This window comes from Hemitrygon akajei, chromosome 11, assembly GCF_048418815.1.
Source record: "Hemitrygon akajei chromosome 11, sHemAka1.3, whole genome shotgun sequence".
Classification (NCBI taxonomy): domain Eukaryota; kingdom Metazoa; phylum Chordata; class Chondrichthyes; order Myliobatiformes; family Dasyatidae; genus Hemitrygon; species Hemitrygon akajei.
In genome coordinates this window covers 14,399,995-14,688,352 of record NC_133134.1, presented here as the reverse complement: position 1 = coordinate 14,688,352, position 288,358 = coordinate 14,399,995, and positions in this window count along the sequence as shown.

Sequence of the window (288,358 nt, the reverse complement as noted above, 5' to 3'; positions counted from 1 at the left end):
AGCAGTATCCATCATCAGGGACCCCCACAACCCAGGACTCTTCTCACTGCTGGCATCAGGAAGAAGGTACAGGAGCCCCAGGACTCACACGACCAGGTTCAGGAACAGTTATTACCCCTCAACCATCAGGCCCTTGAACCAAAGGGGATAACTTCACTCAACTTCACTTTCCCCTTCATTGAAATGTTCTCAGAACCTATGGACGCGCTTTCAAGGACTTTTCACCGCATGTTCTTAATGCTTATTTTAAAATTATTATTACTTATTTCTGTTTGTATTTGCGCAATTTGTGGTCTTTTGCTCACTGCTTGAACACCCAAATTGGTGTGGTCTTTCATTGATTCTGTTGTGGTTATTATTCTATGGATTTATTGAGTATGCCCACAAGAAAGTGAATCTCAGGGTTGTACATGGTGACATATATGTACTTAGAACTTTAGATAGAACCTGTCTATGTACCTGGTGGTATGTGTTTATAAGCTTTTATATCTTCTGCCTGATAGAAGAGGGGGAAAGAGAGTGGAGAGGGAGTCTTTGATTATACTGACTGCTTTACTGTGGCAGCAGGAAGAATAGACAGAGACCATATTCAGAAAGGGGAGTAGATTACAAATAGAAGCATGATAACTTTCTGACTCTTCATGTGTCTTAAACACATGTCCTTCTCCTTGCTTCTAATACATCTGATGACCAGAGGCTCTGTATATGTATGTGCTGTCCTACAAACAGATGCAATTAAAAAAAAGTGTCAACAAATTATTTCAAACTAATAGGTTCTCTTCAAATAAATTAAAAGATGTAAATCAACAAAGTGTTAATGGTATCTTTTTCCCAGAGTTGAAATGTCTAGGCCACAGCAACACGCACAAAATTCTGGAGGAACTCAGCAGGCCAGGAGGGAAATGAACAGGTGATGTTTCAGCACATCTGGATAAGTCTTGGCCTGAAATGCCGACTGTTCATTTCCCTGCATAGATGCTGCCTGACCTGCTGAATTCCTCCAGCATTTTGTGCGTGTTGCTCCAGATTTCTGGCGTCTGCAGTATCTCTTATGTCTTGAAATGTCAAACGTTAGAGAGCATGCACTTAAGTCGAGTTCAGATGAAGTGAGCGGGGCTAATATGTTACACAGGGTGGTGGGTGCTTGGAATGCTCTGCCAGGTGTGGGGACGGAGGCAGATATGGCAGGGGCATCAGGAGTCAGTATAGCAAAAATAAACAAAAAAAGAGGAAAGAAGGGAAAAAAAGGAAAGAAAAAGATCGGAAAAACTGAGGAAGAAAAATAAAGTCAAAAGATTTAGACAAGAAAAATGAAGAGAAAATAAAAACATAAGAAAACAGAAAAAAGAAAAACAAGAAAAAGATACAAAAAGAAAAAAAGATTAAAAAAGGAAAGAAAAAGAGAAAGAGTGTGGGCTGAAGTTGCTGGACTGCTGTTCTAAATAATTTAAATAAAGATTAAAAAAATTCCACACTCCATTTTAATGAAGGTCAGTTAACTTCACTGAGGTAAACATGATTGTGTGGAATGCAGCAGCTACGACTGGTGGAAAGCTGAAGGGCTGGGTACAAAATGAATCCTGGGACACAATACTGAGTCTGGGGAGAGAGCACAAGGTCAGAGATGAACGAGTGCAGCTGACCTGCCTGTACATTTCATACATCCGTGATGTGCTGTCTAGGCATAGAACTCCTGATCATACTGATGCATGCATTGTGGCTAGCTGGCTCTTTCTCTTGACCCATTAGCTCACTGTCAGTGCGATCTGGCCCAGTGTAATTTATCCACCAAGTGTAATACGATGGGAACTTATAGGTGACTTTGAGACAGAGCAAAATGAGAGATGACGAAAAGCGTTGATTTATTTTTAAGGAGGAAGTTGCACTTTAGCCTCGAAACTTTCATAAATCAAAATCTGATTTCATATTCCCTCTCATGCCTGGATATTGAATGCAGACAAATCTTGACCTTAAATTGTATTCTCAGCTTTTCATCTAAGTCTCTTTAATGCATGTTTTATTTTATGGTTTCTAATTACATGGGGTTTTGCTCAGTGCGTGGGAGTTCTCTAAATACACGGGAGAACTAAAGCTATTTTACATTCCAAAAATCTGGATATGAAGTACAGACAACATGCAGTTAGTTCAACTATCTATTTTTTCTCAAGTCTTTAAAAAATATTAATTGAATTAATGAATCCTTTCTAAAGAACCTAGCATAGTCATTTCACTGTGTTTATATTTATTTTTGCATCTTTAACAGCACATAACTGTTAGTTGTTGATGGAATGTCTGACTGTACCATATTCTGGAGTCAGGGAAGAAATAGAAGATACTGAACAGTTACAAGATGCATATTTAGGGATGGTTCATCGAGAGTTACCTAATTAGCTGGAATATTCAGAGAAGATTATGCGTCTCTTCTATAAGACTCACAACTAGGATATAAATTAGAGGGAATAGATTGCGATTACAGCCACAGAATTTGTTCCGAACACAATCAAAAGAGAATCGCAACATTACGTGCGTAACAAACTGTGATGAGACCCCACTTGGAATATTGTGTTCGGTTCTGGTTGCCTCATTATAGGAAGAATGTGGAAGCTTTAGAGAGGGTGCAGAGGAGATTTACCAGGATGCTGCCTGGATTAGAGAGCATGTTTTATGAGGATAGGTTGAGCAAGCTAAGACTTTTTTCTTTGGAGCAAAGGCGGATGAGAGGTGACTTGATAAGAGGTGTACAAATGATAAGTGGCATCTTGTACGCCTCTATCAAGTCACCTCTCATTGTACGAGTTGATAGCCAGAGACTTTTTCCCAGGGTAGAAATGGCTAGTACAAGGGGGCATAATTTTAACAATAATGCTGTTTCATTTGGCTGTATTCATTATGGCTGAATGACAATTAAACTTGAATTTGAACTTTTACGATGATAGGAGAAAAGTATAGGGGGATGTTAGAGATAAGTTTTTTTTTTACACAGAAAGTGGTGAGTGTGTGAAACAATTTGCGGGTGTTGGGAGTGGTAAAGGCAGACATATTAGGAACAATTATGAAACTCTTAGATTGGCACATGGACGATAGAAAAATAGAAGGCTATGCAAGAGGAAAATATTAGATTGATCTTAGAGTAAATCAAAAGGTAGGCACAACATTGTGGGCAGAAAGGACTTGTACTGAGCTGTAATGTTCTATCTTCAAATGAGCATTCTACTTGTATTAAGCTTCTCCTGTGATACTTCTCAAAAATTATGTTTCTGAAATGCAATGACTGAAATTTTGAAATTTATTGCTTAAGAACTAGTTTGTACACAAATTCAGCGGGACACTGATTTCTAAAGGAAATCAGCCACCAAGGTGGAAAGAGAGCAGAGGAGATTTGCAGTTTGCAAGATGGTGCTGGTGATACACGGTGACTCACATGCAGGCAGCTCACAAAACTACTAGATATACTTCTCCTGAACGATGATATTGCAATCTGCAGCCTGTAATGTCCCTTTAAGAAGCGTACTTTTGAACCAACTACGATCTCCTGATAGCCGGCTGGTGGTGTAGTGGCGTCCACACTGGATTTCGGGGCAAGTGGTCCCGGGTTCGAATCCGGACGGCTCCTTGCGTGCATTCGATCTGTGCTGGGTTGAGCCTCGTTAAAAAAAAAACAGACAAAAGTGCTAGAAATGGTAAAGTTGCCGCCGGATGCGCCACAGGACGCGGAGAGGAGAAACGACAGCAACGACGATCTCCTGACCCGGCAAACAGGAGTGCGGGTATGGCACTGAGGCCCCAAGGGCGGAAATCAAGCTGGTGTTCAGTCCGCCACTCTGTGCCAGCTGAGATCCCCACCTAGCCTGTCCCCTCTCCCTGTTTGACTTGTCTCCCTCTCTTCTCTCAGGGTTCCTTCAGGAGCTGTCGCTACCTGGCAGCATTTGGGTTCCTGGACCAGCATGGCCGACCTCTCCTGCCTCAGCGCTGAACGGACTCGGCATTCTGTGGACTCACTTCCGGAGACTCTGCTGCTCGTGTTCTCAGTATGATCGCTTTTTAAAAATTATCGGCACGATTTGTTCTCTTTTAGACATCGGATGTTTGTCGGTCTTTGTTATGTCTGGAATCTATTGCTTTTCTTTCTTTTCCTGTGGGTATCTGCAAGAAGATGAATCTCAAGGCTGCGAACGGTATACATACTTTGATAATAAATTTACTTTGAACTTTTGAACTTGTGCTTTGGAGAGAAGTTGAGCTGGCTGGGACTTTTACACACTGGAATGCAGGGGAATAAGGGTTTATCTTTTCGGAGTGGATAAAATTATGAGGGGTATAGACAAAGTCTTAGTCCTGGGATTGCGGAATCAAGGGCTAGAAGGCATGGATTTATGGGGAGAGGTCTAGATAGGGTGGATGTGGAGAGAATGTTTCCTATGGTAGAGGTATCCGGAACTAGATGGCACAGCTTCAGAACCTTTTAGGACACGGGTAAGGAGGAATTTTTTCAGTAGTGAATCTGTGGAATGCTCTGCCACAGACTGCGGTGAAGGCCAAGTCCGTGGGTACAGTTAAGGCAGAAGCTGATCGTCTCCAGATCGGTCAGGGCATCAAGGGATATGGCGAGAAGGCAGGTGTATGAGGTTGAGTGGGATCCGGGATCAGCCGTGATGAAATGGCGGAGCAGACTCGATGGGCCGAATGGCCTAATTCTGCTCCTACGTCTTATGGTCCTATGGACCACTTTGCACTTCAGTGCACTTTGTTTTGTTTTAATTTTGTTCTTCTATAACTTTATGCTTAATTTGGTTTTTCATGTGAGTGTTGTGTGTCTGATGCTATGTGCCTATGATGCTGCTGTAAGTGAGCTTTGCATTGCACCTGTTCATACACCTACTTGTTCATATGACTATAAACTTGACTTTGACTTGCGATAGCAGATGGCACTGCATTTCTTTGTTGTTAGATATATTCAGGCACTGCAAAAGCAGACAGATATTGACTATCCCAAAAAGCTGAGCCACCGTCTAGCCCAGCATCACCCCCCAAGAAATAGGGTATTCCTCGCTTTGATAACCACCAACAGAGTTGGTGAGCAATTTCAAGTTCCTGTGTAACAACATCTCTGAAGATCTATCCTGGGCCCAATATATCGATGCGGTTACAAACAAGGCACAACAGCAGCTCTATGTCTTCAGGAGCTTGAGGAGTTTTGGTATGTCACCAAAAAGATGTACCGTGGAGAGATGTACCGTGGCTGCGCCACTGTCCGGTGAGGAGCGGGCCGCTGCACAGGATCGAGATAAGCTGCAAAAAGATATAAACTCAGTCAGCTCCATCATGGGCGCTAGCCTTCCCAGCATCCAGGACATCTTCAAGGAGTGATGCCTCAGAAAGCCAGTGTCCGTCATTAAAGACCCCCACCACCCAGGACATGCCCCCTTCTCACTGCTACCATCAGGTAGGAGGTACAGAAGCCTGAAGACACACACTCAGTGATTCAGGAACAGCTTCTTCCCCTCTGCCATCCAGTTTCTGAATGGATATTGAACCCATGAACACGACCTCACTACTTTCCTACTTTTTTATTTCTACTTTTGAACTAGTTTAATTTAACACACACACACACACTTACTGTAATTTACAAGTTTATTATTATGTGTTGTAATGTACTGCCCCACATAACAACACATTTCACGACATACGTACAGTATGCCTGTGATATTAAACCTGACTCTGACTGTAATGTTTCCCAAAGCCTTGAACGTCATTAGTAGGTGTGAATTCCGGCTTTCAAACTAAGACTCCAGTTGACTTGCACCACTCCAGGTAAGGTACCCCATCTTGCACTCTGGAATTTAAAATAATCTAATGTGCATATATTGAATGGTGAATCTCAGGCAGTAATTACTCATGTGGAACGTGTTTTTCCCCCCCCCCCTAAGAAATGCAGTTTAATTTGGATTCAGCTGATCCCCACATCCCCTTCCATCCCCTTCCTCCCCAAGGCTTTAAAAAGACGATGCCGGTAAGAAAGCAACAACACAAAATGCTGGAGGAACTCAGCAGCTCGGTCAGCATCTGTGGAGAGGGATAAACAGTCAACGTGTCAGGCCAAGAGCTTTCACCAACAGGAGTGATCAGCATCTCTATGGTCGAATATGTCCAATTTCAAGGTGATTGCAGAAAAGTTTAAGGGGGGGGGGCATCAGAGCAGAGTATTTTTACGCAGAGACTGGTAGGTGCATGGAATGGGCTGCCTGCGGTAGTGGTAGAGGCAGATACTGTACTGTGCAAAAGTCTTCGATGCAGACTGTATACACAGCTAGAGACTTTTACACAGAACTGTACTTGTCAATGTGGAGCGGAGAGCAAGCTTGTAAATCTGGTGGAAGCAAAGGATACTAGGAACAGTGAAGGTTGAGTGCCGTGGGAGGCGTTTGGGACAGGTGGCAGAGGAGTGCCAGGTGGTAGAGGAGTGCCAGGGACTGAGGGTTGGCGCAGGAACAGGCACACCCAGTCCTGAGACACCAGGCAAAGTCATTTGATTCCAAACAATTGGTTTATTGATCATTACAGATTGTCTCTCTAGTGTTTCCCACTCCCTCCCCTCTCCCTTACCCTTTTCTCAACCATGATTCCCCTCTCCCTGCCCCCTTCCCACCCTCAGCCCACAATAGAGACCCATATCGGAATCAGGTTTATCATCACTCACGTATTACATAATTTTTTTCCATGGCAGCAGTACAGTGTAATACATAAAGTTACTACAGTACTGTGCAAATGTCTTAGGCACCCTTTGTATTTGTGCCTAAGACTTTTGTACAGAACTGTACGTTAGGGACATTTCAGAAATTCTCAGACGGGCACATGGATGAAAGCAAAGTGGAGGGCTGTGCCGCAGGGAAGGGTTAGGTTGATCTTAGAGTTGGTTAAACGTTTGGCACAACTTCGGAGGCCGAAGACTCTGTACTATCCTATTTTACGTTCTTTTTTCTCTATCCTCTGTTCTGGCCAACGCTTATCTCTCAAGCAACATTGATTATGCTGAACATTGTGATCCGATGTAGCATAGCAGTTAGTGTGACACTATTATGGCCGGGGCCTCAGAGACTGGAGTTCCGATCTTGCGTCATCGGTAAGGAGTTTGCCTGTTCTCCCGTGGCCACACGGGTTTCCTCCGGCTGCGCCGGTCCCCTCCCACAGCTCAAAGACAAACCTGTTAGTAGCTTAACTGGTCATCGTGGGTTGTCCTGTGATTAGACTAGCGCTAAATAGGTGATTTGCTAGGTGGCACGGCTTGTTTGTCTCTAAGTAAACAGAAAGTAAATCACACACATGTTAAAGTGCAAAACACACGTGTAAAATTACAAAACCTTAACATTGTAAGGTGTTGCCACAGATCTTTCAACAATGACCATACTTTGACAGCACTTCCATGAAAGATGTCATAGCGATGTTCAACTGACTTTGTTTTCTCTAAAGCTCCCCCAGGTTGGTGGACCGCCTTAGATAACGTAACTGCGCCCTCTGTTATTACATGATGAGAAAAGCTACAATGCAGGAACAATGAGATATTATGATTCACCAGCAGAATGGAGCTGTCTCTGGCCCACAAACCACACCCTGATGTGTTGGTATGGTGACCGATACATCACAGCAGGCAGCCATTTCCCTCGTGGGGGAAGAGCGGAGTGAAACAGGTGTTAATTCGAGTTGATCGCTCTCTAGACATTGTGCGGAGATGCGTTGAATTCCGCTTTCATGTTTTGGAAGCAATTTGCAAAAGGAGGGATAAAAGAGCCCAGATTGTATTCCAGACAATCTGTTGTCACACACCCCTGGAGCTACAGCAGTGTCAAAGGAAGGAGACTTCAGGGAACTGTTCACACTTGGTTTTTAATAATTGCATTCTTTCACTCACGAAAAGCGTTCCTTGCAGATTAATATACAAAAAAAAGATTTAATCAATTCCTTCTTTACACTTTGCAAAATCGAATCTCAAGTGCACCCATTTAATCTAAACTTTCACCGTCAATCTGCAGTAACAGATAGTGTGCAAGAAGCATGCTATTGCTAATTAAATAATACCCTATACTCAGAACGCAAACCGAGTTACATTTGACGGAAAGTTCCTTCAGCGAGATTTAAGGTCGATCTCGCAGGGAGTTCTGTAAATTATCCAATGAACGACTAAGCTTCAGATCAGTCCTTCTGCAGAAAGAACAGTTCAAATAAATATACTTGCAGTGTAGTGAAGGAGGTATTAATTTAAGAAAAACATTGATGTCAAATTGGAAATGGCCGTGGAAGATAAGAAAGAGGAAGGGCTGAGATATTTTCATACTGCAGTCATTATACAGTGGCCACTTTATTAGGTACAGGAGGGGAACCTGGTGAGGTCATCGCTGCTGTAGCCCGTCCACCTCAAGGTTTGACACGTTGTGCGTTCAGAGATGCTCTTTATCTCATTTGGAGCTATATTTCATTAGGAGTTTGAGGAAATTTAGTATGACACCTAAAACACTCAAATCCTTATTCTTTTAAATCAATAAAAAAAGATTGAAAATGAAATGAAATGAAAAACTTCTGCAGATGTACCATGGAGAGTATTCTGACTGCTTGCATCACTGTCTGGTAATGGGGCGGGGGTGCTACTGCACAGGGTCGAAGTAAGCTGGAGAAGGTTGTAAAATTAGTCAGCTCCATCATGGGTACTAGCCTCTGTAGTATCCAAGACATTTTCAACGAGTGGTGCCTCTGAAAGGTGGCATCCATCATTAATGACCCCCCACTACCCAGGTCATGCCCTCTTCTCACTGTTAACATCAGGTAGGAGGTACAGAAACATAGAAAATAGGTGCAGGAGTAGGCCATTCGGCTGATCATCCAACTCAAAACCCTGTACCTGCTTTCTCTCCATACCCCCCCCCCCATCCCTTTAGCCACAAGGGCCATATCTAACTTCCTCTTAAATATAGCCAATGAACCGGCCTCAACTGTTTCATGTGGCAGAGAATTCCACAGATTCACCACTCTCTGCGTGAAGAAGTTTTTCCTCATCTCGGTGCTAAAAGGCTTTCCCTTTATCCTTAAACTGTGACCCCTCGTTCTGGACTTCCCCAACATCGGAAACAATCTTCCTGCATCTAGCCTGTCCAATCCCTTTAGAATTTTATACGTTTCAATAAGATCCCCCCTCAATCTTCTAAATTCCAGTGAGTATAAGCCTAGATGATCCAGTCTTTCTTCATATGAAAGTCCTGCCATCCCAGGAATCAATCTGGTGAACTTTCTCGATACTCCCTCTATGGCAAGAATGTATTTCTGAAGGCACACACTCAGCGATTCAGGAACAGCTTCTTCCCATCAGCCATCTGATTTTTAAATGGACATTGAACCCATGAACATTACCTCACTGCTTTTTTTATTTCTGTTTTTGCATTGCTTTTGTCATTTAACAATTAATAGACATATACATTTACTGTAATTCAGTGTTTTTCCCCTATATTTATCGTGTATTGCATTGCACAGCTACCGCAAAGTTAGCAGATTTCACGACATATGCCGGGGATATTAAACCTGACTCTCATTCTTCTGCACACCACTGTTGTAACGCATTGTTACCTGAGGTACTGTTGCCTTCCTGTCAGCTTGAAACAGTCTGACTGTTCTCTTCTGATCTCTCTCATTAAAAAGGCATTTTCACCAACAGAACTACTATTCATGTTTTTTGCTTCTCACACCATTCTCTGTAAAGTCTAGAGACTGCTGTGTGTGAAAACCCCAAGAGATCAGCAGTTTCTGAGATACTCAAACCACCCCATCTGGCACCAACAATCATTCCACGGTTAAAGTCATTTAGATCACATTTCTTCCCTATTTCTTCTGATGGGGAACAACAACGGAATCTCTTGACCATGTTTGCATGCTCTTATGCATTGAGTTGTCGCTACATGATTGGCTGATTAGATATTGCATTAATGAGCAGGCGTTCGGGTGTACTTATTAAAGTGGCCACTCCGTGTATGTCTGCAATGTAACCAAAGGATAAAATCCACGAGGGATGTGTCCCATTTTACATTTAAAAATAGTTTTCACAGCATCACTCCGGTGGAGCGCTTTCTGCCATTTGCTTGTTAAATTTCAGGCTTGTCTTTGGTCAGGCAATCTTCATTAAAGCAAATACTTAATGAGGAAGAGAGAGATAGGGAGAGAGAAGGCTGGGAAGGGATGTGCAGGACAAATGGAAGCTCTGCAATATATGAGCTGAAATTGATTAATGGTGAGAGTTATTAGCATATTAATTGTCACTGTCTTAACCGGGGACAGGCTCGCCCTGATCAACATCAATGGGACTGCAGCTGAGAGGGTGAATAATTTCAAGTTCCACAGTATACACATCACTGAAGATTTCACCTCGTACATACCACCTGTGTGGCAAAAAAAAGCACAACAGCGTCTTTTCCAGCTCAGGTGACTGAAGAAGTTTGGCATGAGCCCCCACAGATCCTCAGGACCTTCTATAGGGGCACCAATGAGAGCATCTTGACTGGCTGTATCACTGCCTGGTACGGGACCTGCACCAACCTTGATCGCTGGGCACTGTGGGGAGTGGTACGGACAGCCCAGTACATCTGTGGTTGTGAACTTCCCTCCATTGAGAACATTTACAGCAGCAGGTGTGTAAAGAAGGCCTGGAAAGTCATCGGGGACACCAGTCACCCCAACCATAAACAGTTTCGGCTGCTTTTGTCTGGCAGACTGTACGACAGCGATAAAGCCAGGACCAACAGGTCACGGGACAGCTTCTTTCTACAAGCCATTAGACTTATAAATTCACATGTCTGTACATCGCAGCACAGACATAACACAAAGATCTTTACTCCCTCACGTTGCGGGATGGATGTAAGATTTAAATAAATCCAAAATTCAAATTTTGTGTAATGTGTTAATGTTAATGCCAGGGAATAGTTGGCAGTGAGATGGCAGGAAAGATTGGTCCCAGGACTTTTCTGCAATGGTGAACTTTGGCCTGATCCTGTCCTCCCACCACACTTAGTTTGAACAGCTAGTTAGATTTCCAAAGGACTTGGAGCTGGTTTCTTCCTCCAAGCTCTGTCTGAATGGAGCGTCCAAGATGGTTCCCAGGGTGAGATGTTTTTTAATCAGATCTGGTGTCATCACCCACTTCTCTTCCATATTTCTGAAAGCTGCATCAATGCATTTATTTGGCGTATGCTCATCTCCTGCTAATGCTTAACTATCCCTGAGAATTGGGTGGGGAGTTTCCAGCTTCAGTTGCTGCAACCCTTTTGGGGAAGATGCTCCTTCACTAAAGTCCTGATGAAAGGGTCTCGGCCTGAACCATCAGCTATTTATTCTCTTCCATAGGCACTGCCTGACCTGCTGATTTCCTCCAGTATATTGTGTGTGTCACTCTGTATTTCCAGCACCTGCAGAATCTTTTCTGTTTATAGTTAAATTCTTATCGCTCTATTAGAAAAAGGACGGGGGGGAGCACCACCTGACATCAATGAACAGGAAAATCTGTGGCATCGGAGATGTCTCCCGATCACATGAATAAATGCATAAATGGTAGATTGTTTAGACCCCACAGTGCTCAGTTCTGGTCACCTCACTACAGGGAGGATGTGGATATTATAGAGAGAGTGCAGAGGAGATTTACGAGGATGTTGCCTGGACTGGAGAGCATGCCTTATGAGAATAGGTTGAGTGAACTTGGCCTTTTCTCCTTGGATCAACGGAGGATGAGAGGTGACCTGATAGAGATGTATTAGATGGTTGATCGTGTGGATAGCCAGAGGATTTTTCCCAGGGCTGAAATGGCAAACATGAGGGGGGATAGTTTTAAGGTATTTGGAAGTAGGTACAAGGGAGGGTGTCAGAGGTAAGTTTCTAACACAGAGAGTGGTGGGGGTGTGGAATGCACTGCTGGTGACAGTGGTAGAGGTGGATCCAATACAGACTTTTAAGAGACTCTTAGATAGGTACATGGAGCTTAGAAAAATAGAGGGCTATGCGTTAGGGAAATTCTAGGCATCTCTAGAGTAGGTTACATGGTCGGCACAAGATTGTGGGCCAAAGGGCCTGTAACGTGTTGTAAATTTTCTATGTTTCTAAAAACAAGATCACATGACATATTTGGAAAAAGAATCACGTGACGTGTAATAATTAAATGTGTGTGTTGCACGTGGTGTGTCAGCAAGCCAAAGTGAATCAATCTTATTTCCTGGAAGCTTATGAAATTCATGACGGAGAGTAGAAACCCCTTTTGCCGTGACAGCCACAGAGGGGAGAATTCAAAAGGAGCTAACATGCTCTCAGTCCATAACCATTGTTGTGGTTACCTGAAAACAAACCAAAACTGCTGAGAGACTGAATACGGGAATTGACACTGCGTGACACGCTTCAAATAACTGAGTTCCAAGTCGGAAAAAGAACGTTTAATCCTTTGTTATAAAACCAGCAAAGATGAATGATCTTGTATAGCAATAAAAACTAATTAAACTAGATTAACAATATAACAAAACAAGCAGAATAAGAGTAATTTGTGATATAGCAAAATGAGAGTAATTAAACATTCAAACTATTTATTTATTGTGATGCAGTGTAAAATAGGACTTTCTGTCCCTTTGAGCCATGCCACCCAGCAATCCCCTAATTTAATCCTAGCCTAATCACAGACAATTTACAATGGCCAATTAACATACCAACTGGTACGTCTTTGGGCTGTGGGAGGAAACCAGACCACTTGAAGGAAACCCATGCAGTCACGGGGAGGACGTATAAATTCCTTACAGGCAGCGGCAGGAATTGAACTCGTGTCGCCTGGATTGTAAAGCATTGTCCTAACCGTTATGCCACCGTGCCGGCCCAATTAGCGGTCAACCAAGGAAAAATCATCCCCAGCTCACTCCCTATCAACTAGATTAGCTAACTAGGACAAAGCATGAACTCATTTGCTTTTACCACGCACCAACCCACGTGACAGATTACCGTAACCATGACAAATGTGCAACACAAAATATAATACAGACAGACAGAAGATAGATACATGGCTCCTACAGTAATCAACGTTACAACCTCCTCAGCTGCTTATTGATGAAAGGTCTTGGGGGTAACGTTGACTGTTATTTCCTCTCCATAGATGCTGCCTGACCTGCTGAGTTCCTCCAGCATCTTGTGTGTGTTGCTCCCACAATGTTGTTGGTCTTGGGGGTACCGGTGTTTAGACATAGCGATGATGAAGCAAAGGCAAAATCCTTCAGTCAGGATGGTGCGTGACTTGGAAGGGAACCGACTCCTGCTTCCCTTGTTCCTTCCGGTGATAGAGGCCACAGGTCTGGGATGAGATGTTGTAGGAGTTACACTGTGTGCTGGTGTGGAAGGAATGAGTGTTCCAGGGGTGGTTTATTTATTTATCTATTGAGCGATACTGTGCGGAACAGGCTCTTCTGCTTAACCAATTGCACCGCCTGGCAACCCACCTACTTAACACTGGCCTAATCACAGGATGATTTCCAATGGTGGACAATTAAGCCACTGACCAGTACGTCTTTGGAATGTGGGAGGAAATCGAAGCTCCTGGAGGAAACCCACGTAGTTCACGGGGAGAAACAAACATACTCCTCACAGACAGTGCCAGGATTGAACTCTGAACTCTGGAATGTGCTGAGCTGTAATAGTGTCACACTAACCACTATTGGGTGGTGGTGTGGGGATGGTTGTGTCTGGTTTCTAACTAAATTGGATTATATGCTCCTGATGGTGCCCAGCTCATTGAGTGCTTTTGGAGATGCAATGGTGAGGACAAGCTGTGGACATCCCACCATACTTCTGACTTGTGCCTCGTAGATGGTGGGGAGACTCTGGGGAGACCATGTAGCCACGGTTATATATGTGGACTCAAGAGGCTGAGATACAGGAACTGGGAGCAACAAACAACAACTGGAGCTCTCAATATTCTTGGCATTGGCTTGTCAACTACCCAGAGTGAATATGAGGTGCATTGAGCCTCACCTTCAAAGTAAATTTAATATCAAAGCACGTACCTATTACCCTGAGATTCACAGTAGAACAAAGGAATGCGATAGAAACAATTAAAAACTACACATGATCAAACCAAGAGAGGTTGGCAACGGAAGAGACCAAAGACAGCCATGTTGGTGTGGGAATGGGGAGGAGAGACAAAATGGATGGCATATGGCACCTCTAAAAACCACAAACGTTGATTCTAAGTGTCTTTGGCCCCTTTGATGCCTAGTGACTGCAGTCTGCCAGGCTGCTTGGTGTCAGCACGCAAACCATCTCAACGGCAGTGAGCCACACTGAACTTTAAATCGTTGTGTAACTTCTGGATCGAGGTTTTTGAGTCATTGAGTTGTACAGAATAGAAACAGGCCTTTCATCAGGCCTGTTCATGTGGACCTTTGTGCACACTCGCACTAACCCCTTCTGTCAAGTGCCTAAATGTCTTTTAAACATAGTTATGTCTCTGATTCCGCCACCACCACTCCCCCCCCCCCCCCGAACTGGGTGAACTAGATTGTTGGAGAATAAGAGCCACTTGATAGCACTGAAATTACTTTCCTGATGATGAAGTGTAGACAGATTTCGTGGTAATCAGCCCGATTGAATTTGTGCTGATTTTTAGGGACAGCATGTGCAAGTCAAGTCAAAACGAGTTTATTGTCATGTTTCACAAGTTTGGTCAGGTACAGGTACAATGAAAAACTTGCTTGCAGGGGCATCACAGGTAGACAGGTCAGACAACACATAGATTATAAATTATACATAAATTATGCATAAAATGAAACCATTCATTTGTTATGTGCTGTGTCGTATGACATGGGCAATTATGGTCTTTCCATGATCATGATTTTCTTCGTAAATTTTTCTGCAGAAGTGGTTTGCCATCGCCACCTTCTGAGCTCTGTCTTTCCAAGGTGGGTGACCCCAGCCATTATCAACGCTCTTCAGAGATTGACTGCCTGGTGTCAGTGGTCGCATAACCAGGACTTGTGATATGCACTAGATGCTCAAACAACCATTCTCTACCTGCTCCCATGGCTTCACATGACCCTGATTGGGGTGCCTAGCAGGTGCTACACCTTGCCCAAGAGTGACCTGCAGGCTAGCGGAGCGAAGGAGTGTCTTACATCTCCTTAGGTAGAGATGTACCTCCACCTAGGCGGTGAAGAATAAGACTATGCCAAAACAAGACCTTCATGCAGAAAAATACAAAGACATAATCAAAGCCAATTCCATGGTAGTTTAAGAGGTGCATAAAGATATGTTACTGAGGTAGGGTTAGGTCAGTTCAGGAGCCTGATGGTTACAGGGAAGTAGGCGTTCCTGAATCTGGTGGTGTGGGACTTCACCACCAGAAGCTTCTGTACTTCCTGCCTGATGGAAGTAGGAAGAAGACTCTGGATGGAGGGCAGGAGTTCCCAACCTGGGGTCCACAGATCCTTTGGTTAATGGTAAGGCTCCAGGGCGTAAAAAAAGTTTGGGAACTCCTGACGGTGGGGATCCTTGATGAGAGACGCTGCCTTCTTGAGGCATAAATGCTGTCAATGGTGCAGAAAGTTTGGCTTGAGATCGACCAGGCTGTGTATATCTAAATACGTCGTATCCACTGTCCCACTGCCTCCCCTTAATTCTGATCACATCCTCAAAGAACTCCACCAGGTTAGCCAGGGAAGCTTTTCCTTTCATAACTCCACATTGGCTTTCCTTAATCCTATTAATTATTTCATGATTATCACATCTTTCCTGATAAATTCCAGCATCTCTGTTACCACTGACACAAGTTCCCTGCACAGCCTTCTAATCCACAGAGACAATTTCAGAATCTACACAACTTCAGAAGTGAATACCATAACCAGAACACCCATTAACTCTAAAGCTACCAAAGCAAACACACTCCAGCCCTGAGACACCTGGCAAGGTAATTTAATACACACACACACACACACACACACACACACACACACACACACACACACACACACACACACACACACACACACACACACACACACACACACACACACACACACACACACACACACACACACACACACACACACACACACCGCTATATGTTTAGTTCCTTTGTCATTTCCTTGTTCCCCATAATAAGTTTTCTGCCTGTAAGGAATCCACATTTGCCACACTAATCTTTTCCTTTTTACATACCGATATACCTAAAAAAGCCCTAAGCCTGTGTTTTTGGAAAACTTGTCTGACTGCTCAGATATTCTGTGTGACCTTTCTTTCTTAAAATTTTTGATCCTCATTTATGGAGTTTTAAACTGCATCCAAACCTTAAGCCCACTACTATTTTTGACAATTTTATAAGCCCTTTCTTTGGATTTAACTCTATTCTTAATTCTTCTTGTTAGCTGTGGACTTATTTTGGGTTTATGTGCTTAAAGAATTTTTTTTCATCTTACTTTCGATTTCTGTTTTACCATTTCCTATCCATCATCACTCCCTTTAACGTACTCTCCCTGTTGACCAATGCCAACTCTCCCCTTACTTAGAGTTGTACAGCTCTACAGCACAGAAACAGGGCCTTTGGCCCATCTAGTCCATTCCAATCCTGTCTTTTGCTTGGTCCCAACTTCCTGCACCAGGACCAATCTCTCCAAACCCCTCTTATCTATGTACCTGTCCAAACTTCTCTTAAGTGTTACAACTGAACTGACATTTACAACTTCCACTGGCAACTTGTTCCACACTCACACCACCCTCGCAGTGAAGAAGTTTCCCCTCAGATTTTCCTTCAACATTTCACCTTTCACCCTAACCGTATGACTTCTAGTTCTAGTTTCACCCAACCTATGGGAAAAGCCTGAATGCATTCACTTCATCTGTACCTGTCATAATTTTGTGACAGATCTCCAGTGGCGCTATAAGATCTCCCTTTATTCTTCTGCACTGCAGGGAATAAAGTCCTAAGCTATTCTAGCTACCTCTGTAACTTAGGTTTTAGCAAAATCTGTGTAAATTTTCTCTGTATTCTTTCAATGTTGTTGATACCTTTCCTGTACATTAATGACCAGAATTACACACAATACTCTAAATTTGGTCTCTCCAATGTCTTATACAATTTCAACTTAACATACCAACTCCATACTCAGTGTCTGATTTATGAAGGCCAATGTGCAAATAGCTCTCTTTATGACCCTATTTACGGGTGATGCCAATTTCAAGGAATTATGGATCTGTTTTCCTAATTCACTTTGTTCTAGTTTTACCTTGATCCACATCACCTCCAAGCTCAATATCAGTTATGATCACTCTTCCCCAATTAACCCTTTCTCTCATGAACAAGGGACCAAAAATACTTGATTTCAGGATGACATCAAATAAATACAGCAGGATAAGGTGGACTGCACCTTGTGAGTTGGACGGTAGAGCCAACAGAGATGTGGCCTCACAGTTGCCATGAAATGAGTTTGATCCTGATCTCCAGTGTTGTCTGTGACGAGATTGCGCATTCTTCCTATGGCCAGTGGCGTAGTGGCGCACACACACACACACACACACACACACACACACACACACACACACACACACACACACACACACACACACACACACACACACACACACACACACACACACACACAATGACACGCACTTCCCATAAGTGCTCCAGTTTCTTAAATACAGTGTATCTGGTAAGTTAGTTTGCCACTGTAAATTGCCCTTAGTGTGTAGAAACTGGGGAGCAATTGGTGGGAATTTTATTTACTTATTTGTTTTATTTAATTTTGAGATACAGTGTGGAACAGGCCCTTCTGGCCCTTCGAGTGGCCCAGCAACCCCGCTTCCCATTTAACACCAGTCTAATCACAGGACAATTTATAATGAACAATTAACTAGTTGCCTTTGGACTGTGGGAGGGAACTGGAGTACCCTGAAGAACGTGGTCACTGGGACAACTCTTTATGGATGGCGTTGGAATTGAACTCCAAACTCCGGAATGCCCAGAACTGTGATAGCGTTGTGCTAACCACTACATTACCATGACACCCCATGTGGGGAGAATAAAATGGGTTAGTGCAGGACAATGGGTGATCAATGGTTGGCAAGGATTAGATGGTCTGAAGGGCCTGTTTTCTTGCTGTGCTTTAAGATAACTTTTCCAAAATGAAGAAAATAATTTCTATCATTTACAACTGATAAATTAATTTGTGTTCATGCAGTTACTGATTTGTGAGTTTCGCCACTACGATTTGAAAACAACTATTCTTGGCTGCATGAAATTTTAGTCAAATTTATGGAAACCCATTATTACAGCGCAGATATTGAGTGTCTATATCAGTGTTCAGGTTGGAGTGTCAAACTCATCTCAGGTAAAGGCCACACTGAAAGGATCAGTCACAAAGAAAAATTAAATGCAAAGTGGAATTCACTGCTTTGCAAACTGATTCATTTCCCAATCATAAGTGAACGAGCCTCTTCTTTAATATTTCATTCCTAACAAGCATTGCCACCTACTGAATTTCTCCTTGATTTCAGTTCTGGGCACAATTGAGTCAGAATGATTTGATACACAGCAAATTAACCTTTACAATGAAAGATAAATATTCATGTTAATAGATTGACCCAAACAGAATCCTGCCTACATTAACCAACTGCACTTTGAAAGCTAATTTATCGCGATGATACCTCTGGGAAAATTTGAATAGGATGTGGGAGCATTGCTTCCCTTATAATTTGAAGTTTTCTTTGGCTGATGACACAGGAGACTGCAGGTGCTGGAAATCTGGAGCAACTTGCAGAGGAGTTGGAGGAACTCAGGGGGACAGGTAGCATCTATGCAGGGAGATGAACCGTCGATATTTTGGGTCAAGGCTTTTATTCAGGCCTGGATATTCAGTGCTATACCAAGTAAATGCAGACCAGTCAACCTGACAACAGTGGTGGATACAGAGATGAAATAAAAAGATTCAAAAGGACGAGTTAAATCAGAACTGGGAGCAACTTGCAAGTGTTGCCATGCTTATGGTACCAGCTTAGCATGCCCACACCATGCCAACTCTAACCTGCCCAGAGAGTGGAGAATCCATGGAATTCATTGCCACAGGCAGCTGTGGAGGCAAGTCATTGGGTATATTTAAAGTGGAAGTTGATAGGTTCTTGATTAGTAAGGGTGTCAAATGTTATAGGAAAAAGGCAGGAGAATGGGATTGAAAGCAAATATATCAACCGTGATTGAAATGTGGAGCTGACTCAATGAATCATCGGAGATTTCAATATGCAGGTAGATTGGGAAAATCAGGTTGGTGTTGGATTCCAGGAGGGGGAATTTCTACAGTGCCTACGAGATAGCTTTTTAGAGCAGCTTGTGGTTGAGCCTACTAGGGGATCAACTATTCTGGGTTGCGTGTTGTGATTAAGGTAAAAGAACCTTAGGGGCAAATGATCATGCTATGATTGAATTCACTCTGAAATTTGAGAAGTCAGATGTATCCGTATTACAACGGAGTAAAGGGAATTACGGAGGCATGAGAGAGGATTTGGCCAGAATTGATTGGAAAAGAACACTGGCAGGGATGATGACAGAGCAGCAACGGCTGGAATTACCAGAAGCAATTCGGAAGGCACAGGAAGTAATATCCCCCAGAGGAATAAGTATAGGAAAGGCAAGATGACACAACCGTAGCTATCAAGTGAAGTCAAAGCCAACATAAAACCAAAGAGAAGGCGTATAATAGAGCAAAAATTAGTGGGAAATTAGAGGATTGGGAAGCTTTTAAATACAAACAGAAGGCAACAAAAAAAGTAATTAAGAAGGTAAAGATGGAACATGAAAGTAAGCTAGCCAATAATATTAAGGAGAATACCAACGGTCTCTTCAGATTCATAAAGTGTAAAAGAGAGGTGAGAATGGATATTGGACTACTGGAAAATGTCACCGGAGAGGTAATATGAAGGTGAGGCCCTCCAGCATTTTGTGTGCGTTGACTGGAGAGATAGTAATGGGGAACAAGGAAATGGCAGATAAACGGAATCAGTATTTTGCAATAGTCTTCACTAGTCACTAACGGGATGGTGGAAGTTCCAGATGTCAGGGGTCATGAAGTGTGTGAAGTTACCATTACTAGAGAGAAGGTTCTTGGGAAAATGAAACCTGGACCAGATGATGTACATCTCAGGGTTCTGAAAGAAGTGCTGAAGAGATTGTGGAGGCATTAGTACTGAATCACTAGATTCTGGAATGGTTCTGGAAGACTGGAAAATTGCTAATGTCACTTCAGTCTTCAAGATGGGAGAGAGGCAGAAGAAAGGAAACTATAGGCCAGTTAGTCTGACCTCAGTGGTTGGGAAGATGTTGGAGTCAATTATTAAGGATGAGATGTCAGGGTACTTGGAGGCACGTGATGAAATAAGCCATAGTCAGCATGGTTTCCTCAAGGGAAAATCTTGCCTGACAAATCTGTTGGAATTCTTTGAAGAAATAACAAGCAGAACAGACAATGTAAAATTGGTGGATGTTGTGTACTTGGATTTTCAGAAGACTATCGACAAGGTGCCACGCAAGGCTGCTTAACAAGCTACAGGCTTATGGTATTACAGGAAAGATTCTAGCATGGATAAAGCAGTGGCTTATTGGCAGGAGGCAAATAGTGGGAGTAAAGTAAGCCTTGTCTGGTTCACTGCTAGTGACTTGTGATGGTCCACAGGGGTCTGTGTTGGGACCAATTCTTTTTATGTTATATGTCAATGATTTGGATGATGGAATTGATGGCTTTGTTGCAAAGCTTGCAAGTGATATGAAGAAAGGTGGAGGGGCAGGTAGTTTTGAGAAAGTAGAGAGACTACAGAAGGACTTAGACAGATTAGGAGAATGGGGAAAGAAATGACAGACGGAATACAGTGTTGGGAAGTTTATGGTCATGGACTTTGGTAGAAGAAAGGAAAGAGTTGACTATTTTCTAAATGAAGAGAAAATACAAAAATACTGAGTTGCAAAGGGACTTGGAAGTCCTTGTGCAGGATTCCTTAAAGGTTAATTGGAAACTGAGATTGTGGTGACGAAGGCAAATTCGATGTTAGTATTCATTTCAACAGTATTAGAATATAAAAGGAAGGATGTAATGTTGAGACTTTATAAAGCACTGGTGAAGCCTCAGTTGGAGTATTGTGAGCAGTTTTGGGCCCCTTATCTAGGAAAGGATGTGCTGAAACTGGAGAGGGTTCAAAGGAGGTTCACAAAAATGATTCCAGGATTGAATGGCTTGTCATATGAAGAACGTTTGATGGCTCTGGGCCTGTGTTCATAGAATTCAGCAGAATGAGGGGTGATCTCATTGAAGTATGTTGAATGGTGAAATCCTTGATAGAATGAATGGGAAGAGGATATTTCCTACGATGGGAGAATCTAAGACCAGAGGGAATAGCCTCAGAATAGAGGGGCATCCTGTTAGACTGGAGATGAGGAGGAATTTTTTTAGTCAGAGAGTGGTGAATCCGTGGAATTCTTTGCAACTGTGGAGTCCAAGTCGTTATGTATATTTAAGACAGAAGTTGGTAGATTCTTGGTTGGTCAGGGCATGAAGGGATACGGGGAGAAGGCAAGCAATTGGGGCTGAGAGGAAAATTGGGTCAGCCATGATGAAATGGTGGAGCAGACTCAATGGACCAAATGGCCTAATTCTGCACTTATGGTCGTATGGCTGAATGGCCTTATTATGAGTTCAGACAAGGATTTCAAAGTACATTTAATATCAGAGAATGTATACAGCATACAACCTGAAATCTGTCCTCTTCACAGATATTATTATAGAAGATGTTACAGGCTCTTGCCAAGATGGAGAATTGTTGCCATGAGGAGAGACTGTATAGGCTGCAGTTAATTTCTTTGAAGTTTAAAACATTACAACACAACATACGCAATGATGCAGAATCTCAGATTTCAGTAACACAAGAGATTCTGCAGAAGCTGGGAATCCAGAGCAACACACACAAAATGCTGGAGGAACCCAACAGGTCAGGGTGCAACTATGGAGAAGAATAAAGAGTTGACTTTTTGGTCAAGACCCTTCATCAGTTCCGGAAAGGAAGGGGGAGGGGAGAAGCTAGAGTAAGAAGGTGGAAAGTTGAGAAGCAGTACAAGTTAGAAGGTGATAGGTGAAGCCAGGTGAGGGGGAAGGTAGATGGGTGGGTAGGTAATTGAGAAACTGGGAGGTAAATGGGTGGACATGGTATAGGGTCGATGAAGAAGGAATGCGATAGGAAGAGATGGTGGACCATAGGAGAAATGGAAGGAGGAGGGACACCAGAGGAAGGGGATTGGAGGGAAATCAGAAACTTAAGCATCCTCGATGGAGTTTAAAGTATGATCCAAAGATGTCAAGTACATTATATTTCTGAAGGGGACAAACAGTCAATGTTTTGGGCCAAGATTCTTCATCAAGACTGGAAAGGAAGGGTGGAGAAGCCAGAATAAGGTGGGTGGGGGGGGGGGAGGTGGAGGGAACAGAATACAAGCTGACAAATAATAGGTGAAACCAGGTGATGGAGAAGATGGGTGGAAACTGCCCCCTCCACTTATATTATCCTGCTAAAGAAACTAAGAATCTTTCACCCCCCCATTTACATCATTCTGCCTAAGAAACATAGCATCAAAAGTGTGGCAATTCTTGTGGGGTGCCCACAGCACAATCTTCGGACTGTGTAGGTCATTAATGCAAAGTGACACATTTCATTCCATAGACACAAGTGATTCTGCAGATGCTGGAAATCCAGAGCAACACACACAGGATGCTGGAGCAACTCAGCAGGTCAGGCAGCATCTATGGGAGTGAATAAGCAGTCAACTTCTTGGGCCAACACCATTCCTCAGGTCTGAGAAGGAAGGGGGAAGCAGCCAGAATAAAAAAAGGTGGGTGGGAAGGGAAGGAGGATTAGCTAAAGGTGATAGGTGAAGCCAGGTGGGTGTGAAAGGTAAATGGGTAGAGAAGGAGGAATTTGATAGAAGAGAGAGAGGACCATAGGAGAAAGGGAAGAAGGAAAGGTACCCAGGGAGGTGATAGGCAGGTGAGGAGAAGAGGTAAGAGGCCAGAGTGGGTAATAGAGGATGAGGGAAGATGGAGGGAAAAATAAAATTGAATGTATGTATATTTTGATGTACATGTTGGCGCATAGCCTAGTGGGCAAGGCATCAGAATAGTAACCTGAAGGTCACTGGTTCGAGCCTCAGCTGAGGCAGCGTGTTTGTGTCCTTGAGCAAGGCACTCAACAACACATTGCTCTGCGACGACACCGGTGCCAAGCTGCATGGGTCCTAGTGCCCTTCCCTTGGACAACATCGGTGGCGTGGAGAGGGGAAGGCCTGCAGCTTGGGCAGCTGCCGGTCTCCCATACAACCCTGCCCAGGCCTGCGCCCTGGAAACTCCAGGCGCAGATCTATGGTCTCTCGAGACCGACGGATGCCACCACCACATGTGACATATAAAGCTAACTCTCTTTCAGTAGTGACTCTGTAGTTTCAGGCCAGGAGTTCTGTTTGTTGCAACTGACAGAATTTAAAGTCATTGAACTTATTATTTTATTCTGAGGATGAAAGGTGGCATTGACTTCTAACAATTAAATTCTATTGCATTGAATATGGGTGGGGTGGATTCCCTTAATGGGGAACGCCTGTGGGTGACTTTGTTTAACATGGGAAGGCTGATGCACGGGCAGCCACCACACGGTCCTTGACACAGGTCGGGGTCAGAGTCCGGTAGCGTGGAATGCAAGACTCTTTAGGACCCTTCCTCTGCCTTCACTACCATTGTGATGTTTTATCATCTTCTGCCACTTCCACCATTAAGATGTTGGTAGGGTCACTCTTTGTCTGGAACCTCCTCCTTGAATTTGCTGCCTTAGGCAACCCTACCAGGAGCTAAACACCATGATGGTTAAACTCCAGACAGCATCGCACTCAGGGTCTCTGGAATTCACAAGTCCTTCCACCACGACCAGGTGATGATCTCAGAGAAGGCACTGAATATACATTCAATGTACCTAATACAGTGGCAACTGTGTGGATGTCTTCTGTTGCTGCAGCCCATCCACCTCAAGGTTCGACATGCTGTGCATTCAGAGATGCTCTTCTGCACACCGCTGTTGTGTGGTTATTGTCCGCTTGCCGTCAGCTCGAAACAGTCCAGCCATTCTCCTTTCACCTCTCTCATTAACAACGTGTTTTTCATTTTGCCCCCACGGAATCATTGGCACTTTTATACATGTTGTATGGGAATGTCCAGGGGTTTTTGGTTTGTGGGGGAAGGTTATTAGTCCCCTTACAGAACTAACGGGGTACGATTACCAATGGACCTGCTGTACATCTTCTAAATGATGACTCCCACCTTTCCCTTATGGAAAAAACACGCTAAGTCTGGCTGGCGGGCCTGAGTGCAGCTGAGAAGATTGTAGTCCAGCGTTGGAAACCTCCTCATGATATTTCATATACTCACTGGCTTCGGAGCTTTCTGGACATTTCTTACCTGGAATTATCATCAGCAAGAGTAAATGATGCATGACCAAACACAATCGTAATGTGGACAAATTTGATATCTAACTTAAAAGATCTTCTGTTAAAATAGGAATGCTCTGTCTGTGTATGCACTGCTATTCAGTTCGTTGGTGGAGGGGAGAGGGGTGGGGATGAGAAAGAGGGTGAAGAGGGGAGTGGGGATGAGAGAGAGGGGTGGAGAGGGGGTGGGGATGAGGGTTTGGGGATGGCTGGGTTAAACAGTCAAAATGTAGCCAGCAGCTGGTTGTATTGAATGCAATTTGTTGGTGTTGCAATAAATATCAGCGATAAAAAAAGGGTTTTCAGCCCTAGAAATGCCTCTCACTGGATTTTTTTTTTTTGTTTTTCGCACCATTCTCTGTAAACTCTAGAGACTGTTGTGCATGAAATCCCAGGAGATCAGCAGTTTCTAAGATACACAAACCACCCCGTTTTCCCCTGTCAAAATCACATTCCGATGTTTGAACTGAACCTTTTTAACCACTAACTGCATGTTTTTATACATTGAGTTGCTGCCACATGATTGGCTGATTAGATGTTGGCATTAACAAGCAAGCGTACAGGCGTATCTAATAAAGTGGCCACTGAGTGTATATTTAGAAAAGCTAACCTGTTTGCAATTGAAATGATTCTGATGAAGAACTGCTGCTGCTAATAATGATCTTCGTCCAGGCATTCTGGGATGCCTATTAGCGATGTTTTTGAAGCATTTTGCAAGTAAGTTGGTAATAAGGAGGATGACTAAATCTGTTTGGAGAGAAACAGAAGGGTGTAGAAGGCTTTATAACAGATAGTAAATAAGCAAAATGAAAGTATTTAATGGTGCTCTGTTGTCTTCAAAGAAAATACAGATCTGTTGAGCTCTGGCTGAATTTATCACCTGCTAAGAGGGGCCGTTGTAGCATTTTAAGAGCTGACTTCTTTTGAAGTGTTAATTAACCTTGAGGGAACTCCTTTTCTTAAAATGAATGCATAAACAAAGTTTCAGAAGTTGTTGGATGGTGAAGTGAACTGAAACCATGAACTGTATGACCGGATAGCGCTGTGCTGATCAATGGGTTGTACACAGTGGCTTAACAAGGAGACTGCAGGCTCTGATTTGTAGTTATGCTGGGATTTTCCAAGATGTTGCCATGTTTCTTATCATTTGTTCCATTCCTGTATACTTTAGGAGGGGTCACAGAATGCATGGCTCCCCTTTGCTTGCTGTAATGGTATTTATTTTTTCCCTGTTTTAAACACACAAAGGAAAATTGTAAATTCAAGAGATTCTGCAGGTGCTGGAAATTCAGACTTCACACCTCCCCTATTCCTGGTTTCACCTATTACCTTGTCTTTCTTGATCCCCTCCCATCACCTTCTTACTCTGAATTCTCATTTTTTTCCTCCAGTCCTGCCGATGGGTTTCGGCCTGAAACGTCGACTGGGCTCTTTCCCATAGATACTGATTGACCTGCAGAATTCCTCCAGCATTTTGTGTGTGTTGCTTGGATTTCCAGCATCTGCAGATTTTCTCTTGATTGTGATTGAAGTCTATAGAATAATAACTTTAATAGACTCAATGAAAACCACCCAACTAGGGTGTTCAACCGGAGTATAGAAGCCAACAGGCTGTGTGAATACAAAAAGAACAAACAATAATAATAAGTAAGCAATAAATATCGAGAATATGAGATGAGGAGTCCTTTAAAGTGAATCCATAGGTTGTGGGAACATTTTAATGATGGGGCAAGTGAAGTTATCCCCTTTGGTTAAGAGCCTGATGGTTGAGGGGTAATAACTATTCTTGAACCTGATGGTGCGTATCCTGAGGCTCTTGATGGCAGCATTTAGTTTGACCTTGTTGATAACACATAAAATGCTGGAGGAATTCAGCAGTTCAGGCAGCATCATTGGTGAGGAATAGAGAGTTGAAGTTTTGGGTCAAAGTCCTTCATCAGGGCTGGAGTGGAAGGGGGGAAGAAGCCAGAATAAGGAGTACAAGCTGGCAGGTGATAGGTGAGGCTGGATGAGGAGGGATGTGGATGGCAGGGGGAGGAGAATGAACCTGGCGTCTCTCTTCCTCCTTCTCACGTCCAATTGCACACATGCAACCGACTAACCTACTGATCTGAAATCTCTGGAATGTGGGAGGAAATCGGAGCACTCGGTCATGGGGAGAATGTACAAACCCCTTCCAGACAGTGGTGGGAATTGAACCCCAGTCTGCTTCCTGTAATGCACTGTAAAATAATTGTGCTGACTACTACTCCACCAAATGCTAAACAAACGGTTAAAGCTCGCAATTTACTTTTTGAGGTTTCGGATATTTATTGGTTTGAGCGCCTCCTCACTTTGAGCACGTGGGACCAGCAATGTATACAGCCCCAGTTGGAGTGCTAATCAGACTGTTCATTGAGGCAGGAGATCTGAAACCACTGCTAATAAAGTGGACTGCAGCTCAGTAATAATTGCTGCTGCCTGACCTTGGCTTATATCAAGAGCCTGAATTCTCCAGGTCAGTTACTGAGTTGATTGACTTGGTTTCTTCAGAACACTTCAGGCATCAGAATAATTCCATCAGTTACCCAAGCAGCGTTATTGGTTTCCAAGAATAACTCGCAATTATTTTCCTCTTCAAACCATGAGAAAGGGCACCCGCTCATTCTGCTCATTTGCTTTATCAATAGAAACCTCTTACCGGAGGCATTTATATTTCACGTCAGTGCTTAGTTCACAATCCAATATTCTTCATTCAATCTGCCTATCACGTCTGCTCATTAATGAACATTACAATATACACTCAGTGGCCACTTTATTAGATACACCTATACACTTGCTCATTATGTAAATATCTAAGTATGCGGCAGCAACTCAATGTGTAAAAGCATGCAGACATGGTCAAGAGGTTCAGTTGTTGTTCAGACCAAACATCAGAATGGGGAAGAAATGTCATCTAAGTGGCTTTGACCGTGGAATGATTGTTGGTGCCAGATGGGGTGGTTTGAGTATCTCAGAAACTGCTGACGTCTTGAGATTTTCATGCACTGCGTACCCAGGGCCTTCAGTATTATTAAGGATCCCACTCATCCATCCAGCATCCTCTTTGGCTTTCTGCCATCAGGCAGGAGACTCTGATGCATAAAGATAAGAATGGTCAGGATGAGAAACAGTTTCTTCCCTCAGGCCATTAGACTTCTGAACTCCCTGCTGCATCGTATTCGAAGTGTCCCTGGTTAATCTGTCCCGTACTGTACAATATTTAATATTCATGCACTTTAGTTTGTTATTTAAGGTAAGATAAAACTTTATTTATTCCAAAGGAAATTATTGTTGCAAAGTTGCCCAGTCAGCAATATTTACTTTAAAATGCAAAATGTAAGCATTAAGGTACAAAAAAAAACACAAAATGTGCTTCAAAAAGCAACAGTACAAAATACAGATGTGCAGTGAACCCATATACTTGTATACTTAAGGAGGAGGAGTTGTGGAGTCTCATAGCCACAGGGAGAAAGGATCTCCTGTGGCTTTCAGTGGTTTACCTCAGTGGAATCAGTCTGTTACTAAGGGTGCTCCTCTGTTTGTCCAGTATGTCAGGGAGGGGGTGAGAGGAATTGTCCTTAATACTCCGTAGCTTCTGCAGCACCCTCCTGTCAGACACAACCACCAGCAGACTACAGCGTAGAACAGAATGCTGGCCACCACTGAGTCATAGAACATCTGCAGCACAGTACTGTAGATGTTGAATGACCGGAACCTCCTCAGGAGGTACTTACCGACTTAAGCGTGATTTATCTGTAGATTTTATCCTTACCTTCATAAGTTATCATGTGTTTTGTGTGTTACGTGTACTACTGTGCTTTACACCCTGGTTTGGAGAAACATTGTCTCATTTCTATATGCAATATATGGTTATATACATTATATGCAGGTATATAGCTAAATTCCAATAAACTAGACTTGGCTTGACACTCACTGCTACACCACTGTGTTGCCTCATTTATTGTCATGGGCATGTACACACAGGACATAAACACCATGAAAGGTGCTTTGTAGCAGCAGCAACCCAGTACATTCCAAACATAAACTACACATGCAACACACACAAAATGCTGGAGGAACTCAAGACCAGGGAGCATCCAGGAAAAGAGTGCAATCGAAGTTACAGGCTGAAACCCTTCGGCAGGACTGGAGATCAAAGGCCGAGGAGTAGAGTTAAAAGGTTTAAAGAGGGGAGAGAGATACACAAGGTGAAAGGTTAAACCTGAAGGGGCAGGGGATGAAGTAAAGAGCTGGGAAGAAATTGGTAAAAGAGACAAGGCTACGGAAGAAAGAAAAGGGAGGAGCGGGCAAGGAGATAATGTGACAGCGGGAAAAGGGGATGAGAAACGGTGAAGCAGAGGGGAGGGGGATGGGGGGCATTACTGGAAATTTGAGAAATCGATGTTCATGCTATCAAGGTGGAGGATACCCAAAGGAATATAAGGTATTCTTCCTCCAACCTGAGTGTGGCCTCATCATGACAGTGGAGGAGGCCATGGATGGGCATATCAGAATGGGAATGGGAAGTGGGATTAAAATGGGTGGCCACTGGGAGATCCCGCTTTTTCTGGCGGATGGAGCATAGATGCCCGATGAAGCGGTCTCCCAATCTACGTCGGGTCTCACCGATATACAGGAGGCCACACTGGGAGCATTGGACACAGTATATGACCCCCAACAGACTCACAGATGAAGTGTCACCTCACCTGGAAGGACTGTTTAGGGCCCTGAATGGTAGTGAGGGAGAGGGTGTAGGGGCAAGTGTAGCACTTGTTCTGCTTGCAAGGATAAGTGCCAGGAAGGAGATCAGAGAGGAGGGATAAATGGACATAACATAACTTATATGACAAAATAAACACAAAGATACCGGTGCAAGTCAAGAGAGAAATAAAAGAAATCGAGTCTGATGCAGTGTGAGGGTGTTTCAAGTCAGTCCCAGTATCTGATGACAGTGAGGAAGAAGCTGTTGTTCAACCTTGAAGTGTAGCTTTTCAGGTTCCTGTACTTCCTCCATCAAGATGAGGGTGTGGCCTCGTTAATCCCTTCCGCACTGGATGCAGCGATTCAGATCGACGGGTTTACTATACACCGTCAGGATAGATCTATAGAGTCTCTCAAAAGCAGAGATAGAGGAGTATGCCTCATGATCAACTCTTCTTGGTACACAAATATATCAGTGCTGTCCCGATCCTGCTCACCACGTCTGGAATATCTCGCAGTGAAGGGCGGTCCTTTTTACCTACCACGGGAGTTCTCTGGGGTCATTTCAGTAGCAGTATGCATTCCATCTCAGGCCAATGTCAGGCCCATTTGAGCAACGGGATCAACATGCATGAAACAGTGTACCCTAACGCCTTCACATCATTTTGGGAGATTTTAACCAGGCAGGTCTGAAAAAACACTAAGCATCTACCATCAACAGATCACTTGCAATACCAGAGGAAACAACACACTGAACCATTGCTACACCACCATCAAGAATGCCTCCCGTGCTATTCCACGCCCTCACTTTGGGAAGTCTGATCACCTGGCTGTACTTCTACTCCCTGAGTACAGGCAGAGACTGAAGACTGCAGCACCAGCGGTGAGGACCAAGAAGGTATGGACAAGGGAAGCACAGGAGCGCCTACAGGGCTGCTTTGAATTGGTGGACTGGACTGTATTCAGGGATTCATCTCTGAACCTGAATGAGTATGCTGCAGCTGTTACTGACTTCATTAAAACCTGTGTGGATGTGTGTATGCCCACAAAGACTTACTGTACATTCCCAAACCAAAAGCTGCGAATGAACAAGGAGTTTCATCGTCTACTGAAGGCTGGATCTGTGGTATTCAAGTCTGGAAACACAGGCCTGTGCCAGAAAACGAGGTATGATTTGCGGAGGGCTGTTTCAAGGGTGAAGAGACAATTTTGAACGAGGTTAGAGGTGACATCGGCAGTGTTTGACAGCTCTGGCAGTGTTTGCAAGACATTACTTCCTACAAAGCAAAACCCAATAGCATGAATGGCAGCGATGCTTCTCTACCAGATGAGCTCAACGCCTTCTATGCATACTTTGAAAGGGAGAACACAACTACAGCTGTGAAGATCCCTGCTGCACCTGGTGACCCTGTGATTTCTGTCTCAGAGGCTGATGTTAGACTGTCTTTAAATAGAGTGAACCCTCGCAAGGCAGAAGGTCCCGATGGAGTACCTGGTAAAGCTCTGAAAGCCTGTGCCAACCAACTAGCGGGAGTATTCAAGGACATTTTCAACCTCTCACTGCTACGGGCGGAAGTTCCCACTTGCTTCAAAAAGGCAACAATTATACCAGTGTCCAAGAAGAATAATGTGGGCTGCCTTAATGACTATCACCCAGTAGCACTCACATCGACAGTGATGAAATGCTTTGAGAGGTTGGTCATGACTAGACGGAACTCCTGCCTCAGCAAGGACCTGGACCCATTGCAATTTGCCTTTCGCCACAATAGGTCAACAGAGGACACAATCCCAATGGCTCTTCACATGGCCTTAGACCACCTAGACAACACAAACACCTACGTCAGGATGCTATTGATTGACTATAGCTCAGCATTTAATACCATAATTCCCACAATCCTGATTGAGAAGTTGCAGAACCTGGACCTCTGTACCTCCTTCTGCATTTGTATCCTTGACTTCCTAACCGGAAGACCACAGTCTGTGCGGATTGATGATAACATATCCTCCTCACTGATGATCAACACTGGTGCACCTCAGGGGTGTGTGCTTAGCCCACTGCTCTACTCTCTGTATACACATGACTGTGTGGCTAGGCATAGCTCAAATACCATCTATAGATTTGCTGACGATACAACCATTGTAGGTAGAATGTCAGGTGGTGACGAGAGGGCATACAGGAGTGAGATATGCCAACTAATGGAGTGGTGCCACAACAACAACTTGGCACTCAACATCAGTAAGACGAAAGAACTGACTGTGGACTTCAGGAACGCTAAGACGAAGGAACACATACCAATCCTCATAGAGGGATCAGAAGTGGAGAGAGTGAGCAGTTTCAAGGTCCTGGGTGTCAATATCTCTGAGGATCTAACCTGGTCCCAGCATATCGATGTAGTCATAAAGAAGGCAAGACAGCATTTATACTTCATTAGGAGTTTGAAGAGATTTGGCACGTTAACAAATACACTCAAAAACTTTTATAGGTGTACCATGGGGAGCATTCTGACAGGCTGCATCACCGTCTGGTATGGAGGGACAACTGCATAGGACTGAAAAAAACTGCAGAAGGTTGCAAATTTAGTCAGCTCCATCTTGGGTACTAGCCTACAAAGTAGCCAGGACATCTTCAGGGAGCGATGTCTCAGAAAGGCAGCGTCCATTATTAAAGACCTCCAGCACCCAGGGCATGCCCTTTTCTCACTGTTACCATCAGGTAGGAGGTACAGAAGTCTGAAGGCACGCACTCAGTGATTCAGGAACAGCTTCTTCCCCTCTGCCATCCAATTCCTAAATGGACATTACCTCACTTTTTTTAATATGCAGTATTTCTGTTCTTTGCAATTTTTAAAATCTATTCAATATACGTATACTGTAATTGATTTACTTATTTATTTTTTATTATTATTTTAATTTTATTTATTTCTCTTCTATATTATGTACTGCATTGAACAGCTGCTGCTAAGTTAACAAATGTTATGTCACATGCCAGTGATAATAAACCTGATTCTGATTCTGATTGTGGGGGTTTCCTGGTGATGGATATCACCTTGCTGATGCGTTATTTCTTGTAGATGTTCTTGGCGGTAGGGGGAGTTGTAACCCATGAAGGTACTAGCTGAGTCCACCACTCCTTTGCACTAAAGTCTCCATTTCAAAAGTACAAAACTCACTGGGATCTCCTCAGGTTGCACAAAGACAACATAAACTCTGCCTTTTTTTCCTGATTTAAACCCAAGAGATTCTGCAGATGGTGGAAATCCAGAGCGACACACACAAAGTGCTGGAGAAACTCAGCAGGTCAGGCAGCAACTATGGAAATGAATAACCATCGACGTTTTGGACCGAGACCCTTCATCAAGATGGGAAAGGAAGGGGGAAGATGCCAGAATAAAAATGTAGGGGAAGAGAAGGAGCATTAATTAGAAGGTGATAGGTGAAGCCAGATGGGTGGGAAGGGTAAAGGGCCGGAGAGAAGGAATCTGATTAGGGAGAAGGGTGGAAGAAGGAGGGGCATCTGGGGGGGGGGGGGGTGGAGGTGATAGGCTGGTGAGGAGAAGAGGAAAGAGGCCAAGTGGGGAATGAAAGAAAAGTGAAGGCGGAAGAGAAAAGAAAAAAAATGAGTAAAAAATACACTAAGGAGAAATCGATGTTCATACCATCAGGGTGGAACTTACTGGGACGGAATATGAGGTGTTGCCTCTCCACCCTGAGAGTGATTTTATCATGGCAGAAGAGGGGATCATGGATTGACATGTTGGATTGGATATGAAGATAGGAATTAAAATGCTTTTTCCCCCTGATTTGATTTTTACATGATTTAAAGCTAACTTATGTTCAAGTAGCCAAAGAACTGAAGAAAAATACCTGGATATATCCAATTTTATGCAGGGAGGATTGGAGAATTGGTTTATTATTATCAGATATATCAATGTACTGTAAAAAAAATCCTGTCATGATTACTGTTCATACAGATCAAATCATTACACAGTGCACTGAGGTGGTTTAAGTTAAAACATTAACAGACTGCAGAATAAAGTGCATTAGAGAAAGTGCAGTGCAGGAAGACAATAGGGTGCAAGATCATAATGAAGAAGATTGTGAGGTCAAGAGTCTATCATCGTACTAGGGAACCATTCAGTAGACTTACAGTACCATGCAAAAGTCTTAGTAAGACTTGATTTTTCTATGGTCTCAGAAGTTCTGGCCTCCACAGAGCCCTGATCTCAGCATCGTTCAGGCTGCCTGGGATTACCTGGAAAGACAGAAACAAGTGAGACAGCCAAAATCTGCAGAAGAACCCGTGGCAGGTTCTCCAGGATGATTAGAACAACCTACCAGCCAATGTTCCTATAGATCTGCATGACGGTGTATCTAAGGGAATTGAAGTACAGTAGTTTTAAAGGCAAAGGGTGGTCACACCAAATATTGATTTGATTTAGCTTTATACTACTTTCTGCTCTTTAAAGTAGATTTTCTGATATTTAGCAAGTTTTCATTTCATTATTTTTGAAAACCTCTTCGCTTTACAGAACTTTCTTGTGTTACGAAAACCTCGTAACCAGGTAACTTACCAGCAAAGATAGATGGATCAGCTGAGTCGGATGCTACTATTTTCAAACGTTTTATTCAACAAGGGCACAAACGTATGGTTAATACAAAACATTCAGATCGTCAAAACTCAATCTAAAACACCGGTGTAACCATAATCAATCAGAGATAAGCTCTACAGTTGTCTAGGGGTTAATACGGAGTCCAACGGAAATATAAAGAGTCACTCAGAAGTTTGCCGGCTTTTCCTCGTTGTAGAGAGAGAGACGATTTAGAAAAGATACACACTTGCCCGTTGTCTTGGCAGAGCAAATCCTTGGAACCAGGGGAGCAGACTTCCCCGTGGTTGTTTAAAAGCAGTCTTTCGTTGGTTTTAGCCACAGATTCAAATTCGGAATCTACCGCACGTGGCTTCCTTCAAAATGGCGTCCCGCTCCCACGGGAATCGATCTCGTGTCTACTGGGTGCGTCTGGGTGCTTCAGCTGGGTGCGTCTGAGGGTCCTCCCTTCAGACCCGCCTTTATACTTCTTCACGGGATCGCAGGTGTCAATCAAGTTGCAGGTAATGCGATCCCTCTCTCAACCAGCCCACTTTGCCCGAGGGCTTTTCACGTGGTCTCCATGAGACAATAGTCAAAGTCACCTTTATTCTGCTTCTTGGGAGAACGTGGTTTTCCGCACGTCTCTCTCTCTTGGGTCAGTTGACCCCCCTTAACTAGAGTTCTTGCGATTTTCACAAAGGAGGGGGCCAACGGCATAACACTTGCATGTGCCTAAGACTTTTGCACAGTACTGTGTGTCAGCAGAGGAAAAGCTGTCCCTGAGCCGAGTGGTATGGGCTCTCTGGCTTTTGTACCGTCTGCCCTATGGCCAGGTGGCACACACAAAGTGCTGGAGGAACTCAGCAGGCCAGGCAGCATCTGAGTACTGACGAGGTTTCGGGCTGAGACCCTTCAGCAGGGCCTGCCTCCCTGGCCTGCTGAGCTCCTCCAGCATTTTTGTGCGTGCTGCTTGGATTTCAAGCATCTGCAGATTTTCTCTTGTTTGTGGATGTCCAGGTGGGTGGGGATTTTGATTCTGTTGGCTGCTTTACGGAGGCAGTGAGAATAGACAGAGTCCATAGAGGGGAGAGTGGTTTCTGTCATGTGCTGAGCTGTGACCACAATTCTCCTCAGTTCCTTGTGGTCACGGGCAGAGTAGTTGCCATACCAACCCGAGATGCATCCAGGAAGCACGGACGAGAAAATCTGCAGATGCTGGAAATGCACACAAAACGCTGGGGGAAGTCAACAGGCCAGGGAGCATCTATGGTAAAGAGAACAGTAGACGTTTCAGGCTGAAACCCTTCAGCAGAACTGGAGAAAAAATGCTGAGGAGTGATTTAAAAGGTGGGGGGAGAGGAGAGATAAACACAACGTGATAGGTGAAACTTGGAGGGAGGGGGATGAAATAAAGAGCTGGGAAGTTGATTGTTGAGATGAGGTGAGAGAGGGAAAAGGGGAAGGAAGGGGGGTGCGGGATTTGGGGGCATTACTAGAAGATTGAGAAATTTATGTTCACGCCGTCAGGTTTGAGGCTACCCAGATGGAATATAAGCTTTTGTTCCTCCAACCTAAATGTGGCCTCATCACAACAGTGGAGGAGGCCATGGATAGACATATGGGAATCGGAAGAGTGAAATTAAAATGGGCGCCACTTACCCCATCCTTCCACCACCCTACCAGGGATAGGGTTCCTCATCTTCACCTACCACCACACCAGCCTCTGCGTCCAGCATATAATTCTCCAAAACTTCTGCCACTTCCAATGGGATCCCACCAACAAGCACTTCTTTCCCTCCCCCCAACTTTCTGCTTTCTGCAGGGATCACTCCCTATGCGACTCCTTTATCCATTTGCCTTCCTCACTGATCTCCCTCCTGGCTCTTATCCTTGCAAGCAGAACAAGTGCTACGCCTGCCCCTTCACCTCCTCCCTTGCTACCATTCAAGGCCCTAAACACTCCTTCCAGGTGAGGTGACAATTCACCTGTGAGGCTGTTGGGGGGGTCATTAACTGAGTTCAGTGCTCCTGGTGTGGCGTCCTGTACATCGGTGAGACCCGACGTAGATTGAGAAACCGCTTTGCCGAGCATCTACACTCCGTTCGCCAGAAGAAGTGGGATCTCCCAGTGGCCACCCATTTCAATTCCACTTCCCGATCCTATTCTGACGTGTCAGTCCATGGTCTCTGCCTTCCCCCCACCTTTAAAATCTGCTCCTTAGCTCTTTTGCTCTGGCCCTGCCGAAGGGTTTCGGCCCAAAACGCCAACTGTACTTTTTTCCACAGATGCTGCCTGGCCTGCTGAGTTCCTCCAGCATTTTGTTTGTGTTGCAGCCAGAAAGGACTTCTTCACTGGTGCATTGACAAAAATTGCTAAGAGTCAACAAGGACATGCCTAATTTCTTCAGCCTCCCGAGGAAGATGAAGCTTTGGTGATCTGTGTTATGAGTATTTACGGAACGTGGACATTGTTGGACTGAATGGGAAACCTCCACAGCTATATAGGCAACACCCACGAAATGCTGGTGGAACGCAGCAGGCCAGGCAGCGTCTATAGGGAGAAGCACTGTCGACGTTTCGGGCCGAGACCCTTTGTCAGGACTGGAGCAAAAGAGCTGAGGAGTAGATTTTAAAGGTGGGGGGAAGGGAGAGTCCTGAGGAAGGGTCTTGGCCTGAAACGTCGACAGTGCTTCTCCCTATAGATGCTGCCTGGCCTGCTGCGTTCCACCAGCATTTTGTGTGTGTTGCTTGAATTTCCAGCATCTGTAGATTTCCTCGTGACAGCTAGATTTCCTCGTTTTGAATCTTAAGTAGTAGATGGAACATAGATCATAAAGCTGGTTCAGGCTCTTTAGCCCTTGATATTGTGCTGGACGAATTAAATAGGTAACTAAATGCAAACTGAGCTAACCCCCCTCTGCCTATGCAATGTACATTTCCTTCCAAAACTTATCTAGAGCCTCTTGAAAGCCTCTTTTGCTTAGAGTCTACTTAACCTCAAACCTGATGACATGAATATTGATTTCTCCTGGTATAAAAAAGTTTCCCTCCCCTTCCCCTCTTCTTCCATTCTCTACTCTGGCCCCTTACTTCTTCTCAGCTGCTTATCAGCTCCCCCTGGATCCTCTCCTCCTCTCTTTTCTCCTCTGGCCCACTCTCCTCTCATATCAGATTCCTTCCTCTCCAGCCCTTGACCTTTCCCACCCACCTGGCATCACTTATCACCTTCTAGCTGTCCTCTTTCCCCTCCCAGTACCTTTTTATTCTGGCATCTTCCCCCTTCCTTTCAGTCCTGAAGAAGGGTCTCAACCTGAAACGTTGGCTTTTTGTTCATTTCTGTGGAAGCTGCCTGACCTGCCAAGTTCCTCCAGCATTTTGTCTGCGCTCTTTTGTTCTGAGATTCACAGATATTTTTATGTTGGTTAAGTTATGCTTGGCACATTTTCAATTTGTTAAACATTTGCAATTATTTGAGAGACAAAATGAAGATTTTCAAAGTTCAATGCCCGGCTTTGCAGTATATAGAGGAAAGCAATTGCCATCTGATAATTTGGAAATGGAGTGTGATTGTTATTCGATAAATATCATCCATGTCAAACACTTCTATTTTTGCAGAGATATTTGTGTTCAGTTTATGTTGTTGCCCTCATTCAAATACTTTTATTTTTAATTTATTTTACAGATACAACGTGGAGCATTCGGGCTCTCACGACCAGACTATGTAACAGTTTCTTCCCCCAAGCCATCAGACTCCTTAATACCCAGAGCCTGGACTGACACCAACTTACTGCCCTCTACTGTGCCTATTGTCTTGTTTATTATTTATTGTAATGCCTGAACTGTTTTGTGCACTTTATGCAGTCCTGGGTAGGTCTGTAGTCTAGTGTAGTTTTTTTCTTCTGTGTTGTTTTTACTTAGTTCAGTGTAGTTTTTGTACTGTTTCAGGTAGCACCATGGTCCTGAAAAACATTGTCTCGTTTTTACTGTGTACTATACCAGCAGTTAAGGTCGAAATTACAATAAAAAGTAACTTGACGACTTGGAACAGACTCTTCCAGCTCAGCAACCCACTGATTAAACCCTAGGTTGATCACAGAACAATTTACAATGACCAATTAACCTACCAATGGTACGCCTTTGGACTGTGGGAGGAAACCGGAGCACCTGGAGGAAACCCACACATTCACGGGAGGACGTATAAACTCCTTACAGAGGATGCCAGATTATACTCACCAAGAGCTGTAATAGAGTCACACTAACTGCTGTGCTACTATGGCAAAATGTTAGAACTTTTTGGGTAAAAGAATATTGTTTTTGATTTTTCTATTTTTGGAATAGGAGATAGGAGCAGAATTAGGCCACTTGGCCCATAGTGTTTCTCTCTGCCACTCAATCAAGGTTAATTTTACGTACAACCCCATTCTCCCTTCTCTCCATAAGAATGTGAGGACACTCAGTACGTCACTGAAGGCTCTCGCAAGTTTCTACAGATGTACCATGGAAAGCACTCTATCTGGTTTCACCGCTGTCTGATATGGAGATGCCACTGCACAGGATCGAGATAAACTGCAGAAAGTTGCTCACTCAGCCATTTCCATCACGGGCACCGGCCTCTCCAGCACAGAAGGCATTTTCAAAAGGTGATGCCTCAAAAATCTATCATTAAGGACCCCCCTCACCCAGGACATTCCCCCTTCTAATTGCTACCATCAAGGAAGAGGTACAGGAGCCTGAAGACACACGCTTAATGTTAACAGACACACACACACACACACACACACACACACACACACACACACACACACACACACACACACACACACACACACACACACACACACACACACACACACACACACACACACACACACACACACACCCTCTCTTCGGGATCTTTAAAATGGCACCTGGGAACAACATGACGAACGGTGATGTCCTGCAGAGAGGTCACAAAACAACTTATTTTACTTCTTCTTTCAAATATGACACTACTCCTAAGCTGAGTGTGATTGGAACCTGTGATTTACATTTTGAAGGTGTGTTTTTGGACCAATTGATCTGGTGCTTTACTGTCTCTGAGGGAGATTGGTGAGGTTTGGAGCAGCTTGTGTGGCCTGGAGGCCCAGAAGCCTGGATTTGGGGCATGAGCCCATGATCGTGAGGGTTTAAAGTAATTTAGCATGGGGATGGGAACTGGAGTGATAGTGCTAAGGATGGGATGTTTGGTTTACAAAGAGAGGCGGTATGTCGTGAGACTGCTAGCAAGGAGAGGCTGATGATAGGGCAAAGTTGCAGTCAACAGGATGAGTTGCAGTGTAAAAGGCGGACAAAATTGAAAAAGGTGAATAAACGACTGATGGTGTAAATTTGAATGCATGCAGAATACAGAATAAGGGTGCTGAACTTGTAGCAGAGTTACAGATTGGCATGTATGATGTTGTGGGCATCACTGAATCACGGCTGGAAGAAGATTATAGCTGGGAGCTTAATGTCCAAGAATACACATTGTATCGAAAGGATGGGCAAGTAGGCAGAAGGGTTGGCATGGCTCTATTGGTAAAATGTGAAATCAAATCATTAGAAAGAGGTGACACAGGGTTGGAGGGCATTGAATTGTTGTGGGTTGGGTAGAGCTAGGCAACTGCAAGGGTAAAAAAGTCCCTGATGGGAGTTATATACAAGCCCACAAACAGTAGTAAAGATGTGGTCTACAAATTACAATGGGATTTAGAAAATGCAGGACAATGTTGAGAAAGTCATGGAGGATTTGAATATGCAGGCAGATTGGGAAAATTGGGTTGGTGCCAGATCCCAAGAGGGGGAATTTGTAGAACACCTACAAGATGGCTTTATAGAGCTGCTAGTGGTTGAGCCCATTAGGGGATCTGCTATTCTGGAATGGATGTTATGCAATGAACTGGAATTGATTAGAGAGGTTAAGGTAAAGGAACCCTTAGGAGATAGTGATTAGAATATGATATAATTCCATAAGACCATAAGACATAGGAGCAGAATTAGGCCATCTGGCCCATCGAGTCTGCTCCACCATTCAATCATGGCTGATCCTTTCTTCTTCTCAACCCCAGTTCCTGGCCTTCTCTTTGTAACCTTTGATGCCATATCCAATCAAGAACCTATCAATCTCTGCCTTAAATACACCCATATGGCAACAAATTCCACAAATTCACCACCCTTTGGCTAAAGAAATTCCTCCTCACCTCTGTTTTGAAAGAGCACCCCTTTATCCTGAGGCCATGCCCGCTTGTCCTTGACTCTCCCACCATAGAAAACATCCTTTCCACATCTACTCTGTCTAGGCCTTTCAACACTCAAAAGGTTTCAATGAAAACCCCCTCCCCATCCTCATGATTTCCAGCGAGTACAGACTCAGAGCTATCAAAGGTTCCTCGTATGATAACCCATTCATTCCTGGAATCATCCTTGTGAACCTCCTCTGGACCCTCTCTAATGACAGCCCATCATTTTATAAGCTGAGGGGCCCAAAACTATTCACAATACTCAAGGTGAGGCTTCACCAGTGCCTTATAAAGCCTCAGCATCACATCCTTGCTCTTGTATTCTAGACCTCTTGAAATGAATGCTAACATGGCATTTGCCTTCCTCACCACAGACTCAACCTGCAAGTTAATCTAACAAGGACTCCCAAGTCTCTTTGCGTCTCAGATTTTTGGATTTTCTACCTGTTTAGAAAATAGTCCACACATTTATTTCTACTACCAAAGTGCATGACCATGCATTTACCAACATTATATTTCATTTGCCAGTTTCTTGCCCATTCTCCTAATCTAAGTCCTGCTGCATCCTACCTATTTCCTCAACACTACCTGCCCCTCCACCAATCTTCGTATCATCCGCAAGCTTGGCAACAAAGCCATCTATTCCATCATCCAAATCATTGACATACAGTATAAAAAGAAATGGTCCCAACACCGACCTCTGCGGAACACCACTAGTCACTGGCAGCCAACCAGAAAAGGATTATTTAATTCCCACTCGCTGCCTCCTACCAATCAGCCAATGCTCTAGCCATGTTAGTAACTTTCCTGTAATACCATGGGCTCTTAATTTGGTAAGCAGCCTCATGTGTAGAGCCTCTCAAAGGAACTTCTGAAAATTCAAATATACAACATCCACTGCATCCCCTTTATCTATCCTACTTGTAATCTCCTCAAAGAATTCCAACAGGTTCATCAGGCAGGATTTTCCCTCAAGGAAACCATGCTGACTTTGTACTATCTTGTCGTGTGTCACCAAGTACTCCATCACCTCATCCTTAACCATTGACTCTAATATAATCTTCCCAACCACTGAAGTCAGGCTAACTGGTCTAAAACTTCCTTTCTGCTGCCTTTCTCCTTTCTTAAAGAGTGGAGTGACATTTGTAATTTTCCAGTCCTCTGACACCATGCCAGAGTCCAATGATTTTTGAAAGATCATTTCTAATGGCACTACAATCTCTAACGCTACCTCTTTCAGAACCCCAGGGTGTAGTTCATCTGGTCCGGGTGACTTATGTACCTTTAGGTCTTTCAGCTTTTTGAGCACCTTCTCCCTTGTAACAGTAAGTGCACCCATTTCTCTTCCTTCACATACTATGACATCAGGCATACTGCTAGTGTCTTCCACAGTGAAGACTGATGCAAAATACTCATTTAGTTCATCAGCCATCTCCTTGTCCCCCGTTATTATTTCCCCCTGCCTCATTTTCTTGTGGCCCTATATCCACTCTCATTTCTCTTTTAAGTTTAACATACTTGAAAAAACTTTTATTATCCACTTTGATATTATTTGCTAGCTTGCTTTCTTATTTCATTTTTTCCCTTCTAATGATTCTTTAGTTCCTCTCTGTAGGTTTTTAAAAAACTTCCCAATCCTCTATCTTCCCACTAATTTTTGCTTTGTTGTATGCCCTTTCTTTTGCTTTTACAATAGCTTTGACTTCCCCTGTTAGCTATGGTTGTACTATTTTACCATTTGAGTATTTCTTGATTTGTGAATACATATGTCCTGCACCTTTCTCATTTTCCCCAGAAACGCACACCATTGCTGTTTTGCTGACATCCCTGCCAGCAGTTCCTTCCAATTTACTTTGGCCAACTCCTCTCTCATACCACTGTAATTTCCTTTACTCCACTGAAATACTGCTATGTCAGACTTTACTTACTCCATATCAAATTTCAAGTTGAACTCAATCATACTGCGATCGCTGGCTCCTAAGGGTTCTTTTACCTTAAGCTCCCTAATTGCCTCCGGTTCATTACATAACACCCAATCCATTATAGCTGATCCCCTAATAGGCTCAATGACAAACTGCTCTAAAAAGCCTTCTCTCAGGCATTCAACAACCTCACTCTCTTGAGATCCATTACCAACCTAATTTTCCCAATCAACCTGTATGTTTAAAATCTCCCATGACTACAATTACATTGCCCTTTTGACACGCCTTTTCTACTTCCTGCTGTAATCTGTGGTCCACCTCCCAGCCATTGTAGAGGGCCTGTATATAACTGCCATCAATGTCCTTTTACCCTTGTAGTTTCTTAAATCAACCCACAAGGATTCAAAGTCTTCCGATCCTATGTCACATCTTTCTACTGATTTGATGCCATTCTTTACCAGTAGAGCCACACCACCCCCTCTGCCTACCTTCCTATCCCTCCGATATAACGTGTAACCTTGGACATTCAGCTCCCAACTACAACCATCCTTCAGCCACGGTTCAGTGATAGCTACAATATTGTACCTGGCAATCTGTAATATTGCAACAAGATCATCCACCTTATTTCTTATACTACGCGCATTTAGACACAACACCTTGAGTACCGTATTTGCTATCCTTTCTGATTCTGCATCCCTAATGTTTTGATACTCAGCCTATTGGCTGCAACTAAGTCCCATCATCTGCCTGCCCTTCCTGACAGTCTGACTGCACACTATCTTTACTTTTTTACCATCCGTCCTATCCTGAGTCCCTTCACTCCGACTCCCACCCCCCTGCCAAATTAGCTTAAACACTCCCCAACAGCTCTAACAAACCTGCCCATGAGAATATTAGCCCCCTCGGGTTCAGGTGCAACCCGTCACTTTTGAACAGATCATACCTCCCCCAGAAGAGATCCCAGTGATCCAAGAATCTGAAGCCCTGCTCCCTGCACCAGCTTCTCAGCCATGCATTTATCTGCCACATCATCCATTTCTACTGGTGCGTGGCACAGGCAGCAATCCAGAAATTATTACCTGGGAGGTCCTACTTCTCAGCTTTCTATCTAGCTCTCTAGATTCTCTTTTCAGGACCTCTTTGCTTTTCCTTCCTATGTCACTGGTACAAATATGTACCAAGACATCTGGTTGCTCTCCCTCCCTCTCCAAAATGTTGTGGACATGATCTGAGCCATCCCTGACCCTGGCTCCAAGGAGGCAACACACCATCCAGGTGTCCTGTTCACGTCCACAGGATCTCCTGTCTGTTCCCCTCACTATTGAGTCCCCTGTCACTACCACTCCATTCTTCTCTCATTTCCCTTCTGCACCATGGACCCATGCTCAGTGACTGTAACTCGGTTGCTGTGGCATTCTCCCGGGAGGTCATCCCCCACAAAAGTATCCAAAGTGGTATAGTTATTTTTGAGTGGAATGGCCACAGGGGTGCTCTGCTCTAACTGCCTATTTCCATTTCTCCTGACAGTCACCCAGCTACTCACCTCCTGTAACTTTGGGGTGGCTATTTACTTCCCTGTAGCTTTGATCAAAATTCACCTTGCAATTTGAGAAGAGGAAGCTGAAGTCAGATGTCCCAGTATTGCAGCGGAATAATGGGAATTACAGAGGTATGAGAGAGGAGCTGGCCAAAATTGATCGGAAAAGGACATTGGCAGGGAAGGTGGAAGAGCAGCAATGGCTGGAATTGCTGGGAGCAATTCGGAAGGTGCAGGTTATATACATCACAAAGAACTAGATGTCTTCTGAAGGCAGGATGACACAACTGAGGCTGACAAGAGAAGTCAAGGCCAACATAAAAGCCAAAGAGAGGGCATCTAATAGAGCAAAAATTAGTGGGAAGTTAGAGGATTGGGAAACTTTTAAAAAGCAACAGAAGGAAACTAAATAGTCATAAAGAATGACAAGATGGGATACAAAGGTAAGCTAGCCAATAATATTAAAGAGGATACCAAATGTTTCTTCAGATATATAAAGTGTAAAAGAGAGGTGAGAGTAGATGTTAGACTGCTGGAAAATGATGCTGGAGAGGTAGTAATGGGGGAACAAGGAAATGGTGGATGAACTGGATAAGTGCTCTGCAACAGGCTTCACTGTGGAAGATACTAGCAGTATGCCCGAAGTTTGAGAGTGTTGGGAAACAGTAGTGTGTGAAGTTGCCATTACTAGGGAGAAGGTTCTTGGGAAACTGAAAGGTCTGAAGGTAGATAAGTCACATGGACCTCCGAAAGAGGTGGCTGAAGAGATTGTGGAGATATGAGTAGTACTCTTTCAAGAATCAATTGATTCTGGCATGGATCTGGAGGACTGGAAAATTTCAAATGTTACTCCACTCCTCCAGAATAGAGAGAGGCAGAAGAAAGGAAATTATAGGCCAGTTACTCTGAACTCAGTGGTTGGGAAGATGTTGGAATCAATTACTAAGGTTGCAGTCTCAGGGTACTTGGAGGCATGTGATAAAATAGGCCGTGGTCAGCATGGTTTCCTCAAGGGAAAATCTTGCCTGACAGATCTGTTGGAATTCTTTAAAGAAAGATCAAGCAGGATGGATAAAGGAGAAGCAGTGGATGTTGTGTTCTTGGATTTTCAGAAGGCTATTGATAAGGTGACACACATGAGACTGCTTAACAAGTTAAGAGGCCATGGTATTACATGAAAGATAAAACATTGGCTGATTGGCAGGAGGCAAAGAGTGAAAATAAAGGGAGCCTTTTCTGATTGGCTGCTGGTGACTAGTGGTGTTCCACAGGGGCCTGTGTTGGGACTGATTATTTTTATCTTACATGTCAATGTCTTGGATGACAGAATTGATTGTCTTGCAGCCAAGTTTGCAGATAATACGAAGATAGGGGGAGGGGGCAGATAGTTTTGAGGACACAAAGAGGCTACAGAAGGACTTAGATAGATTAGCAGAATGGGAAAAGAGACGCAGATGGAATACAATGTTGGGAAGTGTTTGATCATGCACTTTGGTAGAAGAAATAAAAGCATAGACTATTTTTTAAATGCAGAGAAAATTCAAAATTCCGAGGTGCAAAGGAACTTGGGAGTCCTTCTTCAGGATTCCCTGAAGATTAATTTGGAAGTTGAGTTGATGGTGAGGAAGGCAAATACAATGTCAACATTAATTTTGAGGTGACTAGAATATAAAAGCAAGGATGTAAAGTTGAGGCTTTATAAAGCACTGGTGAGGCCTCACTTTTGAGCAGGTTTGGGCCTCTTATCTAAAAAAGGTTGTGCTGACATTGGAGAGGGATCAAAGGAGGCTCGCAAACAAATTCCAGGTTGAAAGGCTTATGATACGAGAAGTGTTTGATTGCTCTGGGCCTGTACTCACTGGAAGTTAGAAGAATGTGGAAGTTAGACCTCATTGAAACCTATCGAATGTTGGAAGGCTTTGACAGAATGGATATGGAGAGGATATTTCCTTTATTGGGGGGGAGCCTAAGACTAGAGGAGACAGACTCAGAATAGAGGACATCCTTTTAGAATTGAGATGAGGAGGAATTTCTTTAGCCAGAGAGTGGTGAATCTGTGGAATTCTATGCCACAGCAGTGTAGAGGCCAAGTCGTTCAGTATATTTAAGGCAGGGATAGACAGATTCTTCTTTAGTCAGGGGATGAAGGGACAAGGGGAGAAGGCAGGAGAGTGGGGCTGAGAGGGAAAATTGGATCAGCCATGGTGAAATGGCAGAGCAGACACGATAGGCCAAATGGCCTCATTCTGCTCCAATATTTGATGGTCTTATAGACTCCATGGCTTCTCTCCAATTGAGGTGTCAGTAAGGTTGAAGTCGATGAGGACGGGTGGGTGTTCAGCACCATCTGCCCGTGTTTGATGGGTGCTCTCTTGCTACTTGCTGTCAGAGGAAACCGCAGGAGGCTTGGAATCCGTGTTGCAACGATTGATTGGATAGGCTGTGGGCTCATTTTGTGTGACTTTGTGGCTCATGTTCCTGGATTCTTGTAACTTGGTTTCTGCTGTTTTTGAGCGATTTGATCAGGGCGATTGATGTGGTCTGGGGAGCTTTACCGAAGAATGGCCTTCAGAGGACTAGCGGCGTGATGTTGAAGTGAATACTGCACTCCTGGTTTGATTTTTTTTTACCGTGTCGCACCAGCCAGTCAGCCATCCTTGACTGGCGCGTGGTGTCAGGATTGGTCTCCTTTCGGATTAACTGGTGAACGTTCCTGACTCGACCCTTTCTTGAACGGGTTCCATGATGTTTCTTTCATGGCTGAATGTGAGAAGATGAATGTCAGGGTGGTATTCTCTCTCCTTACTTTGATAATAAATGTACTTTGAATCTTTGAATCTCTGAAGAAATTCCTCCTCATCTTAGTTCTAAGGGGATGTCACTTCAATGGATTTGAACTAGATGGAGGTCAACAATAATCTGGTAATTTCAATTTCACCGTTATTGACACAAATTCTTTTTTAAAAGCTGGTTATTTAATTGACAGTTTAAGCCCTTCCGATGGGATTTGAACGGATGTCTCTGTATCATTAAATCAGAAGACCATAAGACACAGGAGCAGTATTAGGCCATTCAGCCCATCAAGTCTGCTCCACCATTCCATCATGGCTGACTTCTTATCCATTCAGCTCCATTCTCCTGCCTCTCCCCATAAACTTTCATGCCCTTACTAATCAAGAACCTGTCAATCTCCACTTTAAGTATACAGCTGTCTGAGGCAATCTATTCCACAGATTTATCACCCTCTGGTCAAAGAAACTCCTCCTTATCTCTATTCTAACAGGACGTCCTTCTATTCTGAGGCTGTGCCCTCTGGTCCAAGACCCCCCCCCCCACTGTTGGAAACATCCTTTGCACGCCCACTCAATGTAGGCATTTCAATATATGGTAAGTTTCAATGAGACCCCTCTCTCATTCTTCTAAACTCCAGTGACTATAGCTGCAGAGCCACTAAACTTTCCTTACATATTAACCAATTCATTTCTGGGATAATTTTCATAAGCCTCCTCTGCACTCTCCAAATCTAGCACTTCCTTTCCTAGATAAGGGCCCACAACCATTCACATACTCCAAATTCAATCTGTTCAACACCTTATAAAGCATCAGCATTACATCCTTGCTTTTATATTCCAGTCCTCTGGAAATAAATGCTAACCCTAAGGGAATCCTGCACGAGGACTCCAGATTCCCTTTGCACCCCTGATTTCTGAATACGTTCCCTGTTTGGTAAATAGTTTTCACCTTTATTTCCTTCTACCAAAGTGCATGGCAATACACTTCCCTGCGCTGTATTCCATCTGCACATTCTGCTAATCGGTCTAAGTCCTCACTGCCTGCCCCTCCACCTGTCTTCGTTCATCCGCAGACTTGGCCACACGTTCATCAATTCCATCATACAGATCATTCACATATGACGTGAGAAGTAATGGGCCCAACATTGACCGCTTGTGACCGGTTCCTTCAGAACGGGGATCTTTGCCCCCACTCTTTGCCTTTTGCCAATCGGCCAACCTTCTGTCCAAAAATAGTCCAAAGTGTGGATGGAGCTTCAATTTGAACAGTTAAGGGAAGATTAAAGGGATGGGAAGGCTATGGTCCAGTTACGGTCAATGGGATTCGGCAAAATCATAGTTTGGTATGGACTAGATGGGCAAAGGGTCTGTTTCTGTGCTTGACACTAAAAGCTGCGCTTGTCCTGAAGGGAATGAAGCCAGGATTTACTAGACTGGTTTCACTGATGGGTTGAGGAGAGACTGAGAAGGTGTTAAACTGAGACTACATGAGTGAATCTGCCGATACAGGAAATAAATAAAAACACAAAATGCTGGCAGAACTCAGCAGGTCAGACAGCATCTATGGGAGGAGGTAGTATCCTCCCATAGACTGGCCTGCTGAGTTCTGCCAGCATTTTGTGTTTTTATAAACTGAGACTGTCTTCTCTAGAGTTTTGATGAACAGGAGATCTCACTGAATTTAACAGAGTTCTGAAAGGACCTGACAGGCTAGACACAGGGAGGATGTTTCCCTTGACTGAGGCGTCTAGGCCAAGGAGCATATTTTAAGAGAAGGGGGTTCATGACCCGGGGTACAGAAATCTGACTGGTAGATGTGTTCTGTTGCAAGGGAGTAAGTAGGTGGGTGGGACTGATAGTTGTAGTCTGAGAGCTAGCAGAGACTAAGTAGCTTCTTTGCACAGGTAACTGTGTATGCATTCCATAATAAACGCGACTAGTGCCGAGAGCCTTCACATATGAACCCTACCCAGTATTGAGGAAGGACAATGTAAACACAAACAGCCGCTAGCAGAGAGGCGTTGGAGGTGGCGCGCTCCACCGGGGGCAGTGTGGTGCAGCATCCAGGCTGGAGTCAGTACTGCTCCCTGGTGTTCGCTAGGCCAAAGGCAAGCTGGAGTGCGATTTCAGATTTCTGCAGTGTTCATTGCTCAGGCCTGGACTTTTTTTTTGCCTGGCTGTATCTTACTGATATCTATGTGTGTTTGCTATCTTGCTTTGTGCTGTGTGTGACTGTCGATACTGCGTTTTGCACCTTGGCCCAGGAGTAATGCTAAAACAAGAGAGAATCTGGAGATGCTGGAAATCCAAGCAACACACACAAAATGCTGGAGGAATTCAGCAGGCCAGGCAGCATCTATGGAAAAGAGTGCAGTCAGAGAGAATGTCCAGGTTGGGTCAGGTCTTTGATTATGCAGGCCGCTTCACTGAGGCTGCGAGAAGTATAAACAGAGTCCATGGAGGGCTTGCAGTGAGTGATTTTCATGGATTTTCTGACTTATGGACAAAATTGACGAATGGATGTCTGTAAAAGTGGGACCCATTACTGGTATACAGGTTATACAGGATATACAGGTATATCCCCATACCTGGGGATAGTCTGTTCTTGCACAAACTATGTCCTGTTCTCTTTCCATGTCCAAATGTGCTTTCTCCCCTTTTCAACCATTCACATCAATCTTTTCTGGTAACAATGACATCCACATTCATAAGCCTTTCATGTAATCCATGCCATTCAGTCTGAGGGAGTCTAGATGAAAGGAGAAAGCAACATGTTGAACATTTGAGTTCAAGATCTATGCAGCTCTATAAAACGCTGGTCAGACCACACTTGGAATATTGTGTTCAGTTCTGGTCGCCTCATTACAGGAAGGATGTGGCAGCTTGAGAGAGGGTACAGAGGAGATTTACCAGAATGCCTGCAGGATTAGAGTGCATGTCTTATGAAGACATATCGAGTAAACTGGGGTTCTTCTCTTCGGAGCAAGGTGGGGGGGGGATGAGAGGTGACTTGATTGAGGTGCTCAAGATGACAGGAGGCATGGATCGAGTGGACAGTCAGAGACTTTTTCCCAGGGCGAAAACGATTAGTACGAAGGGGCATCATTTTAAGGTGATTGGAGAGAAGTATGTTATTGGCAGGTTTTTTTGACATGAAGTGTGAAAGTGTGGAACACCCTGCCAGGGTGGTGGTAGGGTCAGAAACAATAGAGGCATTTAAGAAACACTTAGAAAGGCACATGGATGACAGAAAAATGGAGGGCTATGTAGGAGGGAAGAGATAGATTGACCTTAGAGAAGGCACAGCATCATGGTCTGAAGAGCTGTGGTGTTCTACGTTCTATGAACAAGTGGGGTTATGAGCATGTTTTGTTATGATGTTGCTAACAAGCTGCGTTATGCATTTAGATAATATTAACAGATAATGGTCTTCATCATTTTCAATGCACCACTTAATATGACAGTTAGAATTCACTCACAGAATTGTGCTAATGGATTAATATCCAGCAGTAATTGTTGGTGTTAATTTATTTTTTATGGGTTCTGTGAAACCAACCTGGAGTCTCAAATGAGTGTCTGCAGCAGGAGTTCTACTTTGAAAATAATGGACACTTGTGCAATAACGTTTTAACTTGGTTTTGTATTCCAGCCAGACTAGCAATACATTGTATTAAATATGCATGATCTATCTTAATTTTATGATGTACCTTGGGCTATGCAATAAACAAGGGATTTATTAACATTAAAACAATATACTGAAGCTACAGTTAATAGCAGATTTGTATGGGGGATGAGAATGCACTACACCAACCAGCTGTTAATGAAACACATCTTCTCAAGCTGGAGGAAACAAAATGTCAGAATTTAATTCTCATTCCCCCAGGTTGTTCTGTTATTTGGTCTGTCATTTGGTTAAACCTTCCTCCCACTGCCCCTCTCCCTCAGTTGCTGAAAGGGTGCTTACGATAAACTACTCTCTTTAATATGTTCCTTCCCCTAGGGTGAGATACATTCTCTTTCAGTAAATCTCTGCCCCATCAACACAGTTACATCACTTTAATGGCTCAGAGTTTCGGGAAAGGCTCAGAACAGAGTAGCTGCTGGTGTCTGATAAATTACGTGTACTTTAACACTCTGCAGCTGCTCTATTAGAAACCTCCTGTACCTAATAAAGGGGCCATTGAGTGTATGTTTATGGTCTTCTGCTTCTGTAGCCCATCCACTTCAAGGTTCAACCTGCCGTGCATTCAGAGATGCTCTTCTGCACACCGCTGTTGTAACACGTGGTTATTTGAGTTACTGTCGCCTTCCTGTCAGCTTGAACCAGTCTGACTGTTCTCCTCTGACCTTTCTCATTAACAAAACCTTTTTGCCCCATAGAACTGCCACTCACTAGATACTTTTGTTTCTTGCACCTTTCTCTGTAAACTCTGGGGGCTGATGTGCATGAAAATCCCAGGAGATCAGCAGTTTCTGAGATACTCAAACCACCCCATCTGGCATCAACGATCATTCCATGGTCAAAGTCACTTAGATCACATTTCTTCTCCACTCTGATGTTTGGTTTGAACAACAACTGAACCTCTTCTTCTTCTTCTTCTTCTTCTTCTTCTTCTTCTTCTTCTTCTTCTTCTTCTTCTTCTTCTTCTTCTTCTTCTTCTTCTTCTTCTTCTTCTTCTTCTTCTTCTTCTTCTTCTTCTTCTTCTTCTTCTTCTTCTTCTTCTTCTTCTTCTTCTTCTTCTTCTTCTTCTTCTTCTTCTTCTTCTTCTTCTTCTTCTTCTTCTTCTTCTTCTTCTTCTTCTTCTTCTTCCAGTTTAGATTCACCTAGACGTATTACTGCCTTCTGCATGATGTACAATTAATTACAGGATTTCAAGAAACTCAAATTCTCAAATATAAATTAGTCACACGTAGAAACAGAATAATAAACTTTTCAATCAGATGGTGGTTCTCTTGGCCAAACAAAGATTTAATAGAAAAACAAAATACATTTAAGTCAGATAGCCTCCTGAACAATATTCTTCTTTCAATTTTATATTGATTACAACACTGCAAAACATGCTGAGCTGTCTCTGGACCACCACAGTCACATAATCCAGTTGAATGTTTTCCTATTATCTTTAAGTAATAGTTCAGTCCACAATGCCCCAACCTAAGTCTTGTTAATTTCACCGTATCTCTATGATTTAAAGAGTAACAATCTGAGAACTGAACCTCTTGACCATGTCTGCTTGCTTTAATGCATTGTGATGCTGCCACATGATTGGCTGATTAGATGTTTGCATTAACGAGCCCATGTACAGGGGTACCTGATGAAGTGGCTACTGAGTGTATCTTGCAGAACATTTGCAGTGAGTCTGCTTTGCAACTCCAGCTAAGCTCATTGGAGATCACTCTTCGGGTTTTTTGAAGTGTTTGGACAGACGACCTTACTCCCTTTCACCCAATCTCTATTCTCCCTGTAAGATCTCCTTTGCAAGACAGTATGCGTCCATTCTGATAAGGTGGTCTAATTTCAATTCAATTCGACTTTAACTGTCATTCAACCATACAGGAATACTCATAATACAGCCAAATGAGACAGTATTACTCTGGGCAACATACATGAAACGCTGGAGGAGCTCAGCAGGCCAGGCAGCATCTGTAAAAGTACAGTAAATCATTACAGGAATGCTTGCTCCAGCATTTGCCTGGTGAAACACCTATTCTGTGGGTGCCTCAGTTAATACCTCTAGTAGCACCCTTTTGCAACAGGCAATGAAATGGCCAGAGCTAGTCACACAGTTTGGGTCAGAAATTCTGGGACAGGAGCCAAAGACATGTCTACAAGGACATAGGAAAGTACGGTTCAGAGGCGCCACAGCACTCCTGAATCCATTGGCGGAACAACATGTTGATGGACTCAGCCAGGCTGCCATACAACACAGAAACCGGCTTCACAGCCCAACTCGTCAGTGCTGACCGAGATACCTAAGCTGGTGTCATTTGCAGAGAAGAGTGCACAAGAGTAGGTTTCCCAGGATGCTGCCTCGATCAGAGAACATGTCTTATGAGGAAAGGTTGAGCAAGCTAGGGCGTTTCTCTTTGGAGCAAAGGTGACTTGATAGAGGTGTACACGCTGATATGAGGCACAGACAGCGGGTACAGCCAGTGCCATGTTCCCAAGCCAGAAATGGCTAATATGAGCGGGCATAACTATAAGGTAATTGGAGGAAAATATAGGGGAAATGTCAGAGGTAGATGTTTTTACACAGAGCGTGGTGGGTACGTGGAGCTCTCTGCCAGTTGTGATGGAGGAGGCAACTGATCTTGGTATAGGTTAAATGTTCAGCACAACGTTATGGGCTGAAGGGCCTGTACAGTGCTGTACTGTTCTGTGTTCTATATTCTAACGGTCCAGATATCTAAGGCTATTTTCACAGAGATCTGTATCGTTCTGTGGGAAGATCTTCAGCTACCCTCTGATGCCTGGGGTAGGGGGCCTTCCTCAGTATTAATTGAGGCCATAAGAACCCTTAACTTCTTTTTGGCAGGATGAGCTCAAGCAACTGCTGTGGATCTCAGCTGCATCTCCCAACGTGCTGTTCACTGAAGTGTCAGAGAGGTTACCCAGGCCAGCCACTTTCCATCCACTCTGACCTCAGTGGGGAGTAGATGGCACTTGTGGTACCTTGGAGAGCTCTCTAACTGGTTGTATCACTATCTAGCATGGAGGGGCCACTTCACAGGAGTGGAAAGATCTGCAGAGGGTTACCAACTCTGCCAGCTCCATCATGGGCACTAGGCCTCCCTAACAATGAGGACATCTTCAAATGGCCTCAAAAAGGCAGCATTTATCATAAAGGACCCCCATCACCCAGGACATGCCCTCTTCTCATTACTACCAATGGAGAGGAGGTCTAGGAGCCTGATGATACACACTCAACATTTTAGAAATAGCTTCTTCCTCTCCACCATCAGATTTCTGAACAAACAATGAGCCGACCCATGTTCTCTTTTTCCACTACTTAATTAATTGCATGAAGAAATATACATACAACATTGCTCAAAAGTCTTAGGCACATATATGTAGTTAAGGTGCCTAAGACTTTTATGTAGTCCTGTAGTGATTTTATGTATTGCACTGTACTGCTGCCTTTAAATACAAATTTCATGACATGTGTGAGTGATGATAAACCTGATTCTGATATGAGTCTCTGTTGTGGACTGAGAGTGGGAAGGGGACAGGGAGAGGGGAATCATGGATGGGAGCAGGAAGTACCAGAGAGACACTCTGTAATAATTAATAAACCATTTTTTTGGTATCAAGTGATCTTTCCTGGTGTGTCTGCATCCATGCTACCTCCCCCCCATGCCCTTGGCACTCCTTCTCTGCCACTTGTCCTACACCCTTCCTGCGATGCTCCGCCCTCGCCATTCCCAAAATTCTTTGCTCCTGCCAGATATACAAACTCGCTTTTTCCTCCACGTAGGCAGGTACAATACAGTGCAAAAGTCTCAGGCACCCTAGCTATATACATGGCTTAGACTTATCCACAGTACTGTATTGTGAAGATGTCTTCAATGGTGTGGCGCTGGCTGAGTTTGCACCCCTCTGCAGCTTTTTCCGATCCTGTGCAGTGGCCCCTCGGTACCAGATGGTGATGCAGCCGGATGGGAAGATTACTTCCATGCCATTATGTACGTGAAGGCTTTGATGAACACTAAGTGCTCCGAAGATCTGACCTTATTGTTCCTTGGTGTTCATTATTTCCAAGGATCTCATCTGGTTTCACATATCACCTTTTTCTCCCTCTCTGGCCTCATTTGTTGCTGTCTGCTCAGCTTCTTCCAAGCAGCTTTGGGGAAGCAAATTACAGTCAACACTATTTGAATGGGTTTGCACACTGCTGCCAAGTGTGTTAATTGCTCATTGCATAATGAGATATGGTCATGGTGAATTCAAACCAGAAAAATCTCTATTTAAGGTCTTTACAAGCAGCTGAAATGACCTGGTATCATGTTATAGTGTACATGTTTTCATCATTAAAATTTCTAAAGCTATTCCTTCATAATAGGCCAGCAGAGACTAGGGTTATACGTCCCTTGCTGCTGGGCGAGGACTGGGAGTTTCCAACCGCCCTCTCGATCCTGACGTGACCCAGGCCTCTCCCTCTTTCTCTGAGCTGGGACTCATTATTTGTTCCTGGTTCATTCCCTGTGGATTGTGAGCCATTGCAAACAGCAAACAACATGACCGTTAAATGAGAAGATGGTGGGAAGGAATAGGAGCCTCAGAAATCACCCCAGTCAAGATTCAGGATTGTTTAATGTCATTTCCAGTACACAAGTGTAAAGGAGAATGAAATAATTGTTACTCCAGATCTGACGCAGAACAGAAACAATACATATGATAAAGAACATGGTAACACAAACAAACACAATGAGTACAAATACATAAGATAGCTTATGTACCTGTACATGAATTGATTGTATGTACGTAAGGTGAAGCAAGTGCGTGAGTTTCTGGGTATACCTCGGACAGAGCCAAGGCTTTAAAATGGATATTCTGGTGTTTTGAGGAATCAGAATCCAGGCCAGAATCAGGTTTATTAACATTGGCATGTGTATGTCATGAAATTTGATTTTTTTGCAGCAACAGTATATTGCAATACACAATAATAAATGAAAATCTATAAATTACAATAAGAAATACTGAACACACACACACACACACACACACACACACACACACACACACACACACACACACACACACACACACACACACACACACACACACACACACACACACACACACACACACACACACACACAAATTTTCACCCACCCGCCTGTGGTAAGCAAGGCAAATATGATGTTAGCGTTCATTTCAAGAAGACTGGAATATAAAAGCAAGGATGTAATGTTGAGACTTTATAAAGCACTAGTGAAGCCTCACTTGAAGTATTGTGAGCAGATCCGGGTTCAAAGGAGGCTCACGAAAATGATTCTAGGATTGAACGGCTTGTCCTATAGAGAGCATTTGAATGGCTCTGGGCTGGTATTCACTAGAATTCAGAAAAATGAGGGGGTGACCTATCAAATGGTGAAAGGTCTTGATAGAGTGGATGTAGAGAGGATGTTTCCTATGGTGAGGGAGTCTAAGACCAGAGGACACAACCTCAGAATAGAGGGGCGTCCTTTTAGAATGGAGATGAGGAGGAATTTCTTTAGCCAGGGAGTGGTGAATCTGTGGAATTCTTTCCCACAAGCAGCTGTGGAGGTCAAGTCTTTATGTACATTTAAGGCAGAGGTTGATAGATTCTTGATTGGTCAGGGCTTGAAGGGAAACGGGGAGAAGGCAGGAGACTGGGGCTGAGAGGAAAATTGGATCAGTCATGGTGAAATGGCAGTGCAGACTCGATGGGCCAAATGGCCTAATTCTGCTCCTATATCTTGTGGTCTTAATTCAAATGAAGATACTAAAGTCCAGGAATATAGGTCTAGTTTGAGTTTCCTTTAAGTGAGCTGTGCACGTATCATGTGGTAGCATCTGCAATGAATGTATTCTTACATATAAACTGTAATTAATTATTTAAATGAACAAGAATGATTAATCAACCAACATATGTACAAAATTACTCAAGTATTATTGAAGTGTTAAATACACAGCACATGCGCTTGGGGTTAGTGAGTTGTGGGGATGCTGTGTTGGTGCTGGAAATACAGGGACACTTGTGGGCTGCCTGGCGCATCCTCAGGGATTAGACTTGATGCAAGGGTCTTATTGTACTCTCTCTGTCAGTGTACGTGTGACAAATAAAGTTAATCCTTTATATCTTTTCTCCTTTATCAGATGGACATCAAAACATACAGTAAGAAGCATTGTTTGTGTTTACAAACAATACAATGGTCTCAACCTAAAATGTTCCTCTCCATAGATGCCGCCTGACCTGCTGAGTTCCTCCAGCATTGTGTGTGTATTACCCAACCCAAGGGTGTGCTGGGGCAGCCTGCAAGTCTCACCACCTACTCTGGCTCCCACAATTCCGTAATAATAAGTTCCAAATTTTCTTTACTTTTATGTTTAGCATATTTACCATTGGATGAATTCTCCTTTTTACCGATGTTTCTTACCAAATATTGTTCCATATTTCAAATTTCAACATAAATTTATTATCAAGGTACATATATGTCACCATTTACAACACTGAGACTTATTTTCTTGGGGGCATCCTCAATAAATCCATAGAGTAATCTCCATAATAATCAGTGAAAGACCACACCAGCTTGGGCACTCAACCAGTCTGCAAATGACATAAAACTGTGCAAATACAAAAAGAAAGTAATAATAATAAATAAGCAATAAATACTGAGAATGTGACATGAAGAGTCCTTGAAAGTGAGTCCATAGGTTGTGGGAGCATTTCAATGATGGGGCAAGTGAAGCTGAGTGAAGTTATCCCCTTTGGTCCAAGAGCCTGATGGTTGAGGGGTAACAACTGTTCCTGAACCTGGTGGTGTGAGTCCTGATGCTTTTGTACCTCCTTCCTGACAGCAGCAGTGAGAAGACAGCATGTCCTGGGTGGTGGGGGTCCCTGACGATGGATGCTGTTTTCCTGTGACAATGTTTCATGTAGATGTACTCAGTGGTGGGGCACAGAGTCGACTGTACTTCCTAAGAAGGTTGGCGTCATTCAATGTCTGTAGTGAGATGCTGAAGATGTTCTATAGGTCAGTTGTGGAGAGCGCCCTCTTCTTTGTGGTGGCGTGTTGGGGAGGAAGCATTAAGAAGAGGGACGCCTCACGTCTTAATAAGCTGGTAAGGAAGGCGGGCTCTGTCGTGGGCAAAGTACTGGAGAGTTTAACATCGGTAGCTGAGCGAAGGGCGCTGAGTAGGCTACGGTCAATTATGGATAACTCTGAACATCCTCTACATAGCACCATCCAGAGACAGAGAAGCAGTTTCAGCGACAGGTTACTATCGATGCAATGCTCCTCAGACAGGATGAAGAGGTCAATACTCCCCAATGCCATTAGGCTTTACAATTCTACCGCCAGGACTTAAGAACTTTTTAAAAGCTATTATTAATGCTTTTTGAGATGGTGATTTAGATGCATATCATATTTTTTTTTACTGAGTTAAGTATTGTATGTAATTAGTTCTGCTACAACAAGTGTATGGGACATTGGAAAAAAAAGTTGAATTTCCCCATGGGGATGAATAAAGTATCTATCTATCTATCTATCTATCTATCTATCTATCTATCATTTTACCCGTGATGGACTGGGCTGTAATCCACTACTTTTGTGCAGGATTTTCCATTCAAGGGCATTGGCATTTCCATACCAGGCTGTGATGCAGCCAGTCAACGTATTCACCACCACAAATCTTTTGAACCTTATTGTGACCATTATTTATTGAATTTGACCATCTCTTCGGGCTTCCTCATAAAAACATCATGATTCAAAAAACCCTAAATGAATGTAATAGATATCAGTAATACCTGGAGAAATGTTACACAGAATTTGATTAACTCAGGAATATAACAGAGCCATGCAGGATAAAGTTCGTTTCCTGGGTGTCTGCTATTGCTGTAATTGTCTAAATAGCCCCAGGGAACCAGCAGACGTGACGGGGAGAGAATAACAGCCACGCACCTCTCCACAGACTGGATTCATTGTGAAAAGTATTTGGAATCTTATTCCCTTTATCAAGCCCTCATCACGGACTCTCCCCTAATCCCCGCGCTCTGTGCTGCTTGCCCCTCTTATTGTTGGGGTGTCACCCCCGGTATATTCGTTCTCACCCTCGTCCGCGTCACAACGGTCAGAGAAGTGGCTGCCTGTGGATTGTACGGTTACTGCAGGGAAGCAAGATGATCAGAGTGATGCCTTGTGAAGTGCACGTGAAGGTCGTGACTGCAGCCCTTTCCCTGTGGCTTCTTCAAGCAAGCCTCCCACAGGGCTGGAGCTGATGCAGACAGGCTTCAGTAATGAACATTGGCGACGTTAATCAACAGTGTGACACATTGTGTAACTGGCCACAGAGATTTAAAGATCAAAATATGATAATAATACTCATCAGAAAGCCAGAGCTGTGCACTAACTTACTCCATAGATTATATAAAACATGAGACATAGGAGGAGAATTAGGCTATTCAGCCCATTGATTCTGGTCTTCTATTTGATCATAGCATATGGGGATAATATTCCTGTCGCTGTCCGCCTGTAAGGAGTTTGTACATTCTCCCTATGACTGTGCAGGTTTCCTCCATGTGCCTCAGTTTCCTCCCACATGCCAAAGGCGTACAGAGTAGTAGGTTAAGTGGTCACATGGGTGGAGTGCGCTTATTGGGCCAGAAGGGCCTGCTACTGTGCTGCATCTCTAAATCTAAATCTATATTGTGCCCAAGAACAGATTTTACAATTGTTGCAGATTTTTCAGCAATTCTGGGTGAGTTACTTTATTGGACACCTCAAATACATGATGTTCATCCCCTATTTAACAGTAATGGAGACAGCTTATTATTCCCCCTCTTCTCTCGGCCTGTGTTCAATTAAGTAGCTGGTTGGGAATGGGTATACTTCTGGCTCAACTCCTTTGATCCATGCTTGACTGGGATCAAGGACCCCCATCATCCAGGCCATGCTCCCTTCTCACTACTACCATCAGGCAAGAGGTTCAGAAACTTAAGACCCTCACCACCAGGTTCAGGAACATTTATTACCATACAATCATCAGGCTTCTGAACCACTATGGTTAACTTCACTCAACTCAGCTCAGAACTAATTCCACAACCTATAGACTCAAAGACTCTACAACTCATGTTCTCAGTATTATTTATTTACTTTTTAAATTATTTGCACTATTTGTCTTGTTTTGCACATTGGTTGTTGGTCAGTCTTTGCTTATGCATAGCTTTTCATAAACTCTATTGCATTTCTTTATTTTCCTGTAAATGCCTGCAAGAAAATGAATCTCAGGATAATCTAGTGTGTCCAATACATATCAACTTTGAACTTTGAATGCCAATGACTGGCCAAGACAAGTGGCAACTTGCCAGACATAAGACTTGGCATTCAGGAGGGCTCAAAGATGATAACAAAATGGGGAAAGGGACATGGTCCAATTAAAGCAGATTGTGATGCCCGGCTTAACGTTGATGTCTGGGAACAGAATCAAAATAGGGAAACCAATAGAGGCTTTTGGACCCAGTGTTGGAGGAAGTCTTTTGGGAACAGGAGGCTCGAGAATAAAATATGGAGGGCTAAAGCCCAGATCTGGGTCAATGGGATGAGTCAGAAGAACATTCAGCATGGACTAGATGGGCCAAAGTGCCTGTTTCTGTGCTGTACTACTCCATAGGGCAGACTGGACAAGATATGTCATTAGAAGTATTATCATCATCAAGACCATGTCTTTTCTCAATTCCCAATTTATTTAATTACTGTAGTCATCATCATCGTCATCATTATGTAACATGTCGTATAACGTGGGTGATCATGGTCTTGACCATAAGTATTCTTAGCAAATTTTTTTTTAAAGAAGTGGTTTGTCATTGTCTTCTTCTGGACAGTGTCTTTACAAGACGGGTGACCCCAGCCATTATCAATACTCTTCAGAGACTGTCTGCCTGGTATCAGTGGTCGGATAACCAGGACTTGTGATCTGCACCAGCTGCTCATACGACCGTCCACCGCCTGCTCCCATGGCTTCACAAGACCCTGATTTGGGGTGGGGTGGGGGCTAAGAAGGTGCTGCACCTTGCCTAGGGGTGACCTGAAGGCTGGCGGAGGGAAGGAGTGCCTTACGTCTCCTTTGGTAGAGGCACACCTCCACCCTGCTACCCAAAACCCCACATTCAACCTTACATTGCTGGGTCTGTGGTTTGGTCTTTGGAGAGTGAGCCATTATGCCATTACCTCATTATACACTGTGGCTACTAATACATTCTGATCATGTTTTCAGCTTTGCTTCAGGAAGAAGGCTTTCCCTGCTTCTAGTGTGCTAGTTGCTGCTGCCATCCGAGTTGTACATCGAATGTGTGGGGAATTCCATGGAAGTTTCAGATATATCCAGCAGAGAAATTCCCAGTCGACCTTTGTTTGTGAAGATGCAAAGGTTGGGTGAACAGTCTGGGTTCTGATCCAGTTAGAACTGCCTCCAGCAGTTTCACTGCAGCCTCCAATTACGCAGTAGACAAGACATTTTATCTTGCTTGTTCTGTTGTTGCTTGACAAATCCCTCGTTCCCGATCAATACAGGGATTGTTGATTGGGAGTCCTTTGCATTTTCCCAAACAAAATCTATTGAAAATGTACTTAAGAGCTTTCTGATCGCACGGAGTTCCGAAAACACTTTTAACTTTGATGTCCAAATCACAATATTGCCGGAATACTAAAAGAATCCATCTCAGCATCCATCACTTAAGCAAGATGTATTTGTGATCAGAGCCACGCTATATCAGTACAGACCCAAGATTCCGCAGATGCTGGATATCTTGAGCTGTACACAAAAAAATGATGGAGGAACTCAGCTGATCAGGCAGTGTCTTAGGCGAGGAATGAACAATGTTTTGGGCTGAGACCCTTCATCAGGACTGGAAAGGAAGAGGGTAGAACCAAAATAAAAAGGTGGAGGTGGGGGGAGATGGAGTACAAGCTAGCAGGTGATAGGTGAGACAAAGTGGAGGGGAAGGTAGGTGGGTGGGGGACGGGGTTATTGAAGAAGCTAGCAAGAGATACCTGCTCATCACCTCCCGCTGGTTCCCCTCCTCATTCCCTTTATTCCATAGTCCACTACCCTCTCCTATCAGATTTGTCCTTCTCCAACCCTTCAAATCTTCCACTTAGCACTTCTTAGCTCTTTCCAATCTTGTTCATTGGCTCCTCCATACTGGTAATGCAACCAGTCAGAATGCTCTCTATGGTACATCAGTAGAAATTTGCTAGGGTCTTTGGTGACATACCAAATCTCCTCAAACTGCTAGAGATGTATAGCCACTGGTATGGCTTCATCATGATTGCATCAATATGGTGGACCCACGACTGATTCTCTGAGATGTTGATGCACAGGAACTTGAAACTGTTCACCTTTCCCACCACTGAGCCCCCAATGAGAACTCCTGTGTGTTCTTCCAACTTCCTCTTCTTGAAGTTAATAATCAATTCCTTGATCTTCCCGACGCTGAGCCGAAGTTTGTTGTTGCAGCACTCGTCAACCAGCCGATCTATCTCACCCCTAGCTGCCATTTGAGGTTTTGCCAACAAAGGTGGTGTCCAGTGACAAATTTATAGATACTATTTGAGCTGCGCGACCTTAATTGTATACATTGCGTTTGCTTGTTTGTCATCGTTTGTTCCACCTTAATGCACTTGTGCACGGAAGTGATCTGTCTGAATGGAATGCAACTGAAAGCTTTTTGCTGTTCAATAATAAACCAACGACCAGTTACTATTAAACCCCATAAACTTGTATTAATCTGAAAAACTGGCCAGGAATTTAAGGTTTCATGATTAGCCTTACTTGTCACATGTACATCGACACATATGGTGAAATGAGTCAATGACCAACACAGTGTGACAATGCGCTGGGGGCAGCCTGCAAGTGTTGCCATGTTTCTGGCATCATCGTACCATGCCCGCAACTTAATAACATTAACGGTACATCTTTGGAATGTGGGAGGAAACCAGAGCACCCGGAGGAAACTTGTGTGGTCTCTGCAAGAACATACAAGCTCCTTATGGACAATGGCGGGAATTGAACTGCGATTGCCGATTGCCCGTGCTGTAGTAGTGTTACGCTAACGGCTATGCCACCGAACTCAGATCCCCCTGACGCAGAAAAGGAGAGTGTCTCCCAATGAGTCGTAGCTGGCAAGATTTCTCATGGAGCTAGTGATTGATTGGACCATAGAAGTGCCAGATGGTAACCCTAATCCCATCAATGACTATCGCTGGCATCCCTACCACTACACAGGCCCAACAGATGGCAAACTGGCGTGGAAGGCTTAGTCTGATGGTTTTAATCTGGCTCATGACCTCTCAAAATCATTCCAAGCAGCACATCAGTGAGGAATGGTAAAACATTTGATTTAGTGTCAGTCAATGCCGAAGAAATTCACAACAGTGAACATTTGATGGCGTACTCTATTACAAGAGAGTTGTAATATAAAAATGATTGTTGAACAAAAAATATTCCTGAGCAATTACGCTCTGTATTAAGTGGGAAGAGAGGGTGGGGCAATTTTTGAGCAACTGTAGATTGTGCTCTGTGTAATGACATTACGGATTAGGCCCTCCTCACTTTTGAGCACATTTATAATGTGCACTGTCACAGGAAAGGAGCACCCATCATCAAGGACACCCACCATCCAGGCCACGCTGCTGCCATCAGGAAGGAGATAAAGGGTCAGGTTCCACACCTCCAGGTTCAGGAACATATATGTAAGGGCCCGAGATTCCCCAGATGTTGGATATCTTGAACTGTACACAAAAACAAAATGATGGAGGAACTCAGCAGGTCAGTCAGCATCTAAGGAGAGGAATGAACGGTCAATGTTTCGGGCTGAGATTTTTCATCAGGACTGGAAACCAAAATAAGAAGGTGGTGTTGGGGAGAAGGAGGACAAAGTGGCAGGTGATAGGTGAGACAAAGTGAAGGGGGAAGGTAGATTTCCCTTCATTCTACAGTAAACTACCCTCTCCTATCAGATTCCTTCTTCTTCAACCCTTCAAGTCTTCCACATATCACTTCCTAGCTCTTCCTGATCCTGTGCATTGGCTCCTCCAGACTAGATGGTAATGCAGCCAGTCAGGAACAGTGATTTCTGCTCAACCATCAGGCTCTTGAACCAGAGGGGATAACTTCACTCACCCCAACACTGATCTGGTTTCACAACCTACAGACTCACTTTCACAAACTCTACAGTTCGTGTTCTCAGTATTTATTGCTTATTTATTATTATTATTATTATTTTGTTTCTTCTTTTTGTATTTGCACAGTTTGTTGTCTTTTGCACATTGGTTGTTTGTGCAGTTTTTCATTAGTTCTATTGTGTTTCTTTGTATTTACTGTGAATGCCAGCAAGAAATAAATCTCAGGGTGACATTGGAGGGGTGATTGATACGTTCATGGCCTAAGGTAGAAGGAAACAATTTTAGAAAACCTAGTACATTTATTTTTCAGCATAGTCCCCTCCTACATTTACACACTTAGTCCAGCAGTCGTGGAGCGTACGGATCTTGGACCTCCAGAAAGTGTCCACAGCAGGGGTGATTGGTAAGTTCATGGCCTAAGGTAGAAGGAGAAGAGTTATTAACTTCAAACTTTCTGCATAATCACTCAAAGAGTTGCACTGCACGTGCATGTAACGAGAGCTGTATAACTCATCTCCTTCTACCTTAGGCCATGAATTTATCAATCACCCCTGCTGTGGACCACTTCTGGAGGTCCAAGATACCGACTTCTACAAAGAAGGGATCCGTATGCTCCACAACCGCTGGACTAAGTGTGTAAATGTAGGAGGGGACTATGATGAAAAATAAATGTGCTAAGTTTTCTAAAATTGACTCCTTCTGCCTTAGGCCACAAACTTATCAATCACCCCTTGTAGATGTACTTTGATAATAAATTTACTTGCTTGTTTACTTCACCTCTGTCAGGCAGCTTATTCGCCATTCTGTGTCTCCCTGGACGTGCTGGTCTTTGTGCATTCATTTAGCTGAAGTTGCGTTGCCAAGCCATTTTCCATTCTGACTTACAAATTGCTGTGGGAGTGTGATTTGTTAAAAGCTATTAGTCCCCACATGGACATTTCCACATTTGCTGTTACCACTGGTGCACCTCTACCCTTATCAGGGAACGTATTGTAAGTTGCCAACTCTCCTGAGAAAACATATCCAAATCAGAAACAGGTTTATTATCACTGAGATATGTCCTGAAATTTGTTGTTTTACACCAACGGTACAGTACAATACATACACAAAAGCTATAGATTACAATAAGGAATATACATATAAATTTAAAATTAGATAAGTTGTACAACAAGAGATCAAAAGTTGTGAGGTGGTGTGGTAGTGTTCATTGTCCATTCAGAAATCTGATGGAGGGGAAGAAATTGTTTCTAAAACATTGCATATGTGTCTTCAAAGTTCAAATTTATTATCAAATTATGTATGCCATATATAAATCTTGCAGGCACTTACAAAACAAAGACACAATAGAATTCTCTAGAAACACACACATAAGACCTCCATGTATCCAATTTGCAAATTGCTAAAATAGTAAAAAAATAGTAAACAAACGCACATGGAACAGGAAGTGCAGAGTCTCCGAAGGTGAGCCCATAGCTGTGGAGCCTGGTCAGCACCGTTCAGTTTCCTGTATTCCTCCCTGATGGTAGCAATGAGAAGATGGCACGTCCTGGATGATGTGCATCCTTAATGATGGATGCTACCTTTTTATTGCCTTTTGATGATGTCGGCTGTGCTGGAAAGGCTAGTGACCATGATGAAGCTGGCTGAGCATGCAACCACCTACAGCCTTTTGCAATCCTGTGCAGTGGTCACTCCACACCGGGCGGTGATGCAACTAGTTGGAATGTTCTTCACGGTACATCTGTGGAAATTTGTTAGAGTCTTTGGTGACATGCGATCACCTCAAACTCCTCATGAAGTATAGCGTCCCACGATCTCCATTCTTGAACTGTCCGGCCCTCACCATGCCCATCCTTATGGTCCCCACCAATCAGTATGCTTGCTTGGATTTTATTGTCCAATTGGATGGTTTCTGATCCTCATTCAAACAGTAGAAATACCCCAAACCCTGGACTTCCGTTATCCACCAATGAAAGTGCAAAAACAATTGGTCTATGAAGGTCCTCGGTCATCCGGATCATTGAATATCAAGCAGTAGTAAATCAATGTAACTGGACTTCTTGTGTTGCCTAGAAGATGTTTCACCACTCATCCAAGAGACAGAGCAATACTGTATATGCTCTCCAATGCAATGAGAACCACACAGATCTGTATATCGGTGAGACAAAACAACCATGTTTCAAATGGATGGCCCAACACCTCAGGTCAAGACTCAGCTGTGTATATACACCTAAAGGATGACGGACACTCTTTTGATGATAACATTTTGGACAGGGAGGACAGGTGGTGTGAAAGAGGGGTTAAAGAAGCCATTTTTGTCAAACTGGGAAACCCATCCCTGAACAGAGGGGGTGGGGTACAACACCACCTATCAGCTACTTAGAATGTGGTCCTAACATCTCTACCCCTGCGACTTAATAACATTTTAAACCTCCATTCATGTAAAGACTAATGACCCTCTCATTACCTCTATGACTCTTATCGGCCCTCACGTGATTGCTGTACCTCTAAACAACTCACAGATTTTATAAACCGGAAAACTACCCACCATGGATCAGACTGAAGAAGTTTCTTGGATGAGCGGTGAAATGTCTTCTAGACAACACAGCAAATCCAGTTGCTTTGATTTACTACTGTTTGATATGCAAAAGAAATTGCTTCTAAAACAATTTTTTGCTAATGCCTCTTTGAATTTATTTTTCTTGGGTCACTTGCAAAGATATGCTGGTAATTAATCTTTAATTCCTGAAGGCCTTTGGGAAATGCTAGAGGCTTGGAAGCACATCAAATCTTGACATTGCCATCCAGCTAGCTCGGCCTGTCGAGAGGCTGCGGATGGATTCGCCGTGCATTAGGGATCAACGTCCTACCAGGATTAGCCTTCAGCAAAGAATGGAGTTGCAAATTTGATATTGATAACAGAGAGCAAAGTAGAACATCAAACTGTCCGCGTGACATCGTGTAATTTGAATGTTCTGTAAGTGAGAAAGTAGTTGAGACAGCAATTTTCTGGCGAGTGTGATGAAAAGTAGCTTTTAAGCTTAAGAAAACCCTGTGATGCTAAACGTCCATGCCTCCCTGTGCAGTTTCTCAGTAGTTGCTTCAGTTGTCTGCTGGCCTTCAGAGGAGAAAGCACCAATTATCGTCAGTTTCATAGAAGCATTCCTGGAATAACCGAGATTCCACTTCTGCTTGTTAAATAATTCAGCAGCTGGAAAATCTTCCTGTCTTTCTTCTTTCTCTGAGTTTGAACGCCATGCAATTATATAGCAGGTTTCATGTCCGCAGAGTATTGCACAACACTGGACAGCCAGAGCAATCCTTTGGAAGAGCTGTTGTTACTTTAAAACGAAGCAGCCAATCTGTGCACTGCAAGATCCCAAATACTGCCATTTCCCAGGCTGTTTGTTTTAATTTCTAGGTGTTGATTTTGGAACACTTGTTCATGGGATTACGATGTTTAATGCATCTTCGTACGTATAGGGCATGCACTCATGGCCATTTTATTAGGTAGAGGAGGTACCTAATAAGGTGGCCACTGTTTATATGCTTGTGGTCTTCTGCTCTAGACCACCCATTTGAACATTTGAGTTAACCTTTGAATTAATTTAAATCTTATATCCATCCCACAACGTGAAGGAGTAAAAAACCTTGCGTTACTACTCCGTTGCAATGTACAGACACGTGAGTTTATAAGTCTAATGGCTTGTAGAAAGAAGCTGTCCCATGTCCAAAGCCTGTTGGTCCTGGCTTTAATGCTGCGGTACCGTTCTGCCAGACGGAAGCAGCTGAAACAGTTTATGGCTGGGTGACTGTTGTCCCTGATGATCTTCCAGGCTGCCTTTACGCACCTGTTGTAAATGTTCTCAATGGAGGGAAGTTCACATCCACAGAGGCGCTGGGCTGTCTGTACCACTCTCCGCAGTGCCCAGCGATCAAGGTTGGTGCAGCTCCCGTACCAGGCGGTGATACAGCCAGTCAGGGTGCTCTCAATGGTGCCCCTATAGAAGGTCTTGAGGATTTGGGGGCTCCTACCACTTTAGGTTTCAAAATAATGCATATTCTGAGATCCTTTTCTGCACATCATTGTTATAACACGCGGTTATTTGAGTTACTGTCACTTTCCTGTCAGCTTGGACCAGTCTGGCCATTCTCCTCTGACCTCTGCCATAAACAAGTCATTTTTGCCCACAGAAATGCAGTTTTTTTGTTTCTCGCATCATTTTCTGGGAACTCGAGAAACAGTCGTACGTGAAAATCCCAGGAGTTCAGCAGTTTCTGAGATACTCAAACCACCCCATCTGGCACCAAGCCATTTCACATCACATTCAGATCACATCATATTTAGATTACATCACATTCTTTAGATTAGTTCACACTTCTTCTCCTCTCTGTTGTTTAGTCTGAACAACAACTGAACCTCTTGACCATGGTTTTATGTATTGAGCTGATGCCACGTGATTGGGTGATTAGATATTTGCATTAACGAGCAGGTGTCCAGATGTACCTAATAAAGTGCCTGCTGAGGATAGAACAGCACTAGCATGATCACTCAAGCCGTGTATGATGTTCTCCCCGGGGAACAGTATTCCTTTAATGGAGAACGCCTGTGCGTGACTTTCTTTAACATGGGGAGGCTGGTGAAAGGGCAGTCACCACATGATCGTCAACAGATCGGGGTCAGGGTACAGTGGCTTGGAGTGCAAGATGACTCAGCACCCTTCGCTGCTGCTATCTTCCTCCCACTTCACCCAATTGTGATCTGCCATCGTCTCCCGCCAGCTCCACCATTGAGGTCTTGGTTGGATCGCTCTTTGTCTGGAACCATAGATGTTAGAGATAAATATACTGTATATATTTATCTGAAATATATACATTGCTTATAATTTATAATGTACTGCACTGTACTGCCTCAGCAAAAAACAAAAACAAATTTCATGGCATATGCTATTGTTGAATCTGATTTTGAATAGAGTGGACAGATTTCCTGTGCACTCGTGGTGTGGGTGGCTAATGAAAAAGGTTGATCAGATTAACTGCCCGGGGAAAGAAACTTTTCAGATGGCATGAAGTTTTTTTGTTTTTGTGAGACTGTGAAACGAGAAGCTGTCTCGCTCTGCTGATGAATTTGTCCCGTGGCTTTGCTCTTGACCTCAAGTAGGTGACGGATAGCAGTGGCGGATATTCAGCACCCCCCCCCCCGCTGCAGAAACACCCACCGCCACCCCCCCCACCCCCCCAGAATCTGCAGACTTGCGCAAGTGCTCCCGCGCACTCCTTTGGCACGCGGGCTTTGCATGTTCGCAGCTAATAAACTCAGCAGCTGCCACAAGGCCTGAGCTGACACTTGCTTCGTGCTGGCACAACTGATGCTGGAATCCCCTTAGTGCAAGATGATTAATTGCTTCTCTCTGCTGGCTCGAGGCCAGCTCCCCTCTCTCTGCGCAGCATGTTGAAACTCAGCTCTCCGCAGTCTCAGGGAGCAATGTTTACAGAGTCACCAGACGCAGCGACAGAGAGAAATAAACCCCTCAAAAGTGGGGGGGAGATTCCATGGGCCCAGTGATGTGGGGTTCTTAATAAAAGAATTTGTACCACCATCCTCGTTTTTAGATACCCCGCTTAGGGTAATTGCAGTGAATTGCGTTTCAATTTTCTGCCCAGGATACATGTGCCTCGCCCACTGTTCCCTCTAAGCTGTGTGGTCGCGCAATTACTGAAATGCTCCTACGCACATCGCCTTTGTTGCCATGCAGCTGGAGTTTTCTTTTATATAATGTCTTATTAAAGGGCCACACAGTTTTCAGGCTGTGTGAGAGTTTCCTGCTCAGGGCAATGGTCGGTCTACTCAGCTGTAAAAAGAAACAGAGGAAAAAATGACCTCACCTGAACCAATCAGAAATATGATTTCAAAAATATTATATTTGCGCAGGAAAGTAAAAAGGTCTTTTCTTTTCAAATCTTTTTATTAATTTTTTAAGAAAAACATAAGAAAAATATTAGTACAAAACATTTGAGAGTACATAATAGATTAATTAACAATCAAATATGTATTAATCAATACATAGAGTCTCTCAAACTCATAGTATAATGTAAAGGAATTAAGAAAAAAAAAGAAACCCCCCCCCCCAAAAAAAAGACAACAACTAAAAAAAAAACTAAAAAAAAAACTAACCAACATGGGCAATCGCATAATGTTAAATACATACAGCAGTGCCAATGACTCCCAACCTCCATCCACACAATTCAGGATAGTAACAATAAGGTTCAGGATCAGACCATTTAATTCATATGAAAATGTTGAATAAATGGTCTCCAAGTTTCCTCAAATTTAACTGAAGAATCAAAAACCACACTTCTAGGAAAGTAAAAAGGTCTTGTGGCAACACTTGCGGGCTGCTATATTGCAGAGTATTGTAGTAATCTTACGTATTGCACTGTGCTGCTGCTACAAATTTCACGACATATGTGAGTGCTGATAAACCTGATTCTGATATGGGTCTCTGTCATGGACTGAGAGTGGGAAGGGAGCAGGGAGAGGGGAATCATGGTTGGGAAAAGGGGAAGGGAGTGGGAAGCACCAGAGAGACATTCTGTAATGACCAATAAACCAGTTGTTTGGAATCAAATGATCTTGCCTGGTGTCTCTGGGGTGGGCGTGTCTGCACCCCTGCCCCAACACTCCTTCTCCACCCCCTGTCCCACACCCCTCCCGCGGCGCTCCACCTTCACCGTTCCCAACATCCTTTGCTCCTGTCAGATTTACAAACTCGCTCTCCACTCCACGTTGACAAATACAGGTTCTGTGCAAAAGTCTTAGGCACCCTAGTGATGTATACGTGCCTGAGACTTTTGCACAGTACTGTACCTTGTTATGATTGAGCACGTCATCGTTTATGTGCACTGCACTGTCTCTGTAGCTGTTACACTACATTCTGCATTCTGTTATTGTTTTACCTTGTTCTGCCTCAGTGAACTGTGATTGATTTGATCTGTATGAACAGCAAGTTATTCACTGTTTTTATTTCATTTGGAGATACAGCACAGTAACGGGCCTTTCCAGCCCAACAAAAGCATTTTTTGCTCAATTATACTCACGTGACCGATTAATCTATCAACCCATTCATCTGTGGAATGTGGGAGGAAACTGGAGCACTCAGGGGACATCGACGTGGTCACCGGGGAATGTAAAAACTCCTTATAGACAGCAACAGAATTCAACTGCTGTTGCTGGCGCTGTAGTAGTGTTACTCTTACCGTTACGCTACCGTGCTGCTGCCAATATAACTCGGTGTACGTGATGATAATAATGAACTCATTCTGATTTGAACCAATTGAGAGTGATGTGTGCTCCAACATTGCCACTTGAAATCTGTTCAGGACCACAGAGGACTCTGGGGTATGTTAGAACTGGAAAGTGAGGTACCCACAACTCAGGTCCAGCCTATTCAAATAAGCAGCAACATTTAAAAGGATTTCTGAGGTAAAATAATATTTCTTATGTCAGCAATGTGTAGAGCACATCACAGAATCAGACACATATACCGAGTAAATGTTAGTGAGACGAGAGAGGAACCATCGCTCATTTAATTTCCCTGAAGTTAATGGGAAGCTGCGTGATTTAATTATAACCGTACCTGTATGGTGTGTGTGCGTGGGTGGCAAAGAAACAGGAAATGCATTTGCTGTCACTATCAGTAAGCATGGAGTGACAAACCTGTGACTGAGAGCACATGAACTCATCAGCAGAGATGGGCAGAAATCAAAGCACAAATTTGGACCCACTCTCATCCAAAAGTGAAGAACGGACAAGCAATTGCTGGAAGTTTGAAGTAAAACCAGAATTTATATTTATTACTTAATTATTTATTATTATTATATTGTCTTTTTGTATTTGCATAATTAGTTGTCTTTTGCACATTGGCTGTTTGTCCGTCTTTGTCATGTGCAGTTTCTCATTGATTCTACTGTATTTCTTTCTATTTACTGTGAATGCAACTCATGTTAGTGTATTAGCACAGGATGGAAGGTGTTATATCTCAACGCACGCAGATAGATGATCTTTGTAGCACATTCAGAGATTGGCAGGTATGATGCATTCTTAAGCTCCTTCCTGCAAGCCTTACAATCTTCTAGATCTCTGTTTTTACCTAGTTTTTTGAACCTTTCATAAGCTCTTTTTTTCTTCTTGACTAGATTTACAACAGCCTTTGTACACCACGGTTCCTGACCCTACCATCCTTTCCCTGTCTCATTGGAACGTACCTACGCAGAACTCCACACAAATATCCCCTGAACATTTGCCACATTTCTGCTGTACATTTCCCTGAGAACATCTGTTCCCAATTTATGCTTCCAAGTTGCTGCCTGGTAGCCTCATATTTCCCCTTACTCCAATTAAACACTTTCCTAATGAAGTCAAATCCTTAGAAAGAGTGACGTAGCATCAGAAGTTGTCAAATCCTTGTTGGTAGAGTTAAGCAAGGGTAAAGAAACCCTGACAGGAGGTTACATACAGGTCCCTGAACAGTGGCCAGGATGTGGGCAACAGATTACAATGGGAGATAGAAATGGCATTTCAAAAGGGTAATGTTATGGCAGTTATGGAGAATTTCAATATCCAGGTAGACTGGGAAAATCAGGTTGGTGCTGGATCCTAAGAGAGGGAATTTGTAGATTGCTTATGAGATGACTTTTCAGAGCAGCATGCGGTTGAGCCCACAAGGGTTCAACATATTTACACAGAAACATAGAAAACCTACAGTACAATACAGGCCCTTCGGCCCACAATGCTGTGCTGAACATGTACTTACTTTAGAGATTACCTCAGGTTACTCATAGCCCTCTATTTTTCTAAGCTCCATGTACCTATCCAGGAGCCTCTTAAAAGACCCTATCGTATCCGCCTCCACCACTGTCACCGACAGCCCATTCCACACACTCACCACTCTCTGCAAAAAAAACTTAGTCCCGACATCTCCTCTGTACCTACTTCTAAACACCTTAAAACTGTGCCCTCCCATGTTAGCCATTTCAGCCCTGGGAAAAAGCCTCTGATTATCCACATGATCAATGCCTGTTATCATCTTATACACCTCTATCAGGTCACCTCTCATCCTCTTGTCACTCCAAGGAGAAAAGGCCAAGTTCACTCAACCTATTCTCATAAGGCATGCTCGCCAATCCAGGCAACGTCCTTGTAAATCACCTCTACACCCTTTCTATAGTTTCCAGATCCTTCCTGTAGTGAGGTGACCAGATCTGAGCACAGTACTCCACGTGGGGTCTGACCAGGGTCCTACATAGCTGCAACATTACCTCTCGGCTCCTAAATTCAATCCCACGGTTGATGAAGGCCAATACAATGTACGCCTTCTTAACCACACAGTCAACCTGCGTAGCTGCTTTGAGTGTCCTATGGACTCAGACCCCAAGATCCCTCTGATCCTCCACACTGCCAAGAGTCTTACCATTAATAATATATTCTGCAATCATATTTGACCTACCAAAATGAATCACCTCACACTTAGCTGGATTGAACTCTATCTGCCACTTCTCAGCCCAGTTTTGTATCTTATCAATGTCCCGCTGTAAACTCTGACAGCCCTCCACACTATCCACAACACCTCCAACCTTTGTGTCATCAGCAAATTTACTAACCCATCCCTCCACTTCCTCATCCAGGTCATTTATAAAAATCATGAAGTGAAGGGGTCCCAGAACAGATCCCTGAGGCACACCACTGGTCACTAACCTCCATGAAGAATATGACCTGTCTACAACCACTCTTTGCCTTCTGTGTGCAAGCCAGTTCTGGATCCACAGATTAATGACCCCTTGGATCCCATGCCTCCATACTTTTTCAATCAACTTACCAACCACTTAAGTAAGACTCATTGGTCTATAATTTTCTGGGCTATTTCTACCCCCTTTCTTGAACAAGGGAACAACATCTGCAACCCTTCAAACCTCTGGAACCTCTCCTGTCCCCATTGATGATGCAAAGATCATTACCAGAGGTTCAGCAATCTCCTCCCTCACCTCTCACAGTAGCCTGGGGTACATCTCGTCCAGTCCCAGTGACTTATCCAATGCTCCAGCACATCTTCTTTCTTAATGTCTATATGCTCAAGCTTTTCAGTTCACTGCAAGACATCACTACAATTGCCAAGGTCCTTTTCCATAGTGAATACTGAAGCAAAGTATTCATTAAGTTCCCCGCTTTTCCACTGTCACACTTGATTGGTCCTATTCTCTCATGTCTTATCCTCTTGCTCTTCACTTACTTGAAGAATGCATTGGGGTTTTCCTTAATCCTGCCCGCCAAGGCCTTCTCATGGCCCCTTCTGGCTCTCCTAATTTCATTCTTAAGCTCCTTCCTACAAGCCTTATAAACTTCTAGATCTCTATTTTTACCTAGTTTTTTGAACCTTTCATAAGCTCTTCTTTTCTTCTTGACTAGATTTACAACAGCCTTTGTACACCACGGTTCCTGACCCTACCATCCTTTCCCTGTCTCATTGGAACATACCTATGCAGAATGCCACGCAAATATCCCCTGAACATTTGCCACATTTCTGCCGTACATTTCCCTGAGAACATCTGTTCCCAATTTATGCTTCCAAGTTACTGTCTGATAGCTTCATATTTCCCCTTACTCCAATTAAACACTTTCCTAACTTGTCTGTTCTTATCCCTTTCCAATGCTATGGTAAAGGAGATAGAATTGTGATCACTATCTCCAAAATGCTCTCCCACTGAGAGACCTGACACCTGACCAGGTTCATTTCTCAATACCAGATCAAGTACAGCCTCTCCTCTTGTAGGCTTATCTGCATACCATGTCAGGAAAACTTCCTGAACACTCCCTACAAACTCCACCCCATCTAAACCCCTCGCTCTAGGGAGATGCCAATCAATATTTGGGAAATCTAAATCCCCATCCCGACAACCCTGTAATTACTGCACCTTTCCAGAATCTGTCTCCCTATCTGCTCCTTGATGTCCCTGTTGCTATTGGGTGGTTTATAAAGAACACCCAGTAGAGTTATTGACCCCTTCTTTTTTCTAATTTCCACCCACAGAGACTCAGTAGACAATCCCTCCATGACTTCCACCTTTTCAGCAACCGTGACACTATCTCTGATCAGCAGTGCCACGTCCTCACCTCTTTAAAGCGGGTGAATATTTAGCCCTGGGAATGAAAGGGTTAATGTACAAGAAGTGCTTAACTCTGGGCCTGTACTCACTGGAGTTGATAAAAATGAGGTGGATTTCATTGAAACCTATCGAATGCTGAACGGCCTGGATAGAGTGGACATGGAGAGGATGTTTTCTATAGTGCTGGGGTCTAGGATCAAAATGCACACCCTCAGAATAATTTAGAATGAAAATTTTGTTAGCCAGAGGGTGGTGCAGGCCAGGTCATTGGGTATATTTAAGGTGGAGGCTGATAAATTCTGGATTAATCAGGACGTCAAAAGTTACAGGGAGAAGGCAGGAGAATGGTGTCGAGAGGGATAATAAATCAGCCTTTATGGGATGACGGAGCAGACATGATGGGCTGAATAGCCTAATTCTGCTCCTAATACTTACGGTCTTATATGGTGACATATACAGTGTGTACTTTGATAATATAAATCTACCTTGAACTTTGAAATTTGATACCCACTACAGGCCGGACAGACTCTCAGAGAGGGAATCGGTCAGCAATTCAGCTGATGGCTGAACGTTAGAACTGAAAATTATTTTCTACCCCTTGTATAGAAACGTGACTCCTATTTGATTGGTGCCTGCAGGGTTCTTGTTTCCGAGTCAGGTAGTTGTGAGGTAAAATCTGTCCTGAGGACCTAACCTTAGACTACAGGGTGGTGCTAAAGCTGTGTTGCCCTTTACATGAGCCACTGATGTGAGATCTCACCTACATAGGTTTCTGGTGGGGTGCTGAGATTTAAAAGGGATCTGAGGGTCAATTCACAGAGGGAGGAGGGTATGTGGAACAAGCTGTCAGAGGAAGTAGCAGATTTAAAAGACACTTGGACCGATTCATGGGTGACACCGGTGTTGAGACATATGGATCAAATGCAAGCAGATATGACCATTTCTTTTATGCCCCTTGGTCAGCAGGGTTGAGTAGGGCCAAAGGGTCTGTTCCATGCTGTGTAACTCTATGACTATTATGAATTGGGAGAGACCTGGACAACATCATACCATCTGGTATAGAGGTATCAATGTACAGTCTTGTAAAAAGCTGTGGAGTGTTACAGACTCAGCCAGCTCCACCATGGGCAATTGCCTCCCCAGCATTGAGGACCTCTTCAGGTGAAGGTAGCATCCATCATGAAGGAACCTCCCTATTGAGCACATGCCCTCTTCTCATTGCTACAATTAGTGAGGGGGTACAGGACCCTGAAGATCTATAGTCAACGTTTGGGAACAGCTTCATCCCCGCCACCATCAGATTTATAAATGGCACATGAACCCAAGAACATGACCTCAATATTTAGCTCCCTTTTTGTACAAATGATTTATTTTTAAAAATATACTTTAGCTATAGTAATTTTTATGTCTTGCACCATACTGCTGCCACAAAACAAAAAAATTCACAACTTACTGGATGTCACTGGTAATAAATCTCATTCTGAGACGGATTATGGGGGCTTTATTACATGGTGGGATCCTGCTGCTGCACTTCCTGCATCAAAACAAAAGTTCCCCAGATGCACTGAGCTATTGAAAGAGATGCAAAATTCACCATTTTGTTGTTTCTTTTCATTTATTGGAACATTGCTGGAGCTTTGTGGTGCCACCCCTCGAGTTAGATAGATAGATAGATAGATAGATAGATAGATACTTTATTCATCCCCATGGGGAAATTCAACTTTTTTTTCCAATGTCCCATACACTTGTTGTAGTAAAACTAATTACATACAATACTTAACTCAGTAAAGAATATGATATGCATCTAAATCACTATCTCAAAAAGCATTAATAATAGCTTTTAAAAAGTTCTTAAGTCCTGGCGGTTGAATTGTAAAGCCTAATGGCATTGGGGAGTATTGACCTCTTCATCCTGTCTGAGGAGCATTGCATCGATAATAACCTGTCGCTGAAACTGCTTCTCTGTCTCTGGATGGTGCTATGTAGAGGATGTTCAGAGTTATCCATAATTGACCGTAGCCTACTCAGCGCCCTTCGCTCAGCTACCGATGTTAAACTCTCCAGTACTTTGCCCATGACAGAGCCCGCCTTCCTTACCAGCTTATTAAGACGTGAGGCGTCCCTCTTCTTAATGCTTCCTCCCCAACACGCCACCACAAAGAAGAGGGCGCTCTCCACAACTGACCTATAGAACATGTTCAGCATCTCACTACAGACATTGAATGACGCCAACCTTCTTAGGAAGTACAGTCGACTCTGTGCCTTCCTGCACAAGGCATCTGTGTTGGCAGTCCAGTCTAGCTTCTCGTCTAACTGTACTCCCAGATACTTGTAGGTCTTAACCTGCTCCACACATTCTCCATTAATGATCACTGGCTCCATATGAGGCCTAGATCTCCTAAAGTCCACCACCATCTCCTTGAATGTGATGTTCTCCTAAGGGGGTTATACCCGTAATGGAGAAAGCCTGTGTGTGACTGTTTAACACGGGGGTCTGATGCCCGGCCAACCACCACACGGTCCTTGACAGATCGGGGCCAGGGTCAGTGACTGTGGTGAACTACATATACCAGAGTGGTTTGCTCCCAACAGACCCCTGCTGACTGCTCCTGTGGCTCCTCCCACAAACCCCTGTATAAAGGCGAATGAGGCCTGAGGCCGGCCCTCATTCTCCAGGATGTTGGGTTGTTCATTCTTCCAGTCAATAAAAGCCGATAACTCTCTTCTTACGTCTCAGAGTGAGTTATTGATGGTGCATCAGTGACATAGAATGGAAGACGACTGAGGACCCTTGTGACCCGTCATCAGCTTCTGCCAACTCCATTGCTGGGATCTTGATTGGATTGGTCTTTGCCTGAAACCTCCCACTTGACCTCAGTGCCATGGATGGCCCTCCCAGGAGCTAAACACCAGGTAGCTAAAGTCCAGGTGTCATTACTCTTGGGATCTCAGGAGATCACAAGCCGTCCCACCTTGACAAGGTGACGACGCCCTTGGCCTTGTACCGAGTTTGAAAGCCGGTACAATCCTTTGATACCTCTGCTTGTGACCAAATACTGTAGCCACTCCGTTACACCACTCCCCATTGGCTGAATTTGGAAGCACCCAAGAACAACGTGTACCTTGACTGGTAGCACTGGAGTGCTCGGAAACTGACAAAAAGCCTTCAGAGGCAGCCAAAAATTAGCGTGCTAGAGACTAATTGGCCGCAAAATATTTTGTCTGTAGTGACGGTCTCGTGATGGATTTCTTCCGTTCTGAAAAGGCTGTATGCTTATTAACTTTTTGGTGGGGAGGTTGGCTAAGCCTGGCTTAATTAACTTGAGGAAATCATGCTGATAAATTAAAGAAAACACAGCTCATGTGGCATTGCTAATAACATACCTCCAAATGAACGACCGCCGCTGTTTCTCTACCCGGCAACAGGACGTATTGGCAAAGCCACGCCATTTGTTGAAACGAGGTGCGGGGGGAAAAAAGAGAGGAGGGGACTTCGGAGTGAATTAAGAATTTCCCCGAGAATTGCCGACTTAATTTTTGCATCTTTCTGGCGCTGAAACGAGGAACAGCCGCTCTCCCCGGTTAATTACAGGCACACTAGTGTGGTGCTGTCAGGTAGACTTTGCCAGTGCCCACCTCCATACTGACAGAAGCCACCTGCTGTGCCCTGCCACTGTGTGCAATATTACAGCCCAGAAGGAGGGTCTGAAGTAACAGCCGCATCGTTGTGCAGCTCCACGCCACAGGCAGAAAATGTACCAAGTGCTGAATCATCGCTGCTTTGTTGAAAACGTGCGTTTGCTGATCGAGGCGGGGAATATTGAGCTCTCCATGTTCCTGGCACCGCTGAATGCTCGTCATCCAGTCAGTCATGCTCCCCTCGCCCCTACCGTGTCCCCTTTGTTCAAATGTTTTCATAACGCCCTTCTGAAAGTTACTGTTGAGACTAATTCTGCCATCACTGCTTAAAAACAAGCTTCTCGCCCGCGCCCTTAATCTCTTGCCAAGTATGCTTTCTGACTGGCTTTCGCGAAACTAACCAGACTCCCAAGAAAGAGATGGTTTTCAACCTTCGGAGAATTTCAATCTTTGTTGAGTCACGGAGTACTACAGGAACAAAAACAGGCCCTTCAGCCCATCTAGTCCATGCTGGTTTGTTATTCTGCCTAGTCCCATCTACCCACACCTGGATCATAACCCACTGTACCCCTCTCATCCAAGTACTTATCCAAACTTCTCTGAAGTGCTCAAACCCCCATCCACCACTTCCACCCTCTTACCACCCTCTGAGTGGAAAAAGAACCCCCTCAGGTTCCTCTTCAAGATTTCACCTTTAACCTGCAGTTGCTAATGTGCCTCTGTGCACTAATACACTTCACAGATTTAAGGTTCACCTGGCATCTCAAAGACACATGGATTCATAGTTTGTTGGTAATATAGGGAGAATAAGATAGGATAAGTGTAAGATTAATTGTAAATAGATGTTTGGTGGTTGGCACAGACCCAGTGGACCAAAGAGTGAATCCATGTTAGATTCAAAATTGTTTAATGTCATTTCCAGTACACTAGTGTAAAGGAGGACAAAATAATTGTTATTCTGGATCTGATGCAGCATAAAAACCCCCCACAAGATAAAGAATACAATAATAATTAAAAAAACACAATAAACATAAATCCACACACACACAAAATGCTGGATGAACTCAGCAGGTCAGGCAGTATTTATAGGAAGGATTAAAGAGTTGATGTTTTGGGCTGAGACCCTGCATTAGGACTGGAATAGAAGCCAGAATAGGAAAGTGACTTTCTTCCATGATCCTCTTCCCTCTCTTGTTAGATTCATCCTCCTTCAGCCCTTTACCTCTTCCACCTATCGCTTCCCAATTTATAACCATATAACAATTACAGCACGGAAACAGGCCATCTCGGCCCTTCTAGTCTGTGCTGAACGCTTACTCTCACCTAGTCCCACAGACCTGCACTCAGCCCATATCCCTCCATTCCTTTCCTGTCCATATACCTATCCAATTTTACTTTAAATGACAATACCGAACCTGCCTCTACCACTTCTACTGGAAGCTCATTCCACACAGCTACCACTCTCTGAGTAAAGAAATTCCCCCTCATGTTACCCTTAAACTTTTGCCCCCTAACTCTCAAATCATGTCCTCTTGTTTGAATCTCCCCTACTCTCAATGGAAAAAGCCTATCCGCGTCAACTCGATCTATCCCCCTCATTATTTTAAATATCTCTATCAAGTCCCCCCTCAACCTTCTACGCTCCAAAGAATAAAGACCTAACTTGTTCAACTAATTTCTTACCTCATTCCCCTCCCCCACTCACCCATATTCCCCCTGGTCTCCTCTCACGTATTATCTGCCAGTTTGTACTCCTTCCCCTCCTCCCCACCCTCTTATTCTGGCTTCTGCCCCCTTCCTTTTTAGTCCTGATGAAGAGCCTTGGCTCGAAACTTTGACTATTTATTCCCCTCCACAGGGCCACCTCAATGATTTCTGAACGAACTAAACTCCAGAAAGCTATGAGAGTATAGAGAGTTCCATTTTTTTTAAAAACTCAGTTTCTTCCTTCACAGATGATGCCTGACCTGCTGAGTGTTTCAAACATTCTCTTCTTAATCTCAGACCTGCAGCAGCTGCAGTTCTTTGCTTTTCAATTGCAGTCACTTATATGCACGAGGATCTGACCTAATGCAGGCTGCGAAAATGATTGACTATTGGAGAGGAGAGGATAGTAAAATGGGGGGGGGGGGGTTGCCAGGGAGATCCAGAACACGAAGGCATTATTTTCAGGGAGCACTTATTCCACGTCAAGGATTGTACAACCCTGGCTTTCCAGAGGCTATTTAATGCGGCTCATTCACTGTGTGAAGGTATCAGGGATGAAGGCAAATAGAGCAAAGGTACAAATCAAGTTTGACCTGCCTGTATGGTGCGACAACTTCAAAGGGTTGAACGACATCCCAGCCTTCCATTGTCCCCGTGGTCTCACTGGATCGTCAGAATCAGGTTTAATGGCACCGGAGTAGGTCAGGACACTTGCTATTTTGCAGCAGCTGCACACTCATCGTACCGTTTCACACCTTGTGGTGCATTGGGCGGCAGCCTTTGCTATTTCCTTAGCATGTTGTCTGTTTTCCTTTTACAAGGCCGAGTTGCTGGCTGGATACTCGACCCAGCAAGGAGCCGGCCGGATTCGAACCCGGGACCACTTGCCTCGACGTTCGGTGTGAATGCCACTACACCACCGGCTGGCTTATTAGTACAGTGCAATACCATAAAAATATAAATTACAATAATAAATAAATACATAGAATTAAATAAGTAGAGCAAAAATGGAACAGAAAATAGTGTTCGTGGGTTCATTGTCTATTTGGATATCTGGGGGTGGGGGAATCAAGTAGCTGTTCGGGAAGCATTGATTGTGTGTCTTCAGGCTCCTGTACCTCCTCCTTGATGGTAGCAATGACAAGAGGGTGTATCCTGATGTTGGGAGTCCTTAGTGATGTTGCCAGCTGTTTAGAGTAATCTCCTTTTGAAGATGTCCTTGATGCCGGGGAGGCTAGTGCCCATGATGGAGCCGGCTGGATTTTCAACTTTTTCCCATCCTGTGCAGTGGCCCCTCCACACCAGGCAGTGATGCAAACCAGCTAGAATGCTCTCCACAGTACATCTGTAGAAATTTGTGAGTGTCTTTTGGTGACAGATCGAGTCTCCTCAAACTCCTAATGGTGAAGCAATACCCACATCCCCACCAACCTAGCAATCCACGTGTCACTGAGATGTGAGAGGAAACCAGAGCATGTGGCCACCAGCGAAGTGTAAATTCCTGGCTCTTAATCAAAGCTAATTTGGATTTTAATTGCTCCCTCTGTGTACTTTGGTTCCGGCTGCAGGTGTAACTGTCATTTTTATTTTTATTTCCATCTATTTTATTTACTTAATTAAACAGCAGTGCTGAGAAGAAGGTGATGATGAAGTGCAGTGACCTAATGGTTTTAATTAGTTGTTTGACTGGTGCACGCCAAGGATTCAGTCCATCCCTTCTCACCAAAACAAGTGAGGCAAGGGGAAGTTTCACAACCAAGCCTCGGTCATTACTAAAAAGTAACATAATGATCACCAGCCCTGAAGAAGGGTCTCGGCCCAAAACACCAACTGTTTAGTCTTTTCCATAGATGCTGCCTGGCCTGCTGAGCATTTGTGTGTGCTGCTCTGGATTTCCAGCATCTGCAGAATCTCTTGCGTTACTCAGAAATGTAACTCGCCTCAAAATCTTTCATCATTTTAACAGTAGAACCGTTTGTTTATTTATTGAGCTACAGTGCGGAATAGGCCCTTCTGCCCCTTTGAGCCTCTCGCTTACCAGCAATTCTCCGTCTTAATCCGAGCCTAATCACGGCACAATTTACAATGACCAATTAACCTACCAACCTGTACACCCTTGGTCTGTGAGGGGACACTGGAGCACCCGGAGGAAACCCACACAGCCACGAAGAGAACATTCAAACTCCTGACAGGCAGCGCCGGGAATTGAGCCCTGGTTGCTGGTACTGTTAAGCACTGTGCTACCATGCCACCCCTTTGCTAAGGCACCTTCAGACCATAAGACATTGGAGCCAAATTCGGACATTTGACCTATTGAGTCTGCTCCACCATTCCATCATGGCTGGTTCATGATCCCTCTAAACCCCATTCTCCTGCCTTCTCCCTGTAACATTTAACACCCTGAATCATCAAGAACCTATCAACCTATGCTTTAAATATACACAATGACTTGGGCTCCACAACTGTCCCTGGCAATGAATTCCACAGATCATAACAGTTGTTGGACCTCATTCATGGAAATCCATTTGATATATCCAGTGGAATTTTAGTGATCCACCATTCATAATCTGAGCAAATAAGATACTGGAGTACCTCAGCTGGTTAGGAAACATCATGGAGAGAAATGGATAAATCTAATGAACTGTTACCCCCCACCCCCCGTTCCTATTCTCTCTCCTCTTGATCTACCTAGTCTCACTTACACCCAGACCTGACCCCATGACCCAATTTCTTGCCCCTTCTCCATCTACCACATGTGACATCACTCACATACTCTTTCCTCTGGGCCCCCTCCCTCCACTGTTCCCATCTGTCCACCGTACCTCTGTCATTTCATTCCATGTACCACCTTCCCCTCCTAATAGATTCCATCATCAGCAGCCCTCTGTCACCTTCACTTATCACCTCCCACCCCTGTCAGTATTTCCACCCTTCCAAATCCTATCACCCTTCCTCACCTAAACCCATCTATCGTCTGCCAGCTTTGCTCCTCCCATTTCTCATAGTCTTTTTTTTTTCCTGCCGATCTCTCCTCTATCTTTCAGTCCAGAGGAAGGGTCTTGACCCTAGGTATTGACCGGCCATTCTCCTGCATAGATGCTGCCTGACCCACTGAGTGCCTCCAGTAACTTGTCTGTTGCTCCACATTTCAACATCTCCATTCTAGCCCTTACTGTACACTGCACATCCTTTCTCTTGCAGCCCAGCGGCACTGCAGTTAGCAACATTGCTTTACAGCAGCCAGCTGTAAGATCAAGGTTCGACTCCCACTGCTGTCTGTAAGGAGTTTCCACGTTCTCCCTGTGACTGCATGGGTTTCCTCCGGGTGCTCCGATTTCCTCCCACATTCCAAAGACGGGTTAGTAATTTGTGCGCCTCCCATGTTGGCGCCAAAAGCGTGGAGACACTTGCGGGCTTCCCCCAGCACAGTCCTCGCTGATTAGATTTGACACGTATAACACATTTCACTGTATGCTTCGATGTACATGCGACAAACAAAATTAATCTCTTTCTTTCTATCCAGTTTATTAAGTCTTCATTTTCAGGTTCCTCTGGAATCTTAAACAAACACAACTTTGGATCACCTCCACATCTTCTTTTCTCTTGCACCCTGAAGGCTTCTCATCTCCTGTGTGTTGTACAATCCCCTCAGCTTCTCAAATTCAAATTCAAGTTCATGTTTAATTGTCATTCAACCATACACATGTATACGGCTAAATTAAATGGTGTTCATTCGGGGCCAAGGTGCAAAACACAGTGCATACAGTCACAAATGGCGCATATAGTTATGATAGCTCATACCATCACAAAATAATATTAGCCCAAGTCCCTGAGTAGCATGGCCTGAAGATTGGTGAGGTATTGGATGTTGTCCTGGAGCCATGTTTCTGCAAAACCAAGAACACGGCAGTTTCTCTTCTCGCACTCAGTCAGCCGCAGATGAAGGCAATCTAGCTTGTGTTTCAGGAAGCAAGCACTGGAGAACAGCAGCAACAGGTGAGCCAGCCTGCCAGGACCAGCCCCCAAACCAGAATAGATTCCAGCACGCTCACCGTGCCTCTGTTCTTTCCCCCACCATCTGTGGTTCCTCCACCCCTGTGAAGGCCAAGTCTGTGCAACAGCCAAGACTATGTTGCCCCCACTCCCTTTGTCAATCCCACCGATAAGCAGTATTTTACATTACCAAAGTCCAACAGGGTCCATATCACCATATAACAATTACAGCACGGAAACAGGCCATCTCGGCCCTTCTAGTCCGTGCTGAATGCTTACTCTTGCAAACAGAGGTCTTGCAAACAGAAGTAAAATGTTTAAGACAAATATATGCACCAGTTGTTGGTCCCGGAGAGTCTGCTATGACTAAATGCACAGCCATCTTACTGGTCATTGGTAGTCACCCTGCTATAGGAAAAATACCATTATATTAGAAAGAGTGCTCAGTAAATTTACAAGGACATTGCTGGGACTCAAGTGACTGAGTTGTGGGTGATGAAACCAGTATGTATTGCTCATTGAACTCTTACTTTGCTGGGGCTTTTCAGTGAAGAGTAAATCTCACTGGTGCACCTGGGACATATCACGGCACCCCTGGTCACAGTTACTGAGATCAGCTTCTAATTGCAGTTTTAAAGGAAATTGGATGTTGCCTTGCTGCTTGCTATGGATATTGATGTTTCTTCTGTTACAGTCTGCTGTTGTAAGTCGGAAAACAAGTAAAACTGCAGAATTCCAAAATACAAATAGAACCATAAACATGAGAAAGTCTGCAGATGCTGGAAATCCAAAGCAACACACACAAACTACTGGAGGAACTCAGCAAGCCAGGCAGCATCTACGGAAATGAACAAACAGTCAACGTTTCGGGCCAAGACCCTTCTTCAGGACAGAGAAGGAAGGGGGAAGGAGGCTGACGGGAAGGTGATAGGTGAAGTCAGGTGGGCGTGAAAGTTCCTGGAGAAGAGGGAATCTGATAGGAGAAGGGAATGGACGGCTGTAAGAACTCATCCAGTCAAGCGGCAGCTGTGGAAAAGAAGCCAGTTAACGTCATGTCAAGTCAAATCAGGTGGAGTTTATTGTACAAAATTCATGAGAAAGTTAACAAATTTAATGACACATGCTGTAGATAATAAGCCTGATTCTGAAGATTACAGTGAAATACAGTACAATAAAGAAGTTGCTTGTAGAGCATCACACACAGAATATAAATTGCACATATATTATCCATCACAGTGAAAAAAGACTGTAAAAGCAAGACCTCAGTGCAAAAAAAAGATAAAGTCAAAATCAAGTCAGTGGCAGTAGAGGAGCTCTGTGGTGTTATGTTGATGAGGTAGAGTTAGGGTTGTGCAGGTTGATTCAAGGGCCTGATGGCTGTAGGAAAGAACTGTTCCCAAATCTGGTGGTATGGGACTTCAGCCTTCTGTACTTGCTGCCTAATGACAACAATGTTTTGAGTAATGGATTTGCCTCAGAACTAGGGAAGAGAGAAGTTTCATTTTTCAAAATGGAGCAGGGTGTGGAGTGAGGTGTTGGGCAAAAGAGCACATGGATGTAGATTATGACAGATCAGGTGATGAGGAGAATGAGGAGAAGTGCTCCTTGCAAAGCACTTTAAAGAAGCGAAGTGAAAAGGAGACTTAAGCACAAGGTTTAAGTTGTAGTTTCATAGCGCGTTCTTTAAAATCCTTTACAATCATGTGAAAGTTCTGCTTATCCTGTGGATCGTTATTGGTGGGACTATACTTTGTTTGGTGAGAGAGAATTTCGATGCCTGAAAATCAAATGGAGAGCAATTGTTTATTTCAGCACCACGTAATTGAAAACGTACTTGTCATTGTGGGAACTGTGACTATTTTTTGTTAACATTTATTTTATTTGACATATGTACATCAAAACATCAAGACATACTGTGAAATGCATTATTTACATAAACTAAAATCAGTGAGGATTGAACCTGGGGGCAGCTTGCAGATGTCCTCATGTTTCTGATGACAACATACCATGCCCACAACTTATTAACCGTAACCCATACATCTTTGGAAAGTGGGAGGAAACCAGAGCACCTGGTGGAAAACCTTGAGGTTATGGGGAGAACATACAAACTCCTTACAAACAGTGGCGAGCATGGAACCCCCTTGGGTGAAAGCTGGCACTGCAAAGCGATACACAACCCTGGACCCTAATCTCCTTCAATCATGGATCTGTCCCCAGGCTTCCAAATAGTCCAGCAGCCCTCCTAGTCTCCTACAATGAATGTATAGGCCTAATTGTTTAATGCTATTGTGCAGTGACTTTGGGATGATATTAGTTGTAGATAATTACTATTGGGACAATGTAAACCCTGTTCATGTTCCATAGTATTTCAATTTCCTCTTTTAATTCAGCCTCTTTCTGGTGTTCTTCACATATTGATTTCTGTATGCTATGTGTATTTGGAATTATTATTGTTGTAGTTTATTTGTTCTTAGCTCAAGCAGCTAAAACCTGAGGTGCGGGCATAGCCAAACACACTCATGTGTTAATTGGACTATTCTAGTGATGTGTCTTTCTGAAGATTTACATAGATATTGCTGTGTCTCCTGAATTTTTTAATGCTATTGTGGAGTGCTTATGGGATGACGCCAGTTGTACATATTACTATTGGGACGATGTATACCCTGTTCATGTTCCGAAGTCTTTCAAGTTCCTCTTTCAATTCAGCATGTATCTGGTGTTTTTCATTTATTGATTTCTGTAAGTAATGCATACTGGCAACAACTGTATCTGTTAAGTAAATTGTTCTTACTTGTTTATCCCGCATTATTATATCCGGACAGTTATTATGGATTGTCCTATCTGTAATAACTAATTGGTCATAATATGATTTGTGGAATTCTGACTCTAAAACTGGATCAGGCTTGTATTTATGCTAAATTGTGATTTCACATATGAGTTTGTATTTTAAAGCAAGATTTTGATGAATGATGTTTGCTACTTGATTGTGCCTGTGTCAGTCATCAGATTGAGTTAAACTGCTACGGGATCCTGTTATGTGTTGGATAGGTTCTGTTTTTGTTTTCTCAGCATTTTCTACATTTATCATCTTGAGTTTGTTGGTCTTTTATTGTGTGTTTTTGATAATTATTTTGTGTTAACCTGTATTGCACCTGCTGATCCTGTATTGCACTTTTTTTGTTTGTACTTGCTCAGTTTATCTTCTTTTGCACATCGGTAATTTGTCAACCTTTGCATTTAGATTTCATAGATGCTATTGTATTTCTTTGCTCCACTGTGAATGCCTGCAAGAAAGTGAACCTTCAGGTGGTATATGGTGACATATACGAACTTTGATAATAAATCTACTTTGAACTTTGATGTCAGAACTGCTCATTGATTAACTGCAGTCGTGGTGAGTAACTGAGGCCGTATTTTTGTAGTTAGTACACAGAGCAGCCATACCAGTAATGGAAGGAGTGAATGTTTCTGCTGATTTATGGGGTGCCAATCATGGATGTATCCAGCTGGGAATGGAAGATAAACACCCAAGACAGTGTTACACTCCTTCAGCTCGGATGTATTGCTGATTTAGATTGCACTCTTCAATATTAATTTCCATTTTAAGTCCACAACTGACAAAAGCCTTCACTTTTGCAAGCTGTTGAAATACTGGGGCGGTAATATACTTTCTTTGGGTAGTGATGTGAGTCAGGACTGAGTTGGCATCACAGCTTTTTTTCATGCTACTATTTGTTTGAAGCAGACATAAAGGCTACCTTCGCGATGACCCTGAAAGAAAATTGCTATGCATGGGAGAATCCACTGAATTTAATCATTTCAGTCTCTCTAATTAAAAATTTGCTGAGAGGGGCAATCTTTTCTCCTGCCCCAGAAAGAAAAAAAAATCCATGATTTATACTCTGTCAGATACATTCATTATATAAATAAGGTTGAGAGGCTGTGTTTGAGTTAAAGGCTACTAAGATGGCTGCACAGCTTGTTGCAAAATCACTGACCAGTGCCAAAAGTTATTTGCAAATTAGTCAGAATTGATAAATTTAAAAAAACGTCATGGCACTGTTTGAATGAATGGGAGATGTTTGGTCCAAGTGTAAATGGCGGATCTGTTTTCTGATGCAATACTTCATCCAGTCTAATTGATAGCTCAAATCTAATAGCATATTGTTAGATGGCCCAGTATGGAAACCAATTCCTTTGAAAGGAAAATCCTACACAAAGCAGTGGATACAGCTCAGTCTGTTACAGATAAAACCCTCCCCACCATTGTGCACATCTACATGGAGTGCTATCGCAAAGAAGCAGAATTCATCATCAACGACCGCCACCATCCAGGCCATGCTCTCTCTCACTTTTGCCGTCAGGAAGGAGGTACAAAAGCCTCAGAACCCACAGCACAAATTTTAGAAACAGTTATTACCCCACAACCATCAGGCTCCAGAACCAGTGGGGATAACTTCACTCAACTTCACCCACCCCAACACAACCTGTGGACTCACTTTCAAAGACTTTCATCATGTTCTCAATATTTATTGCTTATTTATTTATTATTACTAGTTTTTTTTTTGAATTTGCAATTTGTTGCCTTTTGCACACTGGCTGCTTGACCATCTTGTTATGAATAGTCTTTCATTGATTCTGTTGTGTATCTTTATATATACAGTGAATGCCGATAAGAAAATGCATCTAAGAATTTTATATGGTGACATTAATATATATGTGTGTGTGTGTGTGTGTGTGTGTGTGTGTGTGTGTGTGTGTGTGTGTGTGTGTGTGTGTGTGTGTGTGTGTGTGTGTGTGTGTGTGTGTGTGTATATGTGTGTGTATATATATATATGTGTGTGTGTGTGTCTGTATATATATATATATGTATATATTCTTTGATGATAAATTTACTTTGAACTTTAGAACTTTTAAAATACCCTACCTCCGCTTTCAACAGGGATTGCTCCTTCCGTGATTCCCTTGTCAATTTGTCCCTCCCCACTAATCTCCCTCCAGGAACTTATCTCTGCAAGCAGCTTAAATGCTACACCTAGCCGTACATCTTCTCCCTCACCTCCATTCAGGGCACCTAACAATCCTTCCAAGAGAGGCAACACTTCACCTGCGAATCTGCTGGGGTCATATATTGTGTCTGGTACTCCCCATGCGGCCTCCTCCACATTGGTGAGACCCGTCGTAAATTGGGAGACCGCTTCGTTGAGCACCTCCGTACATCCGCCAGAAGAGTGACTTCCCAATGGCCAAACATCTTAATTCCCGTTCCCTTTCTGGTACGTCGATCCAAAGCCTCCTCTTGTGCCAAGATGAGGCCGCCCTCAGGGTGGAGGAGAAACACCTTATATTCATATCCTAATGATATGAATATGGCTTTCTCCTTCTGGTAAAAAAAAAGTCCCCAACTCTCCCTTCCTCTATTCTCTTCTCTGACCTTTCATTTCTTCTTACTTGCCTATTACTTCTCCCTGGGTTCCCCCTCCTTCCCTTTCTCCTATTGTCCACTCCTCTCCTATCAGATTCTTTCTTCTCCAGCCCTTGACCTTTCCCACCCACCTGACTTCACCTATCACCTTCCAGCCAGCCTCCTTCCCCTCCCCCTGCCTTTTTCTTCAGGCATCACCCCTCTTCCCTCTCGGTCCTGAGGAAGGGTCTCAGCCTGAAATGTTGACTGTTTACTCTTTTTCGTTGACGCCTGACCTGCTGAGTTCCTCCAGCATTTTGTGTGTGCTGCTTTTAAATTACCTCTCTACTTTGTTAGCCATTGTTTCCACAGTTGGGAGAACCTCATACAAAGCGATATAGTTTCAAGTCCATTTAAAATTGAGGTGTGTAGAAACTTCTCACAGAGGGTGGTGAATTTCTGGAAGTCATTACTCTGGACAGGAGATCTTTGGAGGCATTTGAACGTTCAGGGAATTATGTAGCAGAAGAGAGATGAGATCTGGGACAGGTCACCATGAATGGTAGGGTAGGTATGAGGGGCCGAGGGGCTTATTCCTGCTCCTACTTTCTTGTGTTCCATGTTCTTATGTTTTAGTTCAATTCTGATAGCTCTTCTACAGGACAAGTAAAACCCAAGAACTTGACACAGAGTCTATGTAATCAGTAGTTTAAACTGTGCGGCACTAACATTGAACTCTTGAGCTTTCGGTAGCTACACTTCCTCTGCCCTTTTCCATTCTCCTCCTGGTCCACCTATTACCCTGTTGCTTTCTCCTCCTCCGCCCTCTCCAACTGCCCATCACCCACACACTCCTCCTCCTACCAGCTCCCTCCTGCACTACTCCCGTCTGCCCTCCCCACCTGCCTCCCTCCGTGTCATGCGTCAGCTTCCTCTCCTCTCAGATTCCACCTTCCTACCATTGAGGGTTAGTGAGTTGTGGGCAGGCTATGTTGACGCCGGAAGCCTGACGACGCTTGCGGGCTGCCCCCAGCACATTCTTGATGCAAGCGGTACGTTGCGCTGTTTCGATGTACACGTGACCAATAAAGCTAATCTCTAATCTCTTTGAAATGAGCATTGCTGCCTCCTTTCTTTGGCATGGCTTAGGTGATCAGCGTGGCTTCCATGCTATATAAGACCATAAGACATAGGAGCAGAATTAGTTGTCAAGTCAAGTTTATTGTCATTTAATGATATACTTATATACAGTTAAACGAGATGGGTCTGGTTTATGGGTATATGGGTCTTGGAACCAGGGTGGAAAGCACAGTAATGCACATAACACACATAGAACAAACAATGATTTAGGAAAGTAAGGATACAATCTGCACATGAATTATGCATAAATAAATAAAGTGCACAAATTAGGTACAGAACAGATTAACCAAAGACACTTAGAATGCGATGTGGGAGGAAGTTCAGAAACCCAATGGCCTGGGGGAAGGAACTGTTTTCTATCCTGACTGTTCTTGTTTTTATGCTTCAGAGTCTCCTGCCTGATGGTAGAAAGTCAAAGAGGATGCCGGATGGACGGGTGAGATCCTTGATAACTATTCAGCCCATTGAGTTTGGTCCACCGTGGCTGACCCATAACCCTTCTCAACCCTGTTCTACTGCTTCTCCCTGTAGTCTTTCACGCCCTGACTAATCGAGACCCTATCAACCTCCACCTGAAATACGCCCAATGACCTGGCCTCCATGGCCGCCTGAGGCAATGAATTCCACAGATTCACCATCCTCTGGCTGCAGAGATTCCTACTCATCGCCACTGAAAATGGACGTCTCTCTATTCTGAGGCTGTGCCTTCCGGTATTTTTGGTATTTGTAGGGCAAATTATAGTGGGTACCATTTTGATGAGAGGAACAGCAGAAGGACTGTGTATGCCTGTGGGAAGAAGGTAGAGCAGGCAGATCATTAGGAGTGCTTCTCCCTCCGACACAACAAGTTCCACAACCAAATCCCAAACCAGACCTTGGAGTGCAGAATCAGTGTTGGAACTCTGAAAGAACAGCACGCGACCTGTGGCATGAGAGTTTACATGAAATGCACAGAAGGATCTTGGGGCGCATGCAAGGGCCCACACAAGTGGATAGAGTGGTAAAGAAGGCTTATGACATGTTTGTCTTCAATGATCGTGGCATTCACTAGGGTGGCATGGCGTTGTAGCAGTTAGTGTTACGCTTCACGGTGCCAGTTGTAAGATCGGGTTTGATTCCTGCCACAGTCTGTAAGGAGTTTGTATGTTCATCCTGTGACCCGTGTGTTTCCTCCTGCTCCTCCAGTTTCCTCCCACATTCCAAAAATGTACGGGTCAGTAGTCACATGGGGATAATTGGGCTTATCGGACTAGAAGGGTCTGTTACCACAAAATTAAAAGAAAATAAAAGTAAGGAAATCATGTTTTAGTTTTATAAAACTTTGGTTAGACTGCACTTGGAGTAATGTGTGTTGTTCTGCTCACCCCATCGCAAGAAGGACGTGGAAGCTTGGGGGAGGGTTTCCCAGGATGCTGCCTGGATTTCAGAGTATGATCTATAAGCAAAAATTGAAGAAACTTGAATTGTTTTCTCTGCAGCTTTGGAGCTTTGGAATGTCCAAATGCTGGTGAGCCAGTATCCTGGCAAGAACGACACCACGAAGACAAAGGAACACTCCAAGCAACTCCGTGAAAAGGTTATTGAAAAGCACAAGCCATGAGATGGATACAAGAAAATTCCCAAGTCACTGAATATCCCTTGGAGTAGAGTTAAGTCAATCATCAATAAATGGAAAGAATATGACACAGTTGTAAATCTGCCTAGAGCAGGCCATCCTCAAAAAGTGAGTGACTGCAAGAAGGGGACTAGTGAGGGAGGCCACCAGGAGACCTATGACAACTCTGGAGGAGTTACAAGCTTCAGTGGCTGAGATGGGAGAGACTGCACATACAACAACTGTTGCCCGGGTTCTTCACCGGTCGCAGCTTTATGGGAGAGTGGCAAAGAGAAAGCCACTGTTGAAAAAAAGCTCACATGAAATCTCAGCTAGAGTTTGCCAGAAGGCATGTGGGAGACATTGAAGTCAGCTGGAAGAAGGTTCTATAGTCTGATGAAACCAAAACTGAGCTTTGGTATGACTAAACGCTGAAACACCACACATCATGAAAAACACACCGATCCTACCATGAAGCATGTTGGTGGCTGCATCATGCTGTACAGACTCCAGGCTGTAATTGCTGCCAAAGCATCTACTAAATACTGATTTGAAGGAGGTGAGTAATTGTGCAATCAATTATTTTGTGTTTAATAATTGTAAAAAATTTAGACCAATTTGTAGAAATTTGTTTTCACTTTGACATGAAGGAGTCTTTTCAGTTAGTGTTTAAAAAAAAAGCCAAATTAAATCCACTGTGATTCAATGTTGAAAAACCATAAAACATGAAAACTTCCAAGCCAGGGGTGGGGGGGGGGGGGGGAGGTGAATACTTTTTATAAGCACTGTATATAGGTAGGGTGCCTAAGTGTTTTAGACAGTACTGTAGTAATTTTAAGTATTGCACTGTACTGCTGCCACAAATAAAACAAATTTCATGACATATATGAGTGATGATAAACCTGATTCTGATATGGGTCTCTATTGTGGGAAGGGGGCAGGGAGAGGGGAATTTGTGGTTGGGAAAAAGAGAAGGGAGAGGGGAAGGAGTGGGAAACACCAGAGAGACATTCTGTAATGACGAATAAACTAATTGTTTGGAATCAAATGATCTTACCTGCTGTCTCAGGCTGAGTGTGTCTGCACCTGCACCACCCCCCCCCTCTACCCTAGTACTTCTTCTCCACCCTCACTCCACCACTGGTGTTCTACCCTCGCCATTCCCAACATCCTTTGTTCCTGCCAGATTAAAAACTTGTTCTCCGTTTCACATTGACAAATAGAGCACTGTGCAAAAATCTCAGGCACTCACACTTTACATACGTGCTTAAGACTTTTGCATGGTACTGTGCGGACAATCCATTTCCTACCCTGCAACACCAAGTGCAATTCAAAAGTGCTTCATTGGCTTGAAAGCACTTTGAGCTGTTCTGAGATTGTAGAAGATTGTACTCAAGTGCCAATCTTCCTTTTCAGCAAGGCGCCCCTGTTACCGAGCCAGTTTCAACTCCCAGTGTGGTTGGCATGTCGAGCCAGAGGTGCATTTAAGTAAAGCACCAACTCAGAAATGGAAGCATGTTCTTTTTGCAGTCTGCTGCAAGTCTGGTGCACTGCAAGCTTGCTTTGCAGCCGAGACTCTGCTCATGCTTCTTGAAACTTGTAAAATTGGGGCTCTGATCTAAAGCCACATTAATATCGCCCCAAGTGGTTCAGGTAAACATCAAGCTGTGCTTAGTGCAATCTGAAAATGACAGTGTCAAGTAAATCACTTCAAAAATGGCCTTCAGGTGTTAAAGTTCACTAACACTGAGAGGAGCCCAAGGTTGCTTTGCAACAGTTGATATTTAATAATCTTGGGAAGTACACTTACTGGCCACTTTATTAGGTACACCTGTACACCTGCTCATTAATGCAAATATCTTCTCAGCCAATCATACGGCAGCAATTCAATACATAAAAGCATGCAGACATGGTCTAGAGGTTCAGTTGTTGTTCAGACCAAACATCAGAATGGGCAAGAAATATGATCTAAGTGACAGTGGCGTGGAATGATTGTTGGTGCCAGACGGGGCGGACTGAGTATCTCAGAAACTGCTGCTCTCCTGGGATTTTCCTGCATCACATTCTCCAGAGTTTACGGAGAATAGTGCAAAAAAACCCAACAAAAAATGCAGTGAGTGGCAGTTCTGTTAACGCTGTCTCATTAACAGCAACTTCTCTGTTCATGAGAGAGGTCAGAAGAGAATTGCAAGACAGGTTCAACCTGACAGGAAGGTGGCAGTAACTCAAATAGCCAGTGCTATGACAGTGGTGTGGGCAAGAGCATCTCTGAATACACAACACTTCGAACCTTGAGGTGTGTGGATTACAGCAGCAGAAGATCACAAATATACACTCAGAGGCCACGTTATCAGGGATAGGAGAGAACTAATAAAGGGGCCACCGAGTATATTTTATAGGCATGTTAAATTGAGTAAATGAGTTCATACACTCAGTGGCCACTTTTTATTAGGCACTACGGTGACTCATAAAGTGGCCATGAGTGTGTGTACATCTGCAATGCAGGCGCAATCTTTTCTGCTTGAATAGCTTTTAAATAATAATAAATGGAACAGCTCGTTGGAGATTCACAGCTCTCCATCAACGTAGAAGGCAAAGATAAATGATTTTGAGTGTCCTTGTCATTATCTGGAAAGGCGTGATTGCTGCGCGTGGATTCAGATTTAGATTTATTTTTCACATGTACATTGAAGCATACAGTAAAATGTGTCATTAACAAATGGCACACCCAAAGATTTGCTCAGAGTCCCTACAAACCTAAAAAAAAAATCCTAAAACAATAACTAAGCCTGAGCCTTGACCTCAACTGAGACAGCAGCTCAAAGTTCAAAGCTCAAAGTAGATCTATAATCAAGAATCATTATGTTACATTGAGATTCATTTTCTTGCAGGTATACAGTAAATTCAAGAAACACAATAGAATTAATGAAAGACGGCACCCAACATGACAGACAAACAACCAATGTGCAAGAGACGACAAACTCTGCAAATCCAAAAGAAAAACAGATAATAAATAAAGCATACACGTCGAGAACATGAGATGAAGAGTCATTGAATGTGAGCCCATAGGTTGTGGGAACATTTCAGCGATTAGGCGAGTAAAGTTGAATAAAGTTACCTTGTCTGGTTCAAGAGGCTGATGGTCGAGGGTTAATAACTGTGAGTCCTGAACCTGGTGGTGTGAGTCCTGAGGCTCCTGTACCTTCTTCCTGATGGCAATAGTGAGAAGAGAACATGACCTGGGTGGGTAGGGGCCCCTGATGATGGATGCTCCTTTCCCGTGACAGTGCTCCACGTAGATGTGCTCAGTGGTCAGGAGGGCTTTAGCACGACGGACTGGGCTGTATCAACTACATTTTGTAGGATTTTCTGTTCAAGGGCATCGGTGTTTCTGTAGAAGCTGTGATGCAACCATTCAACATGCTCCCCAACACACCCATATGGATATTTGTCAACGCTTTAGATGTCGTGTCATAGGTTCGCAGACTTCCAAGGAAGAAGAGGCACTGTCGTGCTTTCTTTGTAATGGCATTTATGTGCTGGACCCAGGACAGGTCCTCTGAAATGATATCTGATGAATTTAAAGGTAATTAGGCTCTCCACCTCTGATCCCCCAATGAGGACTGGCTCTTGGACCTCTGGTTTCCTTTGCTCAAAGTAAATAATTAGTTCCTTGGTCTTGCTGACATTGAGTGAGAGGTGTTGTCGTGGCACCACTCAGCTAGGCTTTCAATCTCCCTCCTATCTGTTGATTTGTCACCACCCTTAATTTGGCCAATGACAGTGGGATCATCAGAAATCTTAAATATGGCATTGGACTCGTGCTTAGCCTCATAGTCATAAGGATAAATCAAGCAGAGCAGGGGCTAAGCACACAGCCTTGTGGTGCACTAGTGCTGATGGAGATTGTGGAAATGTTTTTGCCAATCCAAACTGACTGGGATCCACAAGTGAGGAAAAAGAAGATCCACTTGTACAAGGAGGTATTGAGGCCATGGTCATGAAGCTTATCGATTAGTGTTGAGGGGATGGTAGTATTGAATGCCAAGCTGTTGTCGACGAGGAGCATCCTAATGTATGCGACTTTGCTGACAAGATGTTCCAGGGTTGAGTGAAGAGCCAATGGCATCTGCTGTGGACCTGTTGCGATGGTCGGTAAACTGGATGGATCCAAGTCATTTCTCAGCCAGGAGCTGAGATTTTTCCTCACCAACCTCTCATGGCACTTCATCACAGTGGACGCAAGTTCCACTGGACGGTAGTTACTGAGGCAGGTTACCGCGTTCGTCTCAGGCACCGGTATAATTGAAGCCTGCTTGAAGCAGGTGGGTACCTCAGACTGTTGAAGTGAGAGGTTAAAGATATTGGTGAACCCTCCAGCCAGTTGATCAACACAGGTCTTTAATACTTGGCCAGGTACTCCATCTGAGTCATATGCTTTCTGTGGGTTCACAGCAGAATGAAGAATGCTCTCACATCAGCACCGAGACTGTAATCACAGGGTCATTGGAGACTGTGGGAGCTTGTGATGATTCATGAAGTTTCCTCCATGTTTTGATGGTCAAAACAAGCATAGAAGGTATTGAGCTCATCTGGGAGTGAAGCCTTGTTGTTGCCCACGTTGCTTGGTTTCACTTTGTAAGAGGTAATAGTATCCAAGTCCTGCCACAGCTGTTGAGCGTGCTTCAGCAATTCAAATTTGGTCCGGAATTGCCACTTCACACATTAGATATCGTTCCAGAGATTGTACCTGGACCTCCTGTATCTTATTTGGTTGCCAGACCTGAATGCCTCTGATCTGACCCTCAGCAGATCACGGATCTCATGGCTCACCCAGGGTTTGGGGATGACTCTGGAAGATTTTGTGGGGGCACACTCATCTGCGTCTTTTATAAAGCTCAGTGCCATTTTGAAAATGATGCCATCTGAGCTAGTCCCATGACCCCATATTTGACTGATTCTGAGGAGCGTAGGGGCACACACATTTAACTCTAGTTAGCAAAGGCAAATCATTCATTCATTTGGCCACACTTGATATATCACAAAGCTCAGTATTAACTGGTGGGCAGCAGCTAAAGCCTTTCATAATCAAAGTGTAGCTCACATGTCTGGCCAAGGATTTTCCCAGGCATTAAATTTAATTTGAAAGAACACCTGACCTTTCTATTTTGTTGCATTCTCTGTACTGCCACAAACTGGAAGGAGAATTCCCATTGGAATTCAAGCAGGCTTGTCTCTTACGATGAGCCACATATCGGCATGATTCAGCATCTGCTGCGTTCCATAACCCTACTGCCCATCAGTTTAATCTAATACCGAGGCATGTCTGATTTAATTCAAAGTGGCACAATGGCTAGGCTGCTGCACTGGTTCAAATCCCAACCCTGTGCATAGAATTCAAATTCACCTTCTTGTGTGCACTCAGTGGCCATTTTATTAGGTACACCTGTACGTTACTGCAAATACCTAATCAGCCAGTCATGTGGAGGCATCTCAAAGCACAAAAGTGTGCTAAATACCTGTGCGCATGCCCACTGCGTTTCTTAGACCCTCCCTGAACATTCAAATATTAGAAAAGGTAACACCAAGGAACAGGATTCTACACTGGCCTGAGGTAACCTCCAAATTTCCCATTGTTGTGATGGTTGGTCTCCAGAGTCGCTGTGGCTAAACTCCCAAAATCCTCAGCTCTTATCCTTCTTGTTATGAGATCAATCTGTTGTGCTTCAGTTTCATTGGCTCGGCCTCACCTGACTGACATGTGTCAACTTCTCTTTGGATCTGGCCCAAGGCTACAAGCAGTATAATTGTGCATCAGGTAACTTTGTTTGTTCCTTCCAAATCTGACCAGATCCACTTAGCCAGGTCAGCCGAACACTGGGCTCATGCTACTATAGATCACAGGCTGAGAAAGTAGTGAAGTAGTGGGCTCGATGGCCATTCAGAAATCGGACAGCAGAGGGAAAGCATCGTTCCTGAATCGTTGAGTGTGTGCCTTCAGGCTCCTGCACCTCCTCCCTGATGGTAACAATGAGAAGAGGGCATGTCCAGGGTGATGGGGATCTTTAGTGATGGATGCCACCCTTCTGAGGCATTACTCCTTGAAGATGTCTTGGATACTGGGGAGGCTGGTGCATGTGATTCAACTGACTGCATTTACAACTTTCTGCAGCTTATTTTGACCCTGTGCTGTGCCCCCTCCCCCCATACCAGATGGTGATGCAGCCAGTTAGAATGCTCTCCACAGTGCATCTGTAGAAATTTGCAAATTTGCGAGTATCTTTGGTGGCGTACCAAATCCCCTCAAACTCCTAATGAAATATAGTTGCTGTCATGCCTTCTTTGTAAATACATCGTATGTTAGGCTCAGGATCTATCATCAGAGATTTGGTATGCTTCCAAGGCATGCGCAAATTTGCAAATTTCAACAGATCACAAGCTATTCCTTTTACAAGCCTACTATATCTACATTGCGAGCCTGCTATTTCTGCATAACAAAATGAACAGCTTTTTATTTAGAAATGGTGTCAGATTTAGCAGATCATTGGCAGGAAACTCGTTGTATTTACTTTCAATTGTTCTGATTAAGCCATCCCTAAGTTCACTAAGCAGATCACAAAATGGTGGCTGCAATAACACTCTCACAAGATGTCAGCCTCAATTCCTTCACCCACATAGCAAGAACAAAGACATCTGGTTTGCCTGCTTCAATTACCCTTGGCTCATTTCTGTTCACTGATTATTTTATATCACCAACTAGAAGTTGCCACTGGAAACAAGTTTGTTTTTAATTGTGGGGCTCAGACGATTGGGAAAGGGTGAGCAATTTCAAGTTTCTGGGTGTCAGCATCTCTGAGGATCTATCCTGAGACCAACATCTCGATGCAAAGTGTTATGCTAACCACTACGTTAACATACTGCCCGATGAACCATACAATGGAATCGGCCGGCGGGTCCGGGGAGGAGGTTGATTCAGCCCACAGGTCTGAGGATATCGAATCAGGCAGGAGAAGCTGGATAGGTTTCGGAAGAGCTGTCCTGGGTGGAGACAGTGCTGCCGCCTGCTACTTGGAAGCATCGAATCTGGTGCCTTCGAGTTGGCGTGAAGGCATCGCGTAGTGAAACCGTAAGTGACTGTCCTGGACGTTTCTTTTGTGATTGCAGGCTCCATAGGACATTGATTTCCGCAGGCATATTTCCCTTGATTGGTGGGGTCATGAGGTGAGGAGGCTGTGCTGCTGTGGTTGTAACTAGAACTAGGCCTCAGTCTCGGTCTAGGCTTGCGTTGTAGAGTGGCGCCCGGGCTTGGTGGGGGCTGGCCTCGTCTATGTGTGCTGCCCTCCAGTGGCAGATCACTGGAGCTACAGGCTGGAATGCTGGGAACCATTAATTTGCAGGACTTGGAACTCAGGAACTTGGTCTAAAATTGGTTTTCTTATGTAACTGTATTTTTTTGCCTTTCTCATTATTTTGAATGTGTGGGTATGTTCTTGCACCTTGGCCTCTGAGGAACACTCTCATTCGGCTGTATCCATGTATGGTTTGAATGACAATTAAACTTCATTTGATTTGACTCGGATGTCTCTGCATTTGGAGATCTCCATCCCGTTTTCAGAGCTCCGATATTTGTGGGATCTTGCTGTTTACTGCACTGTTTCCTGCAGGCACTCTTTTACTGCTGATCCTTCTTTCAGGTCAGCGCAAGGACGCGATGGCAGTGGGGAAGAAGCTGTTGCTGAACCTTGAGATGTGGGTTTTCAGTTTCCATTGTTTCCAAAGAAGGGAGTAATGCTGTGGTCAAGTTCAAGTTTATTGTCATTCAACCATTCACATGAATGAGTGAATACTTCCTGTTACGCCACTGGCATAGAGGGCAGCAACGAATGTCTCCCCTCTCTGGTGGTGTTCAGGGCTTCCTTCATCATGCTGACTGTCATTTGGAGGCCTCGATGACCCGGAGAGCCATGTTGTCTGGAGTCAGGGCTTTATGGCTTGGCTCTTGGTAGGGTCACCCATGCCAAACAGGTCAAAGGGTAGAAGACAGACTCAGAGAGGTCCACAGGTCCTCCAGTTTCAGTGGTTCAGCTCAGGGCTAACAACCCTGACTGGTCAAACAAAATCATCACAGAAACAGCAACAAAGAAATATGCATGTGTGTACAGCTAAATAAAAAAAGCAGAACTTACAGTCAGACACAGCACATATAGTTACGATCCACCACATCCAGTCACAAAAATATTTGCACAAGTCTCTGAGTGGCATGGCCTGAAGTTACTAGTTTACTAACCCAGAGTACCTGAACCTACAATCCACAGATCTGATTTCAAATCTCTAAAGGAACTCAGCAGGTCAGGCAGCATCTGTGGAAATGAATAAACAGTCGACATTTAGGACTGGGACTAATGAATGGTCTTGGTCTGAAATGTTGACTGTATAGATTCTCCCTGATTTGCTTCACTTCTTCCAGCATTTCCCTCTATCGCCCAGGACATGCCCTCTTCTCATTGTTACTGTCGGGAAGGAGGTACAGAAGCCTGAAGGCACACACTCAGCGATTCAGACACAGCTTCTTCCCCTCTGCCACCCGATTTCTAAATGGACATTGAACCCATGAACACTACCTCACTATTGTATTATTTCTGTTTTTGCACTATTTTAAATTTAACTATTTAATAGCCATATATACTTACTGTAATTTAGTTTTAAAAATATATTTATCATATATTGCATTGTACTGCAGCTGCTAAGTTAATAAATTACACGGCATATGCCGGTGATGTTAAACCTGATTCTGATATTGTGTGTGTGGAATTTAATCTGGAATTTAAGAAAATGTATTTATGATACCTATCCTTCCTGAGTGTGACTGAGAAGTTATTTCAGGCATGGGACACAAGGTACCGCAGGGGCTGTAATCTGGACTTCAGACCAGGCTGGGGCTGGTTTTCAAGATGTGCTGAGCTATGTCCACACCTCTCTGCACTTTCTTGTGTTCCTGTGCAGAGCAGCTTCCATACCAAGGCATTATCCTTGAACCCATGAGACCGAAAGAAGAGAAATGCAAGGTTTGACTCAAAAAAAGGACAAGAATGGGCGATGAACATTTGTCTCACTATTAACGCCCAGATCTTGAATAAGGGACACATTTAAAATATTCTTCCACCCAACACAAACTAAACGCCTTCATGATTCTGGTCATTTTGTCCTAATAGATGCTACACCTCCAACCAAATTTAAAGACAGGACACAAGGATTATTTGAAATTTCTTTCATAGTATCTCCAACTTTGACCACTCTTATCCGTGCTCTCTTACTCACTGAAAGTGTTAGATAATACAGTATATGTTTACCTTGATATCAATAATTAAAGTATACATCTGCTTCACAATTGTGTTAAATATTTTATTATGAACATAAATATTTCAACAGTGACATGAGAAATTCTGCAGATGCTGGAAATCTAAAGCAGCACACACAAAATGCTGAAGGAACTCAGCAGCTCAGGCAGCATCTATGGAGAGAAATAAACAGTCGACGTTTCAGGCTGAGACCCTTCTTCAGGACTGAAAAGGAAGGTGGAAGATGTCAGAATGAAAAGGTGGGGGGAGAGGAAGGAGGATAGTGAGAGGGTGATAGTTGAAGCCAGGTGGTAGGAAAGGTAAAGGGCTGGAGAGGAAAGAATCTGATAGGAGAGGAGAGCGGACAATAGGAGAAAGGGAAGGAGGAGGGGACCCTAGGGGAATTGGTAGGCAGGTGAGAAGAAGTAAAAGGTCAGAGTGGGGAATAGAAGAAGAGGAAAGGGGATATTTCATCAGTGCTGTCTATAATATCAGCTCTAGTTGTCATAAACTTCTTATGATGTCCTACCTAGTGTAACAGCTTGGAGATATATTTCACCAACAGATCACCGTCTGCACTGGGACTTGGCAGCCAATTACTGCTAGTATTTGGGTTGCCACGGTAACTCCGTGTGTAAGGAGTTCGTGTACCCTCACCATGCGCACGTGTGTTTCCTCTGGGTGCTCCAGTTTCTTCCCATGTTCCAAAGACGTACCAGTCAGTAGGTTAACTGGTAAATTAACCTGTGATTAGGCGAGGGTTGAATAGCCAGGTTGCTGGGTGCTGTGGCTCATTGGGCTGGAAGGGCCTGTTCTGAGTTGTATCTCTAAATAAATAAAAATGATGTGAAAAGCATACTGAGGGAAACGTATCTGCGTGGTGGCTCAAGATAAAGCAGGGTTGGGAGATCTATGAGAGGGGTTATTATGGTGGATTAGCTCCATGCACAAAATAAAATCCTTCCTCAGTTTCCGGCCGGTCAGGGATTTTGTTAGACAGTGTGGGAACAGGCCCTTTGGCCTATCTCATCCGTGCCTCAAGCTCTCTGCTTGCCCTACTTGCCTGTGTTTTGCCAAAATTGCTCAAAACATCCATCTAACTGTCCATTCATCCCTGTAATTACCACCACCTCTGGCAGCTCATTCCATATATCCACCGCCCTTTGCATGGTAGTATTACATGAGCGTGGCGGTGGACAAACCCAAGTGCAGAATACGGGCGCGGAGGCAGAGTCAGGAGGCGTTATTGACATAGTGAGCGTGGAATCAGTATCCAGGAGCGATGCTAGACTTAGAACTGGCAGTCCTAAGAACCATGAAACAAAGTTACTCACACCGGAGTCGGTCAACGAACTGGCAGCTCCTTGTTGTGATCACAGGGTCTTTATCCTGCATTTTTTGATGGAAAGCAGGTGTGTGTAGTTAGTGGAACCTGGGAATGATTGGAAACTAAACGAGGGGATTGAGGCCCAATTCCTGAGGTAAATAGCAAGGTGGAGGATTGTCAGAAGAGACCATGACAGATAGGTTGTCCCTTAGGGCCATTTTGAATCTTTTTCCTCTCACCTTATAAACCTTTATTTATTTTTATCGAGATACATCGCGGACTAGGCCCTTTGGTCCTTCATATGGTGCTGGCCAGCAACCCCTGATTTAGCCTAGCCTAATCACAGGACAACTTATAATGACCAGTTAACTGGTTCAGACTTCCTTATGCTGGGAAAAAAGACTGAGACTATTCACTTCTTTTATGCCCTTTATGAATTTATTAGTGTTTATAAAATCATCCATCACGGGAAAAAAGTCCCAGCCTATCCAGTCTCTTCCTAAGTTCCAAGTTCAAAGTAAAACTTGTTATTTATGTCACCACATACAACTTTGTTGTTTTTTTTTTGCTGGCATACTTATCAAATCTATCGAACAGTAACTGTAAACAGGAACAATGAACAAGGAACAGTGCAAATGCAAATTCAAATAAATAGCAATAAATAACGAGTATGAAATAACAAGATAAAAAGTCCTTAAAGTGAGACCATCGGTTGTGGGAACACCAGAAATAGAATGAGTGTAATTATCCCCTTTTGATTTGGAACCTGATGGCTAAGGGGTAGCTACTGTTCCTGAACCTGGTGGTGTGAGTCCTGAGGGACTTATACCTTTGCTTGATGGAAGCAGTGAGAAAAGAACATGGCCTGAGTAGTGAGGATCTTTGATGATGGATGCTGCTTTTCTATGGCAATGTTTCATGTAGATATGCTCAATGGTTGGAAGGGTTTTAACTGTGATATACTGGACCAAATCCTCTACCTTTTGTAGCATTTTCTGCTCAAAGGCATTGGTGTTCCCATACCAGGCTGTGATGCACAGTCATTACACTTTCCACCACACGTCTACAGAAATTTACCAAGATTTTTAATGACATACCGAATCTCCACAGACTCCCGAGGAGGTAGAGGCACTGTTATGCTTTCTTTGGAATTACATTTATATGATGGGTCTAGGACAAGTCTTCTGAGGTAGAGAGACCCACAAATTTAAAGTTACTGACCCTCTCCATCTCTGATCCTCCAACGATTACTGGCTCATGGCCCTCTGGTTTCCCTCTCCTAAAGTCTACAATCAGTTCCTTGGTCTTATTGACATTGAGTGAGAGGTTGTTGTCATTACACCACTCAGCCAAATTTACAATCTCCGTCCTGTATGCGATCCATCACCACCTTTGATACGGCCCACAACAGTGATGTCATCAGCAAACTTGTATATGCTGTTGGAGCTGTACTTAGCCACACAGTCACAGGTGTAAAGTGAGTAGAGCAGGGGTCTAAACACACATCCTCGTGCTGCTCTTGTGCCGACGGAGATTGTGGAGAAGATGCTTTTGCCAATCTGAACTGACTGGGGTCTGCAAGTGAGGGAATGCAGGAGGGCAGTGAGGTCCAGGTCCAGGTCTTGGAGTTTTCTGATTAGTTTTGAGGGGGTGATGGAATTAAATGCTGAGCTGCAATCAATAAAGAGCATACTGATGTCCAGATGTCCCAGGGTTGTGTGAAGAGCCAGCGAGATGGCATCTGCTGTGGGCCTGTTGCTTCGGTATGTGAACTGGAGTAGATCCAAGTTGCCACTCAGACAGGAGCTAATGTGCTTCGACACCAGCCTCTCAAAACACTTCATCGCTGTGGATGTGAGTGCCGTTGGGTGATAGTCATTGAGGCAGGTTACCATGCTCTTCCTGGGCACCGGTATGATTGAAGCCTGCTTGAAACAGGTGGGTTCCACACACTGCTGAAGTGAGAGGTTGAAGATATCCATGAACACACCAGCTGACTGGTCAGCACAGCTCTTCAGTATTTGGTCAGGTACTCCATTAGGACCAGATGCTTTTCTTGCATTCACTCTCCTGAAGGCAACCCCTCATGTCAACTTCAGATACTGAGAGCAAACATGGGGGTGTGCAACGGTCCGCCCCTGTTCTGGTGGTCAATGTGAGCAGGGAAGGCGTTGAGCTCATCTGGAAATGAAGCTCTGCCATCTCCCATGTCGCAAGATTTAACTTTGTAGGAGGTTATGGCGTTCAAACCCCATCACTCAGCCCTGGGGCCACAGCAGCCACAGGTAAGAAATCACAAACACAAGGAAATCTGCAGATGCTGGAAATTCAAGCAACACGCACAAAATGCTGGTGGAACGCAGCAGGCCAGGCAGTGTCTATAGGGAGAAGCACTGTCGACGTTTCAGGCCGAGACCCTTCGTCAGGACTAACTGAAAGAAGAGATAGTAAGGGATTTGAAAGTAGGAGGGAGAAGGGGAAATCTGAAATGATAGGAGAAGACAGGAGGGGGAGGGATGAAGCTAAGAGCTGGGAAGTTGATTGGCAAAAGGGATACAAGGCTAGAGAAGGGGAGTATCATAGGACAGAAGGCCTTGGAAGAAAGAAAGGGGGAGGGGAGCACCAGAGGAAGATGGAGAACAGGTAAGGAGTGATTGTGAGAGGGAAAGAGAGGGGGAAAATAAGGAAAATAACATAGATAAATAAATAGGGATGGGGTAAGAAGGGGAGGGGCATTAACGGAAGTTAGAGAAATCAATGTTCATGCCATCAGGTTGGAGGCTACCCAGACAGAATATAAGGTGTTGTTCCTCCAACCTGAGCGTGGCTTCATTGCAACAGTAGAGAAAGACAGGTAAGAAATATTCATTTAAGACTCCTTCCCACTTCCTTTGGTTCAACCAAGGTTTACCCCACCAATACTTTAGGAGACCTGCTCTGTCCACAGCTACACTTTACTTTAAATATACTCCTAGTCACTGAGTACGGTAGCACAGAAACAGGCCCTTCAGCCCATCTAGTCATGCTGAACTATTAGTTGGTCTACTCCTATTGACCTGCACCTGGACCGCAGCTCTCCACTCTGCTCCCATCAAATTTCACTTAATTACTGAACTCGAACCCGCATTCACAACTTCAGCTGGCAGCTTGTTCCACATTCTCACCGCCCTCCCCCTCGTGTTCTCCGAAAACATTTCATCCTTAACCCATGACCTCCACACTCACACAACCTCAGTGGGAAAAGGCTGCTTGCATTTACCCTGATAATTCTGCATACCTCTATCAAATCTCCCTTCATTCTCCCATGCTCCAGGGAATAAAGTCCTAACCTATTCAACTTTACCCTATAACTCAGGTTCTCCGGTCCCAGCAACATCCTTATAAAATTACTCTGCACTCTTTCAAACTTATTGATATTTTTTCTCTAGGTAGATGACCAGATCCACACACAATACTCCAAATCTGGCCCCACCAATGTCTTGTATAACTTCAACATGACATCCCAACTCCTGTAAGTAGTTTTGTAACAGTGGGGTGGAAGCTGGTCTTGAGCCTGGTGGTACTTGCCTACAGGCTTTTGAGGCATGGATCATGTGGACAGTCAGGACTGAAATGGCTAACACGAGAGGGCACAGTTTTAAGCTGCTTGGAAGCAGGTACAGAGGAGATGTCAGGGGTAAGTTTTTTACACAGAGTGGCGAGTTTGTGGAACAGGCTGCCTGTGACAGTGGTGGAGGTGGACATGATAGGGTCTTTTAAGGAACTCCTGGATAGGTACGTGGAGCTTAGGAAAATAGAGGGCTGTGGGTAACCCTAGGTAATTTCTGAAGTAAGTACCTACATGTTCGACACAGCATTGTATTGTGCTGTAGGTTTTCTATGTTTCTATCTTCTGCCCAATGGAAGAGAGGTGAGAAAGTGCAGGGTAGGAAGCAATGCACAGTATATAGAGTTTATTGAGCCCTTTGGTGTGTGTTTCAGAGACTGTGGGGAGGGAGGTTGAATTGTCCTTCTGCTGATCTTACCCCCTATCCACACCCTAATGCAGGAACTGCAGTGGTCAGGTCATACACAGGAACTCCCACTAGCAGCAATTTTAGTAATGCTTGCTTGTAAGGCGTCCTTAGAAGTCAGCATCAGAAATTCATGGGAAATACATACCTAATCTATCATCAGTAACTGTCAGGAAAAGTGACGATCCCTTGATTTTATAAAGAAGAGTTCAACATGATAATACTCCTAAAGGAAATGCATAACAGATGAGCCACCAACACCAACTTCAATCGATACACAAGTACATCTACTTTATAAGATTTGCATTCTACACAGGTTAAATGGATGGAAAACTTACTCAATGATTTGTAAGCTTCATAGCTGACAAAGGAAGAAATAATATGCTTGTCGGAGCCTGGGGACTTGTACAGTGTCGGGAGTGTTCCGACTTCTGAAATGGACGGCGTTTCCATTGAGACAAAGATTGAACATGTCCAAACAACTGAACTGTCACTGAAGATAATCAAACAACCTTCCAAACTGCATAAAATGCTGTATTTATGCAAAGGTGTTGTGTTATTCCATTTCTATTCGGTTATATAACTATTAGCTCCCAAGATTATAGTTATATATTCTTAGATGGCAAAATCAGCATCATTATTGAAGGCTGCCCCAATAGGAATGGGATTGAGAGTTATGAAATCCGAATGAATTGTTAGATTTTTGAACAATGTTATAGCTTTATACCATTGTCTGGTTTAAGATGGCACTGGTGAAGCACAGCGATGAATTGCTGGCAGCAAAAAAAAGCTATTCAATACTTTATTAATCACACTTTTCAATGAAAATTATCATTGCGATCGGTAGCCTGCAACTTACTTTTTGGAGCTGAGCTTTTGAACCTGGCAATCTTGCGGTGTGAACTGAAGTCTCGATGGCGCAGGATGATTGTGGTGTGGCGTGTACAGGCGGTGTGGCCTGAGCCCGAGAGTGGGGAATGAGCCAATGTTTGGCTGCTGACGTGGACTTGGAGGCGATTTTCAGTGACAGAACCGAGATGAGGCAGAGTCAGGGCCTGACAGTGAGGAACAAGTTGAGGTTTGACCAGGCCAGACCGCAAAGGTCAGGGTGCTGGGGGCCGGAAGTGAGGGGTGGGTTGGTGTTCTGCTCTGTGAGGTTTACTCATCTCTGCACTGAACCGAGGCTGTGGCCTGCAACTGACGAGTTCCAGGATCGGCTCTGACCGGTTTCATGGCTCTGAACTCACTTTCGTGATTCTCAGTTCTGAAGGTTATTTCCTACTTCCATTGCTTGCAAGATTTGTTTTTTTTTTCTGCACAGTAGGTGTTTGATTACCTTTTTTTTATAATGGGTTCTATTGGGTTTCCTTGATTTGTGGCTGCCTGTAAGGGGATGTCTCTCAAGGCTATGTGTATATATACATTTGATGATAAATGTATTTTGAACTTCTGGAGAGAGAGGTGGAAGTAAGAGAACGATGAGGGAGTTGCATTATTGATAAGGGGAACATTAGAGTCCCGCTTAGAGAGGATGTCCCAAGGGAATGTCCAGCAAAGGCACGTGGGTTAAATTTAGAAATAAAAAGATTGGGGGGGGGGGGGGTAATACTTGGATGGATTACTTGGATTTCTTTACTTCTCTCCACGGAGGCTGCCTGACTTGCTGAGTTCCTCCAGGATTTTGTGTCTGTTCCTCAAGATTCCCAGCAGCTGCACAATCTCCACTGCTTATTACTTTGATGGAACTGTATTATAGGCACTCCAATGCACAAAGGAATTTGGAGGGGCACGTATGTCAGGAAATCACAAACTGGTGTAGGAATAATAGGCTTGGAATAGTGGGTAGTTTAATCCCTAATATTTACCAAGACCGCCTTAGTGCTAGCAGCAGAATTTGTGAAGAGTATCCAGGAAAGTTTTCTGAAGCAGTATGCAGATCACCCTACTAATGAGGGAAACAATAGAGTCGTAGAGCGCTACATACACAGAAACAGGCCCTTTGGCCCATCTAGTCAGTGCCGAATTATGACAACAGTCTTGCTAAAATGGGATGAAACCTAGATTTAGATTTAGAGACACAGCATGATACGAGATCCTTGTGGTCCAATGAATCTGTGCTTCCCTATTACACCCAAATGATCAACACATAGCCTCAGGATATGGGGGAGTAGATTTAGGACAGAGGTAAGAGGAACTGCTTTTCCCAGAGAGTGGTGAACCTATGGAATTTTCTGCCAATGAGGCAGTGGAGGCTACCTCAGTAAATATATTTAAGACAAGGTTGGATAGATTTTTGCACAGTAGGGGAATTAAAGATTATGGAGAAAAGGCAGGAAGGTGGAGATGAGTCCATGGACAGATCAGCCATGATCTTATTGAATGGCGGAGCAGGCTCGACGGGCCAGATGGCCGACACCTGCTCCTATTTCTCACGTTCTTATGTTACATCGTCGGAACATGTGGAGAACATGAAAACTCCTTACAGACAGCTGAAGCAATGAACCCAGATCACTGGTCTTAGCTTTACACTAAAGTGCTATGCTACCATGTTGCTTTTGGGAAATAAGACCATAAGACCATTAGATACAGGAGCTGAATTAGGCCATTCTGCCTAATCAAGTTCTACCATTTTGCCACTCCCAGGATAAAGAAATTCCTCCTCATCTCCATTCTGAATGGACATCCTTCTATTCTGAGGCTGTGTCCTCTAGTCTTGGACTCCCCCACCATAGGGAACATCCTCTCCATATCCACTCTATCGAGGACTTTCAACATACAATAGGTTTCAATGAGATTTCCCCTTGGTCTTCTGAATTCCAGTGAGTACAGGTCCAGAGCCATCAAACACTCTTTATATGATAAGCCTTTCAATCCTAGAATTAATTTTGTGAACCTCCTTTGAGACTGGGCAAGTGAATTTATGTTGATGGGAGATCATTTGGGACCTATGACCATAATACAGTTAGTTGGTCCTCAATTTAAAGTCTTAAATTGGGAGAAATTTCTATCCAAGTTCTTAAATGATATGATAGTCCCTTGTAATTTCCATGACATCAGGCAAGAACTCTCAAAAGTTGAGTTGGAGAAGCCATTTGCAGATAAGGGGATGTCTGACAAGTGGAAGGTATTTAAATTGAAATAAGAAGAGTTCAGGGCCAGTATGTTCCTAGAAACATAGAAAACCTACAGCACAATATAGGCCCTTCGGCCCACAATGCTGTGCCGAACATGTCCTTACCTGAGAGATTACCTAGGGTTACCCATAGCTCTCTATTTTTCTGAGCTCCATATACTTGTCCATGAATCTCTTAAAAGACCCTATAGTATCCGCCTCCACCACTGTTGCCAGCAGCCCATTCCATGCACTCACCACTCTCTGTGTGAAAAAAAAACTTTACTGCTGATATCTCCTCTGTACCTGTTCCTGTTAGAGACCATAAGAGATAGGAGCAGAATTAGGCCATTCAGCCTATTGAGTCTGCTGTGCCATTCCAACATGGCTGATCCATTTTCCCTCTCAACCCCATTCTCCTGCCTTCTCCTTGCAACCTTTCGCACCCTGACTAATCAAGAACCTATCAACCCCCGCCTTAAATACACCAAATGACCTGGCCTTCACAGCCGCCTGTGGCAACAAATTCTGCTGATTCACCACTCTCTGGCTAAAGAAATTCCTCCTCATCTCCTTCATTCAGAGTGAAGGATGAGGCTGGCAACATTGGGGAACCTTGGTTGATGAAGGGGATTAGGAAAAAAAGAGAAAGCATATATCAGGTATGGGCAGCTGGGATCAAGTGAGTCATAGGTTTATAGAGCAATCAAGCACGAATTCAGGCCCTTCAGCCCAATCAGTTCATGTTGACCACAGTGCCCACCCAACTGGTCCCAATATTTTTGCATTTGATCATATCCCTCCAATCCCCAACCTCTCAATGATGTACACACATCTAAAAATAGCTGGATATATTAAACTGACATTCTATGCTACCAAACTTATCCAAGGTCTTAACTAATAATACGATAGTCTCTTGAAGAGCGTAGGGAGGTAGGAAGGCACTTAATAAAGAGATCAGGTGGGCAAAAAAGGGCCATGAGATATCCCTGAAAGATAAAGTAAAGGAGAACTCTAAAAGATTCAATTAGATTCTTATAACAGTATAACAGCGGCTAAGTACACAGAATGGGATTCTATGAGGAAAAGTATCAAAGGGGTCAGAGAATTTTTACGGTTGTTGCCTTTGGTGGGGGAATTCTAAGGCCAGAGGACACAGCCTCCGAATAGAGGATATCCATTTAGAATGGAGATGAGGAGGAATTTCTTTAACCAGAGAGTGGTAAATCTGTGCAATTTGTTGCCACAGGCGGCAATGGAGCCCAAATCCATTTAAGGCAGAGGTTGATATATTCTTGATTAGTCAGGGCATGAAGGGAGAAGGCAGGAGATTGGGGCTGAAAGGGAAATATATCAGCCATGATGCAATGGAGGAGTGGGTTCGATGGGCCAAATGGCCTAATTCTGCTCCTATATGTTATGCTCTTATGGTCCAATGGACTTGAGGACTTGAGTTATAAGGAAATCCAAGAAACTAGGGGCAGGATTAAATGGAAGTCATTTCACCTCTGTAAGTTGGCATAAAAGCAGTCAATTAAAGACTGATTTAAATTTGTCCATAAAATAACCCTGAGGCAAATATAACATAAAGTCAATGGATATTTTGAGAAAGGCAGATGCATTTTTCACCCCATCCCAAAGCATTTTTCACCCGAAGAGAAGCTCCCTGAAGCATTGTGCCAATCGTATTACAGGAAGCACTGCCTGATCCACACAAGATCAGAAAAAGCTATAGAGGGCTGTAGACACAGCCATCTCAATCATGGGCACTAGCCTCCCCGCCACTGAGGGCATCTTCAATAGTGCATCCATCCAGCGAACCACTGATTTAATCATGGTACAATTTATAATGACCAATTAACCTATCAACTGGTATGTTTTTGGTCTGTGGGAGGAGACCAGAGGAAACCCACATGGTCACGGGGAGAACGTATAAACTCCTTACAGGCAACAGCAGGAATTGAACTTGGATCACTGGTACTGTAAAGTGTTGTGCTAACCACTACGCTACTGTGCTTGCCCAATGAACGCTACCTCACTAACTTTTGTCTCTTTGTTGCACTACTTACTTAATTTAATTTTTAAAATATATTTCTTTCCTTAATTTATAGTGTTTTCATGTATTGCACTGTACTGCTGCCACCAAATAACACACTTCACATCAGAGGTCAGTGATAATAAACCTGATTCTGACTCTGATTTAAAACAAACAAAATGCTGTTTTGGCAGAACATATTCATGACCTTCCAATTATCCGCATAAAGAAAAATGCAAGATGCATGATCTGACTGTTTGTGCCTTGCTATTGGTCGCATTAGTCATTCAACTGGTCTGGCATTGGTTAGCAGGGTGTTGTGTTGTGCAGTGTTGCATTCTGGGGTGTTAGGCTGGTGGGTTTTGTCAGGTGTAATGCGGGGTGTGTGTTGTGGATGTTGGGTTGGTGAGTTATTAGGTTGGTGGGCTGTTGGGTTGCTGGGTTGTTACATTGTAGGATATTGGGCTGGAAGGGTGTTGGGTCTTTGGGGAGATGTATTGTGGGGTATTACATTGGTGTGGTGTTGTGTTATGAGATGTTGGTGTGGTAGCATTGGGTTGTTGGGGAGCTATATTGTGGGGTGTTGCAATCTGAGATATTGGGTTGGTTGAGTAACGCTTTGTAGGGGTTTTGGGGGTTGTGGGGGTATTGGGTTGTTGGTGTTAGGCTACTCGGATATTGGATTGTGTAGCATTAGTCTGGTAGGATGTTGGGTTGGTGGGATGTTGTTTCGTGGGTTTTAGGTTTCATGGTGTTGGGCTGGTGGGGTATTTGGTTCCGTGGTTGTGGTATTGGGAATGTAAGGTCGGTAGGGTTTTCATCTGCTGTGTTGGATAGGTGGGGTGTTGGATAGGTGGGGTGTTGAGTTATGGGTGTTGGGTTTGTGCTGGTGTGGTCTGGTGTGTTTCCTCAGTGCCATATCAGGCTGGGGGTATATTGGGTTTGTCGTGGGCATCGGTGGGTTGTTGGACTCATGTCGTTTGCACCTCTGGAGTGCTGGACCTTTGTGGCATTGGCTCAGCATGGTATCATTCTGGTGATATTTATGGACCAGTGAGGTGTTGGGCCTGCGATGTGTTTGTAGATGCAGTGTTGGTTTTTTGGGATATTGGAAGTCTAGTAGTAGAATCAGAGGGGTGTGTCAGTGGCGGATTGGTTTTGCCTGCAGGGTGCAAGGCCAGGGGCTGTTGGGCTGGCGAGTTCTTGGGCAGGTGAGGATTTGGACCTACGAGTGCCTGTCTTGTGAGGCATTGCCTCGGTGACTTATTGGGTCAATGGGATGGTGGGTTGTTGGCCCTGTGGAGTGTTGGGCCTCTGAGGTGTTGCTGTTGATGTGGGTGTACAGGTCTGATTCCCACTGTTGTTAAATGTTCAGCACCTTGGAAACAGGTAGGGTGCCATTCATCCAGAACTGGATCTACTCATGTGAAAGGTTGGAGAGAGCACAAAACTGCTCCCTAAATTAGTTCCAGGTTTTAAAGAATATTTAAGGGTTAGTGCGATCACTTGAGTTGAGTATGATGTTTTCCTAAGGTGTTGTCAATTGGTGGGTCCTCAGCTGGCTGTGGAGGCCGATCTGGGATCCACATATTCTGCTGCAGTGTGGGCAAGAGGAAGTGGCGGCTGTGGTTGGTGGTTGGGTCTTTGGGTTGTTTGGTTTCTCCTTTCACAGCCGTCACTTGTTCTCCGAGGCAGAGCGGAAGTCGTTCTCATAAAGCCCAGCTCCCTCTTGAACAGATTTCCTTTAGCTGCATCTATTGAAAGCAATGTCATCCTAACTTTTAGATGGAATGTTGAATTCCTTCAGCCTGATTTTCATGTTAGGTTTGACGCATTTCCTTTGCCCACCAGGGACTTGCTGAACTTCCTTCAACTGGGAGTAAAGGTTCTGTTTGGGGAGATGAGAGTTAGGCGTCCGGTTGACATGACCTCTCACTGATTGGAGATGCTGTTCATGTTGGCCTCCTCCACTACACTGGTATTAGTGCATCTGTCCTTCCAGCTGATCCTCAAAATCTTTTGTAAGGATCTTTTAATAAATTGCTAAAGAGTATTGGCAAGATAAACAGCAGTGTAAGAGGGAGCATTTGCAACTGCATTTTAACTACTGTTAATTGGGCCTAAGGCTCCAAAGCTCTGCTCATGTTGGTGGTTAATGAAGACATCCACTGTTAGTTTAGTAAGAAGCCCCCACCCCTTGTGCAATATGCAGTGTCTGACCTCACTGCTGTGTCTCATGTCATTATCCTGCACTTCGCTGCAGGTCTGAGTAATTGAGATGACGGTTTTCGAAAATGCCCCAGGTGACGACAGCTCGATGATTAATTGTGTTGTGTGCTCTCAACTCTCTTCTTCTTTACACTAGAGGTTTCCCACACGCTGTAATCCTGCATATGTCTGAAGATAGTGAGGAAACCTCGTTCCAGCGATACGGCAAGAGCTAGTAAATCAAATCACGCAAACTGACAAACCGACTAATCTCTTCTGAGATGGCTGACGTTTATAAGTGTATTTTTGTAAAGGCATATCTGCAAGACATGTGGACAATGGCTGTTATTGTACATAAATATCAGCAAAGCTCTTGTGAATTCATTAATGGTAATTGGAACATTGAGAGTACAAGTTGGTAGTTGGTGTTTTCAGATTCAGATTTGTTTTTCATATTTACATTGAAACATACAGTGAAATGCATTGTTCGTGTTATCAAACAACACACCTAAGGCTGTGATGGGGACAGCAACTAGTATCATCGCACATTCTGGCACTAACTTAGCATGCCCACGATGCTCAGCAGAACAACACGGAGCACAAGAAGCAATAAAACACGAGACAGGAATAAACCAGTCGATGTTTCATGCTGATACTCTTCATCAGTGCGAGGAAGTGCAGGATCAGCCTGTGAGTGTCACCAGGCGTCTGGTGCGAACGTCCAATGCCCGCAGGATTCCTTGATGGTCAGTTTGCAGGTTGAGTGGGTGGTGAGGAAGGCAAATGCAACGTTAGCATTCATTTCCAGATGACTAAAATATGAAAACAAGGGTGTAATACTGAGGATTTATAAAGCACTGGTGAGGTCTCATTTGGCAGTTTCGGGTCCCTGTTTAAGAAGGGATATGCTGACGTCGGAAAGGGTTCAAAGAGGTTCATGAAAATGATTCTGGGATTGAAAGGCTTATCACATGAGGAGCGTTTGATAGCTCTGGGGCTGTACTCACTGGAATTCAGAAGAATGAGGGAGGATCTCTTTGAACCCTATCTAATGTTGAAAGATTAGATGGGGCCCGAGGGAACAATCTCAGAAAAGAGGGACATCCATCTGGAACGGAGATGAGGAGGAATTGCTTTAGCCTGGGAGTGTGAATCTGTGGTGTTTCTTGCCTCAGGTGGCTGTGGAGGCCAAGCCATTGGGTGTATTTAAGGCAGAAGTTGATAGATTCTTGATTAGTCAGGGCAGGAAGGGATAAAGGGAGATGGCAGGAGACTGGGGCTGAGAGGGAAATGGATCAGCCATAATGGAATGGCCTAGTTCTGCTCCTATATCTTATGGTTTAATTTCTTAATTCTAACCTGTACGTCTTTTGAATGTGGGAGGAAAGCAGAACACCTGGAGGAACTCATGCGGTCACAGGGAGAATATACAAACTCCTTACAGATGGTGGTGGGAATTGAACCTGGGTCGCTGGCATTGTGAAGTGTTGCACTAACTGCACTGCTACAGTGCTGTCACTTGGAGATCTATCTCAAATGGTTCTTCATCAAAATCCTGGAACTCTGTGCCCCACCATCATTGGCGTACTGTAATCCTAAAGAAGGTGCATGCTTAATGGCTTGGACAATGCATGCCTTTGGGATGATCCATCCATACAGAGTTCAGCCCGTTAAAGGCACAGGTCCGGCTGGCTTTGCCTGAAATATCACATCCTATGGACGGACAACACAATGAAAGTGTTTACCAGTGGCAGATTTAAAAATCTGAAATCTGTCCAATATCAAAAAGCCTGGACAGAGTGGATGCGGAGAGGATGTTTCCTATACTGGGGAAGCCTAGGACCAGAGGGCACAGTCTCAGAAGAGAAAGACATTCCTTTAGAACAGAGATAAGGAGGAATTTCTCTAGCCACGGGTTGGGGAATCTGCGGAATTCATTGCCACACATGCCTGTGGAAGTCAAATTTTTAGGTATATTTAAAGCAGAAGTTGATAGGTTCTTGATTAGTGAGGGTGTCAAAGGTACAGGGAGAAGGAAGGAGAATGGGGCTGAGAAGGATAATAGATAATCTATAGTGGAATGGTGGAGCAGACTCGATGGGCTGAATGGCCTAATTCTGCTCCTATGTCTAATGGTCTTATGATCTAAATTTCAAAGTTCAAAGTAATATTTATTATCAGAGTACATATATTTCACCACATACAACCCTGAGATTCTTTTTCCTGTGGCCGTACTTTGCAACTTGATAGATCTGTAGCTGTAAACAGGATCAATGAACAACAAACTGTGCAAATACAAGTATAAATAAATCGCAAGCATGAAGTAACAAGATAAAGAGTACTTAAAGTGAGACCATCGGTTGTGAGAAAACCAGAATAGAATGAGTGTAGTTATCCCCTTTTGTTCAAGAGCCTGATGATTTAACTGTTCTTGAACATGGTGGTTCGAGTCCTGAGGCACTTGTCTCTTCTACCTGATGGCAGCAGTGAGAAAAGAGCATGGCCTGGGTGGTGAGGATCTTTGATGATGGATGCCGCTTTTCTATGGCAATGCTTCATGTAGATGTGCTCAATGGTTGGGAAGGCTTTACCCGTGATGCACTGGGCTGAATCCGCTACTTTTTGTAGGATTTTCTGCTCAAAGGCATTGCTGTTCCCATACCAGGCTGTAATACAGCCAGCCAGCACACTTTCCACATTACTTCTAAAGAGGTTTGCCAAGGGTTTTGATGACATGCCGAATCTCCACAGGCTGCTGAGGAAGAAGAGGCACTATTGTGCTTTCTTCGCATTTATATTTATATGATGGGTCCAGGACAGGTCCTCTGAGATAGTGACACCCAGGAATATAAAGTTACTGACCCTCTCCACCTCTAATCCTCTGATGATGACTGGCTTATGGGCCTCTGTTTTCTCTCTCCTGAAGTCTACAATCAGTTCCTTGGTCTTATTATATTGAGTGAAAGGTTGTTGTTATTACACCACTCAGCCAAGTTTTCAATCTCCCTCCTGTATGCTGAATCATCACCACCTTTGATACAACTCACAACAGTGGTGTTATCATCAAACTTGCATATGGTTTTGGAGCTGTACGTAGCCACACAGTCATAGGTGTAAATCGAGCAGATCAGGGGACCAAGTTCACATCCCTGTGGTGATGGAGATTATGGAGGAGATGTTTTTGCCGATTCGAATTGACTGGGGTGTGCAAGTGAGGAAATCCAGGATCCAATTGCACAAGTCTGAAAGGGGCATGATAATACCCTGGGATAGTTCTCCCTGTGACATTGCTCAGGCTGCTGAAGACTTGAGGTGATGAAAGATGATCGGTAATTGCACACGTTTTCCACACACAGTTATGAGTGGTGGGACTTACACCTCAAAGGGTTTGATGTTATGGTTTTCATCAAGCTTAGCGATTAGCTTGCAATAATTTCATCATCAGTCAAGGGGACTGCGCATTTGTTGGTGTTTCTCTCTGGGAGTACTTGAGTTTATATAAGCCCCCATTCACTTGCCTCAATCCTGATTGGCTGCCCCTTCAGTTGACCTTTTAATTCTATTGGCTCGCATTTCTTTGGCTCCGGGGTGTCCCAGCAAGAAACACCAACAACTACGCACTGAGAATGTCACCTAGACTGTTGATTAAACATCTGAAAGCTTGTTGCCAAGGTTGGCAAGCATCACGACATCAAATGCCTCAAACCAAGCTACCAATATTTACCACCATCCTAAATATCAAAGGCTTTCTCCATTGATCAAAATTAAGTCTCAATACCCATTCTCAAAGAAATTGTTGGCTTTGGTTGGCGTCAGTCTCAGAACTTGAGACATTCTTCCTGTAAAATGCAAAACTGGTGTAAAAAAACTGATGACCATTTGGTCACACGCGTCAATGACCATCATAGAGGAGTCATCCTTCAGATATCAATTTAACAATGGTGCCTAATTTTCATTTTCAGTGGACTTGCCAAGGTACAATTGCTCTTTCCTCTTATTTATTATCATGGGTTCTGGAGGATCTTGAGTTAATCTTTTTCCTAGTTAACCTTTATGGAATAATGGAAAACAAACCATTGATCTTTCAGATGGAAAAATCTAATAATAAATAGGTTTTCCCATTGCTGTTAGCTGAAACTCTACACTCTAAGTCTCTTACGCTTTGCTAATTGCATTGAACTCACTGGGTTCAGTGAGCAATTGAGTAAATATGATTGGATTCCATTAAGAATCGGCCTACGAGATTACATCTTAATCAGTTTTTGAGTCCGCCACTGAGTTGCCCTTCACTCCCTCCTTGCAGCTGAGCATCTCTCCTCTCACATCAGATACAAGTCTGTTTTTATTTGGCTTCTGTGGTCTGTTCAGTAGACAGAATCACCAGCTGAGAGAACCCAAATATTAACCGTATTTGCCTGCCTCTTTTTTGGTGACATCTTTGTGCATGCAGCTTATATACTGATGTGCTTTTTTTTAAAGCATTTAACCAGCCAAAATATTTCTTACTGCAAATAGAACCTTTGCCTTGTAAGAGAAGTACTATTACACCTTTCCATATATGGCTAAAGAAATCCCTTCTAGTTTCTATTCTAAACGAACGTACCTCTATTTTGAGGTTGTGTCCTCTGGCCCTAAACTCACCCACTATAGGAGACATCCGATCCACATCTACTCTATCTAAGCCTTTCAATACTTGATAGGTTTCAATGAGATCTCCACCCATTCCTCTAAACTCTAGCGAGCCAGGTCCTAAGCCATCAAATGCTTTTCATATGTTCAACTTTTCATTTCTGGAATCATTTTTGTGAATCTCCTCCAGACGCTTTCCATTGCCAACACATCTTTGCTTAGGTAAGGGGCCCAAAACTGCTCACAGACTGACTCTGTACAGTCTGATCAACCTTTTATAAAGATTCTGTGCCACATCCTTGCTCTTATATTCTCATCCACTCGAAATGAATGCTAACATTACATTTGCCTTCCTCACTACTGACTCAACCTGCACATTAGCCTTTAGGGAATCCTCCCAAGTCCCTTTGTACATCTGACTTTTGAATTTTCTCCCCATTTAGAAAATAGTCTATGCCTTTATTCCTTCCACCACTTTGCATAACCATAAACTTCTCTGCACTATATTCCATCTCCCACTTTGCCCATTCTCCAAATCTAAGTCCTTCTACAGACCCCCAGTTTCCTCAACACTACCTGCCCTCCACCTATTTTAGTATTGTCTGCCAACCTAACCACAAAGCTCTCAATTCCATCATCCAAATCATTGACATATAGTATGAAAAGAAGCAGTCCCAATACTGACCCCTATGGAACTTGTCACCAGCAGGCAACCAGAATAAACCCCCTTTATTCTGACTCCTTGCCTCCTGTCAGTTAGTCAATCTTCTATCCATGCTAGGATTTTTCCTGTAATACTATGGGGTCTTATCTTGTTGAACAGCCTCACATGCAGCACCCAGTCAAAGACATTCTGAAAATCTAAGTAGGCAACATCTACACATTCTCCTTTGTCTGTCCTGTCCATTATTTCCCCAAAGAATTTCAACAGGTTTGTCAGGCAAGCTGTTCCCTTAAGGAAACCATGCTAACTTTGGCCTACTTTATCATACACCTCCAAGAACCCCGAAACATCATCCTTAGTAATGGACTCCAATATCTTCACAATCTCTGAAGTCAGGCTAACTGGCCTATAGTTTCCTTGCTTCTGCCTCCCTCCCTTCTTGAAGAGAGGAGTGGCATTTGCAATTTTCCAGTCCTCTGGAACCATTCCAGAATTTAATGATTCTTGAAAGATCATTACTGATGCCTCCACAATCACTTCAGCTATCTCTTTCAGAACCCTTGGGTATATTCCATCTGGCCCAGGTGACTGATGCAAAATATTTAGTAAGTTTATCAGCCATTTTTTATTCTCCATTACTACCTCTCCAGTGTCATTTTCCAGCAGTCCAATATTCACTCTCAACTACTTTTATTCTTTATATATTCTTTAGTATCCTCTTGGATACTAAATCCTATTGGCTAGCAGACCTTCATAATTTATCTTCTCTCTCCTTATGGGTTTTGAAGTTGCCTTCTGTTGTTTTTTAAAAGTTTCCCAATCCTCTAACTTTCAACTCTTTTTTTTTTGCTATTTATATGCTCTTTCTTTTGCTTTTATGTTGTTTTTGACTTTCCTTGTCATCCATGGTTGTGTTATCTTGCCTTTAGAATCTTCTTCATCTTTGGACTCTATCTATCCTGCACCTTCCAAATTGTCAGCCAGAAGCCCCAGCCATTGCTGCTCTACCATCATCTCTGCTAGTGTCCCCATCCATTCAACTTTGGCCAGCTCCTCCCTCATGCCTCTATAATTTCCTTTACTCCACTGTACTACTGATACATCTGACTTTATATTCTCCCTCTCAAAATGCTGGGTGTATTCCATCATATTATGATCCCTATCTACTGAAGTTCCTTGACTTTAAGCTCCCTAAAAATCTGGTTCATTACATAATACCTAATTCAGAATTGCCTTTCCCTTAGTGGGCTCAACCACAAGCTGTCCTAAAAAGCCACCTCGTATTCATTCTACAAATTCCCTCTCTTGGGATCCAGTACCAGCCTGATTTTCCCAATCTACCTGCATATTGAAATCCTTAATGACTATCACAACATTGCCCATATTACATTCCTCTTCTATTTCCCGTTGAAAATTATATCCCACATCGTGGCCATTGTTTGGGAGTCTGTATATGCATCAGGGTCTTTTTTACCCTCGCATTTTCTTAACTCTACCCACAATGATTCAACTCCTTCTGACCCTAAGACACCTGTTTCTAAGGATTTGATTTCATGTTATAATAGCAGAGCCACTTCACCCTCTCTACCAACCTCCCTGTCCTGTCAATACAATGGGTATCCTTGGAAGTTAAACTCCCAACTATCATCTTCTTTCTGCCACACCTCAGTGATGTCCACGATATCATACCTGCCAAACTCTAACTGGCTAAGAGATCATCTGCCTTATTCCACATACTGCATGCATTCAAATATATCACCGACATGTCCTGTATTCATCACCCTTTTCAATTTTGCCTCCAAGTTACACTTTAACTCATCCTATTATCTTCTTGTCCTTCCTCACAGTTCCACTGCTCATTGTGTTGATTTATATACCAACTGCCCCATCCAAGCCCATATCACTCCAGTTCCCATTCCCCTGCCAAATTAATTTAAATCTTCCCCAACAACTGTAGCAAAGCTGCCCTCCAGGATATTGGTCTCTCTTGGGTTCAGGTGTAACCCATCCTTCTTGTAAGGGTTATACCTTCCCCAGAAGAGATCCTAATGATCCAGAAATCTGAAACCCTGCCCCCCCCAGCCACTCATTCATCTGTACTATCATCCTACGCCAGCCCTGACTAGCACATGGTACTGGGTGTGATACAAAGATTACTACCTTTGAAATCCTGCTCTTCAGAGTCTTCCCAAACTCCCTATACCCTCTGTCCCTATACCCTCTACCCTTGCCAATGGTGCCAATTCGCACCACAACTTCAGGCTGCTCACCCTCCCTCTTGAGAACCTTCTGCAGCTGTTCGGAGTCATCCTAGACCCTGGGCGACAAAACACCATCCTGCCTTCCCTTTCGTGGCAACAGAATCTGCTGTCCATCCCCCTAACTATCGAATCTCCCTTACTATCGCTCTGCCTGACTTTACTCTTCCCTACTGGGCCTCGGAGCCGGCCACAGTGCTACTGGTCTACGGCTGCTGTGCCCTGTTAGGTCATCCATCACCCCCCCCCCCCCACCAGCAGTATTCAAAGGGGGCATACTCATAGCTGAAGGGAATGGCCACAGGGGAACACTGCACTGACTGCCTACTCCCCTTACTTCTCTTGATGGTCACCCATCTACTGATGACTGACTCTGGGTGTGTCCGCCTCAATGAAATACCCATTGTTGCTCAGCCTCTTGAGTGCACCCAGCTCCAGCTCCATTTCCTTGAACTTGTCAGATGGGAGCAGAAGTTGGGTGCACTTTCTGCAGATGTAGTCATCAGGGAGACTGTCAGGTACCCTGAAATCTCACATCTCACAGGAGGAGCATTCCACTGCCTGAACTACCATCCTGCCTTCACTTGTCATGCCTCCAACTTCTCAAACTTAAGCTCTAGCCTTTGCCTGTACTCACCAAAGACTGACCACTCTAACACTGGCCCACACTAACAATGGCCGCTCCACTTAAACATCATTCCTTTTCATTGGCCATTGCTAATTAATCCTAGTTACTATTGACCCAAGTGATCTCCCGCTCCACGGTTAAGTCCCGCAGGCTCCGCTTTCTTTTTAAAACTGGTGCATTAAGTCCACAAGAAACTGACTCCAACTCACTCCATGATCACCCATTCCGCAGACCAGACTCGTCAGGCCACACTCAATACAGATCCGTAATTCCTTGAAAGTGGCATGTCAGATAGATAGGGTCATAAAGAGAGCTATGATCACATTGGCCTTTATGAATCAACGTACTGAGCGCAGGTGAGGCCTAATGTGGAGAATTGGAGTATGTGCAGTTCTGGTCGCCCACCTACAAGAAAGATTTCAATAAGATTGGAAGAGTGCAGTAAACAAGTTACAACAATGTTGCTGGGAATTTAGGACCCGAGTTGCAGGGAAAGGTTGAATAGGTTAGGACTTTATTCCCTAGATCGTAAGAGAATAAGGGGTGATTTGATAGAGGTAATCAAAACCATGAGGGTTCTAGGAATAGTGTAAATGTAAGGAGGCTTTTTCCACCGAGGTTGGGTGAGACTAGAAATAGAGGCCATAGGTTAAAGGTGAAATGTTTAAGGGGAACATGAGGGGGAATTTCTTCACTCAGAGGGTGGTGAAAGTGTGGAATGATCTGCCAGCAGAAGTGGTGGATGTGGGTTAGATTTCAGCATTTAAGAGAAATTTGGATAAGCACGTGGATGGGATGGGTATGGAGGGCGAAGGTCTGGGTGCAGGTCAATGGGATTAGGCAGATTAATAGTTTGATGTACTAGGTGGGTGGAAGGGCCTGTTTCTGTGCTGTAGTGCTCTATTCAGGGGAAACCCAATGGTCATGGAGAGTACTTGGAACTCTACACAGACAGCACCCAAGGTCAGGATTGAACGTGGATCACCATGAAGCAACATGCCAACCAGCTGAAATACATTAGAGGCATTGTCACAAGCTGTAACGTAGAAAATGTGAGCATCATTTTTAAAAATAAACATGAGATGTGTGTTAATTCCCTGTCCAGTTTTATTTATTTTAATTAGAGATACAGCAGGGTGACAGGTCCCCTGCCCAAAGAGCCTGATCTATCCAATTATACCCATATAACCAATTAACTGACTAAAACATACGCCTTTGGACTGTGGGAGGAGACCAGAGCAGCTGAAGGAAACCTAGATGGTCACGGCGAGAATGTACAAACTTTTTAATTACATTTATTTCTCTGTTTTGTATTTACTGACAGAGTGTTCGCTTCTTATGTTAGATGCTGAAAATAGGAGCTGGATTACGTTGGTCATGATTTCTTAGAGTCGTAGAACACTACAATACAGTAACAGGACCTTTGTCCCATCTAGTCCATGCCAAACTATTAATCTGCCTACTCCCATGGACCTGCACCTGGACCGTAGTCCTTCATACCCCTCCCATGTAAACCCATCCAAATCTCTCTTAAATGTTGAAATCAAATCCAAATTCACTATTGCTGCTGGCAGCTCGTTCCACACACTCACTGTCCTCTGAGTGAAGAAGTTTGCCCTTGAGTTCCCCTGAAACAGTTCACCTTTCACCTTTAACCCATGCCTTTTAGTTCTTGTCTCGCCCAACCTCTGCGGAAAAAGATCTGCTTGGATTTACCCTATCTATACAGCTCATAACTTTGTATACCTCTATGAACTCTTCCCTCATTCTCCTAAATTCTAGGGAATAAAGTTCTAACCTATTCAATCTTTTCCCCATAACTCAGGTTCTTAAGTCTTGGCAACATCCTTGTAAGTTTTCTCTGCATTCTTTCAGTCTGATTGAAATCTTTCCTGCAGGTAGGTGACCAAAACTGCACACAGTACTTCGAATTAGGCTCACTAATGGCTTATACCATTTCAACATAACATCGCAAATGCTGTTTCTCAGTACTTTGATTTATGAAGGCCAATGTGCCAAAATCTCTCTTTACAACCCTGTCTACTTGTGACACCACTTTCAAGGAACTATGGATGTGTATTTCCAGGTCCTTCTTTTCTGCCACACTCCTCGGTGCCCTTCTGCTCATCGTGTAACTCTGTTTGGTCCTCCCAGAGTGTAACACCTCATACTTGTCTGCATTAAATTCCATCTGCCATTTTTCAGCCCATTTTCCCAGCTGGTCCAGATCCCACTGCAAGCTTTGATAGTTTTCTTTGCTGCCTACTGTGCCTCCATTCCTGGTGTCATCCACAAATTTACTAATCCAGTTTACCACATTATCATCCAGATTGTCTATTTTAGATAGACAAAAATATCTATTTTTGTCAGATATAGATGACAAAAACAACAATGGACCCAGAACTGAACCCTGCGGCACATCACTGGTTACAGGCCTCCAATCAGAGAGGCAATCATCTACTACCGCACTCTGGCTTCTTCCTCAAAGCCAATGTCTAGTCCAAACAACACACACGAAATGCTGGTGGAACACAGCAGGCCAGGCAGCATCTATGGGGAGAAGCACTGTCAGCGTTCGGGCCGAGACCCTTCGTCCTGACGTCCTGTGTGTGTTGTTTGAATTTCCAGCATCTGCAGATTTCCTCGTGTTTGCAATGTCCAGCCCAATTTGCTTTGTGGCCTATTTCTCACGCTCGTCTCCCATCGGATGCTTGTAATTACATTTACCTACTGAGGCCGAGCAGATCCTCATGCTCTGCTGGTCTTGCCATTGTGGCTGCTCCATGTGCTTACTGGGGTTCAGATAGAGGGATCCAAGGCCTTGCCCATGGACGGTCCTGAAGGTCTCCTGCTATCTCAGTGAACAATCTGCTGGAAAAACTCAACGGCTCAGAGAACATCTGTGGGACGAAAGGGATTGTTACCACCAATTGATTGATAAGCATTGATAAGGTTGAAAAGCACAGTCTTTTTTCCTCATAGGAGAATCTAAAACTAGAGGGAATAGGTTTAAATTGAGAGGGGAAAGATTTAATGGGAACCTGAGGGACAGGCTTTTCACACATAGGATGGTGGGCACATGTCAGAGGAAGTTGTAGAGGCGGGCACAATAACAACATTTGAGACATTGGACAGGTATGTGGTTTGGAAAGGTTTTAGAGGGGTGTAGGATGAACACAGGCAAATCGGACTAGCTTAGGCGGACATTGTTGGCATTTATGTGTTGGGCCAACAGGTCTGTTTGACTCTATGACTCTGAAACAAGGGGTCGACAATTCCATAAGATGTTAAGATATAGGAGCAGTATTAGGCCATTTGGCCCATCGAGTCTGCTCTGCTATTTCATCATGACTGATCCATTATTTTCCCTCTCAGCCCCAATCTCCTGTCTTCTCTTCATATCCCTTCATGCCCTGACTAATCAAGAACCTATCAACCTCTGTCATAAATTAAGCATTAAGAAGAGGGACGCCTCATGTCTTAATAAGCTGGTAAGGAAGGCGGGCTCTGTCGTGGGCAAAGTACTGGAGAGTATAACATCGGTAGCAGAGCGAAGGGCGCTGAGTAGGCTACGGTCAATTATGGAAAACCCTGAACATCCTCTACATAGCACCATCCAGAGACAGAAGCAGTTTCAGCTACAGGTTGCTATCGATGCAATGCTCCTCAGACAGGATGAAGAGATCAATACTCTCCAATGCCATTCGGCTTTACAATTCAACCGCCAGGAGTAAGATATGTTAAAGTGCCGGGGTTAGGACTCAATGTATTTAAGTAAACTACTTAAGAACTTTTTAAAAGCTATTTATTAATGCTTTTTGAGAGGGTGATTTTAGATGCATATCATATTTTTACTGAGTTAAGTATTGTATGTAATTAGTTTTGCTACAATAAGTGTATGGGACATTAGAAAAAATGTTGAATTTCCCCATGGGGATGAATAAAGTATCTATCTATCTATCTAAATATAACCAATGACTTGGCCTCCACAGCCGCCTGTGGCAATGAATTCTAAAGGGTCACCTCTCTCTGGCTAAAGAAATTGCTCCTCATCTCCATTCTAAAAGGATGCCCCTCTATTCTGACTGAGTCTGTGCCCTCTGGTCTTAGACTCCCCTAATTCCTCACACGGATGCTACTTGGACCTATGAGTTCTTCCAGCAGATTGTTTTAAATTGTTTTTTATTAGTTTAGTTGCATCTGTCATCTCTCGTGTCCCCAGAGACATTATAAAAATGTCTCTGATCAAGGATAATTATAAAAAAATAAATTACTGAAAGTATTAAAACTAAAATAATAAAAACAATTTAAAAGTACATGTAACATATGTAAATTAAGTAGAAACAGTAATGTTGATGAAAAGACTGTGAAGAAGTACACACCTTTACAGGAAAGGTTAGCAACTTCATTCAAATGAAGTGAGCAGCTGCAAATACTCAGGCATAAAGCTGAAGAGCTTGATACGGAAGTGTTTCCAGTCCCTTGTGATAGGGACATGGTGCCCAATCAAAAGACAAGAGTAAGAGGTGCGTTGCACCATCATCTTAACCCCTCATGTGCTCTGTACTTCTGCCACGCTCTCCTGTTCAGTGATAGCAAGAAAAGGGCTTTGGTGTGCGAGGAAGGCATTGTGAACGCTGTACGATAATGCTAATTACTTAGAAATACTGTCACCCAAAACAGAGCATAATTGAAAGAGAGAAAACATCTTCCAGCTTATTCACCTTGCGACTCACACTGACATTAGTAGCTGTGTCTGGGGATCAGAACTCAAAGCTATTTTTGACTTTGCTTTTATTAGCTGTGAAGCCAATCGAGCGACCTTCCAAAGGAAAACGTGGTCAGCTGCCCTGTTGCCCATTATCCTTACGTTCAGCACGAATCAGTTTGCAAAATAATCTTTCTCAGCAAAGTTAGGAACTCCCTGGAACTGACGTGATGATCACATCGAACAGTACAGCACAGAGCTGACGTGATCATTCAAGTTGAGTTTGATGTTCTCCTGAGGACGTCAAGCTCAACTGGTGGGTCCTCGAGTAGCTGTGGTGGCCGATCTGGGATCTGAATTTTCTAGAGCATTGTGGACAAGAGGAAGTGGTGGCTATGCTAAGTGGTACCATAAAGTTGTCATAGCCAAGGGAGGTAGATGGGATAAACTCCCACTACCTACTAAATGTTCCCAATGGCGTGCGTCTCAAATAGCCTCTGACAACCAAGTCCAGCTCTTGGCCTTCATGTGTGGCTTGGTTACTAAGCCCGGAGGAACAGTTTCTGCTGACTGGAGAAGGGGCAAAGGCAGGTTACTGGCACCTTCAAACCGGTCACTTTGGGCAGATGGGGCTCATCAGCCATGGCTGGCAGCTCATCTAGGACAAGGACAATTCTGATCTCAAACATCTGCTGCCTTGCAGCTGCACCCACTCATGGTGAAGGTTTCGGGAATAAATCCCAGGGGGAAAATCCAGACATTGAGTTCAATGCTGACTGGCAACTCCTGCGACGCCGTTGGTGCCAAACTATATCAGTCTCCGCCATTCCTTTGGATTCATCAGCTGCATGGACAGGGGGAGCCTACTGCATGGGTAACAGCTGCCTCTCCATATCCTTCTGCTTTGGCTTGCATATCATGTAAATGTCTAGGACGCAATATCCTTGGTAAACCCCAATCAGCAGAGGGCCTCGATTAGTGTTTGGCTCTTTTGGTTATTCAGCACAGTACAGGCCCTTTGGCTCATGATGTTACGTCAGACCTTTAGCCTGCTCCAAGATCAAATGTAACCCTTCCCTCCCACATAGCCCTCTACTTTCCTTTCATCCAGGTGACTATGGTCTCTTCAGTATCTCTAATGTATCGGCCTTGACCACCATCCCTGGCAGCAGATTCCACGCATTTGTCATTCTCTGTGTGAAAAACGTACCTCTGACATCCCCCTATACTATCCTCCCAACACCTTAAAAGTAGGTCAGCTCATATTAGCCATTAGGACAAAGATACTGGCTATGCCTCTTATCATCTTGTACACTTCTATCAAGTCACCTCTCATCCTCCTTCGCTCCAAAGAGAAAAGCCCCAGCTCACTCAACCTGTCCTCATAAGACATACTCTCTAATCCAGGCAGCATCCTGGTGAATCTCCTCTGCACTCTCTCTAACGCTTCCCCATCCTCTTGTGACAGGGCAACAATACTCCAACTGTGGTCTAACTAGGGTTTTATAGAGCCGCACCATTACCCTGCAGTTCTTGAAGTCAATCCCCTGACTAATGGAGGCTAATACACCATACATCTGTGACCACTTCAGGTGCTTGAGGATTTCCTTCACTGTTCATCACTTGACTAGACCGTAGCATAGCTCTGGGTTCAGTAATGTGGACAATCTTGTGTCTTTTTAGTAGGTGCTTCTTCAGGCAAGCACCCAATGAGACAAGAAAGGTTGTTTAGTGTTGTTTCCAGTACACATGTTAAAGGAGAACAAGATAATTGTAACTCTGGATCTGATACAGTACAAAAAAACACAATATGATAAAGAGCACGATAATAAAAATACACAATAGATATAGATACATAAAATAGCTTAGATAGATAGATTGATTATATGTGCTGTACATACTAGGTACAGGGGTACCTGTACATAAGGTGACTGACAGGAAATGATAAAATAATGGTGGTAGGTGGGAGTGTTTAGAGGATCATTGATTGAATGAGATGATTCAAAGTTCAGAGAAAACTTTATTATCAAAGTGCGTATATGTCACCATATACAGTATGACCCCTGAGATTCATTTCCTTACGACATACACAGCAGGTCCAAGAAACACAACAGAATCAATGAAAGACCATATCCAACAGGGTGGACAAACAACCAATGAGCAACAGACAACAAACTGTGCAAACACAAATGAATAAATAATAATAATAAATAAACAATAAATATCGAGAACATGAGATGAAGAGTTCTTGTAAGTGAGTCAATAGGCTGTGGCAACAGTTCAGTGATGGGGTAAATGACATTGAGTGACATTATCCCTTCTGGTTCAGGAGCCCGATGGTTGAGGGGTAATAACTGTTCCTTGACCTGGTGATGTGAGTCCTGAGGCTCCTGTACCTTCTATCTGATGGCAGCAGCCTGGATGATGGGGGTGTCAAGAGTGTAATGGTTGAGGGGTAATAGCTGTTTTCCACCCTGGTGATGTGAGTCCTGAGGTTCCTTCTTCCTGCGCTGAAGGGAGAGCATGTCCTGGATGGTGATGGACACTGCTTTCCTGCAACGGTGTATCATGTAAATATGCACAAAGGAGGGGCGAGCTTTACCAGTAAATACAATGCTGTATTGTGTGCAATTTTAATCTTCTTGACCAAGACGGAGTGTCCTTGCTATAGAGGTTAATAAAAATGCGGATACCATTTGCCTATTGTGCCCTGCCTTTCTTAAAACATTGAGTGCGGGTTACCAATCTCTGAATAGTAGAACATACTGAAAGGATCTTCTGTTCCTGAGTTTGTCATCCCTTTTAACAAAACAAGGTTTCATCCTTCAAAAAAAGAAAGATCACAGCCATTAGGACTACTTTCAATGGTAATGGATAATGCAGCGAGCTCCGAAAGACCTCAGTGAAGTTATCAAATAATGGTGAATGAAAAATGATTTGATTTTAGATTGCTTAATTTAAAGAAAGCCCAGGGTTTCGCTGCCTACAAAATTCGATTCATTCTTGGGTACTCTGAATAATTGCTTTGTGAAAACTTGAGATGTGTTTTATAAGAATCTGCAGGCTGGTTTTAATTTCTCTGTTGATGGTCATTTATGAGGGAATTGTTCCACCATATCACACATTTATGAAGGGATTGCGAAAATTGTCTATTTCCTCATCTGGTGTTTCAGCAGGAGAATTAAATTTCATTTCCCACAGACTCGTTCGTTGTCCACCTCCGCTGTTTTCTGAAAAGGTTACTGCTTCTGTTGTGAGAGTGTTTCAAGGGTGCTTATTACCGTACAGACCGTGTTGCAAAAATCAAGTCTAAGGCACTTATTTGTCTTGTGCGGCATTTATCATCTGCTAAAACAGATCAAGAAGAAAAGGTTAGTTAGATTGTCAGCTGACTTAATGCAATTTTATTTCAAAACAAAATTTCAGATGAAACATTACACCAAATGCTGCCTACTTACAGAGGGTGCACAACTTGAGGTCACACAGTACACAGTCTCCCTCAGTAATCATCTGCCAAAAATGAGACTCTGTGGATAGATATGCACATAATTGCACAATTACACTGAGGACGTATATGTGGTGTTCTTTTGAAAGCTAGCACATTTAAATTCTGTGTCTATCTTTTTTCTTTACTTTTTTTTCCTCCTTCTTTCCTTCCTTTCTTTTTTTGCTCAATTTTTCTGTCCATTTCTGTCTCTCGCTTTTCCTCCATGTCTTTCTCCCACCCTCTTGCTTTCTCTTTCTCTTCTGCTCTCTGCATTCTCTCCTCCTCTTCTCCATTTTCCCTGCCTCTCTATCCTTCTTTCCTACGTTCTCATGCTCTCTCCTTTCTCCCCTTCCCCTCCTTCTAGCCGTGCTCCGACAACTCATGAACTTATCCCCTCTGCCAATCATTTTGCTCAGGCAGTTCCTGAAAAGACAGACCTGAAGGAACTCACATTTGCTTTTGTTTAATTGGTTTCCGAGATCTGAGTGGACTTCACACAGCTCCATTGCTGTTATAATATTGCAGACAGTTATTGACAGGAACGGTGGAGTAGATTGTTAGTCTATTCTTAGTCAATCTGATCAACCATTCTAGTGAGCTCCTCACCCTCTTCTATCTTCTACCTCAATCATCCCACTGCTCTGTAAACACTTTAAACCACGTTTTATAAAGCTGTTGACATAAATACACACTGGTATTTATGTATTTATGCACATTTTATTCCAATATCTATTCTTTAAGTTTATCCTTTATATAATTGTGATGTGGGGGGGTTAGTTTACTTGTCGGTTGAAAGCTGTTTCCATTGTGCTGGTCATTGAGAACAGAGTTGAGGAAAAACTTTTTCACCCAGAGAGTTGTGGATCTATGGAATGCTCTGCCTCAGAAGGCAGTGGAGGCCAGTTCTCTGGATGCTTTCAAGAAAGAGTTAGATAGAGCTCTTAAAGACAGCGGAGTCAAGGGATATGGGGAGAAGGCAGGAACGGGGTACTGATTGTGGATGATCAACCATGATCACAGTGGATGGCGGTGCTGGCTCGAAGGGCCGTATGGACTACTCCTGCACCTATTGTCTATTGTCTATTGATTGGCCCATTTGAAGGATGCAGCAGCTCCTTCCTATTGGTTGCCACAGCACCAGTGTCCAGATTCAGGTGTGTTTCTCTTTGTCCCCCGGCACTCATTTTCACACCGGGGTTGCGACCGGTGCTGAAAAACCATCGGGAAAGTACGCTGCAGACATAGCGGAGCCCACGCTCACTCTTAGCTAAGTATTTGTTTGTTGCAGTTGTGAAACTTGGGGGGCCTTAGGTGCTTAGTCGAATGTTTTACTGTTTGTAAACAAATGATTAATGTGCTCATTAGTAGTTAGTGTCTTTATTCCTAAATCTTTTTTTGATATTATTGACTCTAAAATATCTTCTTATCTATGGCAGAATAAAAATCCTAGACTAGGTAAAAAATATTTACAGAAGCCTAAGAAGGAGGGTGGTTTGGCTTTGCCAAACTTGAGATTTTACTATTGGGCAGTTAATATATGATATTTAATATTTTGGACACAAGAATTGACTGCAGCTGTCTGCCCACAATGGGTAAATTTGGAATGTAAATCTGTACAAGACTTTTCATTGTTTTCAATCTTAGGATCTTCGCTTCCTTTTTATTTATCTAAATTGAATAAACAAATAACAAATCCTATAGTCAAATATACATTGCGAATTTGGTTTCAATTTCGTAAATTTTTTGGTTTGAATAAGTTTATTTTATCATGCCCTATAATATCTAACTATTCTTTTCGGCCCTCTTTTATGGATCAAGCTTTTCTCTTATGGAAAACAAAAGGTATAACATGTTTTCGTGATTTGTTTTTAGATGATAGTGTTATGTCCTTTGAACAGCTATCTAATAAATATAATTTACCTAAAACCCATTTTTTTAGATATTTGCAAGTTAGAAATTTTTTGTATAATGAGTTACAGTCTTTTCCGAAATTATGTCCATTGGACGTTACCGAAAGAATTTTAGCTCTGAACCCTTGTCAAAAGGGTTTAGTAGCTATTATTTATAATATGATCATGAAAATACAGCCAGAAGTATCAGAAAAAATTAAGAAGGAATGGGAAGAAGAACTTCATTGTCTTATATCCACTGAACAGTGGGAGAAAATTTTACTATTAGTCAATTCGTCCTCTATTTGTGCTAAACATGCCCTAATACAATTTAAGGTTGTACATAGAGCTCATATGTCTAAGGATAAACTTGCTAGATTTTACTCTTATGTTAATCCAACCTGTGACAGATGTCATTCTGATGTAGCTTCATTGACCCATATGTTTTGGTCTTGCCCTTGTTTACAAAATTACTGGAAAGATATTTTCAGTATTATTTCAAGAGTTCTGAATATCAATTTCCAACCGCATCCTTTTACTGCAATTTTTGGTTTACCAATGGTGGATAATAGTCGTTTATCCTCTTCATCTCGACGAATGATTGCATTTGTTACATTAATGGCTAGAAGATCTATTTTATTGAACTGGAAAGAAATTAATCCTCCAACTATATTTCAGTGGTTCTCTCAAACTATCTCTTGTTTGAGTTTAGAAAAAATTAGAAGTGTTGTTTTTGATCCTTCAGTTAAATTTGAAGAAACTTGGAGACCATTTATACAACATTTTCATATGAGTTAAATTGTCTTTTCCTAAACCTCACTTTGATTATCCTTAATTATTTGGATGGAGGTTCGGAGTTATTGGCACTACTGTATGTACTTAACATTATGCAATGGCCCATGTTGGTTAGTTTTTTTTTCTTTCTCTTTTTTTTGGTTTTTTTTTTCTTTTTGTCTCTTTTGTTCATAAATACTTTTGAGTTTGGGAGGCTATATATATTGATTATTATATATTTGAATGTCTACTTAAACTATTAATTATGTACTCTCAAACACTTTGTATTCATGTTTCATTTATGTTTGTTTAAAAAATTAATAAAAAGATTTAAAAAGAAAGAAAGAAAGTAGTTAGTGTCTTCTGTCTCACTCGCCAAACCCATGAACCTGCATCCGCGGCACAATAATTCTTTATCCTTTATAACTGTTGAATGGTGTTTATTGTTGCATGTCACGCCAATACACCAGCGCAAGTTCCTGGTACGAGGGGTGATTGATAAGTTCATGGCCTAAGGTAGAAGGAGTCAATTTTAGAAAACCTAGCACATTTATTTTCCAACATGGTCCCCTTCTACATTTACACACTTAGTCCAGCGGTTGTGGAGCATACGGATCTTGGACCTCCAGAAAGTGTCCACAGATGGGTGATTGATAAGTTTGTGGCCTAAGGTAGAAGGAGATGAGTTATACAACTCTCGTTACTTGCACATGCAGGTCAACTCTTTGAGTGATTATGCAGAAAGTTTGAAGTTAATAACTCATCTCCTTCTACCTTAGGCCATGAACTTATCAATCACCCCTCGTACATGTGAGTATATATGGCAAATAAAACTGATCCTTATATGCAAGGCATATTTAAAATTCTTCCAGAACCCCAACTGGGGGAGACACAATAGTGTGGTTCCTTTCCCTCCCCTGTCTGTAGGGAGGTTGTACGTTCTCCCCATGACCATGTGAGTTTCCTCTGGCTGCTCCCATTTGCTCCCACAGTCCAAAGATGTACGGGTAAGTAGGTGAATTGGCCACATGGGTGCAATTGGGCAGTGCAGGTTGATTGGACCAGAAGGGCCAGAAGTTACCACACCTGCATCTCCAAACAAAACAAGGAAAGTTGAAATGTCTGCCTGAAACGTCGGCTGGCTGCACTTTTCCAGAGATGCTGCCTGACGTGCTGAGTTAGTGTGTGTTGCTTAGGGTTTCCAGCATCTTCAGACTTTCTTGTGTTTGTAATAAATAACTAAATGCATATTATCTGGTTTATTAATTGACGTAGAGCGCGGAATAGGCCCTTCTGGCCCTTTGAGCTGTGCCGCCCCAGTAACTAGTTAACAATAACATTTCACTTTACTTTAGCTTGGATCTTATTAATTTTTATTTGGGTATTAGAAAGATTGGTAGGCATGCCTGTCGGTTTGATTATACTCCTGTAAAGAAACTTCATTATGGTAAAGAGCAAACACGAGGAAATCTGCAGATGCTGGAAATTCAAACAACAACACACACAAAATGCTGGTGGAACACAGCAGGCCAGGCAGCATCTATAGGGAGAAGCACCGTCGACATTTCGGGCCGAGACCCTTCGTCAGGACTAACTGAAAGGAGAGATACTAAGAGATTTGAAAGTAGTGGGGGGGGGGGGGAAGGGGAAATGTGAAATGATAGGAGAAGACCGGAGGGGGTGGGATGAAGCTAAGAGCCGGAAAGGTGATTGGCGAAAGTGATACAGAGCTGGAGAAGGGAAAAGGTCGTGGGACGGGAGGCCTAGGGAGAAAGAAAGGGGGAGGGGGGGAAGCACCAGAGGGAGATGGAGAACAGGCAGAGTGATGGGCAGAGAGAGAGAAAAAAAACAACTAAATATGTCAGGGATGGAGTAAGAAGGGGAGGAGGGGCATTAACGGAAGTTAGAGAAGTCAATGTTCATGCCATCAGGTTGGAGGCTACCCAGCCGGTATATAAGGTGTGGTTGCATGCATGGATCTGACGGAGGATGAAATAATGGACAGGTCCATTGCAAACGGAGAAAAAGGTTGCACGCCTCCTCCTTCTCTTTCTTCCACGGTATGTTCTCCTCTTCTATCAGATCACTTCTTCATCAGCCCTTTACCTTTTCCACCTATCACCTCCCTGCTTCTCACTTCATCCTCCCTCCCCCACCCACCTACCTTCCCACTCACCAGGATTCACCTGTCACCTCCCCCTCCCCCTACCTTCTCATTCTGGCTTCTTCCCTCTACCTTTCCAGTCCTGATGAAGGGTCTTGGCCCAAAGCATCAACTCTTTATTCCCCTCCGTAGGAGCTGCCTGACCAGCTGAGTTCCTCCAGCATCTTGTGTGCATTATTCCGGATTTCCACCCTCTGCAGAATCGCATGTGTTTATGATATCCTGCTAACCCTATCAGCTGCAGCTTCTGATCCCTTTCGAAAGCATAGATGAAATGCAGATGCTGGAATTAGAGTTACAAAGCTGTATATCGCAAATGAGTCTCTGTGGCCCACCAAGCCCAATGAGTGTTCACAGTCCTCCCCTTTTATCCTTTCCCTGACCCCACCCACAGTCCCATCAGTTCTCCTCAGATTCCGCCATTCTATCGAAGAGCAATTTAGCCAAATGGTTGAACTGGTTTCTGGGATGCAAAGCAAATGTAATGTTAGCATTCACTTTGAGAGGACTAGGATATTAAAGCAAGGATGTAATGCTGAGGCTTTATAAAACATTAGCTAGACCCACTTAGAGTACTGTGAGCAGTTTTGAGCCCATATCTACGAAAGGAAGTGCTGGCACCAGAAGGGGGCCACAGGAGGCTCACGAGAACGATCCTGGGAATGAGAAGGTTAACATATGAGGAGCATTGGATGGCTCCGGCCCGGTACTCACTGGAGTTTAGAAGAAACTTTGAAACCTATTGAATATTAATAGGCCCTGATAGAGTCGACCCGGAGAGGATGTTTCCTACAGTGGCGTAGTCTAGGACCAGAGGGCACAGCCTCAGAATACAAGGACGTTCCTTTGGAATAGAGATGAGGAGGAATAATTTTATGTGGGGGGGGGGGTGAAAGAGCGGTGAATCTGTGGAATTCATTGTAACAAATGGCCATGGAGACCAAGTCATTGGGCATATTTAAAGTGGAGGTTGAAAGGTTCTTGTTTAGCAAGTGTCAAAGGTTACAGGGAGAAGGCAGGAGAATGGGGCTGAGAGGGCTACTAATAAATCAGCCACGGTGGAATGGTGGAACAGACTTGATGGGCCGAATGGCCTAATTCTGCTGCTATGTCTTATTGCCGGTGGAAGCACCTTCACCCAAAAAATTAATTTCCATAAGGAAGCTCTCTACTTTCTTCCCATGGGCAATTAGATTCAGATTCAGATTCAGATCAGATTCAATTTATTTGTCATTTAGAAACCACAAATACAATGCAGTTAAAAAATGAGACAACATTCCTCCAGAATGATATCACAAAAGCATATGACAAAACAGACTACACCAGAAAATCCACATAACCTTTGGCAATCCCCAATCCAGAGTCCGGAGAGGCTGCTGCATATTAATATCGCGCTACCGTCTTAGCGCGTTCCCCGGAAAGGAGCTCCATTAGGGATGGAACGTCCAGCAACGTCAGCTTCTAATAAATGAATGAAAAGATAATTTTGCAGGTTTCTCAACATTCTTTTCCTTGTTTATTTCCCCTATAATTCATTCCTTTCAAGAAACACAAATTTTCTGGTAAATTATGATTCACAAGCATCTATGTTATTCTTTGAATTCATGATCTGGGTCAAATTCTCTTGTTAGATTCTATCATCATGAGTTTAATGAGAGTTTGACCCAGATCATGAACCCAAAGAATAACGCAGATGCTCTCTCTCACTCCTTTTATTTTTATGAGTGATCTCTCCTGAAGAGACCTTTGGAAGACTGTTCCAGATTTGGCTCCCATTTAGCACAATTGTCCCACATATTTATAAGGGTAGAAAGAGACAGGAAAACAAGGACATAGGAAGACAGTTTGCCTGGTTTTCTTTCAAAAGGCAGTCAGAGCGAGTCTGAGTCAAAACTAAAGCAAAACACTGCTGACGTCAGGAGTCTGAAATAAAACAGATTTATTTACAGCTTTGCAAGGTAGAGAAGTCTAGATTGATGTTACAGTTGTATAAACACTTGTTAGACCACATTTGGAGACTGTGTACGCTTTATGTGCCACACTACAGGAAGGATTTAGAGAGGGTGCAGAAGATTCTCATAGGAGCAGAATTAGACCATTTGGCCCATTGATTGTACTATGTCATTTGTTGATGGCTGATTTATTATCTCTCTCAACCACATTTTTCCCACAACCTTTGACATCCTTATTAGTCAAGAACCACTCTAGAGATACAAGATCTATAATCTGGAACAAAGAAATTGCAGGTGGAACTTTGCAAGTCTGGCAGCCTTTGTGGCGGCAAAGGGATGGTCAATATTTCATGCGGGTCATGCATTGAACTGAATTGTCAACATATATTTGCCTCCGCAGATGCTGCCTGACCCACAGAGTTCTGCCGGCAGATTGACTTTTTCCCACAAAGTTGAAGTCAATTTATTATCAAGTACAGATAGGTTACCATATTGTACAGACTTGAGTTTCATTTTCTTGCAAGTATTTACAGGAAAATGAGAAATACAATATAATTCACGAAAAAAATACCTAAACAAAGACTGACAAACCACCAATTTGCAAAAGAAGACAAATTATGCAAATAAAAAAATAAATAGCATTGAGAATATTAGTTGAGGTATCCTTGAAAGTGAGTCAGTAAGCCAATCCTTGATCCTCTCTGGGATATTGATGGTGTAGAAGTTGGTGATAGAAGTGCAGTTCAAAGTTTGAAGTACATATATGTACAGGGTGGCTTGGTGAAGATGTGACTCTTCCAAAGGAGGTGTGAGGTGCTCCTTCCCTCTACTAGCCTGACAGCCACTCTTGGGCAAGGTGTAGCACCCTGCTTAGCCCCTCTGATCAGGGTCATATGAAGCCATGGGGGCAGATGGTGGACGGTCATAAAAGCAACTGGTCCATATCACAAGTCCTAGTTGTGCAACTACTGACGCCAGACAGACAATCTTTGAAGAGTATTGACAATGGCTGGGGCCACGTGTCTTGTAAAGACACTGCCCAGGAGAAGGCAATGCTAAACCACTTCTGTAAAAACTTACCGAGAACAATCATGGTCATAGAAAGACCATGATCGCCCATGCCATATGACATGGCACTTAATGATGTTGATGACTGCAGAGGATTAGAAAAAGCTGCAAAGGTTTGTCAACTCATCCAGATCCATCATGAACATAGACTTCCCCACCGGCAAGGACATCTTCAAAGGATGTTGCCTCAGAAAGGTGGTATCCATCATTAAGGACCCCTATTAACCAGGACATACTATCTTCTTATTGCTGCCCTCAGAGAGGAGGTACAGAACCCTTGAGACACACACTCAGGAACATCTTCTTCCTCTCTGCCTTCAAATTTCTGAATGGACAGTGAACCAACCTATGAACATTACCTCAGTAGTTTTGTTCTCATTTTGCACTGTTTTGCTACCCCGACAAGATGTTAATGATAATAAACCCAATTCTGATTTACTTTCTTGTCATTCCTTTCTGCGACTTGTGGCGCATCAGGTGGCAACCTTGCCATTTCTTTAGCATTTTGTCTGCTTTTTACGAGGCCGCGGCGCTAGCTCGGCACTCAACCCAGCATGGAAGGAAAGCGTGCAAGGAGCTGGCGGGATTCGAACCCGGGACCACTCGCCTTGAAGTCCAGGACTGATACCACCACACCATCAGCTGGCATTCTCATTCTTACTGGCCACTTAATTAGCCCCAGCTTGAATGATGTCCTGATCTTGCTACATTCAGATACTCAAAGAACTTCTTACTTAACTTGTCACACCCTTCATTTTACAATTAATACTAAAAATGATGATTAACCAATGTGGATTAATTATTTCCTCAGTCTCTTTTTTGAACTTGGTTGTGTCCTGTATATTAGGTATTGCTCTTGTCTGACCCAGACAATATGTGTAAAACTTCACAGGGAAAGTCACAGTAAAGGAGAAATATGTCCCTTGTAGGAACCTCATGCTGTAGATAATTGAATGCAATTTAGTTTTAATGAAGTGATTTGATTGAATCCAATCTCCTGGGCTATAACGAAAAATTGCTTATTATGTGTTTCATAATCCAAGATTATTGGATTGGCCACAATGAATTTGTGAATAAAGATGTATTAGTGCACATGTAAGCTGTAGAGTAGAAGTCCGAACCAAATCTCTACTCAAAGCTAAAGTATCAAGCAAGTGGGGCTTGGATATTTTTCCACAAGCTACAACATATTTTCTGTGAGATGCAAAGGAATTTAGTGAGTTAATGGAATGCTTAATGCACAGAGGGACTTAATGCATTGTTGCTGGTGCATTCTGTATGAACACAAGAGATTCACTCAATGTCACTTGCACTCAATGTTGGCAAGACCAAAGAGCTGATTGTAGACTTCAGAAACGGTAAGACGAGGGATCACAAACCAATCCTTATAGAGGAATCAGTTGTGGAGAGAGTGAGCAATTTCAAGTTCCTGGGTGTTAATATTTCTGAGGATCTAACTTGGACGCAACTTATCAATGCAGCTATAAAGAAGCCAAGACAGTGACTATACATTCATTTGGAGATTGAAGAGATTTCATATGTCAACTAAAACACACAAAAGCTTCTACAAATGTACCGTGGACAGCATTGTGACTGGCTGCATCGCTGTCTGGTGTGGGTGGCGTGGGGAGGCTACTGCACAAGATTGAAGTCAGTTGTAGAAACTTGTTAAATTAGTCAGATCCATCATGGGTACTAGTCTCCACAGTATCCTAGACGTCTTCAAGGAGCAGTTGCCTTAGGAAGGTGGCATCCATTATTAAGGATCCCCACCACCCAGGACCTACCCTCTTCACACTGTTACCATCAGGGAGGAAGCACAGAGGCCTGAAGGCACACTCACCAATTCAGGAAAAGCTTCTTCCCCTCTGCCATCTGATTTCTAAATGGACGTTGAACCCATAAACACTACCACACCTTTTTATTATTTGTTTTTGCACTGTTTTTAATTTACCTATTTAATAGACATTATATATATATACTGTAATTCAGTTTTTTCTCTATATTTCTTTATCAGGTATTTCATTGTATTGTAAAGTTACCACATTTCACGACATATGCTGGTGATATTAAATCTGATTCTGATTCTGCAGATGCTGGAAATCCAGAGAAACTCACACAGAATGCTGGAGAAGCTCAGCAGGTCAGCAAGCATCCATGGAGAGGAATGGACAGTCGTCGTTTCGGGCCAAAAACCTTCATCAGGTCTGGAAAGGGAGGGGGAAGGAGCCATCCCGTGCGAAAACTTCCAACCTGTGCATTGGAACATGTGATGCACTTTGTAATGTTGTTTGTGCAAAACTCACTTTGCTGGCGTGGAGCTAAATGGCGCTCATACAAGCATCCACCGCCTGCTGCCGTGGCATCGGGGGGAGGGGGGTAGCTAAGCAAGGGTGACTGTCAGGCTAGCAGAGTGCCTTACACCTCCTTTGGTAGGGACGTGCCTCCGCCCCTCCACCCAATACAGAACTGTAGCTTAGCTAATAACACCATCTCCTTTTTGGTCTGAAGGTTCAAATTCCTCTCTAGTAACCAGAGTGGACAAGATCTAGACTGCTGCTCCACTGCAGCATGGAAGGAGTGCAGTGGTGAAAGGGTTCAAATTACTCTTTTAATCAAAGTATGTATATGTCACCAGAAATGTACTACCTTGAGATTCATTTTCTTGCAGGCATTTTCATTAAAAGAAATGAAATACTGTAGAATAGAATGCATATTGTTGTTAAATCATAATAGGCCCTGCCTATTCTTTTCAGAAAGATAAAGGATCCCACATGATTGTTTCAGAGGAGGGCAGGGAAGTTTCCTTTGGATCCTGGCCAGTTTCCTCCTCAATAAATAAGTCCTCAGGTTGTGAAAGGCTGGAATGTTACTCCTAGTCACTTGCACTAAATGCGTGTCACAAATATATCTTTTTGCTTACATGTTCTTGGTGGAGCTTTATTTTGACAGAGCAGTGTATTACACAGTTGCTATTATGCAATGATTGATTGATTGTCTGTCGTATCCGATGATGACAGTTAGATTTGCACAGTTCTTTGATGAATTGAACTGCCCAAGAAAACCTGTGCAGGGGAGTTTCTTAAAGTGGGAAAGCTGTTGCACTGGGACAGGTCCGCTCTCTTGATCTCAGACGTCCCAGTCCATTGACATGAGCACTTGGTTGTAGCGGGCAACCATGAATTCTAGTCACGCCCTTTGCTCTCCACAAAACATTGCAGAACCGCCTTCCTGGCCACTGGGTTTACCCAGCCCACCGGAGCGGACTTCACATGCTAGGACAGGCATGTCCCTGTCTCATCAAGGTGTGAAGCCTGCTGGCTACCTCACCTGGTTTAGCCCACCTGTCGAAGTTGTGTACCGGGGTGTGGCCGCTGTCGCATGCCGATGGCTGCTTGGTGGTCCAGTGGTATCATAGGTGAGTGTCCTGCCTCTCCCTGGAACCCCATACAATACACTTGGCTTAAATGAGAGAGGATTAATTCCTAGAAGTTCAAAAATGTCAGTTCTTATTCTATTAACTCAATTGGAATCCTTGCAGTCCCATGTTTTCAATCCATTTTGCAAGATAAAGGTAACTAAAAATCCCCTGAAACCTTAGTTTACTTAAGTCTAACAGACAGTTCACTGCTAAAGTAACAGATTTGTGTGAGAAGCTTTTCAATGTTCGGAACAATCAAATTATGCACGTGCAATCTTTATTTATAAAAGCTGTGTTTGTACCTGTTTGTGAAGAAGCATTACCTAGAAATAAAGCTCTCAAGGGCTTATTTTCACATATACGTACCCACTGGGAAGGACAGGCAAGGGCAAAGACAGAAGTTCTATTATTCAGTTGCCTTTTGTTGAAGTAAATGAAAATAGTCAATAGACTGAGACAAATAATTATTTTCTGCAAAAGAAATTAGTGCCTTTGGTTTGAGTTGCAATAATATGGGACTTCAAATAACCCACAGCTACTAAGTGTCATAAGGGAAGTCATTCATATTCCTTAAAATGTTGTTACTTTCTCCTGGGTATTCTGTAATGTTTCTGCATTTGTATTATCATCTTCCTCTGTCCTTACACTCTACCTGTCTGTCTCTTCCCCACCCCCCCCCCCTCTGGGTTTCTCTCCCCTTCTTCCTTCATATTCTCACTTTCCCTTCCTCGTCTTTCTTTTGTCCAGCCCTCCCCTGCACTCTTCCTCAATGTCTCCCTCAATTCTTGTTCCCTTTCCCAAGCAATGTTCTGTGTTTCGGCACTCTCTGTACTTCTCTATTGCTCCCCCTCTCTGATAGGAATGTAAGCAACAGGAACAGGATTAGGCCTGCTCCTCTATTCAATAAGATCATAGCTGATATGGCCATGGACCCAACTTCATATTTTCCCCATAACCCTTAATTCCCCTGTTATGCAAAAATCTATCTGACTGTGTCATAGATGTAGTTAATGGAGGTGGTCTCTGTTGCATCCCTGGGCAGAAAATTTATCAGATTCACTACTCTCTGGGAAAAGCAATTTCCCTTATCTCTGTCCTAAATCTCCTGAATCATGAGGGTATGTCTCTTTGTTCCAGTGTTTTTCACCAGTGGAAACAATTTTCTTGCTTCTATCTTTTTTTAAATAATTTTATATGTTTCAATGACATTCTCTTTTATTCTTCTGAATTCCAGCCATTATAGTCTCAAACAACTCAATCTCTTCTCACAGGCTAACCCCCTCATCTCCAGAGTTAACCTGGTGAATCTCCTCTGCACTGCCTCCAAAGCCAGTACCTCCTTCCTCAAGTAAGGAGACCAGAACTGCACAGCGGTGTAATGGTTAGCACAATGCGTTACGGTTCTGGTGACCTGGGTTTAACTCCCGCAGCTGCCTGTTCTCTCTGTAACCGCGTGGATTTCCTTTGGGTGCTCTGGTTTCCTCCCACAGTCCAAAGATGTACCAGTTGGTAGGTTAATTGGTCATTGTATATTGTCCCTTTCTTAGGCTATGGTTAAATCATGGATTGCTGGACAGTGTGACTCCAAGGGCCTGTAAAGGGCCATAACTGTGCAAAGGTCTTAGACACCCTAGCTATATATATGTTTTGCACAGTACATAGAACCTACTCCAAGATCAACCTTACCCTTTACTCCCACAATTTTTCAAGAATTGAGGGAGACCTCTATTTTTCTATCAACCATGTGTCAATACACAGTGCCTATAAAAAGTATTCACATTCCCCCCCCCCCTTGGAGGTTCTCATGTTTTATTGTTTTACAATATTGAATCACGGTGGACTTAATTTGGCTTTTTTTGACACTGATCAACAGAAAAAGCTCTTGTCGTGTCAAAATGAAAACAGATCTCTACAAAGTGATCTAAATTAATTACAAATATAAAACACAAAATAATTGACTGAATAAGTATTCATACCCTTTGATATGACACACCTAATCATCACTGGTGCAGCCAAATTGGTTATAGAAGTCACATAATTAGCTAAATGGAGATCACCTGTGTGCAGTCAAGGTGTTTCAATTGATTGTAGGAAAAATACACCTGTGGCTGAAAGGTCCAACTGCTGGTTAGTCAGTATCCCGGCAAGAACTGTACCTTGTTGATAAAAAACCATTTCAAGTAACTCTGTGAAAAGGTTATTGAAAAGCACAAGTCAGGAGATGGATACAAGAAAATTTCCAAGTCACTGAAAATCCCTTGGAGTACAGTTAAATCAATCATCAAGAAATGGAAAGAATATGACACAGCTGTAAATTTGCCTAGAGCAGGCCATCCTCAAAAACCGAGTGACTGTGCAAGAATGGGGCTAGTGAGGGAGGCCACCAAGAGACCTATGACAACTCTGGAGGAGTTACAAGCTTCAGTGGCTGAGCTGGGAGAGACTGTGCATACAACAACTGTTGCCTGGGTGCTTCACCGGTCGCAGCTTTATGGGAGAGTGGCAGGCAAAGAGAAAGCTACAGTTGGAAAAAAAAAGCTCACGTGAAATCTTGGCTGGAGTTTTCTAGAGGGCATGTGGGAGACTCTGAAGTCAGCTGGATGAAGGTTCTATCGTCTGAAACCAAAATTGAGCTTTTTGACTATCAGACTAAACACTATATTTGGTGTAAGACAAATACAACACATCATCAAAAACACACCACGCCTACTCTGAGGCATGGTGGTGCTTGCATCATTGTGGGGATGCTTCTCCGCAGCAGGCCCTGGAAGGCTTGTGAAAGAAGAGGGTAAAATGAATGCAGCAAAATACAGGGAAATCCTGGAGGAAAACCGGATGCAGTCTGCAAGAGAACTGCGACTTTGGAGAAGATTTGTATTCTAGCAAGACAATGACCTCCAAGCATTAAGCCAAAGCTACACAGGAATGGCTTAAAAACAACAAAGTTAATGTCCTGGAGCGGCCAAGTCTGGGTTTAGACCTCAATCCAATTGAGAATTTCTGCCTGGACTTGAAAAGATCTGTTCACTCACAATTCCCATGCAATCTGACAGAGTTTGAGTAGTTTTATAAAGAAGAATAGGGAAAAATTGCAGTTTCCAGATGTGCAAAGCAGAATGGGACATATCCACATAGACTCAAGGCTGTAATTGCTGCCAAAGGTCCATCTACTAAATACTGACTTGAAGGAGGTGAGTAATTATGCAATCAATTATTTTGTGTTTAATAGTAATAAATTTAGATCAATTTGTAGAAATTAGTTTTCACTTTGACACGAAAGAGTCCTTTTCTGTAGGTCAGTGTCAAAAGATCCAAATTAAATCCATTGTGACTCAATGTTGTAAAACAATAAAACATGAAAACTTCAAATGGTGGTGTGGGGTGTGAGTCCTTTTTTATAGGCACTGTATGTTGTAAAATGTGTTAACTTTGTGGCAGCAATACAATGCAATACATGATAATACAGGAAAAACTGAATTACACTAAGTGTGGACATATACATATCTCAAATAGTTAAGTTAAATATGTAGTGTGCAATTAATAATTTCAGTAAAATTTTAACAGGTAACTGATGAGAAGCAGACTCGGTGTTGTCCCATTATACACAAAACAATAATATTTCTTTGTAGAATAGCTTTCTGCCGTTCTGGATAAGAAAAATATTGGACATTGAAACCTATGGAATAGAAAGGCCTAGATAATTTGGATGTGGGGGGTCTAGACCAGAGGGCACAGTTTCAGAATAGAAGGATATTCCTTTAGACAGATTCTTTAGCCAGAGAGTGAGTCTGTGAAATTGTTTGCCAGAGACAGCAGTGGAGGCCAAGTCATTGGCTATATTTAAAATGGAGGTTGATAGGAAAGGGGTAACAAAGGTTATGGGGAAAAGGCAGTTGAAAAAGGATGCAAGGGATATTAAATCAGCCATGATGAAATGACAGAGCAGAATCAATGGGCTGGATGGCCTGACTCTGCTTCTATACCTTTTATGATCTTATTTTTCTGTTTTTAGTGATATGGCAGTGGCACTTTCTGGAGGGAAATTAGAGTGGAAGCATTTTTGCCTGGGTTAGAAGGGGAAATTATACTTTAACCAACTGATTCATCAATTCTGTCATACCACTCAATATTTTTAGGAAGAACTTCTTCCACCACTGCCATCATACTTGTGTATGTTCCATGAACACTACCTCACTACTTTGATCTCGTTTTGCACTATTTGTTTGTATTTCTTTGTATACCTGTAGTAATTTTTTAATATATTCCACTGTACTGCTGCCACAAGTCAATAAATTTCACAATGTGTATTAGTGCATCTGATACTTTTGCGGATCGTCTGACAGAGTGCCCAAGCTAAAAGCAGTCCCCACTCAGAGCACTGAGAACATCCACTCTCACTTTCAGACATGAAATTGAGAGTCAATGAGGTAGAACTGGATCAAAGACCGTAAGTCTAAGCCTTTCAGCCCATCTAACGTCTGCTCTGCCGTTCCATCATGGCTGATTTATTATCTCCTCAAACCCATTCTCCTGCCTTCTCCACATAACTTTTGACACACCTAATAACCAAGAATCTATTAACCTCCACTTGCATACCCAATGACATGACCTCCAGTGCTGTATGTGGCAATGAATTCCATAGATTCATCACTCTCTGCCTAAAGAAATTCTTCCTCTCTGTTCTAAAGGGACATAATTCTGTTCTGAGGCTGTGCTCATTGGTCATCGACTCTCCCACTGTGGGAAACGTCTTCTCAAACTCTCTATTTATACTGGTGAAAGGTTATTGACTCAAAAGATCAACTGTTTTGCTCTCCACTGCTCAATATTTTGTGCATTTCCAACTTTTTTTCTAATTAACAGCAGGGAGTCTATTTAAAGAGAGGAGAATTAAAAGTATAGGAGGGATGTCAGAGGTGCTTCTTTTAACACAGCACATTCCATGCACCACTGCAGTATCATGAATTGTAGTAGAGGTAAGTACAAGAGGCTCTTAGATAAACACATGGATGAAAGAAAAATGGAGGCTATGTGGGAGGGAAGGGTTAGATTGATCTTGGAGTACATTCAAAGGTTGGCACAACATTGTGGGCTGAAGGGCCTGTACTGTTCTATGTTCTATGAAACAGAAATTTTGACAAAAGTTATTGAGGCTCATCTCAAAGAAAGGTAATCTCATTAATTACTGGTCTACAGGAAAGTAAAGTGAACGGATTTCCTTTCATGCATTCAGACTATACTTTTCACCACTTTGGTTGAGCAACCAAGATGATCAAAGATCCTCACCCATCCCAGACATTCTCTCTTCTCCTCCCTCTGATTGTGCTGAAGATACAAAAGCCTGAAAGCACATACAACGAATCTCAAGGACAGCTTTATCTCTCCGCTATTGCCCCCTTGAGTGATGAGATGGATTCTGGGCCTCACAATCTATCATATTATGGCCTTGCACGTTATCTTCTGCCTGAAGTGCACCTTCTCTGTACCACTTTATTCTGCATTCTGCTTTTGTTTTCAGTGCAGTGATGTGATGAAATGATCTGTATGGATGGTATGCAAAAACTTTTCCACTGAACCTCCGTACATAAGACATTAAGACATAGGAGCAGAATTAGACTGTTTGGCCCATTGGGTCTGCTCTGCCATTTCATCATGGCTGATCCATTTCCCTCTCGACCCCATTCTCCTGCTTTCTCCCTGTAAACTTTCACACCCTGACTAATAAAGAACCTATCACCCACTTCCTTAAATACATCCAATGACCTGGCCTCCACAGCCACCTGTGGTAACGAATTCCACAGATTCACTACCCTCTGGCTAAAGAAATTGCTCCTCATTTCCATTCTAAAATGGTCATCCTTCTATTCCGAGTCTGTGCCCTCTGGTACTAGACTTCCTCACCATGGGAAACTTCTTCTCCACATTCACCCTATCTAGGCTTTTGAATATTTGATAGGTTTCAATGAGGTCATCCCCCGACCCCTCTTCTAAATTCCAGCGAGTAAAGACTCAGCCACCAGTTGCTCCTTGTAAGATAAGACTTTCATTCCTGGAATCAATTTGAGTAAATGTTGCTGAGTCCAGAGCAGGCCCACAGCCTCAGCCTCAGGTCAGCGACAAGTGGAGTGAACATTGCGAAGCAGTGGGCAGAACCAGCCTGACCCTTGCCTCTGGCCCCAAATATGCTCCTCCTTTACTTTGCACACCCTGACTCTGTCTCAAATATACCTCCACCTTGCTCTGACTCCTCCTCGAACATGCCTCGACCTCTCCAGCTCCATTTTGCATCTGCTTGCTTCGACCCTTGACTGAGTCTTTTGGTGATTGTTTACCAAATTTTTTTTTAACAGAAAATGTTTTATTAATATAGTATTTATTTGTATTTCTTTAGGAACCACCAGTAAGTTGTCATTCTTCTTCAGCAGCGCCATCTTAAACTGGAGCCAGTATGGAGGATGTGGGATGGATGGCATCATTGTTATTGTAAGTACATATTATAAAAATGTAATTAATGAGGCAAGGGCATAATGTGCATATAATCAACCACTGTTGGCAATAAAGTGATCACTTTGAGTAGCAGACGAACTAATACTTCTCTTTACCTTCTGAATAATGTTATCACTATATTCAGCCTTAATGTTGAAGACAGAATTATTGAGACATTGAAAAGATCATTGCAAGAGGCAAGGGAATGAATATTCAACAGAGTCATCTGAATTTTTTCCCATTGCTAATGTTCAGGAAGTGTTAATCTGTTCAGAGCAAATGGATTTAACTCCTCTGCTATAACAACAGAAAACCAGAATTTGACACAAACCCAGCTGTGGAAATTAAGAGTCAGCCATATTATTCGTGAGGACTATGGTCTCTTCAACAAAAGCACCCCGATTTACATGGCATATACAGTTTTGGCAGCTGGTATGCAAACCAGTTCCTTGCCTGGGTCAATCTTTGGACTAAATTCCAGTTAATTTCCTTTTTATCTTTCTCTGAGATTTAGTATTTCTTCTCTTCAAGATCTAATTAGAGCCATTGATTTGCAAGAGGGTAGATGGTCCTTCCCAGTGGATTTTAATTTCCCTGGAAGCCTCTTGCAGTGTTGTGCCATTAATCAAAGGCACTCTGACACCCCCGATCCCATGTGTATTTACAGATAGTGAATGCAAACACTCTTGTGCCTTGAAATCTGCAGCCCCTTCAGTCCCTGTGCTTTATCCCACTCCTCCATTTTCATAGCTATTACGGCTTGGAGTGTTGGAGTTTGGTGTTCAATTCCGGCACTCTCTGTAAGCAAGCTTGTTTGTCTCTTCTGGTGAGTGTGTGCATTCTCCAAAGTCAGGTTAATTAGTCATTGTAAATTTTCCAATGATTAGGCTAGGGTTTTTGGGTGGCACAGCTTGTCAGGCAGGAAGGGCCTGTCTGGTGCTGTACAAGGGGTGATTGATAAATTCATGGCCCAAGGTAGAAGGAGTCAATTTTAGAAAACCAAGCACACTTATTTTTCAACATAGTCCCCTCCTACACTTACACACTTAGTCCAGCGGTCGTGGAGCGTACGGATCTTGGACCTCCAGGAAGTGCCCACAGCAGGGGTGATTGATAAGTTTGTGGCCTAAGGTAGATGAGTTATACAGCTCTCGTTACATGCACATGCAGGTCAACTCTTTGAGTGATTATGCAGAAAGTTTGAAGTTAATAACGCAGATGATTGATAAGTCCGTGACCTAAGGTAGAAGGTGAGTTATTAACTTCAAACTTTCTGCATAATCACTGAGTTGAACTGCACGTGCATGTAATGGGAGCTGTTTAGCTCATCTCCTCCTACCTTAGGCCACAAACTTTTCAATCACCCCTCATATCTCCAAATGAATGACAATAAGGATGGTGGTGAATGTTGCTAGCTCGGGTGGAGGCATTTGATGTTGCAATGTTCACCAAACTGCGCAATTCTACTTTACATAACTACTTCAGTTATAATGTTAAGATTTTTGTATTTGCTTTTGGGTTTTCCATGTTTATTGTGGTTTACTAAAGTTCTGCACCTCATCTCTCTTTTTCCTCTCTCAAAATGTTTTTACTGGTTCTGGAACACTTATTTTGTTTGATTCACAATCCTGGTTACTTTGGCCAGTGACAACTCCTTGGATGTCACTGGTCAACAGAAAGGAAGCTACGTGGTTCTCTTCTCTGCAGGCTTATTGGTAAGAAGGAATTGACTCGCAGTTGGGGAAAAAACATGGACTTTTTGGGGTCATAAGAACATTTCAGCCCTTTGGCCCATCTAGTCCATGCCAAACAACTATACTGCCTAGTCCAATCAACTTGGACCATTCCTCTTCCATCCATGTACTTATCCAAATTTCTCAGTCGTTGAAATCAAACCTGCATCTACCACTTCTGCTGGCAGCTCATTCCACACTCCCACCATCCTCTGAGTGAAGAAGTTGCCCCTCATGCTCTCCTTAAAAATTTCCCCTTTCACCCTTAACCTATGACATCTACTGAAAGTCAGTGACCTTATGTGAAGGAGGTCTTGCCCCACAAATTTCATTGAGGACTTTTGAAATGATGCAGATGATTGTCAAGGATAATGCAGTAAACATCTTTATCGGTAAAGCTTGTGGCAGAATGGGGCTAGTGAGGGGGGTCACTAAGAGACCTATAACATCTCTGTAGGAGCTACAAGCTTCAGTGGCTGAGATGGGAGAGACTGTACATACAACAACTGTTGCCCGGGTTCTTCACCAGTCACAGCTTTGTGGGAGAGTGGCAAAGAGAAAGCCACTGTTGGAAAAAAAACCTCACATGAAATCTCAGCTAGGGTTTGCCAAGAGGCATGTGGGAGACTGAAGTCAGCTGGAAGAAGGTTCTATAGTCTGATGAAACCAAAATTGAGCTTTTTGGCAATCTGACTGAACGCTATGTTTGGCATAAGCCCAACACCGCACATCATCAAGAACACACCATCCCTACCGTGAAGCATGGTGGTGGCTGCATCGTGCTCTGGGGATGCTTCACTGCAGCAGGCCCTGGAAGGTTTGTGAAGGTAGAGGGTAAAATGAATGCAGCAAAATACAGGGAAATCTTGGAGGAAAACCTGATGCAGTCTGCAAGAGAACTGCAACTTGGGAGAAGATATCATTGTCTTGATGCAAAAGACCCCAAGCATAAAGCCAAAGCTAAACAGGAAGAACTTAATTACAACAAAGTTAATGTCTTGGAGTGGATAAGTCAAAGTTCAGACCTCAATCCAATTCAGAATTTGTGGCTGGACTTGAAAAGCGCTGTTCGCTCACGATCCCCATGCAATCTGACAGAGCTTGAGCAGTCCTGTAAAGAAGAATGTGGAAAAATTTCAGTGTCTAGACATGCAAAACTGATGAAGACCTATCCACACAGACTCGAGGCTGTAATTGCTGCCAAAGGTGCATCTACTGAATGCTGATTTGAAGGGGGTGAATACTTGCACAATTAATTACTGTATTTTATATTATAACTAATTTAGATCACTTTTGTAGAAATCTGTTTTCACTTTGATACGAAAGAGCATTTTTCTGTTGATCAGTGTCAAAAAAGCCAAATTGAATCCATTGTGATTCAATGCTGTAAAACAATAAAACATGAAATGTATTCCAAGGGGATGAATACATTTTATAGGCACTGTAGAGGCATTAGAGAGCTGGTTATGGTAACTACACTGGAATGTACAGGTTTGTTCCTGCACTGCATTACATTGATTGTTTGACAAAGTCTATCAATTTCTTCAGTCAGTCTATTTCAGGGTGTCCCAAACAGGGGTCCATGGACCCTTCAGTTAATGATAAGGCTCCATTGCATAGAAAGCTTGGGAATTCCTGATCTAATGTGTTTTTTCATTAACACAACAGATTCTGCAGATGCAGGAAATCCAGAGCAACACAAAATTGCTGGAGAAACTCAGCAGGTCAGGCAGAGTTGATGGAACAGTCGATGTTTCATCAAAACTAGAAAAGAAGGGAGGAGACGCCAGAATAAAAAGGGTGGGGTAGGGAATGAGGACAAGTTAGGTGATAGGTGAAGCCAGGGGAGTGGGAAAGGTAAAGGGCTGGAGAAGAAGGAATCTAAATGGAGAGGGGAGTGGTTCATGGGAGAAAGGGAAGGAGAGGCACCGGGGGAAGTGATAGGCAGGTGAAGAGAAAAGGTAAGAGGCCAGGGTCAGACCTTTCCCTGGTATCAACTATCACCTTCTAGCTTGTCCTCACTACCCTACTCCAACCTTTTTTATTCCAGCATCTTCCCTCTTCCTTTCCAGTCCTGAAGAAGGGTCTCTGCCTGAAACGACAACTGTTTATTCACTTCCATAGATGCTGCCTGACCTGATTTCCTTCAGCATTTTGTGTGGGTTCTCTGGTCTGTTCATTGTTATTTCATATAGTTGAAGTTCTGTTTCAGCATCTGAGGGGAGTTAGAGATTCATTAATCTGCAGCAATGGTGTAAGGGGAATTAAGTGAACAGAAATGCTCTCCCTTCTAAATACCACCTTTTCTGTGGTGAAGAATTATTCAGCATTAACTCCTAATCTGTCTGATGTCAATATTCCATTAGGAGTAGCTTTGAAGCAACAGAATATTGAACAAAACAACCTATTAATTTGCATAGGCTGGAAAGTTAATTTTACGGCACTGTATCTGAAGAATACTTTTAAGAGCATAATGTAGATTTTTTTAAAAATCTCCCAGTTTATTTCTTTTCGTACAAAATTTGATTTACACTGATAGTGTAGAACAATCTTCTCACCAACTGTAATGGGTCTTGAGCTGGAATGCTGCTAGGTTCTGTTCACAATGACAGCTACAGTACACTGGAGCTAAACCAGGGTGTTTATTCCAGTCTGACAGCAAGAAATTCACTGCATATGGTGACGCTCTTTGGTCGGCCCGGAACTTGATGGTCTACCAGCACACGGAGATGTCCGTGGGGGAATGCTGCTGACTGGCACATTCTCGGCTGCAGGAGTACGTGTTGAGGGACGCACTCAAACTCGGTGCAGCCACCGCAAGGGCCCGGTGGGGAAGGACCACAGTCTAGGGTCCTCCTCCCGTGGGAGTTGAGGGGTGGGGGGGTTGGGGGTATACCCCCGAATGTAAATATGAAAGAACAAAGTGCCACGTGGCTGGCAAAACATTAGAACTTTGAAAATGTAAAGACAGTAATGGTACCAACTGTAAAGAATTGAAAGTCTTTGAATGGTTATTGTATATAATTTTATTTTGGAATAAAGTATATTTTGTTTAATAAAAAAATATTCACTGCATATGGTTCTTGCATCATGTGTATTATATATTAATGTGTAATTACATTATAAATGCTTTCTATTTTTATATAGCCCCATTTTATAGATGCATTGTACATTGTTCTGAGTTTTTAAAGGGAGTACAAAGATGCAAAGATCTTTGGCACGTATACATAGCTAGAGCACTTCAGGCCTTTGTACTGTCAATGTGGAGTGGGGAGCAAGTTTGTAAATCTGGTGGGAGCAAAGGATATTGGGAAGTGTGATGGTGGAGTGCCACAGGAGGGGTGTGGGACAGGTGGCAGAGAAGGAATGCCAGGGGCGGAGGGTGGCACGGATGCAGACACACCCAGCCCTGAGACACCAGGCAAGGTCATTTGATTCCAAACAATTGGTTTATTGCTCATTACAGAATGTCTCTCTGGTGCTTCCCACTTCCTCCCCTCTCCCTTCCTCTTTTCCCAACCATGATTTCCCTCTCCCTGCTCCCTTCCTACTCTCAGTCCACAAAAGAGATCCATATCAGAATCAGGTTTATCATCACTCACGTATGTCATGAAATTTGTTTTTTTATGGCAGTAGGACAGTACAATACATAAAATTACTACAGTACTGTGCAAATGTCATAAGCGTTCTAGCTGTGTATATGTGCCTAAGACTTTTGCACAGCACTCTAATTAACATTTTGTACAATAAAAAAAATCACTATTTTAATTTCTAAATCAATATTCACGTTCGGATATTTTGCACCGAGATATTGGACCAGAACTTATTTCAGAAATAAATAAAATGCATCAAACTAAAGTTGTTTCACCTTTGAAAGGTAACTTCTACAAGTAATTTTAAGCACATGTTTACATGTAAGCAACTTTCTAGAAAGCGGTGTAAAGTGATTACAGTGCAGTGATGGGTGTAATAGATAGTGGGTGGCGAAGGGACCTAACGAGAATGGATTGATCAGATTAACTGCCTGGGAGAAGAAACCTTATGATTGTGGAACGCAGCAGGCTAGGCAGCATCTATAGGGAGAAACACTGTCAACGTTTTGTGCTTCTCGTCGACAGTGCTTCTCCCTATAGATGCTGCCTGGCCTGCTGCGTTCCACCAGCATTTTGTGTGTGTTGTTTGAATTTCCAGCATCTGCAGATTTCCTTGTTTGCCTTATGATTGTGTGAAGTTTTTGTTTTAATAGCCCTATAATGCTTTCCAGATGGGAGGAGAATACAAAAGAATCAAGGGGCCTTAGAGAAGTAATGTCATCTCATTTCCATCTAAAATGGCTATCCTGAGAACTTGTTCACTAGACTTGGATTTTCCCTGAGAGAAAACAATTTTACAGATTCCACCCTATCTCAGGGTCTTCTCTGCTTCAACAAGATTATGTTGCATTTTTGGAACTTCAGTCAGTAAAGCATCAAGATTTTTAACATTTTGTTGTAAGTTAACACTTTCTTACCTAGAATAAGCCCAGCAAATCTTTTTTGAACTGCTTAAATGCAAGTATACCTCTGCTCAGATAAAGTGACCAAGCAGTTCGCTATTATTCCAAGTATGAACTTACTAAAGTCCCTGTAGAGTTGTAGAAAAAATTCCTATAGACCAAGATGTTGTAGCTCTGCAGGTCATCCAATTAACCTTCAACACAGGAAATCCAGAGCAACAGAGACAAAGGCTGGGGAAGCTCAGCAGGTCAGGCAGCATCTATCTTCTTCTTCTTGGGCCATTAGCTCCCCAGTGGAGCCTAGGCTATTGACCTTCTGTCTTCATTGTCCAAAGTCGATGGTATTGTTAGAGTTCACTGTTGTATTCGCTGTACAGGGGATTGGCCTCTACAGCTTCACTGGAGCCTTACCCATTTCTACTTCTCAGGACGGGGACATAGGGTTAAACTCTGAGAGGTGGCAGCAGCAGTTATGGAGAGGAGTCTGCATTTCAGGCTGCGACCATACATCAGGGTTGGGAAAGAACCTTCTTATTCTGGCATTTTCCTACTTTCAGTCCTGATGAAGGGTCTTGGTGCCAAACGTAGACCGTTTATTCCTCTCCAAAAATGTTGCCTGACCTGTTGAGTTCCTCCAACATTAGATGAGTGTTACATCTAATTAACTTTCTACCATTCTGATAATCATTTGTTCCAGTTATAAAGAAGTTATGGACTAAATGAAGTAATCAATTTCTATAAATTCCTCTCCAGACCGAGAAGAGGAAATCCCAACTGGCTAATGGGCTTTGAGATGCACAAGGTTTATTATTATCAAGAATAATACACCTACATATGTTCTGCTTTAAGGTATCTATGCACACTGTTTGTTTTCTGAAGTAAAGCATTTTACTTTGCAACTGAAAGTGTTGACAAATAACATTGGGCAGTTTGCATGATACACAACTGTTCAATTGTACACCATTCTTTTAAGGGTTGGTTCATGCCAAGTTATTAAGTTTCTACAGCACTCTGTTGGCAGAGTTAATGTTGTGTCTTTCACTTAAGCCATTGATCAGCTTGTCGGAATTAATGTGGTTTGACAAAATGGTCCCTTTGCCTTGCTTCGCATGGACAGCAGTGTAAGCCTTGCCCTAAACAAGTGGGCAAAGATTTCACAGGCATTCGAGGCTTTGGCATTGATGGATTGTGTAATGGAATCCAAGCAGTATTACATAACAGAAGCTTACAAACAGCTACAGACTGATATATGAACAGTTTTTAAAAAAAAAAGTCTTCCCTCACTTTTCAATGTTATTTTTTTCAACTTCCATGGCACACGATATATAATTTGAATGTTTTACCTGTTGTCTCCACATCATTCCCTAAAGACAAACGGACACATTTCACAGCTTTTTATTTCTGTGCTGGAGACAATTTAATATATAGTTATTGCAAATGAAGCCCCAACATTTCTCTCTGTCTTTTTTACTACCAAGAGCTTTTCCCAGGAATATCAGAGGTTTTTGCAGGGTCCAATACTGAATTATCTCTGTCCTCTTTTCCAGATCCCCCAAAATTCTTTTTGGATTCACAATCAAAAAATGGAAAGTAAGACTATTAGACATAACAGCAGAATTAGACCATTCAGCCCATCAAGTCAGATCCACCATTCAACCATGACTGATTTATTATCTCTTCTCAACCCCATTCTCCTGCCTTCTCCCCAAAATCTTAACTGACTAATCAAGAACCTATTAACCTCTGGTTTAAATGTACCCAATGACTTGGCCTCCTCAGCTGTTTGTGGCAATGAATTCCACAGATTCATCACCATCTGGCTAAAGAAATTCCTCCTTATCTCCATTAAAAATGGATTTCCCTCTTTTTTAAGGGACATAGTTTCATGAAAGGACAGGGTTTAGAGGGACATAGGCCAAGCACAGGAAATTGGGACTAGCTAGGTAGTTAGGTGAGCACCGTGGTCTCCACTTTCAGTGTGAAAAGACTACCCCTCAGATTAGTCTCCCTCAAGTCTATGACCCCTTGTTTTATAGGCCCCTACCTAGGGGAGAGGACTGTTAACTCCCACTTTATCCACGCGTTACTTAAACTTTGTTTCCTCTTTGAACTTTGCATGCAGGTCTGACCGTTAGCAGACCATTCAGCCCATCTAGTTCAGTTTAGACTTTATGGGCCATGTGATGCCCAACCCCCTTCAATTCTGTCTCTCAGCACACAATCTTCCATTCTTTTTCTCCTCTTGTATTTGTCCAATTTCCTCTTAAAAGCATCACTGCTATTCATCCCAACTACCCCCTGAGACGAGCATTGTCCCACACAGTGTGAGCAACAAAGCAACACACACACAATGCTGGAGGAACTCGGCAGGCCAGGCAGCATCTATGGGCAAAAGATGTACGGTCGATGTTTCAGGCCGAAACCCTTCAGCAGGACTGGAGAAAAAGAACTGAGGAGTAGATTTAAAAGGTTGGCGGGGAAGGGGAAGAGAAAGACCGGGTGATAGATGAAACCTGGAGGGGGAGGGATGAAGTAAAGAGCTGGGAAGTTGATTGCTGAAAGTCCCTTTCATAGAGGTCATAGATTGCTGAAAGTCCCTTTCATAGAGGTCATAGAAGAAAGAAAAGTGTGGGGGGGGGGGGGGTGGAGGAGTTCCAGAGGGAGGGGATGGGCGGGCAAGGAGATGAGGTGAGAGAGGGAAAGGGGGATGGGAAATGGAGAAGGGGTGAGTGGGGCTGGGGGACATTACCAGAAATTTGAGAAATCGATGTTCATGCCATCAAGTTGGAGGCTATCCAAATGGAATATAAGGTTGTTGTTCCTCTAAACTAAGAGTGGTCTCATCATGACAGTGGAGGAGGCTATGGATGGTCATATAGGAAAGTGGAGTGGAATTAAAATGGGTAGCCACTGGGAGATCCTGCATGTTCTGGCGGCTGGAGCATAGATGCCCGGCAAAGTGGTCTCCCAATCTATGTTGGGTCTCACCGGTGCACAGGGGGCCACATCGGGAGCACCGAACACAGTAACTGGCCTTCAACATTCTCACAGGTGAAATGTCAGCTCACCTGAAAGGACTGTTTGGGGTCCCGAATGGTAGTGAGGGAGGAGGTGTAGGGGCAATGTGGCACTTATTCTGCTTGCAAGGGTAAGTGCCAGGAAGGAGATCAGTGGGGAGGGTCAAATGGACAAGGGAGACACATGGGGATTGGTCCATGCAGAAAGTGGGGGGGGGGGGGTGTAGGTTAAGATGTGATTGGAGTTGCTTGATGGTGGATGGAACAAGTGCCTGCTTGTATCCTGCTTTATATTATTGCCAAGTCTGCCCTAGTATTTCATCTTTTCCCTTCTTGTAGCCTTTTTAGTTGTCTTTCATTGGATTTTAAAAGCTTTCCAATCATTCAACTTCCCACTCACTTTTGCTACCTTATGTCCTTTCCTAGGCTTTTATGCAGTCCTTAACTTCCTTTGTCAGCCATGGTTGCCTACCCCTGCCATTTGAGAACTTCTTCCTCTGTGGGACATATCTGTCCTGTGCCTTGTGAGCTATTCCCAGAAACTTCAGCCATCTCTGCTCTGCCGTCATCCCTGCCAGTATCCTCCTCCAATCCACCTGGGCAAGCTCCTCTCTCATGCCTCTGTAATTCCCTTTATTCCATTGCAATATTGATACATGTGACTTGTGTTTCTCACTCTTAACTTGCAGTATGAATTCAATCATATTATGATCACTGTCTCCTAAGGCTTCCTATATGTTAAGCTCCTTAATAAGATCTGGGTTATTACACAACACCCAATCTAAGATGGCCTTCCCCTGAGTAGGCTCAAGCACAAGCTGCTCTAAAAAGCTACATATTTTGTAGGCATTCAACAAATTCCCTTTCTGATCTGACACCAACCTGATTTTTCACAGTCCCTTTACATATTGCAGTCCCCCATTACAATTGCGTCATTACCCTTATTACATGCCTTTCCAGTTCCCTTTGCAATCTCAACCCCACATCTTGGCTACTATTTGGAGGCCAATATATGATTCCCACAATTAATTTTTAGCCTTTCTATTTCTTAACTCTACCCACAAAAATTCAACATTCTCTGACCCTAGTCACCTCTTTCTAAAGATATAATTCCATCTCTTACCAACAGAGTCACACCACTGCCTATGCCTTCCTGCCTCACCTTTCAATACAAAGTATATCCTTTGAAGTTAGGCTCTCAACTATGGTCTTCTTTCAGCCACAACTTAATGATGCCCACATCATACCAACCAATCTCTAATTGCGCAACAAGCTTGTCCACCTTATTTTGAATGATATGTGCATTTAAGTACAGCACCTTCAGTCCTGCATTCCTTGCCCTTTTGAATTTTGCCTCTGGTACTATTTAACTCTTTGCTCTATTTGCATTTGTACCCAATCATTGGTTTGTCCTTCCTTGCATTCATGTTACAGCCATCATCGATTTGTTAATCTACTGGCTCATCCTCAGCTCTATCATCCTGACTGCCATCACCCTGTCATATTAGTTTAAACCACTCCCAACAGCTCTAGTAAATCTGCCCGCTAGAATGCTGGTCCCCCTCCGATTCAAGTGCAACAGGTCCCACCTGCCCCAGAAGAGGTCCCAATCATCCAGAAATCTAAATCCCTGCCCCAATTCTTCAGCCATGCATTTATCTGCCACCTCATTCTACTCCTATCCTCACTCTCACGTGGCACAGGCAGTAATCCTAAAAGTACTACCTTCTAAGAGCCTGCATCTCGGCTTCCTTCCTAACTCCCTGTATCTTGTTTTTCAGGACCTCTTCCCTTTTCTTTGTGTCATCGGTACCAATATGTACCATGACTTCTGGCTGCTCACCCTCCCTTTTCAGGATATTGTAGATGTGTCCAGAAACATCTCGGACCCTGGCACCTGGGTGGCAAACTACCATCTGTGTCTCCTTCTCACGTCCACACAATCACCAATCTGTCCCCTTGACTATAGAGTCTGTTATTACTGCTGCCACCCTCTTCAGTTCCCTGCTCTGCTGAGCCACAGGGCCAGACTCAGTGTCAAAGGCACGGCAACTGCTGCTTCCCCCAGGTAGGCCATCCCCCCTCCCACCGACAGTACTCAAAATGAAGTACTTATTGTTGGGGCTGCGAGCAGCCTTGGGGTGCTCTCCACTTTCTGTTCTCCCTTCCCACTCCTGATAGTCACCCACTTATCGTCTCCTGCAGCCTTGGGGTGACTACCTTCCTGTAGCCCTTGTCTATCACTGCTTCATTTTCCCTAACAAGCCGAAGGTCATCGAGCTGCAGCTCAGTTCCTAAACATGGTGTCACTGTGTTTTGATGTACAGTCTACGAAAAGCAGGAAATATACAGGATCATAAACATGGGAAAGTCTGCAGATGCTGGAAATCCAAAGTAACACACACAAAATGGTGGAGGAACTGGGCAAGCCAGGCGGTATCTATGGAAGTGAAAAAAACGCTGGCATTTTAGGCAAAGACCCTTCTTCATGAGCAGCTACTGGATGTTCCTCTTGTATGAACTAATTATAAATCCCAGAGCAATATTTTCAAGCAACATGATAACCATAAATTACAAAACTGTGCCAAACCACCCAAAATAAGATATCTTGCAATTACTTCACAACTTCTGGGCTCCTTCATAGACAATGAAATACCCCTGATGGTTAAACTAAGGAGATTTAATGTTTGTGAACTATTGTGTGTTTGGGGAGAAAAGAAGTATCTATTTTGCTTTGTTCAAAAAAAAATCCTTCCCCCGCCCCTCTTCTATTCATCACTTTGGCCTCTTACCTCTTCCCATCTGTCTGCCACCTCCCCCTGTGTCCCCTCCTTTTTCCCTTTTTCCTATGGTGTGCACTCCTATCAGATTCCTTCCCGTCCAGTCCTCGACCTTTCCCATCCATCTAGCTTCACCTATCACCTAGCTATCCTGCTTCCCCTCCATCTCCCCCCACCCACTTATTTTATTCTGCCATCTCTCCCCCCCCCCTTCCTGAAGAATAGTCGGCCCAAAGTTGGGATCCACTGGTCTATTTGGAGCATGTATGTCCTCCCTGTGACCACACGGATTTCTTCTGGGTGCTCTGGCTTTCTCCCACATTCCAAAGGTTAGGGTTAGTGAGTTGTGGCCATGCTATGTTGATACTGGAAGAGTAATGCCCCCGGCACAGTCCTCAAACTGTGTGGGACATTGATGCAAAGATGAGCATTTCGCTGCACAGTTCAATGTACATGTAACAGATAAAGCTGATCTTTACTCTTTTGGAGACTTCAGATGCAGATACAGGTTTATTTATCATGTACACTGAAACACACAGTGAAATGTTCTTTTTGTGTGACCAACCGACACACCCAGGAATGTGCTGGGGGCAGCCCACAAGCGTTGCCACACATTTCAGGGCCTATATAGCACACCCACAACGCTTGGTAGAGCAACATAGAACACAGTGAAACAGCACACACCAAGTGCCAAAAAGACCATGAGATATAGGAGCAGAATTAGGCCCATTGAGTCTACTCCAATATTTCATCATGGCTGCTCCATTATTCCTCTCAGCTCCAATCTCTTGCCCTCACCCTGTATCCCTTCATGCCCTGACCAATCAAGAATGTATCAACCTCTGCCTGAAGTGTACATAAAGACTTGACCTCCACAGCTGCCTGTGCCAAAGAATTCCATAGATTTACCACTCTCTGACTAAAGAAATACCTCCTCAACTCTGTTCCAAAAGGACGCCCCTAAAAGGTGGTGTCTTCTGGTCCTAGGCTCTCCCACCATAGGAAACATCCTCTCCTATGACTAAACTCATTATAGACCAGGGGTTTCCAAGGCAACAGCAGGAAAACATGTCCATTCCTCCCTCCCTACCACCCAGGCACACAATTCTCTAACCCCAGGAATTTATTGTCCTGTTGGATATTTCTTTTCTGAAGCAAAACAGGAGAGCCTGATTTTTTTTTTGTGCTTTTGACACAATTCAATACTTGGAAAGTGCCTGCAGTGACAATTTACACACCTGCCCGCTTCCAACGAAGGGCAGAAGAATAAATTGGATTCATGGTGAAGGGTTGTCACCTCGCCCTAGAGAACAATCTTAAACCAAAACAGATTTTACCTTTTCCTCCTGCTAATTCAGTTTTATTTGAGAAGATCTGAATAGGAAATGGAACTGAAAATGTGAAGGTAGAAGTGGAATGTGAAACACAACAATTGTTCTCTTGAAAACAGATGAGACTTCTTCTCAACAAAGAATATCCCCTCTAGCTGGTATTGATTATTTTGAAGCATTCCTCACAAGCTGAGACAAATATGTAGTTGCAACACAATGGATTCTTTGTTAAAGACCCCTGTGTTTTGCCTGGCATGTCTGTATTTAACACAACCTGGCCTTGGTATTCCTCAATATGTGAACACTGGAATTCATCCACGTCCATGAAATACACTCAGTAGCCACTTTATTAGATACATCTCATTAATGCAAATATCTAATCGGCCAATTATGTGGCAGCAATTCGATGCATAAAAGCATGCAGATGTGGTCAAGAGGTTCAGCTGTCGTTCAGACCAAACATCAGAATAGGGAAGAAATGTGGTCAATGTGACTTCAATTGTTGGTGCCAGATGGGGCAGTATGAGTGTTTCAGAAATTAGTGATCTTCTGGGGTTTTCACTCAAACATTCTCTGGAATTTACGGAGAATGGTGCCAAAAAAATATCCAGTGCGCGACAGTTTTGTGGGCAAGAGCACCTTGTTAATGAGAGAGGTCAAAGGAGAATGGCCAGACTGCTACAAGCTGATAGGAAGGCATCAGTAACTCAAATAACCACACGCTACAACTGCAGTGTGCAGAGGAGCATCTCTGAATGCTTAACAAGCCAAACCTTGAAGCGGATCAGCTACAGCATCTGAAGACCAGAGTTTATAAAACTCTGGTTAGGCTGCACCCGGAACATCACTTTCAGTTCTGGCAGAATGCGGAGGCTTTAAAGAGAGTGCCAAAGATGCTGCTTGGATTAGAGGGCATAAGCTGCAAGGAGAGTTTGGACAAACTTTGTTGGGTTTTTTTCTGGAGCTTCGGCACCTGACGGGAGAAGTGTTAAAATTTTATAAAATTATGAGAGGCAAGATGACAGTGAGAGTCAGTAAGTTTATAAGAAATATCAGTAGATCATCCATCTTCAGAGATAGAGAGATTGGGAAAATGAGAGGGATGTCAGAGATGGACCAAGTAAATTGAGGGCAGGGTGAAAGTTGGAGGCAGAGCTGATGAAATTGATGAGCTGCATGGGTGCAGGAAGTAACACCAGTACAGTCATCAATTCCTCTTTAGCCCTTTACTACCTCCTCCATCCCCTCCCTCCCACCCACCCACCTTCCCCTTCTAGGGGGAAAAAACAATTCTGAGTCAGGTTGGAGACAACATCAGATGCGTGTCAACTCCAGCAGGGTTTGCAGGACATTATTTCCTACAAAGCAAAACCCAGTAGTATGAATGGCAGTGAAGCTTCACTACCAGACGAGCACAATACTTTTAAGCCCCACTTTAAAAGGGAGAATATAACTATAGCTATGAAGCTGTAACTACTGCTGAACCCAATGACCCTGTGATCTCTGCCTTGGAGGCCGATGTCAAGCTGTCTTTCAGGACGGCAAACTCTCATCAGGCACCAATGGAGTACCTGGTAAGGCTCTGAAAACTTGTGCCAACCAACTGGCGGGAGTGTTCAAGGACATTTTCAACCTTTCATCGCTACGGTTGGAAGTTCCCACCCGCTTCAAAAGGGTAACAATTGTACCAGTGCCCAAGAAAATAGTGTGTACTACCTTAATGACTATCATCCAGTACCACTCAATCTACGGTGAGGAAATGGTTTGAGAGATTGGTCATGGCTAAAATCAACTCATGTCTCAGCATGGACCTGGACCCACTGCAATTTGCCTATTGCCACAATAGGTCTACGGCAGACACAGTCTCAATAGCTCTTCACACAGTCCTAGATCATCTGGACAATACAAATACCTGTGTCAGGATACTGTCTGTTGACTATAGCTCAGCATTTAACACCATCATTCCTATAGTCCTGATCGAAAAGCTACAGAACCTGGGCCTCTGTGCCTCCCTCTACAATTGGATCTTCGACTTCCTAACCAGAAGACCACTATCTGTGCAGATTGGTGATAATATCTCCTCCTTGCTGATGATCAACACTGACTCACCTCAAGGATGTGTGCTTAGCCCACTGCTCTACTCCCTCTATACCCATGATTGCATGCTAGGTATAGCTCAAATGCCATCTAAAATGCTGATGATACAACGATCATTGACAAAATCTCAGTTGGAGACAACAGGACGTACAAGAGTGAGATATACCAGCTAGTTGAGTGTTGTCACAGCATAAACCTTGCACTTAACCTCAGTAAGCCAAAGAGCTGATTGTGGACTTCAGAAAGGGTAGGACGAGGAATCGCAAGCTTATCCTCATAGAATCAGAAGTGAGCAATTTTAAGTTTCTGGGTGTCAAGATCTCTGAAATCTAACCTGGTCCCAACATATTGATGCAGCTGTAAAGAAAGCAAGACAGAGGCTATATTTCATGAGGAGCTTGAGGAGATATAGTTTGTCACCTAAGGCACTCAAAAACTTCTACAAATGTACCACGGAGAGCATTTTGACAAGCTGCATCATTGTCTGGCATGGGGTTGGGGGTTACTGCACAGGATTGAAAGAAGCTGCAGAAAAGTTTAAAATCAGTCAGCTCTATCTTGGGTACTAGCCTCCATTGTATCGAAGACATCTTCAAGGAGTGAAGCCTCGAAAAGGTGGTGTCCATCTTTAAGGACCCCCAGCACCCAGGGAATGCCCTTTTCTCACCGTTAGCATCAAGGAGGAGATACAGAAGCCTGAAGGCACACACTCAGCGATTCAGGAACAGCTTCTTCCCCTCTGCCATCCAATTCCTAAATGGACGTCGAACCCATGAACGCTGCCTCACTTTCATTATTTCTGTTATTGCACAATTTTTAATTTAACTATTTAATACACAAATATATTCTTATTATAATTTATTAACTTTTTTCCCTACAGTATCATGTATTGCATTGTACTGCTGTCACTAAGTTAATAAATTTCATGACATGTGCCAGTGATATTAAACCTGATTCTGATTCATGTGATTCCATTTATCACCTGCCAGCTTGTGTTCCTTTTCCTCCCCCACCTTTTTATTCTGGCTTCTTCCCCTTCCTTCCTAGTCCTGATGAGGGTCATGGTCTGAGAGGTTGACTCTTTATTCCATAGAATTCCCGACCTGCTGAGTTCCTCCAGCATTTTGTTTGCATTGCTCTGGATTTCCAGCATCCGCAGAATCTTTTGTGTTTGTTCTTCATTTTGTCTTTCTCTTTCCTGTCAGTTTTATCTCATGTCCTCAATTTTTATTTTCCTGTCCTCCTTTCAAAATGCTCCATGTCCTCACCCCATCCTAAATCTGTGACCTTCTCTGCCCAGCACCCTCTCTAATCTCAACCTTCCTCCAGTTCTGCTTTCAGCCACATTCCTGAATTTAAATTCTCCACCATTAGAGATTGCCTTCAATTCCAGAGGCCTCTAAATACTGAGCTTTTATTTCTTTTTTTTTTCTCTCTCCCTGTCTTTCTCTCTCCATCTCTATCTCCACTCTCCCCCTCTCTGTTTATATCCTTTTCTCTTTTTGCATTTCTCTCTTCCTGTCTATTTTTTCCTGTTTCTCTTTCTCTGCCTTTATCTCTGTGTGTCTTTCTCTTCCTCTCTGTCTCTCTCTCCTCTCTATTCCTCTGCCTGTATCTCCGTGTCTTTCTCCCTGTCTTTCCGTTTCTCTCCATCTCTCTCTGTCTGTTTCTCTACTGCTCCTTCGTGGCTGTCAGTTCTGTTGGCGAGCTCTGCATGTTTTGTACGTTACAGGTGCCTGGTAATTACAGGTGGTTGTTGTTGTCCTGCTGTCTACGGTGAGCGTCTGCACCTTTCCGGATAAAGAAAGCAGTTAAGCATTTTCCCCTCCTCCCCGATACTCTGGGATACAGCATCCAACTGGAACAGATTCAGGGCAAGGATGATGGCTGATCATTAATAAATATGTAGTAATAGGAAAGAGATAAGAGCTTATTATGCTAATTGAATAGCCCCGTGGACTAAAATGGTATAATCACAAAGAGCCAACTTATTATGCATGAAGACGAAGGAACTTGCATTTATTTAGCGTATTATCACACATTCAAGAGGCCCCAGGGCTTTTGACACTTCAATCGTTTTTGATCGAGATTCATTCCTGATCTGTGGGCAAACAAAGGACGTATAAGAGCCGTGTGGGGATGATTTGGGATGAACGACATCCTAATCATGTGTGCTGACTCATATATTTGACAAGTTGCATTTTTGTCAGTTTATGACTCTTATCCGTTACTTAAGTGTGAGATTTTTTAAATACAAAACTACAAAAGTTTATTAACTCACAATCACAGTATTCAGGGATTCATTTCCCCCTCAACACACACAAAATGCTGGTGGACCACAGCAGGCCAGGCAGCATCTATAGGGAGAAGCACTGTCGACATTTCAGGCTGAGACCCTTCGTCAGGACTAACTGAAAAGAAAGATAGTAAGAGATTTGAAAGTAAGAGGGGGAGGGGGGAATGTGAAATGATAGAAGAAGACTGGAGGGGGTGGGATGAAGCTAAGAGCTGGAAAGGTGATTGTCAATAGGGATACAGAGCTGGAGAAGGGAAAGGATCATGGGAGGGGAGCACCAGAGGGAGATGGTGAACAGGCAGAGTGATGGGCAGAGAGAGAGAGAGAAAAAAAGGGGAGGGGGATAAACTAAATATATCAGGGATGGGGTAAGAAGGGGAGGAGGGGCATTAACGGAAGTTAGAGAAGTCAGGTTGGAGGCTTCACCTTGACAGTAGAGGAGGCCACGGATAGACATATCAGAATGGGAATGGGAATGGTATGAACATTGACTTCTCCAACCTCTACTGTCAAGATGAAGCCACAGTCAGGTTGGAGGAACAACACCTTATATACCGTCCAACCTGAATGTGAAAGTTGTATACTTCGATAAGAAATGTGCTTTGAACTTGGAATACACAATTCCCCGAGTGGTTCACCGTTCTCGGAACACCCTCACTGTGCCCATTGAGAGCGCATGCTCCTTCTCAAGCACACCCGGGCACCGACATAACCCTGGAAAAGTGGCAGCCGCTCGGCTCGGCCAGAACCCTCGATGCCCATCTTTTGGACTCGTGCATATCCAGTTTGACAAGGCCCAGGAGAAACCTTAAACGACACGCGACCCACTCCCCTCTGTGGATGGCGTGAATTCAGCTAGGAGTTTCCAAAATTTCTTGGCTTTACATTTATATCTGTTTGATTATCTCATGGCAGAGGGATCTGTCAGTCACTCACTTACCTGGGGAATGTCCATCTGCTTACGGTGTAACACACTTTCTTATGGACTGATATGGCACTAATCTCTCTCTCTCTCTCTCTCTCTCTCTCTCTCTCTCTCTCTCTCTCTCTCTCTCTCTCTCTCTCTCTCTCACACACACACACACACACACACACACACACACACACACACACACACACACACACACACACACACACAGTCTAAAACGCTGGATTTATGGACACCCTTACACACGGCTGAACTCCCATAATATAATAAAATTCAGAAGTCCAACACACGTTCATTTCTACGAACGGCAGGACAAGGTTCTTCTAGTTTTATCAGTTTTATGTGCTTTTGATGCCATTCCTTACGATACTGTGGAGGTGTGGAACCATAGCGAGTGAATTCTTTGTAATTTCCCAATTACAGTCAAATCTGACTTCTGTAACAGCGGGACCCATTCATTGCCCGGGAACAACCTGCGCACACATCTGTTATGTCTTCTGAAAGAAACATAGACAAATGACAGTATTGTGGCAGTGAAGTTTAAAATCATTGCGATATTTCCCGTGTCCTGAATGTAATGACTGCTGCCACGAGAGTTGAAATCATAATCCCAGCACAGGTTGTAGCCCCGGTCGCCAAAGTTTGACTGGCCGCATACCCTATGAACTGAGTCAATGTTTGCCCATCGTTTTAGGGAAAGCTTCATCCCCTCCCCCATGAATACTGCGCTAATCCACTTTTGCGTTTTTTGTAACTTAATGGTAATTTTTATGTCCTGCATTGGACAGCTGCTGCAAAACAGCTAAGAAATTCGCCATTTCGTCCATTTTTAACCGATTTTTATCGACGCACCATAGAAAGCATTCTGAAACTGCAGAGTTGTGGACACAACTCAGCACATCATGGAGACCAGCCTTTCCTCGATGGACTGTCTATACTTCTCACTTCTTCAGTAAAGCAGCCAGTATAATCAAAGACCCCGCGCACACCAAACGATCTCCCTTCTCCTCTTCCCATCGGGCGGAAGATAACATCGCCTGAAGGTACCCACCACCACACTCAAGGAAGCCGTCTCTCCCACAGTTACCCGACTCTTGAATGGACCTCGTGTTAGATAAAATGGCCTCACACCCCGCCTCGTTATGATCTTGCACTTTATCATTTAGCTGCTCTGCACTTTTCAATAGCTTTTACACTCTATTCTGCATCATTATTGTTCAACCTTGTTCTACCTCAATAAACTGCAATGATTTGATTTCTATGAACAGTAGGCAAAGCACATTTTCCAATGTATGTGCCAATATCTATGATGGACATTGCTACCTTCTGACTGCACTGCTTGTAGATGCACTCAATAATGGGGAGGACATTTCGGGTGATGGAGTGGGAGATGAAGAGCACCCAGAACACAGCCAAGGTGACAAAGAGACAGAAGGCAGAACTGAGGCATTGCAGAAAGTAGAAGGCTTAGCCCATTGTGCCCATGTCAGATCTCCCAATTACTCCCACGCTCCCTGCTTTTGCACTCTAACCCTGCTAATTTGTCCACTTAAGTACTTATCCAATTTCCTTTCATCACTGTTGAAATTGTCCTCTTAGGCAAAGCCCGCCTTTGCTATTTTTATCTCTGCTCTCTTTATTCCAGCGTCCTCTTCCTCACTGAATAGAGATTCACTGAATAGAGATTGGTTCTCATCCACTTGGTGGTGTGTTACCAGTTGCAGCCCAGCCTGGTGTGGAAACACTAATGCCCAAGAATGGAAAAGCCTCCAAAGGGTGATGGATATGGCCCAGTCCATCACAGGAAAAGCCCTCCCCACAGCTGAGCACACCCACACGGAGCGTTGTCACAGAACAGCAGCGACCATCAGAATCAGGTTTAATATCACCGGCAACATTGTGAAATACGTTAACTCTGTGGCTGCAGTACAATGCAATACATAATAATGGACAAAACAAAACTGTGAATTACGGTAAATAAGCAACCCCCATCATTAAGGCCATACTCTTGCTGCTGCCAACAGGACGCATACCATCAATTTCAGGAACAGCTATTATTCATCAGCCATCAGGCTCCTGAACCAGAATGGAAAACTTCACTCACCTCAACACTGAACTGATTTCACGACCTATGGACTCAATTTCAAGGACTCTACAACTCACGTCCTCAGTTTTATTTATCCTATTTATTTATTTGTTTGTTTGTTTGTATTTGTACAATTTGTCTTCTTTTGCACATTGGTTGTTTGTCAGTCTTTGTGTATAGATTTTTATTGATTCTATTGTATTTCTTTGTTCTACTGTGAATGCCTGCAAGGAAATGAATCTTAGGGTAGTACATGATGACCTATACTGTGATAACAAATCTATTTTGACCCTTGAACGTTGGGATCACTTTATGAAAACCACCTTTTAATGGTTTCTTTTATCACAGATTTGGCCATTCAGCCCTTGAGTCTATGCTAGCTCTCTGAACAATCCTGTTATCAAACCCAACAACCCCACTTGTAAATTATTTTCTCTCACATGCCTGTCAGCTCCACCCTGATACACCTTTTGATCTACACATGAGGGGCAATTTACAATGTCCAATTAACCTACTCGCCCTTTGGCATGTTGAAGGGAACAGGAGCACCCAGAGGAATGACACGCCTTCATAAACAGTACAATCAAATTCTGCACAGACAGCACAAGAGGATGAAATTAAACCTGGTTTATTAGAGCTCTGTGCCAGCAGCACTACCTGCTCTTCACAGTATCTAACAAGGCCTCTTGAGCAACACATACAAAATGCTAAAGAATGTAACAGGTCAGGCAGCATCTATGGAGGGAAATAAACCATCAAAGTTTCAGACTGAGTCCTTCATCAGGATTCCTGTCCTGTTCATGAGTCCTGGCCACAATTAGATAATGAGTTCCAATGAAGGGACTAGGCATGAAATATTGACTGTTTAAAGTTCAGAGTTCAAAGTACATTTATTATCAAAGTATGTATACTATCTACAAGCTTGAGATTCCTCTCCTTAAAGGCAGCCACAAAACAAAAGAGCTCAACAGAAACTATTCAAAAAACAGAAGACCATCAAACTCCCAATGTGCTGAGAAGAAAATACAAGTCATACAAATCAATAACAGTAAGTAAATAACTTTTTGTACCAGAGGGCACATGCTCAGAATAGAGGGATGTCCATTTAGAAGAGATGGGGAGAACTTTCTTCAGTCAGAGGGTGGTGCATCTGTGGAATTCATTGCCATAAATGACTGTGGAGACCAAGCCATTGGATATATTTAAAGCAAAGTTGATAGGTTCTTGATTAGTAAGGGCACCAAAGGTTATGGGGAGAAGTCAGGAGAATGGGGTTGAGAGAGATAATGAATCAGCCATGATGGAATGGTGGATCAAATTGAATGGCATGTTTTTTCCTCTAGTCACATGGCATTATTACTCATTAGGTGTTTTTTTTCAGGTTCCTAGCATCAGCTTGATTTAAACTATGGAGTAATTTAGAACAGTCAATCAAAGGTTCAAAGATTAATTTTATTATCAAAGTATGTATGCAGAATACATCTCTGAGATTTGTCTTCTCCAGATAGCCATAAAATACAGAAAACCATGGAGACAGCTGAAAGGAAGACATCGATCTCCACCCCCATGAAAAGAAAAACAAAAACTTGCAAACCCAAACCACTCCCCAAACCCTCCCTCACAGATCACCCACATGGAGAAACAGCAAGAGCATCAAACCCCAAACCCCCAGCCCGTCAATCGGCAACAAGAAAGAATGGATGTGAACGTGAAAAAAGCACAGAACTGAAAGAGGCCAATATGAACTACAGTTAGTTTGAACAGCAGTTCAATCCATTAATCTCAGAATTTCAATAACGTTGCCAAGAGCTTTGAGACCTAGTGGCCCCTCTAGGGGCAGCATCTCTCACTGAGAACTGCTCACCCTCCTCCACATTTTCCTTGATGTTTAAATCTTCCATGATGCTTTAATCAGCGAGAAATATAGTCCCTCATCTTGTCTCTGAACTTCTCCTCATGGTAGCTCGTGCTTGCATTTCTCTCCTGGAGCTTTCTCGGGGACAGCAGAGCACTAGCTCACTCGATTGAGCTACAGACTGTAAGCCACAGGCTCCAACAGTTTCAGAAACAAAATCAAGATAAAAAGAATAAGTAGAAGACGTAGAAAAACAGAAATGATTGACTATCAGGAAGTTGTAGCCTGAGAATTGTTGTTCACTGGTGCCATCTTGACCAGAAGCGATCAAGTCTTTGCAATATAGGAAGAAACAGAAATATTCAGGAGACACGCACACAGTCACAGGGAGAATGCACAAATTGTACACAGACAGTATGCTAGAAGTTTGAGAGTGTTAGCATGCAGAAGTGTGTGAAGTTGCCATTACTAGAGAGAAGGTTCTTGGGAAACTGAAAGATCCGAATGTAGATATATGATCTGGACCAGATGGAGTACACCCAAGGGTTCTAAAAAAAGGAGGCTGAAAAGATTGTGGAGTCATTAGTAATGATCTTTCAAGAAGTACAAGATTCTGGAATGGTTCCAGAAGACTAGAAAGTTGCAAAAGTCACTCCACTCTACAAGAAGGGAGAGAGGCAGAAGAATGGAAATTATAGGCCAGTTATCTTGACCTCAGTGGTTGTGAAGTCAATTGTGAAGGATGTGGTTTTGGGGGACTTGGAGGCACATGTCCAGGGACTTGGAGTCTGCATGCTTTCCTCAAGAGAAAATTTTGCCTGACAAGTCTGGTGGAATTCTTTGAAGAAATAACAGGCAGGATAGACCAAGGAGAAATGATTGATGTTGTGTACTTGGACTTTCAGGAGGCCTTAGACAGAGTGCCACACATGAGGCTGCTTAACAAGCTATGAGCCCATGGTATTACAGGAAAGATTTTAGCATAGATAAAGCAGTGGCTGATTGGCAGGAGGCCAAGTGTGGGAAAAGAGATTGTGGAGTCATTCGTAATGATCTTTCAAGAATTATTAGATTCTGGAATGGTTCCAGAAGACTAGAAAATTGCAAATGTCACTTCACTTTTCAAGAAGGTAGAGAGGCAGAAGAATGGAGATTACAGGCCAGTTAGTCCAACCTCAGTGGTTTTGAAGGTGTTGCAGTCGACTGTTAAGGATGTGGTTTCGGGGTACTTAGAGGCACATGATAAAATAGGCCGTAGTCAGCAGGGTTTCCTCAAGGGAAAAAGGACTTAGCCAGGGTGCCCATGGTATCTATGAGCCCATGGTATTACAGGAAAGATTCTAGTATGGATAAAGCAGTGGTTGATTGGCAGGATGTCAAGAGTGGGAATAAAGGGAGCCTTTTCTGGTTGGCAGCCAGTGACTAGTGGTGTTCCCCAGAGGTCTGGATTGGGACTCTTCTTTTTATGTCATACATCAATGATTTTGATGACATAATTGATGGCTTTGTTGCAAAGTTTGCAGGTGATACGAAGATAGGTGGAGGAACAGGTAGCTTTAAGGAAGTAGAGAGGCTGCAGAAGGAATTAGACAGATTACGAGAACGGGCAAAGAAGTGGCAGATGGAATACAGTGTCGGGAAATGTACGGTCATGCATTTTGGTAGAGGAAATGAAAGGGATTGACAATTTTCTAAATGGAGAGAAAATACAAAAAATCTAAAGTGCAAAGAGACTTGAGAGTCCTTGTGCAGGATTCTCTAAAGGTTAATTTGCAGGTTGAGTCTGTGGTGATGAAGGCAAATACAATGTTAGCATGCATTTCAAGAGGACTAGAATGTAAAATTTTGAGACTTTACAAAGCACTGGTGTAGCCTCCCTTACAGTATCGTGAGCAGTTTTTGGGCTCCTTATCTTAGAAAGGACACAGTGAAACTGGTAAATTTTTTATGCTACACCTGCAGAAACCTATCCTGAAATCACTTGGAAATGTGATTTGATACTCAGCTGTTTATGTGAAGTCATTTTCTTTATGAGCATAATCCTTCACAAACAAAGCTTAAAAGCCCTTATAATGTCCCTGGAATCTTTAAGCTAACAATTATCTTTGACCTGATTAGTTAGAGTGTGAAAGGTTATGGGGAGAATACAGGAGAATGGGGTTGAGAGGGAAATAGATCAGCCATATTAAAATGGGAGAGCAGATGTAACGGACCGATTGGCCTAATTCTCCTATGTCTTATGGATCTTAGGGACTTCTGATACGGTACTTGTTATAAATGGCAATGTTAAGAACTGGTGATTCATTCAATTCACATGCCCATTCCATAATTCAAATTAACTGGATTGTTCTACAGCCCACTTTGCTAACCTTAATCCAAAAGTAATTTGTTTCTGCGATATCACCAATTCTCCATTGGCCAGTCTCTGCCCACATTTTATAGGGAGTTGACACTGGATTTAAGATTGGTGTCATTCAAAGGGGATGAATTCGATTAACTCCATGTGAATAATATTTGTATAAAGGAAACTGGGGAGAGAGAAATTGACCACCTTAATGGCGAGAAATAGATAAAGCTAACGGTGAAGATGAGCTTTATTTGTCACTCATACAATAAAACAAACTGCGAAATGCTTCGTTTGCATCAAATCAAATCAGCAAGGATTGTGCAGGGACAGCCTGTAAGTGAGGCCAACGTAACATGTCCACAACTCACTAACGTCTTTGGACTGTGGGAGGAAACAGGAGCACATGGAGGAAACACACGCAGTCACGGGGAGAAAGTACAAACTCCTTACAGGCAGCAGTGGGAATCGAACCCCAATCTTAAGCTAGCATTACGCCACCGTGCTGCCACTGAAGAACTGCCTTGGCAGTGGTGGGATTCGAACCCAAGCCAACAAAATGACTATGAGATCGTGGGACTCAATAGTCCAATTGGACTGTAAGTAATATGAAACAAAATCTGCTTTAGAAATGCCACTGGAGTGCTTTCTTAACATTTTCCAGAAAATAACACGGGCTGAAATCCAGTCTTGGAAAGATCAGGACACACCAGTATTTTGTTCCTCAAGAACATTTTCATTGCTGTTCATGCCAGTGTCTTAACTCACTTAGTCATGGAGTTCAGGACCATGAAACTTAATGCAATAAACCATACCAGCTCAAAGTTTGTCTCCACATTGTCAAAGTGAAGATGTTACCATGTTGGAAACTGCATTAACAAGGAACACTGGAATTTTGTGTATGTTTCTGACTGTGTTAGCACTAGTTACTGATGTCTGCTTATTTTCAATTAGTTCTTTTTGTGTTCTCTAGTGCAGTTTTACTGGCATCAAACTTGCTCAAATTATGTCAACACCCAGAATTCATCATCCACAGGTGAGATTTTCAGCTACAATGGTCCGAAAAATGGCTTGCAGAAGCATTACCTCTCACTAACATTGACAGCTTAGAAATACATGTTTTAAAGGACTGAACACAATGGATAGCGTATTGGACAGTCCTCTGCGTGCTGACTGCTCATTCTACACACACCCATTGGCTGCCATCACAAAGAAGGCACGACAGTGCTTATACTTCGTTAATGCAGGTCACCAAAAACCTTGACAAACTTACATAGATGCACAGCGGAGAATATCCTGACTGGTTACATCGCAGCCTGGTATGGAAATACCATTGCCCAGGAAGGGAAGTGTCTACAGAAAGTGGTAGATACAGGCCAGTCCATCTACTGGGAAGTCCTGCCCACCATTGGTCACATTTACAAGGTGCACTCCCACAAGAAAGCCGCATCCTTCAACAAGGACCCAACCATCCAGGCCATGGTCTCTTCTTGCTACTACCATTGGGCAGGAGGTACAGAAGCCTTAGATCCCACACCACTTGGTTGAGGAACTTCCTCTCCCTCTTGCGAGCTGCTGTCAGAGGAAAGAGCAGGAATCTTGGGATCCATGTTGTAAGGACTCATTTTGGGGGACTTTGAGGTTCATTTTGCATGTGTTCCTGGATTTTTTTTTTTGCTGTTTTTGAGCGGTTTTATTGAATGGACTGGGTGCTTTGGGGAAGGATGGATCTGCGGCTTGAGGTGGATTAATGGGCTGCGTAGAACTGAACTCAGCTGAGTACTACTGGACACCTGGTTTGGTGTTTGATGTTCTATATGTTGTTCACTCACTTTTTGCTGTTTGCGCAATTTGTTCATTTTTAGCGCATTGGGTGTTTGATGTTTTATTGAACAGGTTCCATGGTGTTTCTTTGTTTTGTGGCTGCCTGTGGGAGGACAAATCTCAGAGTTGTATTCTGTATACGTACTTTGATAATAAATGTACTTCGAACTTTGAATTTTGATTTTACAGCTACAGATTCACCCTGTCAAGGACTCTACAACTCATGTTCTCAGTATTATCTATTTCTTCTTTTTGTCCAATTTCTCTTCTTTTCCACATTGGTTGTTTGTCAGTCTTTGTTTATATATACTTTTCATAAATTCCTATTGTATTTTTTTATTTTCCTGTAAATTCCTGCAGGAAAATGAATCTCAAGGTAGTATATGATAACATATTCGTACTTTGATAATAAATTTACTTTGACTTTGGCTCCTGCAAGAACAGTTGTATTGAACTGGTTTGTAATTGTCACATGTACTAAGGAACTGTGAAAAGTTGTCTTGCATACTGTTTGTACAGATCAAATCTTTATACAGTGCATTGATGTAGAACAAGGTAAAATAATAACATGTAGTGAAGCACCAGTGATCACCAATTGGGGTTCAATCGTATCGTATCTGGAAGGAGATTGTACGTTCTCCCCATGACATGTGGGTTTCTTGCAGGAGCTCTGGTTTCCTCCCACGTTCTGATGAGATATGGTTAGTATTAGCAATTAGTTGGCACCAGAAGAACAGATAAACACAAGAGGTTCTGCAGATGCTGGAAATCTTCATTCCCTGGGCTAAAGTGTTGACCCTACTCCCCTCCATAGATGCTGGCATCTATCATGGGCATACATTGCTGGTGCATTAATGCCATGAAAATTTGCTTATCACAGCAACAGCACTGTATATTACAAACATAATAAAACAAAATTAACAAAAGTTAGCATAACAATATACACTCAGTGACCATTTTATAGAGTACAGGAATGTACTTTATAAAATGGCCCCAAGACTGGAACCCAGTGATTACTTGAGTTACTGTCGCTTTCCTGTCAGTATGAACCAGGCTGGTCATTCTCCTCTGACCTCTCTCATTAACAAGGCACTTTTGCCCACAGAATTACTGTTCACTGGATATTTTTTGTTGTTTTACACTATTTTAAACTCCAGAGACTGTCGTACATGAAAATCCCAGGAGATCAGCAATTCCTGAGATACTCAAACCACCCTGTCTGGCACCAATAATCATTCCACGGTCAAAGTCACTTAGATCACATTTCTATCCCTGATAGTTGGTCTGAATAACAACTCAACCTCTTGACCATGTCTGCATGCTTTGCTGCCACACGACTGGTTAATTAGATATTTGCATTAACAAGCATGTGTACAGGTGTATCTAATAAAGTGGTCATGAACTGTAAGTGGAAGTTGAGGTAAAGTATTCTCTAAGGTAGAATGAGGGATTTTCAGGTCAGTTCAAGGATCTGATGGCAGTGGGGAAAAGACTATTTTTGAACCCCGAGATGTGGGTCTTCATGGTTTCTGTGCCTCCTGCCTGATGGCATCATCGAGCTGAGGACTTGGCTCAGATGTTTAATGATTGATTTTGCCTTCCTGTGACATCGCCTCCTGTAGATGTCTTTGAAGTTGGAGACAGCTGTACCTGTGGTAGAGTTTACCACTTTTTTTTTAGCTTCACAAGTCTGTGCGTTGGAATTCCCATACCAAACCGAGATGCAACCAGTCAGAATGCTTTCCATTGTACATCTGTAGAAGTTTTGGGTGACATGCCAAAACTTTTCAAACCTATAAGAAAGCAGAGATACTGGTGCACCTTCCTCATGTTTGCATACATTTGCTGGGCCCAGAATAGATCTGAGATGTTAATGCCCCAGGAATATGAGGCGGATCACCCTTTTCACTGCAGGCCCTTCAATGAGGATCGGTGCTTGTCCACCTGACTTTCTCTTCCTAAAGTCCATAATCAGTTCTTTGGTATTGCTACCATTCTCCTTTCCTCCAGCACCGTCATGAATTGCCTGTCACCCCCACCTTGTTCCTCTCCTACCAGATCAGTTCTTCAGTCCTTTATCTCTTCCACATATCACTTCCCATCTTCTCACTTTACCCCCCTCTTCCCCACCCACCCACCTTCCCCCTCACCTGGTCTCACCTATCATTTGCCAGTGGGCTGCTCCCTCTCCCCCCTTCCTACTCTGGCATCCGACCCCTGCTTTGCTAGTCCTGATGAAGGGTCTCAGCCTGAAGCATCGACTGTTTATTACCCTTGCAAACAGTCTGAGCTGCTGAGCTCCCCCAGCACTCCGTGTGCATTGCTTCGCTCTTATTGAGGTTGTCATTATGGCACCACTCAACCTATCTCTGTCTGTGATGGACTGGGATGTCAGGCTGACCTCCAGCCCATCCTTGACTAGCTGCCCCAGCCAAGCAAGGGCAGCCATCTGAAGCTAGCTCAGCCACGAGCAGCTCACTGCTGCTGGTACACCTTGGAACTTCCATGGCTCTATCAGATTGATTAGGCCCATTACATGTCTCTCAAACAATCTTACGTCATGTTGAGGCCGCTCATTACAATATTGTAGCTGTATTGTTACCATATGAAGTGATTTTTGTGTATTTTCCAACTTAAGGTCGGAATTGACTTATCAAGTTTAAGTTTATAGTCATTCAACCATACACGTGTATACAGCTAAAGGAGACAATGTTCCTCTTGGGTCAAGCTGCGAAACATGATACATTAAGTCAGATATGTCTCGTATAATTACGATTCAGCACATACAGTGCTTTGCAAAAGTCTTAGGTACAGTGCTGTATTTGTCACAGTGGAGCAGAGAGTGAGTGTGTAAATCTGGCAGGAGCAAGGATGCTGTGAATGGTGAGTGTGGAGCTCCACATGAGGGGTGTGGGACAGGTGGCAGAGAAGGAGTGCCAGGTGTGGATGTGGGCACGACTGCAGCCACGCCTAGTCCTGAGACACCATTCAAGGTCATTTGATTCTGAACAATTAGTTTATTGATGATTACAGGATGTCTCTCTGGTGCTTCCCTCTCCCTCCCCTCTCCCTTCCCCTTTTCCCAACCATGATTCCCCTCTCCCTGTCCCCTTCCCACTCTCAGTCCACAACAGAGACCCACATCAGAATCAGGTTTATCAACACTCACACATGTCATGAATTTTTTTTTGCAGCTGTCCAGTGCAATACATAAAATTACTACAGTACCGTGCAAAAGTCCTAGCCCCCCCCCCACACACACACACACACGTGCCTAAGACTTTTGCACAGTACTATAGTAGTGAGATGCTGAAGATGTTCTATAGGTCAGTTGTGGAGAGCGCCCTCTTCTTTGTGGTGGCGTGTTGGGGAGGAAGCATTAAGAAGAGGGACGCCTCACGTCTTAATAAGCTGGTAAGGAAGGCGGGCTCTGTCGTGGGCAAAGTACTGGAGAGTTTAACATCGGTAGCTGAGCGAAGGGCGCTGAGTAGGCTACGGTCAATTATGGAAAACTCTGAACATCCTCTACATAGCACCATCCAGAGACAGAGAAGCAGTTTCAGCGACAGGTTACTATCGATGCAATGCTCCTCAGACAGGATGAAGAGGTCAATACTCCCCAATGCCATTAGGCTTTACAATTCAACCGCCAGGACTTAAGAACTTTTTAAAAGCTATTATTAATGCTTTTTGAGATAGTGATTTAGATGCATATCATATTTTTTACTGAGTTAAGTATTGTATGTAATTAGTTTTGCTACAACAAGTGTATGGGACATTGGAAAAAAAGTTGAATTTCCCCATGGGGATGAATAAAGTATCTATCTATCTATCTATACAGTCACAAAATTACATTAGCACAAGTGCTTGAGAGACATGGCCTGAAGTTTGGCTGTCTGTTAAAAAAGAACCTGTTCCAGTAGTAGTGTCTCGCCCCATGGGGCTACATGAGTGACAACAGTCTTCTTGATTTTAGGAAATGTAATAGAACCCTACTTAGCACATTGTCTATCAATGTAAGAATGAAAATTCTTGCAGAATCAGGTTTATTATTACTGACAAATGTTGTGAAATTAGATGTTTTGTGGTAGCAGAGTACAATATATAAAATATGTATTATACATTATAGAAAAGAATAGAGATAGAGAGAGATATAGAGCGATAAAGATAGATAGACATCCTTCAGGTTGCTATAGCTGAGGGTGGTAGTGGGGATAAGCTCCGGCTTTCTATTAAATGCTCCCAGTGGTGTGTGTCTCAAAAAGCCTGTGAGAACCAGATTCAGCTCCTAGCTTTCACTTTTGGCTTAGCTACTAAGCCTGCTGGAACCGTTTCTACTGACAGGAGAAGAGGCAGGGGGTTGGTCACCAGCGCCTTAAAACCAGTCGTGTCGGGTAGATGGGGCTCAGCAGCCGTGATTGGCAGCTCAGCTAGGAGAAGGAAAACTCTCGATCTCAAATCATCGCTGCCTTGTGGCTGTACCCACTCATGGGGAAGGCTTCGGGAGGAAAAAATCCGGAACGAGAGTCCCTACGTTGAGTCCAACGCTGCAGCTGGTGCCAAACTGTACCAGTCTCTGCCGTTCCCTTGGATTTGGCAGCTTGGGAAGAGGAGTAGCCTGTACGTGGATACTCTCCATATCACACTACCCCGGCTTGCATATCACGTAGACAGTTGGACGCGACATCCATGGTCGATCCTGACCAATGGAGAACCTCCCCTCTAAAAATATATATCAAGTATGTAGTCCAAAAAGAGAGCGAATAGCGAGGCAGTGCCCCGGGTTCGTCGACCGTTCAGAAATCTGATGGTGGAGTGGAAGAAGCAGTTCTTAAAATCACTGAGTAGAGTATTCTGGCTCCTGTACCTCCCTTCTGATGGTAATAATGAGAAGAGGGCATGCTCTGGATGGCGAGGGTCCTTGTTGATAGGCTCTACCTTCATGAGGCGTCGCCTTTTGAAGAATTGCGCGGTTTAACATTGTAATTTTTAAAATAATGAATAAAGTTTATTTTGATATAAAAAGTAAGCTGTTTATTACCTGGGGACAGTCTGTAGTGCCAGCTTCCCCCACCCTCCACAAATTTCCTGTGCGTAAGCAGCCCGGTGTGAAATGCAATGGGCTGGAATTGATGAAGCTCCCGTTATATATATATATATACACACACACACACATACACGTACTAATCCTCCACTGATAGAGAAACGCCACCTATGTGCCCGGCTTGCGTGAAAGCAATAGCCGTGAAAATCCCCGCCAATCTCATCCTACGCAGAAAGGTTCCCCTGCCATCCCGGGAGGATCCTTTGCCTTTCTCAAGCTCCGTTTCAGCGGCAGCTGCTCCGATGACGAAGCGCTGATAAATGTCGGTTAGGCACAGTTCATCCAGCTTTATCCTTCGGCTAACGGGAGGGGGGCGGGTTGATATTAAAAAAAAACATTTCAAGTAGAAGGTATTAACCTCCGGGGGCTTGTTTACCTGCTTGAAGAAATTGAATTTGGCTGTAGCGTGGTGTTTTGGACTGATGCTGATTACTTATGACACGTTGTCACGGAACCAGCGCGTAAATTAGACAGTGATACTTTACAGCTTGACAGACATTACCATTTTATAGTTAGGTAGACATATTAATCCTTGCCAATGGTTAAACGCAGACGGTCTGCTTGACCCTGATAGGAAATAGTTAGATTTCAAACCACTTTATTATCTGTCTCGTGAAGCAAGAATATCCGGAAGAAAGCGAAATCTCATGGTATTTTAACGGTGACATATACAGTACGTTGATAATATGCTTTGAAGCATGGATTTCGCCCCCAAGCAGGCCCAATCAATCCAAAATGTTATCAGTCGTTTCAATGGAGTGCTTTGAATTCGGAACTCTTAAAAAAGCTGGTGAAAATCTGGACGATGAGCCAACTAACTGTCTGGCAAAAAGACTAACACTGCACAGCTTCAGGCTGCGAAGGAAGGGGAATAGTGTTAAATCATGTCCAGTCAAGGGTTTGTCGTGCAGTCGAGATTATGAGGGGCATGGACAGAATAGTCAGTCATCTATTCTAACAATAGATAGTCAGAATAGAGAATCCTGAAACCTCGACTGTTCATTTCTCTCCACAGATGCTGCCCGACCTGCTGAGTTCCTCCAGCATTTTGTGCGTGCTGCTTTGGATCTGCAGCACCTGCAGACTTTCTGGTGTACATAGACAGTCGGTGTCTTTAACCCTGCGTCGCAATGTCTAGTACCAGAGGGCTTGCACTTGGAGTCAGAGGGAGTGCGTTCAAAAGAGGTGTACCGAGCACGGTTGCAATAGAGGGTGGGTGGTCCCTGGGTTGCATTGCCGGGGGCGGTAATGGAGGTAGGTACGGCGAAGTGTTGAAGAGGTTCCTGGACGGGGACATGAATACGGTCGATTACAGCTCGGGGCATTCCGGAGTTGCGAGTTCAATTCCGGCGCCCTTCTGTAAGGAGTCTCTGTACGTCCCCCCGAGGGACGTTTGGGCTTTCTAGGCAAAGTGGGGATCGTAAATTGTCCCGTGATTAGGCTAGGGTTAACTGGGCTTGACAGGGGGGTTGCTAGGGCAACGCGCCTCGGAGAGCCAGAATGGCTAAATAAATAAAAATAATTAATATGCGGAGAATGGAGGTAAATGGTGGACAGAAGGGACAAGTTTTTAACTTCTGGGTTACTTAATTTGGCACGGCATCTTGGACCAGTTCTGTAAAAAGATCTTCAGGTGAGCTGACCCAGGGAGTAAACTCAGGATGAATATTTATTCGGAGAATAATGAAATTAAGAGCTCACTCAATCCTGATTTGAGCACGCAGGACGGCAGTTCACGGAGACCTCGTGTCCAGGACTCGGCGACGGGCGCTGGTCCAGAATAACCTTAAATAGAACAGAAAGCACAGGAAACCCGTGCCGATCGAAATACACAAAAAAAAACTTAATCACTTAAGGACGAGAAGTATAAGGACACTCCGTATTCACGTAACGACCATCACGAAAAATGCAGTGGCGGCTTAATGGTAAAAGTGGTCATTAAACAACTCCAGTAAACTCAAATGAAAGACGTTCAGGTGCATCGAGACGTGCCGCTACCCGGCGCCCCTCGCTGGTCCGAAGGGTTCATGACAAGTTCATGTGTGGTACTGTTCTGCGTTAGAACATAGAACCGTAAGATCAAAAGACACAGGAGCAGAATCAGGCCATTCGGCCCGTCAAGCCTGTTCCGTCGTTCCATCACAGCTGATTTATTATCCCTCTCAACCCCATTGTCCTGACTTCCTCCCCATAACCTTTGACATCCTTACTAATCAAGAACCTATTAACCTCCGTTTTAAATATATATACAGTGACGTGGCCTCCGCAGCTGTCTGTAGCAAGGAGGTTCACGTACTTACTGCCTAAAGAAATTCCTCGTTATCTCTGTAGGACAGGAGCTCCCAAACTGGGGTCCACGGACCCCTTGCTTAATGGTATTGGGCAATGGCAAAAAGAAGTTTGGGAACCCCTGCTGTTCTGTGTTCTACCGCCTTCTATTATTCTGCCTCCATTGCCAATCTGGGATTTTGCCATATTTGAAAAGTTAAGTGTGATTCTATACTAAACTGCAAAAGAAAATTCCAACATGATTTAAAGAACAGTTAGCTTTATTTGTTACATGCGCAACGAAACATTGAAAAATGCGTTGTTAGACACAATCCGGGATGTACTGAGGGCTGCTTACATATGTTGCCACTACCGGCGCCGGCACAGCATGCCCACAATTTACTAACCCTGGAATGTGGGAGGAAACCCAAGCTCCTGGAGAAAACCGTGTGGTCTCAGGGAGAATGTACAAACTCTTAACAGAGGCAGTAACCCCGATTCCACAGCCGGCTCTGTAAAGCGTTACTCTACAATATCGCCATTTCAAAGCATTGAGGTAGTCCGCTGATCTGAGCGACAATTCAAGTACTTTTAGTTTCCCCCGCTAGTATTTCTCCTTGCCACTTTATTCCTGAAGATCTCTGAAATCTGGCATGCCAATGCACCAGTCACATAAGCTACAAATGATAAAACATGATGCATTTATAATTTATGTGTGAAGTAAAAATGTTATACTCTTATCATAGAAGATTATATTTTCTCCCGGACATTGGAAACACTATGCTGGTGGGATTTTATTTTAGTCAAGTGTTTGCTGTTCGCAACCTTTTCTCCCTCTAGGAATGCACTATGGAAGTTGATTATTAGATGGAAAGGAGGTTTTCTATTCTTATGTCTCCATTACAGTGATCAGGTCCAAATATATATATTCACACATATAGCCAGGCTGCTTAAGAATTCTGCACCGTACTTCAGTAATGGTGTGTATAGCCCTGTAGTGTTGCTGCAAAGAAAAAACAAATTTCATGACATATGTGAGTGATGATAAACCTGATTCTGATATGGGTCTCTGTTGTGGGAAGGGGGCAGGGAGAGGGGAATCATGGTTGGGAAAAGGGGAAGGGAGGGAGGAGGAAGCAGGAAGCACCAGAGACATTATTTGGAATCAAGTGACCTTGCCTGGTGTCTCAGGGCTGGGTGTGTCTGCCCCCACCCTGGCACTCCTCCTCTGCCACCTATCCCACACCCTTCCCATTGTGCTCCACCCTCGTCATTCCCAACATCCTTTGCTCCTGCCAGATTTACAGACTTTCTCTCTGCTCCACTGTGACAAATACAGTACTGTGCAAAAGTCCTAGGCACTCTAGTATATTTATGTGCATGTACACAGCTAGTGCATGTGAAAATAATACTCCAATTGCGAATTAAATCCTTCATAGTCTCATATGTTCTGAAGCAAAGCATCCCCGACGGAGTGGTCTATCCTCAAAACTATAGTTCTTCAGCCATGAATCTATATTTACACATCTCTTCTGGACCCATTCCAGAGCAACTCTTCCTTTAGTCTTTAACAAGTCAGACACTTAACATTAAGACCATAAGAAATAGGAGCAGAATTAGGCCATTTGGCCCATCGCGTCTGCTCCGCCATTTCATCAACCTCTGCCTTAAATATGCATAAAGACCAGCCTCTACAGCTGCCGGTAGCAAAGAACTCCACAGATTCAACACTCTCTGGCTATAGAGACATAAAAGCAATATTTAAAGAGGCAGAAAATACATTTTTTTCTGGAAAATTGTCTTCAAAAATTGAAAGTGAATAAGTGAACATCACAAGAGCAGATGGAGAGAAAAAAAAGATCAGTAAAAAATTCAGTTTGGCTGAGGCTGGAAAAGCCGGTAGAAACTGGGGAACTGGTTTCACCAATCACCTGTCTCCCTCACCCACCTGCCTCACCTGTCTCCTGCCAGCCTGTATTCCTTCCCACCCTCCACCACCTTCTTATTCTGACTCTCTTCTTCCCCCTTCTTTCCAGTTCTGATGAAGGGTCTCAGCCTGAAATGTCGACTGTTTATTGCACTCCATAGGTACTGCCTGACTTGCTAAGTTCCTCCAGCATTTAGTGTGTGTGTGTTGCTCAAGATCTCCAGCATCTGTAGAATCTTGTGTTTATGTCAGGCAGGCTAGTGCTTCTTGGGGGGGGGGGGGTTTAAACTAAATTTGCAGGGGGCGGGGATCCAGAATGTGAGAGAGGATAGCGAGAGGAAGAATAAAGGACAGGTGGGGACTACACAGTTCCGGAATATTAAGTGTGTAGTAGAGGAAGGTGGGGCGGAACAAGTGATAAGGAGGACTCATGTACAGAGGGATGGTCTGATGGAACATGGAGTTAAATGTGTTGAAAGAATAAGTAAATTTAGGAAGGACAACAAAATTCTAGGGGCGTATAGCCCGATGGGAGTTCGGGGAGCTGGGTTAAGCACAATAGGCAGCGATTCAAACAGAGAGAGGAGAAATGGGTTAAAAATTCTATATCTGAATGCACGAAGTGTCAGAAATAAGGCGGATGAGCTTGAAGCCCAGGTGCGAATGGGTAACTATGATGTTGTTGGGATAACGGAGACATGGCTGCGGGGAGATCAGACCTGGGAAATGAATGTACAAGGGTATACGTGCTATCGTAGGGACAGAAATGTGGGCAGAGGGGGTGGGGTGGCCCTGTTGGTGAGGAATGAGATTCAGTCCTTTGCAAGGGGGGACATAGGGTCAGGGGAAGTAGAGTCTGTGTGGATAGAACTGAGGAACAGTAAGGGCAAAAGGACCCAAATGGGTGTTGTCTACAGGCCACCAAACAGTAGCATGGATATTGGGTGCAAGTTGAATAGGGAGTTAACATTGGCATGTGGCAAAGGTAATGTCGCAGTAGTTATGGGGGATTTCAACATGCAGGTGAACTGGGAGAATCAGGTTGGTGCTGGACCCCAGGATAGGGAGTTTGTAGAGTGCCTGCGGGATGCATTCTTGGAACAGCTTGTACGAGAGCCGACCAGGGACAAGACTATTCCGGATTTAGTGTTATGTAATGAACAGGATTTGATAAGCGATCTTGCAGTAAAGGAGCCATTAGGAGGTAGTGATCATAATATGATAAGCTTTTATCTGCAATTTGAGAAGGATAAGGGCAGATCGGAGGTGTCAGTGTTGCAGATAAACAGGGGAAACTATGGAGCCATGAGGGAGGAGCTGGCCAAAGTTGACTGGACGGATAGCCTAGCAGAAAAGACAGTGGAACAGCAATGGCAGGTATTCTTGGGAATAATGCACAAGGTGCGAAATCAGTTCATCCCCCAGAGAAGGAAGGATTCAAAGGGGGGAAAGGGGTCACAGTGGTTGACAAAGGAAGTCAGAGATTGCATAGCATTAAAAAAAAGGAAATATGACAGAGCTAAGGTGAGTGGGAGGACAGATGATTGGGAAGTTTTTAAGGAACAACAGAACTTAACTAAAAAGACAATACGGGGAGAAAAAATGAGGTACGAATGCAAGCTAGCCAGGAATATAAAGGAAGATAGCAAAAGCTTTTTTAGGTATGTGAAGAAAAAGAAGATAGTTAAGAACAATGTTGGGCCCTTGAAGAATGAATTGGGTGAAATTGTTATGGGAAACAGAGAAATGGCAGAAGAATTTAATGAGTACTTTAGATCTGTTTTCACTAAGGAAGACACAAGCAATCTCCCAGATGTATGGATGGGCCAAGGACATAGGGTAACAGAGGAAATGAAACAGATTGACATTCGGAAGGAAACGGTGATGAGAAGACTGATGGGACCGAAGGCTGACAAATCCCCAGGTCCAGATGGTCTGCACCCTAGGGTACTAAAGGAGGTGGCCCTGGAAATTGCGGATGCATTGGTAATCATTTTCCAATGTTCCTTAGATTCAGGATCAGTTCCTGAGGATTGGAGAATGGCTAATGTTATCCCACTTTTTAAGAAAGGAGGGAGGGAGAAAACAGAGAACTATCGACCTGTCAGCCTGACATCGGTGGTGGGAAAGATGCTAGAGTCCATTATTAAGGATGAAATAGTGGCATATCTAGATAGCAGTGATAGGATTGGGCTGAGCCAGCATGGATTTACCAAGGGTAAATCATGCTTGACTAATCTGTTAGAGTTTTTCGAGGATGTAACCAGGAAGTTAGATGGGGGAGATCCAATGGATGTAGTGTACCTCGATTTTCAGAAGGCATTTGATAAGGTCCCATATAGAAGATTGGTGGGTAAAATCAAAGCTCAGGGCATCGGGGGGAAGGCATTGACATGGATAGAAAACTGGTTGGCAGATAGAAAGCAAAGGGTAGCGGTGAATGGGTGTTTCTCGGAATGGCAGGTGGTGACTAGTGGGGTGCCACAGGGCTCGGTATTGGGACCACAGCTGTTTACCATTTACATTAACGATTTGGATGAAGGCATAGAAAATAATATCAGCAAATTTGCTGATGATACTAAGCTGGGTGGCAGTGTGACGTGTGATGAGGATGTTAGGAGAATTCAGGGTGACTTGGATAGGCTGGGTGAGTGGGCAGATACTTGGCAGATGGTGTTTAATGTGAATAAGTGTGAGGTTATCCACTTTGGGAGTAAGAACAGGAAGGCAGATTATTATTTGAACGGTGTAGAGTTGGGTAAGGGAGAAATACAAAGAGATATCGGAGTCCTTGTTCATCAGTCACTGAAGGTGAATGATCAAGTGCAGCAGGCAGTGAAGAAGGCTAATGGAATGTTGGCTTTTATTACAAAGGGAATTGAGTACAAGAGCAAGGAAATCCTCTTGCATTTGTACAGAGCCCTGGTGAGACCACACCTGGAGTATTGTGTACAGTTTTGGTCTCCAGGGTTAAGGAAGGACATCCTGGCTGTAGAGGAAGTGCAGCGTAGATTCACGAGGTTAATTCCTGGGATGTCTGGACTGTCTTACGCAGAGAGGTTAGAGAGACTGGGCTTGTACACGCTGGAATTAAGGAGATTGAGAGGGGATCTGATTGAAACATATAAGATTATTAAGGGATTGGACAAGATAGAGACAGGAAATATGTTCCAGATGCTGGGAGAGTCCAGTACCAGAGGGCATGGTTTGAGAATAAGGGGTAGGTCATTTAGGACAGAGTTAAGGAAAAACTTCTTCTCCCAGAGAGTTGTGGGGGTCTGGAATGCACTGCCTCGGAAGGTAGTGGAGGCCAATTCTCTGGATGCTTTCAAGAAGGAGCTAGATAGGTATCCTATGGATAGGGGAATCAAGGGATATGGGGACAAGGCAGGAACTGGGTATTGATAGTAATTGATCAGCCATGATCTCAAAATGGCGGTGCAGCCTCGAAGGGCCAAATGGTCTACTTCTGCACCTATTGACTATTGACTTGGGATTTCAATATTCCTCAGCCAATTTCCCAACTCATTGACTTGAGATGTCAGTTTAAGCACTCAAAGCCTTTATGGCTTTGAGTTTGTATTGTTCAGCTGGGAGACTTGGTAGAGGACAATTTATTTCCCCTTATACCATTATTGCACAGTATTGATTTCAACAGAATGACTGCAATCCTCGACAAGACTTCACTATCAATCATAGTGCGATGCGAAACCCAACCACAAACCTGTCGGCTAACCAATTGTGAAAATGTGATCATTTATTGAGACGAGTTGAATGGCCAAGGTCGATACATTTATTGCAGAAGCATTTAGTATCCTCTCAATGTGCCTTTTTAAACACTTCCTGTACAGGTATCGAGTAGATCAATGGAAAATACAAGGGAATGCCACATATGGGATGATAAGGCTGTTAAGACAAGCACCCAATCATGCCAGCTTTTGGGATTTAGAAGATCTAACTCCCTGGAATATAGAAACCTGTTGTGGCCCCTTTAAAGATTCAGGCCTTCCCGCTAATTGGCAGCCATGTTTTGGCACCAGGTTTTTAATATTTAAAGAGCAGTTGAACTGAGGTTATGCGCACAATCATCATCTCAACTTTGGATTATTGTCTAGCGTGTGGTTTAGAACCATGTCTTCATTTCAGCCAAATATTGTGTCTTCATTCTAGTCTCGGACACTTCAACACTTGGGTCTTACCTATCCTTGCTTATGTCTCCCATCACAAAGACATTTTTTTCCCATCAGGTTGATTGCAAGATAAACTAAATAACATAATAATGGTTATGAGAACTGCTTGATGCTGAATTCCAGTATAGTCAGTGGCTTTCCCCCGTACCTAATAAAGTGACCACTGAGTGTATGTTTGTGGTCTTCTGCTGCTCTTCAATGGAACAGTTACATCTGCGCTTGAGTCTTTACTATGCCTGGCCAACATTTCACATGGATTTACGCTCAGTCGCCACTTTATTAGGTACAAGAATATATCCCAATTTGGCCTTCCGTTGCTGTGGCCCATTCACTTCAAGATTCAATGTGTTGTGCATTTGGAGATGCTCTTCTGTGCAACTACTGTTGTAAAGCATGATTACTTGAGTTACTGTCACCTTCCTGTCAGCTAGAAACAGTCTGGTCACCCTCCTCCGACCTCTCTCATTAAGAAGGCATTTTGCACCCACTGAACTGCAGCTCACTGGATGTTTTTCTTTGTTTTTGCACATCATTTCTCCGTAAACTCTAGAGACTGTTGTGTGTGAAAATTCCAGGAGATCAGCAGTTTCTGAGAGAATCAAACCACCCTGTCGGGCACCAATAATTGCTCCACAGTCAAAGTCATTTAGATCACATTTCCTCTCTATTATGATGGCTGATCTGGAGAGCAAATAAAACTCTTGATCATGTCTACATGCTTATATGCGTTGAGTTGTTGTCACATGATTGGCTGAATAGATATTTGCATTAATGAGTGGGTGTACAGCTGTACCCTAATAAAGTGGCTGTTGAGTGTGTATTGGCAGGGTAGATTTGAGTCCATTACCAATGATGCCTTTCTTATGTGATATAGGCCAGCTATTGTTCCTCCATGCAATTTGGCAACTATATTTACAATGGATGAAGTTATTTCAGTCTATCTGTTAGATGGCTATAACTGCAAAGATAAACACTTTCAAGAAAAAATTTGCAGATGCTGGAAATCCAAGCAACGCGCACAAAATATGCTGGAGGAACTCAGCAGACCAGGCAGTATCTATGGAAAAAAGTACAATCGATGTTTCGGGCCTGAAATGTCAACTGTACTTTTTTCCACGGGTGCTGCCTGGCCTGCTGAGTTCCTTCAGCATTTTGTGTGTTAGTTTAATCACTTTGTTTTGTTCAAAGTTCAAAGGACATTTATTAATCAAAGTATATAAACTATATGCAACCTTGAGATTCGTCTCCTTGCAGGCAACCACAAAACAAAGAAAGCCAATAGAACCCATGAAAAAAAGACTGTCAAACACCCAATGTGTAGAAAAGAAAAGAAATTATGCAAACATTAAAAGTATTGCAGTGAATTAAATAAAGTGCAGTATGACAGAGGCACTTTCAATCAACTGAGCAAGAGTGAAAAGAAGATTAGGTTCATTTGTCACATGGGACTTGAAGCATACCGTGAAAAGTGTCTTTTATGCCAAATCAAATCAGTGAGGACTGTGCTGGGCAGCCTGCAAGTGTCACCACGCTTTCGGTGCCAATGAGGCAGGCCCACTCCTCACTACGTCTTTGGAACGTTGGTTGAAACTGCATTATCTGGAGGAAACACACATTTCATGGGGAGAATGTACAAACTCCTCGGAGACAGTGGAAGGAATTGAATCCCAGTCTTTAGCTGGTGTGCTATAGAGCGTTGTGCTAACTGCTAGGCTAAAGTGCCATGAATATCTGAAAAGATTACACATTGATGAAGTCTAGGCCTTGGAAGGCATCTCCATTGTTGTTTAAAAGCGTTGTAAAATGTCAGTGCTTTGATAGATTGTGATTAGACTGGGTATGAAGAGATGTGGGAAGAAGGCAGGAGACTGGGGCTGAGAGGGAATATGGATCAGCCATGATGGAATGGCGGAGCAGACACGATCGGCCAAATGGCCTAATTCTGCTCCTATGTCTTATGGTATTAATGAAGGGTCTTGGTCCAAAATGTTGCCTCTACTTTTTTCCATAGATGCTGCCTGGCCTGCTGAGTTGCTCCAGCATTTTGTGTGGATTCCCAGCATTTGCCTATTTTCTCATGTTCGTGACTATTGAGCGAGCATCATTCTATTATGGGTTAGGCTACCACTTCTGATAATGAGTTCTTGTTCTTACAGCCATCTTGTTTGATATGGGATTAATCACATTACAAGTACTCATCTAGAATGTCAGCGCTATCAGACGGGCTCTTCCTTCTCTCCTTTCTTTTACCATTCAACTCTGTGCTCAGTCTTCAGCTGGGATTCCACTTTAATTAAAAATGTGAGGCTGGCAAGAACACTGAATAAAGTGCTTTATTTCCACAGTGGGCAACCCCCTGAAAAATTAAAACTCTCTTCATCTGTGCAGGGCAAGTGAATCTCCCTCTGTATGATCTTGTGTGTCATAGAAGCTGAACAGATTTGAAAAGCCAAGCCGCCCACACACTGGCATGCTTGCCTAGCAACAAGCCACGAGGGAATATAAAATATTTTTTTCACTAACAGCAGACGTAAATTGAAAGATGGAGAGCAAATCTGCCCTACATCCCTTCTTAGCTAATTTACCAACACAACAAGCAGAGAAACCTACCTCTTTCTGAGGTAACAGCAGGCAGAAGAGGAAAAACGTACTAGGGCAAATCTCCAATATATCTCCCACTTCACTATTGACATCCATTTCTTTAGCTCCAAGTCCTTCAACTGTGGACATACCTCATTAACCCTTTACCTCTCAAAGATACTTCTTAACCCTATAATCAAGTCATCTGCCTTTAATATCCATTCTGTTTTTGTTTATCCTTTGTACTACATGAATGTACTTTTGTTCAAGTTCATTGTCATTCAACCATACATATGTATACTGCTAAACAAAACAACATTCCTCCGGATCAAAGTGCACAACACAGTACATATGACTCACACACAACATATAAAGAAATATCATCACAAATAATTTAAATAATAAAGTTAATTTAAGACACAAGTTAAAACGTAAACAGCATAACATGGTGATTCCTGGGCGGTGGCAGGGAATTCAGTAGTCTCGAACTGGGGGACGAAGCCATTTCCCTTCCTAACAGCCTGTGTTCTAATGTTACGGTATCTTCTGCCCGATGGCAGAGGGTTAGCGAGATTGTTGGACAGATGGGAGGGATCATTGACAATGCTAAGGGTTCTGCGAACACAGTGCTCCTGATAAATTTCTCTAATGGGTGGAAAAGAGACCCCATTGTTCTTTTCAGCAGTCCTCACGATCCTTTGTAGGACATTGCAGTCAGTGCCTTGCAGTTCCTGTAGCAAATGGTGATACAGCAGGTCAGGGCACTCTTAATGGTCCTCTTGTAAAAATTGATTAGAATAGGGGTGGGGGAGAGAGGGTTGAAATGATCTCCATGGATGGCATGCACAACAAAGTTTTTCCGCTGTATATGGGACGAAAGCAACACATACAAAATACTGGAGGAACCCAGGACAGGCAGCTACTATGGAAAGAGAATATAAACAGTTGACATTTCAGGCCAAGACCCTTCATCCTGACTGGAAAGGAAGGGGGATGAAGCCAGAATAAGAAGTTGGGGGGAGGGGAAAGACTACAAGCTGGGAGGTGATAGGTGAAGCCAGGTGAGGAGCTAGGTCGATGTGTGGAGGAGGGGTTGAAATAAGAAGCTTGGAGGTGATAGGTGGAAAGGTAAAGGGCCAAAGAAGAAGAAATCTGATTGGAAAGGTAAGTAGACCATGGGAAAAAAGTGAAAGAGGAGAAGTACCAGAGCGAGGTGATCGGCAAGTGAGAAGAAGAGACGGGTCTCGCCCAGAAATGTCGATAGTTTTTCATTTCCATTGATGCTGCCTTACCTGCTGAGTACCTCCAGCATTTTGTGTGTGGAGCCAGAATAGGGAATGGGGTGGAAGTTACAGAAATCGATGTTCATGCTCTCAGGTCAGAGGCTACACAGACGTGAGGAGCTGCTTCTCCAATCTGAGGGTGGCCACATCATGGTGGTATAGGAGACCATGGACTGACGTGTCAGAATGGGAATGGGAAGGACAATTAAAATGGGTAGTCACCGGGAAATCCCGCTCGTTGTGGTAGACAGAGAGTAGCTAATAATCCAATTACTATCTATCAGCTCTCCAGAATGCTACTGTCTCTGAGCTACGTAAGAGCTTAAGGATAGACGACTTGTTAAAAGGGCTTGTTAGAAAGACGAAGGGTTAATGAGGTATTTTCAGTATTGAAACACACACAGTTAAAGGAATGGTGCCAATGGTGGAAACATCATTGGAAAACTGTAGGGCTGGGCAAAGTGACTGGCCATAAGCTTCTTTGAGATATCCTGAAATTGTGAAAGGCAACATATAACCAGAAGTCATTCTTTAATTACCTCTGGAAGATTAGCACCCATGCAGAATAGCTCCTTAAGTCCATTCTCACAAAGGTGTGTAATGGAAAAATCCAAAAATGACTGGCGTTTAGATACCCACAGGTTCTGATGTCACTGGTAGGGCAAAGGGAGGGTGGTGACAAGGGGAGTATTTATGGCCAAGGTTATGGAGAGGACATGACAGGAGGCCTTGGAAAGCCCTTACAGGTTGAGGGGGTGAAATGCATGCTGGAATTCAAAAATAAAAGTGAGGATTTTAGTATTTAATGATTTGGGGAAAAATAATCAGTATCTTGTCAAAGATGGCAGGAATAATGAAATTTAAAATATCCAAGTTAGCCTTTTGGTTGATATATGGTACAGGCAATAAAATTGCATCCTGTGAACCGATACACAGTCCTGTGCAAAAGTCTTAGGCACATTTTTATAGCTCAGGTGCCCAAGACTTTTACACAGCACTGTATTTGTCAACGTGGAGTGGAGAGTGAGTTTATAAATCTGCTGGGCACAGAGGATGTTGGGAACGGTAAGGGTGAAGGCCTGCAGGAGGGGTGTGGGACAGGTGGCAGAGATGGAGTGCCAGGGGCGGGGAGGGGGCTGCTGTGGGTGCAGACACACCCAGCAATGAGGCACCAGGGAAGGTAATTTGACTCCAAACAATTGGTTTATTGATCATTACAGAATGTCTCTCAAGCTTCCTGCGCCCTCCTCTCTCATTTCCCCTTTTCCCCAACCGCGATTCCCTCCTTCCTGCCCCCTTCCCACTCTCAGTCCACAATAGAGGCCCATATCAGAATCAGGTTTATCATCACTCACATACGTCATGAAATTTGTTTTTTTTTGCGGCAGCAATACAGTGCAATACATAAAATTACTACGGTACTGTGCAAACTTTTTAGGCACCCTAGCTATATATATGTTTCTGAAACTTTTGCACAGTAGTGCACACACACACACACACACACACACACACACACACACACACACACACACACACACACACACACACACACACACACACACACACACACACACACTTACTTGAATGTGAAACAAGAATTTGAAGACCTACATGTGTATGTTAATTCATGTCAACATATATGCATATACAGTATATCCATAAACATACACATGAATGAGATACAAGAACACGGACACACAAACATTCAGATATATACAGTATGTGTAAGTACTTGCACGTTGAGAGCATTTATCAGGTAGTTTTTGTTTTTGGAATTGATTGGGAGTTATTACATTACTGTTAGTAGTAATAATGCCTTATCTTACAGTGTAGATCACTGTGCCCTGCCCTCTCCACAGTTCTTTGCACCAGAAGTCATCACTGTATTCAACTGCATACAGTTGGAGAGAGAAAACCTGCACAGATGTACTGTTGAAAGTAACCTGACTGGTTTCATCACAGCCTGGTACGGCCATTCAAATGTGCAAGTGCGTAAGAAGCTGTGGAGGGGAGTGGACTCTGCGTGATACATCACCGGGGCAACCCTCCCCACCGTTGGTAGTGCTTACATGAGGACCTGCTTCAAGAAGGCAGCATCCATTATCAAAGATCCCCCACATTGGGGCCAAGCCATGTTTTCACTTTTACCACAAGTCCCACAACCAGCAGAATTAAGGATAGCTACTTCCCTTCAACCATCTGGTTCTTGAACCTAATCACTACCTCAGTTCAGCAACATGTTGACCACCTTGATCACTTTGCACTAAAATAGACTTCCATTTTTCTTCTAATTATTTTCTTTCTTATAAAAATTGTTTATAATTTATGTCCAGGTTTTTCTTGCGACTGCTGATTATCTGATGCTATGTGCCTGTGATGGTGCTACAAGCAAGATCTTGATTGCATCTGTCTATAGATATACTTGTGCACAGTGGTTTGCACATCACTTTACAGTATGGGCAGCCGGGGTTCGAATCCTATTGTTGCCTGTAGGGAGTTTGTACGTTCTCCCCGTGACTGCGTGGGTTTCCTCTGGGTGCTCCAGTTTCCTTCCATAATCCAAACAGGTACCGGCTGGTAGGTTAATTGGTCATTGTAAACTGTCCCGTGATTAGGCTAGCGTTAAATTAGTGGCTTGCTGTGCAGCGTGGTTCGAAGGGCCGGAGGGGCCTATTCTGTGCTGTATCTCAATAAATAAACATGGCAATAAATTCGACTTTGACTTTGGCTTTGACCCTTTGTTGGGGAGAGGATATTGGTTCTGCTTATTTATTTACCTGAACTGTTATTCTATTTCCCCATATCGCTCCCTAAATTCTTTGTTATGAATTGTTATTGGAGCCCGGTCCCATTACGCATTACCTGTGCAGTTTAATTCATTGTGCCATGGTATTAGATTGCTTTCTTGTTATGCTGTTTACTTCTAAAACTCTGGAGCTGATGCGGGCTTTGCAGGGCCCATTAGCGGAGATGCAATGTCAGTGGAGACCAGCCACTTCCTTTGAAACCATTTATGTTTTCCATTTGGTGATGGTTCAAGCAATTGACAAGGGCACACATCCATTATTTTATAATTGCATTGGATATAAATAATGAACTAAATCTTAAATTCACGCCACGTTATAGTGGGCAGAGTACACTGCGGAGAATAAAGGTTAAACCAGCAGCATCCACACATGAATCACAGTTTCTGACAGTAGTCTCCCTGACACATTTCAGTTGCTTTTTAAAATTTCTCCTTTTCTGTCTTTTGCCGCTTCTGGATATCTTGAACTCTTTCTTTGGCGTTTTATTTTCTGCCAGAAAATTGGATCACGACTCAGTTTCAATTTCAGTTCTGTGCATTAATAATGAAAACAATGCTGTCCCCAATTTATGTTTTTATTTGAATTTTATTGTGAATGATAAGCTGCTGAGATCTCCACAGTGACTCTAGAGCAGGGCTTCCTGACCTGGAGGTCTACAGATCCCTCAATTAATGGTAGGGGCCCATGGCATAAAAAAAGTCAGGAACTCTAGCTCTTGAGAGATCTGTAGACAAAATGGCACTTTACGGAAACAATTCGCAGTTGCTTAAGATGATAAACATTAGCTTTATTTCTCACAAGTGCATCGAAACATACAATGCAATGTGTTGCAACACACACAAAATGCTGGTGGAACGCAGCAGGCCAGGCAGCATCTATGGAAAAAAGTACAGTCGACGTTTTGGACCCAGGCCCCTCTTCAGGACTGAGAGTGAATCGGGGAGATTCCTGAATAAAAAGGTGGGGGGAGGGGAAAGCAGCTTGCTGGAAGGTGATGGGTGAAGTCAGGTGGGTGGGAAAGTTCAAGGGCTAGAGAAGAAAGTATCTGATAGGAGAGGAGAGTGGACAATAGGAGAAAGGGATGGAGGAGGGGACCCAGGGGGAAGTAATAGTCAGGAGAGAAGAAGTGAAAGGTCAGTGTGAGGGAATAGAGGAAATGGAAGAGGGGGGAGGAAATTTTGTTCAACTGGAAGGGAAAATCGATATTCATACCTTCAGCCTGGAAGGTAACCAGTCGGAATATAAGGTGTTGCTCCTCCATCCACCCTGAGGGTGGCCTCATCTTGGCACCTCACATCAGAACAGGTCGATCCATGGTCAACGAAATGCGTTGTTTGCAACAATGACCAAGACAGTTCGAGGATGCGCTGGGGGCAGCCTGCAAGTATTACCATGCTTCTGACGCCAACGCAGCATGCCCACAGCTTACTAACCCTAACCCACACATCCTTTGGATTGTGAGAGGAAACCAGAGCTCCCTGAGGAAACTCACGTGCTCAAGGGGAGAATGTGTTAGCTGCTGACAGATGGCGGTGTGAATCAAACCCTGATTGGTCATCACAGGCAATGTAAAGCAATTGCGCTAATCACTATGTTACCAGGCAACCCGCAGTGATGAAGGGAGGACCTGGAAGGTGATAAGGGAAGAGAGTGGAGCGGGGGGGGGGGGGTAAGCGGAAGGGGGAGGGGCACCAGAAGGGGCTGATGGGTAGGAGACTAGAAGGGAAGGATAAGAGGGAATGGGGAATGGGAAAAAGAGAAAAGGGAGTGGGTAGAAATTACTGGAAGTTAGAGAAATCGATGTTGATGCTGTCAGGTTGGAGGCATCCCAGACGGAGGATGAGATGTTGCTCCTCCAAGCCTGAGTGTGGCCTCACTGTGGAGTAGAGAAGGCCATGGACTGAGGGCTTAAGGGCGGGTGACTTAGTTAAAACGGTTCCGAAGTATACTGTGCTACTCTCACGTTGCTGCCCTCACAATACTACACGGATTTATTTTGAACTTATTCACAGCAACAAGATATTCAGCCCAATTAGTCCATGCCTGTCTTTGTGATTCACCTCGTGTCACCGCCAGAGCCTGACAACACGTATTTGTTTCCTGCATATGTGCTTATGTCTGTAAATTGCTCACGGCGTGTAGCTGAGCATCAGAAATCGACGGATTTTTTACCGGGGGACAGTGAAAACTGCCGAGAGGATCACTGGGGTCTCCCTTTGTGACATTTACCGAAGTGTTGCAGAGGAAGGGCCCGAAGCTTTGTTGAGGATCCCCACCAATCTCATTGACCAACTACCATCAGGAAGGAGGGACCGGAGCATCAGGACTGGGTAATAGCTTCTTCCTTCAGGCTGTGAGCCTAATGCCACCACCCAGCTCTCGTCACTAGGACAGCGAGCTGTTTACTGTTTACCTGTTCTGCACACTACATGCACTTTGAATTATATTTTACTGATCTATTTGTGGTAATATTGTGTTTCATGTGCTGTGTGATATATGTTTTGTGGGTCTGGAGGAACGCTGTTTCCTTTGGTTGAATGCGTGCACAGTCAGATGACAATAAACTTGAACTTGAGAATCGGGGGAAACTGATGGGAATGTGGGAGAAGAGGTTGCGGAGAAAACTAATGAAATGAGATTGCTGCAAGCCAGCTTGGAATCAATAAATCATAGTATCTTCCTTCAATGTTCCAAATAGACTCAGAACTACTTTTTTCTTCTCTTGTTGATATTATAATTTCTCAGCTGAGATATAATATAGACCAGATTCAAACTGAAGCTTCCCTCACCCAGCCACCACAATGAGCAATAGACTCTCTACACCATGGTAGCGTAGCGATCACTGTGATGCTCTTCCAGCTCAGGGCATTGGAGATTGCAGTTCGGTTCTGGCGCTGTCTGTAAGGAGTTTGTACATCCTCCCTGTGAACCATGTGAGTTTCCTCTGAATGCTTTGGTTTCTTCCCATAGTGCAAAGGCGCACCAGCTAGACATACAATAATTGTTCATTGTAAGTTGTCCTGTGATTAGAGTAGGGCTAATAGCTGGGCTGGGTCCTTAAGGTTGGTAGAACCAGGAGTGGTAGTGGGGATAAACTCTCACTATCTATTAAATGCTCCCAATGGCGTGCGCCTCAGATAACCTCTGACAACCGAGTCCAGCTCCTGGCCTTCACTTGTGTCTTAGCTAGTAATCCTGGCGGGCAGGAGAAGGGGAGCAAATGCAGGATTCTTTCATCTGTAAACGAGTCACTCTGGGCAGATGGGGCTCATCAGTCATGGTTGGCAGTTCACCTAGGAGAAGGAAAACTCTGATCTCAAGCCTCCGCTGTCTTGTGGTTATACCCACTCATGGATAAGGCTTTGGGTGTAAACTCTGAGGGAAATGTCTGGAGCTGGAGTCCCTAAGGTAGTCTTACATTGAGTTCAACGCTGACTGGCAACTCCTGCGACGCTGCTGGTGCCAAATTGTATCGGTCTCTGCTGTCCCTTTGGGTTCATCAGATGCATGGAGAGGGGCAGCTTGCTATGTGGGCAACAGCTTGCTGTCCATATTGTACTGCCCAGGCTTGTGTATCTAGACAGCTGGACACAACATCCATGGTCAACCCTGACCAATGAAGGCCTCAGAACAGCTGGGTTGTTGGGTAGTATGGCTGGTTGGGTTGGAAAGGCCTGTTCTGCCACATCTCTAAACAGAAATATAATAATAATAAATATATAAACCATGGAGACATGTTAGAGAATCAGGAGGCTAGCAAGAAGAAGGAAATGGAGGAACTAAACACTAGTCATAATAATAGCACTAGAGAAATCGGTGAGCCTGAAAGCTGATAAATCGCAAGGAGCCGATGGTTTACATCCCACTGTTTTAAAAGAGTTGGTTTCAGTGCAGGCTCTGGTTATAATCATCCAATGATCTACGGATTCTGGAATGGTTCCTGTGGATTGGAGAACAGTAAATGTGACCTTTGGTATTTAATAGGGAAACCAATGAACTGTTAGGCAAACATCAGCGCTGGGGGAAATGCTGGAATAGAGTGGCTGCTGAATGTATGTTCGTGGTCTTCTGCTGCTGTTGCCCATCCATTTCAAGGTTCAATGTGTAGTGTATTCAGAGATGCCTTCTGTGTGCCAAGAGAGTATCTCTCCCTTTGAAAGTCTACTTTTTTTTAACAGCTTCTTTCAATTTAATTATCCTTGCATGGTTAATGAGTTCTTGGTTTTATTCAGCAGGAGAAACTTGTCTTGCATTTTTTTTTTCTCTTTTGGATGCCGCAGGATATGACAAATTAATGTTTTGAAAAGTGTAAAGAAAATTTAATACTCGCATGAGCAGTAAGTGGAAGAAATACATACCAGAGATTAAATATGATGAGGATTATCTTTATTCATGTGAAGGCTGTGTCCTTGATTCGTTGTTTTATGCTAGTGACAGAATATGGAACTACAATGGAAGTAAGTGCTGGGACTGCCTAATCGAATACAGTGTAGTTGACAGATTCCCATTCATTTATCACCTGTACAGTATTGTGTAAAAGCATTAGACACATATATAGTGCACAATACTGTCGTAATTTTATGCATTGCACTGTATACCTGCCACAAAAAAGACACATTTTATGACACGTGAGTGATGGTAAACTTGAGTCTGATATGGGACTTTATTGCTGACTGAGAGTGGGAAGTGGGCAGGGAGAATCAGAATAAGAGTCTGGTTTAATATCACCGGCCCGTGTTGTGAAATTTGTTAACTTAGCTGCAGCAGTACAATATAATACATGATTATTTAGAAAAAAAGGTAAATCAATTCTGTAAGTAAAAATGGACATTGAACCCATGAACCCTGCCTCACTTACTTTATTATATCTTTTTTGCACTATTTTTAATTTAACTATTTTATATATATATATATATAGTTAAATTAAATATAGTGCAAAACAGAAATAATAAAAAAGTGAGGCAGTGTTCATGGATTCAATGTCCTTTTGGGGGTCGGATGGCAAAGAGAAAGAAGCTGTTCCTGAATCACTGAGAGTGTGCCTTCAGGCTTCTGTACCTCCTTCCTGACGGTAACAATGAGAAGAGGGCATGACCTGGGTGATGGGAGTCATTAATAATGGATGCTACCTTTCTGAGGTACTGCTCCTCGAAGATGTCTTGGATACTACAGAGGCTAGAACTTAAGATGGAAATGACTAATTTTACAACTTCCTGTAGCTTTCTTCAATCCTGTGCAATAACCTCCCAAAATACCAGGCAGTAATTCAGGCTGTCAGGATGCTCTCCACTGTACATCTGAAGAAGTTTTCGAGTATTTTAGGTGACAAATCAAATCTCCTCAAACTCTTAATGAAATGTAGTCACTATCTTGTCTTCTTTATAGCTGCATTACTATGTTGAGACCAGGTTAGATCCTCAAAGATCTTGCCACTCAGGAACTTGAAATTGCTCTCTCTCTCCACTTCTGATCCCTCTATGAAGATTAGTTCATGTTCCCTCATCCTGCCCTTTCTGAATTCCACAATCAGCTCTTTGGCCGTACTGACATTAAGTGCAAGGTTATTGATGCAACACCATTCAACTAACTGGTATATCTCGCTCCTGTATGCCCTCTCATCTCCATCTGAGATTCTGCCAACAGTGGATATATCATCAGTAAATTTATAGATGGCATTTGAGCTATGCCAAGCACACCATCATGTGTATACAGAGAGTAGAGCAGTGGGCTAAGTACACACCCCTGAGGTGCGCCAGTGTTGATCGTCAGCAAGGAGGATATGTTATCACCAATCCGCACAGATTGTGTTTTTCTGGTTAGAAAGTTGAGGATCAAGTTGCAGAGGGAGGCACAGAGACCCAGGTTCCGTAGCTTTTCGAACAGGACTGTAGGAATGATGGTGTTAAATGCTGAGTTAAAGTCAATGAACATCATCCTGACGTAGGTGTATTGTCCAGGTGATCTACGGCCATGTGAAGAGTCATTGAGACTGTGTCTGACGTAGACCTTTTGAGTTGGTAGGCAAATTGCAGTGGCTCCAGGTCATAGCTGAAGCAGGAGTTGATTCTGGTTATGACCGACCTCTCAAAGCATTTCATCACCATAGATATGAGCACTACTGGATGATGGTCATTAAGGAAGCTCGCACTACTCTTCTTGGGCACTTTTGAAGCGAGTGGGAACTTCCGACCGTAGCTATGAGAGGTTGAAAATGTCCTTCAATACACCTGCCAGTTGGTTGGCACTAGTTTTCAGAGCCTTACCAGGTACTCCGTCCTTATGAGGGTCAGCCTCCTGAAAGACAGCCTGGCATTGGTGTTTGAGACAGAGATCACAGGGTCACTGGGTGCAGCAGCTGTAGTTATATTCTTTGTTTCAAAGCAGACATTAAGGCATTGAGCTTGTCTGGAATCATGAATCATGGTTGGGAAAAGGGAAGGAAGAGGGGAGGAAGGGGGAAACATCAGTGAGACATTCTGTAATGATCAAGAAACCAATCAAGTGACCTTGCCTGGTATCTCAAGGCTGGGTCTGTCTGCATCCATGCCACACCCCCCTACGCCCCTGACACCTCTCTGCTACCTGTCCCATACCCCTCCCACGCCGCTCCACCCTCGCCATTCCCAACATCCTTTGCTCCCGCCAGATTGTCGAACTTGCTCTAAGTTGACAAATACAGAACTGTGCAAAAGTCTTAGGCACCTTAACTATATATGGTATATGTGCCGAAGACTTTTTCACAGTATTGTGACACACAGTGAATTATGTTACTAACGTTGACAACCAACGCAATCTAACAATATGCTGGGGCAGCCGACTAAGGCCACCACACGTTCCGGTGCCAGGTCGGCCAGGTTGAGATATTATTCTGTGTGGGAAGGGAGATGTACACCTGGTTTAAAATACCCCTCTCTCCCAGTGAAAAAGTAGCTGATTGCCTTCCCTTTCTTTATCACCAAGTCAGAAAGGAGCTCACGAGAAACCCATGTAGGAAAACGAGAGCACAATCACAGCAGATTATTCAGCATGCAGTGTTAGAATGAGTCCATTAATAAAGCTTTTAAGGCTCACATCTTGTCTGATCTCTGTTCAGTTTCCACAGCTGAGCTGGCAATGCAGTGAGTGAAAATGCCACTCTGTAATTCTCTGCGGTTACTTAACAGCACACTTGCACAGTGGAAAAGCTTGGAAGTGCAAATATTGATTTCAAACTGCTGAGGATAAGGGGAGAGACATTGGTTTGCCAATCTCTTGCTTGTAGGTTAATGTCTACATGATAACTTCCTCTGGTAGATAATGAAAAACAACCAGGGAGCCTTTGCCCAGCCCTTATTGGTTGACTGGCCAAAGAGCAACATAACCTCTACTTCAATTTCTCCCTTTATTCGTCAATTAACTCTGAGGATATGGGCATCACTAGTGAAAGTCAGAACAATTACCCATAGAGTTATACTGCATAGAAACAGACCCTTCAGCCCATCTATTCCATGCTGGCTAAGATTCCTCATCCACGTTAGTCCCAATGGCCAGAATTTGGCTCTCAACCTTCTGAATCTTTCCACGGTGCGTATCTGTGCAACTGTCTGCTCTTTTCCATAGACGCTGCCTGAACCTGCCGAGTTCCTCTAGCATTTTGTGTGTATTGTTTTGGATTTCCATCATCTGCAGACTTCCTTGAGTTTGTCTGTTTAAAGTTATTGTGCCTGCCTCAACCGCTTACTCTGGCAGCTCATTGCATATTGAAATGCAGGGCTGGTTCAAGGACCTAATCCTGTTTCTGCTTATTTTTACATCTCTGTGCAATTCCCATGCTGATACCAAAGATCAGTGGCAATACAGAGCACTCACGCTGGGGGATCCATCACTCAAAACGAAAGCGTTAAAACCCTGAGGACATCCAAGAGGCTTTGAATTGCTGATTCACATGCTCTGTGGTCTGGACTGTTGTGTCAAACTGTAACACACAACAGGCCCGACTTAGAATACAGGGCCATATTTCAAAGAAAATCAGTAGCTTGGAGCCCAGCAATCATTTGGACTTCTGAATCTGACATCAAATGGATTCAAAATGTGGGAGAAGCATGTCATTGTAGCTGTAGGGTATGTTCTTATGAAGCTAAATTGACAGACACTGTCAGAGAAAGTCGGCATTGAAGCGTGGCATTCGCTGTGTTCTACTCTGCTTCTCAATGTCAGCAAATAAAGTTACAGAATTGTTTCAGTGACTTGTTTTATTACTGGAACTCAAAGCCTCCCTCATGTCTTGTTTTTCTTGCTCCTTTGCTCATTTTCATCGTGAAAGCTCAGTACAATCTAAGCCTGACTGACTGGCAGTCAATCCCACACCCAAAACATTCTCTCTCTATACATTCATCCTTATTATTGTTTTAGATTCAGCTACAAGCTATGAACATTCTTGGCAAGGTCCAGCATTTACAAACCTTCTTGCCCCTGATCTGCGGCTTGCATAGACTGTAGAAATATTCTCATTGATCTGGGATTGGAGACACACATATAGGAGGGTGGTCTTGCTTCTCTGTGGAAAGACTTGCACCCAATAAGTATTCTTGTCATGATTCAGTCATTTTGACATCACGGTTGTGGATCTGATTGCAATCAGAAACCCTAATGGTTCAGCATCTGACTCAGTTGGTTCCCACACTCTTCACTCCCCAAGGCTCCAATTGCCAAACTCCATTCCCACCCCCAAAGCCCCAATTCCTAATCTCCTGTCACTCTCCAAAACCCCAATTCCAACTTCCATTTCTCTCTCCAAGGCCCCAATTACCAACCTCCCTTCCTGCTCCCCAACACCCCATTCCCAGTTTCCCTTTCACCCTAATGCCCCGATCCCCACAATCCCTCCCTTCTCATTCACTGGAACCCCACTTCCCAAGTGTCCTTCCCACACAGCAGAGCCTCGGTTTTTGCGTTCCCTTCCTGCACACCCAGGTCCTGGTTCCCTTGCTCCCTTCCACTCACTGGAGTCCCAGTTCCCAAATTCCCTTCCCACTTTCCAGCCCTCTTACTCCTGCACTCACTTTAGTGAGTCATTGAGAAACACATGCTACCATTTAACATTTTAAAGAGTGAATAAAAAGTGTTGGGTATTTTTTAGACCAGAAGATCATAAGACATGAGCACAGTGTTAGGACTTTAGATCCATTGAGTCTGCTCCACCATTCTACCATGGCTGATTTATGGTCTCCCTCCAACTCTTTCTCCTGCTTTCTCCCTGTGACCTTTGGCAACCTTTGGGGTGGAGAGGTGGAGATATATCTCTACGAAAGAACGTGTCAGGTGCTCCTTCCCTCCGCTAGCCTGCAGGTCACCTTTGGGCAGGGTGTAGCACCTGCTTAGCTTCCCCTGATCAAGGTCATATGTAGCCATGGGAGCAGGTGGTGGATGGTCCTATGAGCAGCTGGTGCATATCACGTCCTGGTTATGCGACCACTGACACCAGGCAGACAATCTCTGAAGAGTATTGATAATGGCTGGGGTCACACGTCTTGTAAAGACCAATCAGGCAATAAACATGGTCAAATTTAACACTCTTCACTTATGTGAACAATTTGAAGAAGGTGTTAGCAGTGATCCTATTCTCCCTATATGGATAAGAAAATATATCTGATATTACTAGGGAAAGCTAATGTGTGCTGATTAATATTTCTTGCAATCAGATCCTGTACGGATGTTCAAAATCAGAACAGGTTTTTGCTGTAGGAATATATCATTGTCATCATTGTTATGTGCCATATTGTATGGCATGGGTGATCATGGTCTTTCCATGACCTTGATTGTTGTTGGCAAATTTTCTACAGAAGTGGTTTGCCATTGCCTTCTTCCGGGCAGTGTCTTTACAAGACGGGTGACCTCAACCATTATCAATACTCTTCAGAGATTGTCTGCCTGGCATCAGTGGTCGCATCACCAGAACTTGTGATTTGCACCAACTGCTCATACGACCATCCACCACCCTCTCCCAAGGGTTTATGTGACTGATCAGGGGAGAACTAAGCAGGTGCTACACCTTGCCCAAGGGTGACCTGCAGGCGAATGGAGGGAAGGATAACCTTTCACCTCCTTTGGTAGGGACATATTGCCCCACCACCACCCTAGGAAGATATACACAAGGCATAAATGCCGTGAAAATTAGCTTTTAGCAGGGGTAGTACTGTATGTAACAAGATACTGTAAGTACAAACGACGAGCTTAAATTTAATATAAACTATACAATATACTTGAGCCTGCTCCTTCTCTCAGTTACACCAGTGCTGATTAAGCCCAATAATCCCAGAATCCATCCAGACTTTGTGTAAAAAAATGTTCCCTCTCAAATTCCTATTAGTACTTTCCCCTCTCACATTAAACCTAATAAAAGTTAAACCAATTTAAGATTTAAGTTTCTTAAATTTCTATTATTTTGACATTGTATGTTATTTACTTATTTATTGAGTTATATCATGGAAGAGGCATCACTGGCCTTTCAAGAAAAACCGCCCAGCAACTCCTCTTTTTACCCTAGCCTAATTACGGGAAAATTTACAACAACCAATTAATCTACCAACCAGAAGGCCTTTGGAATGTGGCGGGAAACCGGAGCACCCAGAGGAAACCTACATGGGGAGAATGTACAAAACTTCTTAGATTCAGCAGCGGGAATTGAACTTGGGTCACCCGTACTGTAAAGTGTTGTGCTAACCACTATGCTACCATGTTACCCAGGCCTTGCAATTTTCCCCCCTTTCACTCAACCAGCAAATGGATATAAGCAATTTAAAGTTTCACTGAGTGATTGTGTATTGACTTGGTCTCAGTATGGAGGAAGTTCTTTATCTGTTATTGTACTAAATGTATCATGGTTGCCTGGCAACTGCTGTGGTTTTCATTAATGAAAACACTAGTGAATTTACCTAAATTAACCTTGAATTATTTTCATAGCAACTTATGTTTCTGAGTTCGAAAACCCTGGCTATTAATTCATTTTATCAAGGAAAGTGAGGGGAAAGAAAGGTGGCTTCTATCCGTAGCTCTGCATATATATTCTAAAATAGATATCAAACAGTGAAACCACAAAAGCATGGTCATATCGCCATGGCAATTGCCTGTAATGCATCTTCACAGAAGCAATGAGGGTTTGCATTTTACGAGGTGCTTTTTTTTTGAGTGTGGGCTAAGGCAAGGAGGATTGGGAAAGCTAAATCTTTCACTGTTATGTCTGCTTTGTAACAGCACCATTTATATAGTATCCTTAACCTAGTAAAAAATTATTGGAATTGCTTCAGAGGAGTGTTATCAAACATAAACTACTGATGCCGAGCCATGAGATAAAAGATTGGCCGAAGGGATTGGATTTAAAGAGAACATTAAAGGGGGGAGGGGAGAAGGGAGTAAGATCTGGGATGAAATTGTAAACTTGAGTGTACTCCAAAAGTGGACATATTAAATATGCAGACATGCAAACAGCCAGAAATGAAAATCATGGTGTTAGCTACTGGACCAGCTAGCAAAGTTGTGGACCATAGCAGAGGACACTACAGTAGTGTGGCATTAACACAACGCTGTTATAGCTCAGGGCATCGGAGTTCAGAGTTCAATTCTGACGCTAATTCTGACTTCTGTAAGAAGTTTGTATGTCCTTTCCATGAAACAGGTTGGTTTCCTCTGGATGCTCCCACATTCCAAAGATGTGCTGGTTAGTAGGTTAATTGGTCATTGTAAATTTTCCAGGGTTAAATAGGTGTGTTGTTGGGCAATGCACCTCGCAGGACTGGAAGGGCCTGTTCCCTGATGCATCTCTAAAAAAGTACAAGCTTGTATTCACAAGATCACAAGACAAAGGAGCAGAAGCAGGCCATTCGGCCCATCGAGTCCGCTCTGCCACTCCACCATGAGCTAAACTATTCTCCCATCTAGTTCCAATTTCCAGCTTTTTTCCCATATTCCTTGATACCCTGACTAATTAGATACCTGTCAATCTCCTCCTTAAAAACCCTCAATGATTGGGCCTCCACAGCTGTATGTGGCAACGAATTCCATAAATCCACGACCTTCATCTTTGTTTTAAATGGGTACCCTCTAATTCTAAGACTGTGACCTCTTGTCCTGGACTCACCCACCAAGGGAAACAGCCTTTCCACATCTACTCTGTCCAACCCTTTCAACATTCAAAATGTTTCTATGAGATCCCCTCTCATTCTTCTATACTCTAATGAATACAATTCAAGAGCCGACAAACGCTCCTCATATGTTAGTCCCTGCATTCCAGGAATCATCCTAGTGAATCTTCTCTGAACTCTCTCCAACATCAGCACATCCTTTAGGGGGCCCAAAACTGCACACAATATTCCAAATGGGGTCTCACCAGTGCCCCATAGAGCCTCATCAACACCTCCTTACTCTTATACACTTTTCCTCTTGAAATGAATGCCAACATAGCATTCGCTTTCCTTACTGCCGATCCAACCTGGTGGTTAACCTTTAGGGTATCCTGCACTAGGACCCCCAAGTCCCTTTGCACTTCCGATTTTTGAATTTGTATTCAAGTACTTAAATAAATCATGACTACCTTGTATTAGTATGGGTTTCACACAACTACCTTATTGTCAAGCTTATTAATGTCCTGACACTGTTAACCCTCAGTGGGCATCATTAAAAACAATTATATAGATGGTGGAGGGGAAGAAGCTGTTCCAAAAACAAAAGGCAGTGGATTTGGCCCAGTGCATCACAGGTAAAGCCTTCCCAACCATTGAGCACATCTACATGAAACGCTGTCGTAGGAAAACGACAAACATCATCAGAGATCTTCACCACCCAGGCCATGCTCTTTTCTCACTACTGCTGTTAGGTGGAAGATACAAGTGCCTCAGGATTTGCACCACCAGGTTGAAGGATAGTTACCACCCCTCAGCCACCAGGCTCGTGAGCAAAACGGGATAACTACATTCACTTGCCCATCCATTGAGATGTTCCCACAACAAATGATCTCACTTTAAGCACTCTTGATCTTATTATTTCCATGTGCTCATTATTTATTGCTACTTATTTATATTTGTATTTGCACAGTTTGTTGTCTTCTGCACTCTGGTTGATCTTTCATTGATCCTGTTATAGTTATTATTCTGTAGATTTGCTGAGTATGGCCACAGGAAAGTAAATCTCAGGGTTGTTTGTGGTGACATATATGTATTCTGATAATGAAATTGACCTTGAACTTTGAACTTTGAGTGCATGGCTCCTGTTTCCTGTACCTCCTCCCTGATGGTATTAATGTGAAGAGGGCCTGCCCTGAATGGCATTAATGATGGCTGCTGTCTTCCTGAGGCATCGCCTTTAGAAAATTAGAAAACACAAGAGATTCTGCAGATGCTGGAAATCTGGATGAACACACACAAGATGCTGGAGGAACTCAACGGGTCAAGCAGCATCTGTGGAAGAAGTGAACAGTAGATATTTCAGGCTGAGACCCTTCAGCAGGACAGATAATGTCCTTTATCTGAACACTACCTCCATGTGGCTTATGGAAGATTACTCTATCAAAGTGGCTAGTGAACTTTTTACTTTCTTAAAATGTATACCCTTTAAAAAACACGAAATTGACGATGGAGAGTGTTTGCATGTCCTGCAGTCGTGGATGATGAGTTGTAATTGCATGACACCGCTTTCAAGAAAAAGCAGAAATGCTGATTTGAACCAAATAAAGTGTTGCTTAGGTATACCTACAAGATAGCTGGTATACTCTGGTGTGTTTTAAAACCTTACTAAATTATAAAGCTGATTTCCAGCTCATCCCCATTTTGTTTAAGTAGGTTGTACTAACCTAGCCTCTAGTGCAGGTGTTCCAACCTTTGTTATGCCATGGACCAATACCATTAAACAAGAGGTTTATGGCCCCAGGTTGGGAACTTCTGCTCTAGAGAAATGGATGAGCATCTGTAGTAAGAATTCATCAATTAACAGCAGGAGTTCCAGAGCTCCTGTCTGCTGCCTACCTTCCCCAATTGTAAATGATGTATCTCCTGAAAGCTGAGAGTTCGGCCTCAAGGTTGTGGAATTGAACTGCAATAAGCATACAGTAAAACCTGTACCCCTTCCCTCGTCTTCCATTCCCCACTCTGGCTCCTCTCTTATCATCACCTCCCCTGCTGCCTCTTTTCCTTCCCTTTCTTCCTTGGTCAACTTTCCTCTCTTATCAGATTTCTTCTTCTTCAGCCCTTTACCTTTTCCACTTACCTCGCTCCGCTTCTCACTTCATTCCCTCCTCCACCCACCTACTTCTCCCTCACCTGATCTCACCTACCTCCTTCCAGTTTGTACTCCTTTCTCTTCCACCACTGGCTTACCCTGACTTCTTATCCCTTTCTTTGCGGTCCTGAAGAAGGGTCTCAGCCCAAAGTGTTAACAGTTTATTCCTCTCCATAGATGCTGCCTGACTGCTGAGCACCTCCAGCAGTTTGGATGGTTTACTCTGGATTTCCAGCATCTGCAGAATCTCTTGTGGTAACCCAGTAGAACTTATGAATGCTCAAACATTTTAAAGTAAGAAAACTGAATTTAATTGCACAGATATTCAGAAGCGCATAAAGCTTAGATATTAAGCATACTTATATAAAACTTCAGTTCCACTGAGATTATAATTCAGTCCATCTAACTGAGAGAAATAACACTGTAATAATGGTTGAAATTTGTTACTATATATGCATTTATGCTGCAGAGAAAACCATTCAGACAGTAGAACATGTCCTGGGCATGTGGTAACCAAGGCAACAAGTAGACAGCTAGAACAATCCACTTAAAGAGGCTGAACTTGTGAAGTGCCTGCAAGATGAACAATTGGAATAGTTGATTTAAAAGGAATCCCTGTTTCCTTTGGAAATTTCATTTATAGTGGATTATTGATTTTGGGTTTTGCATTAATTCAGGAGGTTTCCTCCCTCTGCAGGTGCAGGACCTCATACATATGTTGGCAGGTGGAAGTCCCAGTCTCGATCTTTGTTGGTCTTCAGACAGAAGTCTAGAAAACTATTTCTCCTAGAGCAGGGGCTCCCAACCTGGGGTCCATGGACCCCTCAGTTAATGGTAAGGGTCCTTGGCATAAAACAGGTTGGGAACCCTTGCGCGACAGTATTCTCACTTTGTTCTGCAGCCCTGATTCCAACCCTCAACCCAAAATCAACCCCATCCCATAATCTCTGGCTTTTGCTGGGCAACCATTCATGGCATAGCAACGAGATCACCTGCACTGCATCTTTGCAAGTATTCTGCGGAATTATTGGAAATTCAGGAGTTTTCATCTCACTGAAATGTCACATACGGGCACCAAGAACTACAATATAAATCATATTCTTCTTCTAAAGCAGTCCTTTAGAGTCATGAAGGCTACCTTTCATTTTCATTTCTCTGAGCCATTTGAAAGCTGCTGATGTTTTGCCAAGACAGGGGCTGGTGCTTATATATTTGGGACCCAGGACACTCTTTCCACTGTTTATGTCGGGTTTCTATGCTTATTTGTGAAAAGGTAATGACGTGGGTTGAACAGTTTCCAGTTCATACTTCCTTCTGTACTTTATGTTCAGAATGTTTGTTGGAGCCATGGCACAGCAAGAAAGACAGAGGAAAGTGTTGGGGCAATGATGTAGCCTAGCTCAACTCCAATCTGCACTGTTTGTATCTGGGTATGTTGAGCCGGTTTATGTCTCAACCTATTAATCCTTTTCCTGTAACTCAGGTCCTGATGTCCCGGCAACATCCTTGTAAATTCTCCCCATACTCTTTCCATCATATTGAAATCTTTCCTGTAGGTAGGTGACCAAAACTGCACACAATACTTCAGATCGGGCCTCACCAATGTCTTATACAACATCAACATAACATCTCAACTCCTCTACTCAATACTTTGCTTTATGAAGACCAGTATGGCAAAAACTCTATCTGCACATGACAACGCATTCAAAGAGTCCTGACGAAGGGACTCGGCCCGAAACGTTGACAGTGCTTCTCCTTATAGATGCTGCCTGGCCTGCTGCGTCCCACCAGCATTTTGTGTGTGTGTTGTTTGAATTTCCAGCATCTGCAGATTTCCTCGTGTTTGCATTCAAAGAGTTATTGGATCTGTATTTCCAGATTTTTGTAGAGTGTTTTTTCTATCTTATACACGTGATACATGAAGCCAGCACTTCTCCACTCTGAGGCTACGTGAGTGTGGAATGAGCTGCCAGCAGAAGTGGTGGATGCGGGTTTGATTTCAACGTTTAGAAGAAGTTTAGGGAATTGCATGGATGGGAGGGGTACGAAGGACTATAACAGCTCGGCACAGACTAAATGGGCCAAAGGACCTGTTTCTGTGCTGCAGTGCTGTACGGCTCTATGAGAAGGCCAGATCTGAGAAGCATGCCCCAATGCAGGGAACAAATTCAGTGAAGTTAAAAATGGTCATTGATGACATTCTATGCTTTTCTTCTGGAGCTGAATCACAGTGAAGATTGTTTCCATTGTGTCTGTAGATGATGAGAATACACTCTGCAGTTCACCACCACCTGGCATTGGAGACTATGACTTTCCTTGTAGCAGGCAGCAGAGAAGATGCTGCAATTAGATATGTCTCATTTCGTGATGACGGTCCTGTTGGTTGTCCTCTCCCCAAATATGGGTGTTGAACTTGAGTTTCTCTCTGCCATGTTTCAGACTTTCATTAGGGATATCACTCTCAGGAACTTCTTGTTCATAATTTGTCACATACTAACGGCCTCCCTAACCTTGTTGGTTAACGATGGTAGTGGAATGGGTGGTTGACTGTGGATGGAGTTACGGTCACTTATGTTGAGGATAGAGTCACTTCTGAGGAATTCTTCCAGAATGTCCTAACTACCTCCTTGTCCTTGATAGTGGTGTCACCTAAATCCAAAGGGCAACAGGTTTAAGGTGAGGAATAAACAAATCAAGAGGATATCCGAGGAAGAAGAATTTCACTCAGATTGGTTGTCCTCTAGAAAGCAGTGACTGAGAAGGTGCTAGAACCAAAGGTCCTTGTAACATTTAACAAGCATCTGGACAAGCACTTGAATCTTGAAGGTCTACAAGTAACAGATCAAGAGCTAGAGAATGGGATTAATGTAGATGGGCTCTTGATAGTTGGCATGTACAAGGTGGGTTGAAGGTTCTGTGTTTCTGCTCTGTGATCCCAAGCTGGCTCAAGGTGTTTTTTTCTCATATGTGTCAGAACCTTTAAACATTTAAAACACTGAGTATAGACACAATGAACTGATTGGTGTTGGACCAATCAAAACATTATCAACTTGGATTTTTTTGCCAACTGCTAAAGCTGCATTAGTATTGTGCGTTATTAGTGTGTTGACCTTCAAAGTAATGGACAAAATCAGTAGGATCAATGGAGAGATGTTTCCATTTACAGGGGAGGTCAGAGCCACAGAGTATGAGTCTGGAGTTTGGGGTTTTGTCATTGGCTGGTCTGGAGGTCAAAACCAATGATTTAGGTACAGGTAAGGTAAATGCAAGTAGTCTTTCCCCACTGAGCTTGGGTGGGACAACAACTAGAGGTTTTGGGTTAAAGGTGAAAGGTGAAACATTTAAGGGGAACATGAAGGGAAACTTCTTCACTCAGAGGGTGTTGAGAGTGTTGAATGAGATCCAGTGCAAGTGGTGCATGCGAGCTCAATTTCAACATTTAAGGGAAGTTTGGATAGGTACATGGATGATAAGGGTACGGAGGTCTATGATCAGGGTTCAGGTTGATGGGACAAGGCAGTTTAAATGTTTCAGCATGGACTAGATGGGCTGAAGGGTCTGTTTTTGTGCTGTACTTTTCTACGGCTCTATGGCCCTGTTTGTGCACGAAGGCGGAAGCGTAAAGGTTGAACGGAAGTCTGGAAGTCAAAGCCCGATGTCTGAAGCTTAGAGAATGGAGGCTGGAGATTAGAGGCTCTCCTGGAGTTGGAGGACTGATCGTGAATGTGAGTGGATGGGAGGAAGGGCAGCTTATTTTGCTGTTGTGGTTTTGTTGCTGATTGTGCTGTTCTAGGAGCATTGTGGGCATGCTACATTGGTGCCAGAATGTGGGGTGACACCTGCTAGTCATTTATTTCAGAGTCCTGAGGTGTTCTAGTCTCAACTAGGAAAACAGCAGTTGCTTGGTGATGTTATCCAACAAGTCATAAATAATGAGGGCCTTGTGATCACTGCTTCTTCAAAACAATGTTTGAGTTCTGGTCTGCATTGGTAAAGAATGGAAAGCTGTCAAAGAAGTCATAGCTCTTTAGGTTATTAAACAGAAAGCTATGCCAATATTCCACATCAGACTTCCCAAACAATGAGGATTCAACATTCCTCCATGCTCTATTTTTAGTGTCCTGGTGAAGATGCTTTTGTGTCACATTCTTGTATGGGTTATATTGAAGGGGTTAACAATTTTGCTAAGAAATTGAGTATAAACATTTTTGACCGGTGTTTTAAAAATAACACCCAGAAAGGAATTTTAGTCACTAAAAATACAGTGTTACCTATTTTTCCATTGTTAATACTGCTGTAAATATGGCTTACGAACTCAAGATTATCCGCCCAGGCAGGGTAGATGGCAAGATTCCAAGCTGTGCAGCTTGCAAAAGAAGGCCAGATTGGACTGAAGTTAAAATGATTGACAATCCAGTCTGTCCAAGGTATTTTATTGACCCATGACACAATAAATCAATCCCTTCTAACTGCCTGAGAGGATTCATGCTATACAATGCTCTGTGATACTTCCCACATCACACTAAACCGATAAGCTTCCATCTTTAGTTCAAGTCCACCTCCTTCATAAGTTCAGGCTATCTGACATTGTAGATTGCAACCTCCTGCGCACAGATTAATAGAGCAAGCTGGTCTAGTGCTTAAATTAGAATGGACTGCAAAATGGTTCTCTGTTTCATAGAATCCATTAAAGAAAGAGGAAATTCAGCTCCTTAAATGCCACCTCTTTGAAAGGCCAGTCTCCCACTCTCTGATATTTCTGCTTGCTTAAAAGTTTTGACTGAACCTTTTTCCACCAGGCACTACATCCGAGATCATGACAAGTCAAGTCAAATCAAATTTCTTATCATTTAACTATATACATGTATACTGCCAAGCGAGACAATGTTTCTCCGGACCAGGGTGTAAAGCGCAGTAATATACATAACACACAATAACTTAGGAAAGTAAGAATTAAATCTACAAATGAATTATGCATTGACAAACAAAGTAAAGTGCATTAATTAAATATTGTAGGGTACTGTACTTTGAATGAGTTCAGAAGCCTAATGTTCTGAGGGAAGAAACTGTTTCCCTTCCTGACCATTCTTGTCTTCATGCATCAGATTCTCCTGCCTGATGGTGGAATGTCGAAGAGGATGCTGGATGGATGGGTGGGATCTTTGATGATACTAAGTGCCCAAAAGCATACCTGATAAATGTCCCCGATTGTTGGTAGGCAGACCCCTATGTTCCTCTACTAACATAAGAGGAATAATTTTCTTGTTTTGCTCCTGCTTCTTTGGTCCGAATATTTCTATCCTTCGCCAGACTTCACAAACGTTTACTCACACTAAAAAAGACTGGAGTATGTCCACAATGAATCTCAACTGGACAGTGAGAAGAGAGAGTAGGATGTGATTTCCTCCCCAGTCTCCCACCTTGTAGCTCTCCAACAGCTTTGGTGATTATTGGAGGTGTAGAGGAGTACTGGAGAACTTAGGAGAACTCTTGTTGAGAGGTTTATTCATTTGTCACTAAGGGCGAGTGACCCATAGAATCACAAGAGGTGAGCTGTTCTTTGCTTTTCAAATTTGCTCCCATTAAATCCATGGGTCAAGATTTTGGAGGCGTCGTAGAGGGTATTGCTGCTGATGTATGTTCATCAGGACCTATACACTTCATTAGGTACATCTGCACATCTGTGTTAACGCAAATGTCTGATCAGCCAATCATATGGCAGCAACTCAATGCATAAAAGCACGTAGACATGGTTCAGTTGTTTTTCACACCAAACATCATAATGGGTAAGCAATATGATCCAAGTGACTTTTATGGTCAAACAATTGTTGGTGCCAGATGGGGTGGTTTGAGTACCTCAGAAAATGTTGATCTCTTGGGATTTTCACATACAATTGTCTCTAGAGTTTACAGAGAATGGTTCAAGAAACAAAAAAAAAAATCCAGTGAGCAGCAGTTCTATGGGCAAAAATGCCTGGTTAATGAAAAAGGTCAGAGGAGAATAGTTTGACTGGATCACGCTGACAGGAAGATGGCAGTAACTCAAATAACCACACATTACAACAGTGGAGTGCAGAAGAATGAGCAACACATCCAACCTTGAAGCGGATGGGCTACTGCAGCGGAAGACCACACCAGATCCCACTCCTGTACCTAATAAAGTGGTCACTGGGTGTATATAGTCAATAAACTTTCCATGATTCAGAAAAGATGAATCTTACAGAACATAGCGCATAGAACAGAGAACTGTAGAGCGCAGTACAGGCTTTGTCCCATGACGTTGTGCCGAACTTATAACTTATACAAAGATCCATCGCACCTTAATAATCCACATAACCAATTATTGGGGATCCAATGTTTTTTACTGTCATTCACTCCTTGGGGTACTCTTCTGTTTTCGTGGATGTCTGTGAAGATCAAGAATTTCAGGTTGTATATTGTATACATTCTCTCATATTACATAGAACTATTGAACCTTCCATTTTTCTTTCATCCATGTACCCATCTAAGAATCTCTTAACTGTCCTTAAAGTATCTGCCTTTACCACCAACTGTGGCAGCGTGTTCCATGCACCCACTACTCTATGTGTAAAATATCTTCCTTTTGCAACCACCCCCATACTTTCCTCAAATCTCCATAAAATTATGCATCCTCATGTTAGCCTTTTCTGGTATGGGGAAAAGTCTTTGGCTGTCCATTCTATCAATGACTCTTATCATCTCGTGCACCTCTATCAACTCTATGAGATGTTGTTGATTTTTTGTACAATCATGACAATGCTGCCAAAATTACTACACTGAGGTTGTCTATGATATATGCATATTCTCAGCTAACCTATTTCCTCAGATATGATCTACTTCTTTATAGTCATAGAGCAATGCAGCACAGATACAGAACTTCAGTCCAAAAGTCCATTCTGGTCACAATGACCAGCGAGCTAGTCCCAATTTCTTGTGGCCAACACATCTTTCCAAGCCCTGCCCCCCAAGGGCTTCTGAAATGATGCTTGGGATGAGGGCACATCGTTGGAATTTATTGCCCATCCTTAGTTGTCCAGAAGTTTTGATACGACTGGCTGGATTTGCAAAGAATGTTCCCATATGATCCCATCTGTGCCCAACCAGCACATACCAAGCGGATGATAGCATTGAATTAAGGCCGAGTTTGTACCTGATCAGGGCTGCTAAAGTGAGCCCTGGTTTTCACAGCCGCCTCGTGTTAAGATCCAAGGTATAGATCCTCTATATCTGGGAACTCAGAAGCAAATACAAACTAGAGATTCAGATTCAGATTTATGTTTATTTATTACGTGTGTATCAAAGTATACAATAAAATGCGACATTTGCATTAATAACCAAAGGATGTGCTGGGGGCAGCCCGCAAGTGTTGCCACATAGCATGTTCACAGTATTCAGCAGAGCCACACAAGCAACAAAACTCACAGAACCACACCAGCAAAACAAGCCCCGTTCCCCTCCCACCCACTCACCAGTGTTCCCTCTAATTTATAACGACCAGTGTGTGCAAAAATCTCGTGCTGTGCAATTTTTTTGCCCAGTGACAACAACATGTGCGCACTGAATTTTATATATAGAGGTATTCATTTTAACAGCTCGCAAAACACTGTCAATAAGAACTTCGCTCTCCTTTGGGCCTGATCATTTTTGCTCTCGTTCATCTGTACACTCACAAAACATATGCAACAAGCCTGTAGCGGGTAATGAAGGATTTTCTCGATGGAGCTTTTGCACACCGTCCATATGTGATTTATTTTGCTGAACGATGCTTTAAAAAGTCAGGTTTCCAAATATCACTCCACTTCTTCTTGCTTGCAAATTTTCCAGCAACTTTTGCATCATGACAATACACGCAAGTACACCAGTTTCTGTACTGTACATGAATATTTCTCGTAGCTGCCCATTCCTGACCTCATGAGTTTTTAGGGTATCAGTTTCTACTGCTTCATTAAGCCATTCTGCTTTAAATGAACCAGCTGTTCTTTTGCACTTCACGCCCTTTGCTTCTTTGGAATTTGACATAGTGAATCAATAATTCCTTCAATAAAAGCAGTATAAATAAGCCAGTACTAAAAGCTGCAGACAAATCATCGCGAACTCCAGGTTGTCAACACCGTCTGTGTCAGAAACCAGAAAAGGGAAATGCCAATGAGGTAGAGGGCGACAACCTTTTATGTGAAGTTTAAATTTCTTTGTGTGCTAGTAGCAAAAGATGTGTGCACGTGCACACCTTAGAGGGACACACACACACACACACACACACACACACACACACACACACACACACACACACACACACACACACACACACACACACACACACACACACACACACACACACACACACACACACACACACACACACACACACACACACACACACACATCCATTCCCCAGGAGAGGCTGCCTGCAGGCCTCAAGCCTCCAGTGGATGCCTAAACCTAAACGCCTCCGACTTCCCCCAGTGGACACACAGATTCACACATCATGGGATGTGGCCATTGGGCCTCGACTTCCACACTTGCCAACTTCAGTTTTTGACTTGTAGGCTTCAGTCTTTGGTACCAGTCCCAGGACTTGCCAATGATGGGACCCAAACTCTAGGCCTCAAATTCTGGACTCACTGAGTTGATGACCTTGGGGAACAAGGTCCTCTATTTGCTGCACCTTTTAAGCATTTGTAGATAACCAGCCTCAAGTATAGCCATGACATTCAAAGGCAGTGATAAAGAAAATCAACTTCCCACTCTTCGATTTTTTCTTGCTTAAAGTTACATAGCAAGCTTTAAAAAAAAACCTAAATTAACCACACTTTAAATTTTATTGATGTGTCTGGCAGTATTTTTTTGGTTTGTTCCTGTTAAAAGTTAGGTCTTCACCTTGTTCCTGGTATCTCCCCAGAATTATTAACCTTGCCACACTTTTGATTGTTGAGTCCAGCCAATTAAAAATTCCTGGAGTTCTTTATAGGCATGTGTTAAAATAAAACATGCCAAAAAAATTTGGCAAACTGCATTCAAATACTCACAACCAAAATAGCCTATTTGACCACAATTACCATTTGCAAAGAGTTGTATTCCACTATAACCTCATACGTAGTTCATTTTAATTACAATGCAATTATTATTTTAACATGAGCAAAGGAAATTCTGAAGTAATCCAGTCACTGACTAAATCAGGCAATCTATTCCACAAAGATTGTTTGCATTTTAGGGATTGGATTCTTCAATTATGTAAATCATAATTCAGTGCCCTACACAAACAAGGGGAAATCTGCAGATGCTGGAAATCCAAGCAACACACACAAAATTCTGAGGAATTCAGCATTTATGGAAGAGAGTACAGTCGATGTTTCGGGCTGAGACCCTTCGGCAGGACTGGAGAGAAAGAAAGTCCTGGACTGCTGAGTTCCTCCACCATTTTGTGTGTTATTCAGCATCCTTGATGCTTTTGACTTCTTTTCCCCAGAATGTTTAATAAGTGTCTAAAGAAACATGAAGAGGGCACAAAATGGATAAAGGAAGTAGCACAGTGGATACTCCAAGGTACACCTGCTCATTAATGCAGATATCTCATCAGTCAATAATGTGGCAGCAACTCAATGCATAAAAGCATGTAGACATGGTGAAGAGCTTCAGTTGTTGTTCAGACCAAGCATCAGAATCAAGTAAGAAATATGATTTTAATGCCTTTGAACATGAACGTATCTCAGAAACTGCAGATCTGGAATTTTCACACACAGCAGTCCTTAGCGTTTACAGAAAGTGGTACAAAAACATCCAGTGAGTGGCAGTTCTGTGGGTAAGAATGCTTTGTTAATGAGAGAGGTCAGAGGAGAATGGCTGGACTGGCTCAGATTTTCAGGAAGGTAACCATAACTTAAAGAGCCACGTGCTACCACAGTGGTGTGCAGAAGAGCATCTCTGAGTGCACAACATGTTGAGCCTTGAAGTGGATACGCTACAACAGTAGAAGACCACAAATATCATTCAGTGTCCACTTTAATAGGTGCAGGGGGACCTAATAACATGGGCACAGAGTATAGTAACAAAGATACTTGCGGTTGGGAGACTGTAGGTCTGACACGGTGGTCAGCAGCACAGGAGCGCCGCAGGGGACCGTGCTCTCTCCGGTCCTGTTCACCCTGTACACATCAGACTTCCAATATAACTCGGAGTCCTGCCATGTGCAGAAGTTCGCTGATGACACGGCCATAGTGGGGTGTGTCAGGAATGGACAGGAGGAAGAGTATAGGAAACTGATACAGGACTTTGTGATATGGTGCAACTCAAATTACCTGTGTCTCAATATCACCAAGACCAAGGAGATGGTGGTGGACTTTAGGAGATCTAGGCCTCATATGGAGCCAGTGATCATTAATGGAGAATGTGTGGAGCAGGTTAAGACCTACAAGTATCTGGGAGTGCAGTTAGACGAGAAGCTAGACTGGACTGCCAACACAGATGCCTTGTGCAGGAAGGCACAGAGTCAACTGTACTTCCTTAGAAGGTTGGCGTCATTCAATGTTTGTAGTGAGATGCTGAAGATGTTCTATAGGTCAGTTGTGGAGAGCGCCCTCTTCTTTGTGGTGGCGTGTTGGGGAGGCAGCATTAAGAAGAGGGACGCCTCACGTCTTAATAAGCTGGTAAGGAAGGCGGGCTCTGTCATGGGCACAGAACTGGAGAGTATGACATCGGTAGCAGAGCGAAGGGTGCTGAGTAGGCTACGGTCAATCATGGAAAACCCTGAACATCCTCTACATAGCACCATCCAGAGACAGAGAAGCAGCTTCAGCGGCAGGTTGCTATCAATGCAATGCTCCTCAGACAGGATGAAGAGATCATTACTCCCCAATGCCATTCGGCTTTACAAATCAACCGCCAGGGGTAGGATATGTTAAAGTGCCGGGGTTAGGACTGAGCTTAAGTTACCATTCAATGTATTTTAGTAAACTATTTAAGAACTTTTTAAAAGCTATTTATGAATGCTTTTTAAGAGGGTGATTTTAGATGCATATCATATTTATACTGAGTTAAGTATTGTATGTAATTAGTTTTGCTACAATAAGTGTATGGGACATTGGAAAAAATGTTGAATTTCCCCATGGGGATGAATAAAGTATCTATCTATCTATCTATCTATCTATCTATCTATCTATCTATCTATCTATCTATCTATCTATCTATCTATCTATCTATCTATATACAGTACCCCAGAAATAAAGACTAAAGTTAGGGATGATAATTTCACTGTTGGTGAACATAAACTCTAATCTGAAAATATTGTCCTTATAAGGATCAGTATTAACTATTTAATTCACTCACAGCTCTACCATCACAGACGCTCTGTGCAAAAGCCTCAGCTATCACTATGGAAACCAAATCATAATTTTTAAATCTTAAGTCCTGTTTGATATATGAATGGCTGGAAGCAAAATATCAGGAACTCCTATTATTTCCGCCCTTCGTTAATTTCAATGGTAAAGAAGGAGTGCATGAAAGGTTTACTACATTCAAACTTAATCATAAAATCTAAATCTGTAATGCTCCCACAGTTACTGATTTGAAATGTGCAAATTATAGGCAAACCCAGCATTTATTTCCTATTCTAAATTGTATTTGAATTGTGTTTGTGGTGCCCTTCAGAGATAAGTTAAGAGTCAAAAGGTCAGTTACTGTCCTCAAGCAGTAAGGCTGATCAACCCCCCCCCCCCCCCCACCCCTGACTGCCACCACTTTATCATTTCCCGTCAGAGTCACTTTACGTACAGGCACTCTTGTGCTTATCACTTTATGGACATTCAATCAATCTATGTATATAAGCTATCTTATGTATATTTTTTTGAGTTTTTAATTATTGTGTTCTTTTTTGTGCTGCACTGGATCCGGAGTAACAATTATTTTGTACTCCTTTATTCTCCTGGACTGGAAATGACATTAAACGATATTGAATCTTGAATCTTGAAATACGTTGCTTCGGTTAAGAAGTCACTGACAGGATAAGGATGATAGAATTACTTCTCTGAGGATTAATCTTTATAAATCACATTGTGCCAGTGCTGAAGACTATGCTTAAGGAAAGATGTGAAGGCCTTAGAAAGCATGCAATAGAGATTCAATAGAATGTTTCCATTCACATGGATCCCTGTTAATTACACGGGCAGAATGGACATTTGGAAAGAGTGCAGAGGAGATTTACGAGGGTGTTGAGGGACTGAGTGGTAAAGAGAGGCTGAACAGGTGAAGACTTTATTCATTGGAGCATAGGAGAATACGGGGTGATCTTAAACGAGGGGTGAATGATAAGTTCGTGGCCTAAGGTAGAAGGAGTCAATTTTAGAAAAACTAGCACATTTATTTTTCCTACATTTACACACTTAGTCCAGCGGTTGTGGAGCATACAGATCCCTTCTTTGTAGAAGTCGGTATCTTGGACCTCCAGAAGTGGTCCACAGCAGGGGTGATTGATAAGTTTGTGGCCTAAGGTAGAAGGAGATGAGTTATTAACTTCAAACTTTCTGCATTTTCACTCAAAGAGTTCAACTGCATGTCCATGTAATGAGAGCTGTATAACTCATCTCCTTCTTCATTAGGCCACAAACTTACCAATCACCCCTGCTGTGGACCACCTGGAGGCCCAAGACGCTCTCATTACACGCACGTGCAGTTCAACTCTTTGAGTGAAAATGCAGAAAGTTTGATGTTAATAATTCACCTCCTCCTACCTTAGGCCATAAACTTATCAATCACCCCCCCCCCCCCCCCCCCCCCCCGCTGTGGACCACTTCTACCAGGAAGGGATCCGTATGCTCCACGACCGCTGGACTAAGTGTGTACATGTAGGAGGGGACTATGTTGAAAAATAAATGTGTTAGGTTTTCTAAAATTGAGTCCTTCTACCTTAGGCCATGAACTTAACAAACACCCCTCATACCCCCATGCAAAATTATGAGTGGCATACAGAGATAGGTTCTTGATTAGTAAGGGTGTCAAATGTTAGGGGAGAAGGCAGGAGAATGGGGCTGAGAGGGATAATGAACTAGCCATGATGGAATGACAGAGCAGACTTAGTAGTCCAAATTGCCTAATTCTACTCTGATTCCTTGTGATCTTATAACGACGAGGTTAGAGGGAGAGGGACCGGCAGGATCATTCTTTCACAGAGCCATCATGGTCTAGAAGGGGTGAGTGGCCTCCTTTTGCACTGTAACCATTCTGATATTCTACGAGCTTTAGTGTTCAAATAAATCCAACTCTCGGAATTCCAGCTTGCTTTAAACTTTAATTGTTCAGTTGCTCAGGTGAGACCCGAACTCTTATCATTCTGAGTGCCAATCTTCTGGAATATGCTTTATTATTTGTTAATTTATCTGTGGTAATATTGCCTTATCTGTTGTGTGCGAGCCATATGATCCAGGGGAGCATTGTTTCTTTTGGCTGTGTACACGTGTATAGTTGAATGACAATAAACTTAAACTTGAATTGGATTATTAACCCAATACCTTTGCCATGATGGCAGTGCATCATGCAAATGCATTGGCATGACTGTATCAGGATCTAAATATCACTTTTCACTTCTGTTCATTTTAAATCTAGCCACAGACCACCAGTAATTTCAAGGACGTTGTCTTAGAGGACGAGAAAGGACACCGACATTTATAGCCAGGTCCTACAACTCCAGTGCAACATCTTGTCCAACCAGAACAATTAACATTAATAATCGCTGCAGGGTTATCAGCACACATCCTGGGAGCCACATGTAGGATGGTTGTTATGAACTGCTGGCTGTGAGAAATTAAATTTCTAGCCTCAGTAATGCTCAGCATTATTTTTATTTGCACAGTTTGTCTTCTTTTGCACTTCAGTTGTCTGTCAGTCTTTGTCTGTTTATTAAGTTTTTCAAAAAAAATTCTATCGTATTTCCTTTTGCCTGTTTTTAGCCTGCAAGAACGTGAATCTCAAGGTAGTTCTTGGCAACATATATATACTTAGCTGATAAATTTACCTTGCACTTTAAGCTATTTCTTCTATTGATATGGATACAGGGTGTGATTCTGAAGATGCTGGAAAACTTAAGCAACACACACAAAGCTGGAGGAACTCAGCAGGTCTTGCGGCATCGTTGGAGATGAATAAGCAGTTGCCGTTTCAGGCCCATCTTCTTATTCTAGCTTCTGCCCCATTGTTTTCCAGTCCTGATGAAGCATCTTGGCTCAAAACGTTGACTGTTTGTTCCTCTCCATAGATGCTGCTTGACCTGCTGAGTTCCTCCAGCATTTTGTGTGAGTTACTTAAGATTTTCAGCATCTGCAGAGCCTCTTGCACCTTACACTGTCCTGCTGTGCCGGGACATGGCAGATGGACCAAAAAATAAAAAGATAACAGCACATGGATCCTATCGAGGTGTATACAATAAATTTATGCAGGGGTATAAACCGGCTGAGACCCTTCATCAAGACTGGAAAGGAATGTGGGTAGAAACCAGAATAAGAAAGCGGGGAGAGGGGAAGGAGTACAAATTGGCAGGTGGTAGGTGAAGCCACGTGAAACAAAAGGTGGGGTGGGTGTGGAAGGGATATGAAGTGAGAAGTTGGAACAAGGTGGGTGGAAGAGGTAAAGGGAGAAGGATTCCCATGGGAGAGGACAGTGCAACATGGAAGAAAGGGAAGGAGGAGGGGAACCAGAGGGAGGTACTGGCTTCTGCCCCCTTCCTTTTCAGTCGTGATGAAAGGATTCAGCCCAAAACATTGACCTCTTATTCCCCTCCATAGATGCTGACTGACCTGTTGAGTTCCTCCAGCATTTTGTGTGTGTGTGTGTTACTCGAGATTTCCAGCGATTTGTGTAAGACTACATATGCAAGCAAAGAAGGGCAACATCCCATTCTGACCTGGTCTTTTAAAAAAAAACTTTATTCATAATAAAAAAATGACAAGAATAAACTGTGCAACACCTTTTACATTCACAGTCAATATATTACATAGAGTTCTATTATGTTCCTTAAAACCAATAGGACTGTTGCCACCAGTATTGCCCCCAGGGTGATACACTAGCACAGTAAATGAGGGGCTTCCTCACCCAACCCCGCCCCTCCCTCACCAGTAGCAGAAGAACTCAATAGTGTGGCCCTACATTCTGATCTGATTTGCCTTCTCTCGAAGACTTGCTCCAAAATTAATAATCATTTCCTTCACTAGGAGGAAGAAACCTCTAACAGACACCATCCCCACATTATATTTGAACTGAAGAACAGAGTAATTCCAGGAATTCATATCCACAAAAAGCCCTGTGCAGTTGACTGGTACCTTGGGTCAGAGCTTATGGTCGTCATGGTGATGGGCAGCAAAAGGCTATGAACACAATATGGTTCAGTGCAAGTTGATTATTAGGATCTCTGGTAAGATGGAAAAGGCAATTTAAAGGGATCAGTGCTTGGCCCAATGAGGTACATCTTTTATTGTATACAGTTTATTCCTCTCCATAGATACCGCCTGACCTACTGAGTTCCTCCAGCATTTTGTGTGCGTTTTTCTGGATTTCCAGCATCTGCAGAATCTCTCGTGTTCATCCTTCATTTCCTCTTTCTCTTTCTTGTCAGTTTTATTTCATGTTCTCAATTTTTATTTTCCTATCCTTTTTTCAAAAAGCTTCGTGGCCTCACCCCTTCCTAAATCTGTGACCTTCTCCGCCCATCACCCTCTCTAATCTCAACCTTCCTCCAGTCCTGCTTTCATCCACATCCCTGAATTTAATTTCTCTGCCACTGGAGACTCTGTCTTCAATTCCACTGCCTCTAAATTCTGAAATTCCTTTCTTAAGCCTCTCCCTCCTACCTCTCTCTGTCTTTCTGTCTAACTGTGTCTCTCTGCCAGTGTCTCTCTTTGTCTCTCTCTGACACGCTTTCTCTCTCCCTCTCTCTGCCTGTCTCCGACCCTATGTCTCTTTCTCTCTCTCTCTCTCTGTTTCCCTCTCTGTGTCTCTGTCCCTTTTTCTGTCTGTCTTTCTCTCTCTATTTCTTTCTCTGTGTCTCTGTCTGTCTGCCTGTCTACCTGAAGCAATAACATATCCAAGCCAAGGTGATATGCAGATTGGAGGGGAACCCACAGGTCGAGGTGTTTCCTTACTCCTGCAGACTTTTCCCTCTTCATGGAAGACTGTGCATTTGCAGGATCCTTTTAGAGTACATAGGTACGTGACTGTTGCACACTTTATGGATCTACAGTGTGCCGCTGGTGGAAGTTGTGTCTGTTTCGGGTGGTGAATAAGATCACAAACAGAAGACTCCTTGGTTCTGGATGGTGTCGAATTTTGGGAGCATTTTTGAAACCACACTCATCCAGGCAAGTATCAGAGACACAAGGGATTCTGCAGACTCTGTAAAACTTGAGCAACACACAGAACTTTCTGGAGAGGCTCAGCAGGTCAAGGAGCATCTATGGAGGGGAATAAACAGTCGCCATTTCAGGCTGAGACCCTTCATCAGGGCATCAGTCCTGAAGCATCGACTGCATATTTCCCTCTACAGATTAGGAGTCCCAGAACACTGGATGTTCCCTCTTCTCATTAGTACCATCAGAGAGGAGGACACACACCCAACACTTTAGGAACAACTTCAGATTACTGAATGGCCAATGAACCTTTGTAAAATACTTCATTATTTTTGCTCTCTTTTTGCACTATTTATTTATCTTCTTTTTATTTAACAGTTCTGTTCAAAAGAGGGACATATATATATATATGGATAGAGAGCCTAAGACTTTGGCACGGTACGGTAGTAATTTAACGTGTTGCACTGTAGTGTTGCTGCAAAAAAAGAAAACACATTTCATGACATGTGAATGGTGATAAGCCTGATTCTGATATGGGTCTCTGTTGTGGACTGAGAGTGGGAAGGGGGGCAGGGAGAGGGGAATCATGGTTGGGAAAAGGGGAAGGGAGAGGGGAGGGAGTGGGAAGCACCAGAGAGACATCTGTAATGATCAATAAACCAAGTACTTGTAATCAAATGACCTTGCCTGGTGTCTCAGGGCTGGGTATGTCTGCCTCCACCCCTGGCACTCCTTCTCTGCCACCTGTCCCACAACCCTCCCATGGCACTCCACCCTCGCCATTTCCAACATCCTTTGCTCCTGGCAGATTTACAAACCCACTCTCCACTTTGCATTGACAAATACAATACTTTTCAAAAGTTTTAGGCACCCTAGGCCTCAGACATATTTCTTATTTTAGTTTATAATTATAGATATATTCTGCACTGCACTCATCATCCTCATCAATGTGCCTTGAGTGATCATGGTCTCATGATCATGACTGTTCTTGGCAAACTTTTCTCCAGAAGCGGTTTTCCATTGCCTTCTTCTGGGCAGTGTCTTTACAAGACAGGTGACTCCAGCCATTATCAATACTCTTCAGAGATTGTCTATCTGGTGTCAGTGACCGCATAACCAGGACTTGTGATCTGCACCAGATGCTCATACGACCGTCCACCACCTATTCCCACGGCTTCACGTGACCCTGATTCCGGTGGGTGGGGGGGGGGGGGTGTGGCTGAGCAGGTGCTACACCTCGCCCAAGGGTGAACTGCAGGCTAGCGGAGGGAAGGAGCACCTTACACCTCCTTTGGTAGTGACGGACCTCCACCCTGCAACCTGTAAAGTGCACTGTACCGCTACTGCAAAAACTCAAATCTCACAGCATATGTTAGTGATTAGAAACTTGATTCTGATTCTGAAAAATTAACTAACAGGGTTAAAATTACTTGTTGTTAAAGGGGAGAAAATGGTTCATTTTTCAGTTGTCCAATGAGAAAAATATAATCTAAATTTATACTAACAGTAAAACAGATGGCAGACATTTTGATAAGAGATAAATTCTATTTGGTAACTATATTATCTGCCAAGCAGCATGTACTGAAAAAATATGCACCAATCAGTACAGATGCTAAAAACGCCCAAAGGAGCTTTTTGAAAAATAGGCATAGATTTATGGGAGCCATTTCCTTTCATGGTCTATCAACCAGCTATAATGGATTGATACTGTCAGTTCACTGTGAGAGGGGTTATGGAATTTATATCAGCCTAAATGGTGTGAGTGCATAAATTTAGTCAATATTGGGCAATCCACTTTTTACAGCACCTGTTATCTTTGCAATAATCTTTGTTGAAGGGAAAGCAGAAGGCGATCAGGTCAGCCAAAGAGACTTCATGAAAAGTAGGCATTGAAGCTGTCATTGGTAAAGTGTGGAAGGGAGAATTCTGCAAAGCGGCGTGCCGTCCACAAGATCTCCAGCAGAATGGCCACTTGCTTGCGATTTAATTCTAAGCCTTGCGTACTTAGTCAAAAATAACTACACCGTAGGCAAGGATTAGCAAAAAGAAAAATAGCCGCTTATGTAATCTGCTGACATAGAGTTAAACCATTGGGGACTAAACAGGATTGTGTTCGACTGGCTTGTGAAGGGAGAGGAGGTAGAAATTATCCAGACCATTGAATGCAAATCCTGATGAGATGGTTAATACCAGCTCAATGGAGCACAATAGCGAGGCATGCATCATGCTTAAAAACCCTGGACAACAAGAATAAGGCATGTTGACCACTGATAAGGAAGGTGACGAGCAGAATCAGAATTAGATTTAATATTACAAGCATATGTCGTGAAATTTGTTGTTTTGCAGCAGCAGTACAGTGCTATACATAAAAATGCTATAAATTGCAATAAAATATATATAAATCAAGAGAATTCTTAGAAGCTTGGTTTTGTTGAACTGGGTGCAAATTAAAAACCTATGCATCTGTGGGATCGGGGCCAAGGGGTGAGCAGTGGACAGCGGAGGAATCAACGCTCACAATGACCGATAACCAGGGACATGGGCCAGCAGGGATCTCTCAGCTTTCTGGTTGGACGGGACCCCAAGTGAGTCCGGTGACCTGCACGACAGCCAACCAATCAGAACAGTGACTCGGATCATAGTAAACGCAGGCGCCCAGCAGAAGCAACACTGAATTGTGCATTGATGGTGTTACCTCGACTGGTGATGAAACGTTTGCGACCTAACCTCTAGGCTCAGCAAATAACCCTACGAACAAGCAGCCAACCCGAGCTACCAATGTCCGATAAATTGAATAAGTAGTGTAAAAAGAGAGCAAAAACTAGTGAGGGAGTGTTCATGGGTTGGTTCATTGTCCATTCAGAAATGTGATAAACTGTTGTATGTGTTTCTTCGGGTTCCTGTACCTCCTCACTGAAGGTAGCAATGAGAAGAGGGCATGTCCTGGGTGATGGGGGTCTTTAATGATGGATACTGTCTTTTTGAGTCATTGCCTTTTGAAGATGTCCTCAATGGTGGGGAGGCTAGTGCCCATGATGGTAGCTGGCTTGAGTTTGCACCTTGCTCTTTTTAATCCTGTGCATTGGTGCTTGCATACCAGACAGTGACGCAACCAGTTAGAATGCTCTCCATGGTATATCTGTAGAAGTTTGCTGGAGTCCCGATAACCTATTGGATTTATGACTCTGTGATTCCCTAGCTGTCATTCAGTGAGGTGACAAGAAAACACTCCGATATTGATTGCAAGGATGCAAAAGACCAGATCTATCCAAGTAGAACAGAGATAATAAAACAGAACTTCAGAACTGGAGTTAAATAGGTGTGTGTTACCAGATTTATCACAGAGGAAGTGAAAAACCACTTCAGCTTGTAACCCAATGAATAAACGGGCATGATGCCGTACTGACAGAGTTGGCAATATAGATGAGAAAGTTTTAAAGATTATCTTTAAAGATTAGCTTTATTAAGGATCTCAGCTTGAAATATTGACTGTTTATTCATTTCTATAGATGTTGTCTGACCTGCTGAGTTCCTCCAGCATTATGTGTGTTGCTCTGGATTTCCAGCATCTGCAGAACGTCCCGTGTTTATTAGCTTTATCTCTCCATCGAAATGTACAACAAAATGAATTATTTATGTCAAGGACGTGCCAGGGCAGCCTGCATGTCTTGCCATGTTTCCAACAGCAACATACAATGTCCACAGCTTTCTAACCCTGACAGAACTGTATTTGTCAACAGAGAGCAGAGAGTGAGTGTGTAAATCTGGTGGGAACAAAGGATGTTGGAAATGGCGAGAGTGGAGCGCTGCAGGATGGGTGTGGTTCCGGTGGCACAGAAGGAGTGTCAGGAGCAGGGGTTGGCATGGGTGCAGACACACCCAGCCCTGAGATACCAGTCAAAGTAATTTAATTCCAAACAATTGGTTTATTAATCACTACAGAATGTCTCTCTGGTGCTTCCCTGCTCTCTCCCCTTTTTCCAGCCATGATTCCCCTCTCCCTGCCCCCTTCCTACTCGCAGTCCACACCAGAGACCCATATCAGAATCAGGTTTATCATCACTCACATATGTCATGAATTTCATTTTTTTTGTAGCAGCATTACAGTGCAATACATAATATTACTACAGTACTGTGCAAAAGTCTTAGGCAGTCTAGCTATATATACATGCCTAAGACTTTTGCACAGTCCTGTATATCTTTGGTACTAGATAGGTGTGGTGAACTACATATACCTGTCTGGACACGCCCCTCTGCTGACTGCTCCTGTGGCTCCTCCCACAGACCCCGGTATAAAGGCGGTTGGAGGCACTGCTCCTCCCTCAGTCTCCGGGATGTTGTGTGGTGGTCTCTTGCTACTAATCGTGGTCTCTTACAGCTAATAGGCGAGAAAGGTGGAGAACTTGGAGGAAACCAACATGGATATGGGGAGAACGTACAAACTCCTTACTGACAGTAGCAGGTGTTGAACCCCAATCTTTAAACTGGCTCTGTAAAGTGTTGCGCTAATTGCTACACTACTGGGCCACCCTAAAACTGAAATTATCATTAATATTTTCGCATCAGTGAAAAATTGTGAAATGCAATAACCTAAATGTTCCAATAAGCTTGTGGCTGTAGTGATGGTCAACTCCATAACTCGACCAAATTCAAGTTTATTGACATTCAACCATACATATGTACACAGCTAAACAAAACATCGTTCCTCTGGGACCAAGGTGCAAAACACAACACATACAGTCACACACAGTACATATAGTTACGATCCAGCACATATACTCCCTAAATAACAATATTAACATGTCCCTGAGTGACATGGCCTGATGATTGACAGGTTAACATAAACTGCGAGGTGAATGTTTATGTACATGCAGTATTTTGTATTATAATGTCCAACAGGGTCTTGCGATCATATGAAAAACATGCCACACAAACATCTGCACCATGTGTTGGCCGCAGAGAGGCTGCTGCAACTAGGCACACCGCCATTTGTGTTTGGAGTTTTGTGAAGAAACATTTGCCTTCTTTTCTGCAGATTTCTCTGCTGAGCTAATTCTCCTTCAAGGCCCACACCTCTAACAGTGAGGACCTTTCTGTACTTCCATGATGGTAAACTGCTTTGGCGCATTTTCAGGACACGAGAAACACGGAGTCATTGTGATTCTTTCTTCCACTCACTTTGCTAAGAGTATCTTGCCGTGAAATTCGTTGCAATGTCATTCGACAAATACTTTGACATCATATCTGTTCGGCTAGTCTCAAGAAGGGCATTTTCTTGCATTGATCAATAATTATTTCTGAAGGAAATGTGAAAGCCTTTTGTGGACATTTTTATGGCCACACACCCCGATGATATTGATCAGATTTACTTTACTGAAATCCCAAGTTGTTGTAAACTGTTTAGTGCAGTTTTATTGCTTCTTGCTAGCTTGACATCAGGTCATATTTCATCAAAGAAAACAGAACTTCAAAGGACAATAGTGAAGTCAGGAGCCAGTAATTTCTTTCAAATTCATCTATGCCCCGTTTCACTTAGTTTCTGTCATAGCTTCCTGCTCCATTACATTTGATGAGTGTTTTACAGCAGCAAATACACTCAGTGGGCACTTTATTAGGTACCTCCTGTACCTAATGAAGTGACCAATGAGTGTATTTTCATGGTTTTCTGCTGCTGTAGCCCATCCACTTCAAGGTTCAATGTGTTGTGCATTCAGAGATGTTCTTTTGCATGGTTATTTGAATTACTGTCACCTTCCCGTCAACTTGATCAGTCTCCTCAGACATCTCTCATTAACAAGGTGTTCTCACCCACAGAACTGCCACTCACTGGTTGTTTATTTTCTTTGTTTTTCATGCCATTCTCAGCAAACACCAGAGACAGTTGTGCATGAAAATTCCAGGAGATCAGCAGTTTCTGAGATACTCAAATCACCCCATCTGGCACCAACAATTATTCCATCATCACAGGCACTTAGATCACATTTCTTACCCGTTCTGATGTTTGGTCTGAGCAACAATTGAACCTCTTGACCATGTCTGCATGCTTTTATGCAGTGAGATGCTGCCACATGATTGGCTGATTAGATATTTGCATTAATGAGCAGGTGTACAAGTGTACATACATAATAATGTGGCCACTGAGAGTAGTTTGGAGATTCAGAACTCCTTTTGTAGTAAACACCTTGGGGTAGGTCTTCAGATTTTCATGTAGTGGAGGTAATAGCAAGCTAACGTTCCATTACACATCTCTCCAAGGAAGTACCTATAACACAATCTATGTAATTGCAGAGTTAGCATAAACCAGCCCTGGACTTAACCTTAATCTGTTTTCACCCCATATTTAAGGGGATCACGATCAGCTGAGTAAGTGGGCCAAAAATTGGCAAAATATGATCTCTGCTGCACCTGATGACCCTGCGATCGCCATCTCAGAGGCTGATGTTAGGCTGTCTTTAAAGAGAGTGAACCCTCGCAAGGCGGAAGGTCCCGATGGAGTACCTGGTAAGGCTCTGAAAACCTGTGCCAACCAACCAGCAGGAGTATTCAAGGACATTTTCAACCTCTCGCTGCTATGGGCGGAAGTTCCTACTTGCTTCAAAAAGGCAACAATTATACCTGTGCCTAAGAAGAATAATGTGAGCTGCCTTAATGACTATCGCCTAGTAGCACTCACATCGACAGTGATGAAATGCTTTGAGAGGTTGGTCATGACTCGACTGAACTCTTGCCTCAGCAAGGACCTGGACCCATTGCAATTTGCCTATTGCCACAATAGGTCAATGGTTGATGAAATCTCAATGGCTCACAACACAGCTTTAGACCACCTAGACAACACAAACACCTACGTCAGGATGCTGTTCATCGACTCCAGCAAAGCATTTAATACTATCATTCGCACAATGCTGATTGAGAAGTTACAGAACCTGTGCCTCTGTACCTCCCTCTGCAATTGGATCCTTGACTTACTAACCAGAAGACCACAATCTTTGCGGATTGGTGATAACATATCCTCCTCGCTGACGATCAACACTGGCGCACCTCAGGGGTGTGTGCTTAGCCCACTGCTCTACTCTCTGTATACACATGACTGTGTGGCTAGGCATAGCTCAAATACCATCTATAAATTTGCTGATGATTCAGCCATTGTTGGCAAAATGTCAGGTGGTGACGAGAGGGCGTACAGGAGTGAGATATGCCAACTAGTGGAGTGGTGTCACAGCAACAACCTGGCACTCAATGTCAGTAAGACGAAAGAGCTGATGGTGGACTTCAGGAAGGGTAAGATGAAGGAACACATACCAATCCTCATAGAGGGATCAGAAGTGGAGAGAGAGTGAGCAGCTTCAAGTTCCTGGGTGTCAAGATCTCTGAGGATATAACCTGGTCTCAATATGTCAATGTAGTTATAAAGAAGACAAAACAAAGGCTATATTTTACTAGGAGTTTGAAGAAATTTGGCATGACAACAAATATACTCAAAAACTTCTATAGTTGTACCATGGAGAGCATTCTGACAGACTGCATCACCGTCTGGTATGGAGGGGCTACAGTACAGGACCAAAAGAAGCTGCAGAAAGTTGTAAATCTAGTCAGCTCCATCTTGGGTACTAGATGTCTCAGAAAGGTAACATCCATTATTAAGGACCTCCAGGACCCAGGGCATGCCCTTTTCTCACTGTTACCACCAGGTAGGGGGTATAGAAGCCTGAAGGCACACACTCAGTGATTCAGGAACAGCTTCTTCCTCTCTGCCATCTGATTCCTAAATGGATGTTGAATCTTTGGACACTACCTCTCTTTTTTAATATCCAGTATTTCTGTCTTTGCACTTTAAAAAAAATCTATTCAATATGTGTAATTGATTTACTTGTTTATTTCTTCTTCTTTTTATTTTATTTATTATTATTACTTTTTTTTCTCTGCGAGATTATGTATTGCATTGAACTCCTGCTAGTTAATAAAATTCACATCACATGCTAGTGATAATAAACCTGATTCTTATTCTGGTTCTGATTCTGAGTAACGTGAGCAGTCTTGGACCCCTTTTCCAAGAAAGGATCTGCCGTCATCGGAAAGAGTCCAGATAAAGTTCATGAGAATGTTCCCAGAATGAAAAGGTCAATTTATGTTGAATGTTTGATGCCTCTGGGCCTGTACTTGCTGGAGTTTAGAAGAATGGGGGCAGGAGGTGGATCTCCTTTAAATCTATCAAATATTGAAAGCCCTCGATAAAATGGTTGTGGAGATTATGTTTCTTTTAGTGAGAGAAGCTAGGACCAGAGAGCATAGCCTCAGAATACAAGGTCGTCTCTTGAAAATAGCCTGGGGGAAACTGTGGAATTAATTGCTGTGGAGGCAGGACTCTAGGTAGATTTAAAATGGACGTTGATAAATTATTGATTAGTAAGGGTGTCAAAGGTTACGGGGAGATGTTGGTAGAATGGGGTTGAGAGTGATGGAATGGTGGAGACAAATAACCCAATTTTTCTATGTTTTATACTTATATGGGTAAATCAAATAAAGATAGCACTTTCACATTGAATAGTAGGGTCCTGGGAAGTGTTGTAGAACATAAGGGCCGTAGAGTCCAAGTACATGGTTCCCTAAAAGTGGGGTCACAGTTAGACAGGGTGGCGAAGAAGACTTTTGGTGTGCTGGCCTTCACAAGTCAGGGCATTAAGTCTAAATTTTGGGAGGCCATGGTGTGGTTGAAAGAAGATGCTGGTGAGGTCATTCTTGGAGAATTGTATTCAGTTTTGGTCACCATGATCTAGGAAATATGTTATATAACTGTAAAGAATGCAACTAAGATTTACAAGGACTTTGCTAGGACTTAAGGGACTGAGTTCTGTGGAAAGGTTGAACAAACAAGAGCATTTTTCCTTGGAGTGTAGGAAACTGAGAAGTGATCTTACAGAGGTATATAAAATCACAAGAGGCATAGACAGGCTGAATGCATACAATCTTTCCTCCGGGGTTTGGGAATCAAGAACTGGAGGCTGAAGATGGAGGGAGGTGGGGAAAGAATAAATAGAAACTTGAAGGGGAACTTAAATTGCAGAGGCACTGGTGTGCATGTGGAATGAGCTGCCAGAGGAAGTGGTTGAAGCAAGTTAAATAACAACAATTAAAAGACAGTTGGACAGGTAATGGGTAGGAAAGGTTTTGAGGGATAATGGCCAAAAAGATGACAAATGGGACCAACTTGGATGAGGTTTTGGTTAACATGGATGACTTGCCCAGAGTGCTTGTTCCCATGCTATATGACTCCAAGACTCGATATCTAATTTCTCTCTGTTCATTGGTTCCAGTCCCCTCACCCTGACTGCATTTATGAATCCTTTTCCCCACAGTTCTGGAAAGTGGGTCACCTCCCGCAAGAAGGAATGCGGACTGAGAAACTTGATGTCTCAGTAGGTTCCCATTTTATCTTGCCATGGGACATTGACAAGTGTAGTGCAGGCCTGAGAGCTGGCAGATAGATTTCAGCTCGGAAACGGGCAAAATGATTCACTTTGGAAGGCCAAGTTTGAAGGCAGAGTACAGGGTTAATAGCAGTATTCTTCATAGTGTGAAGGAACAGAGGGATAGTGGGGTCCACATCCACAGATCTCTCAAAGTTGCCGCGCATGTTAATGGGGTTGTAAGAAGGCCTATGGAGTGCAGTATTGGCCTTCATTAGTCAGGGATTGAGTTCAAGTTGTGAAGTAATGCTACAGCTGTGAAAAAACATGGTTAGACCATATATGGAGAATAGTGTTCGGTTCTGGTCACCTTATTATTGGAGGAATGTGGAAGCTTTAGAGAGGGTAGAGAGGAGATTTACCAGGATGTTGCCTGGATTAGAGAGCACGTCTTGGAGGTTGAGTGAGCCAGGGCTTTTCTCTTTGAAGTGAAGGAGGATGAGAGGTGACCTGATGGAGGTGTACAAGATGATAAGAGGTATAGATCGAATGGACATATAAAGACCTCTTCCCAGGGTAATAATGGCTAATAATAGGGAACAGAATTTTAAAGTGACAAAAGGATCTAGTGCTTTCCTGGCATAAATGACGAACAAAGACTTCTCGGGCTTCCATCCTAATCCTGTTATTTTAATCAGTAATATTGTAAATATGTTTTTTGATTAAGCATTATGTTGATTACATAATTAATTGCAGGTTATGTGTAAAAGTACGTGCCACATCATATGTGTGTGCCTCATTAAAAGTAAAAACTAAGCATACAGAATTTATTCCTTTTAGTTAGTTTTATGTTTCAGACAATAACAATAAACTTGAGTTTTAAACAAAACTTGTACTTGGTTTATTAATCCTGGAATGGCACTGTTATAGAGTTAGAAGTGAATTTACATGGAAACTATGCAGATCAGGACAATCTAAAGAGACAATTTAAATTCATTCCCATACACCGTACATTAGTTTTGCATTGCAGATGTGACGGCAAATATGTAGAAGTATTATAACAATGGAGTGCTTCATGTGATGAAGAAAGTCGAAGTCTCTTCATTAGTCACTGTGACATTTAACTGAATGTTCATTGCTGCACAAGATTGGTGAATAAATTATGCTATGATTCTAATTTAATGTCAATTCCAATCTCCTCAATTTTCATTTTGAACATTACTGTGTCTAGCCTCTGAATACAACATTGATTAGTTGACAGTAGTCCATTGACAAACATAATATGGTGGGTTTCATAAAATCAGAAGATTTACGACCATGAAAGAGGATACTTGTCCCATTATCTCCTGGCTGGTTAAAAAAGCTATTCCGCCTAATTCATTTTATTTAAAAATACAGCGTGGATCAGACCCACCTATTTAACCCTAGCCTAATCACAGAACAATTTACAATGACCAATTCACCTACTAACCGATATGACTTTGGACCAGAGTTCCCGAGGAAACCCACGCATGTCACCTCCCACACTGGGGCCATTATTCTGCAAGTCACATCCTTTCAAGTATCTCTCCAGGCGTATTTTAAATGTGGAGTAGCTCCATATGTACTGCCTCACCACCCTCTTCAGCACCCTCTAGCTGTAAACTTTTCTATTTGTATTGGTTTTGGGATTGGTTTATTATTGTTATGTGTACTGAGATGCAATGAAAAGCTTGTCTTGCATGCTGTTCATACACAATTGAGGTAGAGCAAGGTGAAAATAACAATGCTGGAGGAACTCAGCAGATCAAGCAGCATCTATGAACAAGAGTAAACAATCGATGTTTTGGGCTGAGACCCTTCATCAGGATTGCAAAGCAAGGGGTAAGAAGGCAGAGTCAAAAGGTGGGGGTAGGAGAAGGAGGCTAGCTAGAAGGTAATCTGTGAAGACACGTCCCCAGGATATGTGGCTGTGGTAGTGGGTCTGGTGAGTACATAGTCAAAGCATTGGAGGGAAGCAGAGATCACAGAGGGGGAGCAGTGAGAGAGGGTTTCACTGAATTCCCACTGAAGAGAAGATCATAAAGAGGTAGACTGTGAGATCAAGAGTCTGTCTTATCGTACAAGAGGTCCACTCAAGAGTCTGATAACAGCAGGAGGGAAGCTGTCCTTGAACCTGGTTGTATGTGCTTTCAAGCTTTTATATCTTCTGCCCAGTGGCAGAGGTGAGAAGAGAATATTTCCAGGATGGGTAGGGATTATGCTGACTGCTTTACTGGGGCAATGAAAAACACAGACTCCATAGAGGTGAGGCTGGTTACTGATGGAGTTAAGGATTAAGTGGAGAAAGCAGAAGAATGGAGATGAGAAATATCAGCTGATTGATGGGCCGAATGGCCTAATTCTGCCTCCATATCTTATCATTTTATGCTGCTATGTTGTCTGGAATACCACAGTATATAACATGCGGATAATCAGTCAGATTCTTACAATATGATAATATTTCAGGTTAGGGTAATTAGAGCCATCAAATGTAATAATCTTGAGATGCTGGAGGAACTCAGCAGGTCAGAGAGAATCTATCGAGGGATTGCTCAGCGAACATTTCCGGTTGAGTCTTTTCACCTGGACTAAAGGATTGACAGGAAATAACCAATATTAAAAGTTGCGGGAAAGGGGTGGAGCAAGAGCCAGCACGTGATTGGTGGATCCAGGTCAGGGTGTGGTGGGGGGGGGGGGGGATTGGATAGGCAGATAGAGACGGGCTGAGTGGAGCCAGCAACTGGGAGGTGACAAAGAGCTGAAGATGTTGAATCTGTGAGGAGAGGAAACTGAAGCATGGAAACCAAGTAAGGAACGTGTGGAGGGCAGATGGGAACACTGAGAGGAGAGGATCGAGTGCGTGGAGTGTGTGGGTGATGGACAGATGGAATTTGAATGTTGATGACATCTGAAGTTGGCTGAAAAATTTATTGAGAAAAGACTGACTCCACAGATGACCAAAGATATAGCCTCAAGACTTAATGTAGACAATATGACCTGCTCACAGTCCTCTTGATTGTCGTTTGTAGTGTAAATAAAAGCTTTTAAGGTCACACATTGCAGGAAAGCTACTCTATTCAGTGATTCCTTCCATTAATCTAACTCTAAGGGAATTGGAGAAAATCTCACTTTGTCACTCTGCTATGTGGAAACTAATCATTGCATTATTAGAATTGATTGATGTGGTTTTCAAATGCAGTGTTCCTCCACTAACAACATGAGTTTGCACTCATTGTGTCAGCAACTAATCAATGCAGGGAAGACCAAGGTAATTTCCATGCTACAGCTAGATTGCGAAGGAGTGTGAGTGTACTCATCTTTGCTGTGTTCATAATGGTTGAATGCATCTTATAATGGACAGTAGATGAGGAAACCTGAGCCAATATTTAGAAACATTGGCTCAGGTGTACCAAGTTCTATTGAAATCTGAACATTATTTCTATAATACTGGATATATGATGGTTTGCTGTGGAGGCTACCTCAGTAAATATATTTAAGACAAGGTTGGATAGATTTTTGCATAGTAGGGGAATTAAGAGTTATGGGGAAAAAGGTAGGTAGGTGGAGATGAGTCCATGGTCAGTTCAGCCATCATAATGAATGGAAGAGCAGGTTCGATGGGCCGGATGGCCTACTCCTGCTCCTATTTCTAATGTTCTTATGTTGCAATCACAGACATGATCAAATAGGTGAAAGATCAAATTGATCAGGGCAGAAGTAATGTATATCATTTCTGATGCTGGTTATCAATATGTCTTATGAGTCTAAATCATTGGCCATACAAGTTGTTTAATCTGAATCAACCAGGGTTTCTGATCTCTAAGAATCGTACACTCAGTGGCCACTTTATTAGGTACAGCTGTACAGCTGCTCATTAATGCAAATATATAATCAGCCAATCATGTGGCAACTCAATGCTTAAAAGCATGCAGACATGGTCAAGAGGTTCAGTTGTTATTTAGACCAAATATCAGAATGGAGACAGAATGTGATCTAAGTAGTTTTGACCATGGAATAGTTGTTAATGCCAGAAGGGGTGGTTTGGGTATCTCAGAAACCGTTGTGCTCCTGGGATTTTCACCCATAACAGTCTCTGGACTTCACAGAGGATGGTGTAAAAAGCAAAAAGCATCCAGTAAGTGGCAGTTCTGTGGGTGGAAACTCCTCTTAAGTGAGAGAGATCAGAGAAGATCAGTTTCACGCTGTCAAGAAGGTGACAGTAACTCAAATAACAGAGGTGTGCAGAAGAGCATCTCTGAATGCTCATCAGATCGGAGCTTGAGTGGATGGGCTACAGCAGCAGCAGTCCTCACTGGGTTCCACTGAGCTGCCGTTGAGTGTGTATTTAGTTCTCTCCATTGAGTCTAGATAGGCAGACATAATTTTTGGAAAATCCAGCAAAAATGAACAGTTCAAGGTTGTACATAGGGCTCACATGTCTAAAACAAAATTGTTGCGGTTTTATCCTGACAGTAGTCCTGTTTGTGACAAGTGTAAAGGTGGAGAGGCTTCTCTTATCCATATGTACTGGGCTTGTCCTAGTTTAGAGAAATTTTGGAGAGAAGTTTTTTTTTATCTTTATCCCATATTCTTAATTGCCATTTAGAACCTAATCCTCTGATTGCCCTTTTTGGTACCTTGGGTGAGGCAGACGTGCATTTGAGTCCGATTAAACACCGAACATTATCTTTTGCCTCTCTTTTGGCTAGACACTTAGTTCTCCTTAGGTGGAGAGATGTTGCCCCACCCACTCAAGCTCAATGGCTTAATGATATTACGTCCTGTTTAGATCTTGAAAAAATTCATTACTTACTTCTTCATTCGGCCATAACATTTCAAAAGCTGTGGGTACCTTATCTTGAATATTTTCATAACTTCTCTTTAGATTAAGCTTATTCTTTTTAATCCCTTACTTTCAGCTTTTTTTTCCCTCTGTAAGTTTTATGGTTTCTTTTTGATGGAAATTACATTATAGTTTTGGTAGTAGACATTATTATTCTTTTGTTATTTACATTGACAGTTTTAGGGGGTTGAATGCTCTCTTTATTTTTTTTACATATTGTAATGGTTGGCCTGGAGTTTCTTAGTGGGAGGGAGGGGTCGATGCTAACTTTATATGATTTTATTCTCGGTGCTGTTTCCTTATTGTTATAAATTACACAATTGATATGTTTATTTTGCATTGTATTGATCTTCATTTTGCTGTTGGGTTTTTTCCCATGTAGTTGGTTTGTAGAAATGCATTAAAAATTAATTTAAAAAATGAACGGGATTATGTAAGGTGCCGTTAATCCTCCCATCCAACCTATTAATCTATGGCTTCCTGTACTATTACACTGGGGCCTAACAGAGGCTGGAGGAACAGCACTTAGTCTTTCTTCTGGGCTTAATATTGAATTTTTGAACTTGATTCTCCTGTGTCAGTAAATGAGATTGGCTCAACATGCTTGTTTTTTTTTCCCCATTTCTTTCTTTTTTCTCTGTCTGGGAGTGGAGGCCATGCCTATTCTGACCTGCCAGGAATTCCTGAGCCACGTGCACAAAATGCTAGAGGAGCTCAGCAAATCCGACAGCATATATGGAGGGGAATAAACAGTTGCCATTTTGGGTCAGGATCCTTCATGTCGGCATTTCATTCACCTTCACTGACGTTGCCTGACTTGCTGATTTCCTTCGTTATTTGTTGTGTCTTACTCAAGATTTCCAGCATCTGCAGTATCTGTCGCATTTATGATTTGCTGCTGGGCATTCTTCCTGCTCTGTAGTTGGCAATGTCTTCATTCTTTTTAAATTCTCCATTTTTAACTGCCTCAGTTCTCTCATTGACCTTGTTAAAAGCTTATCCCCATGGTCACCCGAGTTTGACCCTTTCAATTTCAAGTTACTCATTTAACTGTATACAGGTACACATGTATTCAGGTATCTGGGAGAAGAAGCTGTTTCCCAGCCGAACAGTCTTTGTTCTTATACTGCAATACCTTTTGCCTGATGGTAGCAGGTCACAGAATTTGTGGGACGGATGGGAGGGGGCCTTGGCAATCCTTAAGGCTCTGCGAATACAGTATACGTTCCGGTTTGTTGAGAGACCCTGATAATTTTCTCAGCCATCCTCACAATCCATTGCAAGGTCTTTCAAGTAAATTCCTCTCCTGACCGTCTCTGCAACTTAGCAAGTTTCTTTCATTTCCTTTCAGTTCTCAGAAATGGTCTTTGACATGAAACATTAATTCCATGTTTTGCACACACTGCAAGGTTCAAGGTTCAAGATTGATTAATGTCATTTCCAGTACGCAAAAATAATGAAAACCAAATAATTGTTACTCCAGATCCGATGCAGCACAAAGGTACCCAATAAATAAAAATATTTAGGTAGTTTATATACAGGGATTGCTTGTATGCTGATAAAGTGATACTAGGCATGGGAGTATCTGTATATAAGGTGACTCTGACAGGAGATGACAAAGTAATGGTGGTGGGGGGTGTGGTGATGTGGGTTAGTGGGTGGAAATAGTGATCAGCATTACTGCTTAGGGAAAGTAACTGTTTTTGAGTCTGATGGTCCTGGTGTGGATGCTACGTAGCCTCCTCCCTGATGGGAGTGGGACGAAGAGTCCATGAGCAGGGTGGGTGCAGACTTGCGATCTGACCAGCTGATTATATCTAGCATTTTGTTTTAAATGTCTGTGGTTTAGTGCAATTGTTTCATTTGGCAAACAGAACAAATCAGGGCCAGATCCCTGGAGACACAGAGAGGAAAGTGAAGGAATCAATGTGGGCATTGATCTTCTGGATCATGATACGATAAAGGAGAGATGAAGAGAATGCAAAACAACACCTGATCCTGTCATCACGGAAATCAGCGTTAACAACGTACACCGAGTGAAACAGCTCCAAAACCGGAAGTAGCCTCAACAGTGAAAGGACATTTCTTAAAAAATAAATGTTGGCCAGACTGATAGATTTTTAACACCTGCAGGAAAAGAGACTTGATGAGGGGAACGAAAAATGGCAAAATTCCCCAGAGTAGCGGGAAAAAAACTGGATTACATGACGGAGTTAGTAATTTAAGAAAGCAACCTTCTTTCAATGTTTGTAATGCTTGATTGCTATGATCTATCAGATAAGATCGCAATATGTTAGACACTCAGTGTCCACTTATTCGCTAGCTCTTGTACCTAATAAAATGGCCACTGAGTGTAGGTTTGTGGTCTTCTGCTGCTGCAGCCCGTCCACTTCAAGACTCATGGTGTTGTATGTTTAGAGATGCTCTTCTGCACACCACTGGTGTAAAGCGTAGTTATTTAAGTTATTGTCACCTTCTTGTCAGCCTGAACCAGACCAGACATTCTCCTTTGACCTCTCATTAACAAGGCATTTTCACCCACAGAGCTGCCGCCTGGGTGTCTTTTCTTCACATCATTCTCTGTAAACTCTAGAGACTGTTCTGTGTGAAAACCCCAGGAGATCAGCAGTTTCTGAGATCCTCAAACCACCCCATATGGCACCAACAATCATTCTACGGTCAAAGTCACCTAGATCACATTTCTTCCCCATTTTGTTGTTGGGTCTGAACAATAACTGAACCTCTTGACCACGTCTGCATGTTTCTATGCATTGAGTGGCTGTCACATGTTTAGCTGATGAGATATTTGCGTTACTGAGCAGGTGTACAGGGTATCTAATAAAGTGACCATTGAGTGCAGATGCAGATGATTCCTACTTTGATTTCTGATACATTTCTGGCTTGGATGAATCACCTCATGATGTACTATCATCATGTACTCAACCAATGGACTCTCAACGACTCTTCATCTCAAGTTCTCAATATTTTTTAAAAAAATTTTCATTTACAAGATGTGGGTGTTGCCAGCTAAGCCAGTGTTTATTGCCCATCCCTAGTTGCCCTTGAGAAGAAGCTGATGACCTGCCTCTTGAACTGCTGCAGTCCCTGAGGTGCAGGTACACCCACAGAGCTGTTAGGGAGGGAATGCCATGATTTTGACCCAGCAACAATGAAGGAATGGCGATGCGTTTCGAAGTCAGGATGGTGAGTGACTTGGAGGGGTATTTCCAAGTGGTGGTGTTCCCAGGTATTTGTGTCTCGTCCTTCTGGGTGGTAGTGGTCGTGGGTCTGGAAGGTGCTGCCTCAGGAACTTTGCTGTGTTGTTGCAGTGCATCTTGTAGATAGTACACACTGCTGCAACTGTTCATCGATGGTGGAGGGATTGGATGGTTGTGGAAGGGGTACCAATCGAGTGGGCTGCCTTGTACTGGATGGAGTCAAGCTTCTTGAGTGTTGATGGAGCTGCACTCATCCAGATGAGTGGCGAATATTGCATTACACTCCTGATCTGAGCCTTGTAGATGGTGGACAGGCTTTGGGGAGTCAGGAGGTGAGTTACACGCAGCAGGATTCCTAGCCTTTGACCTGCTCTGGTAGCCATGGTGTTTATATGGCTAGACCAATTCAGTTTCCTGTCAATGATAACCCACAGGATGATGATAGTAGGGGATTCAGTGATGGTGATGCCATTGAATGTCATGGGATGATGGTTAGAGCTTCTCTTGTTGGAGGTGATCATTACCTGGTACTTGAGTGTCTCGAATGTTACTTGCCACTTGTCAACCCAAGCCTGGATATTGTCCAGGTCCTGCTGAATCTGGGTATGAACTGCTTCACTATCTGAGGAGTCATGAATGATGCAGAACATTGAGCAGTCATCTGCGAACATCCCCACTTCTGACCTTATGACAGAAGAAAGGCCATTGATGAAGCAGCTGAAGATGGTTGGTCCTAGGACACTTCCCTGAGGAACTCCTGCAGTGATGTCCTGAGGTTGAGATGATTAGCCTCCGACCACCACAACCAGCTTCCTTTCTGTCAGGTATGATTCCAACCAGGGGAGGGTTTTCCCCCTAATTCCCATTAACTCTATATTAGCTAGGGCACCTTGATGCCATACTTGGGCAAATGCTGTATTAATGTCAAGGGCCATCACTCTTACCTCACCTGTGGTATTCAGCTGTTTGATCCATGATTGACCAAGGAGGTGATGAGGTCAGGAGCTGAGTGGCTGTGACAGAACCCAAACTGGGCATCCGTAAGCAAGTTACTGCCAAGTAGGTGCTGCATGATAGCACTATTGATTGACCCCTTCCATTAATTTGCTGATGATTGAGAGTAGGCTGATAGGGTGGTAATTGGCTGGGTTGGAGGGAGGTAGAATATTTGTTGCTTATTTATTTATTATTACTATTTCTTTCTTTTGTGTTTGCACAGTTTGTGTCTTTTGCACACTGGTCGAACATCCAAGTTGGTGTGCTCTTTTATTGGATCTGTTATGGTTATTATTCTATGGATTTATTGAGTATACCTGCAATTCAATGAACCTCAGGGCTGTATATGGTGATATATATGTACTTTGATAATAAATTTACTTTAAACTTTCCAAGAACTGATCTGTAAAGTTAAGAATTGGGAAGAAATGAGTCTGGGCTTTTCGAACCAATTATGCTGTATATAAAGACTCTTCAGGAAGAATTCAGAGTATTTTTCTGTCGGGAAAAATGGCCGATTGGTTGGGGTTTAAATTAAGGCTAGAGCTTTGGAAGTAAAGGAAGAAAGTAAGGATGAATCACTCATTGTACATGACTGTCTGAGGACAACGGGGCATTGTGTTCTCAACATAAAGAACAACACCAGAAGAAATGTTTGCAATGAGGTATCATAGGAGAAGGTTATCAAAAATGACAGGGGTGGGGGTGGATCTTGATCAGATATGTAAGAACATAAGACATAGGTGCAGAATTGGCATATTTGGCTCATTGAGTCCCCTCCCCACTGTGATGAGCAGTGGCACTTATCAATCAAAGGTAAGTGTAAGGTTTTGTATTCTGGGAAGTCACACCAGGGTAGGGCTTTCACAGTGAATGGTAGGGTTCTGTGGAGTCTTGTACAGCAGAGAGACTTAGGAACATGATTGTGTTTTTCTGCGAATGTGATATCACAGATAGATAGGATGGTGAAGAAGACATTTAGCATGCTAGCCTTCATCAATTAGAGCACTGGGTTGCAGTGTTATACTGCATCTCTGCAAGATATTGGTGAAATTGCCCAGGGAGTGTTGTGTAAAGGTATGGTAACCATCTTAGTGGAAAGACATCATTAGGCTAGAAAGAGCGCAGAGAAGATTTACAAGGATTTTTCCAGAACTTAAGGGCCTAAATTACAGGGAGAGGTGGGCAGGCTTGGACTTCATTCCTTGGAGCATGAGACTGAGGGGTGACATTCATGAAGGGCATAGGTAGGATGAATATGGTCTTATTGACAGGGAGAGAGAATAGAGAAAAAAAACTGGAAGACAAAGATCTAAAGTGAGAGGGGGAATATTTTAAAAAGGACCTGAGGAGTAACTTCATTCAGAAGGTGTTGCAAGTATGGAATGAACTGCCAGAGGAAGTACAATAACAACATTTAAAAGGCAGTTGGACATGACTAGGAAGGGCTTAGGATATAGGCCAGATGTGGGCAAACAAGACTGGATTATTTGGGGATAAAGTAGATTCTGCAGATGCTGGAAATCCAGAGCAACACACACAAAATACCGGAGGAACTGACCTACTGAATTCCTCCAGTATTTTGTCTGTGCTGCTCTAGATTGGATGGGAATCTAGGTTGGCATGGGCGAGTTGGGCCAAAGGGCCTATTTCTATGCTCTGTTACTCTAAGACTATACTGTGGGGGCAGCACGGTGGTGTAGTGGTTAGCACAACGGTTTATGGTACAGGTGATCCAGGTTCAATTCCCGCCACTGCCTGTAAGAAGTTTGTATGTTCTCCCTGTGACCATGTGGGTTTCCTCCGGGTGCTTCGGTTTCCTCCCACAGACCAAAGACGTACCGGTTGGTGGGTTAATTTTTCATTGCAAGTTGTCCTGTGACTAATCTGGCAATTGTTGGGCGGCGTGGCTGGGAGGGGATGCTTTGAGCTATATCTCAATAAACAAACAAACCAACAAACTATGACTTTGTGTTGCTGGAGCACTACTCATTAAACGTCCTTATTTTTACTTTGATTGAAATAATAAGTAACACTGTTTCCACAAGGAATTGTGGAAGGGAGGCTAATCACCTGCTTTAGCCTGTCTGACATTGAGAATTTGCCTCTTTATCTTCAAGTGGACGTTTCAAAAAAATATGCCACTACACTTGGTTTGCATTTTCTGGTTGTGTTTCTAGCCTAATTACCATATTTCAATTATGCAGTGATGAGGTAGCAGTAAATTTAATTCTAAGCACCAAATGCATCCAGTGTCCATTATCTCTTAAGGTAGTCAAGGATTTAAAGTACTTTAGCACAGGGATCCACTTATTAATACAAAGGAAGACAGACAGCTGAGGCATGAAAAAAAGGACAAGTAACTAAAGGCATCATTTAAAATATGCCCAGATCACGGATAACGCTGAAATAAATTATTGTCACATGTACATTGAAACATGTGAAGTGCATCACTTGCGTCAACGACCAATGTGGTCCGAAAGTGTGTTGGGGCAGCCCACAAGTGTTGCCATGCTTCCAGCTCAAATGTTGCATGGGCGCAACATACTAATCCATGTGTCTTTTGGAATCTGGGAGGAAACTGGAGCACCTGGAGGAAACCCATGTGATTGTAGGGAGAATGTACAAGCTTCTTGCAGCCATTGTCAGGAATTGAACTAGGTTCACTACCACTGTAATGTCGTTACACTAACCACTACGCTGCTGTGCCGCCCTCTTTTACCACTCTAGGAAAGCACGGCAATATAATGTGGAGCTTCTAAATATTCACAAAATGTGTATATTCATGCAGCCAGCAATTTCATTCACACTTAATGAATTGCCCTTGAACTGAAGTCATTTCGAGTGGTGGCGAGGTGTAGCTATGATCTCAATTCAGTTGCAGCCATTCATCAACCTATTGTGTGCAGGCAACTCCTTAACTAAACTGGACCAGGCAATTCCTAAACCAACAAGTCCAAACTGCCTTCAAAACTGCGGGATTCCTTCTCTAGCCCAGCCTAGCGGATTTTGTCTAAGGCCTCATTGTTGTACATTATTAATATCTGTTTTTATGCAATTTTTAATAAATAAAGTACACAGGCAGCGTGGTAGCATAGAGGTTAGTGTAGTGTTTCATAGTGCCATTCACAAGGACGAGGTTCTATTCCTGCCGCTACCTGTGAGCAGTTTATACGTTCTCCCCGTGACTGTGTCGACTTCCTCTGGCTGCTCTGGGTTCCTCCCATATTCCAAAGGCACACCGGTTAGGGCTAGTGAGTTGTGGGCATTTGCTGTTGGAGCCGCAAAGCTCGACAACACTCGTGGGCTGCCCGCAGTGCATATTCAGAATGTGTTGGTTGTGATGTGAATGGTGCTTTTCATTGCATGTTTTGATGTACATGTTACAAATATAGCTATTCTCTCTGTTTAATCTCTACATTCCCCAGTTGTTCCAGTGAGATTTGAGCTCACATCTCTGGATTATTAATTATTTAGTTTACATTGGACAACAAATATTTTGCTTCCTGGCTCCTTTGTGGATTTTGGGCTGCTGATCATGAATATCATCATGAAATTTCCCTATCGTACACCATTTTAAAAAAATCATCTTTATTTGTTATTTCAATTCATAGTTCAATTGAGAATAACTGATGCCAAAATTAAGAAAAACATTTTTGATGGTCCACAAATCAAACAGGCCCTCAATGCCAGGTAATTCAAAGAACTTCTAGTGGAACCGGAGAAGATTGCATAGAAGGCATTTAAGGATGTCGTTGAAAATGTTCATGGTAACTACAGAATACCAAACTAAGTGCAGCTGGTTGACAACATGCTTCAAGCACACAAAACCATGAAGTGCAACATGTCAGTAAAGATTCAATTTCTGTATTCCCATTTAGACTTCTTCCCTGTAAATCTTGGTGCCGTCAGTGACGAGCACGGTGAAAGTTTTCACCAGGACATTGCGGTCATGAAGAAACGGTATTAGGGAAACTGGAATCCATCAATGATGGCTGATTATTGTTGGGACTCTTAAGTGAGAAGCCTCAGCCACTGAGTACAAATGAAAATCATTAGCAAAACATTTTTAGCTTAGTTAAACTATTAGAAAGCATCAACACTGTTATGCAAGTAAACGCATTATATTCAATAAAAGTCTATTTTTGTTTCTGCAAATTCCTACGTGATGCAAGTAGTCTGAAATTATATTTGCGTTCAGCTTCAAGCAGTCTATCATAAACACAAAACATTTCTGACAAAGCAACACTTTAGAAAAAATTTGTTGTCCAGCGTTGGCCGAGTGATATAGCCAGATGTTGTCACATCTTAGAGCATCGGCAGCAACAACTCTCAGGCCCCTATTTGCATCAAATGAGAACTATGGCATCAAATTGAAATTACAACAACATTATGAAATTGAATATCATTGCAGACATTCATTTCATTACCTTGAAATATCAGTGTATATGTCAGACGAAGAGATTTAAAGTGAATGCCTCCCAAAAGACTGAAAGTCATAGCTTGGGGCTTTCTCTTTAATGTCAATGTATCATTTGGCATAATATCGTTGATTTATTTTGACATACATGAACTAATTTTTCAATTCATCTGTAGCCCACTGATCATAAAACTATTTTTGATGTTTGGCATTAGTAATAATAATAATAATAATAATAATACAGATAATTATATCAGACATTAGATATATCTGATCTTGTTATGCTATTTGATAGAAATAATTTTAATATCTAATCCTACCACAAAATGACCAATTCTGAACTAATTAGAAATGTTTCTTCTTTCATAAGTTCCTGAAAATAATTTAGGATTTTGAGGGCTAAGATGCCTGGGGTTGATCAGTAATAAATTGTGGGACAGACTTGAGGGGCTGAGTGGCTTACTTCTGCTGCTTTGGCATGTCACCACTCTCTCTACTGCCCGTTATACCGCTGGCATTTAGGGCAGCAATGAAGGTCCTTCATCTCCAGTGGTGTTCAGGGCTTCTTTCATCATATCAGTAGCTCAGTTTTCATGCAAGCTCCGGGTGGAGTCTCAGGAATACTCAGATGTAGAAGGATTCTTCATTGCTGTTTCTGTAACAGTTTTATTTTACCAGTCAGGATTGTTATTTCTGAGCTGAAACCCCAAATCTGGAGGACTGGCGGACCACCTCTTAGTCTGGTCCCTACCCTTTGACCTGTTTGGCTTGAGTGGACCTACCAAGAGCCAAAGCATGATTCCAGCCAACATAGCTTTCCAGGTCATTGAGGAATGCAAGCCTCCAAACCCTACGATGGGGTTGTGGTCCTCTTGGAGGATGTCACCACAGACACCTACAAATTCCTAGAGATGTACAGTGGAGAGCATTCTGACAGGTTGATCACAACCTTGTATGGAGTTTCCAATGCACAGGATCGACAGAAGCTGCAGAGGGGTGAAGACTCAGCCAGCTCCAACATAGGCACAAGCCTCCCCACCATTGAGGGCAACATCAAGGAGTGATGCCTCATGAAGGCAGCACCACCATTAAGAATCCTTGCCAACCACGACTAGCCCTCCTCAATATGACCATCAAGGAGGTGGTACACAGGCCTGAAGTTTAGGAACTTCTCCTTCGACATCAGATTTCTCAATGATCCCAGAATCCATGAACACGACCTCACTATTCTGCTATTTTACACAATTTATTTATTTCTTATTGTAACTTTATAGCAATTTTAATAAATGTTTTGCACTGTATTGCTGCCTTAAAACAACAAATTTCACAACATAAACACGAGAAATTCTGCAGGTGCTGGAAATCCAAAGCAACACACACAAAGTGCTGGAGAACCTCAGCGGGTCAGGCAACATCTATGGAAATGAATAAACAGTTGATATTTTGGGCTGAGACCCTTCTTCTGGACTGGAAAGGAAAGGGGAAGACACCAGAATAAAAAGGAGGGAGAAGGGAAAGGAGGATAGCTCATAGGTGATTGGTGAAGCCAGGTGGGTAGGAAAGGGCTGGAGCGAAACGAACCTGATAAGAAAGGAGAGTGGACCATAGGAGAAGGGGAGGAGGAGGGGACCCAGGGGGAGGTGATAGGCAGGTGAGAAGAGGTACGAGACCAGAATGGGGAATAGAAGAGGGGTTTTTTTTTAACTGGAAGGAAAAATCAATATTCATGCCATCAGGTTAGAGGATACTCAGATGGATTATAAGGTGTGGCTCCACCACCCTGAGGGTGGCCCCATTGTGGTACAAGAGGAGGCCTTGGACAGACATGTCAGAATGGGAATGGGAATTAGAATTAAAATTTTACAACATGTGAAAATAAACCTGATTCAGATTCTTCAGCTATAGCTTATATATTTAATTAACAAATGAAAGTATTAAAGTAATCTCATAAAGAATTATGAGTTTCCAAAAATAATTATTTTCCTTTTAGAGATAATGGTTTAATATTGTATCTTCTAATGTGCATAAGAATATATCAATTATCCTTCATCATTATGTGCCAAGCTGTATGACGCAGGTGATCTTGTCCTTTCCATGATCATGATTGTTCTTGTCAAACTTTTCTACAGAAGTGGTTTGCCATTGCCTTCGTCTGGGCAGAGTCTTCACAAGATGGGTCACCCCAGCCATTATCAATACTCTTCAGAGATTGTCTGATAGGCGTCAATGTTTGCAAAACCACATTTTGTGATATACACCAGATGCTCATATGACCATCCACCACCTGCCCCCAGGCCTTCATGTGACCCTGATCGGGGGGCTATGTAGGTGCTACACCTTACCCAAGGGTGACCTGCAGACTAGTGGAGGGAAGGAGCGCGTTACATCTCCTTTATTGAAGATGTACCTCCACCCTGCCACCCAATATCAATTACTATAATTTCATTAATATGAAACTAACAAACAGTCAAGTTTCAATTGCTGATGATAATGATGAAGCAATTTTGTCCAGTCTGGTCAATACAGATTTAAAAAAAAACTGAACATCATATTAATGAGATTAAAGATTAGCTTTATTTGACACATGTACAAAGAAACATTCAGTGAAAATGCATCTTTTGCATCAAATCAAGTCAGAAAGGATTGTGCTGGTAGGCAGCCAGCATGGAACACACAGCTGTCTCCACCATGCTGGCTATTAGCAAACTCCTTCAACCACCTCATACTTCTGTGTTGTCTCTCTACCTTAATCATCGGCAGGGAATTTGAAACATCACCAGAGCAATTTGATGCTATAAGCAAAGACTCTTGGTCGATTTACCGCTCCCATATGTGGATAAGGAATTCATACCAGTTGCCTCCTTCCCATACCAACCACTATGTATTGCTTGGAAATGATGGTTTCAAAATGCTCTGTGATTTATGATCATTGAAAGGCTCTAACTTAATGATACAATATAGCATTAATCTTTACTCTTGTATTATTTCTTGTGTAAGGATTAGTCCTTCATTCTGTATTTTGTCCATGTTAGTTCAGGATGGCAACATCAAGTTCAAGTTTATTGTCATTCAGATGTGTACATCTATACGGCCAAATGAAACAACATTCCTCCAGACCAAAATACATAACCCAGTATGCACAACTCATACTCAACACATAAGGTAATATTACCACAAATACATTAACAAATAAAATATATTCCAGAAGAGTAACATCAATAGTATCACGTTAAGTCAGACAAGGCACAACATAATTTGGGAATTTTTCAATCAGCTATAAAAAAGAGCTAATGTTTGTTTGAACAGGAGGAGATATTTTCACTATGTGGATCCTGGATTTGCCTCTAATGCCACTTGAGGACCCACCAACAGGCAATGCCTCAAGAGCACATCATACTCGGCCCGAGTGATGGTGCTACTAATGCTATTTCTCACTATATTAGCAAATTATGAGACTAAAGGGAAATAAATTAGAGAGATATTCAGCTATAGTATAACAGCTAAAGTAACGGCATTTTTGAAAGATTGATATGAAGTTTACCTTATTTGGTTGACTACAAGCAGTCAAACAGAATAACTTGCACAAAATATGCTCTAAATATCCAGAGTTCCTCTGTAAATGCACTTTAATTAATTGCTGAAAGCACACTCGGTGGCCACTTTATTAGATAATTAAAACACCTTGTTGTCTACCTGCACTTCATTTTCTCTGTTACTGTAACACTATATTTTACATTTTGTTATTGATCTCCCCTGTACCAATTTTGAAATTTGAAAGTGTATTATGTATGGATGGCATGTCAAGCAAAGTTTTTCAAAGTAGCTCGGTACATACACTCTGTGGCCACTTTATTCGGTACACCTGTACACTCCTTGTTAATGCAAATATCTAATCAGCCAATCATGTGGCTGCAACTCAGTGCAGGAAAGCATGCAGGCATGGTCAAGAGATTCAGTTGTTTTCCAGACCAAACATCAGAATGGGGAAGGAATGTGATCTAAGTGACTTTGACCATGGAATGATTGTTGGTGCCATTTGGGGTGGTTTGAGAATCTCAGAAACTGCTGATCTCCTGGGATTTTCACACACAACGGTCTCTAGAGTTTCCGGAGAAAGGTGCAAAAAACATCTAGTGAGTGCCTGTTCTGTGGGCGAAAATTCCTTGTTAAGGGGAGAGGTCAGAGGAACTCAACTCAAATAATCACGTGTTACAATAGTATCTCTAAACACACAACATGTTGAAACTCTGTCGTGGGCAAAGTACTCGAGAGTTTAACATAGGTAGCTGAGCGAAGGGCGCTGAGTAGGCTACGGTCAATTATGGATAACTCTGAACATCCTCTACATAGCACCATCCAGAGACAGAGAAGCAGTTTCAGCGACAGGTTACTATCGATGCAATGCTCCTCAGACAGGATGAAGAGGTCAATACTCCCCAATGCCATTAGGCTTTACAATTCAACCGCCAGGACTTAAGAACTTTTTAAAAGCTATTATTAATGCTTTTTGAGATAGTGATTTAGATGCATATCATATTCTTTACTGAGTTAAGTATTGTATGTAATTAGTTTTGCTACAACAAGTGTATGGGACATTGGAAAAAAAGTTGAATTTCCCCATGGGGATGAATAAAGTATCTATCTATCTATCTAACTTGAAGTGGGTAGGTTACAGCAGCAGAAGACCTCAAATAAGATTAGGTACCTCCTGTGCCTAATAGAGTGGCTACAGAGTGTAGGTCACTAATAAACCAATTATCCATTAAACTTCCAGCTCTACACTAGCTGAATTAATTATAAACCCAGTGATCTCAAAAGGCCAGCCACTCAATTTTTACTGTGTCCGAAGGTAAATGAGTGTTAATTCATGCTGCAGAGACACATCAGAGCTGTTCTAAGAGCTCCATAGGCATTCATTAGCACAAGGCAACAGTCACGTTCCTTAGGTACATTTAGTTGAGATTCCAGGGAAGAGCACATTGGCAGAAATCCCCCAACATTAATGCTCTATGAAAAAGAAATTAGCACCTTTTTCCCCTAAATGCACCAATTAACTTGATAATGTCACACTTTACCCGGCTCAATAACTTCCTTTTTAACTAAATAATCTGCTTGGAAACATAATTTTATTTAGCCCTTAGGGATATTGTTTAATAAGGATTCTGATTAAAATTCTGGTAGATATATAAGACAGTGAAATTTCTGGTAAGCCTCAGAATGCAGTGAAAGTATTAAATAACAATATTATTCCACAGTTTAATTTGTGTGAAGAAACATTTCAGAAGGGCACATTGCCATGTAATTGGAAATGTTGAGGAAACATGTTTATTTATCCTAAAATTTAACAATGGTATGGTTTGAACTTCTTAATGTCTGCTCAAGTAGTCTATTTGGAAATATGGACTGCATTTTGTTATCTGCTGCAGACGTTTACTGAAATGCCTTTAAAACCATAGCTAATGTTAATCACACACAAAATGCTGGAGGAACTCAACTCTTCTTCAGTTCCCTACTTTGGCCCCCCCTCACCTCTTCTCTTCTCCTCATCTGCCTATCACCTCCCTCGCTGTCCCTCTGTCCTCCCTTTCTCCTCTTCTACCATAGCCTCTGCCCTTCCCTCTGTCCTGTCTCACCTGGAAAATGGGCTCTCATATGTCAGGCTGCTGTTATAGATTTCATTTTGGTGTGTAACACCATCATATCCAAGAAACTGGTGGGGAAACTGTCCTCCTGGGTCTCAACACCTCCCTCTGTAACTGGATCCTGGACTTCTTAACAGCAAGGCCACAGTCAGTTAGTGTGGGTAGCAATGTCTCTAGTCCCATTACACTGAGCACTGTGTGCTCAGCTACTAATGTTCACACTGCTGATGCATGGCTGTGTTGCAGGATTCAGCTCAAACTGTATCGTCGTGTTTGTGGATGACACAACAGTTGTCGGCCTCACCAACAACAACGTTGAGAGGAAGTGGAGTGACTGGTGTGAGAACAACAACTGAAGTCTGAACCTGGAGAAGGTCAAGGAAATGACCGTTGACTTTAGGTAGGTGCAGATGAACCATCCCCTCTGCGCATACACGGCTCCTTTACAGAGAGAGTTAAGTGCACCAAGTTCCTGGGAGTTCACATCACGGATGACCTCACCTGGTCCTTCAAAATCACCTCCCTGAATAAGAAGGCACAGCAGTACCTCCAAATCCTGAGGAGATTGAGGCAAGTGAAGCTCCCCCGCTCCCCCCCCCCCACCCCGCAGCTGAACTGAATTTCACAGGAGCATCATTGAGAGTGTTCTGATAAGTTGCATCTCCATCTGGAATGCAAGCACCAGAGCTTCAGACTGAATGTCCCTACAAAGGACTGTGAGAATGGCTTAGGGGCTCATAGGGGTCTCCCTATCATCCACTGGGGACATTTCTCATGAAATCTGTAAGGCCTTTAAGTATTATCAAGGATTCAACCCATCCATCCAGCATCCTCTTTGACTTTCTACCATCAGGCAGGAACCCCGATGCATAATGACAAGAGCAGTCAGGATGGGAAACATCCTCAGGCCATTAGACCGCTGAACTCTATGCCGCATCACATTCAAAGCGTCATCGGATAATTTGTACTATACTCTATAATACTTAATTTATGCAATTTACTTTATTTATGCATAATTCATTTGTAGATTTTATTCTTACTTTCCTATGTTGTTGTGTATAATGTGCTTTACATCCTCGCCTGGAGAAACATTGTCTTGTTTGACAGGATACATGTATATAGTTAAGTGATACTAAACTTGATGACTTAAATTCTTCTCCAGCCCTTTGCCTCTTCCACCTATCACTTCCCAGCTTCTTTCTTCATCCCCCTTCCCCCACCCACCTGGCTTCACCCATTCACCTTCTAGCTTATCCTCCTTCCCCTTACCCCACCTTCTCCTCCTGCCTTCTTCCCCCTTTCCTTTCCAGTCCTGATGAAGGATCTCAGTCCAAAATATCAACTGTTTATTCACCTCCACAGATGCTGCCTCAGGAGGCTGAGTTCCTCCTGAACATTGTGCATGTTGCTCTGGATTTCCAGCATCTTCAGAATCTCTTGTGTTTATTATTAATCACAGTTATGTTTTTAGAATTTTAGCAATTCAGTATTATTATGTGTTCCCTTTGTGCAGCTGGAGGAATATCAGGCCCACTTTTACCATCTATTGTTCAATGTAATTAGCTTATGTAGTTAACTAAATAGCATTGAAGACAAAGCAGTTGAGATTTATGAAGATATTGACAGGCTGAAGAAGTATGATTATGAGGTGAGTTTCTAGGCTGGGGATAGTTTTTTTATCCCTTTCCGCCAAAGACAAGGTTTAATTTATGTGCATAACGTAGTGGGAGGTTTAACATAGAGAACAGGAAGGGTATATTTCCCTTGGCAGAGAGTTTGATAATTTGGGGATATAGATTTAATTTAATTGTTGGAAACATCAGAGGAGAGTTAACAAAAAAATTTATTTTCCATTTGTAGAAATAGTTGAAAGGATAATGGAGCTAAAAACCCTTGCTACATTTAAAATGAAATGAGACCTCGAAGAGAAATTACTTATATGGATGATTAACAGGGAGGTGGAATTAGCCAAAACTTCACTTTTGGCCAGTGTGGACACTTTGGACAACATAGTAAGTCTCAATGATTCCATGGATTTATGTTCAACTATTGACATGCCCAGGTCACCTTCATGTCTGATCGAATGTAACATTCACCTGTATTTTAGGTAAGGTGTTGCATATAATTTTTAAAAATTTATTTTTATAATCTTTACAGATACAGCACAGAACAGGCCCTTCCGGGCCCAATGAGCCACACTGCCCGGCAACTCACCTAATAAACCCCAGCCTAATCGTAGGACAGACAGACAGACAGACAGATATACTTTATTGATCCCAAGGGAAATTGGGTTTTGTTACAGCCGCCTCAACCAAGAATAGTGAAGAAATATAGCGATATAAAACCATAAATAATTAAATAATAATAAGTTAATCATGCCAAGTGGAAATAAGTCCAGGACCAGCCTATTGGCTCAGGGTGTCTGACACTCTGAGGGAGGAGTTGTAAAGATTGATGGCCACAGGTAGGAATGACTTCCTATGACGCTCAGTGTTACATCTCGGTGAAATGAGTCTCTGGCTGAACGTACTCTTGTGCCTAACCAGTACATTATGGAGTGGATGGGCGTCATTGTCCAAGATGGCATGAAACTTGGACAGCATCCTCTTTTCAGACACCACCGTCAGAGAGTCCAGTTCCACCCCTACAACATCACTGGCCTTACGAATGAGTTTGTTGATTCTGTTGGTGTCTGCTACCCCCAGCCTGCTGCCCCAGCACACAACAGCAAACATGATAGCACTGGCCACCACAGCCTCGTAGAACATCCTCAGCATCGTCCGGCAGATGTTAAAGGACCTCAGGAAATAGAGACGGCTCTGACCCTTCGTTTAGACAGCCTCAGTGTTCTTTGACCAGTCCAGTTTATTGTCAGTTCGTATCCCCAGGTATTTGTAATCCTCCACCATGTCCACACTGACCCCTTGCATGGAAACAGGGGCCACCGGTACCTTAGCCCTCCTCAGGTCCACCACCAGCTCCTTAGTCTTTTTCACATTAAGCTGCAGATGATTCTGCTCGCACCATGTGAGAAAGTTTCCCACCGTAGCCCTGTACTCAGCCTCATCTCCCTTGCTGATGCATCCAACTATGGCAGAGTCATCAGAAAACTTCTGAAGATGGCAAGACTCTGTGTTGTAGTTGAAGTCATGATGATCCCATTGCTCTGATCATTTGAAGCCTGCTTGACATTGGCCTGAGGTGGAATGTAAACTGCTACCAAAATGACCCCAGAGAACTCCCGTGGTAGGTAAAAAGGACGGCACTTTACTGCTAGATATTCCAGGTCTGGTGAGCAGAATTGGGACAGCACTGATATATTTGTGCACCAAGAAGAGTTGATCATGAGCCATACTCCTCCACCTCTGCTCTTGAGAGACTCTATAGATCTATCCTGACGGTGTATAGTAAACCCGTTGATGCTTAACTCTCTTCTGGGCAGTATTGCAGTAGTTTTAGCCAGGCAGATGACACCAGTGTGAATATAGTTCTACCTGACTGGAACTATGAGTTGAGCAACCAGAAACTTCACTGGTGCTCACATCAGAAGATCTCAGCTGTGTGCAAAACATCACTCAACTGTAATAATGACAGAAAATTATGGTGATGGATGGCAAGATGAATGAGAATAATGTCAAGGCTATAGGTTCCATTTTGGATTTGCCTTGTGTTTTTTTTCACGTGAACATCCATTTCATTTCATTCTTTATTATGTGCTGTATTTATGATGTATGCAATCATGGTCTTGACCACGATTGTTCTTGGCAAACTTTCTGCAGAAGTGGTTCCATTACCTTCTTCTGGGCAGTGTCTTTGTGGCCCCAGCGATTATCGATACTCTTCAGAGACTGTCTGCCTGACGTCAGTGGTTGGATAACCAGGACTTGTGATGTGCACCAGCAGCTCATATGACCTGCTCCCAAGGCTTCACGTGATCCTGATCGAGGTGGGTGGGGGGGGGCTATGCAGATGCTACACCTTGCACATAACGAATGAACAAACATCACTTCCAGTCTAGCTCGGCCTTTCAATACTCAATAGATTTGTTGACATATTGTGCATACGGGCAATAAATTCAGCAAGGATTTTGACACTTTTCTTTGTGTCCTGCTCTCAGTTCCTTGGTTTAGAGGGATGTGGTTCAAACACGGGCAACTTCTACAGAACACAGTGGAGAGTATCCTTACTGGTTGCGTCTCTGTCTGGTATGGAAACACCAGTGCCCAAGAAGTGAAAAGCCTATAAAAAGCCTTGGATGCAGCCCAGTTCATCACAGGAAAAGCCCTCTCCAACACTGAGCACATCTACCAATAGCTGTACCACAAGGAAACGGTATCCATCACCAAGCACACCCACCAACCAGCCTATGCTCTCCTCTTGCTGCTCCCCCATGCCTCCGGGTTCAGGAACAGTTATTAACCTTCAACCATCAGGCTCCTGAACCAAGGTGGATAGCTTCACTCATTTCAACACTGAACTGATCTTTGAACACAGTCTATTAGTCACTTTCAAGGACTCTAAACCTAAGTTCTCCATATTATCTATCTATCTAATTATTTATTTTTCTATTTATTTACTTCTTATTATTACATGTTTATTCTTGTACTTATACAGCTTGTCTTTTTTTGCACATTGATTGTCAGTTTTCTATTGTATTTCTTTCTAATATGTTGAATGTCTGCAAGAAAAGTGTAGTATTTGGTGACACACACGTACTTTGATAATAACTTTACTTTAGGACTAGCTCAGAAGGGCAGCTTGGTCGGCATGGATGAGGTGAGCTGAAGATCCTTTCTCTGTGCTGTATAACACTCCGACTCCATGAGTCACAGCCCCTGTGCCCCACCAAATTCACGATAACTATCATGAGACCTTCTGTTGGTTGGGGACAATCATGGATGTTGTGCCCCAGCTGCCAACGTGATATACAAGCCGGACTAAGAATGGTCCCCCGGCCCTCCAGGTTTGTGGGTTTAGCTCAGGGCTAAGAATCCTGACTGGTAAAACAACACTGCTATGGAAACAGCAATGAAGAATCCTCCTATATCTGAGTACGATGATTTTCCCAAGTCTCCACTCAGAAATTATATGACCGCCGGTAGTGAAAACCGCCAGGAGCTACTTACACGATGAAGGAAGCCCTGAATACCTACAGAGATGGAGGATTTTCATTGCCACCCCAAGCACCAGCAGTGTAACGGGGAGTAACATTGGAACTGTAAGGTAGCTGTGATGGTACCACTATTCTTTACAACATTGACTGCACTTCAAAGTTATATTCTGTTGATAATCCAAAGGAGACATGAAAGGTCGGGTGTAAAACTAAAATCTGCATTCTTGTTCCCCTCTGCTATCAGATTCTGAATGGACAATGAATCCATGTGCGATTCCTCACCATTTTTACTTTTTTTTGCACTTTTTTTGCACCACTGACACTGACATACATACTAGAATGCGCTGGGACACATCACCAGTGATGTAACCTTGGGTCGCTGTGCGCTTCAGGTCTTTCAACATCAGACGCGCTCACTCAGGTGACCCAGCCAAGGCTGAGCAGGCCCTGGCTTGTGCCCCAGCAGTATTGGTCAACGGGACACAATCCTTGATCCATAGCCATCTGGAGGCTCGCTCAGCAGCCTCTGTGACGGTGCTGATGGCTCTTTTCTTTCCAGCCCAACACCAAGGAGAGAGTAGGTGAGCAGCCAGCAAAGCCCCTACACCCCATCTTTATCGGCTTGCATTGTGCCCACCACCCTTGTCTCTGGCACTGCTCCACCAGCTCCTGGTTACTTAATTAATTCAGTTTATATACGTACCTATTTCTTATTGTAATTTATAACATTTTATTATTATGTATTGCAATATACAGTTGCTTCAAAACAACAAATTGTATGACATCTGCCAGTGATAATAAACCTGATTCTGATTCCGTCAGTCATTTCTTAACCTACTAAGAGCTCTGAGAACAGTGATGACCTTTATGATTCTTGTGACTTTGGATGCTCATGTTGAGATTATCATTTGTGATGACATTAATACTTGAGCGTGGAAGACGGGTTTGTGCTGGCTTCTCCCCCGCAGAGAAATTCCCTGTAGCCCTACTGCAGATAAGGTTCGTCACAAATTCAAGTGACAGCTACAAATGTCAGTCAGCATCGGGAGTTTGAACGAGGTGGTGAAAGTATGTATCATCGAAGCTCAATAGTTCAGAATCAGAATCACTTTACTGCCAGTATGTGAATTGATTGTGGTTCAGTGCCAAGTATAAAACACAGGACAACAGACAACACAATAGCAACCAACAATCTACAAGACAATAGTGCAAACAGCCATTAGCAGAACAGTCTAATATTCAAACGTTAATAAATGTGAACATATGAACAGACTCAATAATTATCAATGGAAAAAGAACAGGGAAGTCCATTTAACGAATTCACAGTTAAGGAGTAGGTTTAACGGATATTTTACTTCAAAATGTTCTTTCTGCATTTCCCCATGTCTTGAGGCTTTTTTTTTTGCTTTGGATGCACATTAAAAGATTAAAAGAGATTTGTTTGTGATTGGATTAAAAGAGATTAGCTTTATTTGTCACATGTACGTCGAAACATACAATGAAATATACAGTGAAATGGGTTGTTTTGCCTCAATGGCCAACGCAGTCCGAGGATGTGCTGGTGCAGCCCACAAGTGTCGCCTCGCTTCCGGTGCCAACAGAGCATGCTCAAACCTTACTACCCATAGACTTTGTGGGAGGAAACCAGAGCACCTGGAGGAAAGCCATGCATCTACGTACAAACCCCTTACAAACAGGAATTGAACCCCAATCGCTGATCACTGGTGCTGCAATATTTAAAAGAAATATTTATTTAGCGGTACAGCACGGGGTCAGACCTTCCAGCCGTCTGTGCAGCTACCCCCGGCAACCCTGGTTTAAACCTAACCTCATCATGGGACAACTTGCAATGACCAATTAACCTACCCAGTACGTCTTTAGACTGTGGGAAGAAACAGCGGAATGCTTTGCTTGCAGCAACGGCCAACGCAGTGTGGTGGGGCAGCCCACAATTGTTGCTTTCCTTCTGGCATCAACATTTCTTCCTAACTTACAGCTTACTAAACTACACAACTTTGGAATGTGGGAGGAAACCGGAGCACCCGGAGGAAACCCAAGTAGTCAATGGGAGAATGTACAAACTCCTTACAGACGGTGGCGGGAATTGAATCTGGGTCACTGACACTGTTATAGCTCATGTTGACCACCACTCTACGATGTCACCCATCTACCTAGTGAGTTGTTGGTCTCCCCTCTAGCTGTGGCAGGAGTGATTCCTTTCTTTCCTTGGTTAGTGAGAGAGAGAACTTGCGGCGTGTCAAGCTGTTGTGATGAGCAGTGATTTTTGATGGAACCTAGACCTTGATGGGGGCTTTCCTATTGTTAACATGGTTGGTGGTGGGGAGCCGATGCTGTTGCTGAGGCAGTTGTGGGGGAGGGTGATGCTTTGCTGCTACTTGTGTGTGTGATTCTTTGGGTTCTCTTCTTCTGTTTTGACTGTCTGTGAAGAGTAAGGGTTTCAGGTTATATACTGTATACATTCTCTGGTATTAAGTGGAACCGTTGAACTGTCATAGAACAATTGCAATGCCGATCTCTTATCTCTGCACCATTGGTAGGGGGTTGGAAGGGGGAGAGATTGGAGGCTCCTCTGTGAAGTTTTAAAGCACTTGAAGATGAGAAGCTTTCCTCGATAGGACAGTGAGGCAAAGACGGGAGCCAGCTATGGAGAGGAGGCATTGAGAACCCCTCGCTTCTCTGTCCTTGCTTACTTCTTTACTGTTTCTTGACAGAGCTGCAGTTTTCTCTCTAACTCCCACTGACTAGGTCAACTTACATCAAACAGGATTCAGCTTCAGGCGGCACAGCAACGTAGCGTTTAGTCTAACGCCGTTACGGTGCCAGAGACTTGGCTTCAATTCCACCACAGTCTGTAAGGAGTCTGGACGTTTATCCTGTGACCACGTGTGTTTCCTCTCGGTATCCGGTCCCCTACCACTTTCCAAAGGCATACGGGTTGGAGTTAGGATGTTGTGGGCATGCTATGTTGGCGCCGGAAGAATAGCAACACCTGCGGGCTACCCCACCACATCCTTGAACTGTGCTGGTTGTTGATGCAAACGATGCATTTTGTTTATGTTTCAAAATACATGTGACAAATAAAACTAATCTTACCTGAGATAAACAATATAAAGAAGAATCCTCCACATTTCAGGTGGACATCTTCCTCTTCAGCCCGAAATATCGCCACTTTTGTGTTTAGGAAAAATGCCATTAAGCTAGAAAGAGTGCAGGGGAGATTTACAAGGATGCTGAGGGACTGAGTTGTGGAGGGAGGGTGAGTGAACTGGGACTTCATTCTTTGAAGTGTATAGGTGATATTATAGTTATATAAACTCATGACGGCACAGATAGGGTAAATGCACACAGTGCTTTTCCCAGGTGTGGAGAATCAAGAATGAGATGACATAGGCTTAGGGTGAAAGGGAGAGATTTAGAAGTAGCTGGGGTAAATTTTCACCTGGAAGGTGATACTGGTACAAGCTGTCAGGGGACATGTTTGAGGCGGATACATTAACAACATTTAAAAGGCACTTGGATGGGTGCATGGATTCAGATTCAGATTCATTTTATATCACACATATGTCAGAACATGCAGTGAAGTGTGTCCTCCACTGTCGGGATAAGGCCACTCTTAGGTTAAAGGAAACACACCTTATATTCCATCTGGGTAGCCTCCAACCTGATGGCATGAACATTGATTTCTCAAACTTCCGGTAATGCCTCCCCCACTTCACTGTTTCCCATCCCCTTGTCCCTCTGCCTGCCCATCACCTCCCTCTGGTGCTCCTCCCCCCTCCCCTTTTCCTTTCTTCCATGGCCTTCCGTCTCTTTCACCAATCAACTTCCTAGCTCTTTACTTCATCCCTCCCCCTCCAAGTTTCACCTATTGCCTGGCGTTCCTCTCTCCCCTCCCTCCACCTTTCAAAACTACTCCTCAGCTTTTTTACTCCAGTTCTGTCGAAGGGTTTCGGTCCATAGATGCTGCCTGGCCTGCTGAGTTCCTCCAGCATTTTGTGTGTGTTGCTTGGATTTCCAGCATCTGCAGATTTTCTCTTGTTAGTGAAATGTGTCATTTGTGTCAGCAACCCATACACCCTAAGGATGTGCTGGAGGCAGCCCCACAGGGAACCACACATGGTGGTGCCAACATAGCATGCCCACAATACTCGACAGTAACAAGCAACAGTAACAACAACATAACAAAGCAACAACAGCTAAACAAGCCTCTTTCCTACCCACTCACACACACAGGCAGGCCTCTGAATCCAGGACAGGCCATCTACAGGCCTCCGCCCACCCATCCTGGCCTCAGAATCTCAAACTCGCAGACATCAGGCCTCCACCTCCAGTCTTTATGTGGAAAAGATTTGGAGGGATCAGAATTAGAGTCAGGTTTAATATCACTGGTATATGTTGTGAAATGTACTGTTATGCAGTAGAAGTACATTGCAATACATAATAATGAAATTAGCGAAGTAGTGCTCATGGGTTCAATCTCCATTCAGAAATTGGATGGGTCAGAAATCTGATGGCAGAGGGGAAGAAGCTGTTCCTGATATGTTGAGTGTGGGTCCTCAGGCTCCTGTACCTCCTCTGTGATGGTAGAAATGAGAAGGGGGCATGTCATGGGTGATGGGGGTCCTTAATAATGGATGCCATCTTTTTGAGAGGCCAATTGAAGGCAAGCAGGTCCAGCTTAGATGATAACTTTGGCTGTCATGTTCCTGTTGTGCTGAAGGGCCTGTTTCTACAAGTCTATGATCTCTTTTCCTCTCACAGATACAGCTTGACCGCTGAGTTCCTCCAGCATATTGTAAATTATCTTAATACTGACTGTTATCCCATTCCCACACATATGAGGCTTTTCATTCCAGAACAAAGGAGATGCCCTCCAGTTTCAAAGACAGGGGCTTCCTTTCCTCCACCCTCAACCACATCTCTCCCATTTCACACATGTCTATCCTCACCCCATCCTCCCACCACCCTACCAGGGATAGGGTTCCTCTTGTCCTCACCAACCAAACCACTAGCCTCGGCGTCCAGCACATAATTCTCCGTGACTTCCGCCATCTCCAATAGGATTTTACCACCAAGCATATCTTTCCCTCCCCAAGCCAACACTCTCTGCTTTCTGCAGGGATCGCTCCCTATGTGACTGTCTTGTCCATTTGTCCCTCCCCACTGATCTCCCTCCTGGCACTTACCCTTGCAAGCAGAACAAGAGCAACACCTGCCCCTACACCTCCTCCCTCACTACCGTTCGTGGCCCCAAACAGCGCTTCCAGGTGAGGTGACACTTCACCTGTGAGGCTGTTGGGTTCATATACTGAGACTGGTGCTCCCAGTGAGGCCTCCTGAATATCAGTGAGACCCGACGCAGGTTGGGAGATGACCTTGCCAAGTATCTATGTTCCAGCTACCAGAAGAAGCGGGATCTCCCAGTGGCCACCCATTTTAATTCCACTTCCCGTTCCTATTCCAATATGCCTATCCATGGTCTCCTCTGCTGTCGCGATGAAGTCACACTCAGGCTGGAGGAATAACAGTTTATATTCCATCTGGGTAGCCTCCAACCGGATGGCATGAACATTGATTTCTCTAACTTCCAGTAATGCCCCCCTCTCCCCCACCTTCACCATTCCCCATCCCCTTTTCCCTCTTCACCTTATCTCTTTGCCTGTCCATTGCCTCCCTCTGGTGCTCCTCCCCCGTTCTTCTTTCTTCCATCACCTTCTGTCCTCTCCTGTTAGATTCCCCCTTCTCCAGCCCTGTATCTCTTTCACCAATCAACTTCCCAGCTCTTCACTTCACCTCCCTCCCTCCCGGTTTTACCTTTCACCTTGTGTTTCTCCCTCCTCTCCCCCTACCTTTTAAATCTACTCATCTTTGTTTCCTCCAGTCCTTCTGAAGGGTTTCGGCCTGAAACATCGACTGTTTACTCTTTTCCATAGATGTTGCCTGGCCTGCTGAGTTCCTCCGGCATCTTGTGTGTGTTGCTTAACAAAATCCACAATGACACCACCAATTGAGCACAGTTTTCCATTGATTTTATTGTGATTCTTAGTATTCCTGCAAGATGGTATATCTCAGGGTTGTATATGATGACGAATATATACTTTGAGAATAAATTTACTTTGAACTTTGAATTGCTTGAGTGTTTCTCCCCCCCATAATATTAGTTATAAAAGACGTCTCCTTGGGTATCTGTGCTTTCTTCTCAGAAATACACATGAAATGCACAGCACAAGCAGAAGCTGATGAACACAGATGGTTATATTCCTGGATGTTTGCTCTGGCTGTTTGAGGAATCGACATATAGCATCATAAAATAATGCTGCACGCTCCCTGCCACAAATCAAGCATAAAGTGAGTGGAAAATTATCATTTAAACTGCTGTAAAATTACAATCATTCAGTCATTCTATGAGATTGCTATTGTACAAACTAGTTTAAAGACATTCTCATCTGTTGTCGGAAGCCGGCCGCATGCTCCATGTAATAAATTGGTTCTTTCTAAAGGTGATATTTCCAGTATGGGTAATGTCAGACAGAGGTTCACTCAGAGACATTTTTTTTTGGGAATACTAACAACCCCCAGTCAAAGGATTTACAAGATCATTCTATTCTAATGTGTTTTCCTGGATGTATTTTAAAGGTTTGTGTACCACATAAAAAGAAAGTTTTATGCTTGTGAGGTGTCCATCATGACTCAACCTTGTTCCATGGTACTTTGCATCCATTGAAGTATCGTCATTGTATAATGCAGAACGAGCACTAACCAGTTTTCACATTTCAAAGTTCAAAGTAAATTTATTATCACAGTATATATCTGTCCTCCAAGAGGACCATAACCTTGTTGTCCGGGGTTGGAAGCTTGCGTGCCTCAGTGACCCTAAGAGCTATGTTGGCTGGAGTCAGAACTTAATGCTTTGGCATTTCATAGGGTCAACATGCCAAACAGGTCAAAGGGCAGAGGACAGACTAAGAGTTGTCCACTGCTCTCCCAGTTTTGGTGGTTCAGCTGAGGGCTAACAACTCCAGTAAACACAAAGTACACTGCAGGTGCTGTGGTCAAGTCAAGACGTACAAACAAGCTGGATGAACTCAGCAGGTCGGGCAGCATCCGTGGAAATGAGCAGTCAATGTTTCGGGCCGAGACCCTTCGTCAGGACTGAAGAAGGAGGGGGCAGGGGCCCTATAAAGAAGGTGTGGAGAGGGTGGAAGGTGCCAGGTGAAAAACCAATCAGAGGAAAGATCAAGGGGTGGGGGAGGGGAAGCAGGGAGGGGATAGGCCAGAGAGGTGAAGAAGAAATGAAAGGGGAAAGCACTATGGGTAGTAAAAGAAGGCGGAATCATGAGAGAGGTGATAGGCAGCTAGAAGAGGCAGAGTGAAAGTGGGATGGTGGAAGGGAGAGGGAGGGAATTACTGGAAGTTGGAGAATTCGATATTCATACCAAGGGGCTGGAGGCTACCCAGACGGTATATGAGGTGTTGCTCCTCCAACCTGAGTTTGGCTTCATCATGGCAGTAGAGGAGGCCATGAATGGACATATCCAAATGAGAATGTGAAGCAGAGTTGAAGTGGGTGGCAACTGGGAGATCCTGTCTGTTGTGGCGGACGGAGCGGAGGTGCTCGACGAAGCGGTCCCTCAATCTGCATCGGGTCTCGTCGCTATAGAGGAGGCCGCACCGGGAGCACCGGATGCAATAGATTACCCCAACAGACTCACAAGTGAAGTGTTGCCTCACCTGGAAGGACTGTTTGGGGCCCTGAATGGTGGTAAGAGGGGAGGTGTCGGGACAGGTGTAGCACTTATGCTTGCAGGGATAAGTACCGGGTGGGAGATCTGTGGGGAAGGACGTGTGGAACATAAGTGGAGATGTGGAGAAAGCGAACCAGCTGAACAACTTCTTCAACAGGTTCGACAGCTCAATCTCACCGCAGAAATCCACACCAGGCTTACTTCCCTCAGGAAAATAGCCAATCACAGGAGACCTTGCCCACACCCAGGATTATGGCTGCACAGGTGGAAGGTCAACTGAGGAAAATCTGTACCAGCAAGGCGGCTGGACCGGATGGAGTTTCCCCACGATTACTGAGGGCCTGTGCTACTGAGCTGGGAGAACCACTACAGCGCATCTTCAACATGAGCCTGGAGCAGAGAAGAGTACCCAGACAGTGGAAGACATCCTGTATTGTCCCGGTACCGAAGAAACCACAACCAAAGGAGTTGAATGACTTCAGACCTGTTGCCTTGACGTCGCACGTGATGAAGACCATGGAGCGGCTGATAATACAGAATCTGAGGCCACAAACCAGGCACGCCCAGGATCCTCTTCAGTTTGCATATAAAGAGAAGGTGGGAGTGGAGGATGCTATCACGTATTTGCTGCACAAATCACTCTCTCACCTAGAGGGGGTCAGTTGTGCTGTGAGGATTACATTCCTTGACTTCTCTAGTGCCTTTAACACCATCCAGCCCAAGATCTTAAGGCACAAACTAACGGAGATGGGAGTAGACTCTCACATGGTGGATTGGATAGTGGACTACTTGACAGATAGACCTCAGTATGTGCGGTTGGGAGACTGTAGGTCTGACACGGTGGTCAGCAGCACAGGGGCGCCGCAGGGAACCGTACTCTCTCCGGTCCTGTTCACCCTGTACACATCAGACTTCCAATATAACTCAGAGTCCTGCCATGTGCAGAAGTTCGCTGATGACACGGCCATAGTGGGGTGTGTCAGGAATGGACAGGAGGAGGAGTATAGGAAACTGATACAGGACTTTGTGATATGGTGCAACTCAAACTACCTGCGTCTCAATATCACCAAGACCAAGGAGATGGTGGTGGACTTTAGGAGATCTAGGCCCCATATGGAGCCAGTGATCATTAATGGAGAACGTGTGGAGCAGGTTAAGACCTACAAGTATCTGGGAGTACAGTTAGACGAGAAGCTTGACTGGACTGCCAACACAGATGCCTTGTGCAGGAAGGCAAGGAGTCGAATGTACTTCCTAAGAAGGTTGGCGTCATTCAATGTCTGTAGTGAGATGCTGAAGATGTTCTATAGGTCAGTTGTGGAGAGCGCCCTCTTCTTTGTGGTGGCGTGTTGGGGAGGAAGCATTAAGAAGAGGGACGCCTCACGTCTTAATAAGCTGGTAAGGAAGGCGGGCTCTGTCGTGGGCAAAGTACTGGAGAGTTTAACATCGGTAGCTGAGCGAAGGGCGCTGAGTAGGCTACGGTCAATTATGGATAACTCTGAACATCCTCTACATAGCACCATCCAGAGACAGAGAAGCAGTTTCAGTGACAGGTTACTATCGATGCAATGCTCCTCAGACAGGATGAAGAGGTCAATACTCCCCAATGCCATTAGGCTTTACAATTCTACCGCCAGGACTTAAGAACTTTTTAAAAGCTATTAATGCTTTTTGAGACGGTGATTTAGATGCATATCATATTTTTTTTACTGAGTTAAGTATTGTATGTAATTAGTTTTGCTACAACAAGTGTATGGGACATTGGAAAAAAAAAGTTGAATTTCCCCATGGGGATGAATAAAGTATCTATCTATCTATCTACCAGGCAGTCACGGAGGGAACGATCCCTGCGAAAAGCAGAGAGGGGTAGAGAGGGAAAGATGTGCTTAGTGGCTAACAACTCTGTCTGGTAAAACAAAACTGTTATGGGAACAGCAATGAAGAATCCTTCTACATCTGAGTGTGACGATATTCCTGAGTCTCCACCAGGGACTTGCATGACTGACAGTAGTGAAAACCGAGCTAGGGACAAGATGAAGGAAGTCCTGAACACTGCCAGAGATGGAGGACCTTTATGGCTGCCCTAAACACCAATGGACAATAGGTATGTATATGTCATATATACTACCCGGAGATTCATTTTAGAGTCATAGAGAAGTACAGCACAGAAACCAGCCATTCATCTAGTCCGTGTGGATCCATTTAAACTGCCTACTCCCATCGGCCATTTCTTGTAGAAGAGAGATACAACAGAGTCAATGAAAAGCTACACACAAAGACTGACCAACAGCCAATGTGCAAAAGATGACAAACTGTGACAATACAAAATAAAATCCAACAAATGATAAATTAGCAAGTAAAAAATAATGCTGAGAACAGGAGTTGCAGAGTCATTGAAAGTGAGTCCTTAGCTTATGGAATCAGTTCAGTGTTGAGGTGAGTTCACACTGGTTCAGGAGCCTGATGGTTGAAGGGTAATAACCGTCCTTGAACCGTTCTTGAGGCTCCTGTACCTCCTTCCCAAGGGTGGTAGTGGGGAAGAGAGCATGACTTTTTTAATGTGTAATAGAGAGAACAGAGCTGGTTCTTGATTAAGCAATTCATCCAAAACATCGTGCCTCCAGTGGTCCGGCACTCCCTCAGATGCAAGCTTATATTTTTAATAAGTTTGTGCTATCTTCTCTGGGATGATGTTAATAGATTAGTAAGGGTGTCAGAGGTTATGGGGAGAAGACAGGATAATGAGGTTGAGAGGGAAAAATAAATCAACCATGATGGAATGGTGGAGCAGACTAGAGGGGCCAAATAACCTATTCATGCTCCTATATCTTATGGTTTTATGGTGATACTTAGAGGCATGGAGTCATACATCACGGGGACATAACCTCCATGCCAGTCGACTATCTGTCTATACAAATCCCATTTCTAGCATCCTGCCCATGGTCTTCAATGCTGTTGTGTTCCAATAATCCATCTAAATGTTTCTTAAATGTGGAGACGATATTGGCTGGCTGCATCACAGCCTGGTATGGAAACACCAATGCCCTTGAATGGAAAATCCTGCAATAAGTAGTGAATATGGCCCAGTTGATCATGGGTAAAGCCCTCCCACCTATTGAGCATATCTATATGGAGTGCTGTTGTAGGGAACCAGCATCCATCGTCGGGAAGCCTACCACTCAGGTTGTGCTCTCTTCTTGCTGCTGCCTCAGGAACCTCAGGACTCACACCACCAGGTACAGGAACAGTTGTCACCCCTTAGCCATCAAACCAAAGAGGATAACTTCACTCAACTTCACTTGCCCCATTACAAAACTGATCTCACCACCTATGGACTAACTTTCAAAGACTCTTCATCTCATGTTCTTGATATCTATCTATTTACTTATTTATTATCATTATTATTTATTTTTTCATTGTACTTGCATACAGGTTGTATGACCAATTGGTGTGGTCTTTCACTGATTCTATCATAATTATTGGATTTATTGAGTAAATTTAAATTCTGGGTGACACTATCTCAGAGGACCTGTCCTGGACACATCATTATAAATACAACTGCAAAGAAAGCATGGCAGTGCCTCTACTTCCTCAGGAGTCTGCAGAGGTTCAGCATGACATCAAAAAACTTTGACGAACTTCTATAGATGTGTGGTGGAAAGTGTGTTGACTGGCTGCATTATGGCTTAGTATGGGAACACCAATACCTTTGAACAGAAATTCCTACAAAAGACAATGGATTCAGCATGGGTACATCATGGGTAGAAGCCTACCAACCATTGAGCACATATTGGAAACGCTGTCGTAGGAAAGCAGCATCCATAATCAAAGTTCCTCACCACCCAGGCCAGGCTCTTTTCTCGCTGCTGCCATCAGGTAGAAGGTACAAGAGCCTCAGGACTCACACCACCAATTTCAAGAACAGTTACTACCCCTCAATCGTCAGGCTCTTAAACAAAAGAGAACAACTATACTCACCTATTGAGATATTCCCACAACCATTCATCTCTCTTTAAGGACCCTTTATCTTGTTATTTCATTCTCTTGTTATTTATTGCTATTTATTTATATTTTCATTTGTAGTTTGTTGTTTGTTGTTTTCTATGCTCTACTTCATCTTTCATTGATCTTGCTACGGTTACTATTCTATAGATTTGCTGAGTATGCCCACAGGAAAATGAATCTCAGGGTTGTATGTGGTGACATGTATGTACTGTGATAATAAATTTTACTTTCAACTGTTAATCTGGGTGAAAAAATGCTTCCTCATGTCTTCTTTAAGTTTTCTAACATTTATATTAAATCTGTGTATTTTGGTTATAGATATCTCTGCTAAAGGGAGAGATCCTCACTATCAATAGAACATAGAACAATACAGCACAGTACAGTACAGGCCCTTCAGCCCACAATGTTGTGCCGACCCTTAAACCCTGCCTCCCATATAACCCCTCACCTTAAATTTCTCCATATACCTGTCTAGTAGTATCCATTCCTATCCAACTCCTCATAATTTTGTACAGTATATTTCATTCAGGTTTCTCCTCAGTCTATTAATGAATACTAATATTCATTAATTCACTAATATTCACTTTTTCATACTAATATTAATGAAAAAGGGAAATTTTGACCCCTTTATAGCAGGAAACAAATCCAAGTTATTATTTGTGAAGTTAAATTCCAAATCATTATTACACATTTATTTTTACATTTCTCTGTGATTTGTTGGCGTATCTGAACTTTTGTCTCCGACTGACTGCTGGGAAGCTGTACTGTCAAAACAGCCTGAGATGCAGGTGAGACTCCAACATGTTTATGTGCAGTTTTTCATAAGATTCTACTGTACACTCAGTAACCACTTTATTAGGCACACCTGTACACTTACTCATTTATGCAAATATTTAATCAGCCAATCTTGTGGTAGTAACTTGGTACATGGAAGCATGTAACCGTGGTCAAGAGGTTCAGCTGTTGCTCAGACCAAAATATCGGAACAGGGAAAAACGTGATCTAACTGACTTTGACCATGGAATGATTACTGGTGCCAGATGGATCAGTTTAAGTATCTTAGAAATTGTTGATCTACTAGGATTTTCACACACAACAGTCTCTAGGCTTTACAGAGAATTGTGCAAAAAGCAAAAAAAACAAATCCGGTGAGCGGCACTATAGTGGGTGAGAACACCTTGTTAATGAGAGAGGTCAGAGGAGAATGGCCAGGCTGGTTCAAGCTGACAGTAACTCAAATAACCATCTGTTACAGCAGTGATGAGGAGAAGAGCATCTCTGAATGCACAATATGTTGAATCTTGAAGTGGATGGTCTACAGCAGCAGAAGACCATGAACATACACTCAGTGTGGTATCTAATAAGGTGGCCAGTGTGTGTATTTCATTTTGCTTTTTAAGTGATTGCAAGAAAATGAATCGCAGGGTGGTATATGGTAACATATATGTACTTTGTTAATAGATTTACCTTGGATTTTGAACTGTACTACTGCTGGCACATCTGGGAGAAGAGTACATGAGTCAGAAAGTCATTTTGCAGTTGTATAAAACTTTGATTTGGCTGCCTTTAAATTATTGTGTGCAGTTTTGGCATCCCCATTACAGGAATGATGTGGAGCACTTGCAGAGGTTAACAGGATGCTGCCTGGATCAGATGGTTTTAGCTGTAAGGAGAGGTCTCACATAATTTCCTTTCTTCCACCCTCCCCTACATTCCCACCTTACCCCCATCACCTGCCAGCTCACACTCCTCCCTCTCTCATTATCCTCTTCCTTTCCAGTCCAGATGAAGGGCCTCAGCCTGAAACGTCATCTGTTTATTTCCCTCCACTGACGCTGCCTGACCTGTCGAGTTCCTCCAGCATTTTGTGTGTGTGTGGTTGGATAAACTGGAATTGTTTTCTCTGGAGCACCGGAGGCTGAGGGGAACCTGACAGAAGTTTAGGGAAGCATAGATGAGGTGGACAGTCAGAATCATTGTCCCTGGGTAAAAATGCCGAAAACTAGAGGGCATAGCTTCAAGGTGAAAGGGGGGGGGGGGGGGAGGTTTAAAGGTGACATATGGGGCAAATTTGACGTGGAAAGAAGCGGGTGCCTGGAAAACTCTATTAGTGGTGGGAGTGAAAGCAGACGTGAGACTGGGATTTGAGAGGTTTGTAGATTAATTTGCAGGCAATGGACCGATATCAATCTTATGAAGACAGAAGAGATTAGCTTGGTCTGATATTGTGGTCATCACTGACATTGTAGGTCAAAGGTGCTGTTCTTGTGTTGTACTGTTAATGAGAAAAAGGCTAAAAAGATGCAGGAGAGTAAGGATACACTGTATGCCTCATTTAACAGAAAGACTCTGTTCCATTTGCTTCAGTGCTTTACTTGGCTAGTTCACAGCGTAATCCCACAATGTAAGAAGGCTCTCAGAGAGGATCTGAAGGAGAACCAAAATCAGGCTGGATCATTTTGTAACCATGAGAGATTCTGCAGATGGTGGAAATCCAAAGTAACGCATACAAAATTCTGGAGGAACTCAGCAGGTCGGGCGGCATCTATGGAGAGGAACAAGCAATCAGTGTTTCAAGCTGAGACCCTTCACCAGGACTGGAGAAGGAGGGGAAAGAAGCCAGAATAAGAAGGAAGTGGTGGGGGGGGGGGGGGGAAGGAGCACAAGCTGGCAGGTTAGAGGTCAGACCAGGTGGGTGGGTAGGAAGGGGGTGATGAAGTAAGGAGCTGGGAGATGATAGGTGGAAGAGGTAAAGGGCTGAAGAAGAAAGGATTAAATAAGAGAGGAGAGTGGACCATGGAAGGAAAGGAAGGAGGAGGGTCACCAGAGGGAGGTGATGGACAGTTGAGTAGGAGAGAAGAGAATGGAAACAGAGAGAAGGGGAGGGAGGAGAAGTTAGAGAAATCGGATTTCATGGCATCAGATTGGAGACTACCCAGATGGTATATAAGATGTTGATCCTACAACCTGAGTGTGGCCTCATCGCGACAGTAGAGGAAGCCATTCCGATATGTCAGAATGGAAGTGCAACATCAAATTGAAATGGGTAGCCACCAGGAAATCCCCCAATCTGTGTTGGGCCTTACCGATGCAGAGGAGGCCATTCTGGATGCAGTAGTATATTATTTTAAAGTATTGTTAGTTTAAGGCATTATATTGTTGGCAAATTAAAAAAAACAAATAATTTGACAGCTTAATGGTTCCATACATTAAACAGAGTGTGTAGAGAACTCAGTACACAAGGCACACAAAATGCTGGTGGAACGCAGCAGGCCAGGCAGCATCTATAAAGAGAAGCACTGTCGACGTTTCGGGCCGAGACACTTTGTCAGGACGAAGGGTCTCGGTCCAAAACGTCTACAGTGCTTCTCCTTATAGATGCTGCCTGGCCTGCTGTGTTCCACCAGCATTTTATGTGTGTTGTTTGAATTTTCAGCATCTGCAGATTTCCTCGTGTTTGCGCAGTACACAAGGGCAGGCTTCTGCCACTGCATTGCAGCAGACATCCAAAGAGAGGCCAGGTCTATTTAAGCCAATTTCCAGAACAGCGAAATTTCTAATGCACAAGATACTTTGATTTGAAGGATGGGAATGCTACTATGATTGATTACAAGGTGCTTGTACAGGATCAAAGTCAAGGCTTTGTGTTGAAAGATTATCCCCATAAGGACATTGAAGCACCAAAACATCCAGTTTCGATGTACATGTGGCAAATAAGTGCAGCTGTACTGTGGAGAGCATTCTAACCGGCTGCATCAATGTCTGGTATGGGGCGGGGGGGCAGCTACTGCACAGGATCGAAATAAACTGCAGAGAGTTGTAAACGTAGCTCCATCTTGGGCACTAGACTCCATAGTATCCAGGACATCTTCAAGGAGTGATGCCCTAAAAATGTGGTATTGTAGCGGCACGCTACACACAGCGCTGGAATAACGACACGCAGACGGTGAGTTGCAGTTGCGTTAAAGCTTTATTCAAACTTCGCGGCCTCGCTTTTAAGCCTTCCCGTTTCCGCCCTCCCCAGGCGGGAATGCTGTAGGGGGCGCATATTCATAGTCCCTTCCCGCGCGCAGGCTTTTCCCCTTGCTGGTGAAGGCCTGGTGCCCTTTTTGGGGCCGGCCTCTCTGCCGGTGCGCACCGTTTTGTGAGCCGGTTCGAGTGCGCTGGAAAGTGGGTCGCCACATAACACCCCCCCCCCAGAACCGGCGATACACCCCCCAATGTCCACAGTCTGAGTCGGTCTCTGTTTGGGAGGTCTGCCTCTGCGCCGCGGTGCCTCAGCTCCGACCGGCTGCGCCAAGTCCACGTGGGCCGGTTTGAGTCGGTCCACTGTGAAAACCTCCTCTTTCCCCCCAATGTCCAGCACGAATGTGGACCCGTTGTTTCTGATCACCTTAAACGGCCCCTCGTAGGGCCACTGTAGTGGTGCCCGACGTCCACCCCGGTGTACAAAAACAAACTTACAGTTCTGCAGGTCTTTGGGTACGCAGGTCGGGCTCTGTCCACGCTGTTAAGTGGGTATGGGGGGCCAGGTTACTGAGCCTCTCACGTAGTCTGTCCAGGACAGCTGCGGGTTCTTCCTCCTGCCCCCTTGGGGCTGATATGAACTCTCCTGGGACGACCAGGGTTGTGCCCACACCAACTCGGCCGACGAGGTGTGCAGATCCTCTTTGGGCGCCGTGTGGATTCCGAGCAGGACCCAGGGAAGCTCGTCCACCCAGTTAGGCCCTTTCATGCGGGCCATGAGAGCTGACTTCAGGTGACGGTGGAAACGCTCCACTAGTCCATTCGACTGTGGGTGGTAGGCAGTTGTGTGGTGTAGCTGCGTTCCCAACAGGCTGGCCATAGCTGACCACAGGCTGGAGGTAAACTAGGCGCCTCTGTCGGAGGTAATGTGGGCCGGTACACCAAAGCGAGATACCCAGGTTGCAATCAGTGCTCAGGCGCAGGATTCGGAGGTGGTGTTGGTGAGCGGGACTGCCTCTGGCCATCTTGTGAACTGGCCTACGATAGGAGGTGCCGCGCTCCTCTCGACACTGGCAGGGGGCCCACGATATCCACATGAATGTGGTCGAAATGCCGGCGGGTGGGGTGGAACTGCTGCGGCAGAGCTTTGGTGTGCCGCTGCACCTTGGCTGTTTGGCAGTGCATGCACGTTTTGGCCCATTCACTGATCTGCTTGCGGAGTCCGTGCCAAACGAACCTGTTGGAGACCATCCGGAAGGTTGTCCTGATGGAGGGGTGCGCTAAGTTGTGAATGGAGTCGAAAACTCACCGCCGCCAGGCTGCCGGGATGATGGGGTGAGGTTGGCCGGTAGCTACGTCACACAGTAGGGTCCTCTCACTTGGGCCTACGGGGAAGTCTTGGAGCTGCAAACCAGAGACTGCAGTCCTGTAACTAGGGATCTCATCATCTGCCTGCTGCGCCTCTGCCAGCGCTACATAGTCCACCCGCTGGGACAGGGCTTGGATAGTAGGTCTGGATAGTGCGTCCGCCACGACGTTGTTCTTTCCCGAGACATGCCGGATGTCTGTCGTGTTTGCGGAGATGTAGGACAGATGGCGCTGCTGGCGGGATGACCAGGGATCAGACACCTTTGTGAACGCAAAGGTGAGTGGTTTGTGGTCCGTGAACGCGGTGAAGGGCCTACCTTCTAAGAAGTACCGGAAGTGCCAGATTGCCAGGTATAGCGCCAACAGCTCCCGGTCGAAAGCACTGTATTTGAGCTCGGGTGGTCGCAGGTGTTTGCTGAAAAACGCCAGGGGTTGCCAGCGACCCTCGATGAGTTGTTCCAGCACTCCATCGACTGCTGTGTTGGATGCGTCCACTGTGAGGGCGGTAGGGTCGTCCATTCTGGGGTGCATTAGCATCATGGCGTTTGCCAAGGCTTCTTTGGTTTTAACGAAAGCGGCTGCGGCCTCCTCGTCCCAGGTAATGTCCTTGCCCTTACCCGACATCAGGGTGAACAGGGGGCGCATGATTCGGGCTGCTGAAGGGAGGAAGCGATTGTAGAAATTCACCATACCCACGAATTCCTGCAGGCCTTTGAGTATGTTGGGTCGGGGGAAGTGGCGGACCGCATCTACCTTGGCGGGCAGAGGGGTTTAGTAATCCTGTGGCCCAGGAAGTCGATGGTGTCGAGCCCGAACTGGCATTTGGATGGGGTTGATTGTTAGGCCGTATTCACTCAGTCGGGGGTAGAGTTGACGGAGGTGGGACAGATGCTCCTGACGACTACTGCTGGCTATGAGGATGTCGTCCAGATAGAGGAATGCAAAGTCCAGGTCGCGTCCCACCGCCGATCTCGGCCCCATTGTCAACCAAAAAGTGGCGTCCCGACTGTTTGTCCCAGACATACAGGAGGCTATCCCGAAGGCCAGCCGCTGTAGCCATCAGCGGGGGCTGGCCCTGGTGTTTCCCGGGAAGTTGCAGGGCGGGCTACAGCGGCGGGCTTCTGTGCCCCACCGCTGGTGGTAGAAGGACCATTGTTCGTTGGCCTCCACACTCCTGCCTCTGGGTTTTGTGGGCTCTGCTGCCGGGCCTGGTCTGGTCTGCTGTTGGGCGCGTGGCTTGGGGATCTGTGCGACAGACGCCCCACTCTCCTTCTTGGCTTTCCACAGCACATCTGCCCGGGCCGCCACCTTCCGGGGGTCGCTGAAATCCGCGTCGGACAGCAGCAGGCGTATGTCCTCGGGCAGCTGCTCTAGGAACGCCTGCTCAAACAAGAGGCAGGGCTTGTGTCCGTCAGCCAGGGCCAGCATCTCGTTCATCAATGCTGACGGCAGTCTGTCTCCCAAACCATCCAGGTGCAGTAAGCGGGCAGCTTGCTCACGCCGTGAGAGTCCAAAAGTCCTTATGAGCAGGGCTTTGAATGTTGTGTATTTGCCGTCCTCCGGGGACTGTATGAACTCCTGATGCACCATCAATAACTCTCTCTGAGACGTGAAGGCGAGATATCGGCTTTTATTGACTGGAAGAAGGAACAAGCAGTGGTTGACCACCATGCTACATCCTGGAGACTGAGGGCCGGGCTCAGGCCTCAATCGCCTTTATACCGGGGTCTGTGGGAGGAGCCACAGGAGCAGTCAGCAGGGGGCGTGTCCAGACAGGTATATGTAGTTCACCACAACTCCTCAACCTGGGCGGCCTGGTCGAGGGAGCTCACCATGTAGTAGTAATGTGTGGAGTCCGAGGTTATCTGCCGAATGTGGAATTGGGCTTCTGCTTGCTGGAACCATAGGTGAGGTCACAGCGTCCAGAAGCTTGGCAGTTTTAACGAAACTGCATGAACAGATGCGGCGTCGTTCATCTTCGGTCCAAATATCGTTTGGGCCGTCGGGGTCACCAATTGTAGCGGTGTGGTACACACAGCACTGGAATAACGGCACGCAGACGGTGAGTTGCAGTTGCGTTAAAGCTTTATTCAAACTTCGCGGCCTCGCTTTTAAGCCTTCCCGTTTCCGCCCTCCCCGGGCGGGAATGCTGTAGGGGGCGCATATTCACAGTCCCTTTCCACGCGCAGGCTTTTCCCCTTGCTGGTGAAGAAGGCCTGGTGCCCTTTTTGGGGCCGGCCTCTCTGCCGGTGCACACCGTTTTGTGAGCCAGTTCGAGTGCGCTGGAAAGTGGGTCGCCACAGTATCCATCATTAAGAGCCCTCATCACCCAGATCGTGCATTGTTCTCATTGCTACCATCAGGAAGGAGGTTCAGAAGCCTGAACCCACACACTCAAAGACTCAGGAACAGCTCCTTCCCTTCTTCCATCTGATTTATGAATGGAAAATGAATCCATGAACATAACCTCATTACCTTATTTTTATTTTTGCACTACTTAATTAATTGAACTATTGAATATATATATTTACTGTTATTCACAGTTTTTCTCTATGTTTATGTATTGCATAATACATAATACTGTCAATAAATTTTACGACATATGGTGGTGATATTGAACCTGAGTCTGATTCTGATTCTGATTGCATCAATGACCAACACAGTCTGAAGATGAGTGAGGGGCAATCCACAAGGGTCACCATACTTTCAGCGTCAGATAGACTACTTCCAAACTCTACCTGATCTGAGCAAACTTGTTGAAAAGAGCTGAAAAAATTACTGCAGACTCCACCTGCCCTAGCAGACACTTAATCACCAAATTGCCATCAGGGAGGCGCTACACGTCCATCACCACCAGGACTACACTTCATCTCTGAAGCTTCTTTCCTGTAGCCACCCAGCTTCTCAACAAAACTCACTTGGGTGTAATACCCTCACTGTTCCTCCACAACATGTGCTAACTGGTTTTTCCTGTTCTCCTTGTTCTGTTGATAATTATTTAGTCTATTCATATGTTCACATTTATTTAAGTTTGATTATTGACTTTTGCCCATGTGACCGTTCTGATAATTGTTCATTGCTCATGGCCATTTGCATTATTGTCTTGAAAGCAGTTAGTTTCTATTGTGCCGTCTGTTATGGTTAAGCTCATGAGACCATAAGATAAAGGAGCAAAATTAGGTATTTGGCCCATTGAGGCTGTCCTGCCATTTCATCATGGCTGATCTATTTTCCTGTCAGCCTCAATCTCCTGCCATCTCCCTATATTCAGTCATATCCTGACCAATTAAGAATCTATCAACCTCTGCCTTAAATATTCCCAATGACTTGGCCTCCACCGCCGCCTGTGGAAACGGACTCCACTGATTCACCACTCTCTGGCTAAAGAAATTCCTCCTCATCTTCATTCTAAAGGGACACCCATCTATTCTGAGGTTGTGTCCTCTGACTTCCTCACCAAAGGAATCTTCTTCTCCACGTCCACTCTATTGAGGCCTTTCAACATTTGATAGGTTTCAATGAGGTCACCCCTCATTCTTCTGAATTCCAGGGAGTACGGCTCAGAGCCACAAACAGCTCTTCATATAACAAGACTTTCAATCCCAGAATCAGTTTCATGAATCATCTTTGAAACTTCTCAAATGTCAGCACGTCCTTTCTTAGAGAGTGGTCCCATAACTGCTCACAATGCGCCAAGTGAGGTCTTGCCACTGCTTTATAAAGCCACAATATTACATCCTTGCTTTTATATTCTAATCCTCTCGTTATGAGTGCTAACGTTGTATTGTCTTGTGTTTTATGTCTGGTACAGAACCACAATCAATTCTGGCATGTTTCATATACCGGCAATAAAATTATTCTGATTCTTATTCAATATCGCTTCAGCATTATGTTACCAAAATTATTCTAAGACACTTATTCCCCTACTTTGATCAGACCATATCAGACTTGTATGGCAAGCTCCAGTTTCATCATTTTTTTTAGTTTCATTTTTCTGGTTGCTACAACAGTTTTAACATTAATCTTACAGCAGTAATGCACCCGGCAACATCCCTATTCATGGTTAGCTGGCATTTGTTTTCACACCGATGTCCAAACACCAAACTAAACTTGCTTTTGTGGTCATGACTGCTGATTTACCGGGCCCAGATCATCGGTCATCTCTGCGATACACTTATTTATTTCATAAGATTGCCCAACATTTTGAACAAAATCTAAAACGCTTCTAAAGTGGTTTCCTATTTTGCCTCTGGAAGTGTAGTGTGCAGATGACAGGATGCAAACAGCTAATTCCTGGATCAGCCACCCACACAAACAACTTGCTATGTCTTTGAATCCTGTATGAGTTTCAAACTGAATGTGTTTGCTGAAAAAATTGGAAGTATATGTTAATTGGGCAATCCTCATTAAGTTAGAGAGAGAGAACTTTGTGCATTTAATTACTTGCTAATACTTCACAGGCCTTTCTGCAGATCCAAGTTGTGAAAGTAAAAATCAGTGTGTTTGAAAGATAAAAGTGATTCTATTCTTTAAGAGTTGGTTCATACACAGTCCATATGGTTTAACACATTGATGACTATTAATTATTCTTCAGTTATAAAATACATGTCAAAACGAGTAAGATCTGAAAAGCAGGATTACAAAAGATCCTGCAAATGCTGGGATTTGCCCTCTTTCTTTCCAGTCCTGATGAAGTGCCTCGATTTGAAAAGCCAACTATTCACTCTTCTCTATAGATCAGGGGTTCCCAACGGACCCCTTGCTTAATGATACTGGTTCATGGCATAAAAACGGTTGGGAACCCCTGCTGCCTGACATGCTGAGTTCCTCCAACTTTTATTGATGTGCCACAGAGAGTATACTGACATATGGAATGACAGTGTGGTACTCTAGCTGCAGCAAGACAGATCACACAGCACTCCAATGGGTGATTAGTGTGGCTCAGCGCATCATTGGAATCAACTACGGGACCTGGAGACAGTCTACAACTCTCGATGCCTACGGTGCGCTCGTAACTTCATTAAAGACTCATCCCATCCCCAACACTGCTCAATCTCCTGCCATCTGGTAGGAGATACAGAAACATCTTAGCCATACAGTAAAACTGAAAAACAACATCTTTCTAAGGGCTGTTGTGCCGCTGAATAAAGCTACACCCCAGCTTCCCAATGGCCTTTGAGTGTTATGGAGTCTTACGGAGCGTTATTAATGTTTTTTAATTAAGCCATACCGCATGCATTGTGAACATCTGTTTTTGCATGGACTGGAGTAGCACTGCAATCTTATTGTCTTGAGCAATGACAATAAAGTTCTGTTCTATCCTAGTCTCCAGCATTTTCTGTGTGTTGATCTAAAAGAAAGAGTAGGCCATTCAGCTCCTCTGGCCTGCACTGCTGTTTGAGAATATGCTGGCATTGGAGGGGGTCCTGAGGTGGGTCACGAGAATGATCCCGGGAATGAAAAGATTAATGTATGAGGAGCGTTTGATAGTTCTGAGCCTGTACTCGCGGGAGTTTAGAAGAATGAGGGGAGAGATCATTGAAACCTATCGAGTATTGAAAGGCCTAGATAGAATAGGTGTGGAGAGCTTGATTCCTATAGTGGGGGAGTGTAGGAGCAGAGGGCACAGACTCAGAATACAAGGATGTCCCTTTAGAACACAGATGAGGAGGTATTTCTTTAGCCAGAGGATGGTGAATCTGTGGAATTCATTGCCACAGATGGCTGTGGAAGCCATGTTATTGGGTAAGTTTAACTCAGAGGCTGCTAGGTTCTTAATTAGTCAAAGGCTATGTGGAGAAGGCAGGAGAATAGGGTTCAGAGGGATAATAAATCAGACAAGACAGATTTGTGGAGCATCTCGATGGATCAAATTGTCTAATTTTGCTTCTGTGTCTTATGGCCTTATGGTCTATGGTATCAGATTCCTTTCTCATGTTCTTGTAGAAATTTACAATTGAAATATCATTGGTGTAAGATATTGTCAGCATAAAATATCAATCCCTGGCTACAAATCACTAAATGGCCTTCAACCCAATACCTAAATCCATAATCTTTGGAGATCTTGTCTTTCCCAGTTCAAATTGTTCAGACCTTTCACAATTGTTAGTTGTGGCTTCAGCTACCTAAAGCCCTAGACTCTGTACTGCTGAAGGGTCTTGGCCTGAAATGTCGACTCTACTCTTTTCCATAGAGCTGCCAAAGAAAGTGGTGGAGGTGGATTTGATTGCAGCATTTAAGAGGAATTTGATAGGAGGGGTATAGAGGGTGCAGGTCAATGGGAGCAGCCTAAATAACAGTTTAGTTTGGACTAGGCAAGGGACCTGCTTCTGTGCTGTAGTGCCCTGTGATTCTATGACTCTAAACTGCAATGCATTACTTACAAAATATTCAGAAAAAATGTTTTCCAGGAACATATCCCATGAGAAGTAGCTGTAATTACTTTCAGGCTGCAGAGACAGTGGGTGGTGAAGAAGCCCAGATAACTTGCAGAATTGTAGGGATGGGAGAGAGTGCAGATATAGGGAGAGGAAAGGTCACGAAGGCATTCAAAATCTTCAAGCTGCGGCACTGTTCAAATGCGAGCCAATATAGGCCAGCTGTAGCTCTGTGTCACATTTTATTGCTTGCTGCTTGTGTAGATGTTATTCGTCATAAAATGCACTAGACAAGTGCAAGGTGTTTCTGTGATGGTTCCCCCATGGCAATACTCCCAGAGAACAAATGTAGTTTAGAGACAGAGAATGTGGCCATCATTCAGGCAATTCTTTAAAAACATATCTTTTACCCTTTAGGAGCTGATCTCTTTCCCACCCCCTCTCACCGTCCACTGTCCAACCCTCTCCTTATCTAGCTAGTTCAGATGTTGAGTGTCAGTCCCAGTGCTCCTCGGTAATCACACACCAGAGGCACGGATGAGCTATACGTAACAAGGCCTGGTGCCGCCCGGAGAGGTGCCCTCTCTGAAACATGCCAAACATTCTTGACAGCTGGCAAATCCTGCTTTACCGAGTGCAAAAGTTTATTTGTTTATTTATTAAGCTGCAATGTGGAACAGCCCTTCGAGGCACATCGCCCAGCAACCCCTGGTTTAACCCTAGCCTAACCGTGGGATAATCTACAATGACCAATTAACCTACCAACCTGTGCATCTTTGGACTATGGGAGGAGGAAAGCCATATGCAGTCACAGGGAGAACGTACAAATTCCTTACAGACAGTGGCGGGAATCAAACCCGGGGCGTTGGTACTGTAAAGCGTTGTGCTAACCACTACACTATTGTACCGTCCTGTAAATTATGTGGAATCTGTGTATTTTTAAAGGACTGTGATATGGGGAATGGGATTGCCAGCTGCATGAGAATTACTCAAAAAACTTACAGTACATCACACATTAGTATTCCATGCATAACCTTTAAAGATATTAGAACGTTGAACAAAGAACTTTACAGCCCAGTAAAGGCCATTCAGCCCACAATGTTGTGGCACCATGTTAACCTACTCTAAGATCAACCTAACCCTTCCCTCCTACATTGTCCTCCATTCCCTTTCATCCATGTACCTCTAAGAGTTTCTTAAGTGTCCCTAACATATCTGTCGCTACTGCTGCTCATTCCACGTACCCACCACATCCCTCTTGATGTCAGAGGTAAGATTAAACTGAAATCATTTAAGTCTAAATTTCTATAGGACTTTGCAATTTATTTACCTGTTCTGGATACTTTATGTTGTTGGAAAAAAATGAAATTGCTTAGTATTCCAAGAAATATTTGCTGGTTGCTTGATAATTCTGGATGCATAAACACCAGACAAATGCATATGTACTGTAAATCAGTGCAATCAATTAACAGATTCAAAAATCTTTTAAAATTGCAAAATAAAATTAAAACATCAGAGATATTTAAAACATTAAATGAAATGCCTTAGAAAGTAACCTTCCTCTGCCTTTATCTGCTAATCTGAAGCACCAGAATCCCCCGTCAAACCAGTGATGTCTCAGATCCTTAGCCAGGTGGGAATTTGCACAGAATATCCAGCTCCAGCCCTGGACTCTGTGTGGTGGACCATCTTGGTAGATTTGCCACCCCAAATCTGTCCATGGACTTAGATCTATTGAAGCTTACCTGATTGAACACTGACAAAATCGTTCCAAGCTCCCAGAAGCAGCCCAGTTTTTTGATAAACTCGAGTAAGTCTGCAGATGCTGGAAATACAAAGCAAGAACCACACAAAATGCTGGACGAACTATGGAAATTAACAGATAGCCGACATTTTGGGCCGAGACCTTTCATCAGGACTGAGAAGGAAGAAGGAACGCGCCAGAATAAAAAGGTCAGGGGGTGTGAGGGGAAGGAGGCTAGCTGAAAGGCGATAGGTGAAGCCAGGTTGGTCAGAAAGGACAAGGACTGGAGAAGAAGGAATCTGAGAGGAGAGGAGAGTGGACTATAGGAGAAAGGGGAGGAGGAGGGGACCCGGGGGAAATAGTAGGCAAGTGAGAACTAAAAGGTTAGAGTGGGGAATAAAGCAAAGGGGGTGGGGAATTTGTTTACTGGAAGGAGAAATCAATATTCATGCCTTCAGGTTGGTGTACCCAGAGGGAATATAACCTGTCGTTCTATCCTGAGGGTGGCCTCCTCTATATGTTATTCACAGGAATACACCCACCGGGGGCAGAACAGCAAATTTGCATGGAGTGTGGAGAGTTCCTGTTGCATAGACTAAGACACTGAGAAATGCATGTTAAGAACCTGAAAAAATGCTGGAGGAACACACACCTAACTCTGGAGGAATTCAGCAGGTCAGGCACCACCGATGGAGAGGAATAAACAATCAATGTTTCAAGCCGAGACACTTCATCGGGACCTGATTATCTGTTTATACACCTCCATAGGTGTTGCCTGACTTGCTGAGTTCCTCCAGCATCTTGTGTGTGTTGCTCAAGATTTCCAGTGTCTACACAATCTATTGTGATGGTGCTAAGAACCTTACTAAGGTGCTACACTGCCACTACTGTCAGGAAGGTGTAATTACAGCATGACAAGTTTACCACAGGCGGTTCATTATGCTTACAGGCACACTTAATGGAGAAAGCTAAACTTAATAAGTTTAAGATTCCATAGAGATAAAAAATTAATATAAAGGTCAGATGTGTTTGTTAAGAAAAAAAACACTCTTGTAATGTAAAAGAATGTCAAGGATCTGAACAAAAACAGTGTGAATAAATAATGAGTCAAGAGCCTTCATGGCATTCTGCTGAAGATATTAACAGTTGTAGTTGCTTACACCGTTGCTATGCTTACCATCTCTTTGTAACACAACAGTTAATGTTGATCATATTTGCAATACTTGCAATTCCAGTCTGGCTCAGCGATGATAATTAACAATAAGCAGAGAATATGCTAGAAATTTGGCAAATCAGGCAGTAACGGAGTGGGCAGCAATGGCCAACTGCAGAGGACATCTGTTTAAGGTGAGTGGAGGAAGGGTTAGTGGAGATGTCAGAGGTGGGTTTGTTTTACACAGAGAGTAGTGCCCAGTATGCACTGTTGGGTGGTGGTGGAGACAGATACAATAAAGGCATTTAAGAGAATCTTAGATAGGCACATGGAGTGTTATAGGTTGTGTAGGAGGGAAGGGTCGGATTGATTTTGAATTAATTTTAAGTTGGTCAGCACAACATTGTGGGCCAAAAGGCTCACTCTGTGTTGTCCTTATTTTCTAACAATTCTGTACAATTTCCTCTGGGTGCTCTGATTTTCTCCCACAATCCAAAGAAGTACCAGTTGGTAAGTTAATTGGTCATTGTAAGCTGTCCCATGATAAGGCTAGGATTAAACAGGAGGATTGCTGGGCAGTGTGGCTTATAGGGCCGGAAGGGCCTACTCTGTGCTACATGCAATAAATTGAAAATAGAATGAATAATTTTTCTAACAAAATCAAACCGTTGCTGTAGAAAGAGGAAGAGAGATATTGATCCTGATGCTCACTCCTAAGAAAACTTGGTCTCCAGGTATTTCCTTTATCCTATCCATTCCCTTCACTGCTTTTCTAAATTCTACAAAAAACTTGTTTTCTAACTTTCCCTGGTCCTGAAACTAATAAATTTACTCAGTTTCTCAACCCACCGAGGCTGCCTGACCTGCTGAGTTCTTAAGCATTCTCTGTTCTTATTTCAGGTTTCCAACACCTGCAGTTTTTTTTTGATTTTCAACATCATTTAGTGATCATGAAATATTGACCATCAGCTCTAAACAAAACATTTGGTCTACAGTGTTATCATCCTGCCTGTATTACTATATAGAGATGAATCAAGGACCACCTAGAGTAGGCACCTGAAAACCCAGGAACAATACCACCAAGGATTCTTACGAAAGATTTTGCAGATCAGCTGGAAGAGCTGACACACTAACGCCAGTGTACTGGAGGATGCCAAAATGAACAGTATCTCATGGTCAGGCAACGTCAACTAAATGCTTAACTCATGTCTCACCAAACAGATCCTTCACTCCTAGTTGAAGCAAGGTCAGCGAGTCCCTGGTGGGCAAAAGAAACACCTCAAACGTTACATCAAAATCTGCCTGAAGAAATTCAGCATTTAATCTTAAAAGCTGGGAAGATGATGCATCCAATAGATGCACCTGAAGAAAATCTGTTCAAGAGGGAGCTGCGCTACATGAGAACGACCTCCGCTGTGCCCCAGAGAACACGCAGCTGCTTCGAAAGGAGAGAATGAATGATCAGAAGACCCAGCCACTAACCACAGTCACTTACTTGTGTCCACACTGCACCAGCGTAGGTAGATACCAGCTTGAACTCTACAGCCACCTGAGGACCCACCAATGGACAACCCCTTTGGAAAACATCACACTCAACTCAAGCGATTGCATTACTAAGGATTACTAAATTCATAATCAATGCCCGAAGGGGAGAACTTTACTCACCACAACACTGAACTGATTCACCATCCATGGACTCAATCTTATGGATGCTACAACTGTTGTTGATACTTATTGCTTACGTTTTATTATTATTATTCTTCCCGTTTTGTATTTGCATAATTTCTTGTCTTTTGCAAATTTGTCATTTGCTGGCCTCTGTTGTGTGTGTTTTTATTTATTCTTTTGTATTTGTTTCTGTTTACTGCAAATGCCCACAAGAAAATAAATCCCACAGTTGTATATGGTGTCATATATATAACATAACATATAACATATAACAATCACAGCACGGAAACAGGCCATTCCGGCCCTCCTAGTCCGTGCCGAACTCTTAATCTCACCTAGTCCCACCTACCCGCACTCAGCCCATAACCCTCCACTCCTTTCCTGTCCATATACCTATCCAATTTTACCTTAAATGACACAACTGAACTGGCCTCTACTACTTCTACAGGAAGCTCATTCCACACAGCTATCACTCTCTGAGTAAAGAAATACCCCCTCATGTTTCCCTTAAACTTTTGCCCCCTAACTCTCAAATCATGTCCTCTCGTTTGAATCTCCCCTACTCTCAATGGAAACAGCCTATTCACGTCAACTCTATCTATCCCTCTCAACATTTTAAATATATGTACTTTGATAATAAATTTACTTTGAACTTTGAAACATAATGTAGCTGAGTGGTGATGGGTGAATAGAACCTGGTGCGAGCAGGGAAATGCAAAGGAGATTTTTGCATAAGATCATTTACAGAGAGGGGAAATTGACCAGAGAAACGAAAGGTAGAAGAGGCACTTTATTTTTAATTTCAATGACTTATCATGCATGCCCTGATACAATCTGCAGGAAATGTTATAAATATCTAATCATGACGAGGCAATAGTTACATGAGACAGTTTACTGGCCTGAAATGCTTAGAAATCTACTCCTACGTAATGCTGTGAATTCCTGTCTGTAAACCGATGATTATAAACTCCTGTGTGAAAAGAAAACTTTAACACAAAAAGCTATGAATTCCAAGACTAAAAGTATTTTGTATCCTTGATTAAAATGTGTCATCAGTAATAGATTACAAATTTAATAATAAAATCAAGC